At 38.3% G+C, this 288,358-nt stretch overlaps 8 protein-coding genes across 32 annotated transcripts in view; 4 read left to right on the top strand and 4 right to left on the bottom strand.

Annotated features, from left to right (window-relative positions):
- ASPG (asparaginase) overlaps positions 1 to 41,899 on the bottom strand; it is a 44,972-nt gene extending 3,073 nt beyond the window's left edge. The window contains exons 1-14 of one of the 3 annotated variants that reach the window (XR_014956081.1): positions 41,117 to 41,346; positions 36,245 to 36,374; positions 33,594 to 33,705; positions 30,410 to 30,535; positions 28,871 to 28,954; positions 27,684 to 27,810; positions 21,421 to 21,533; positions 19,749 to 19,934; positions 16,697 to 16,810; positions 13,588 to 13,707; positions 12,455 to 12,550; positions 11,440 to 11,603; positions 10,991 to 11,084; positions 5,107 to 5,193 (exon numbers count right to left, since the gene is read on the bottom strand). Coding sequence is in view for 2 of the 3 variants with exons in the window: in XM_021528914.3 (XP_021384589.1) it covers positions 5,107 to 5,193; positions 11,440 to 11,603; positions 12,455 to 12,550; positions 13,588 to 13,707; positions 16,697 to 16,810; positions 19,749 to 19,934; positions 21,421 to 21,533; positions 27,684 to 27,810; positions 28,871 to 28,954; positions 30,410 to 30,535; positions 33,594 to 33,705; positions 36,245 to 36,374; positions 41,117 to 41,279 (1,622 nt within the window). In the remaining variant the exon portion in view is untranslated. Of the gene's footprint in view, positions 1 to 5,106; positions 5,194 to 10,990; positions 11,085 to 11,439; positions 11,604 to 12,454; positions 12,551 to 13,587; positions 13,708 to 16,696; positions 16,811 to 19,748; positions 19,935 to 21,420; positions 21,534 to 27,683; positions 27,811 to 28,870; positions 28,955 to 30,409; positions 30,536 to 33,593; positions 33,706 to 36,244; positions 36,375 to 41,116; positions 41,347 to 41,652 lie in introns of those variants that run through there. The other 2 variants (XM_085582319.1, XM_021528914.3) reach the window with 2 other exon arrangements.
- Positions 41,900 to 42,133: 234 nt separating this feature from the next.
- On the bottom strand, positions 42,134 to 123,187 carry TDRD9 (tudor domain containing 9). 8 transcript variants are annotated; one of them, XM_085582312.1, is made up of 37 exons: positions 121,268 to 123,187; positions 104,365 to 104,471; positions 97,656 to 97,753; positions 97,003 to 97,224; positions 94,906 to 95,028; positions 92,560 to 92,640; positions 89,597 to 89,761; positions 85,223 to 85,326; positions 84,384 to 84,442; positions 82,169 to 82,220; positions 81,930 to 82,014; positions 81,156 to 81,213; positions 80,511 to 80,615; positions 78,751 to 78,848; positions 78,258 to 78,389; positions 77,489 to 77,651; positions 77,342 to 77,405; positions 76,810 to 76,873; positions 75,299 to 75,343; positions 73,742 to 73,795; positions 72,044 to 72,160; positions 71,127 to 71,234; positions 69,101 to 69,201; positions 68,273 to 68,446; positions 66,890 to 67,001; positions 65,373 to 65,585; positions 64,353 to 64,442; positions 62,894 to 63,154; positions 62,310 to 62,459; positions 61,191 to 61,261; positions 60,726 to 60,835; positions 60,473 to 60,566; positions 59,701 to 59,839; positions 58,520 to 58,629; positions 56,139 to 56,211; positions 55,769 to 55,818; positions 42,134 to 54,855 (listed from the first exon to the last, which is right to left on the bottom strand). In XM_085582312.1, exons 1-36 carry the CDS (start codon positions 121,588 to 121,590, stop codon positions 55,810 to 55,812), a joined length of 4,134 nt encoding a protein of 1,377 aa, XP_085438438.1. In that variant the 5' UTR covers positions 121,591 to 123,187; the 3' UTR covers positions 42,134 to 54,855; positions 55,769 to 55,809. The 8 variants fall into 8 exon arrangements, 6 of the variants coding, with proteins under 6 accessions (XP_085438438.1, XP_085438437.1, XP_077639889.2 ...); XM_085582311.1 differs by having other exon boundaries at positions 55,787 to 55,818; XR_014956079.1 differs by having other exon boundaries at positions 55,769 to 56,211.
- Positions 105,193 to 119,938, top strand: RD3L (RD3 like). Of its 2 annotated transcripts, none has more exons than XM_085582331.1 (4): positions 105,193 to 113,491; positions 113,727 to 113,812; positions 114,486 to 114,791; positions 115,634 to 119,938. In XM_085582331.1, the coding sequence occupies exons 3-4, from the start codon at positions 114,493 to 114,495 to the stop codon at positions 115,929 to 115,931; spliced, it is 597 nt and encodes a 198-aa protein (XP_085438457.1). In that variant the 5' UTR covers positions 105,193 to 113,491; positions 113,727 to 113,812; positions 114,486 to 114,492; the 3' UTR covers positions 115,932 to 119,938. The 2 variants fall into 2 exon arrangements, with proteins under 2 accessions (XP_085438457.1, XP_021384606.1); XM_021528931.4 differs by having other exon boundaries at positions 113,724 to 113,812.
- A 147-nt stretch (positions 123,188 to 123,334) lies between the features above and the next one.
- On the top strand, positions 123,335 to 127,763 carry ATP5MJ (ATP synthase membrane subunit j). Of its 2 annotated transcripts, none has more exons than XM_021528912.4 (4): positions 123,335 to 123,390; positions 124,973 to 125,096; positions 126,695 to 126,715; positions 127,579 to 127,763. In XM_021528912.4, the coding sequence occupies exons 2-4, from the start codon at positions 124,973 to 124,975 to the stop codon at positions 127,602 to 127,604; spliced, it is 171 nt and encodes a 56-aa protein (XP_021384587.1). In that variant the 5' UTR covers positions 123,335 to 123,390; the 3' UTR covers positions 127,605 to 127,763. The 2 variants fall into 2 exon arrangements, with proteins under 2 accessions (XP_021384587.1, XP_085438458.1); XM_085582332.1 differs by having other exon boundaries at positions 123,335 to 123,634.
- Positions 127,764 to 140,494: 12,731 nt separating this feature from the next.
- On the top strand, positions 140,495 to 208,475 carry PPP1R13B (protein phosphatase 1 regulatory subunit 13B). 4 transcript variants are annotated; one of them, XM_021528906.4, is made up of 18 exons: positions 140,495 to 140,922; positions 165,997 to 166,144; positions 172,343 to 172,462; positions 173,936 to 174,003; positions 190,036 to 190,137; positions 191,124 to 191,298; positions 191,672 to 191,868; positions 193,619 to 193,783; positions 194,587 to 194,767; positions 196,448 to 196,603; positions 199,290 to 199,459; positions 200,280 to 200,781; positions 201,307 to 202,073; positions 203,620 to 203,757; positions 203,835 to 203,968; positions 204,693 to 204,859; positions 205,828 to 206,027; positions 206,942 to 208,475. In XM_021528906.4, the coding sequence occupies exons 1-18, from the start codon at positions 140,914 to 140,916 to the stop codon at positions 206,981 to 206,983; spliced, it is 3,441 nt and encodes a 1,146-aa protein (XP_021384581.1). In that variant the 5' UTR covers positions 140,495 to 140,913; the 3' UTR covers positions 206,984 to 208,475. The 4 variants fall into 4 exon arrangements, with proteins under 4 accessions (XP_021384581.1, XP_077640066.1, XP_077640065.1 ...); XM_085582317.1 differs by lacking the exon at positions 140,495 to 140,922 and adding an exon at positions 141,434 to 154,377; XM_077783940.2 differs by lacking the exon at positions 196,448 to 196,603 and having other exon boundaries at positions 140,499 to 140,922; positions 193,619 to 193,759.
- On the bottom strand, positions 208,131 to 221,980 carry ZFYVE21 (zinc finger FYVE-type containing 21). 5 transcript variants are annotated; one of them, XM_085582326.1, is made up of 9 exons: positions 221,832 to 221,980; positions 220,164 to 220,249; positions 216,389 to 216,439; positions 214,916 to 215,084; positions 213,239 to 213,314; positions 212,776 to 212,867; positions 211,934 to 211,987; positions 210,342 to 210,484; positions 208,131 to 209,517 (listed from the first exon to the last, which is right to left on the bottom strand). In XM_085582326.1, exons 3-9 carry the CDS (start codon positions 216,425 to 216,427, stop codon positions 209,482 to 209,484), a joined length of 609 nt encoding a protein of 202 aa, XP_085438452.1. In that variant the 5' UTR covers positions 216,428 to 216,439; positions 220,164 to 220,249; positions 221,832 to 221,980; the 3' UTR covers positions 208,131 to 209,481. The 5 variants fall into 5 exon arrangements, 4 of the variants coding, with proteins under 4 accessions (XP_085438452.1, XP_021384585.1, XP_021384586.1 ...); XM_021528910.4 differs by lacking the exon at positions 220,164 to 220,249; XM_021528911.4 differs by lacking the exons at positions 211,934 to 211,987; positions 220,164 to 220,249.
- Positions 221,981 to 222,105: 125 nt separating this feature from the next.
- Positions 222,106 to 234,546, top strand: XRCC3 (X-ray repair cross complementing 3). The gene is made up of 8 exons (XM_021528903.4): positions 222,106 to 222,740; positions 224,025 to 224,137; positions 224,480 to 224,617; positions 225,313 to 225,525; positions 228,388 to 228,542; positions 229,389 to 229,601; positions 230,634 to 230,680; positions 231,723 to 234,546. Exons 2-8 carry the CDS (start codon positions 224,083 to 224,085, stop codon positions 231,943 to 231,945), a joined length of 1,044 nt encoding a protein of 347 aa, XP_021384578.3. The 5' UTR covers positions 222,106 to 222,740; positions 224,025 to 224,082; the 3' UTR covers positions 231,946 to 234,546.
- Positions 234,544 to 280,143, bottom strand: KLC1 (kinesin light chain 1). 7 transcript variants are annotated; one of them, XM_021528897.4, is made up of 16 exons: positions 279,812 to 280,143; positions 262,960 to 263,221; positions 259,581 to 259,811; positions 257,517 to 257,595; positions 255,445 to 255,670; positions 254,831 to 254,918; positions 254,064 to 254,165; positions 253,274 to 253,447; positions 253,043 to 253,142; positions 252,117 to 252,166; positions 251,959 to 252,026; positions 250,493 to 250,601; positions 249,629 to 249,790; positions 244,542 to 244,672; positions 239,873 to 239,939; positions 234,544 to 238,546 (listed from the first exon to the last, which is right to left on the bottom strand). In XM_021528897.4, exons 2-16 carry the CDS (start codon positions 263,218 to 263,220, stop codon positions 238,481 to 238,483), a joined length of 1,914 nt encoding a protein of 637 aa, XP_021384572.3. In that variant the 5' UTR covers position 263,221; positions 279,812 to 280,143; the 3' UTR covers positions 234,544 to 238,480. The 7 variants fall into 7 exon arrangements, with proteins under 7 accessions (XP_021384572.3, XP_021384574.3, XP_085438444.1 ...); XM_021528899.4 differs by having other exon boundaries at positions 249,656 to 249,790; XM_085582318.1 differs by having other exon boundaries at positions 279,151 to 279,840.
- Between the last annotated feature and the right edge of the window lie 8,215 nt (positions 280,144 to 288,358).

Below are 288,358 nucleotides of genomic sequence, written 5' to 3'. Positions count from 1 at the left end.
ATCAGAATGAATCCTATACAAATAACTTAGTTAAAGTTTTCAGAGGAATGGACATCAGGTGATTTCTTTGCACATCTACTGGTAGTCATATCCACAATACTTAAAGTTGATTTTTAACTCTCATTTTGGTAAAAGGGCTAAGAGCATATGCAAAATCATGCCAGCCTGTACCAAGCCTGAAGACAGGCTGAACTGCTGGGAAGCTTGGGAATATGACCTCCAGTCTTTTCAGGATACCAGGATCTCTGAGGCTTAGACCTGAGCTTGCCATGAGTTTGCAGAACTTTTGGGGGTGATGGCCAAGCCAGGCAGACCTGGTGAAGAGTGGAGAAGGCTCAATATGCAAGGGGCAGTCATGGAAGAAACCATGAAAGCAGGGCTGCAACATTCACTTCTCTGCTAGGTTGAAATCACTTCTGCTGTTGATAAAATCACTTAAGTACCTGAAAATATGTTTTCAGGGGAGTGGACGCCTCTAATTGCAGCAGTCCCAGGGGCTGGGCACGAAAAGGGAAAGCAAATGGTCTCTGTGCTCCTCCATGCAAGCCCCAGGTGACCCACAGCTGAGGCCTTTGTGGGACAGGGAAGTGGTAGTGGGGTACTAAGAGATTTAACAGTGCTTCAGTCTGGCATGATGAAGGAAAGGATCAATCAATCATTAATGAAAACTGCCATCACAAAAGAGAAGGCCCCTCAGAAGCAATAAGGAAACAGAGGAAAGCAAAGGAGGTACAACAGGAAGTTCAGTGGGAGGTTGGTAAGGAAACTGCAGGAAAGAGGTGACCATTAGTAAAGGCACAAGCATTAGTAAAGCAAAGAAATTGCTTAGCAGCCACTTCTGGAACACGTGAATTATCTTTATTTACAAAGATTAGTCTCTTGTTGTTAACACTGTAAGATCACAGGTTAAAGGAAGAAACAAAAAACCTGCCTAGAGAATTATGAGCATCACCAACACTGGACAGGAGACCACATTGTATTTGCCAAACAGAATCGTATCGTTCAGCCATGTGTGAAGTGGAAACCACTTTGGTCAAAGACTTTCAGAAATATTACCAACCCACACACTCAGGGCACCTTAGCTATATCTCTGTAAGCAACAAACAAGGACAGCTGCACTTACTCGAAAATTAACTGCCTATTAATGGCACCGATTCAGAAAGAGCAATTTAACCCTTGCTGCAGAGAGCAAAACTGTGTCTCCTTTTGTGACATTAGAGCAATCCAAATACACAGAAGTATCTTCAATTTTGCAGCAGCCATTTACTGATCAAGTGAGAACTTTATTCTATGGGGACTGTGACCAGAGAAGAAAAGGTAATGTTGCTTGTGAGAAAATTTAGATAACAGTCTAAACAGAAGATACCTACTATTTACTAGATTGATGATCATCAGGAGCACCACAAAACATTTTCTCCAAATCCAGATTTCCATAGTCAGGCCATACACATTTAGATTTCCTTTACACACAGTAAGTGTACTTCATATACTAAAATATATACAGAGGACTTCTCAATTTACACTATAGGAACCCCGACTCTGTATTTGTCTCAAAGATATTTATGCCAGCAATTCCAGCTACAAGTGCTACCTCCAAGCAGCAAGTCCATCACTATTCTATAATGCAATGGAACAAAAATATCTTCAATATACACTCACTATGATGTTTAAAACCTGCTCTGTTGATAAATAACTATCTACCACAGTTTACTAAACTGTGATACCTTTGACAGCTGATAATCCCAGGTATCCTGCCTATCAGTACTCTTGCATTCAGAAAAATTATGTATCCAGTTCACAGTGTCAGCAGGGCTAATGTAGCCATGATGATGACAGAACTAAGATATCAAGAATAGTGACAGTGCTGTCTGTGCCTACAATCACACCAACATCAAGCTGCAATTTAAGGGGTGCTCTGTTACTGCCAGGGACCAGGAGCAAAGCTTGTCAGGTCTCAAAGTGTTTATAAGGACAAGCACCAATGGATTTGTAGATTTAGGAAGTAAAATGTACAGTGAAATGACACCTTGAGGTTCCTTCCTGCCTCTTCATGTATTAGGATTTAATCTTTCCCTGGGACACAAAGCTGTGCTTTATCAGCAATTCTCCTTTTTCCATATCTATATAAAGTAGTCAGGACAGACTTTCTTTTTTTCAGGTGTGTCTTCACCCTGACAGAAATTTTTTTCTTATTTTTTTAAAATGAAGATCCAAAGGGAAAAAAAACCAATTCCAGCACAAGACATGGATTGTTCTGTCCTGAACACATTTGGGAGTACTGTTCTTAGCCTGTGTCTCCACATCTCTCTCAGTTCAGACAGACTTCTTTGAAATACAGCAAGCAGCAGAAGCTTGGTAGTTATTCCTGCAGAGGGATATTTACCCTTCCTTCCCCAGCCTTACCCCCTCTTTATGTGAAATTGAAGAGGCATCTTATTCTGAAAGGTGGTGATTTTGAAAGGCTGCATCTTTGTATATATCATACTATAACATATCATTTTATGAAATCTAAGAATATGAGAAAGCTGGTTTGGCTTTGTGCCCATGTTTAATTTTGTGAAGTACAGATGTAAAGAACCTCAGTTCTATACAAGCTTTTTTTCCCTTTAAAAAACAAACACACATCAAGTGTTTACCAACTCCAGAAGTCTAGAAGCTTTCACCAAGTGTTCCAATTTATCTCATCATAGTTTGGTTTTTCAGACAGATGACAATACTACTGCAATATGAGAAGATATTCTGACATTTTTAACAGATTACTAACACTGAGATCTCATTTCCAAACAAAGCCATGAACCAGATACCAAACATCAACAAAGTGATTCTAAAACCAGACTTACACCTCTCACTTTAAAAAAGACACCAGCAAATGAAACCATGAAAGATTTAATAACTATGTGCATTGCCACTTCCTACACAAGAGTTCCCACTGATACTGTCCAACCCTTAGCTCTGGCTGGTACTCCTTTTCCTCTCAAACATCACCAATGCCAAAGGAACACATTTATTTTTATCTTATCTCCATAATCTTTCAAGTGAACTATTCTATTCTAAAATCATGAATCTAAACAGAAGGAGGCTGAGGAGACAATTCATGGTCTTTCATAACAGTCTGCTTAAGGACTGGTAGGTAGCAGAGGGAAAACATGCTTATAGTTTAATTCAGAGAGAACTGCATGGGGGAAAATGTTAAGTTAGCTAAGTACAGAAACACAGAGCTTATCAGAAAGCAAGCAGCTTTATCCTTCTAAACCCCAAGAACTTGACATACTGCCTTGGTAACAAATTCAGACTGGTAGAAATTGCAGCTTAAGGCACATTACAAAATAGAAGAAACATAGGAAAATAGTTCAAATTAGACAGAGGGAGATGTTATAACCATCTGGTTCTATAAGAAGCTTGACCATGTGGCCATGTTTAAGCTGTGCCATGAAGATGCCAATGCCTGCAAAGAGGGGGCTTAAAACAAGAGAGAGGACAGAGAAGTGAGCCAAAGCATGCTGGAAAAAATGAGTGTATCAGTAAGGTCATCTGAGGACACTGCAGAAATATCAAACACCAGCACCTCAGATTTAGTAACTTATAGTTAACTGAGGAAAAAGCTCTGTGGAAAAAGCCCACTTTGTTAGAAATGAGTATGTCAAGCCCTCTAAAACAGCAGAGCAAATGAAGAGCTGCAGCTCTGCAGGAGCAGGGTATGAGCAGCCACTTCAGCTCTGTCTTGTAGCCTGACCACTGCCTGGCTCTGCTCCTAGTAGAGGGCATACAGCTCCAGGTGCACAATGATCCCTAAAAAGCTCTAACAAACTGCATGAGAACCCCATTTTGTTATTTTGTGTGAAGAACCCTTTTCCTCTCCTTGGTTTTTTTGGTTGGTTTTTTTGGTTTTTTTTTTTTTTTGTTTTTTTTTTTTGTTTTTTTTTTTTTTTGGTTTTGGATATATTACTGCCAGGTCAGCTCGCCAAACTGGTTCTGCACATGCCACCAGGACTAAGCAAGAAGCCAATTTATTTGCAGAGGAATGTCATTCCCTAAACCTTTTTTGGCAGAGGGAAACTGCAGAAACCAAGGGTTTAGTTCTGTCCTATCACTTGCAGTGCCCTAGGAAGTACATATTTTGACTCCATGGTAAAAGTCTTATTACCCAGTCTCCACTGAGCATGTTATGACAATGGAAACACTCCAGAAAGTGTTCTTTAATTTCAGAATTACTCAAAGGACAGAGTCCACTCTCTACACAGAACACGCATAAGCTTCACCTTGACCTAGTTTGGTAGACATTATACAGCACTGGCTGGTCCCTGCAAGTCTCATGATTTTCTGACAAGTCCTGAGATAAAGACCAGTGCTCAGGGTTTTTTTGTTTGTTTTTCAAAAGAAGAGAGAAGAGGAAATGAAGTAAGAACTGCAAGTACTTTTTGGAAATACATGGAACCTTCTCACAATTTTCAGAGTAATTTGTAATTTAGGAGCAGTATTGGAAAAAATGAAATCTAACAGCTATTTCTTTTTAAAACACATATCCACATTGTTATATATTGAAAGTAACTGTATGGAAAGCCAGCTCTAAGAGAATTTTATCCTCTTAAAATTAACTATAGTGATGGTGAGCAGCAGTTCACAAATTTTGGGGTTAAACCTATTTGTCTATTTGATTTATTTATTTTTAAGAACAATCCTACATACTAGTTAGAACAGAAGCCATTCCAAAGTAAGTGAAAAGTGGACTTTAAGACAAAAAAATGATGATTTGTGCAGCTTTATTTTTAAAGAGAACGGTTACAAAATCACACCTTGAACAGCGTCTTTTCACCATTCCACAATAAGAGACATTGAGGGGAAATGGGGTATTTATTTGCTTCCAGCTCACTTATCCCCACAATTCTTTGTCCTTTGGAACTCCCTTGATTTATTGGTGCTTTGAAACAGAGTTGATTCTTAGTTTCATCACTTCACTTGTTGCCTTATTATTCCTCTGTCACAGAAAGAACTCCCACATCTGCCAGGGACCCAACTGTTTATTGAAAGTGCTGAATTTTTGAGTCTCTTCTGAAAAACCATCCCAGTCCACATGCATTTTAGGGCCACCTCAAATACCACATTTACCTGCAGAGTATTGTCCCAACATCCTCCAAATCATGGCTTGAAAGGTGTGCTCCTGTTTCTCGCAACAAGTTAATCACTGGTATGTGCCTTTATGAGAGGAAGAGAAAAAAATAAGAAAGTGACTTCATCTTGAAAATTACTTTTTCCCCCTGAATCCAACATTGTCATATACACAAACAGTCAGTCAATCTCCTTTCCACAATCAAAGAACCAATCAATCTTTTCCAAGGCAACAGATGCAGTAAAAAAGAGCTTCCCTTCCTCTCAAAAACTCATTCACACACTAAGGAAGTGTTACATTCAGCTCTAAAAGGGAAAGGGATGCATACCCTTCTCTTCCAAGAATTCTTTGGGTCTTAACCTTAGGGCTAGTTTTATTTAACAGGAGAAATATTAGTAACTGAAATAGGGAGATTATTTATTACATAGCATCATTCCTGTATTTTAAAGAATACAATGCCCATATGTATCAGTCTTAAATAAAACATTGTGTCTTGCAGATAAGCAATGAATCTTTATGTTAACGGTGAAGCTAATCAGATTTTTAGGGCTTCAGAATGATAGTAAGTATTCTTATGAACCTCTGTCAAAAGCACATCTTTTCCTAACTTCCTTCTCCCAATACCTTTATTATTGATTTCTATCTGGAGACTTTAGGAGGTCTTCCTTGTTTTTTCCTTTGAGATAAAGGGACAAATGGCACTGCCAGCCAACACCTACACCTTAGTCAGATGCTTAAGAAACTCTGTGGAAAGGCTGTTCTCTAAAGGTACTGTTGTGGTAGAAAATAACATGGGAAGTAAAAAACCTGCAAATACATTTTTCATAACTAACCTAGTGGAAGGTTTAGAATTAGGTTTGAAAAGGAGATGACAGAATGCTCCTGTGTTAAACAATTGATCTAGTATACAAATCAAAACACAGTTTGTTTTTTTTTTTCTCCAGAAAGAGCATGCTAACCCAGTAGATCAGGAATAGCTTAATAGTTCCTATTTTAAGTAAGTTGCTATAATACAGCACTTCAAAATAAAGACTTATCATTTAATAGGAAATACTCGAGTTTTTCCAACCAAGTGCCTAAAAAATCATCTGTAATAATTAAAAAAAAAAAAAAAGCTCACATACACTTTCTGCTTAATTACTTGGTGGTAGCCATGGGCCTTTCAATTTTTAAAATGGACTAAACTACTTATCTAATCCTTCTGTCTGTTTTTAGGAAACTCCATCTTCAATCAGAAGTTACTTAACATATAAAGCCTATGTAAGCTTATATGTTCCATATAAGAGCTTTAGTTTCTAAACTAACCAAAGAATTGTACATGTTCTATAGGAATCATCTTGTTTTTCCAAACATAGGTTATTGACCTTAGGCGACATTTTTTTTTTTTAAATTGTGCTTTGTTCCAGTTGACAGCCAAAAAAAAAATCTTCCTTTGTTTCATAGCAAAGCATTGCTGGGACAGCACATGCCTCAAGTTTGTTCAATTATCTAAAGTATTTTCTCAGGTGGGTCCCTTATGACATGGGTCATCATCCACATGCATCTCCTTGAGCCAGAAAATAATGGCAAGGTCTCCTACTTTTCAATCGGTGGTAAAGCATGAATTCTACATGTATGATTTTTTTTTAGTTTTTAGTCTTAATCCAAACAGTAATTAGTTGAAATGAAATTTGACCTGAAATAGATTAAAGTGAAACATGTCTGTTCACTCAGGCTCTCATTGAGTACTGAACAGAACATGGGGAGTGTCTGTTTACTCTCCAAGGACTGCCCTGGAGTGTTCCTCATTTCCCACCTTATACAGGAAATCTCAGAATGAAATGAGCATTTTTTAAAACAAAAGCTTTGCTATGAGACAGCATTAAAAGATAAAGGCTGCAAAGCATGCTCCACCTGAGGTGCGTATCTCTAGATACCAGCAAAACGACAGATTTTCACTTCCTTTTGTAACTATTTACTCATTACTGGTAGGAAGAATCTCTCAGAACCTTCACACCCCACTCACACCACACAGCCATTACTGCTCTGAGTGAGACTGTAAATATCTGGTACAGACAGATTTGGGATCATTTACCCCACTCATTTAATATAGAAAATTTAAACAAGGAAAAGATAAAAGTTGTTTGAAATAAGAAGTTTGTCAGCATTGTAACTGATAGTGTTTACAATAAATGCTTACAATAAAGCATTTCTAAACAGAAGTAAAATGTCCTGATGAGTCACTCAAAGTCACATTTCTTGGAAAAATGGGAATAAGTGCTGTGCACTACTGCTTGTTAAAGACAGGGCAAGGGAGAGGAAGAGTAGGGACAAATAGTAATGCAAATTTTAAAATTGTCAGATTTAGTACTGTGGCTGTGAAGCCCAAGAAAGCAAACAGACCAACTCTGGCATTCCCACCACTCAACATGAAAACTATGCAGGAGGCAAGGCACTCTGCAGCTTGTTCCTGCGTGCACCCGAACGCTATCGACATTCTGAACAAACTTCAGCCTCCCAGAGCACCTCTTCTGCTGCATTGTACCTACCACTAGGGCATTCTCATATCTCAAGAGTCTGGCTGTGAATTTTCTGATACTGTTATGTCTTAGGCACATGAGAGGTATTTGTCTTTAGAAATTGTTTCTTAAAGTGCTGCTCTCCTGTGGCTTTACAAAAGCATCACAAGGGTCACAGTTCAGCTGATCTGAAGTTCAGGTGATGTCATGAGCCATGAACTTCTTGGGAATGGTTCAAATGCAATTCCTGTTAGAAGGTGACAGCACAAAACCAAGAACAAAAGAGCTGCTGGACAGTCAAAGCTCAAGGTGCAGTGGGATAGCAACCTCCCCAAGCCAGCCCTGGCTTGTACAGCTCCATGATCATTTTAGCCCCTCCTGATAATGCTTAGCAAAAGCCAAATGCTTAGCATTGTCACCTATGAGCTGTTCCTGACCCTCCCTTTTCTTACTATGTTCTGTCACCAAACCATGGCTCTTGGTCAGACACAGGCTGTAGAAATGTTATTCTGCATTTTACTTGAGATAGCTTTTTAGTAGTATCAATTATTCGTCCCTCTCTGAAGGAAAAAACAAATAGGCAAAAGGTGTTTCTAGTGTCTCCTACCTGCTCGGTTCCATTATTGGTAACACTGGACTTTAAAATTCAAGTGTATACTAGTATTTTTAATATATTTGTAGCAGATTATCTGATTTGGTGCATCTTCAACATTCAGCACTATGAGCAAAGTTTGAGTTCCAGGTAAAGACATCCACACCCTTACCAGTTCACGAGGGCTCTGGATTCACAGGAATCCAGGTTCTGTACAGTACCTGTCATCCCAGGCCCTCACCTGGCAGACACTTATTAAAAGTGAAACAACTTCAAAAGAGATGAATCATACATGTGAAATTAACACACATGTAAGAGTTTGCAGGATTGGGGCCTTAGGCTCCACACCTTCCACCAACTCTTGTTAAAGAAATGCAGGTGTAATGTATATCCAAACTTGACTGGCTTCATTCTTTTTCAGGCTTGCTCCCCTAGCAACCAGAATGGTAATGGCAGGATCAGCTTAGTTTCACTTATTGGGTTTTCTGCATGGTATCAGTGGGAATTTTGTGCTCAAACACTGTAAGGACAGGCTACATTGTGCTTCTTGGAGTCAATGGCAGACAGATTTTCTCTCCACCTTAGATTTCCTGATGTAAATGTAACCTTTCAAAATATCAAGTATTTAAATTCATATTTACGTGGGAGGTAATTTTACTACCTCTAATCTGATGTTCTCACAGCACTGTATGAGCAACTCTCCATTTTCAACCTTTTACCACTGCTCTACAAGTAAATGGAAGCACTTTTACTACTTAAAATATACAAAATTTTTATTCAAGACATTTTCCTGCTGAGAGAGTTTTTGTTATTAAAAAAAATATTATTCTATTGTTTTGAAAATTAATTATCCCTTGAGGGTGCTGTAAGAAAATTAAAGGAATGCTATTATTTTGCTATGTCAAACAACTGGCCTAGATTAACAGTGGTCTGTTTAGCTTCATGCATAAAGTGAGTGAGACTACAGGCAAATTGCAGTTACAAATGAAAAAGCGGAAATGCAGTAGTTTATTTCTTATTTAGAAAGAAAAAAAGAAAGAGTCACTTAAAGTAAAAAAATGTCAGAGACTGTCGTTGACATAAATCAAATCACTGGTCTATCAGCTGACAGTGATATGCTAAGAAGCTTTTAAGAAGAGACATAACTCCTGGTCATCTTTACAAATTAATAAATGGAAGAGAGAAATCAGTCATCATTATACAGGTTTGCATGCTGGTTAAAAGGCGAGCCACTGAGAAATGTTACATAAAAGGCTGTAAGAAAGCTATTTTTAAGATGAGTGAATACTGTATTGCAGTTAAATGCCAATTAAACGAATATTAATTCTCAGAAAATGGGATTAAGCTGATGCAATGTTCAGTAAAATTGAGAAAGTTACAATATTAAACAGTTTAAAGCACTGACACTCATTATCATTAGTTTCCCCCCCCACCCCTTCCCTCTCTGCTACTTTCTATCAGGATAATCTCTTTACTTTCAGCTTGCAAGTGTTTAATAAATAGAATTTAAATACTTCTGTAGCAGAAATCTTTTTAGTGGGTATCTAATTACACACATATACAGCTGTCTGCTCTTTAGCATTCTCCTTTATATGCTTACCAGTGTGAAATGCAGTGTGAGTACACAGCAGATCATAAATACACATTTATGAGATTAGTTCTAAGTCAACTCTTCCTCTCTTTCCAACAGTGGAAACAAAAAGAGAAACTGAAAATGGTTATGGTGCAGCTTCCTTTTAGAATTCCCTGCATCAAAATGGGTGTGCAGTTTTAAAGAGCTTAAGAGTCATAGTAGGAGTCTAATACAGGAGTGGCAAATCTAAGGAATCCAAACAACAAGCTCATGTGAAATTCCTCAGGCGGTAGATGGGTGTGGTAAAAAAAAGTAGGTGCCTGATTTGCAGGAACATCTAATAGTATCTAATGCTTTAGCATTTTCTCACATTGGACAAGAGCCACCTCTATTTAACTTAAAGGTTATTTGTTTGATTTGCTGTTGGGCTTGTTTTTGCTTTAAGGCTGCAGAGCTTATATATTCATGAGGTAAAGCAGCAGCCACAAAGCCGTTCGGGACCATGCAGGAGGAATGGCAATAGCACAGCGCGGCCACGCCGCACTCCAGCTCTCACAGCCAGAGAGCCTGGCGAGGTTTCTACAGCTGTTCTTTGAAACAGAAGAAGTCTTCAAGTTATTCCTGCAGCCCATGGTAATCCAGGACTGTCAGACCTCCCAGGGAGCTAATTCCAGCTTGACAGACCAGGCGAACCTGTCAGCATTAGAAAGCTGTAGGGATATTTGGGGACATTCACCCAGAAATACCACGAAAAATCAATCCATCTGAGCTCTTCTACAGAAAAAAATGGCTTTTCTCCTGCCATGATACAGACTGAATATCAGATAAGGAGCTGAAAGTGGATCAAAGACAAGGAGAGATTATGGTGTGCAGCTTCTAACATGCTGGAAGACCAATGGCTCTATGAATCCCCAGGCTATACAAACTAAATCTTAGAAAATTAAATTCTGATTACTGGTAACTTTTATATTCTGTGATATGGCCATTCCTTAGGACTATACAACATGGAAGAGACCAGAGAAGTGCAAGTCCATGACTACCATTCAAGAACTGCTGACATTCATAACAGCAGGAAGAGGAAATCCACAAAGCAGACACAGCCATGCAACCATCCCGTATAATTATGAGTGGGTGGAAGGAAAAAATCAAAAAACCAGTCATCCAGCAAGAGACTCAGGAAAGCACTGGTGGAAGAAGAAGATTAAAACATGTCAACCTACCGGTGTATTTTGTGCCAACTGAAACATTCTGGTCTTGATGAGAAAGGGAAGGGCAGAAAGAGAACAGACAGCCCATGGTCCTGCACTCTCACTTCTGACAATCAAAAGGAGTGATCAGTTTGGCTCTGCTTTATAAGGAAGATTCAGAATAAAGAGTAGAGCCCTGAAATTATGGACAAAGTCTTGGCAGGAGGACAGCAATAATTACCTTATGCTAAAATTCTGCATGCATATCAAGTTGTTTGATTTCATTCCACATTATTTTAAAAAATCATTTCATTTAGGCTCGTCACATCCTTTGAAATAAGCTGATATGTGTTATTTTAACTGCTGTCATTTACACATGACTGCTGAGACCGGTCAAGACCAGAACACCGGATGGATGGAGTTGAACTCTAAAATGACAGCAAGTTTATAAACCTTATACAGAGCAGTACATAAATTGTTACCTGAACTTGATGGCGTTCATCAGTGGGGTAGATCCATATCTGTCTCTGGCATAAACAGTCGCACCAGACATCAACAAATACTCGACTAAGGGCAGGTGCCCTTCAGAGGCTGCGATGTGGAGAGGAGTTCGGCCGTCGTAGTCGCCACAGCTCAGGTTTCCACCCTGCAAAAGGACATACCCTTCACATGCCAAAAAGATAATGGCTGCACATCAAGCTGTGCCAAACGTCACAGGAGGATGTATACATCGCATTTTAATTCTGCCACCAAATTGTTAAGCCTGTCAAAAATAAAGTTTATTTCGCAGCATTGTTTTAGCGCCAATACAGATATTTATTCCACCTCCTGCATGTTTCCCACTGAAATATATTCTTTATTACAGCACACCATACAGCAGGTTTGTGCCCATAGACTGCAAACTGTTCTTGTCTTAGTTAATTCCTACTTTCAAGATATATTTACTGTTTCTTGAGGCCCATTACCAAAATCTCAATAGTAGGGTAAATCAAGGCAAAGAGGGGGGAAAAAAGAAAAGAGATGACAGGGAAATGCCTGTTTCTTCTTTGGGTATAACCCAAGTCAGAGCTCTGGGGAGAGACAGAAATCCTGAATTAGCACTGCACTGTGTTTTGCTTGAATATAATTTTCAAGTTTTTTTTTTTTATTCCTGAGAGATTTACATCCAAAAGACGGATGCTATGAATATGCATAAAGAAAGTTAAGCTAAAAGAAAGCAGCACAAATAATTTTAAAATGTTCCAAAGTTAGCAGATAAGAACTTGTGTTTTAATCTACCTGTTCAAAAGAAAATGTAAGCAGCTGAAAACCAGAGAGGGACAAGAACATACCAGTTCTGAAAGGCAAAGATCAAGAAGTCTAGAAACAATTTGTAACTGTCATAGCGCCTTGACTCTAAAACTTACATTGTCACTTTCTATGAGTATGGCTTCCTATCATCAATTACAGTTCTATTTAAAAATTAATGTTTTGTACATACTGTTCATTCTACATTACCATTTCTGCTATGGCTCTTAGTGCATCTATGTCACCCAGTTTAGCTGCAGCACAAGCCAAAGGTGGAATTAATGCATCTCGTACGGCTTCTAACTCCTGAGAAACAAATAAAATTAAACATTTAATATAAACCTCACCTCTAATGCGATTGACACCCAAGTCATAAAAACACTGCCCTTGCTTTCATGTAAAGTTTCCAAATTAGTAATTTGTACATTTACAACTGGTAGCGTTTAGTTCTTGAAAGGAAAGAAGTCTCGTGTTTATTTTACATTCTGTCAGTCTCACATCTGTAAGATTTATATTCCTCTCTGGAAACACTGCAAGTATCTGATGTTTTATAAACCATTTAAGGTGCACACACTAAGTGCCATCTCTGTACTGACATAGCTACACATCAGTACAGTAGGAGAAACCAAGCTGGTGGGAGTTGAAAAAGACCATATCCTCAAGACTGGATCAATTTTATTAATGTTATTCCTCAGATATTTGTGGAACCTGTCCTTTCAAACCTACACTGACAAGCCTCCTAGGCCCCCTGAATATTCTCCCATTTCTCATTCTTACTAAAGAAGAACTAAAGAATACATTCAGTGTTCACTAGTTAATAAAAATCCCATCTTCCCTGAACCCAAGTCAAGAAAAAAGGGAGTATTTGTACAACCAGTACTACATTATCTAATTTATATCTATATTACATTTTCTAATTGTGAAGGACTAAATTATACTTGTGTAATGCTTCCTTAGTATCATTCTTCTATTACTGCATGTACAATTAAGCTGTTTTACCCATTATTATTTGGATTGCTCCAAACTGTCTATATATTTGACCACAAAAATATAAAGCAATTATTCATATCATTGATACCCTGAATTACAGCCTCTATCTGAGGGTTGTTATTGTAACCAGATAGCCAAGAAAATAATCCCAAGATGGGGCTACAAAGGAGGGGGAAAAAACGTTAATATGTTTTTAATTTAAAACATTTTATTTATAGAATTGTCATTGTGTTCTTTCTTCCTAACTCCATATTCCAATTTTCTTTCAGCTTTGCTGTTCATCTTTAATCTAGGCTCATTTAACTCAGTTTACAGTTTAACATGGTATTAATTTTAAATATTTAAGTATATACCTCCTTGCTGCTGATACTTAGAGATTTGGCAATCACTTGAATAAACTTGCTATCTCTCAAAGATATCTTGGCTCCTGTGGGTACAACAGTCATTTCTCCTCTTAGATTCTCACTCAGCATCTGAAAAGCAAGTAATCAAACCCTTTGTTAGCAGAGGAAAAAAATTGTGGTAGTCTAATAAAAAACCTTAGAATCAAGTTAGAAAATTGTTTGGAGGAATTATGGAAACTAATTGAATGCAGACAAAAGATTAAAGAAATAGTTACTGTCCCATGCAGACTGCACGTCTGCATGGGACAAAGGAGGGAGAGAGACAGGCAAACAGAAGTTTCTTCCAAAGCAAAAACCAAAATAAGCACATAACAAAACACCCCAAATTTTAGAATATGCAGACAAAAGTTCCCTAGTGGGGTAAGCTGCAGCCTACTTAAAAACACAAAGATAATGAGTAATGAGCAGAATGAGGCTTAAGACCAGAATATTCCGAAATGCTGTTGCCTCTTGCCAGCATTCACAAACCTCAGGACTCCTACACAGACTGTGTACATAAACCTCAAAACAAAGCCTAGTGCTGCCTGTATACAGTCATGTATTTCCATGAGTTTTCAAACAGCTCTATTAGCCCCAGATTTTCAAAATTTTGGACATAGATCCAGCATTGAATGCAGAAAATCTACAGTAGTAGCAGTCATTCAGTACCCAAACAGGCATGTAACAGTTTTCAGGATGGGTGCATCCAATATAACTGGGAAATAAAAACCAAATCAAAATGTAAAAAGGTCAGCCAATTCATGTGCACAAAGTACTTGAATAGGGCAATAAAGAAATGAAAATGCTCTAATGACAGACTCCAGGAAACTCGGAGAACACAGAGAGAAGCCAGTCATCAAGAAAAAGCAACTAGTTTCCTCAATTCTGACAATTTTACACACTGGCACTCTTTCAGGAAAGGTTGCTGATGCAGCTATAAAGCACAGAGTTATTTCAATTAGAATTTTAAAAAGCAGGATTGTGAAAGTTTGCAAGAAACAGATGTCATGTTGGCAGGAGGAATGCCCCAGGTTTACTTATGTCTAGGCATGCCCTTTATTAAAAAAAAAACCTTCCAAGAGCTAACAACACCATAGCTGTCTGCTGGGAGAGTCCCATATACATGTAACTCAAAGGCTACCAACTGCTTTGGCTCACTTTTAGAATTTGACAGGTTGAGATCATTGCTTTACACAGGTAACCTTAGCAATTGGCACCTGTGCTCAATGCACCCAGTGCAAAACCCTGTGTGCCTTATTCAGTCCTACCAGCTCTTCAGACATTTGTATGTGTCTGGGGGCACATTCCTTGCTCTTCATGTTGTAAAAGAATCCCAAAATAACAACGCCAGCTTCAGGAGAGCTTCTGTCTCTTGGGAGACTATTGTTTGGTGACATGTTTAGCTGAAGATATTGCCACAGACAACATATTTCCAGAATTTCTTCTTCTCCTGGTCTCTATAACTCATTCCTGCCCAGGCAATGCAGCATACTGTTTTCTTAGTTGTGCCAGCACAATTGTTTGTGGGTCTGTACAATGAGTCAAATGAGGAAACCAACCCTGCATAACTCAAAGAAATTGCAAAAGTTATTTTGTTTTTCATACCATATAAAGGAGGTACAGCATACCACCACACAAAAACTGTGTAGCACTATCCAAAGGGCAGCACATGAAATGCTGAATTATTGTGTGACCTGGTACCTAAAACACCTTATCATCAAATCCTCACCTGAGTAAGTCAGCTATCTCACCTCAGAAAACTGGATCTCAAATAAAATTTTAACTCACACACCCAGGCAAGACTGGGAAGGTTTCTCCTGTCCCAGGTCAAATGATCCACTGTGCAAGAAGATTAAAGTCTGCATTGAAAAAAAAACAAGATAGTGTGTGTATGTTCCAGGGTCAGTGAGTATGTCAAAGTGGTATCAATGAAGAGCTGGAGTTTCTGAATGCAAATGTACACATCCAATAACCCCTGCTCCTCACAGCACTGTGTCACCTGCCAGGCATGTCCTTGCACAGAGCATCCTCACTTAAGACACACACTGTTCCTCCTCCTCCCATTTCTCAGCTTTAGCAAATGACAGCAAGCTCAGAGGCTGAAACTGTGTCTAAGTACAGTAAGTGGTACTTTCAGACACTACACTTAGCATCACAGGTATCCAAATATGTTTGTCTCACGAGCTGCTACTGCTTGGAAGATGTGGAGCATGAAATAATGATCAGGTTTATTATGGTTTTAATAAAAACAAAGCACCATCATGAGATAGACATGTGCCTACAGTGTTAAGTCTGGAGAGTGACTCATTATGATGTCATCTCCCAAAGTGTCAGGATTAAGATTTCACTACATACAAGCACAGATATTTATGCATTCCTTCAGATTACTGTTCCCTTATCTAATTCAGCTATAGGCTCCTTGTATAAAAGGAACATGATAAACAGCTATGTAACCTGCAGGAAAAAAAAGCCTTAATTAAGCAACCAATGAACAGTAAGAACATTGTTAAAGGGACTCTGATTTTAAAAAGAGTTACAACTGGTTCTAGAATAATCCTCTACTTTTTATGTATTACAAAGTGTATCTCAGAGAAATAAAATCTAATACGTCTATGAGTAATGCTGTAAAGGAAGAGGCTGTAGGCAATATTTATTTTCAGAATCAGCTTTATGTGAATGAGTCTGGGATTAAATCTTTACCACACTAAGATCAATGACAAGATCTTTGATGACTTCAGTTGGGTTGGGGTTCTGTCTCCCGTAAGAATTTCCACATGGAGTTTTCAGTACAGAAGTGTCCAAGCTAGACTGCTACCATTTACAGATGGCATTTTTATGGCTCAGTCATGGTTTTCAGCTGACTTATGCAGAGAATTCTTTTTTCTCCCTATCTTCATACATTTGTTTGCTTAATAGTGTTTTCCATAAGAAAAAAACACAAAAACACGAGTTGTTCATATTATGGTTCTGGAACCAACTGCTTTTAAATGCAAGAGAGAAGCTCAAGGCATGAAGCTAAGCAGAAGTTAGCATAGTAGATATGAAACTTAAGCTTTCAAGATCACACTGAAATATTTACCTGCCTCTTCTCCTCCCAGCTAAGGTTTCCCTTGCTGAGTGTGTATGACAGTTTAGTTAGGGCTGCCTCTGGTGTCATATCACCTCCAGGAATTACTCCAGCATCAGCAAGAGTCTGAATAAAAGGGAACAATGATTCTAATTAGCACAGCTTTCAGAAATACCTGTACATACAGAAAAGGTGTTTGGAAGATGAGTAGCTACACAGAATGCAGCGTGCAGCCAAGCCTCCACTCTCTTGCTCCTCCTACTGCCACTGTAATTTTTGTACTTTAATTATCAAATACCAAGCAAATACTAGAGCAATCTGAATAAAGATGACTTTTACTTTAAATTCATTTTCCTGCAATAACACTGAAGAATTCCACCAAATGCTTGCCACGGTCGCTTACTATGTTAAAAGGGAAAGGTTACAGGTCCATATCAGCTATCTGCAGAGTTGTCAGATTCCCTTTATTGAAAAGCTGCAGTTACTCTGTTTTAACCCAGTGGCATTTTGAACACTGCCAAGTAGGCTGTTCTCACACAGACATATTTACCATTCTTTTATGGGGCATTACTTTGGATGAATTCCAGCACTACAGCGTGCTCACAGCGGGAGTGCTTTCAGATTCTTGCAGGCTGCACTAGCAGTGTATGATTTAGAAGATACAACTAAAATATGTAATTTACACAGTTCTGACAGGAACAACTGAAAAAGATGACCTTTTTAACTTATCTTTCTGGTAGTTAAAAAAATAAAATGTCTGAACAAAAGCAAAAAGAAGAAGGATCTTTGCTATCATCAGCAAGCCTTTTAAGTGTACAAGACAGCAAAGACAAAAGAGATTTCAGATCTCATGCCATTAAACTGTACCTGGGCAAATCACAGACTGCCTTCTTTGCCATAATGTGATGCCTCACAGTAAAGCATCTTGAACTAGATTCTTTGCACTGCATTTTACTTTTAAATACCTTCTATACACGCATCAGCTTCAAAACTTGTAATATTTTCAGCAAGATACAGAGCCTTAATCAGCTCATTAACCACGTCTGGGAAACCCAGAGTAACATTTTTTAGAGTCCCATGGGAAACCATATATAGAGAAGGTGAGAAATACTTTCTGTACTGTAGAGCTAACCAAAGAACAGTTAGGGCTTTTTCAGTGGGTGTGTGAAAGAGGAGGAGGAAGGGATTTCCCAGCTTCCTTCCTATACCTAAAGTCCCCTCAGTTATAAGTTTCTACTGTGTAGATGGATCAGAGGCCAGACATTCAGTTAATTAAAACAAACAGTTCAAGAGAAGCCAGGGACTCAGCTGACCTACCTGACTAGCTCAAATGAGTAAAAACTGGCCCAGCATGTGCAAAGACCTTTGAAATGTTTAATTTAAAGAAAAATCAAAGTAAAATTAACATTACAGCAACTTTACAGCATTCACTCATTACACTTCCTCCACTGAGCATTTCCTTATGAAAAGGAGAAGGCAGTGAAAGAACACGTATGAAGTAACTTTGTAGGACTTGCCTTGCTCAGTGTTCTCCTCAAAAGATGCCAAGAAAATAGGGCAGCCTCCAACAGCTGATGCTGAAGCAACATAGTACAAACTCCATATGAAAAATGGAAGCCAGAATGGAACACATTTCTGCACAGCCCTAAAGTGGTTCAGTAAGACCTGAGCAGAATCTTTCAATTCAGCATATCCAGAGTCTGGATCAGTGTGCAAAAAGCCATTATAGGTGTCTACTTGGATAATCTTTTAACCAAAGCATAGGAAAGGGGTTTCCTTCTTCTTTCCATAAATCTTCACAGTTCATTTCAAGCAGAAGATCACATAAAACCTAGGGTTCATTTTCATGTTGTTTTTCAAATATAAATTTGGTGTCTTTTATTGATTTAACTGCTTTTTCCCTTCTGAGTGAGCTGTTCTATATAATCTGGATATTTCTAGAGTATTTGCTACAAAGCATGGCATCTTTGCAAAAGTCACTAATTCTCAAAACATCTCCATAAACTTATGCAAAAATTTTACCAACATCCAAATAATTGCCCACATCAGAAAATACCAAGTTTGGATACTAAGGAAGTATGAAGAAAATCTTACAATATGCATTTCTTTCTCCTCAAAACAGTCCTTGTGCAAATATTATATAAAGCTGTGTCAAAACCAAAGCTAAAAGAGGTAGGTTTCAGCACCAGACAGGGTATTTAGGTTTGCCATGCAGTCAAAGGAGAAGCTGGCTCTGCCAGATGGGTGGCTGCTCCCAAAAAAACCAGGTGTCCACGGCAGAAGGATGAGTCACTTTCTAGTAGTGCTTCTTGGCTATTTAATATCTTCTCCTTTTCTAAAGGCCAGTTAAACCAGCTTCCCCCACACTAATACATGCAGCACATATTCTTATACAGCTTTGTATTCTTATTGGTCCCAGTGATGTCGTGTTTTGGTACACAACTTGTGGTAGAAACACACTACAAAATGCCCTGAATAATAACAAAACCTGCTTTAAGCCAACCCTCATGGGTTAAACCAAACTGATTTTCATTCTTCAATACAGACAATTCCTTAGATACTGTTCTCCAATCTCACCCTGAATTCAGTTGTACTTCCAGTCAAATAAAGAACTGGGATTTGGAATACTGCTTGAATCTACAGGCTTTCTTCATGCTCCTACATTGTAGCTAAGCAACTGTTATCCTATCAAATACTATTTTATTTGATCTTCTGACCCCTAAACTAGCTTTTAGCTCACTGGAATCCCTCTGAGAGAGATACTACGGATCTAATGCAAAGTATCCTGGAGTGCTGCACATGACAGGAGTGAATAATCACTAATCTGGGATTTGAGCTGCCTGTTTTGACCATTCAGACCAGGAGTAACAGGGTATTTTTGTGTAGATATATGTTTAAATGCTTCCAGCTTAAGATTTTTCAGATGTAGTTATTTTATGAGCAACAACTTTGCAGTTAATAAACCTGGTTTTATATGCTGTTAATACTGGAAGTTTAAAGCAAGTATCAGTGGGATGTTTGTTTTACACAGCAGAGGGGAATGAAGTGGTTGCTCAGCCCTCACCTGCCCTGTTGCATAGACTGTTTTAACAGCCCCACGTAAGCACTGGGTGCAGTTCAGAATCACCACTTTGCGCTCAGCTGCTTTTCTCAGTTCTTCCAGCAAATCCTCTCTCTTGTCTGGGGCATTGCCACTTCCATAAGTTTCAAGTACTATGCCCTCAATTGGAGGTTGAAGGAACGCTTTTACCTGGTTAAAAACAAGACAGGGAACAGAGACAAAAGGTATGTTAGGTCATCCTTACAATTTTCAAGTATGGCACAGCATTTTTTAAAGTGGTCTATTCCTGCTATAGTCCTACAGGATCTCATGCCTTACAGTCTTCTTACACCCTTCTGTGCTTCTCTTTTGCAACAACTGAGACTGTAGAATAAGCTTTTAAAAAATGAGACTTTTTCTCTCTGACTTCCATTAAAATTTCTAGAGGGATAGATTTTAAAATAAACTGTTTTGTACAGTGATTAGCTGATGAGAAAAAGGATGCTATTGTTCAGGTGCCATTAACAGACTGTGCTGTTGCACCACTGGTTGGTGCAACAAAAAGGTACAGTTACACTTATGAAATAAATGTTGAATTAATAACTGAGATTAGAACTCCACACCCTGGCCCATATTTTTTTTGGCTTTAGCAAAGAGTTTAGTTAACCAATGTCTGCCTAAGAGATAGAGTGTTTCACCTTTCAGGAAAGAACATTCTAATAAAGCATGAAGTTTTTTAACCCCAAACCAAACTGATTTAACTCAGAGACACATATATTCTGGGCCAGTTGATACTGAAGTAGATATTTGCCTCACTGTAAGAGAATGCTGTAAAGGAATGCCTAGCAAAGTTCTCTTCCTAGAAAGATGTATTTTCAACAACCTAGATGTTTCCTTGCTGATCACATATGCTAAATGCAATACACTGTAAACCCCCATGAGGCTAACTATGCAGTTGGTGTTTTATTGCAAATATACCACCCCTCTGTCTTTCCATCTGTTCATATTCACCTAAAAAGAATAGTGATATAATTGGGGAGTGCTGCTTAAATAACTGGATTCAATTTAAGCAGGCAAGAGCCACAAAAGACCTGTCAATTTAATTGAACTAATATTAGCCAAAACTTAAAAGATTAATTTACCTAAAATCACAGTCTGCAAAATAATTTCTAAAGGCAAAAAAAATGCACTTCTCATTTTAAGCAGCAAAATCCCACTTTTCATTTTCAGCTCTGTATGAATGCTGAGGGTCATGTGAACCACCAGTGTGAGACAAAATGAACCTTGGAAAAAAAAAAGAGTTGTAGAAATAATCACAGTCCACCCACCAGATTGTCTATTCTTTGACAAGATATCTATTAATAGGCTTCAATATGCACCAGGATAATATTTTCCTAGTCATTGTAGCTTGCACCTGCCTAGAAAACCACACTTGACCTATTTATGAGTCCTGATAAGAAATTATTTTTAAGTTCCAGAGCTCAGGCAGTTTATACAAAAGATATTTGAAAAGCTGTTATCATTTATGGCATATTGAAATAGTCTTTGAATGCCCTGATATTTTTAAAAAATGCTTATCAGAAGAAGATTCTTTCCCTTCCCTCCAAACCCCATCCACTGCTCCAAACAATGCAGCTTTTCTACAAGTATTTGAGCATCACTTCACCCACTTCCAAAGTGAAGTAGGGACACTTACAGCAGCAGCAGTGATTCCTGGGAAGATCCGCAGAAGTCCAACATTCCTATTCATATTGGTGTGAACTCGGAATTTCTTTTTGGTATTGGCTCTCCAGACCGTTTCCCAGTTTACTGTTAAGAGAAGTGGCCTTTTTAATTTAATATTAAAACATGCTATTAAGTACACTAACAGTACTTGATTCTTCCAACTCTGTTTTTAAAATTTGTTCTTAGGTAGGGAATTCATGAAAGACAATGCATTTTTTAAAGAGGAAATGAAGGCCCATTTAAGACAGAAGAATTAGCAGCTGGTCTGGCATAGGTGAGATATTTACTTGTCATACACTGACCTGAACTTCGCTGTTACGTAGTTGGCCTGATACAAGCCTGGATTCATGTTTGGAAAACAGACCTTGATCTTCTCAGATGTAAGAGATGACAAATGCAGTTACTGTTGCTGCTAATCACCTCCAGAGTTTATTAGGTAGTTATTAATGATTAAATAAAATAGCAAGGATTCAATTAACTCTGATTATACATTTAGAGCCAGAAGCCAGCTGTTTAACTAATAGTTTGTTTGTGTTGCATTATTAGAAGCCAAGTCATGCATTATTGATTTCAAAATTTTACTACTTCAGTGTAGGAGTGCAGCATTGGTAACGCCGATGGCTCCTACAAGGCAGTGGAAGAGGTTTAACAGCATCCAACAGCTCAGAGCATTGTGCCTCCATGAAGATAGATCATGCTGTCAAGCTGCCTGCTCTCCCTTCATGAGTTAAGCTTTTGAGACTTTGGAGAAACTCCCAAGCAGCAAGACAGATAAAAGATCTGTGTGCATAATACTGACTTGCTCTCAGCCATACAGAGTTACTCACACCAATTACTGTTGCAATTTCTTGCAATCAGCAGACAGCCACTTGCAAAAAAAAAAAAAAAAATCAAGAATAAATGTAAAAGACCCCATTTAAGCCTGCTCTATTGCCACACTACCAGAGATACTAAAAACTACACAATCCATCCAGTCAGGACAAAAAATAGCATTCTCCTATAAGAGTCTATGAACTTTTCTTCCCTGACAGCAGCTGGAGTCTCTGCTTTCTAAAAACGGCCATTAACCAGGTCACAAGCAGCTGGATTGGCATTTTTTTATCCATCCAGTCACACTTCAGCACATGGAGTCCTACTGCCCTAGGAGTGGGAGGATAGAAATATAGACCATTTCTACAGCTTTCTGATAAGCTGCCACCATGATTCTGAAACCACCTGGCTGGACTTAGTAGTTATCCGAGTAGCTCTCAAAGGCCTCCAAGAGCTTTCCAGAGCCATTTAGAGAGCTTCAAGAGGAACCCAGGGAAGTGCAGAGCCTGTGCATTTTTCTGCATGAGGTTCATGGGCCTGGCTAACCACATTCAATGTAAGCACTGTGCTTTAAGTAGCAGCACTGTTTAGCAATAAATCCATTCCTCTAAGCCTTCTAAAAATAGGTTAACTCTTTAAAAGCAGCCTTCTCTATAAGAAGGGATGGCAATAAAATTTTAACACAGCTTGCTTTTCTTTTATCCTCCATAAGGTAGGAGTTCCTGCCAAAACTTCACAAATGCATTCTACTATGTTTGGCAACTGTGAGCATCCCTGATGCCTGTAACCAACTTGAAGAATGAACTGAGAAAACCTGCCTTGGCATGGAGCATTAACACACTGCCAAAAACAGAAGACCAAGGAAAGAGATCAGAGGACAGGTTCAGAAGTCAGACCTACACCAAGCCTATACCTGTACTCTTGGAGTACACTCTACCAAATAACATCTTCAAGATAAATTTAATGCATGCAGACATAGTATAGTGATGTAATTCCAAATTATATTAAAAAGAAGATAAAGATTGCCCTGCCCTTGAGTTAACATTCGCTTGGTCATGAACCTCGTCAGTCTACATAATGTGTTTGGTGCTGCAGACTCCACAGATGTCAGTTTTCCATTTGCCAAACAAGTCTAAAAGGCAGAACAAGAGGCAAATGTGATGCAAGAGCCAAAGACAAACAAATATACATAGAAGACCGACTTCATCTCAGATTTACTCAGAACTGCTGTGAGGCAGGACACCACGCAGGGTAAAAAAGAAATTAGAACACATCCTTTGCATCCTCTATCTCAAAGTTTACATCCCCAAAAAGTTTACATCCAAAAAGGAACAGTATTTATGTCACATAGGTAAGTTCAAGCATCCTCATTGTACTGAATAAACCACCTGTCTTGCTGTGTCGTATCACACAGCAAACTTCTTTTTTTGTTTAGTCGAAGAACATAAGAATAATTAACAGTTCTTAAGTAAGAAACTCATATACAAGCAAGTGTAGTGCAAAAAGCTGCATCTCTTGGTGTTCACAACTCTTTTTTATCTTATGGATAAGAGTGATTAATTAGGGATACTCAGTTTTGGCACAGCACAGAAAACAGTAACCTGCTCTGACTTGGGTGGCCTGTGCTTGTAAAGAGTTTAACTGATACAGCACAATGCATCATGTAAATGGGGATGCAAAAGTGAGGAGCAATCACAAGCTTACTACTGATGTGGCACAGCAGAAAGAACATTTCTAAAACAGTGTACATAAAATAAAGAAGTAATGGCTATTCACATACTATACTCATAATGGCTTGGGACAGATTGCTCTATTCAAGGAGACTGCATTCAAGATATTAAGGCCTTCTGTTCACTTTTCCAAACCAAACCATCACATAAACAATTGTCTGATATTTCCAATCTCCCTCTCCATACCAAACACTATAGCCTCTTATCCTGGGGTGACTTTTATGATGGTTGTATCATACTGCCAAATTACTGCCAAAAATTTACATCCTTATTTTACGCAGCTTTGTTCACACACATGCACAATATATGGTGATTGGGTTAGTGCAAAAAAACCCCAACCTGACTTAAAATAACTCTACACAGATGAGAAAGCAAAAAATCCCCCTGGTGTTAACACAGTGCAGGTTTCAACTTATAACAAGAGAGCAGCAACTCAGAGTGACACCTCCCTTAGGAGTGGTGACTGAATTCCAAGTTATGAAATCAAACAAGAAATACGGCTTTTCTTGACTGCAGAGATGCAGACAAACAGCAGTTCTCTCTTCTCATCTTTCTCTGCAGGGCTACAGGTGAGCCCTACCACTATATAAACTACCCCAGAGCTCACTGCAATTCATGGCAGCAGCAGCTGAGGGGTGGGGAGCACAGGCCAACCTATGGCTGCAAACTCCTGCAGGAGGCAAACAAGCACAGACTCCCTTTCTTGGCAGTTTGTTATAAAACAGACAACATACCTCTTTGGGAATTAATATTTAAACTGACTGGTGTCATTGCAACAACCAAGATGCCTGCTTAGAAGGGAGCAGGGATGAGGGACCGAAAGCACTACAGTGAAGAGAGCTGGTATATGCCTTCATACATAAATGACCTGGGCTTTCTATATAAATAACCAACAAAGATGCACACTTGGCCAGTGACTAATAGCTTCTCTCTAATGAGATTTGTGGGTAGATGAGCCCAAAACAGCCTTCTAACTGTCTGCTGCTGTGCCACATCTGCCCACAGAATCACACAGGCTCTGTCCCCTGCACAGGTTGTCTCTCATGGTCCCATACATGTGCACCACTCCAGAAGTTACATGCACGTGTGATGAAATAATTCCAGCCACAGTAACAAAGCAAGTTTCATGTGTTCTTCATTAGAACAATCAAAAATAAATATAAATTTTGTAAATAATAAATAAAGCAATCAATTGCAAAATATGCTGAGAATCTTTAAAGATCTCAAGAGAAATATTCTTCCTTGTTCTCTCCTGTTTTCAAAATATGAGAGAAATCAGGTAATGTATTTTATTTGATAAGATTTGAGATTTTAGAAGTATTTCTAATTATTTCTATACTGTCCACTTCATACAGAGATTTCTGATTCTGCTGCAAAATTATTTCCCATCAGCACTGGGTCTCTTACTCAGGAGTGGGTTAGAATTTTTCATTTCTTACAGGATTTTCTAGTGCTAAATTGAAAGGCCTAAGGAAATTGATACACTTGCTCATCTAGAACTGGGTAACACAACTCCTAGGCATTGCTAACACAGCTAAGGATCTGGCTGAGAACACAGTTATGAGATTATAAATCCACTGGGAGCCTCATCTAAACAGGGAACAGGATAAAAAATTGATATCATAAATGAAGCAGAGAACTGGAAGGGTAAGGGAGGGAAGAGGACTAAGCTTCTCCCCCTGCTCTCTAGCCCTGAAGTAGACTGTTGCTTTATATGCTTTGCTGAGCCGTGAACAGCATGTCTTATTCCTGTGCACCAACCCATGATCCCACCATGCTCCCCACTTCCTCCATCCTGCCACCTCTCCCCTTCTGCTTCCTGGAATTTTCATTTCCAGCTTTGTTAGAACCTGGGAGCCTGAGGAAGAGTTTCTGCACATGGCCTCCTCCTCCTGGCATCCTCGAGCTGCTCTCTATAATGCTGAATCAGCCAGATCCTGCCCTGTCTACAGGAGGATTAAGACATATTATATAAAGTCATTTGGGAAAAAAAAAAAGTTGAAAGATGTTAGATTTGTTTGGTTTGTTTTCAAAAGTCTAAGTGGTTCCTTGCCTCCATGAAAGCTTCATACATGGACTGTACAAGCAAACTCAAGGGAGACAGATATGTTTCAAACAATTACTTTGGACAAAATAAAGCAGAACCAGCAGATTGCCCTTACTATAAACTATGTTCTTTCAAAATGAAACAATCCTTCAATAGTGACACCGTCATCTTGGATAAATGATGCTACCCTAACTGGGTAATCAACTGAATCAAATAAAAATAGAGCCTATCACACCATCAGTCTTTAAATCAGAAATCCCCACTGATCCCAATGAGGCATTGACTGAAAAGATAATGGGTCCCAATATGGGCCAAGGGAAGTGCTTAATAATGTTCTCATTTTTCTACACTAGACAAGGAATCACAAAACAATTCATTCAAATCCAAGAGAGGAATAGCATGCAATTTGCAGCTTGATTTCATTATTGACTGGTTGGTAAGTGGAATTTATTCATACCCTGTTTGATGCAGTTCATAAAAACTCAAGAAAGAAGATTCTCCCCAATTTACTGCAACAATCAACTGACAGCATTTCTGCCAATTTCAGAGACATCCTATTTGACACAGCACAACAGTGGCAGACTCTCTACCTGAGAGATGTCTTACAGACAACTACAGTATTTCACAGGCTTCCTCAGTTTGTACCTGGCTGCTACAAACTTTGATCCTGAAACTTTGTTAATCAACTCCCAGGGATTAGGTGGAAGGGAGAAGTTTATTTTTCCAGATTGCAGAGTTCCTTTTTCTAGAAGCAGAATCCATTCAGAACGGCATGTTGCATGGCACAGGACTAGGTCTCCTACTGCCACTAATGGCACTTGGCTGAAGAATTGAGAAACTGTTCCCATTTTTTTTCTAATAATGGAGACTGTCACCAAGTCTACTCCTTTTTCATACCTATTCTATACAAAAGCAGCTCACATGTTTTTTAAAAATGTACTTTAGTATGTTTTCTGGCAGCTCTTCATTTGGCTAGATTCCCAATGTGTCTCTCTTCTTCAAAGAAAGGGTGTCAATTATTCAAGAACATTTAAAGATTTTGCAAATAGGTACTGAAACCTTCAGGTAGTTTTTCCCCTTTTTAAGAAACAGAAACATAAAAATTACAGGGAGTCTGAGTAAGTCTGGGGGAAAAAACCCACTTTTTAGGTCTGCTGCTGTGAGTGTGTTTACAGTTCAGGCAGGTCCTAAATATCCAGTAAAACATCTTACACAATGACACACAACAGAGAATCTGTTGAAGCTGTAAGCACTCTGCAATGACATTTTCCCCTGATTTCAGAGCCCAGCATGGTCATTAATGAGATGAAACTCTTTGTTCTTTCAGTCCAAACTCCCTCATTTTATCTTTGGAGCAAGCTTTTTTCTGACACAGGGGCAACCTTCCCTCCGGTTAGTCTGGATCTTTAGTCAAAGTCAGCCTAGCTCACAACTATATTCTACAGATAAATGAAGTTGAGTCACAAAGTCTCAGCCTTGCTAATATTTAAACAGATTCAGAGCAGATGAAGTGAATCAAGCTACAGGACTTTGAAAGATATTTGACTTTAAAAACGATGTTTCAACTATATAAGCACAGGTTCTTTTCAGCTACAGTTCTGTTGCATGCAGCATAAATTACACGGCTTAAGAGATGATGTTGCTTACTTGTAATATCAACCTCAGCATTTGCAAGTGGAGGCAGGTTAGGTGAGGAAAAGGCATTGAAACTCCCAGCATCCACCTTAGTCACCCTATTTCCCCTGTACAGTTTATTATAAAAATATAGGCACACCTGCAAGACAAGTAAAGAAACAGGTCTATGAATAAGCCAGTAATTAAAAGATGCAGTAGATAAATACTGTAGTCCATCCTTTATAAAGTGTTCTCTAAATCTTTAAAGAAACCCAGAGCCTAGTAGATGTTTACAAGTCTAACCCTTCCAAAAAGTGTTGGCACTTCTGTCACACATTGGTTTAAGAATTTAAGAACACAACAAGTTAAAATCTAACTAGTTTCATAATCCTCTCATGAGCCTTACTCTAGGAGACAGCAAATTTGTCTGAGTCCACTTCAGAGATGGAGGAAAGAAACAGATGGAGGATATCAATTTTTAAATAAATTAATCAGTTATGTATAAATTCAGAGTCCAAAACATAACAAAAGGCCTGGTGAAAAATGAGGATAACTTCCAAGAGTTACCACACATAAATAATTATGTTCCTTCTCAAGTCTGTTAAAGTTTGTCAATTTGAAGGAAAAGAGATATCTCAAAGCTGTTATCAGTTACTAAGATCTTGGCCAGTCAGCTGTTGCTGTTGCGTTACAAGAACTGGCTTTGGGAACATGGCAGAAGTAAAATAAGGTGTAACCTGACCCATTTTCTCTCTGAGTTTTGAGCTGCACAGCACAAACAGCATGGTACTGAGACTATGGAGGTACCTCCATGCTCATTAGGCGTATCACTCTTAAGATTTCTGTCTTCAGGAACAGAACTAGAAGACACTCCTACCAGTTCTATAGAGACTGGAGAAGTTCAAGGTAACATTCAGTTAAAAACAGACTTACAAGTGTTTCAAAACCCACATATTTGCAAGAGAACCTCTAGCTTCATGTCTGCTGCAGCATACATTTCAACTTGAGAGTCTTTCTAGATTGTGTATGGGCAAATGGACTATGACCAATGTGAGACCAGCATGTGCTTGGTCATGCAAGCACTGTTACCTCAGTTGGAATCCATTCATCTTCCTGATTAAGTACAATTCCTTACTGCCTACCAGATATTTAGTGAGTATTTGTGTCCTGGCTAGAGGGAGAAATGCAGCTTCTTAGATGGTCTTCCCAGGCAAACAGACCTCAGGAATCACGAACTGCCCAGCCATCAGCAGTGCCCCCAGAAGGTTGTCTCGGCCATCATTCTGCAGCTCATAAATGGGCACCTGGAGAGCAAAGACTGGAATTACACCCTGGCCCTTATATAAAGCCTACACAGCAGAAAAAATGAGTCCAACTTATGCAATACAAATACATGAATAATTTATGCAACAATGATTTATGACCAAAAAAGTTTTCCTTCTTCACCCAAACTATTTTAGACTGCAGCAGATGGCAAGACTTCTCTCTATGCTTAACAGAATTTTGTAATTTAAGTGCTTAAAAACTAATAGAGATTTTTCTAATGTGATTAAGAATATTAACACTGGTTCAAGAAAAATATAAAAACTAGCAAGTAGGCACAGTTAAAAGTGACTGAGGAGAAGTGATGATAGAGAGAAAGAGCAACACCCCCAGAACATACAGAAATGTCACTACGGGCTTCACAACAGCTCTCTTGCACCATCTTTCCTCATAGCATAGTAGAAGTGAGCCAGCAGGTTATTGCTAACAGAAAAGGGCAAGATTAAAAACAGAAATTTAGTCTGCTGAGTGATGATTTCCATGCCTTTTCAGGTTGCCTCTTTATTAAAAGAGAGTGCTTCTTTCAGCAATTATTAAAAAAGAAAATCACATACTCCCTTGCTGGATCATATGCCAGATAGATCTCCAAGCAATAAAACCAAGAAGAAAGCAAAACCTTGACTGATGTATCACGACTAGGCTGCTCCATGTCAAGACAGCAAGTGGCAGCCTACTCCTTCCTACACTTTTGTATTTTGACTTCAAATAGACCACATGTGAAAGGGAAGTTATGAGATTGGGGAGAGGAATTTTACAATGTGATGTTTCATCTTTCCTTTGTGATTAGAGTAGTATTTTGTACTCAAAGCAAGCTATTCTAGTAAGACAACCCCTCCCCCTCAGACAATATGCAAAGGGCTGATCTCCAGCGAAGAGAATGAAAATTAATAAATGTAATCTTTAGACAAAAGGAAACAGACAACATTAGACATTTTGTGGAACAGAAATGATCAAAAATGCATCTAATGATTTTTTTTTAAATCATAAAGAATGCAACAATGAGTAATGTAAGTTGAGATAACAACTGATGAAGTAAAAAATACTAAGCTTCAGGGCTTTTAAGGAAAAAAAGACAGCTGACAACCAGTGGCCACCTGAGGCTGGAAAAATGCTTCTCATATAAACCGATTAATACACAATGGCCAATGACAGGCTCTTACGTCTTTCTCCGAAGCATCTGGCCCCAACTATAATGAACTCCTGGTCTGATTTGGTACAGAGTTGTGAAGTCATTAATGATAAAATTATGGGGCAGATCCTCAGTTGGTCAGCCCTTAATTTCTCCCTCATTTCTGTCAGCACTGTGACCATTCACCCTGGCCAGGGGCCTAGCCTGCACTGCTAAGCTGTACAGTGATAATCAGGATATAGCCAAGTTCTGCATATAAAAACCAAAAATGAGGATTCCTGCTTCAACTTCAAATTAATTTGATTACCTGAGATCCTGTCAGAACAATAGTTTTGCCCAGGTTCTCACACATGAAGGACAGGGCTGAAGCTGTGTACGCCATAGTATCAGTACCGTGCAGGATCACAAAACCATCGTACTTCTCGTAGTGCTCCTGGAGGTGGAGAGAAAACTTTAACAGTTTTCACACTATTAAAGAAATGCCCTGGCACCAGCAGGTGAGGTACACAGGGAATTACTTTCATTGATTCAGGCAATAGCACAATGCCTAATAGGGTACTGCACACACAACTCCTCCTAAACTTACCCCATTTCCAGCTTAAATACAATTAAGGGTTAATCAGACACTGAGCACTAGAGCCAGTAATTCTGATTATGGAACAGTCAAAGAGATTCTTCTGTGTATACATATTAATGCAGTGTTTTTAAACCAGAAGACTCCTAATTAAGAAAAGCTTAGCAATGGCTTTAAACAGGAATGTTAACATATGCAAATTAGTCGTATAGTCTGATGTCTTGTTGCCGCTTTTACTTTAGGGATTACACCATTTACAGGAACAGATTAGGCAAACCAGGGCTATCATAATATAGAGGAAAAAACAATCCGTTTAATCCATGGCAGACAGGCAAACTACCAGTGTCAGAGTGCCCTCTTCTGATGGAAAGGCATCCTTTCCATAGCAGAACCTGGGGGAGAGGCTTCTTGTTCATTAATAGATGCTCACCTGCTGGTTTTTGAGAAGGCCCTCACACTATCAGGCATATGCAGTATCAAAATTAATTTTATAAAAATTTTAATCTACATACAATTCCACTCAAGAGGTTTTTGGTTTTTTTTTTTTTTTTAATGCAAAGCCATGAATCACACTGCTCATCCTGTGAGAATAGTTATCTGCTCGCTTTTGGTAGAAAAAGGAATTGGTTTAGCTACTTTAAGAATGATGGACATAGCAAACACTTCAGGGAGAGACACTGATGTCTCCAATGTAACTTGGTAACATGGAAAGGATTACACAGAACTCTAAGCAAAGCTATGAAGTGCCAGCATGAGGAGGAAAAAAGAGGTTGAAATAAGATTTCTTTTTAATTATACTCCTCATATTACACTAGACACACACACTTGGCATCTCCTGATAATAAGGTCATCTCCAAACTAATTTGTAGGTTCCTATTTGTCCTTTTGCTATTTCTCCACTGATACTCATGTCTGTCTACCTGTTGCAGGTACAGGAAGTTTTGGGGGGTTTCTGCTTATCTCTAACAACTGAGCCAAGACAACAAGTGCCAGTGTTGCAAGGTCTTTTGTTACACTGCGCTCAGGACATGCCTTTTTCCCATTCCCTGGGACCCTGTGACTCTGATCAGATAACCCTGGACCCCTCCTTCCTGCCCTGACAGGGCTGGCAGAGAGCCAAGAAGCCCTCCCTGTCCAAAGCCTGGATAAACCCCTGACATTTCCTGTTATTCCTCTTTTGCCCCGCTCTCCCCTTGGACATCACAGAACAAAGAGAGCTGGACAACATACAGCAGGGTAAGAGCCTCTTTTGGAAATCTTTGCCCATTCTCCTGATATTCCTCCCCTCAAAGCCTCAGCTCTCTGGGCTAGCCTGATAATTTAGGGGCTGAGAGGGGGAGAAATATCAGTCTTTCTGCAGGCCAAACTACAATGTGATGCAAAAACCATGCTGCAGCCATTCACCAAGGCAACAACAAGGTAAGGTTTCAAGAATGACCAGGAAAAAGCCACTCTAAACCAGTGGAAATGTCCTCTCTGAACCAGCACACTCACAAGTACTTTCAGTCTTATGAACATTATTAGATGCAAAAGAACATCGTTTGGTTTAAGATTCATAAGGGAAAAGATCAGGTTGCCAATTAAGGAGATATCCCATAGAAATATCTTGGAATGTTTTAGTCTGGAAAATCATCATGTTAGAGCTGTGGCAGGCAAGTGTCCAAGATGAACACAAAGTGGCAGTGTCTGTACACAACCTGAAGAGTTGAAAAGGGTTCCTTTTTTTCTTGCCTTCTCAGCAATCTTCATTAGAATTACACAAACTGGGCATACAGAGAATCTATGTACAAGAAAAAAAACCCACTTTTTTTTGTAATAAAAGCTAATATGCCAATAACAGAAAAAAGGTAAATTCTCTCCTGTTCAGCATGGGATTGCTGCCTTCTCTTGGCCCTCTTGGGCTTTTCCCAGCTACACGCCTGCTTCACCCTACAGACGTTTCACGTACACACCAGCTCTATGTCTTCTTTGCCTGGGCAAGACACATTTGATGGGACAAGCAACCTCCCAAGTTTAATGGTTTCAGGATGCTGAACCTTCAGCATCATTCCCTGCATTATTGAACTGTTTGCACGCATTGCTACAGCATGGTGGAAGAAGGGAATTTACACTATAAAGCCCACTATCAGAGTGGAAGAGCAGTATCTTCCTAGCCCCACATTTATTTCTGTCAGGTATGTATGAATTCCTGATGTGAAGCATTTGAAGTGTTTTGCAGTTTTGCATTTTTTTAAAAACACACAGCTGAGTTCAGACAAGGGACAGGAGCATAGAAATGCTGATATTTTTATTCTAGAGAAGGATGTAATAAGTTTATTTATATATGCAGAAATATCTAGGGTTTTAAACATTTTCCACTGTGGGAAACCTAACCATGGTAGCAATTTCTTCTACTGGTTGCAAAGCCAAAGCTAGTCCAGTCCATGTATGTCAAGAGTAAGAAATGCATAAAAACATTAAATTATTTTCTATGTCAATAGCCAGCTATTAAGTTCAAATGATATGTAACCAAGCAACCTTCAGCTAAGTTACCCACACCTAAGGATTTTATTCAACATTTTTGGACAGTGAATTCAAGTCAGTTTTAGGACATATCAACCTACATATTACAGACCTTATTCAATCACAGCTGCAATTTTTCTGTTTATTTTATTGTAGGGTATTATGGCATGGCTCATGCTTGGAAGAACAATGTAACTTGAAGTAGTTTACAACATTTTCAAACGAAATAAAAATTCTGCAAACTTTGCAAGCACAGTACTTCTTATTTTGTGAGTCATTAATTAAGATACTTTACATTTAAAGAAACAAACAGATACGTATAATGCTACTGAATCATTTTATCTTCCTAAGTATACTACATATATTGCTGATTTTGTTTAAGTGAAAAATAAATTCTTATCCCACATCACTGTACCTCAAGTTTCTTTGCAATTTTGGCCCAGTCATCTGGTGTCATGTTGGAAGAATCAAGCAGTGGTGAGAGCTCAAGGATTGTGTAAAATATTCTCTTGTTTTGCTTGGAGAGACTATGAAGAAAAAGAATTGGAAAAAAACATCTTAGTGTTAATATTAACTCATCACTTCTGATTTTTTCTTTAAATCAGTAGTTTTCACACTCCCAAATATAGGTGAAAAATGTCTTAAATCTGGAAATTATATTCCAAGTTTAGAAGTTCATGGCTTGATGTGGTTTAAAGCATAAATACCTAAATTTAATTTAATAATAAATACAACTTAAGAGGCAGACATGGGTGTTTTCTGGGCTGTGAGTACACATTGCTGGGTCATGTCCAGCCTCTCATCCACCAGCACCCCCAAGTCCTTCTGGGCAGGGCTGCTTGCCATCTGTTCATCCCCAGCCTGGATGGATGCCAGGGTTGCCCTGACCCAGGTGCAGCACCAGCACGTGGTAATGTTAAACCTCATGAGATTCACATGGGCCCAGCTCTTGAGCTTGCCCAGGTTCCTCTGGATGGCATCCCACCCTTCAGGTGTGTCAACAGCACCAGGCATCTTGGTGCCATCTACACATTTGCTGAGGCTGCCCTCGGTCCCTCCATCCATGTCATTAATGGAGATATTAAATAACACTGGTCCCAGTATAGACCCCTGAGAAATATCACTTGTCACTGATGTACATCATGACTCTGAGCCACTGACCACCACCTTCTGGCTGTAACCATCCAATCAATTCCTCATGCACGGAACGGTTCACCCATCAAATCCATCTCCTCTCTCCAATTTAGAGAGAAGGATGATGTAGGGGATCACGTCCAAAGCTTCACAGAAGTCCCAGTAAAGCTGTGCTAGCTGAAATTACCTTCCTGTCCTCCAAGTGTCTTAGCAGAGCTTCTAGAAAGATCTGTTTAGTGACTTTCCCAGGCACAGAGGGAAGGCTGATAGGTCAGTGGGTCCCATGATCTTCTTTCCTATCCTTTTTGAAGTTGGGTGCAGTATTTCCCTTTTTCGAGTCACCTGAGACTTCCAATAAAATCTGCAGACTCATTCCCCCTATGAAGCCTCAAAGACTGCTGCATACAGCAGAGAGAGCATTTAAACAACTTGTTTAAACTGACATCCTGTACTAAGAAGTCAGACTTCACATGAAAAACTGCCTTGCTGGATATCACATTTACACACGCTAAGAGTAACTCTGGAAGTCACTTTGAAAATCTGTGACAAGAAAGCTCTCCTGAGAATGTGCTGTTTAAATAAAACATGACATCCTGACACCAGAAACCAGCCTTGTCTTCAACTTCTGATGCCTCTCTCTAAAAAGAGATCATGTCATTCCTCTTATATTGACGTTACACACCAATATACAAAGTTCACAAATTTTTCTCCCTTCAGGAACTCACAGGATTTCTCAACCACCTAGTTAAAATATCACTTGGCTAGCACAAAAGACAAGATGGCAAATTGCCACAATTAACCTCCAGAAACAGCACCCAGCAGTGCCAGAAAAACAAGATTAGTTTTTAAACCTCAGGTTTTTAATTGTTTCAAGCTTTTCTGGTTTTCAGGGAAAAATGTGCCAGGAAAAGTATATTTAGGACACATAAGGATGTATTAGTGTAGTTTTGTTATGTTTCTAATCCCTTAAGTAATTAAAAGTTATTCAAGCACTGTGTCATAATAGAGCTCCATTTTTCTTAGTATGTCATATTTAACACAAACTGTATATTCATATAAATACTACTGCACCAGGTGGCCCATTAGTTTTTCCCTTTACTCTTTTTCCTGCTATCTGCCTTTTAAGTGGTTACTTTTAAAAGTTTTATAGACCTCAATACAAAGTAGAAAAAAATTCATAAACCTTTTACTTTCTTTGAATATCCTGGTTTTCTCCTTAAAGATTACTGAATATCCATTTGTAATCTTATAGAAAACCAGCTATGGTCCCACTTATTTTTGAACAACTGTGTAAAATCATCCTTTGTGCAAAGTTAGCATATTTACAGGGGTAGTCATTCATCACAGCTAGGGAATATTTCAAATTATTATACTGCCTTCTAAATAAAACCTATAAGCTTATTAATCATTGCCCAGTTAAGAAGCAATGCAGATTAATTATAAGCCCATTGCTTATTATCATAATGTTGCATAAATTTAGGAAAAACAATCAGCTTTTCAGGCTTTTAAAAGCCGAATGCCTGCAGAATTAAAACATGAAGCCTATTCACAGATGCATTAATTACATGCTACTTCTTCAGACATATGCTGAAGATAATTCATATGGAGCTCTATATAGTTTTAGTAGTTTATGTAGAATACTTGTATGTTTGCACAGCAGCAAATTAATATACAAAAAAAAATCCAGGAATAGACTGCCCAGAATGGTTACTTGTTCCCTAATTTAAAAGTTATTTCTCAGGCAGTTCTAAGGAACTTCATTGCAAATATATCCAAACACATATTTTCTATCACATCAAACATGGTGGACTTTTTTCTTTTAAACCAATATAAGCATTTTTGCTAATCTCATTATAGATTCTTCATGTCAAATGTCTAGAGATGTAATTACCTGAAAAAGAACAAGATACTTCCTAACTCTTCTGTACTTACGGGAGCACCAATGTGTTCTCTGGGAATTCATGGGAGTTGGTCAATTTTGTTTCCCGTGCATACGCCTCATCGTGCAGCATTGGCATCGTTTTCAAACTGTTTACTAATTTATTTGCCTCAGGAGCAAGCCCTTAAAAACAATGAATAAAGGAAGTAAATAAAGGAGCAGGGATGGAAGGAAGCAAGTAGCAGGGTAAGGAGGGAAGAAGACAAGCTACACAGCACTTTGCCCATCCTTCCAAACTAAACAGTCTATTGCCAGTTTAAAACCATGCAAAATTAACATAATAAATACTCATGTAGTTATTATTTTCTTGACTTGAAATAGATAAATCCTTTATTTAAGAGAAATAATGGTTCAAATCTCCTCCACATCAAACATTTGTGCTTTTACCTATTTTGCATTGTTGCTTTATCTGCAAGTACTTATCAGAAGCAGGGACAGGAAGCCAAATTTGCAACTGTAGCAGAAAGCTACCATTCTCTTTTACATTTGCCATAGCTATTACTACTATTACTACTTATTAATAGTAGTAATAAGTAAATAATTAAAAAGCACCCAGCATTGTTCTGTACTATCAAGTTGTGATATACTGAGTACTTTCCACTAGCAGGTTTAGGACTGAACATCTGAACTGACAAAAGGTAAAAAGGTGCCTAAACCTCTGAATAGAAAAAGCTGAAAGCATGGATGCATCTCAAACTCTACTCTCCCTCTCCCTGCCCATGATGGGGTCTGTCTGTGGCAGGGACCCTAAAGCAGCTGCTGTCTAAACTACCCTAAGAACATGTTTAGAGTTTGGTGGACCTGCAGGTGTCCTGGTTGCAACCAGGTATTTCAAAGGGGAATCTGCATGTTGTTCTCTGTTAGCCAGAAAGGCACCTAATGTTCTGATGTTACAGTCTTCAGCATCACAGAACTGTGAACCTAATCTGCAACTCATTTCCCAATACCCTGTTTCAGGAATGACAGCGACAGTCCTGGCATCCAGAATCAGAAGCCAACCTGGTTTTCTGAAGTCTGACTTCTTGAGACAGTTTTCTTACAAGGAACTTCCAACAGAACTACTTCCTTCTGGACTTCAAGATCTTACTGTCAAGTTCAGTTTAATCTCAGTGTTTCATATCACCTGTTTATATGGCAACCAAACCATTAAACCTCATTAATCTACTTCTGTTAGTTCCCATTATTTCTAATTTGAATCCAGGAAATTCTCTCCTTTTTCATAGTTCTGTTTATTTAAACATGAATCTCATCCAAGTTAGCAGCTCTAATTGTTTTTGATTCCCCTTCAAACAGCAAGGTTTATTTCAAATACTCAAAACCCAGAGAATATTTTCAATAGTATTTCTAGCTTTTTCCATTTATTTTCCAAGCTGATGGAAAAATCCTTAAGAACTCCCCGATCTTCCTCCTGGCTTGCCTTAAATTAAGAAGGAGGCCTCTTCATAGCCAACTTCCTCACAGGACAGCAACAGCATTTGAGTGGATTTCTTTGGATTACTGCCAGAATACTTTGTTTTACAAAATATACTTAAAACTCTTTCAAGCCTTGGATGTTTCATTCATTCAGCTATAATCCCTGCTTTTCCTATTAAGGATGTTCCTAGTTTAGTCACAAATGGCCACTTCTGCTGTGCTTGGGCATTGAATCATTTTGGCACGGAAATGCAGCCCAATTTCAAGTGTTTCCTGGGTGTTCTCTGATTATTCTTCTGTTTGTACAGTGTTCATCTTGTTCTGAATATTGACAATGGATTAGACTGTTTATTTTTTGTCTTTGCCACTGGAACTGGAGAGCTGATGTACGTTAATGTTCTTTAATCCCTTCTCTACAAACAGCAGTACCTCATCTCTTAATCACAAATCTGTCAGGATTTTTCCATAATTGCTTCCACTGAATGCACACCTTTTTTAAGGCCTTCTGCAGATGTACTCAAGATGACCCACTTACAACCTAGAAAGCCCCACAAATGCATCCACGTCTAGCAGTGATTTCTGCCTTACAGCTTCAAGAAGCAAACAGGGGGAACTCAAGTGCAATGGGAACCTTTTTACTTTACTACACATGGAAAATAGCTTTTATGAGCAAAGCTTGTTGACAAAGTATTTGAAGCAACTTCACCCCTGCAGAGAACAGGCAGGCTGTGTGACTTGTCCAAATAGCTCTCATCAGCCTCTGTCCTGTCCCTTGTCAGCTGGCCAGCCCTGGCATCACAGAGCAGGTGGACAAAGGCAGCATGGCAAACAGGCACCTGTGGTCAAGGAGTACAATCATGGTTTTGTCTCACCTACAGTCCAGGACTCTGCTTTTCTCTCTGGTGCTATAGGTAACACAGTTATAGCTACCTGCCAAACAAGATATCCTACAACCTGTGCTGCTGCAGAGAACAGGGAGCAAAAATATTAATTGCAGCAGCTATGTTACTTGGAACTTTCAGAAGTGAGGTACACAGATTTCAAACAGAAAAAGGTTTGGATTACAGCAGCCAGTCCTTTGGCAATCTAGTATGTCTAAAGAATACACTTAAATAACTAAGCTACCTAAGTAGACTATTGCAAGATAGGTAATTTTTCTAAGGGTATTTAGCTTAGTTCTACGTGGATTTGTTGGGTTTTTTTTCCCTATTACAGGTAAAAGTTAGGAAAGAGACCTAGCTCATGTGCCCAAGGAAAATATCTTCCTGAAGGCACTAGCACAAACTTGATGGAAAGATCACTATCACAGCAACCTCACTCTGGAGTGCAGTAAGGTTCTCTTTCTGAAATGAGCTACTGATAAGCCAAAATAAACTAATGTAGGAGGAAATAAGTAGGAGTAAGAAACTTTAAAAATGCACTGAAGTGGCTTGACAGCAAAAACATGAATACTGAGAGAGTCTGCACCTGAGTCTGGTTGTCATCCAACTCACATAAACTGAAACAGACTATTAATCCTCTAAAAATGACTCCTGCACAGGTAACGTAGGTGTGCAGAAATTCCAAAAAGAATTTCCAAGATGTGCTGGAGTTGCCACATGAGCCACTTCTCTTCACCATGCTTGAAGTAAAACACTTATAGTTCTAGGAAGGGTTGTAAACAGGCACTTTGCATCCACTGATAAATAAAAGAAATGAGCATCTATTGAATCTTCCCTTGAAGCATGCTGCCTTTCCCATGCCCTTTCACTAGCTTCTGTCTGAACACTAAAGACTGCCAAATATTCTGAAAGAGGTACTCTGGCTGCTCTGCAGCTAGATGTGGGTATGAAAAGCAGGTCAAAACCCCCCCAACAGGATGCAGCAAGTCAGCATCATTGGACCATAACTGTTAGATTGTTTGCACATGCTGTAATGATTGACACTTGTTAAGCAAAAGGAAAAAAATAACATACAAGATGAAAAGAGGTTATGAAGAACAAGACACGTGATTATAATTTATTTGCTTAAAAGAGGCATTTAGAAAGCTGAGGCAATAAAAGTAGGAAACTGTTTTAGTATAAACAATGCAAACTGAGAAAGGCAAGTCAGCACACGGCTCTGAAATATGGACTTTTTTTTTTTACAACTTTGACAGATTAAAAACAGAGATGACAGCCATAAAAAAGAAAGAGCACCTTATAGCATCCTTACTACAATAAGGATTAGCCAATCACCATCTCCTGAGAAGAAAGGACATGTATTTGAAAAAAAAAAAAAATCACGTCTAGGAATCTCTAAGGTGAAGCCCCAAGTGTTTTAATCCTGAGACAGTATTTCAGGCAGGGGCACAAAACTCTGTAGTAGGCATCACAAGTACCCATGCTTTTGAATCTAGACAGACACAAGCTGTGGACGCCTTGGGTACTCCACTGACTTCCAAGTAAATACGGAAAGAAATGACGCAGGCATTCATTAAAACTGGACTGTTTCCCTCTCACTCCCACTTATGTTACCTTGTTTTCCTTGAATCCAACGCTGGCAAGCACACAGCCCTACAGCAAGTCACACATGACTGAAATCCATTTTTTCCCCAGACACACTAATAGGTTGATGTTTCTTGGATCCTTGGGATCTGTGTCTACTGAGTTATGACCAAGGGGTGCTTAGGTGCCACTCCAACCAGCTGCTGGACTGTGGAGGTGTCAGGCGAGTCTGGGCACCTATCTGCTGAGACTCAGGGGCACCTAAAATCACACAGCATATACCTGAAGGTACCTAAGAAGCCTTCAGATAAAATGCAGGCATTATAGTGACACATCTCAGTGTTCAGTTTTGGATGTAAACATTTTCCAGAGACAGTCTGGCATAACTAGTTAGTATCTAGTTTGGCACATCTATCAAGTCTCCCCCTCCCTCGGTAAGGTACGGCAAGGCAGAACTCTTCAGTGATTTCACGGAAGAAGCCAAGAGCTGGTGGGAGAGCAGCAGAAACCTGTCCCAGGACTGACACTGAAGCGGATCTCGCTCACCCCGACACCTGGCAGCCGCCGCACTCGCATCCGCTGCGCCTGCCAGGTCACCACTGGAAAATCCTGGCCACGGCCGCCAGCTCCCGCGGCCCACGCTCTTCCCTGCAGGAATGCCAGGCACACGCTCTCAGGGTGGCCGGTGACAGCGGCTCATTTATGGCTAAAAACAGCCGGCACGACTGGTGCGATGGAGTCGGTTTCATTTTCAGTGCGCGAGGCAGGGCAGCGAGGGCTCACGCTGCGGGAAACACGCCGCGCTCTGCCAAAAGCCGCCGCTGCTCGCGGTGACGCTCGCAAGGATGCCCAAAGCTGAGCCACCGCGTGAACCAGCCGGGGATCAGAGGGGAGCCGCTCACGGCAGCGATGCCGCACCGCAAACCGCGCCGGGTCCCCGCGGCCGCAGCCCCGCTCCCCGCAGCCACCCCCGCCGCCGGCCCTCACCCTTGGCGTCCTGCACCATGCCGATGGTGCCGCCCGTGTTGATGACCAGCACCCGCGCCTCGGCCTTGGCGGAGGGGGCCGGGGGGCAGCCGGGGCGCTCCTGGGGCCGGGGCCCGGCCAGGGCTCTGAGCAGGGAGCGCGGCTGTCCCGCCGCCACCTCCATCCCGCGCCGCCCGATCCGCTACCTCCCGGCCGCCCGCACGGCGGGAGCTGAAGGGGCGGGAGGGCGGCGGCGGGGCCGCCCCTTCCCGCTGCCCCGGGGGCGGGGAGAGCCGCCGTGCCCTCCCGCCCGAGCGCGGGCAGCGGCCGCGGGGGGCGGCGGCCGTGAGGGGAGCCCGGCACCGCCCCCTGCACTTTGCGCGGCGGGCGGACCGCAGAGCCCTTCATGCTTGAAGGAGAAGCCGAGAGCGGCGCGTTCCGGCCTCCCTCCCTCGGGGAGGAGAGAGGGCACACAGGGCGCAGGGTCAGCCCGGCGAGAGCACCTGCCTCATCCCCCTGTTCCGTCGTGGGGAAGAAGCGGGAGCTGCCCCTCTTACCCGGCTTCAGAGGCGGCTCCTGCCCATCCGCGTCTCCCAACACAGCGTGGCACCCCCGCCCCTCCATTCCAGCCTTCTCATCTGCACCCTCAGCTCCCATCCCGATGGATTCTTTTGAGGGTCGGGTAGGAGATCAGCTGTGAGGAGGATGAAGTTGTTTTCAAGGAAATCTGGTGAATCTTTAGGTCTGTTGTCGTAAGATTTGTTATTATTGGCTAACTGTAAAGAAAAATCAGCAAAGCAACTAGCTAAAACCCAATGAGCCAGTTAGTGGGGACAGTAACTGCTGAGAAGCAGCTGCTGCACAAATACCTTGAGGCTAAACATGTCACTGAAGTGCCTGAGTTACTCGGTACGTCAAAGGAAGAACATACTTCCTGTAGTGGTGGAGTTGTTTTGGCTCCTGGTCATGTGAACGTAATTTGTACCCTGCACTGCACCTTCTAAATGAAATGTAACTCATTTTCAAGGTAAAAAATTGGGATTGTGGGATAGTCCAAGCAATTTCTTTTACTTCGAGTTTCTGTGACTCCAACAGAAATAAATTTTATGTTCTCTCCCCAAATTGTCAATCTCTCTTAGTCTGAGTGGCCAAAAACGTGGCACAGAATTCCAGATATGGTCCCACAAGTGCCGAGCAGAGGGCAGTAACCATTCTCCTGTTGTCTGCTGGCTGTAATTGTTCTGCTAGTGCAGCCCAGTCTCCACTTTCATTGCTGCAAGGACCCTTTGCTGCCTCATATATGACTTGTCCAGAAGACCCCCAAACCCCTTCTGTACAGCTGCTGCTGTGCATTTTTTTAATCTATACTGTAGGCTATTGAACAAAACTCAGCAGTGTCTGAAGGCAGAAACAAACCGTGTAGCAACTCCAGCTGCTGGACTACACTGTGTGTATTGACACATCCACAACAAAATTTTCTCACTAAACAAACGAACATTGTGGATTTGTTGCAGGAAAACACTTCTTTCGAAAGAATGAAAAAGTTGCATCTAATTCCTGTTATGTATCAAAGAAACACATTCTACTTAATTCATTTCTAGCACAGATCTCAAAGCATCTTCTTCATTGTACTCTTTTCCCCTCACTATTCAGAGTAAAAAGTAATCAAGATCACATGAAAATAATGTGATGAAGAGTTTTAAACTCTACAGAAGGTCATTTTAGGTTCTGAAGGACTCCTTCCAGAAAGAACAAAACTGAAGTTCCATTTGAATAGGATTACTAGATTTGGTCAGAAATTCAAGACCTTCATTCATAGAATAATCAGCTTTTGAAAACATTTCTAGAGAAAAGAAAAAGTTATTTTCCTTTTTCTTTAACATAACACACTGATGATTTCTTTTGTTTTTTTTTCACTAAAAATATTTTTCATTTTAAAAAATCAAAACTGTAAGCTATTAACTTCATACACCTTTTAATTACTTTGTATGTTGGAATACAGAATTCTGAATGGCATCCTTGGATTAGAGAAGCGATCCCAAGTATATTACACAATGATGTCCAGAAATTATTCATTGCACATACAGAAGGGTGAAGGACAAAAGACCAAGTGGTACCACTGCCAGAGAAACCAGTAACAGAATTCATAGGAATAACACCTGAATAAGAGATATTCACAATAGAAAAAGAAACACGATGGAGACAGAGAGCTGCAACACGTGCATTTCCCTGGAATGATGCAACAGGCAGCAGATTACCTGAGGGCAGAGAACTCAAGCTTAGAATTTATTTCCAGGGAGGAACTGATTGCAGCATTTCTAATAGCTCAACAACAGACCCAGGCTGTGCATCTCAGAACGTAAGCTTGAAAGCAACAAAAGTACCTCTGAAGATGTAACTGATAAAGCAACATCCAAATAAGTTATTTCCTCGCATCCATACTTGGTTTCCATTCAAGAATGATGGTCTTGGATGACTTAATGGACATGAGTTCTGGACTTGCTGCAATTTTAAAGCAGGGAGTTTGGAACCAGAATAGCAAAGTGGCATTTAGCAGAGGAAGGTGGTGGTATTTAATGTTCTGCAACTCACAGCATCCCATGAGAAGGAACATTGATGGCATTTGTTGGAAAGAGTTTCTGCCCTCACAGCCAGTTTGTTCAGGTTTCCAACAGCTGGATACCAGCCCTACAATCTGTCAACATGACCTTTCTGATGTATTTAACTGGTGTTCATGAAGGCAATGGACTCTCCATATCTGCTGAATGAGCTCAGGCCTCCTTTAAGAAATTCAGTGTCATTTTCTAGACCAGTGAAAACAGCAGCAAGAAAGGAAAGGAGCAAGCCAGAAAAAAACACATTCCCTTTTATCCTCTGCCTGCTGCAGGTAGAATAATTCTGCTTTAAGCAAGATAAATCAGGCACATACATCAATCAAGATGGGAGGGAGTATCATCTATCTGGAGGGGATTTGGGAGCTGGAATGGTTTTGGTTGTGCCATGAGTAGATGGTGGCAGAATATAATGTTTGAATACAGAGGAATGTTGAAGACAGAGAAAATTATTAAAAACAAAGAAAGTATCACTTGGTTCCTGAGCTGGTGCTTGAAAGGTGAAGGGCAGAGGAAGGTCAGGATTGGGCAGAGACTGACCATGTAGCAAAGCTTCAAGGCTCTGCTTAGGGCCTTCATCGTTAAGGGCCACCCATAAAGCATTCTGGATGAGGCTGAAAGAGGAGCTGGGGAACAGAAATGAAACTGCTGAGGGTCTCAGGAGAGGGAGGCTATTCCAAGGCAGGCAGTGCCTGAGTGTCCAGACTCCTTCCAAGCTTCAGCCTCTGTCTTCTTTTCAAAGTGCCAGTGACCTACACCCTGCGTCTGTGAAATGCGCCAGCTGATACCCCCAGAGTGCACAGAGGTTACAAAAGATGAGGGGAATGTCACCCCTGGTTCCCTAACTGATTTTTGGTAGTGCTGCAGAGCACTCGTTCTGTTCTTCCAGGAGAATCTCAGTGTCAGGATGAGCAGCAAAAGGGAAAAGGATATAACACAGTTGGGAATGTCACAATTCCTTCCCCAAAAAGTGTGTGTGTAGGGATTAGGGTGCTTTGAATGAGCCCAGCTGAGTCCTGCTGAGCCTGTGGCCACTTGCACCGTGGCAGCCGTGCTCTCTGCAGGGAGTGCAAGTGGGGAAATCAGGGTGAGAGTGCATGTCAGTGTGAAGTGATCCATTTCCAGAGCAAACAGGACTGTCCTTTGGCTGGGTGGAATTTACAGAGGTACAGGTGAGTGCATATGGATCCTGCTTTGACCTTTCCTAGCAGTGTTGTGTTCCTGTTGGCATCTATTCCAAAAGCTTGCCTGCAGATTTTACAAGAGCTTTTGTTTACAGTGCAAAGAGAGAACTGAATTACCAGGAAAAGAAAGGCCAGAGATGGAATTTGAGTAATGAAGGGATGGTGATTTGATGGGTCACAGTGAGTGCAGTCCCAACAGCCTCTGCCTTGCTTGACCTGTGGTCAGGTGTCCCAGGCTTATTTACAGTGACCACCTCCTGCTGCTGAACACTGCCATGCCCAGAGTAAGAACTGTGTGAGATAAGGGGCTGTTAAAGAGTCACACAAATGATGGCCTAAGTCCACAGAATTGTCTTGGAGAAACTACAGCAAAGCTGCAGCTTGATAACCAGAAGTGAGACCCTCTTCTCTAAAACCAAGATTTGTGGAGTTGGTTTGATCTTGAGAAAGGAAAACTGTTGTGTGTGACCAGTTTTGTGATCTCTCACAGCTAACTGCTGTCTCAAAATCAAGTCCAACACCTAGTTTTCCTTGCAATCATTCTGGAAGCTCTGATGAACCTTTATTTATGTTGTTTCATAACAGCTGAGCTGACTGCCTAGCTAGATCATCCATCAAAAATAATGAAGGTCTTAAGAATCCTCCATATATTTTTGAGGATCACCATCTCTCATCTCAAGAACTGTCCCTTCCAACAAGGAAGAGATCAAGCAGAGGTAGAAGCAGGCCTGCATGGATGAACAAGTAACTCCAGGTAAGAATTAAGCATGAAATTTGTTCAAGAAGTGGAAGAAGGGACAGGTACCCCATGAGGAGTTTAGAGATACTGTCAGAATATGCAGGTATGCTGTTACGAAAGGCAAGGCCCACCTGAAATTGAATTTACAGAGGGATATGAAGGTTCAACAAGAAAGGTTTCTAAGGTAACTAAGCAGCCAAAGGGTGACTAGGGAAAAGGTGGGCCCAAGGTAGGACACTTGGTGACAAAAGACATGGGAAAGCTGACAATGCCACCTTTGTCTTAGACTTCACTGGTTGTATTTGCCTTTAGGAATCCCAGGCACTTGAGGCCATCATAAGATGCAGGGCAAGGAAGACTTCCTGTCACTGGAGAAGGATCAGGTTAGGGAATATTTAAATAAACCAGATCCTGATAAGTCCCTGGAACCTGATGGGTTGCACTCTCAAGAGCTGAGGGAACTGGTTGATGGAATTCAAGGACACTTGATAACCTTTGAAAGGTCATGGCAATGAAGAGGAAGGCTCTTGAGGAGAGGAAGAAAGCAAACGTCACTTCCAATTTCAAGAATGGGAAGAAGAGGAGATGGAAAACGAGAGGCTGGTCAGCCTCACCTCAGTCCCACCTCAGGAAGTGGTGGAGCAAATACATCTGGAAGCTATTTGCACACATATGAAGGTCAAACAGGCAGTCAGTAGTCACCACAGATTTATCACACTTGATCAACCTGACAGCCTTCTCTGACTACACAACTGGCTCAGTGGTGAGAAAAGAGCAGTGTTAATAGTGTTAATCAAGATATTAGGTCTTTGGACTGGAAAAATACCCAAGCAACATTCTACTTTATATACTCAACTAAATTACTTCATTTGTAATTTCTTCTTTTTTTGGTAGTTACATATCAATTAATATACCTCAGAGGAAAGATTAATCTTTTTACAGAATTCAGTTATCTAGAAGACAGACATCTAGTCACAAAGAAATTAGTTTAGTAATTAGTGGTTAATAATAATATAGTAACAACCAGAGTTTCCTGAGAGGCAAGGTGCACATCCAGCATTCACAATTGTTCACCATGAGCTAAAAAAAGTACTTAGGTTTTTGTTTCATTTTAGGAGTTTTTTTAGTTCTTCTGGTTTGATCTGCTGACAGAGAATACCCAGGTCAGAGTTCATGCTGTGCCATAAGTTCTCAGCCTGCAGCCCCCTAAGTCATGGATTACAGTGACAAGAGACACAAAGATGGGAAGCAGATGCTGTTAAACTTTTACACTGGGCTGCACAAGTTTAACTCCTCTTTCTTTGAGGAGTGGATGGGACCAAAACTTTTCCGTACAGCCAAGGGCCCACTGAGATGGCAATGGCATGGAGGTATTTCTGTGTTAAAAGGTGGTGAATCCACTGAAATCATATTTCTGACACAGGTGTCAGGTCTCATAGAAACACTCAGTTGCTAAAACACCAGTGCAAATGCTGAGACAAATCCTAACAAGACATTAAGTGGTAGCAGAATTAGGAGATGGACCACTGTGCAAGAGAGGCCAGCCACCCCTGCTTTTCTTCAGGCTTCAGATTGTTAATCCTTGCCATTTTTTAGTCCTGCCAGAAAACTGAGGGTTGGGCTCTGTGCAGCCCTGATGACCATTCTGGGAACAGGGAAATCTCAAAGCTGGCTGTGTTTGCTGGGGAGGCACTGGGAAGGCCTTGTGACCATTTGAACAAAAAATTATCCCATCTCAGCCTTGGAATCATAGCTCTAGAAAAACCACCCATGACACAAAACATGCCACTGAGATGACACAACACGTGCCACTGAGATGACACAAATCATGCCACTCCAGGCAGGGCAAGCCAAGAGCAGCAGTGAAGTGACTCAGCAAGGAGAAATTTCTGCAGTTACCTCTCCATCACCTCTGGGGTGTGAGCTGGCAACAGATCCTGGTCCTGCACGGGAGCACAGTCTGGCACCAGGCTATAGGCACTGGCAAGGGCAGGCTGAGAACGGCCTTAGGCAAAGAAAGAGAAGTGATCTGGCATCAAGAGGGAATGTACCACTGGAAGCAGGCAGTATACATGAGCACTGAAGTGCAGCATGAGCCTCAGGCCACACAGAGACTGAAGGCAAGACAAACTTGGAATGGTTTTTAAGGCTTTGGGAAATGAAATAAAACTTAAAAAAACCCCATCCTGACATACAAGTAGAAAACAGCAACAAGTGCCAGGAGTTTGAGTTAATAAAGCACGTGCTGTGATCAGCCTCATGGAGGACACGAGATTGCTGTGACCCACACACACACCAGCTTATCAGCAGGAAGTGAGGGTGGAGGACAGAAATCTGCAGACTGATGAGGTCAAAACAGCCCACCTGCAGTACTTCTGGCCCAAGAGGAAAGTCTGGATGTGTGAAATTTGTAACAGATTTTGAACAGCAGGTCAGAAATATCTTTCTCAACGAGTTTCCCTAGCAGTCTGATGGCCAAGCTGCACTAGCAAACCTGCATTGAAGTGGTTTGGAGAAGACACTGCTCTCCCCAGGAGTGAGTTTCCATCCACTGAGGCCTACATCACTGGTCCAATTCTGCTGACCCCACCTGGATGATTTTTGGGATTTTCTTTTATTCAACACCACTCCAAAAAAAAAAAAAAAAAAAAAAAAAAAAAAAAAAAAAAAGCTGTAGCCTCTGGCCTGTTTCCTTGGTTCTGCAGCCTGCTTAGCTCATGCTTCACTCATCAACACCTGGCTGCTGTGCCCTTGGGCACAGTGATCTCACCTTGCTGATGTTCTTCCTCCCTGCTCTGAGGAAATCACACTCAAGGAACAGGCTGGGAGGCAGTGTTCCTTTTCTTCTATTCATAGCTGTCTTAATCACACCTTTTATTTTTCCCTATGTGGTGTTCATTATGCTGGTTCATGAATTTCTTAGCTCATCAATTCAGAATTCTGTTCAAACTCAGTCAAAATACCAATCTAAACCGCTCAATGTGCTGGCTGAGCTTAAGTTAGAATAAGAATTATTAGAACAATATGACAGTCATCACATCAAGCTGCTGAGAACTGGGAGTAGGCAGGGAGCCAGAAAGTTGCTTTGCTGCCCTAAGATCTCCTCGCTTGTTTAGCAAGTAATTTTTCAAGGTTTGTATGTCAGAAATTCTCTGAAACAAAAGGGGTGCATTGTCAAATGTGGCTTCTTTGCTATATCCAAGGGACTAAGAGCCTTTCTATGAAGTACAATAAAAGAATTGCTAATTTCAAGTTCTCTCCTACCTGGCATCAATTTTTCCTGACACTAAATGACAGAAAACCACATGGCACCCACCTCTGTAGTGTATTCCTAGACAACTTTCCCTCAGCCTCTAACATTCTTTGAATATCTGTGAGAAAACCAAACAAGTCAAAGGTCATTTTTCTGTAAATGCCTGCTAGTGCCAAAAGCCTCTCCAGCCCAAAGGTTCCTTTTTATTCCAATCCCAAAAATTACTAATCCAGAAAAAGTTAAAATATATAACATACCTTTTTAACCTCTAGTACTAAATAAAAAAGAACAAAAGAACTGAATACCATGTCCAATACCTCATATACTTGGCTATTCTGGCTAAGTCTTCTATCACATCTCATCACATGCATCAAATAGTAATGCATATGATGGGACTGCACAGGTAATCCTTCTTGTGTTTACAGAGACTGTAAAGAAAAATTTCTATAATAAAAATATTTTATTGTAAACTATGTATATTTACCTGGTTTTTGGAGTGGTCCTAAATCATTATCTCCCTATGTTTCAAAAAAAAAAATTGTGGTAACTTTTTCATTTACTTCAGACAAAAACTAGTTCAGATTATATTAAAACTAGTTATTGGAATTATTCTGATGTGGGAAAGCTTTTATCAAAATGGAGCCAAGTTTTCAAGTTGACTGTAGGTCAATACTTGCATGAGATAAATACAGGAGCTGTATGAACCTGCCCAAAAGCTAAATTAAATGTAACTGGATTTATAGCTGTCAAGCAATCACATGAGACTATATTGTTATTGCAGAGAACCTGAGGAACTGTCTCAGTTCAAATAAATTGAAAAAGAGTAAATTAAAACTGGCTGCAGTAAAATTAAGACAAAAATTTGCATTTTAATATGAAAATAAAGATAATAACATCAGGGAATCTTTTCTCACACATAGGCACAGAGAAAATATACAAGAAAAAAGTCCTCTTCTTCTTGATGCTTTACAACACTGTTACCGTACACCCATCTCCATCTAGATGGGTTGTTCTGCTGTTGTTCCTGCCCTTCAGCTCAAAGCATCCATTTGAAATGTGAAATGTTCCTTCCAGAAGCACTCGCATACCCTTTGGAAGCTCCAAAGATACCAGGGACTGTGCTTCCCTTCCTCATCCTGCAGCACTGACATCCTATGGAGCATCACTACAAATGTATTAGCTTCAGAAACTATTCTCATTTTAGGAACTGCCAGCAGCAGCAATCACTTTATGTTTTTTCCAGTGGATTTCCTACCTCCTTCTCCTTTATAAATAAAATTCAAGCAATATCTATTCCTCAGAGAACATGTAAAATACTCAAATGTAAAGTATGCCTGTTCAAATCCCATCTTACCTGGCAGTTGGGTAGGAGGAGGGTAGGAGGAGGGTGTTTGCACAACTGCTGTCAAGACCAAGTGAAAGCAGTTCAATACAGAGCTAGCATCTTCAGCTAGAGAGGAACTCCCTGCAGCTATGTGCTGTGATCTCTTGAAATATGTGCTGTGGAATATACTGTTCAATCAAGAATTTTAATAAAATCTTACCTACTTTCCTGTCTTCTAAATGTGGCTTTCCTGTCCTTTAGACAAAGAAAACCCCAGATACATATGTATCCTCTGTGCTGGTCCTGATTATTCACTCTAGATTTTTGCTTTTAAGAGACCAAAAAGAGAAGAGTGAGCTTTGTAAATGTTGAAATACTGCCAACAGTGCTCTACCTTTCCTTCTTCAAGCACACAGAGAAAGGTATCCCTGGGTGTTGTATCTGTGTTTAGGAAGAAAACAATAAGAGAGAAGTGAAATACTTTAAACTCCGTGGTTCTCCACGTGGCACAAAGAACAAACACAGGAGGGGCAAAGAAAACCATCACACTGGTGTGTTTGTGGAGCACCTGGGGCTCATCCCTCTGACTGGCCCCAGAGAGAAGACAAGTTTCATAAGCATGACATGAAAAAGTCATGAACTCATCTCACCATGAGTGAAGATGATTTGACTGCAGTTTTTCAGAGCAAAAAGCAGCCCTTGCACTTTTTGGAGCACAGGAGGAAATGAATGCCAGCATTTCAACCACACGCTTCACCTCCCTCCTTCCTCTGAACCAAGTAGCAACCCTACTTCTCTCTTTCCCCAGGTGCCTCCCTGTGAGGGAGGGAATTGCTGGGGTGAAGGAGTGAAGGCCATGACCCCTCAGGACAGCTCCTGGTGCGTGCAGCTCGTTCCTGGCCAGCTCACCTCAACCCACTACCCTCTCACCAGTCTGATGGCAAAACCAGCAGTGACATCAGTACTCCTCACTGACCACCCAAGCTCAGCCCTCTGGCCCCTTGCCCTGGGATCAAGGAACATCCACAAACTCATCCAGTGCCAAGAAACATCTGCCAGGATTTCCCCATCACTCACAGCCATGTTAAGGGGGTGACTCCCCTCCCTTAAAGGGGGGATCTCTACGAAGGTCCTGTCCTTGTCCTGCAGCTCTCTCAGCAGAGGGAACAGCCACCTCTGTTTCCCCAAGGGATTTAAGTCATAGATCTGGGAGATTAGAGACTCTCCTGGAGCTTGAGTGAAAGCTAAATATAGGAGCATCAGACAGGGATGACAAATAGACCTACCCACGTAGCTCAGTGACTAAGAAAAGAGCAACTTATCTTCCTACAGATTCACCAGATCAACTCAGAGCTTGCCTCTTCCCTCAACACTCCTTTGGCAGATGAATGTGTATCTCAGACATAGCATCTTTGCCTCAGGTTTAATTTACTTACCTCTTTGGAGTTTCATCTGCTTTTCTCAAGGTTCTTCTATAGAAACAAACTCCAAATCAAACTATACACTGATGGTGGGTTTTTATTTTTCCGTTCAGTTCTATCCCTTTCTATGAAGTAGACAAACCCTTGCTCTGTGTAACGCTGGTCCTTGAAAAGCATGCTAACAACTTGGCAAGGCCAGTGTAACTCCTGCAAAGTCTATGCCATAATTTTTCCTAATTCATGTGGCTGTTTTTCTAACACTTCCATGTAGAAGTGTTGAATTTGGCATTGAATTTAACCTGTTGGGACTTCAATCATTGTGGGCTATCAAGTCACCATGCCTTCATTACTCAAATTCCATCTCTGGCCTTTTTTTTCCTGGTAATTCAGTTTCCTCTTTGCACTGTAAAATCCACGGTGCAAGTTTTCAATGTAGTTCAACAACAGCTCAACACTGCTAGGAAAGGTCAAATTTTCTACAGGATCCATATGCACTCACTTATATCACTGTAAATTCCACCCAGCCAAAGGACAGTCCTGTTTTCTCTGGAAATGGATCACTTCACACTGACATGCACTCTCACCCTGATTTCCCCACTTGCACTCCCTGCAGAGAGCACAGCTGCCACGGTGCAAGTGGCCAAGGCTCAGCAGGACTCAGCTGGGCTCATTCAAAGCACCCTAATCCCTACACACACACTTTTTGGGGAAGGAATTGTGACATTCCCAACTGTGTTATATCCTCTTCCCTTTTGCTGCTCATCCTGACACTGAGATTCTCCTGGAAGAACGGAGCAAGTGCTCTGCAGCACTACCAGAAATCAGTTAAGGAATAACAGGTGACTTCTCTGTTAAAGGATTCATTGACAATATTTTCCACCTATATACCTCTCATAAGGGAATACTTTGGCAAGGATAAAAACAGACATTCTTTCAGTTTATTTTCTGATGTTCTGGAATTCAGTAAGATAGGGAGTTCAAGTTCCTCAATTTCAACAGTTATTAAAGGATCTGCCGTCCCTGGAGTTCCAGTTAATTTTTCTATTTGTTTAAATATTTTATTTCCACCAGAGCCCACAGCAGTGAATTCCAAAATTAATTACATGGAATGGCAAAAAAAAAAAAAAATCTCCTTTTGATTAAAAACTGCTATCAGGTATCATTGCAGCTGCAGGGGAATTATGAATAATAGTCAATGTCCATTTACATTGTTTCAGATTCTAGAAGCACCTGTACTTACAGCTTGCCACTTTATTGGAGAAATTTAAGAGCATTAATCTGATCATTTATAGATTTAAGTATTTCCACTTTAAGCTCAATGAAGAAATACAGTAAATTATGGTAACTGAAGTCTCATTCTGCTCAATGTTGGCAAGCATCTGGAGATAAAGCAAATCTTGACATAGTCATGGCCTTTTTTCTTATGGAAGTAGCCCCCAAAAGCCACAAAGCTGATGGGATCAGGTTCACAGCCACAAAGACCCTGCTACTTTACAATACTTCTTTCTCTAGTGTGACATATTATTACCCTTTGAGAGGAAATCCTGAAGCTACTTACACCTTAAACTTGTTCAAGTGACTTTGCAATGCTGATGAAGCCTAAACCAAACAACAGAATGCAACAGCTTATTTTTAAATCTTAATACTGTATATATCCATCTGCAAATAAACAACATCACCCAGCAAGGCTGGCTTGAAGGCTGCTGAGTTTCCTTCGGGGCTGTTCTGTCCTGTATCACAGCAGCTCCCACCTGGTGGCAGCACAGTCACACACACAGGCCCACACATGGGAAAAAGAGAGTTTAAAAATTTAAAAAAAAAAAAAATTGCCTGTCACCTATGTGGAATGAATTCTTTTATTTTTCTCATGCTTTTGTGTGTTGCCAAGTTTCCTTTTCCTATGGAAACTCCCATCATTAATACACAAAAGCAAGATTTGAAATCCTGCCTGATCCACTTGCCCCTGAAGGTGTTTAACAGGAATACCTTATTGGTGTGTAACATTTGGCTGAGAAACTCTTGTCTAAGCTACTTGAAATGCAATTTTTCTGTTGGATCTCTCTCACTAACTATTCTAATTCCCAAGGATCACTAAAATGGGTCTAAGAAAGTAATGCTCTAATAAACCACTGCAATTGCCTGTTAGACAGTCATCCCTCTATTTAATTATAGCTTAAAGTAATTTCTTATTCTAAGCATCCCCTTATTTTCCAAAAATCTGCCACTTCTTCATGGTGACCACTGATTCTTTGTCCTTAAGATGATGACTGGATATTACATGACCTTCAAATCACAGAGTGAACAGTGAAAATAAATATCCTTCCACATAGTGTTTCTGTATTGATGTATTTCATGAATGCAATCACATACCTTTAATAACTAAATTTAACTTTTATTAAGCATGACTGCACAAAGGAAGAGACAAAAACATTTTATTTATTTTAATTTTATTTTGAAACTACTGACCTCACTTTTAGGGCTAAAGATGTCCCAGGTAAAACTAAGTTGAAAGGATGAAACAAAGTGCCATGAATCAGTAACTGAAAAGCATTCTTGTGCCATAAAGGAAAATAAATCATATTATGTTTTTCTGAACCAAAAAAAAAAGAAAAAAAGCAAAAAAATTGTATCCAGTATATGAAGATACAGTTTGGATCAGAGCGTAATTTAGAACATCAGTTTCTTCTGAATTCTATTTCTTGGTTAAGGAAAACCCCAGACCCCTTTGTTGCATATTTTTTTTTAAGAACTAATAAAAGGAAAATAGGAAAATGCAACTTTTAATTACAGACAAATAAAGTCACGCCCCTTAATTTATGGGTTTTTAGACAGAAAATGAACAACTAAGCCTAGATTTGCTTCATCTTTCATGTATCTTGTGATAAACCTGTTCGGAAGTATTATTAAAATGAAAATTGCATCCTGATTTACATCAGTTTCTTTTATGACTGAACTTGTCTGCTCTAGGCTAGCAAACCTCAGCTTTTTTTAGAAACACAGGAACATTTTCCAAACTGTATTTCAGCACACTTGTACTCATATTAAAGAACAGTCTTGCAAAACATGCATACAATACAGAACTAATTTTTAGACTAGTAATCCCTCATCCTCTGAAAGACTTCTAGAAAAACTTAATCATTCAACAAAACAAGCTTGTGGAGCTGATAAACAAAATTTCCTTTTTCATGCTGCTTTTCAGGCTCGTCAGTAATACACTGAGAATCCACCTAGCCAAAAGAAGTAAGATGAAAATCAGAATGCATTCTTAATGTTTTCCTATATAACACAGCTAAGAAAAAGTCTTGAAGAGTTCTGAGTTTTAGATCATGCAGGAATTTCAGTTCCATGCCACACACTGCAACAAGAGCCAGGGCTCCAAAATGCTTTATCTCATGGTTTGCCATGATTTTAGAACACTATTCTACAATGAATTCAAAAGCATTACAGGCAGTATTTGATGATCTAAGATGTCCTGGGATTTTTCAGATGCAGTGGAGGAAATCCTGATCCAAGGCCTACACATCAGCTTGTTATAAAAGACAAACACCAGCAGAAGTGAGTGTATTACCTTCCTAAATCCAAGGATAACTGAATTTTAACATGAAAATAGAAACACTTTGGCCTAAGGCAGTATATCAAAACATACTCTAAAAAAATGCCTTTTAGAAATAAATGCCCTTGGTGTTTTTGCTGTTGTCCCTCTTTTCAAGGGTGTCCCAAACCCCTACTTTATGGGCTGCAGGGTGGGAGAGGCAAAGGGAGTGTGTGTGTAGCACTTTTACTCCTGCATTCACTAATTCCTCATCCTCTTTTTAATCAAGAAACTCTACTTGTCCTCTAGGAAATCCAGTGGCCTGCAGAGGCCCTTAGAGAAAGAAAGGTAGGATGTCTAATAGAGTAGGAAGCTAGAGGAGAGTTTTCTCATGAAACCCTCCTGGGTCTTGAGAAAACTGTCCTCCTGTCTGACCCCAGCACATCTGCTCTGAAACGAGCCACATTTCTGTCTGCCTAGAAAGGAAAATCCACCTCAAACCACAGCAAGCAAAAACAAACAAAAATGCACTGCATTCAGGAAAATGTAGCTACAGCTACTTAACAGAGAGAATAGAAAATTTTAACTTCCAAAAAAAGTGAAGTTACCTTTACAATCTCTCTCACCTTAAAACCATGGAGAGCTCTCTTTAAAAACGCTAAATATTTATACACACAAAATTAAAAAAAACAAGCAACAACTAAGCAGACTACAAAAGCAGTGTATCAACAGTAGTAAATGATTACATAAATAAAAGTTCATATGCTTTAAATTTAACCCTACAGTGCTTTTGATAATTTTCAAATTGAATAATCCTTTCAACACTCTTAACTAACTCTGCTGGAGTACTCAAACTCCTCAAAAAAAACAACCAACAAAAACCCCCACAAAAATAAAACAAACAAACAAACAAATTAAAAAAACAAATAAAAAAAACCCCACCCCACTGCACAAGTACTTTAAAATTTATACCCTTACCTGATTCCATGCATATGGCTTCTCATACCAGGTAGGATCAATTATGTCTCGAGGCTTTGATTTGCAGATTAAACTGAAATTACATAAATACAGCCTTGAGAAATACACTTGTATTTGGTTCATTACAAAGACAAAGAATTTTTTTATATGAGATACAACCTGGTATTTACAAGGTGTCTATGCTAAAGGAAATATTAAATTTCCCTCTTAATCTAGTCTGATTTTTCACTTCTCTGTACTTTGCCTATCCAGTGGAGTAAGTCAAAATAGAAATTTTCACAGGGACGTATCATGTATCAGAATGTATCTTCTTCTAAAGAAAATAGAGTATTTTTTACAAAGCACTAGAATTTGCAACTGTAATTTATTCCTTAAATTTTATGTATGCTTACTCAATAGAATGCATAATATAGCTATTTTTAGGGTATTTTGTTTTGCATGACAACTCAATTACTATAGATTGTCTGTCTGCTCCAGTTATTTCCTCAAGCTGTGCAAAGTACAACAGTAGCAGACATTAATTAATTCTGTCTAGATGTGTTTTTCAAAAACTGATTTTAGTCTTAAGTAGTGGTGACATGTTGTAAATACAATTAGCTTTTGAAAAATGGAAAACAGTTATGAAAGATTTTTCAGGCTAAATTTTTACCTATGTAATTGAATTAATAAATGTTTTTTCCAAAACAGAAAGTGCAAGTGGAAAAAAAGCATTGAAAACCAAGAAAGATTTTACGTAAGGGAAAAGAAGAAATCATTACAATAATCAGACTGTTTATTCCTTCAAATAAAGACATACAAAAATAATATAAAATAAAAATTTAAATAAAAATATCTGTAGGATGCTTGGAGGACAACCAATAAATGTGCAAAAATTCCAGGAGAAAAGGCTAGCACAGAAAGGTAGAAAATCCTGAAGACAAGGAGCCCGGGGCTGATGAGAGTGACCGAGTCAGGCTGGAGGCGCTGACTGAGCTGGGAACACGTCAGTGCCCAGGACCTGTGCCAAGGTCTGACCCTTCCCCTCCCAGTGCCTGGAGATGTCTGAACAATCAGCCCAAAATAGGTGCCCAAACTGCAGCAAGTATTCACATGTCTGAACAAATAGCAGTGACATTTTAGTGCCTTCAATTCAGCATGTAAGTGTTGATGCCCCAGCATGAGCTGTTACTGTCACAGTCACCTCCAGACAGGGGTTGTGGCCTTCCCTCTTTCTGCCTATCCACGTTCCTTGACTTCTCCATTGCTTGTGCTCTTTTAATTTCATTCCTAGTGCCTCTAAAGGTAAGGCTGACTTGTTAATTTACAATGGAATGCATCCAAATTTTATTTGGAGTTTCGGAAATAGGAAATATGGGTGTTTGCTTTTAACTTAAGGCAATTTAATACGTTTTTTTTCCCCACAGATAAGAGAGCAAGTACTTTGAAAAACAAGGAGCACCTGAAAAATTAGCATCAACAGCAGCTCTGATAATCATTCTGATAACCCTGGATAAGAGCAGGGTTCTGATCTTTATCACCACAATGAACTGCCTAACTTTGACATCCTGCAGTTACTTCATCAAAGCTCTATTGGCAAAAAGAAAGGTCCTATTTCTTAGGATGAGGCTGATAAAAGTTATGTTATGGCCTCTAGACCAGGCCATATCTTTTTAAGATAGTTTAGTAGAGAGCCAGGTCAGGATGAGAAAAATCTCCTGATGATACAGACAGCACTAAAATTCATGCTGAGTGTACAAATAAGGGAAGATTTTTCACATTATGCTCAGCAGGTACAGACAGAAGGAGCTGTTCTGGGATAGTTCACTAAACTACAAGCTGAAAAATCTCCAGGCTGGCTACACTGAATCACAATGGTCTTTTCAGAACCACTGCTTCACTTCCAAGAAGGAGGGAGGCTTGCAGGGAAAAAAGGCAGGTGACCTTACTTCAGTTCCTAAATTTGCCTGGGACTTCCAATTCACTTGGCACCTGTTCTGCACAAGTCTGCTGAGGGAGGAAAGGCAGCACACATGATTCAAATTTAATATACAGGAAGAAAGAATTCTAAATCCTTCTGCACTGTTATGACATAGGACTCAATTAGCTTTGTCCTGGGTGCAAAATCCAAGGATACATAAGAGTTGATATCCTGTATAACAGGTTTTACAGTCTAGGTTTTATGACTCTCAAGTGATTTGGCTTCCCTGAAGAACCAGTGCTACCACAAGAAGTCTAAGGTTGTTTAGTATACTGCTTTTAAAAATAAACAAAATAAATGAAATGCATCATTACATGAAAGCATATATTATTTTTCCAAAGCCTAACCTGAGCTATGCTTCAAGCAATCATTAATTTTTGCTGAGACTGTGAAACAGAAGATCTTATTTCTACAAAATGATTACCATAGAAGCTTCTGACGAATATCCTCCTGCAGCTGTGCCACTTGCTCTTGTCCACAGACAAGAGCTTGCTCACAGAGCAGCTTATTCATGGCTGTCCTCAGACTGTTTATCTGTAAAACACCAGTTACAGAATATAAAGCACTTTAAACCAGCATAAGGTCTGTATTGTATTACACTGACATGAAGGTGGTTGTGGCAACCACATCACTGAACTTCAATTGGAATAGTATTTCCATAAGTAAAAACATCAGAAATTTCAGAAATGCTTCTTCCTGCAGTTAGCTGCACCTCTGGTGGTCAATGATATTGATATTTCAGCCACATGGTATCACAATTTTTAAGGTTACTCAGATATGCCATAAAACATACAGGCTACCACTTACCTGGACTTTTTCCAAAGCAGAATTCCTTCTGTGAAAGTTGTTTTTTGTTTGTTTTTTTTTTTCTCTCTGTCCATAATTTTTCACATATACAGCAGCTTTGTGTTACCATTCTGACTAAGGCATCATGAACACAGCCAGCACACCCAAGTCAGTGCTTTCAGAAAATAACAGCTCACAGATGTGTGCATCAGAATGTCCACTGTGTCCTTGGAAAACCTCCAGGAACCACCCTAAGCACCTGTTTCACACACAGACTTACCCAGGGCATGTCCTTCACTGTCCCAGGCATGTGTCAAATACACTGTCCTGCACTGTTGTGTACATGCTTCCTTCTGACAGAGCTCACTCTCTGAGCTGCAGAAGGCAGTAATGAGGAATGTAGGGGTTTTATTGTTTGGCTGATTTGCTCTGAGATGCATCTCAATACAGATGACTTATCAGAGCTGTAAAATCAAACTGAAGCCTGCAAAGCAGCAATGCTCTGCTTGTTAGTAAAAGCCATGGCAATCATAAGAACAAAACTAGTAAGTGCAAAACTGATTTTATTTTGAGAAGTGTGTAACATTCTATGTTATCTTATTTGTTCAGAGCAGGGGGCAACTGCTTCTTCTGATAAAAATCCAAGAGCATAAAAAGGGAGCACACTGAAAAACCCCAATAAACAAACAAAACTACAAAAAAACCCCAAACCCCACAGTCCAAACAATCTTTTCTATTAGCACTAAGAGTTAACAAGCTCAGATGCACTGACTTATGCTGAATTCCTACTGTAGTGAAAACTCTTTATGCAAGTTTTACCTCTGTTATGTCTTCCAGTCCAAACTGCACATCAAATGTCACCTCCATATCATTTGCTGGAAACAGTGGAGCCCCAGATGTCTGACTCCAACCCAAACCACACAATACACCAGTGAAGTACTTGCCACTTTTATCAACTCTACATGAAAAAGAAAGAAAACAGGCTCATTAAGAGATGAAGAAATGAAACTCTTATGAAGACAGACTTAAATTAATTTGTCTAAGCCATCCAAAGCAAGACGTGTTTGAAAGAAGCTAAAACAATTGAGAGGCATTCACACTCAGTCATACTGGTTTATAAAATATACAGTGATGATACAAAACTGAAGCTCTGATTATAAAAACATATACTCATAAAACTTACTATAAAATCATACATAAGCAAAATTAAGGAAAGCAAGCTTCACTATTTTGAAATGAATGTCTGCAAATACCAGAAATTCAAGAAAACACAACAGAGCTCAGCTTTTACAAAAAATTATGCAAGTTCCTCTTCTCATGTAGATTTAACATTCCCAGTTTACCATTCCATCTTCCCAGGCTTCCAGCACAACTGTCAGGAGCTGTAATGTCTTATCATGAGAGGAGACTCTGCAGTATTCATAAGCATATGAACAAGTTATATTACCTACATTCTAAACTAAAACTCATAAAAAAATACCAGGAAGAGAATACATAAAATGCTAAAAGCAAATAAATAATATCTGTCAAAAATTTGTGAGGATCCTAAAGAAAATAATAAAAGACCCACCATTTTAAAATGCACAAATACCTAAGTTCTATTGCAGGAGCAAACAGCATACTGAGGAGTGCAAGCAGGCCATGAATAGGTGGCATCAAAGATGTTTCACCTAAAATCACGGACCCTGGCAGCAAAAGAAAAAAAATCACTCTAAGGAGCATTTAATGAAAATGACACCTCAAAAAGATGTAACACAGAACTACAGTGACATATTTACTCATAGATTACTCATATAAAACAAGCAGTCTAGAGAAACCATCCAAACGTTTTTGTTAGGCATTACCAGCTGCAGTTACTGATACATCAGTGGCCACCAAGAGCTGCTGAAAGGGATCTTCTGCACCATCATGGACAACAATGGAGTTTATGCTGTCCTTATGTATGAAAACATTTCTGGGGAAGAAATATTTTCAACAATAAAAACCTCAAAACTCATAAAAACATATACATAAAAACATTTTAAATTCACAACAAAAACTCAGAATAGTTGCTTACTGTTAGCAGATTTAAATGACAGTTAATAAATAATCTCTTTGTGAGACAATAATGCACCTTAAAACTACTCCAAGATTTTAAACAGCAATAGCATGTGAATTAATGCAATACAAGCTTGACTCCTTCAGTGTTTTCAATGAGTAAAAATTCTGGAAAAATCTGTGTAGGAGTAACTATGTGGTTTTTGTCCAGTTTATTTATTGAAAATAATAGATAAGAACATGACTATACTTCCCAATAAGTCTTCTCATACCTGAACTGGGATATTTTGGTCAGACTGTAGCATTTCAGCTGGTAAGGACTGAAAGGACCAAAAATCGTTACCTTGAAAAAAAAGGGAGAGAGACACATTTGAGTTGGCCAGCACCTGGATCTCTTCAAATCTCAGTGATTTATAAATTAGAACCAAACACATTTCAGCATGTACTGAACAACACTGAGCTGCTCAATTGATAATTTGACACTTCAGTTTCACTCATCTAAAGCAAACTTTGCTTGTTGAGGCACTTCACTAAAATTATCTATTTTCAAAGGTGCTGCAGATTCCTGATTTTCCTCCTGCTTAAAAACATGAGTTCAGACTTCATAGATCACTGAAGAAAATCAGATAATTTTATTTATCTGACAAGGTCTTTAATCTTGAAAATATCTCACTTTATGAAGTGGGCAGTTAAACAGGTTTACTCCTGTGGATAAATGCAGCATGATTAGGTGCTTGAAAGCCTGAAATTTTGTCACATCTGAACTGGAAAAATAATCAGCATGTAGGTGAGGCCCAACTTGTAATCACAATGCAGAACAGGACACACATCTTCCTGTTTTATATTCCAACTTGGTAGTGACTAGATAGCTCAAAACACATTTCTGATTTTGGCACTGGCAGAGGAAAAGCATCATTACCATTAGTTACTGGAGTGTTCACTGATGCATCTATCCCAGCTGCTTACCTATCACTAGCTGATGAAGAATCAAACATTGTGTACAGTAAAAACCATGTTTAGATTTTCTGAAAAACTGACAGGGTTATAAACTTGCTCTTTTGCTATGGCTTATATAATGAAGACTACCATGTACAGAAACATTGCATTCTGCTGTTCAGTTTTATCTCTGTTCTGCTTGAGTTCAAAGTGCTGTCTTATTAGAAGAGCAGAATCACTTAGCTCTCAGGCTGTACTTCAAAACTCTGTTCAAGGCTGCAGCAGACCAGTCTGAAACAGTGTCACACTATGGCTTTCTAGCAACAGAAAGCAAAATGAATGAAATGCATCAAATAGAGCTTCGTTATTTGTGGCACTTTCGGTCCTCATCTCCATTCTAACAATGTGAGAAGCAGGATCATGTGGTGACAGGCCAAAACCATCACTCAAGTTACCTTATGGGTTGGTGCATCAGATTTCTTTTCAGAAAAGCACTTCAACAATCTTTCAATGAGATGCTTTTCTTCCTGTCTTGCAGATACAGGCGTTTGCTCTTCTTTCTTTGCTTCATCCAAAAATAATCCCTTGAGCAAATCATGGCTTTGCTATAAAATAAAGGAAGTGTTAAAGTGTTGAACAATTATTTCTTAAAAAATTTTACAAAGCAGGTCCTACACAAGATATACTCACATACAAAGACAAAATACAATGTTCTGATGACTCTTCAAATTATATAAAACGTCAAAATGGAGGAGAGTTAAAATTATGAAGAAGTTAACAGTTTTTCAGTTTTTAGTAAGACTGAACAGTTCAACTGAGGAAATCCTTTCCCAAGAAGCATCTCTTCCAGAAGGGGTCTCAAAGCAGCAATGCTTTTGGCCAACAGCTCAATATGCATTATGCACACATATAAAAATACACTGCCCTATCCAAGTATTAACCTTGCCACTAGTCAAGCTGCAGCTCGGCTGCTCAGTTCAGCCAGAACTGAATTATAAACCAGAGCAAGACGAGCAGCAGCAGCTCTGTCAGTACACACCTGTGAGTCGTGTGACTCCTCTGCCAGCTCAGCGTGGCGCTCCCTGATGAGCACATCCCGAATGTTCACCAGGCCGCTGTGGCCCGAGTGCCGGAACACATCCACGTGCAGGACGCCGTGCAGCAGGGAATAAACCTCCACCAGCAGCGTGCAGCCGCTGACCAGCGAGGCAAACCTCTGGCTGGCACTGCAGCTCCACGGCTCCCCGCACACCAGGGATCGGGCAGAGGGACACATCTTGCAGATCTTGAACTCCAAAGCCTAGAGCAGAAACATCGGGAACAGCGCTTGCCTGACTAGAGAGCCAGCGAGGAAATATTTCACTCCCTCAACAAACTGTCTGAATTAATAACTATGAATTATTTCATAATTACTGTGGTGGCTTTTGTTAACTCCTAAGGCTGCTGTAAAGCTACTGGCATAATTCCTACTCCATCACTGCCAACACATGACAGCTCACGTATCTTCAGTATAGTACATAGCTGCTAAGGAATCAGAGCAAACAGTGCATAAAGGATAATTTGGTAGTAATTCACTATTCATAATGAAATCTTAGGAGCACAGAGATGTCTTCTCTGGAAAAAAACTTAAGTCTACAACTGTTTTCAACTAAGTTAACAGAAAACTTGGTAAGACCACTACGGCTCTTCTGTCCCTGGCAGGCAAGAGTATTTAAGTTCCCATGTCCACAATCACTACCTGTAATTGTGTCTTTGAATGAATTTACAGGAGAAACCCTGGGTTTGTTCTAGCTAGTCATTAAAAGATCAGGCCTGAAGCAGAAATACATTTCCATTTAGCATGTGTGCAGAAAACACAAAAAAGGATGCTTCTTGCCAAAATTATTTTTTTACATCAATTACAAAAGAAAACCAAACAAAATTAGCCCTGCAAAGATCTAATCTTATTTCTACTGGTCCATTTCTCATTTTCATCATTAAATGCTTCTGAAAATAGAATTAGTATGACACAACTGTTTCTATTAGCTTAAAAAGTGAGCACTGAAAACCTGAATTATATTTAAAGTATTTGTACATCTACCTCAAGAGAATTATTTCTCTGAAAAACTAGCTATTAAATCCCTCTCATTTGATCCAAAGATCATTAGATCTATAACACTTATATGTAATCATCAAGAGAATTCTGTCTGAAAAGATCCCAGGAAAACCAGCAGTTCAGAGAACAGCAAAGCAGCATGAAAAAATCCCACAGCTTTACAAAATTAGGAATTCTCTACAATTAAATACACCGTAGTTCAAGTACACATGAGAATTTCTGCTCTGTAAATACACACACTTCTGGAATTTTATTAGTGAAGGTGATTTGAAGGTACTTCCATCAGCAAAATATGTATTATTTAAGTATTATTCTGAAAAGCATCCTGACTTGAAGTTCACTCCTGTTTGTCACGCCAGACACAAAATACCCAGCAAGCCACAGCCAACAGCATCACCCTTACCTGGAAAGGAAGCCCTTGAAGACACCTTGGAATCTCTTTTAGTTTATTTAAAGGCACTTCAGATCTATTGCCATAATCCACAAAAAAAACCTGTAAAAAGAATCAAGAGTATCTGCAAAGACTTCACAACATTAAAAAAATCTATCTTTAGTGGCAAGAAAAGTAATGACTTGAATTAAAAAATTACAGTACAACAAATCTTATCAAGTCACATGGAAGCAAATTCAAAGTCTAGAAATTATGCAAATGAAGTCATATCAAAAAGAATACATCAAATTTTATCACATCTATTATTTGATCCCTTGGCGTAAGTATCTGCTTCTAATGCAAATAATCCCCTAAATCTAGAAAAGGCAAGTTTCTCTGAAAGACTAAATTCTCTCCCCACATTAAGATCTGTGTAACCTTCTTCAGTGGGAGATACTACCAAAAACTACTTTTAGCTAAGCAAATGTGAACATGTATTCAGTGACTGTTCATAAACTCAAATGAGAAAGTGATGAGATTAGCACTCCTATTCACTCGTTTTTCATTACTTTAAACCATGACAATATTCAGTATTAATTCTATAGCGGTGACACCCAGACAGGTTAAAAAATAAACGGAATTCAAAGGCCAATCTTTAAAAAATTTTAAAAATCTGCCCTAAAACTGCTGAAAAATATTGGCCTGAAAAATCAATACCAATCTTGAACTGTGGCACTAATTTCCATTACTCATATCAGCACAAAGCCAAAATATTCAGATGCGTTTGTTGATGATCTAGAACTCAGCAGCATAAACACTGTTCAAAAAAAAGCCACGTTTTCAGATTCACCAGAGGTTTTGGTCTTTATTTTATTTCACCCTGCAAGAGCTTCTCAATTTAATACTAGAAATTGCTGTGTTCTGTAAAAGAAACAAATTAATCTATTGTGGCCAGAGTGATCTGTAGAAAAAATAAATTTAAAAAAGGCAGCAAAGCTCTGAGATTGTTAACCCAATTACATGCTACCGATTCAATATGACACAGCACATTACCTCAGCAAGAGCTCCACGAACATACAGAACATGAGCTCTGTAGTATCCTCTCTTTCCCAGATAAGTGAAGGGTGCCAGACAAAGCACATCTACACATGGAGGCACTGCTAAATCCACCAGGTTCTGATAGTCGATTTCAGCACTTAGAGCCCGGAGCACGGCTGTGTTTTTTTCATCTGTCCTGTAACCCCAGAAGTGTCCAACTTCTACTACCTGCAAGTATAAAAATTAGACAATAACAGATTTCATATTATTCTTCCTCAAATACAAACCACATCTTAGCAAAATACATGAACACACTCCTACTCCTGACACAACAGTTTACACACACTGCAACAATGTAGTGAACATTTCTATTTCATAATTTGGTTTTTTTGGAAAATGTTTTATTTTCTGTGCAACACACTTTTCATCTAAACAGATTCTGAGATAAGCATTACTAAAATACAGGGACTGTTTTCATTTTCCTAAACCAAGATAACATATAGAAAATACAAGATAGACAGTTGACTAGACAGGTGCACAGATTTGGTGCACCCTTTTTTATTCATGACAGAACACCAATCGGTACATCAGCAGTGTCACTGCTATGATGAGCCATATCTTAGGGAACTGGTGAGAACATACACCTATTTAAAGCCAATTCAATAAAGCAAGTAATCTTTTGAAATGTGTATTCAAACTTTATACTGAATGCTTGTGATAAAAAACAATCTTTATTTACAATCATTAATGCTCACATATTACAACAGAAGTAGCCAAGTGATTGCAATGGGTCTGATCAAATTCCCTAACATTTTTCATCCAAAAGATTTAGCTGACTAAAAGGAGGAAAATACTCTTCTCTCCACTTGCAAAAAGGTACCACTACTAACAAGAGCTGTTTTAATACTTTATCTTATAATTTCCCCTAGCTCAGTGGTAGGAATGTTTTTATTATTTCTATTTCAGCAGCATATACATTGCTATTACTCTAGCAATACTAATGAAGATGACAGCTAACATAAGATTTAAAAATCACAGCTTCAGATTTCAGAAATATTTGTATATACATAGAATTTTCCCCTAATGCACTTCTATGCATGAAATATTTTTTCTGGATGAGTATATACTACCATTGATTAATCTCATTACTCATATGCATGTTTTCTGAAGAAAACCAGCAGTTAACAACCAGGTATATGGCCCAAATACCTTCTGATTTTCATTTTTATAGTTTACACAAGTATTTTACCTCTTTCATTAGTCCTCTTTACATTTATGTCTACTTCCAGCTAGCATTTACTGTCAGCAAATCCCACAAATTTTTAAATGCAAACATGTGAGTACTGTTTAACAAAGAACTACTAAAGATAAGACCAAGAATACTCCCCACACATTGTACAGACACCTCTGCACCAAAAACATTATCAGTACCCAATTTTTTAACATAAACTTGTCAGATATTAATCTCTGCTAAAGAGATTAATCTAGGTACTAATTATTAGATATGACCTACTTATATATAATATTCCTACCTCTGTTACCCTGATGGACAGAAAACGACTTGGGATCATCTTTGACATTTGTAAATCACCAAATAAGATTTTCACAGGCTCCACAGTCTGCTTCTGACAATCCACATTTACTCTAAAATGGAATGAAGATGCTAAATACTTCACTCACAAGGGAAAACTCAAGAGGATTAATTTTTTTGCTTTCATCTGCTTCCCAAGGTATCCCTAGGGCACATTTATGTACTTCATTATTTTTATTTAGACATAAATTAATTCAATTAGAATGCAAAATTATCAAACAGAACCAAATTACTGCACAGTAACTGTTTCAACTGCAGTAAAACCAAACACAAAAAGAAACATATCAGGGCACAACTCTGCCATCACTTTATTAGAAATTGAAAAAAATTAAGGTTAAGTAGTAAGGCTTTTCGTGATAGCATTATCTTCTAAGCTTATTTTTTAAAAAAACAGTATACAAAAGCACAAACATAAATTCAGCAAAATTTTATAGAGAAATATATATATAAAAATAAAATATTCCATTTACTTGACAAAAGATAAGAACTTTAAGTCTTCCAGGCTATGACACTTCACTTCCTCAAGAGCCAATTTTCACAAAGACTAAGTGCTGTTTTGGGCAGAGTGAAGGTGCTAAAATATTTTAATAAAAGCCAGGTACAATCAACTGGAAGTAAAATACTCACCTGTACTTTAACCTTTTCAGTTAATTCCTGCCTTCCTATTCTAGATTTCTGTTTTTAAAAGACTGAAATGGCTGCAGACTAATCAGGAGCTAGGCAGAAAGCCATTTTATCAGGTTACTTGTATGACCTGAAGCTCAGAATCACAACATAGGATAACACTGGAACAAACATGACAGATTTTCTGAGCAAAAGCAGGTGTGAGCCAAAGAGACTCACTACATTGCATTGCTCAGAATGAACTCCTATTATATTGTTACACCTCATGTCCTTATGTTTCCTGTTTCTTTTGTTATACTCTTGCCTCTCATCCCTTTCTTTTTTGTCCCCAAATGCTATTTCTTATTTACTTTGGTTATCACAATCCCCATATTATCTCATTGTCTCTATCAGGAACAGAAGTAACTGAGTACATCCATATTTTCATATGCCAAAGGAAAATGGAACAGAATCTTGAGGGACGGGCAGGGAAGATGACTGCTACTTGGAATTGTCTTGAACAGCAAAATACCTTTAACTAGAAAGAAATATTTAAAATAATCACCTTATTTCTAGCCCTGCAAAAACATTCTGTTTAGACAAAGTTTACATCTGTTTTTTTAAACTGATTTTTCCCTGGTGACACTTCCAAACTCCCACCAAGTCCAGCAAACCTATTTTTGCTGCAAAGAAACACATTTTACATATGCAATACAATTACCTTAGAAATTCTAAACCTGCAGCTCCTGCATCTTGCACTTGTCTTCTGATATCCTCTGGATGATGAACATGCAGCTCAAAAGGAATCTTCAGCTGTGACATCTTGACTGCCAGGTATACTTCAGGAAGAACTTTAAAAACTTCCTTTGGATTACGAGAGAACTCCACAAAAGCTCTGTTTACAAAAAAAAAAAAAAAAAAAAAAAAAAAAAAAAAAAAAAAGAAAAAATTAAATTAAATTTTTTTTCTCCCTGTCTTTGTCTTATCAGGCAAGCAGACAGTAAAAGGCAGGTTCCTCACAGGCTCTTTTATGTACTTGAAACTTTTATTATCATGATGGTGATAAGAAAACTTTCTACCATTATCACAGGCACATGATAAATTTAATACAAATAGGATGTGAAAATATAAGCAAATAAGGGAGGCAATAAAGGTTGGAAAAGGAATAAGAAGGGTTACATGAATTCAATTTTGGGCAGCCATAGGCTGAAACTAGTCAGATTATCAACTCAAAAAAGCCATCAGACTGTAGAATTGAGCTAAATTCAGCATAACAGACAGAAATAAATACAGACAATGAGTTGCAATTAAGGCCCACTGTTAGAGAACAGAAGAGACAAACCAGAAGGCTCTACCTCAGCTAGCTTATCTAATGTTTTTCAAACCAATGTACATCAGACTTCAAAACCACCTTTTTAAGCCCAACCAATATACTAAAAGTAATTTACTGATTCCAAAGCGAGAATTTGTCAGTACATCACTGCTAAAGAAATTGTTTACTGGATTTGTACCTGAGAACATAAGGCAGGATACTTTATTTTACACTCACCTTGTACCATTGTAGGAAATAGATTTTACCTGCCCACACTGTCTAAGTAGTGACTGCAACTGTTTATGGTATATATATCCATAGGGAGGAATGTTCTTCAGCTGTAAAGAAAAAATGTTAAATTTGGATACATTCACTTGCTTTAATGCATTTTCAAGTTCACCTAAACAGTTTGCTTTCTCGTTCACTTGAGCTGCAATAATTATGTGCAATCTGAACTCCAATTCCTGAAGTGCTAGATACTATAGTACATTCAAGAATCTCAAAAGCCAATAAAAAGCAATATTTTGCTGCTAATAACACCCTACTACTTCAAACCAGTAGATAAACTATAAATGAAACAAATTAATTTGTAATTATATATATTAATCTGGTATTTGTTACAAAAAGCCGTCTAGTGTCTCTTGACTTTGCTTGTAACAGAAAACACTGGAATGCTGTGATTCTTTTTCCACAATGGGGAACAATATCCTGGTACAGTATGCACAGCCTGGGAAGCTGAAGGACCAGCAGCTCCTGCATATCCTGGCAGACCTACCACACACTGAATTACTTAGCTATGGTGGGACAGCTTGCACAACTGCAAAGCTCTCTCACAGGATATACACCTCTTAGGGATGACAAAGGTCAATCTTCTCTTCTTCCTTGTGCAGAGGTGTAACTCCAGTGTAAGCTTTCACAACTATTAACGTGCAACTACAGTCATGTGTCCATTTCACTAACTTTTTCTTAATAATACCTCATAGGAGATCTTGATTTAATACAGAATCATGAATTCCTAATTAGCAAGTTCAGACTTTGAACTGTTTTTCAGAGCCTGTGCAACTGTCCGTTCTTTTCTTTGGCTCTTACAACTTTAGACAGGAAAAAACAGATTATTTATTCACAATGTTTCTATGCCTTGAAGCTTCAGCACTAAGATCAGCTGCTGGTCAAAACCATGGTCTACGTGAGACTGCAGAAATTGCCTCAAGGGAAGATAATTTAGAGAGACCAGAGAGTTAGAGGTTTAATTATCTTTTACATCTTCAGCACAACATTAGGAGTAGTATATGGCTGTAAGAATCTCTCCAAGTGAGAGCTTGAGGAATTTGCAGCATTTGTGCCCAAGATGATAATTTACAATCATGAAGTCACAGCAGCTACTTCTTCCAAGGTAACAAGCAGATGATATAAGAGTAGACCAAGAGTTAAATACATTAAAAGTAAGCAGCTCTTTAAATCTACCAATTTATTATTAATCAATGCTGCTGTGGCAAGACTAGTCTTTATTCCACAAGATTGAGTGTGATATTTTGCTTCAATATCCTTAAATAGTATGAAGCACAAAAAATCCCTTGTCAACAAGATTTTCTGACTCTCTCTCCTTTGTATTTATTGTCTCTTGTGACAGTAAAGTCTATTCTTTGAGGTTCATTGGTAGATTTGGTTTCTTTAAGCACAGGTCATGGCTGTTTTACAGTGTTATACCTAGTTCAGATAAACCAAATATTTTCTTAGCTAAGACTGCACAATTTTGCAAAATCAGCACAGCCATTTAAAACTTGCACATATGCAATCAGCTGCAAAGTAATTTAAAGATAAAAAGCAATTTACAAGATAAACCCAGTGTAACACCTCAGTAACCTTAAAACAACAAGCACATGTGCCATGCACTAACAAGGAGATTACACAAAAAGTAACACTGAAGTTGCAACACTACATGAACTGAGTAAAAAAGTACCCTTGATAGTTCTGTTCTACTTTTCCAAGTATTTTTTTAGGTTGATGAAAGTTGTTTGCCTGTGCAAGACTAGAAATCAAATGCATAGAGGCAATTCTCAAGAATTCTTTCAAAATTGTCCACCTACACAATGTTTATTGTACTGAAAGAAAGGAAGGTGGGACAGACTTCATCAAGCAAGGATCAGAGTAGGTAATTATTTCTCTCCTTGCCCAAGTCAGAACAGAACTTGAAAACAGCACCCAAACACTTGATATTTCTGTTACTTGATTCTTAATTAAGTCATTCACCCTCTTAACATACCATTACAGTGGTTTTCGGATCCTTGCCAGCAAGGTCTTTCATGGCAATTTCTTCCCTACATTTTCCAAAAGTACAGTAGTTTGGATAGAAAGCACCAGCTATTACCACCTGAAATCAAGAAAGTATTTTGTGAAAGACAGCAGATTGTATTCAGTTTCTTTAAATGAGATACACTGACAACATATAGAGACACCAATAGATCTTCATATGAATATTTTTTTCCCTGTCTCTGTTCAGGAATTACCAGAACTGGAAACCAAACACAAATTCTTAAAAATATATTTTTGTGATAAGAGTTCAATTTCTCAAACAATTCTACAACATTAATGTTTTTCTATGCAGATTTGCTCTACTATTGGTTGAAAACTGTAATTGTTAGTTCTGATTTCAAAAGCCTAAATTTAAACAAATTCACACAAAATAGCCATGGGTAAACTGTTCAGTTTTCAGGCTGTATCTTAAAATGTTCAACAACTCAGCTCCAAGAAACTCACTGCTTACACAGTTAAACCAACAGCCACTGAAATGATAAACAGGTCTGTGAAAATAAAAGCACTGCTAATGAGTACAAATAAGACAAGTAATTTAATTGAAAATTAGACAAAGATAAAATAGCTAGACATAAAATTACCTGCACCCCTCCCCACTAATTAACCAAGTCAGTGTTCAAATAAAACACCTCAAACAAGGGATAATATAATTTTCAATTAACTAACAATAGCTGTCCTTCTACTTTGCCAATATACTGCCAAAAATTGCAGTTTTTTCTACCCAAAATTGCTATATCCACAGAGAATTTTGGAAAACAAGTGTAACACGAGCTCATCAATATTATTAATGGAAAATTATGAAAATTGATATGAAGATTAAACTGCAATTTTTGTAAATAGCATCTCTTTATGACAGTAAAGCATTACCTGCAAGATGAAGCGTTGTTTGCACACATATTCCTGGTCCACAGCATATGGTTGAGTTTTAACATGCATATTAAATGCACTGACTCTCCTTTTCAAGTTGTGAAATAACTCTGCCACCTGAAATTTGATCTCTAAGTTACATTTTAAATGGATCAAACCCAGCCACAAACTGAAATAAAATCTGTTAGTTAAAGTCTGAAATAATTGGGCAAACTCCCTTCCCTATTCAGATGACTGGTAAGCATTTCACCAATATACTGTTCAGCACCTTTATTTTGGAAAATAATTTCAGTATTGTGACTCAAGCAGTTTTCCCAAAATCGCCTTATAAAGAACTATTCTGTAGTCACAAAGCGTATTATGCATATATGATACAGAACAAAATTAGGAAAAGAACTGAATTAACCTTTTACAAGATTATATTCTCTATTTAAATCATTTCAGGATTGTATTTTAGGAGGTAAAAATCTTGCTAATAACCTGGAGTTCTGCACCCAACTGCAGCAGTGACCATGCTGCACCCTCAGTTTAGCAGCCAACTCTGATTACTGTGAGAGAGATCAAACTTATGCCCTCTAGCACAGCATATTTCAGCCATCTTCAGCATTTCCAAGCAACTCCCACAAGCAATCACTGGTCCTCCAACCACACAGAGTAAATACCTTCCCTCTCTCAAACGATTCTGGAGCAGATGTACAAAGCCCTGTCCACACAACTTTTCTGTATTTGTATAACAGCTGTATTTCCCTTTCCTTTCAGCTGCTGGCAGTTTTAGCACACTACCAGAACAACCAGTGCCAGAAAGGAACCCCCACGACTGACTCAGTTCTGCAAACTCACTTCCACACAAGGGATTATGAAATTAGCATCTTTAGGTGCAGCAAATAAAAGCCCCCAAAATGTGTTAAGTGAAGGTGGCCATTCTAAAATTATTATGTATTATGCTGTTCACAACCTCTTCCAGCATTATCTGAAACTGAGAGGCTGCCTTGTGAGACTAGTTATTCCATTGTGCAATTTTACAAAATTTGCTTTTCTCTCTTTTTTTTTTTGTTGTTATCACATCTCCAAGTCATAAAACTATTGTCATTTCTTATCCAGATTGTTGCTCACTATCAACTTCCATTTTTACTTCCTGTGCTTTCTGAACACAGGCCCTGCATTGCTCATGCCAAAGGTATCAACTGCTGAAATAATGACCAAGGCCATTCTGCTGATCAATTAGTCAACAGTCCTACTTATTTTTCCCTCAATGTATCAAATTAAGATTGAAGTCCATTGTAATGCTGAGTTTTCATTAATTGCTGCAGCAATGCTAGCAACAAAGATCCACAGATTCTCAAGTCCATGCAGCATGTAACTGCATTTGCTTAGAGTCTTCCCAGTCAGAAGAGAGGAGCTATTTAACAGACAGCAGTCACACCACAACCAGTGACTTGAGGAACCTATAAAATTAGCAAATAATACTGCAGGTTTCTTAAAAATATTAAAAATATGTTAAGCAGTTAATCATTTAACCACTCTGTTTATCCTAAAGAAAAATCCTTTCATCTAAATTCATGCTTAATTTTAAGAAAATATACATCTGTATATATTGATAAAATACATAACAGACCAGGTTTAGTCAGGATTTTAACATTTATAGAGAATGAGGAAAGTTAAGTGCTTCTGCTTATAAAAATTACTATTTAATCTTACCTCTTTGATCTTGTTTATATGAACACAATTAGATTTACCCCACTCAAGCTCTTCCTGTAAAAGAAAGTTAAAACTTTTTTTTCTTCTACTGCTAGTAAACTTTATCTCACATTTTCTGCGTGGACACAGATAATAGTTACAAATAGCAACAGAAGAATTTAATCACATTTCACAGCTTTGCAATCATACTAAGCATTATGACATGTATGAAAATGTAAGACATTTGTATTTGACTAAAACTATACTTTGGTTATCACCAATGCAGCTATGGGTCACCTAACCTTTCCATTATCAACCCACAAGTCCAACTGCTCTGTGCTGCCACTAAAAAATCTACTTTAATGTTCACACCTAGAGAATAACAACAGGAATGCTACAGTTTGGAAAGACCCCCAAGATCCTCAAGTCCAACCATTAACCTAGCACTGCTGAGTCCAGAACAAAACCACGTCCCCAGGTGCCACACGTTACGCCATCTGAAGAAATCCGTGGATGGTGACTCTACCACTTCTCTGGACAGTGTGCTGCAATGTTTTCAGTGAAAAAATTTTTCTTAATTCCAATCTAAATCTCTCCTGGTGCAACTTGAGGCCATTTTCTCTTTTCTGTCATCTGGGAGAAGGGGCCAACCCCCAACTCAACCTCTTTTCAGGCAGTTGTAGAGCAATAAAGTCTGCAGTGAGCCCCCTTTTCTCTAGACTAAAACCTGCCAGTTTCCTCAACAGCTCCTCACCCAGGAGGCTTGTTCTCCAGGTCCTTCACCAGCTCCACTGCCCTTCTCTGGACATGCTCCAGCACCTCAGTGTCCTCCTGTATTTTCTACTCAGGACTCAAGGTGTGGCCTCACCAGTGCCAAGTACAGGGGAAAAAAAAGAAAAAATTATTTCCCTTTCCTGCTGGCCACATTACTGCTGACACAATCCAGGATGCCACTGGGCTTCTTGGCAATCTGGGAACACTTACATAAAGCTCAGAACTTCTTTCTCTATGTGCACATCTTTATCAGACATCCTGGCTACTTGTAACTCAGTCTATGTTATGTATTGGTGATCATAAAAGATACTACACTCTGAAAGAACAAGGGAAATAAAAAAGCTTTTATCTCATACACATAAAAGAAGGACTGGAGGCAGTTACTGCAGGCATGCTACTGGATTTTGTGACTGATGCACTTAAGCATCTTCCACCTTTCAGCGTTTTCTGAGGGGGCAGCAATCTCTGTATTTAAAAATAATAAAGATACTTATGCACAATGAAAGTATTTCTTTCAACTACAGCTCAATTTCCCTTTTTAGGCTGGATTTCAAACCCTCTGGCCCCTGTTGATTCATCTGTGGAAGGAGTTAACATAGGGGATTGTCTTCAAATAACTCTGCACTGGATTCAAATGCTCATTTTCTCTCAAAGCCTAGTCTATTTATGCATGAAAAGTCATAATTATCATAAATAAACACTGCTAGCAAAAACTTCTTACTTTTCATATTTACAATTAAAAAAAAATATTCCAGCACTTAAGTCACTAACCTTGAATGGAGAGTAAGAAAAAGTTTAACTAACCTTGGGATTTCTCAGCTTCCCTTTTTCTTTGCAGGCCTGCCATGCCTAAGAAAAGAATGGTGTAGTATTCAGATACAAAACGTAATGCTTCAGTAGTAATTATTACAAATATTAATGTGACATTTAAAATTATAAACTTTTTCTTTTCATACCAACACTGAAGGTAATTTTTTAACAACAGGCTGTCCAGCTGCTTTATGAGAGGAAATGGATGGAGTGTTAAAGCACATGCAAACATCCAGAAATTATTAGAACAATTTGGATGCTTTAATTTGATACTGTAATAGAGCAGATTACTTTCAAAACCATTTTTTTTCCTCCTTGCTTTGGGACAAAAGCAGTGAAAAGACTGATTCAGGTAAGTTCTGATGCAAATGCCTCCCAGAAAAAAGGGCTGGAAGAGAAATTAAAATACCCAGAATATTAATGAAAATTACTTCATTATTAGGCAGCTTATGACAGATGCCTGCAGAATCCATTTCTAGTTTGACAGCAAGTCACCTCATAATACAATAATCCAGTTTACTGGGGACACTGACCACATGCAAGGTTGAACAGCCAGACTGCATTTCCCTGTCTTGATAGAAAAGGAGGAATCTAATCTAAACCAAGGAGTTTAGAAACAAACTTGCCTGAATTTATCTATTCTTTTCTGATACTCAGCCATTCAAAACAAAGCTTTCACACCACTCAAACACAGAGACACTTCACTGGAAGCTGTGTCTGAATGTTTGTGTTTATTCTCCAGGACAACATACTGTTTTATAGAAATAGCATCTTCAGATGAACGGGTGATAATTACCAGGTGACACAAGGGAAATATGTAAGAAGATATAGGGAATTCAGAAAACATTATTTTTGATTAGTGGACACATATGCCATACACGGCCATGAGTGCTTCAAAATATTCTAACAGCAGAGAACAAAAAAAACAAGTCAGTTTTGACCAAAGGGCAACATGCTCAAAAAAAAAAGAGAATAAATTAAATCAGCAGCTGAAGATTTTGGACTCTCCAGAGGATTACAAAACACACCAGAGCATGCATTATATAAAATGCTGGAATTTGAATAGCAAGTTTGTTCTTCTAGCAGAAGCGCAGCAGCTCTGCCTCTACCTGGAGGAATTGATCCCTGTCCATGGTACTGAGCCACCAAACAGCCAAGACTACCAAAAAATGACATTTTGCACAAAACCATCCTAAAGCCAAAGCTAAGAACTTTGGAGAAAGATCACCAAACTCATTCTGTACTAGAATTTACCAGTCCAAACTGTCTTTTGTTAAAAACAATCTATAAACATCACCACATCTCTGGCATTTCATTTTTGGTTATTAGAGACAATTGAAACTTCACACAGTTGGAGCAAGACTGCCAAAAACATCAATATGCAGCTATCAGTAATGTGAAGTTTTTAATAACTGCTAAGTAAAAATGCTGCACTGATCCTAATAAAGTGAAACCCTTTATCCTGGTCTATCAGATTTCACTGTAATCTAAGATGGAAGACTTACCCTAAAGGCATTCACAATCGCAATACAGTCACTCCTACAATTTCCAGCAAAAAACATTTTTTTCCTGTCAATAGGAACAAAAAATTATTAGCAACAAAATGCTTTTCAAATATTGCATGTATTACACAGCTCAGCAATACCCTCCACTTTTTTAATAAACACAATCAATATACTTATTGTAATTACTTGTTCTTATTCACATCTGCTTGCTGAAGGAGATGTTCTGTATGAGCAGGATAATAGTAAGTAATTGTCCTTGCTATTTAAATAATCATTTTAGTAGACATTGCCACATGGAAAAGGCAAAGCTGAAAAACCAGGCCTTGTGCTCAGGAGACAGTGAGTTAGCTCTGTGATTTAAGTTCCCAAATACATAGATTCCAGTGTCAGCTACCTGGAAAAGTTTAATTTTGCACTGCTTGGCATTTTAACAGAAAATCAGACTCATGAGATGGAAAATTATCTTGAGCTATCAACTCTGCCCTCTGCTCTCAAATGTAGTTAGGAAGTTATAAAACATCTGGGGCACTACCTGTATGCATCAACATGCTTTTTGAAAGGTACTGCAAAAAAATTCCGCAAAGACAGTGCTGCAGCTACAACAAAAACAAATAAAAATTAAAACCTGCAAATGGTTTGGTTCTAGAGAAATGTTCTCACGTGTTCTTCTGTCAGTTACCTATAATAAGGCATTCCTCTAAGCAACCAAAGACATGCCCAAGGACTATCAATTTTCCAAGATGCAGGTCCACTGGCAACTGTGTCAGTATCATTCCTAAGAAAGTCAGCTCACCATCATGCAGATTTTCTTCTGTTTGCACACAGGTTGTAAGTGCTCCAAGCTAGAGAAATTAAAATGGATTAATTTGTAAAAGCTAAGTACACCTAAGACAATTTTTAAAGCCTAGCACTTCTGAAACCAAAGCCGCTATATATACTGGATATAAAAGCAAGCTACAAATCATGCAAATATTTACTTCTTCGGAAAAGAAAAAACTTTAATGCAATGAGGATTCTCCCTTATCTTTATAATTGAAAATCAAAATCACCATCCTTCTTGTACAGGTGAGCAAGGAATCTTCAGGCTGACTTCTATAAAACACACCTTGTAAGAGTCTGATTTATTACTTATTCACAAACAATGCTGCTTACAGAGTTTAAGTTATTTTTTTGTCTATTTCTCTGTTATTTCTCACCATAGATGCTAGTCCTCAAAGAGTATATCATTACTCTCCAATGAAATTACAATCATGTTTTAAAGATGTAACTACAGAAATCATGCTCAGAAGGATGGTAACCCAACAACAGACCAAGAAGTGAAAGATTCTCTAGACACAGTTCATATCTGAGGTTCCAGTTAAGACTACTACTACCTTAAATACAAAGAAAACCACTTCTGCACTACATTCCTATCACCTTGATTTTAACAAAATTAAAAGGAAGCCTACCTCTTTCAGCTGAAGTATTGTACGTTCAATGTCACCTGCACTAGGTGGAGAAAGAGCTGTTGCCAGCAAGGCTTTTGGTTCCCCCATATCAAGCTTCTTTAATTTTAAGACTGTAGCTCCTAATGGACAATGCTGAAGGGAAAACAAGATTATTGTTACTCTCCCCTCATGGAAGTGTGACAAAGTGTTTTATATGAAAAAGTAAGTTTACAATTTAGCAAAATCTGAAGTTAATTGTGTACAAGAAGGCTTTGTTTTCTTTTGAGTAGATTGCTTATTTCTAATCCACATCAGCATTACTGCTATAATGTATCTCCTTCTATAAGGAAACTACGTGGAATGATCTTTATCAAATAGTTATCAAGTGGAACTGTAGTCATTGCTATTAGTTATTAGTAACTATTCTAATCGTCTTCAGAGAAAGTAAAGCAAAGCTTCTCTGCTATGACTGCATGCATTAAAGAAAACCTAATCCTAAACCCAAAAGCCTTACCAGCATCTCAGGTTCTGATTTCTCTGGAATACAGTCTGCCCAGAAGTCCTTGTATATAAGCCTGTAACAATAGCCTTTGGAAACACGTCCAGCACGACCTTCACATAAAAGAACAAATCACCAATTTGTAAATTGTACAAGTTTTTTCAAACCCATCCATCTACAAACCCTCTGGGTTGAGCAGCACATGACAGCTGATGCTGCAGGCTGAGCAGTGCTCTGCTCTCTTGCAGCAGACAGGCCCAGAGGACACAGAAGGGTAGGACAAAAAAATTTTGCTTCCATAGGAGCAGTAAGAATTATGTAACTATTTCACTCAAATACCTCTTTCACATAACTGTCCTCAAATCAACAGCCATTTTTCTCAGTTGAACAGGCATTATTTCCTATTTGACTCTATAGCTAGAAAATAATCTTAAATTAAAACAACTTTTAAGCTCGAATGATAAACAGCAAAATGTCTTTATGATCTACTATTTATAGAAAATACGATTCAGATGTCTATCTTCACAAATCCAAACACCATTCATTTCAACCAACTCCTCTCTGTGGATACTCCACGAGAGAATCAGGCCACATTTTTAAGTCACATACATGCACAAGCCCAGGTCTTACACAAAATGCTACTTCTACTGGTTGCACATTGGCTGACTGTTATGACCTTTGCTGACCTGGAACCAAATGGAAATAAATCTGCATATTGGGGTTCATAGGCTCACAGTGAGGTCTTGAAAGGAGGTGGCTATTGTGGTGGCTTCTGTAAGAAGCTGCTGGAAACTTTCCCCATATTTGACAGTGCAAGAGTGTGAGGAAGAAGCAGCAGCAGAGAGAATGCACGATGAACCCACCACAATCCCCAATTTCCATCCCTGTGTACAACCAGGGGAGAGAAGGCAGAGAAACTGGGAGCGAGTACAATACTGGGAAGAAAAGGAGGGAAGCTGTTTAAGATTTGGCTTTATTTCTCATTATCCAAGACTGATTTGTTTGGTAATAAAATTAAACTAATTTCCCCAAGCTGAGTCTGTTTTGCCAGCGATAATAACTGCTAAGTGATCTCCCTCTTCGTCTCAAACCCTGAGCCTTCTGTCACCATTTTTCTTCCTGTCCAGTTGAGGAGAGGGGAGTGATAAAGCAGCTTTGGTGGGCACCTGACACCCAGTTAACCTCATGACACTTAAAAATTACAGTATTCTAGATCTGAAGATGTCACTGCTACTGATTAGTACTATTTTTGACTGAAACTAAAAGGATTTTAAGAGGATTGTCTTACTAGAAGAGCCAATATGGAATCTTATTTATCCTTGTGCTATGAACATTGGTATAAATTAGAATCACTGCTGTGGATATTTTAACTCATTAATAGTGACATATAGACATGAAAGTTTGTTTTATTGCTGCAGCTCACAAGCAGTTCATAAATACCTAACAGTACCTATCCTCCCTTTTAAAAAATGGCCTGTGACAAAAAATTGCTATTAAGTAACAAAGAATTAATGGTCTGTGAATTTTAGTACTTTTCAATAAGATACAAAACACTCCTCTGCAAATATACTTGAGGGGAAAAAAAAAAAAAAAAAAAAGTCATTCACACAGAGTTGCTTAATCCCATTTTTATACCCTGACCTGGTAAAGACTTATCAAATATTAATGGCCAAAATAATCTGTTATTTTTACTATTAATACAAGAAAAAGCAACAAAGATTTTTTCATGAAGGTCAGCTCCTAAAACTCCTTTGCATTACTTACTGTTATCTTACCTTTTCTTTGATTACAGTTTGTCTTAGATGCCCAGCAAAGCCTCAAATTTTGGTAATTAGTTTCTTTATCGCAGAACAAAATTTTAGTTAAGCAGAAATCTATCACTGCAAGTAAGAAAAAAAAAATTTCTCATGGCAGTGGAAAGAAAAGTCTGAATAACTTGAATAGCAGTAAAAAGAACATCAGATTTATAAACAACCAGACCCAGGATATTCTGAATACTAATCAAATTGTTAATAGATCTTACTACAAAAATAATAAATCATTGTAGATGACAATCATTAAAAGACAATCATTAAAAGGCAATCATTTCTGCATTTAGAAAGTCTGTAATAAAATTTGCTTAAACTGATGCAATTACTTCAAAGCATAGTCAGAATGTGATTAAAAATCTTAGCTTGTGACATGAGGTCTGGCTGTGCTTGTTACTGCATTTAAAATTACCCCTTAGTGAAGGCTTAAACCAACCTCCCACTCAGAAGCTCTATTTGTTCATATATTGAGATTCCTCTGTTGTGAAAGAAAGAATTCAACACTCCAACAGCAGCTCTTTGAACAGTGACAAATCCTGGAGAGCAAACCTAGCACAAGTATGGAAAATATTACAAACAGTGTATACAGAATTACAAGATTTAGAAACTTACCATACTTAACATCAGGAACTGTCACAGAGCTCTCCGCTACATTGGTAGCTAGAATAACCTGAGTTTTGAAGCAAAAAATGAGCAATGAATGCATAAACAAAATTATTTGCATTACAGTTTCTACATGAAAAATCCAACTTGCTATAAAGAAATATAAATGTAATGGCAACACAGCATTTCTGCTCTGCATAGTAAAAAAAAAAAAAGGCAATACCACAAGGACAACATAAAATCCCTTGTATTTTCTTGTTCTGAGCTCAAAAAGCATAATAAAGTAGTAAGGCAATAGGAATGGAAATATTTCCTTGTGCCTTTGCCATAAGGAAACATGCCACTATTGATTGCAATACTCTCTTAGTAATAGCAGATGAAGAAAACCAAGGCAGCAGTGACAATATGGGGCACAAAGTGGGTCAGTCTCCCATACTGGGGCACTACTTTGCTATTCAGTGCCACCAGCAGCCCTCCCTGTCATGCAGATGCAAGAATCAACATGCACAAACCATTCTGAAGGATAAAAAAGCAGCAGGCAATAGTTTAAGGGTAACTTCCTCAAGGTTAATGCACCTCTCTTGAGGTCCTGCACACCAGTTAAATCAACAGCTTGGTATGAAAGGCCATCAGTTCACACACTGAAAAACTAAACTGCTTTGTCCTCATAAAATGGCTTGAGTTGGAGCAGCTAATATTATTTAAATACATTATTATTTGCTATTACTACTCTAGCAAAAGGTTTCACATGCTTTAAAAAAGTCATGATTTAAAAATATTTACTTTTCTGTAGCCAGGAATCGTAGCTGAAAATACTTTAGTTTGTTCTTCCAACGTTGCACATGCATGAAATGGGTACACTTGCCACCTGAAGAAAATATATTTGTGAAATATTAACTGATGCAAGAATATAAAAGTTGATTACACTTCTGTGCTAAACCCTATTATACACTTAAAACTCATACAGCTGAAAGACTCATATTCAGGTTTAACTGAACTGAAACAAATGTGGTCTAACTTACCTTTGATATTTATCTGAGAGACATGAGTGCATGTATCTTATTTCACCTAAACCTAGGGAAAAAGTAATCATGCTTTTAGTCATAAGGAAAAATTCAGAAACATCTATTTCAACTAATAACTGCCTGTCATTATTACATCTTTACCATATAATAAAATGGCAGAAGAAGTGAACAGCAAATGTATTAGTGTCTGAAAACTAGTGAGTCAAGTTTTGAAGAACTATTTGCATTAATTTTACACTTAATAAAGACATAAAGGACATTTGACAATATCCCATTATTAATTTTGTTTCAGAACTCACCACATGCTGAATATCCATCTGGTTTAGGCTCAAATTGGGTATTTCAACCAAAACAAGTTCTTTCAAAGAGCAGGGCCAAGGGGGAAAAAATTAGCTATTTCTGTCAACCATCTCACCTTTGGCCATTCCAGTGTCCATTTTCTGGGGCATGCATTTCACATCTGCCAGGGGAAATCTTATGACTAAGGGATTTTTTTTCTATCTTCCTAAATACCTCCACAAACAAACCTTTCTGAGAAGCTTAATTTACTTCTTAAGAATTCAATTTCAAATGCCAAAATGCCACATTTTCAAAAACCTGTCCAACACTGGACTTACCTGGAGGTTGATTTTTGCGATTAAAAACAACTAAAATAAGTATGATTCATGTTTGGCAGAGCAGACTCTGCATCACCACTGTTAACAGTAACTATTAATCAGTCAAGTAATTACTGCCTGGACACAGCAGGCAGTATCTGCTGACCTGTTTCAGAAGTGACAAGAGTTGATTGACCATGACACCTACAGAACACAAGGATCCTACCAGGTGACACAGGTCTCAGAATGAAATGGGACCTAATAACACAAACCTGTTTGGCAAACATACAAGGACAGTGAGGAGAGCAGGGCATGAAGAAGCTCAGCAGAAAATATGGAACAGACAAAAAATGAGATCAACACAAGTAGAACAGATAAAATTAGATCATTTGGAACATATTCATCCACGTATGTTAAGAAAATTACTCTACAGTTTAACATGGCACTTTGTATCACCTGTTATCTACAGAGAGACAAGTTCTGGAACCAAAGGAGAGTTGAATACTGAAGAATATTTATCTATTAAGAATCAGAGACTTGGTAGCATTACCAGAAAAACAAACAAACAAACAAAAAAAACCCAGTGAACAAGACAGGCAATTACAAGGAAAAACATGGCATCCTACTTGAGACACCTGCAGCTTCTTCCTTTTGGAATTAGATTCTGCCCCATCACTGAGTTACACAAAGACAGTGGGCAAAAAATCACTTAACAGCATCCTCAGCACAGCACTGCTCTTTCTAGCTGCTGCTGCACACTCAACTTGACAAGTCAGTGGGAGTGTTATTTTTAATGTTCAAAATGCTATGTAATTGTTAGCACTCAAAAAAAATAAGCATCTCAAATCAACATCCTAAATGCAGATATTAAATGTGTAAAAATAACCCAAGCTCTGCCTCAGCTGCTGTGTTGTAAACTGAGGGCTCGCCTCCCCTTTTCTCCAGTTCTGTATAAAACATTTGTGAGGAAAATTTTCAAGGGGTGATCCTGAGTTCAGGATCAGCCTTGAATATCCTGTTTAAAACCAGACAAGGCCAAACACTGAACAAATAAAACACAAACTTGAGTGTACCAGCTTACAACCACAGGAGTTTCCATAAATTTATCAAATGTATTTAAACAAAAAACGAATACAAACATTCAAAACAAAACAAAACCAAACAAACAAAAAAAAACTCAAGGTGAAATATAATTATTTAGGATTGAAAATGCTAAGGAAGAATTTCAGACTGAATTGAAGCCTCAGAGGGGATGAGAAAGTCTGAAAACACAGCAAACACCAATATCAGAGGCAAGTATGCTCTCCCTACCTTACTAATCACAAACTGGAATGGGCATAATAATTAATAATTGCACTAAAAAATCTGGAAACTGCATTTCCGTAGATGAACTACAAAATTAATTTTATTATTTTTAAAATATGTAACATCTTAATTTTTGACTCACAGCTTTTCCAATTATTGCCACAATTAAACAAGTTTCCAAGAAAAAATGCCTGAAGAGACCAGTGAACCTCATTTAAGTATGTGTTGAATAAACCCCTGGAAGAAGTGCCAGCAGAAAGCTCATCAAATGACAAATAACAAAAGAGAAAGTTATTAAGACATATACTTGCCTGGTAAAAACACGAGCACACTGCCACGTTCCAATGAACCACGGAAGCTCTTTTTCTCCCTAACAAGAAAATACAGCTTCATTAGATTTACAGTCTCAGTCTACCTCATTACCCCAAGTTATTTATTCTAGAAGAACAAGCAGAAGTGCACACTTTTTGTAGCATGCATTATTTAAACTTCCTGAAGAAACAAAATTTCAATCATTATCTGAAACTATGCTTTCTGAAAAATGCAAGATATAAGCACTAGAACCACAGCAATAGGTTTCGGTTTATTTCTTCAAAACTATGACAAAACAGAAACATTCTCATTCTGCAATGAAAACAATCAGAATTAGGTAATTTAACACACACTCAGACAAAAGCTGTAGAAGTAACTTTATTACATTTTCAGCTACTAAACATCAATTTACAAAATACAGAGTAAGCAAAACCCATTATTTACTTATTTCACATGACATTAAGGTATTAAACAGACAGTGAAAATTAATGCCCAGCTTTTATCCTTTTATTCCCATGAAATAATGTATGTTTTAGGCTACAATACAAAATAGTATCATTTATATTTATATAATTCTTGATATAAATACTCCTCAGTTCTGGTCTACAGTAAAGAATATATTTTCTATATGACATGGCTGCCTTGAATAGTCACTCATGCTTCAGGGCATGAAGTGCACTTTAGGAACACTGGGTACAAATCAAACAAATATGTAAAATAAACGCAGAGATGCAAGTAAAAATTAAGTTTCCACTAATAACTATGGACTCTGCTGTTGCCTAATTAGTTTCTCATTTCCCCAAGAAGCACTGATTCCAGATCTTGAACTGTATCTTACCCATTGCTCCTCTTTTCCAACTCATCAAATGACTGAATCAGAGACACTGCCACTTGATACATTTTCTGTTCTATCATTGGTTCCCCAAGGCTCTGACGATGCAACTGTTTGGAGAAGGTGGTAATGAGGTTAACACAGTATAACTGGCTACAAGACTGTAGTTCACATATATATTTCAATTTCTCAACTGCTTTCAATTCAAACTGATCGTATACAGAAGAAGTAACTTCATCTGATGCACTCATTGCCTTCTAAATTGACATTTTTCTTCAAGCATCCTACAATTTTAATGCTGAAGAAATACTTCTGATATTTACCTCCTTAAGCACTAGCCCACCCTCCATTCATTTGCAGAACATGCTCCTCATCCTGAAGTGTCAAGCACATGGGAACTGATCAGAACTCATGGGAACAGAGTAACAGGGAGGAATTTGTGTAGGTAAGGTAGAGTGCTTCTCACAGCTCTGCACAGATCTCTCTACCTGCCTGCACATAAACCATGTATCTCTTTCTCCTTTAAACTGTTTTTGCGTTTGATGGGTTTTTTGGTTTTGGTCACACCCTGTCAAAGAACTACTGTTCTGTTGTACTCAACAGAACTATGGTGATTCTGTCCACACTGTTTTCAAGCATTCTGGGCCATTCAAGGCTAGTATTTAAGAACACAAACCATCAAGTCCTCAGAGCAAAGAGAGTAACTTAATTACTTTTCAGTTTTATGCTTAATGAACTAGACCTGCTTTGAAAAAGGTCTCTGATAGTACACGTTTTCCTCTTGTAGGGAAAATGGCTTTTCATCATTGCTCCCCTTCCATTCTCAGAGTTTCTCCTCACTTTACTGAACCAAGTGCTTCAAAGAGCTAAAATCACAGACCACCTAACTACTTGGACTATTAAAATTAAAGTAGTAATTTTTCTATGAGTATCCCATTATAAAGGAGCTCATAACAATCACAAAAGCACAGGTCCTGGCACCAGTCTAGAAACACTGATTTAGATCAGCATTTGCTACTGCAACCACAGTCCTCAGCTTGATTAACCCAGGAAAAACCTTAAAAATACCTGACTGTTTTCTTCAAAGTGATTTTTGCCCTAAAATATGTGAAAAATCTAAGCAAGTTCTCTTCTGGGCTGCTCCAACATAAGATTTTTTGCTTTATATTATCCCTGCTTAAGAAACTGTCAAATTTGTCTTTTCAATTATGCTACTGATTGTACCTTTAGTATTCTTTAACACGACAAGGCTTCCACATCACTCCTAATAAAAGGTAACAATGTGACAAACAACAAATCCAAATCCCAGTCAGACTGCGCTGATATAGCATAATAAAAATCAGAACAGCTTTTGACAGCAGCTCACTATCTTCCATCAGGACTCTGACTCTAGTTCAATAGACATGAAAGGGTTTTTACCTTTGCAAGCCAAAAATAGGCTGCATTTTTGCATTTTGCTTCATTTTTTAAATTTGCATTTCATATCTCTAACACTTAACCAGAACAAAAGGCAAATATTTACAAAACTAGCTCCAAAATTGCCTATAGATAGAGCTTTCATGCATTTTTCATGAAACTTGTGTTTCAGTGATTCCTTGGGGCTTAGAGGTTGCTGGTATGACAAATCGTGATTCTGTTAAACACCCAGAACAATGTGTTTACCAAGCCCATTATGCCACAAGAGAAAAACTACTGTCTTGTAAGCCTATGCTCACAAATTAAGCAGTACACCTATAAATGACCCAGTACCTGGGCAAGGGTAAGCCAGTGCTACACTGAAAAATGTTTCTCCCTTCTTTCTCCCTTATTTTTATTCTTTCCTACAAATGAAGTAATTCAAATAGAAAGCTTTAGCTTTGATTCAGCTAGATGTCTGTCTAGCCACAGAAGAGGGTTTACTGCAAACATGCATACAGAAGAAAAAACAATGACTGGCATTTTTGTTCATCTTCCAAATCGCAACAGGATCAATGAACTGACAATTTATTCAAGTCAAAACTACCCCGAAAAATTTTATATTCAAGCACAGTTTTAAAACATTATCACATGCAGAAATAAGTGATGTATCAAAGCCAAGAGCTCTGCAGGATTCATGGAAGAATTCAACCTCTCTACAGGAACATCCAATTAGTTTAAGATTTTTTTGAAAAGGGACAAAGATTCACACTCACAGCCAAGAGACAATTACAAAGCACTAAATTGATTTTGACTGAGATGCTTTAAGAAACGAGTAAAGATTTATGTAATTTTACAGTTATTACTTTTAAAATCAAAAGTAAACTTAGAAAAATTCTATTTATCTAAAGAGCAGCGACTGCATTTACTTTTTACTGCTGTGCTCCTATATGCAAATTTTACAGGCTTTTATAGGTGAAAATAAAACATCAAGAATTAAAACTTGAAGCCTGTACCTCAGGCAGTTATCTAACTAATTTAGATTTTAGCATGATGAAATATATGCCTCAGCCTCCATATGGCAGCATTAACTCATTAACAGTCTTATTACTCACATTTCGCTTTCATTTTATTAGTATTTTACATAAACCATCTGAGACTATCCACATTTTAATTTTGTAATTGTAACTAGTATTCAGAGAAAGTCTTCACACACAGCACCATAAGGAACAAGAACCAGCCCAAGAATTAGTGCTTTAGAATTCAATTTCATCATTTTTTAATAGATATAAAAAAAAAAAAGAAAATCAAGAGCACTTATGTGCTTTTATTGCTGCCCTAAGTCACAAAAAATATCTTGGACAAACATACTCTCCTCATCTTCCTGAAAAATAGAATGGCTATAGATAGGACAACAAAGAATCAGATGAAAACTTTTAAAATAAAAAAACTCAGAAAATAAAAAAGTATAAAAAAGGCTAAGCACTGAAAGGAGTTCCTTTGTTTGTGATCTCTGAGGTGAAAGGTGTGCAAATTGACATTCCAAGTGCAGCTATGGCAAATCCAATTTGACTGAAGGCAACTTCTTACTCAATTTCCTGGTTATCTTTTTGTTGTCATCATCAAAAATCTTTTACAAAGCCCCATGTATTACATAATCTCCTCCCTATTATCTGACTGTGATACTAATGTGTAAGTGCTGGTGGGCCAACTGCTGTAAGCAGTGAGTTTGTTTCTTTGTTTGCATCAGAACTTCAATGGTAGACAGCCTTTTATTTTACCTTGCCTGTGTTGAAGCATAATCAATGCCTGAGATGTGCACAGCAAAAGCAATTCTTTTCTCCTGGGCTTCTTATTTTATTTCACTATTTTATTTTCTGCAGAACTGATGTACGAAACCTGAATAGTAACAGTGTGTTCCCCCCACTGGTACTTTTTAAGTGCATGCCCCATCTCCTTCATTGTAGTAACATTCTAATAATGTTTTGCATTATCAAAACTGACCAATAATTACACCCACATCCCAGTTATTTTTAGACTGGGTATCATAATACAGGCCTGAGTGAATTTGTTGTACTATGCTTTAACCTGTTTATTTTGCCTTGAACCATAATACTGAAAGAGCTCACTCAAGTGAATTCTTACATAGCTGTTTTCCAAATGTAAAACAAACTCCTGTTATAAAACCACAGAAAACAGATCACATATTTACATTCATTCCTTCATTATCTGATATCTACAGAGATAATTGCTGTGCTCTAAAAACAAAATATACAAAATACATTCTGTGCATCTTATAATCTAGATTGATAAAGCAAACATATCTTCAGCCAGTAATACTCTCCTTAGGCATCAGAGAAGCAATTCTCCAGCACAACCCACCACGGATCTGAGAGGTAGCAGTTATTTTAACATGTTTTCATTACTCAAAATTACACATTTGCCATGGTGGCTTACATGGTTACAACAGAAATAGGTTAAAAACTACTGCATAACATCTGTGGCACTATTGAAAAAAAAGAAAATAAACAGGACTACAGGACTGAAAAATAGGAAAGCCTCAGCTGATAGAGAAGCCAACTTGGTAATATCAAAGTTCTAATCAAAAATGATTATTTTCTCTTCAATTCATAGCACTTTCTGCCTTTGATATAAACAACAACATGAACAAACCCAGGAAACATTCCCAGATTTTGTCAGTTATATTCAGAGATGTATGAATCTATTTATGTTACTTTCCACACACTGTTTTACACTGTTCATTTAGAATGCAACTATCAAAAAAAAAAGTCTTATCATATTGAAATGTTTTTGTTTCATGAAAGAAACTAGTCTGCTCATAAGATTCCTGTTTTATCATCTTCTATTAATTCTTACCTAGAATTGCAATATAAAAGTGGCTATATGCCATTTTATTACATAGTTTTCAATTGACTATTCCAATTTCTTATTATGCTGAAAGAAGTGGAATTATATTTACAATACCTGGAAATCAAAAATGTCCTTCAAATCATCAAGATAATATTCTTCAACTGCAAAAGGTCTGCCTTCGACCTTAAATATGCAGACTGGATTCAAACCATTATGAACTGGAAGTGCAAAGTAATCAGCTAATTCTTTAGAGTTGATGGAAGCAGACATCAATATTATCTGTTAAAAAAATGCACAGCAAATATAAAGCATTAATTTTAACACAAATTGCCCTGTTAGATAGGACTCTCCATTTTCTCCTCATGCTAAATGATCTAATTCTGGTTAGTACAGGTATGTAACTGAAGTACATTTAAGACAATCAAACTAAATGCTTAAGATACCCTAATCAGCATGTGGAGAGAGGCAAGCACCTGTAAGAGAATGGCTCAGGCTAGAATGCCTAGGACAGACAACATGGTAAAAATTAAATCAAAACCATACAGTACTCTTGATAAAGATCTCACCACCACCCAAACCAGAAACGCTGTAAAACACAAAAGCATCCCCCTTACAAAATGGCAGAAAGGCAAATGAATGAAGCGGGCATTGTATCACTGTGCTCAACTCCAAGGCACATGTAAGGGCACAAGGAACACATGGAGAGAACAGGCTAAACCATGAAGTTTGCCAACATGACCCTAAAAAGAGAAATTTGAAAGGACATAATTCTGCAAATATATGAAATCTGTCCCATTACACCAGGAACTGCCTCATGGCTCTGAAGGCTACCAAAACAAAATCCAATCTAAATCTGCAGTTACAGGCAATGAATATTAAACTACCCCTTCTTCTAGATAATCGCTGTAATCTGGACTCTAATCTGTGTGGAGTCCTTCCAAAGTGGAAAGAAATGACAGATTCTTAACAGAGTGCCTGCAAGGTTCACATAACTGAATCAAGAGTTTGATGTACTCCTAAAGGAAAAATTTAACAAGTACAATCACCAGTGTGGCAGATGAACCCATCAGAACAGATGGTAATCAAAGAAGACAATTCAAGATCAAGCAGTCCAAAACCACTTGTACAACACAGACATGCCCAAAGACCCACTAGATGATACCAAGAAGTCTTAGTAATCACTATGGGAACTGCACTGTTTAGTTTGACCCAATAGAGCAACTCTTAGTCTCACGTTTTCCTTCAGCAAACCTATCCCAGCAAGATCAACCTCAGAACAACCCAGCTTCTGCTCTGTGATCTAAAAACAACAATCTGCAGCAGTCATCTGCCAGAAAATCTAGCATAATTTAAATTGGTTAGTTTAGCAGGTAGATCATTACAACAGAATCACCCAACTAATTCCTGTTAGTTGATGAAATACTGAATTATCTGCTACTTCTGAGGTCTGCAACTTCCAAATTAGGAAACGAGCTCACATGCATTTCACACCACCCTGAGCTAAAAAAGCTTCATTTCCTCTCTTAAATAGGGATTCTTGCACCCTTTTGTTTCATGAATCCAGGGAGGATGGGAGGAGAACCCTACATTTTCTAAATTAATTGGCCACATCAAAGCTCCCTTCCTTTACAGCTTTTCATAAGGGGCTGAAAGGGGAGAAGTAGGAGACACTGGGGTTTAGTATATAAATTCAAGCTGAATAGCCCATTCCACTCTGCTCAAGGCCAGCAAGGGAGATCAAGAGTTCCCCCTTCTTCAACATAAAAAAATACAAAGAGACAGCCCTCCACTCTTTCAAATGTAGGTCTCTCTCAGGTTTGTACAATATTAAAAAACTGTCATCTAGAGAAACTGCAGAGAATGATATGAAGGGGATAAAATTTTTCAGTGACAATTTCAAAAGACTGAAATGGAGCTATACAGGAAAATAAAAAATTTATCAGGAACCTCAAACAGAAAATGTTTTCTAACAGAAAAGATGACAGGGCCTGTAGGGATTCTTGCCATTGAAACCAACCCAATAACCAGAATAAAGGCCAAACTTCTCACAAACTCAGTTCGATCAAATGATTGCTCTTCTCAGTAGGCAGAGCCAAGTGCTAAAAAAGGCTGAATAGTTTCACATAACTATCTCTAAATTTAAAGACAAGAATTTTCTCTAAAGTCTAAATCAGCATGAAAAGGGATAAAAAGTGAAAGATGTGAAGTACACAGCCATGTCCTATGCCAAATGAAAGGGCACTTTCAATGACAGCATGTTTGGAAGACCTAAAGATTGAGTCTGAATCAATGTGATGGACTGCACATAAGAACACATATTTCCTTCCAATGGCAACAAAAACAGCCAACCTAGACTTTATTTTGAACAGGAAAAAAAATCACATTAAACCATTACCTTGAAGCACTTAAGGGACATGCAGTCTCACAAAGTATCTGCAGTCCCAAATAGCTACAAAGAAAGATACTGAGTTAGCCTAACTCCATAATTTGTATTCCATTTTTAACATTTCAAGAGTTCATTACTTTGAGACCCTGAAGACTAAACACATCATAATAAATGTCTGTGAACTCTGTTTTAGTACAAGGCAGAATTACCTAACATGCAGAGAAAAACCTCAGCCAAATTTTACTACCAGCTCTGCCAGAAATTACAGTACAGCATTTCTGGTCTTTTGCTATTTCTCCAAATATGCCGTCCCACTTAAACAAAAAAGGCTCAGTATTTCCAGGAGTTAATGCTACCATTTTAACCAAGAATAAGCACTGCCCTCAATACCCAATACATAATTCTAGCCAAATATCCATCGTGCATTTTTTAGCCTTAAGCAGGGTTTAGAAACTAATGCATTTTAACATGAGGGGGAAAAAAAAGAAGTCTCTCAGAACACATTACAGCAGCCAGGAATAGAATGCCCCTTAGCTTTCTTACTTATGAGGAGTGGTAAACTAAAAAATATTTTAGTAAAACGTAGTAACATAGTAATTCCTGGTAAATTCCTTAAAATAGGGCCTTCATAGATAAAAGACATGCAAAAATTTTCTTGCAAGAAAAAAAGCAAAATTTAGTTTGAACCCACCTTTACAGACTGTGAATTTGTACACAACAGTTTACGGGTCACCAACAGCAAAAAATCAATTTCTTCTGTGCGCTCATGCACCTGGAAGACATTATCCACAATTTAATTTTCATTAATTCATCCTCTTCTTTTTGACAATCTCTTACTTTCCTACTCACTTTTATGCTTTATTTTGCAACGTGGAGTAACAATACATTTTCATAGAAGAAAGCACACGCCTTTTGAGGCTAGGCATGCTAAGAACACGTTAAAATCCCAACATAAGTCTTCAGATGACTACAGAACCCTTTGTGAAAATCATGTCACTCTAAAGTTAAGAAAATCTAGAATAATGACTAGAAATCAATCCTGAGCTCTAACTACTGGTTGTACTAGAGCTGACAGTAACAGATGAAGTCTATGATACTGATGCTGGGTAAATCAACTATACTGGTAGGATCCCAAATGATCCAGGGACTGTTCTGGGCTGTCTGAAAACCAAGCAAATTGAATAGATGTGCCTCATTCCCAATGGCTTCCAGCTATGATACAAATACACACCTATTTTCTAAAACATTGATTTACACCCAATTCTTTACATATCCTAGCACCTGAGCCTTCTGCCAGCTCCTTAAAGTTTAGTGAATACTTTATCCCAACATTATCCATGATAACCATATCCCTTTCTTGAATTACAGTTTAAATATTTTAAATGCAGCAGCTTTTGTATACTTCAGCCTTCACAAGTCAACATTCATGTCTTGGAAGCTAATTAGTATATTCTAATATAATGTTTACATAATACTTATATTCAATGCTATCCCATTACAAAAACAAATTGAGCTAAGGTAGTTTTCAGGCTGACAGTAAGGTCTTGCTGTGCGAAGTCAAGATTTTTGGTTCTAGTTTGTTTAAGTGTGGTCCTAAATGTCTGCAGTAGACTGAGAGGGATGAGACCTGCAATTAAAAATATTGTGGAGAACATTCAGTTGTTAAAAACAGTGACTGCGGACTCTTGATAACAATCTATGCAGTAAATATGGGGGAAAATGTGAGATCTGGGCAACAGGAGGGTCCAGTTGGCTGGAGAAGCAAAAAACACACAGTCTTGACAGAGGGATGCTGCGGACAGAAGTGGTACAAGCCAGTAACATCAGTTCCAATTACAGCACCCAAGAAAGCAAAGTTTGAAAAACCTCTGCGTAAACCCATTCTCCTGTGTAAGGGATCAGAAAACTTTACTCATTCATTTTTATAGGCAATGAATACATCTTAAAACTAAAGGAATAATAACACTTCCTATGTTCACACCTTCTATAGTTCAGCTTTTGAATCTACATTTAACCTGAATTTCCTTACTAAAGGAAATACTATGGTTTCCAACACTCAGCTGATACACTGGAGTGCTCAAATCTTTTCCATGAAGGCCACTGATACAATTACTTAGGCTTTGCAGATTTTTTGTTCTTTTTCTGTTGGAATGAAGTATTAAATTTTCCTTATACAAAATTGTAACTTTTCCAGGTTTCCAGCATGCCATCTCAAGTGCAGTCATGACAGCCTTGTTACTGTACTAGTCTAAATACTGTCTCTGTGATCCTCAAATATCCAAGAATTAAAGTAGCTCTCAGCTAGAATGGCAGTAACAGCACTTTTAAAAAATTCTAGCTAAAACAAAATACAAAAGAAAACCAACCCAGAACCAACCAACCAAACACCCTCCAAAAAAAAAAAAAAACCCCAAAAACCCCCAAACCCTTAAGTCCTCTCCTGTATCGCTACATCCCAAGATGTCATACATCCTACATGAGATTTACATTCATGATTTGTGACAGTACCATTTCATATCTATGATTAACAATCAAATATTGCTTTTCACATAAAAGAAGCATATACATATGTAAGAATATACAAATTACAAGTGTATTTTCTTTAGCTCCTTAGTGAAGTGACAGCAACAATAATGAATGGAGTGAACTGCACCCACAGAACATTCACAGAGATATTTTTCAGGACAGCCCTGAAAAATAAAGACTTTTTAATATCCAAGTGAGTGAAAACTAGCTGCCTCCTCCTGACAGGCCTAGCTGGATAGGTTCTTGAATTCCACAAGACAGATATCAAAAAACATTGCAAGGCACCTATATTAAAAATTAAGGACTCCCCAAAACCCTCCACACATCCTCAATTCTAAACTTGCTGCTCAAAGGAACACTGACAAGCCTATTTCAGCAAGTGTTACCTTGTACAACTTATATAAAATACCTTTAAAAGCAGATGTCTGCATTTCTCTTTTCTTGCGTGGTAAGAGACAAAAGAGAAGCTGTTTTATTAATATGAACATTAAACTTACTTCCAGCTACTTACTTCATCAATGAAAATATGAGTGAACTCAGTTAGGCTCTTGGCAGAAACTATTTTCTGAAGAAGAACTCCAGTTGTCATATACAGCAACCTCGTCTCCTTTGTAGAAACATTCTCTAAACTTAACTAACAACAGTAAGAAAAATACAGTAGCTGGAATCATATTTACTGTAGTTACAGAAGCATGCACATGAAAGAACTCCAAAATCAAACACAGTGTAAAGCCATCAAAATAATTTACTTCAACTTGCATAAGCCTCCATACACAAGTGGTCTTACCAGAAACAATTAACTAGTTTTTCTCTAGGAGAAATTAAAAAAAAAATTAAAACTGAAGTAACAAAATTCCTTGCTGGGGACTTTAGACTGAGAATTCTTCAAAGACTTCTAAAGGTATATACATACACCATCCTTTCCACTGATAAAGAGAGCAAGAAAAAGATTTTGCCAAAATGTAGTTTTCTTACAGACATAAAAATGGAAGAGGTTTAAAGTTATCACCAAGACCAGGCAACTTACTCCTGAGAGAAAGGTTCTACAAACCCAACATGAAACAGATTCTTGATTTCTAACATACTTGTGTACCTTTAGCTATCTCAGTTGTAACCTACACAGGCAGGCAGAGCTGTGACCATCTTTTTCATGTGCAGCTTTACATCAGCCCAGAGCAGACATGTGCACTCCACCATTTCCCTCTGTTTTGCTCAGCTCACACAAGTGCTGGTGAGACAAGCACAGCCCATCCACATACACTGTCCTGAGGACAGTCTGGAAGCACAGTATCATTTTAAGTCTTTGAGACTCACTAGCCTAACGAATCAATTTAGCAATTTATGACTCATTAATTCAAGGTATGAAAAATCACAACAACGGCTTTACATATAAACTATTTTGAAACAAACAATATACATAATTGTCTTGATTTTGGATGGGCTAGAGTTTATTTCTTCTTAGTAGCTGGTACAGTGCTGTGTTCTCAGGATTTAGTATGAGAATAATGTTGGCTTTGGTTATTGCTGTCATGTTTATGATGTGGCACAGAAGAAAACAGATATGGGATAATGGATGAAGCAGAAGCCTGACATGTAAAAGTCCATGCTATGAACAGCTCTGTAACTCTCAGTTAAAAAACAAATCCCTCCAGACCTGAAAACTGTACAAAATTAAATTTAAGGGTAACAAAGAACACCTAACACACATAAAAGGCACCACATGTAGCATTTTAGGAAGTAACCTAAAGCTGCAGACCTATGAAGAAACAGAAACCTCTAAATGCATGCTAGCAAACATATTACCCTAAGTGGAAGAAAGAAAGGAATAAACAATAAGAAATAGAATGAAGCAGTGGGCAAGAAGAGTCCAGCAAATACTGCTCTGAGCAAAGGACTCCAGAAGCAGGCAATTCTGCATGAATATCCCTCCCAGTGTCAACACCAGTGTGAACCCACTGGCCAGAGGAACCAGAGCAGCTCATCCAGAGATAGCTGTGGCATAACCAACAACCAAGCCACCATCACAGCAGCTTAGGGTGGGTACTGACAAGGAGCTGATCAGAGCACCAGGATCTGTGTCAAAAGAGAAATGCGACATCAAGTTTAAACAGAGGGACAGAACTGAGCTTGAAGCCGAGTAGAACAAAGCAAAAGGAGGAGACAGATTTTAGAGGAAAATCTAGTTTGAGCTTAGCACATGATGAAAAAGAAAAACAGACTGTTCACAAAAGAACCTGGTTTTAAATGCATTAAAGTTCTGACAGAGATGACAAGTAAATACAGTAAACTCAGATAATATATTACTTAAGGAACTGAAAGGAAAAACCACAGAACATAGTTCTCCTGCAACAATTTCAATGATTAATAATGTAGACATGTCTTGATGCAAATATTTTCTATTGGAGTCCTACCAGGATTTACAGCTGTTCAAATTTACAACTTGATTTAATTACAAACATTTAGCAGAAGACATAAAAAATAGCAATTCTACTTTAAAATCAGATTCTCTAACCCTTCTTCAGTATGCTGGATATGCTTAAAAGTAACCAAGAACGAATATACAGTACTTTTTAATGCATTTTTAAGAAAAGTTTGGATTTCCTCATACCTGGTATCCTACAAATCCACCAAGTGTCCATGATCTTTCCTTGCTAATCCACCTGGCAAGGCTGCTGGCACTGATTTTCCGAGGCTGGGTAACAGCAATGTTGCAGGGTATAGACTGGTTCATGCAATAATCCAAAATATATTGTGGAATTTGTGTGCTCTTTCCACTGCCAGTCGCTCCTTCTACAACCACAACTGAATTGTTTTGTATGAGAGACACTATCTGAAACAATTTTTCAAGAAAACTCGTAAGTACACAAAAGAGCTTAGAACAGGTTTCAAACAGATTTGAAATAGCAACAGCTTCCAAGTCACAAAGCAAATTTCTTTAAAACACTCTGCCATCTTTCCTATCACCTGGGGGTTAACTGGAATCCTAAAGCATATTAAAAGATCACAGAAAAGAATACGGGCACACACCCATGTACATATTTCACATGACTACCTATAAAGTGTAACAGCAAAGTTTCTTCCTCTAAGAAATTTTATAGAATGGTTTTGTAAAAAACCCGGAAGTTTTGGACAGTGTTTAAAACAGGAACAGAAATTACCTTTCAAAAAACAACAGTAACAAACTAATAAAATACCACCCTAAAGCCACAAGAAAACATTATTTTCAGCTTTATTCCATGAGAGAAAGCAAACTGACATTACCTTTTCCCTGTGTTTGGCTGTAGGCATATCCAAATATTTACACTTACTTATTGGTACAGAAATTGAATGACCTGATTCACACTGAGACAATGAAGTACCTAGGCATAGAAATAAACAAGAGTAACATTTCAACAGAGAAAGAAAAAGACCAGCAGGAGATTATGACAGTATTTGGAAGTCTAACTTCTCTAAAATGTGAACCACATACTTTAAGTATTAATAGAATATTTTTTTTTTTTTAGTTTGAGTAGACTGAAGAGATTTTCTGTATTTATGCAACTGTTTTACTGGAAGCAACTCTGAAAAACATGACTTCTATGTTTAAACCACCATCAGTGGAAAGCATGTATACAACTCTCTGTTTGTCTCTTCATTTAAAAAGCTGGATTTTTGCAGTTTGCATTATGGCTGCCAATGCTACCTGTATACCCAAGAATTTTTTACAGTACTGAGAAAAATATGCCTTATTCATGTACCCGTGTTGTTTCCCTTGAAGTCTACTGGAATCACAGTAAAAAATGACCTGTATTTTGATATGAATACCATCATATTTCTACCACTTGGCCATTAAAATCTGCTAAGCACCATGATGACCTTCAATGTGATTCTACACTCTGAAGTCTCTTGGCAGAAGTTAGTCCACATTAGCACTGGGGACAAAAATCTTTCAGTGCCAGTATAAGTTTCTGCTCAGAGGTCTGCAGTCAGTTTGACCATGCAAAACAAAAGAACAGGTCTGGAGGTGCAGAAGTCTGGACAAGACTGTGGTTAACAATAATTCTGCAAGTTACAATTAAACAAATAGCTAAAATACCCACGGCATAACAAAATCAAAAATGGAAATGCTTTCAATTTCAAATGGGTTTCACAACGCATTACAGTGAAATGGATACTTACAGGTAATAAAACCCTTTATTTCTATTTATGTTATTTTTTTCTCTAAGAAACAGAGTAGTGAGACAGAATTCTATTATTCTTTCCACAAAGGCAATAATTACATTAAAATAAAGGCTACAGCCTAAATACTTGACTGCAGTTACAGCTCCCCTTCTTTGGAAAGGTTGTAACAATCTCACATAGCAGCGAAGGAGAAGCAGGCAGAACATCATCTTAGCTCTGTGCCACACCTCAATGTGCTCCCAAATTGCCTCCAAGTGTCAAGGAATACAAATTAAGTAATTCTAACACTAAAAAAAAATCCCCAAAAGCTGGACAGCTCACTACAACAGTTTCAAAAGGCACTAAAAATCACAGTTCTCCTAAAGCCAAATTATACAACAGGAAAAATTCTTTTTACCTGGACTCCAAAACACAACAGTGAAAGGTGATCACTACACAAGATCTCCTAAGCACCACTTAACACAAACAAAACCAGAACTTGATAGCAGCACCCCTTTGAAATATCAACTGTCCTTTTTAAAATAGTTTTGGTCAAGGTTCTAAATATATTTCCCAGAAAAATGCATATATATAGCATTCTGCCACAGCAACTCTGCAGGAAGGCTGCCTGGCTTCCCTCCGGCACAAGCATGTCACAACTGAGACATCCATAGCTGTGTGTGATTTGACCAAAGCTGGAAGAAACCTCAAGCTGCTAGGGAACAGGTCCCAGTATCAGCAGATTCCTGCTAAAGCAACATCACCTTCCCACCTCTATCAGGTTTTCAAACAAACATCTGCCATTTTGAAAAGTTAAAATGTTAAAAGAAGAAAGCAATTTTTAACAGTGCTTATGAATAAGGAGTGAGGTGGAAACAATTCCAAAGGCAGGATTCATATAATAACCTTCTGCAATGCAGTAAAAACCCCAGAGTATTAGGTATTAGCAAGAAATCATTAACCTAAAATTCAATTAATAATTCTATTTCAAAAACACAAAGAAACAAATCAGAAACAAAGAAACAGCCACCAGTATTCACATACCTGCTGAAAAACAATCTAATTAACTTTGTAGGTATCATTTTTTTCACTGATAAAATATAACTTTTTTTAATACTGCTTTTAACATAACATTTCTAGGACAGCAACATCTTACTCTCTCCTAAGCACAGCTGTCTGGGAAAAAAATGATACCAGAAGTAAATGGTGATTCAGTGTTAGCTACAGTCACCACACAGAATTTAATAACTGACAGCCATACAACCATTTAACAGGTGCTGCAAGTACTGAACACTGCATGGTTTGGGTTTTTTCTCTTCAAATATGCCTTGAAGAGAAAGAAACATTCATTTGCTTGGGGAACTAATACTACAACAGTGTGAGACTTCTGTCTGCAGAGACAGAACAATTTTGGGCCTCAGCAAACTGGCATCTTGAGATGAACACTGACATGACCCAAGCAGCAATGGAAATGCCCCACCCTAACAAACTAAGGATAAACTCCTGAAATCTGAAATCTACTATGATCCTTAATAAAACACAAAATTAAATTGAGATGGGGAACTTGAACAGCTATCTTAAAAGGCCTTAACAATTTCATCTTTATTTTTTAAACATGAGAGTTGTTCTGAACCACTAAGATCTGCTGCAAAAAGAGCATTTCAATGTACACCCTGCTGAAAGGTTATTCTACTGATTTAAATAACCATTCAACTGGGGACTCTATACAATAGAGTGTAATTACCTCTAAATGTTTGAGTTTGCTTGGGGGAGTTTTTCTTTTTTATTTTTCATACCTAATATGTAATAGATCCCTCCATGATAACTAGTCTTCAGAAAAGCTGGTCATTCCTGCCAATGCGGACTCATCTAAAAACTCAGCTACAGGTCTACAGAATTATCAGCAATGGAGGCACACACTTTTGCTCCTTCAATTGCTTATACTTTACGGAAAACATTATTAGGACTGGGATAAGTGATCAAACTAGTGCACACCTTGTGTCAGACATTGCGCTGTAACCTTCACCTTGGATTCTGTCACAGAATGCAGGATGCTTCCAACATGAAAACAGTAAATTGAGGGAACAGGCAACTGCCTCCCATGCTGGTTTAGGACAAGCATTTTCAGTGTATAAGAAGCACTAATGCCAGTTCAGAATAAATAGTATTAATTTCTCTATTCAGTGTCAGTGCGAACAAGAAACAGAAAATTCTGTTATGGGAAAGATGAAATTTCCTGCTTAATTCCCTTTCAATTATTATGAAAGGCCTGTAGAGATGACAGTAACTAGAACAGTCCAGTGCCTGTGGAAAGAGCAGTTTTGCAGTATCTCAGTTATTACAGCTATCACGGCACATACAGCAGATGTACTCCCTCTGGTACCTGTTTCCTGAATTGAATTTGAAGAGATCCTTTAACATAAGATTAGATTTTTATATTCACCAATTCTGGGAGAATATATTTTTATAGTCACCAATTCTGGGAGAAGAGTTTGTACAGCTGTATCTTCCTATCTGCCACTAAGCAATTAAAATGGGACTCTTAAAACAAAATATACTTGAAAGTACTGGAATCAAATTAGATGCTTATTAAATCACTGATCATTCTTCTGCTGAGCTACAAATAGCTACAAAAAGCTACAAATAGACACAGTGATTACAGTTTGCAAGGAAGCAATAGGAAAGGAAAGCCACAGGTAACAACTGGCTCTTACATTGAGCCAAAAAGCAAAAGGACTTCCCAAAACATGGTGCTACCTCACTCAAAGACAAGTTACACAAAGGTGCTGCTGACTGATCCTTGATAAACTTAATTCCTAAGAAAATACATGTCTGGTGAGGCTTTTTTTACTGCAATCTTCTTCAACTTGCATGTATCTTATATACAAAAGATTTTGGGGTGAGGATCTGTGCTATGATTCATTTTCCTGCCATGCATAGGTTCTGAATTCACAATATATAAGGTACCTAAAATTCAGTTTCTTATATATCAGAAACAATGTTTAAATTTCTTCTTCTCTGAAAGAAATTACTTCAGGTGGGACCTGGAAGACCGCCGGAAGATATCCATTTACAGGAATGAAAATCATGAAGACGGAAATAAAACCAAAACAAAACAAAAAGCTGCCACTCACAAAACTCCATGAAAATAAGGATTTCAGAAGTGCAAATTCAGAAGATTTCTCAGGTGTAAAGCTCTAGTCTGTACAATTCAGAATTCCCAAATTTGGAAAAAAAAATTTCTACAAGGTGAGCAAAATGGCAAATGTCCCACACACCTAGCTCTGGAAGGTTTCCCTCTGCACAACACCCCATGACCTCACTGAATAAAACGTGTGTGAAGCCTGGAAGAGGCAGCACCAAATGTGAAACATGCCTGGTGGGAGAGGGAAGAACTGCTAATGCCCTACTCGTTTTGGGTAACAGTTATGACAAATAATTTTCTTCTGCCTTTATTTAATCACTTCAACTTCCTTTGCACAGTAGTATCATTTCTACCATGCTCTGCAGAAGCCAGAACTCTAAATGCAGTTCCCTGATGATCTGTTTCTCCAACAAAGAAGCAGATTAGGCATTTCTGTTTGTCACCTCAGTATAAAAGCATATGTTCTTTCAAAGAAATTGGAAAGCACAAGATTTAAACTCAATAGAACTTCATCAAATAAAAAGACACAAGCAGTATAAACACAAGCAGTTTCAGTAACTGCAAGATTTTAAACAGGCTACCAATTTGCACAGAATCGTTGCCTAGTTAGAACAGCAGCTCTAAGAGAAAGAAGCTACAGAAAAGGTACCAATTCAGAACCTTCAGAAAAAATCAGTTTCTCATTTCCATGCTGTGATGGTTATTTCTTGACTACATTTGTATTCAACACAGCTCAACCCATAGGCCCTGGTCTAGATAAATCCTTGATCAGATATTACAGTTCCCATGTTCCTGAGGAAAACATACACTTTCAGATCAATACAGCTGATGGTTACAAATACATCTTGAAGCTCTTAAAATCTGAATGATGAGCATACTACATTGAAGCAGTCTCAAATGTAGAACAACATACACATTTATAAGCTATACAATTAACAGTACAATTCTTATGCTCACTTACTGAGCTTTTTTATTCTACTATCCTAACACAGTGTTCCTGAGTTTGTCTAAGTCAAAGTTAAGAGCAGTAAGAAGCAGGATTTTCTGAAACTCTTGTGTTGTTCTACATCTAGGTGGGATTTGGCAGCTCAGTCTCAGAATGCCGTAGGAATGTTCCAGTCCTGTCACTATCCAGTTTGCTTGGAGTCTGCCACGGGATCACACACTGCTGGCAGCAGAGCACTGATGAGAGCAGGCAGGCATCAACACTGCACAGAACAGCTCCTGAAGCAACTGAGACTCCAGACAATGAGACAGACAAAGAACAGAGCAGGGGGAAGGAAGGGCAAGCAAGAAACTGCGGAAAATATCTAATGGATTAATAATAAGACATTATATAATATGTCAATACTTTAGAAATGTTTTTTGGTTGTTTGCTAACTAGATATTGTTTCAGTAAGTTACAACTGGAAGGCAAGAGTAAATATTAGAAGGTAAAATTTCAAGGACAAATATTTTAGGGTAGACCAAGAGAAAATAAGTATTTATAAAACAAAGTACCGGGATGAATACACAGAAATATTTCCTAAAAAGCCTAAGTTATAATCCTGTTTCTTTTACAGAAAGAACACTGCTAGCATCAGTCGCATTCGAAGTCATGCAGGCCACTAGTGCTGCTAAAGCTGCTAGTCTGTTTTATACAAGTTTCTGACTTAGTAGGTAAAAGACACTGAATGAGCTACAGTATTTCTTTGCATTAATCAATACCACTGCATTATTAAAGAAACATCTACAGAACTTAATCTTACTCAACTTGTTGCTGTCTCTCCCTTGCTAGGTAAAGCACATGAAGAATTAGGGAAATGTCATTCCTGAATAACAACACTGGAAGCTCCTTCCAGTCTCTTTATTCCCCCATTTCCACCTTTTAATACTTCCTCTCCCACAAACTTTATGTAACATCAAGGGAACAAGAGACAGTATTTTGTGGTTAGGACAGAAGACGAGGCGCATTGCACATAGTGAACTGGCCAAGTGCCCCTACTGCGTTTCAGCTGATGACAAATCCCACAAGTGACTTCATCAGCCTGAGCTCCAGAGGCCAGAGAATTTGCAGATGCACTGAAAGACAGTAATTTCTTGAAAATTTCTCAATTTGTCATATTTTGGTATGCCAGCAAAGGTATACAGAAAGTATTAAGAGAATGACGCACAAAACAGATAAAAGATAAATGCCCTTTTCTCAGAAAATCAGCTACATTAGCAAATCTGGAAATTAAGAAGCACAGAAAAGAGTTTGAAGCTGAGCTGCCCTGACAAGTGAGTCAGCCTCAGAGTGCTTTTGCCAGAGCTCCTAGGAAAGAAGTGCAATCGAATTTCTCTCTAAAGGCAGCTCAAAGCAACAATCAAGTACACAGAGAAATATGAATAGAAAATGGGGAAACAGAACAAAGGCATGAATCTAATGAGTGGTATCTTGCCCTTGTAGATTCATTTTAATCATATATCTACATTTATCAGTACAACAAGCCAGATGTATGAACAAGAGCATTATACACTGTGGTTTCCAGAAAAGGAGTTGACTTTTTAATACCATGCTTTATACGCAAACTAATGCACATACATCAATAAACAAAAAGGAATATTCAATTTAGAGAGGGAGATAGCATAAGACAACAGGGAGAAAAAGGACAGGTGTATCTGTGTTTATAATAGGAACTAAATAATTTTATTTCCTCTTTTTACCTGGTTTACAGACAAGCTGATAATTTCCAGCTACATTCAGCTCTTGCTCCTCTGCTTGCCTGCATTTTTTAGCATACTCAGTTTCAATGTTCTCTGAGACGGGCAATCTGAAGAGGAAAGAAATGATAAATCAATAAATGCTTCCTAATACAAGTCTTTGGGATCTCTGGAAATAACAACATTATATAGGATGTTCTCCATGTCATGCAGGAACTACTTCAATGAATAAACTTCAGAAAAAAAATTAGTCTATGCATTTAAATACTAGCCTGAGGAAAATGCCACATTTCATCTTTTTGTTTAGTCCCAAGAAGACTGAGCTCCCAAAACATCATCCTTGAAGGCTTCAATAACCTAGGAATTTCTCTTCTAATGAAAGACTACAATTTCTTCTGGATAAAGATGAAATAGCTCTCTTTCTTCAATATTTGACACATACAATTCGGAAAATAAATGTAATTCTCCCATGATTCTCTGGAGACAGGGGAAGTAAGACAGGAGGAAACACAAACAGCTCACTGCTTTTAAGGAAAAGAACTGAATGTAAGCCAGGAAATAACTGTGGTCAGCAAAAAAAATTAATAATTGAAGAATCATTGAATTTTATGGAAATCTGTTACACACAAGAAATGTTAATCATTATATAAATGTAATGAGATTTTTAGAAGTTTCTTCTACATAAACAGTGTGAAGAAATTCACATGAAATTCACTAGATAGTAAAGTAGCATGTAAACAATGATTGTATGGTTACTAAACTTAAACACAGAAAAGTAGTGAAAACATCAAGTTTTCACTACAGTTTTGCACAATAACTTCAACTCTGGGCCCTGTGCAAGCCTTACTTATGCCACAGATCATGAAGGCACAGCAAATCTGCTTCTAAGTTTTATGAAAGGATAGGGCTGTTTATTTCTTGGCCCAAAAAATAGGCAACACTGACTCCAGAAGCAGTGACACTGAAAACATGACATTGTTAACATGGCACTACATCACACAGCCCTCAAGAGAGGGAAATTCCCAAAATTTTGATGCCACTGATCACCCACCTTCTCTGCCAAGGCAAACTCTGTGTCAGCTTTGTTCTGCTACAGACCGTTCACTCAGCAACAGTTCAGAACAGAACACCAAGTATTTATCACCTACTGCTGCCAACAAACTAGGAGATAGCTTCTGACCCAATTTTAACAATATTTTAAGCATAAAGATACAGCAATTTCCCCCAGACCTGAAGTAGTTCTTACAGCAAGGTTCAGCAGGACTGCACCCATCTGCAAAATGGCTACGTGAGCAACAGCAGCCTACAGCCAGCTTCCATCACTCAAACCCTTCTAAAACACTCCTCAAAAGGTCTGAATCTGCAAAAATATGTAGAAATATTCATACACAGGATGTTTGACTGCTTGCAATGTAGGTTATTCCACTGAGTATCTACTAAACACAAATAAAACACAAAAATTCAATGGTGGTAACAAAGTCAAGCATTTGGTAGCTGAAAATACCATAATGAAGCTTGGCTGCACAATCTCACTCAGGCAGCATTGTATGCACATACTACACAGATTTTTACTGATATAACCAATTATTTTTTCACTTCCATAAACCTGCAGCCTCACTGAATACAATGGACACACATATTCTGGAAACAAAACCTGGTTATGCAGTACACACAATTGTCCTCAGGTTCTCCATGAAGAGAAAAGCCATCCAGGGCAAGCAGTCAGTGCTGTCACAGAGGAGCAGGTATTGCTTGACTGTCAGAGCCTGGAGCAACAGCAAGAAAATCACCAACAGAAAACTCCCACTGAAGGGCTAAGGCTGGGAAAGGAAGGATTGTGTGCCTCACTTGCAGTTAAGACCTTGCAGATGCATCAGTATCTAAGCAGTAGCTGAAATCAGTTAAGGAACAGATAAGGAACAGTAATAACTACATAAACAAACAAATAAACTTATTAATTATCTCTCTTAGAATTTTAAGAGTCTTAAGCATTAAAAAAACAGGCTCCCAGAAATTTTTATGTATATATACGTGTGTGTGAGCTTTCAACCTTTGCCTGTACAGCTTGAGGAAAATGAGGACAGCATGACCTCAGTCATTTGTGAGAACAGATTAATTTTTTTTCTGTTTGGACAGCTGATTATTTTATTTCAAGAATTAGGTTTTCTGTCTTCAGGAAACAGCATGCAGTAACCTCAGGCTACACAATGAATAAACAAGATATTTAATAGTCAGTCATTAGGAATAAACATTTTGCACTTGACGTACCAAATCAGGCTCCAGTCTTGAGGAAAATCATATGCAACTAGAAAATTACATATGGGAATATGAAATGAACTAATAAGCTTCACTATATCATTTATTGATGTTTTAATGGTGTACTTTTCTGCATTAATAATATTTAAAGCTTACAGAATAGTGGGGGGTTTTAAGCAAAATGGGAAAAAATTACTATAAAGCCCTTTGGAGCTCTCCTAAATTACCAGAATTATACAATCCTTCCCAGTAATCATTAATACACCATCAGTGGGAGGTATCATCCTATATACCTGGATAAACAGGAAGAAATTTCCCTTAGGTGGCAATCTAATGATTTTCAGCAAAATTTACTGACAGCAGAACAATAAGAATTCAGAAATTCAAATCCATTCCAGGCTGTAACACAGCAATGCAAATGAAGGGCCTTTTCTGGATTCTACTTATGAATCACCTGTCTGTCCCCATTTCCATCTCTCCTGACATTCAAAACCCACCTTCAGTACACCTGCCATGCTGTAAAATATATTCCTCAGGATTTACAGAGTCCAGCCTTTTCAACTGCACATCCAAACCAGTCAAAATTCGACCAAATTAAGAAGCAACAAAAAGCATTTCTGTGACTAACACAATCACTCAAATTTGAAGTCACCAACTGAAGGAAATGTAGGAGATTTTAAATATTCTAGGTTTTCTTCCTTGCCCTTCATCTTAAAAAGTAGGTGAACTTGATCTTATTCATATCAAGTGCATATTTTATTTCACCCCCTAATGCAGCCAGGTATCTATGGCAGAGCCTGCAAATACATGACATTCTGTTCACCCAAGTGGAAAAAGGCAGACAAAATTATAAAGCACTGAGGACACAATCAATTACTGACTTCACTCAACAAGTAACTCTTGCTACATCCTCAGATCTACCTATGTAGGTGTGTACATCTCAAGACCTACCTATTTTCAGAAATACCCTCAGAAGTAGCAGACCAACTTCTACTCAAACACTGCCTTATGAGGTAACAGAATTCTTTCTTCAATCTGTATTATGTGGTTTAACTACCATAACATTTTTCTGAAATGTGAGTGGTCTTGGTACATATGCCTAGTCAAACTAATTTTGAGCAATTGATCGAAACAAGGTATTTTTAAACATAAAATCAAATACAGCTGACACTTAGGGGAATTAACAGAAGGGAAACATAGTTTAATACCAAAAATTGTTGACACATTCAATTGTAAATGCTTTAAAATACACCAAGGGTGCCTTTCTTTACACTAATTGAGCTAGAGAAAGGTCTTTCTTCATGCCTCTAGAATGACCTCTAATAAGTCAACAAGGCATCATAAAAGAGTATACTAAGTAAAACTTGAAATAATAACCAAAGCATTTTTGCATACACTTAGGTGCCAAAAATAGAATCAGTTGCCCAATCTCACCATAACTATGACAGGTAATCTGTTTGGCCCTTTCCAATGACATACATTAGCTGCAATGCCAATGCCTACACTGAACACTTAACACTTCTAGAAGAAATGCTTTAAAAAAAGCTTTATTAAACAAACAGACATATGCAGTCTTACTCCCTGAAAAAAAATTTTCAGAACTGCTTATGTAGCATACCTGGCTGTATAAAGAAAACATCCAATCATGCAATGAAATTCCAATGATTAAGATGCTTGCTTATCCAACTTCAAAAAAAAGTATATTAATCACTTAATTTTGGAGTAGAAGCCTCTAATCAAGGCCATGTAACTTCTAGAACATGCACATCTTAAAAACAAAACTGAAACATCAAAGTCTCCTGAACTGAGTTTTTAAAAGTCTTGTAAGATGTATTTTCTGCTTATTTATGTTGTGCCTCATTTAACACAAAAAATCCTGTGCACATGGGACTAGAAGTTGAACATAAAGCTAGTGTCACCCATTTCACAGATCACAAGAGAAGGACAGCCCCAAGTCACGGCTTCTGTCACGCACACATACTATTCACCTATTTACAGATCTTCGGGGAGGGAGGAAATCACTAGAAAAAAAACACTTAGCCTCAGCCTTATAACACACAGAGCAATATTTTGCTGTACAATTTTAGTAAGATATATACAGTAGACTGTTTCAAAGCTTCTCTTCTGAAACTAAAGTAATGTGACACTTTACATAACTGAACATTTGCCATGACAGTAAATAACCTTCCACTGGGTTTACTGAAGGACATACTAAAAATTATTTTCCTTTCAACTGGAAGCTGGTTTTCTATACAAAAGATTGGTTCTACCTGCAGAAATACACTAACTCCAATGAAATAATGTACTGTCATTCAAAAGCCACGTTTCAGCTGCAAAAGGAGACTATTAATAGAATTCAAAATAAATTGAACATATTAAAAACTAAAATACAGATTTCACAGAGTCACTACATATTATTTCAAGAATCTAATAATCAGTTAGGGGCATGCTTTTTTTCCACTAAGAGAGCTGCTCTGAAATGCAATTTGCTAGATTTAGTGATAAAGTCTTCATATTTAAGCATTTCAAAAGGCTTGCACTGCTCTTCCACAGGTGCAATTCAGATTGCCCATTTTAAAACCTTAACTAGCTGGGGAGGGGGGAAAATAAGGAGGGAGAGAACTAAATCAACTTTGTAAAATCCTGACAAACTCAAATGATAATCTTTGAACAGACTATGGAAACTCAACAACTCAGAAATATTTCACATATGTCAAACCAATAGCTCTGCACCTTATTCACAGTTAAAATCCAAGAAACATAAAAAGCACAAAACCAGAATAAAACAGCCCAAATCCTCCAATTTACTGTCTTCTGTCCTGGGATTTTATGTCAGTGGAATGAAATTCTGGACTTCAAAGAACTGGACTCTTCTAGGAGATGAGCTGCTGATGAGCTTCTCTTTTTGCATTTGGCTACCAACTTGGTAAAATCCAGATTAAACAAATCTCTGAGAAAAATAAAATGCAAGTAAGAGACTGCTCTGAATTTAGAAGAATGCTTTTGAAGATTAGTATTAAAAGCAGGATTGCCTCAATTTCAAATTGATGCCTGTAACTCCCCTGCCTATTAGTGAAGTGTCATCAGCACCAGAGATAGTAATGCTACAGACACTCCAAGTGGAAGAAATCAGCTTCAAACATGTCCTGATTTTTATTCATCTCAACACCAAGATGAAATGATAGCTTACACAAACTTCTGTATGTTAAGACTGCTAAAAGAAAATTATTGTGTTGTTCATTGTCACAGTAAAAGACCAAACAAGGAGTCTTACCAAGAGGCCTCTTGTGTAGGCTCATGGTAAATTTCGCTCATAATTGTTAAAAAAGCAAAAGGAGTAGTCAAATGATGTATGAAATTATCAGAAGAGGTAGACACACTATCTGTCTGCTGCCCAAAACAGCCAGAGTTGAGTTTTTCTGTCAAATCAAAAGAAAAATACACTACAAAGTTGATTAAACCCATAGAGTAGCACTACACGTATAAATGAAAGGAAACCATCCAACCTGCTAGCTGTGGATAAATTACTTTATGAAATCTCTCTCTCTGCTCAGATGATGGGAGCATTGGCAACCTTTCTTTGTAACTGCTCTGGACTCTCTGGACCTGGCTGGGATAGGGTTATTTTTTTTTCATAGCAGCACTACGATGCTGTTTTAAAATTGTGACCAAATCAGTACTTCTGAAAATAAATGTTTTTGTTACTCCAGAACAGCATTTGTACAGCATCCAGGACCTTTCTGTTTCTCACATTACATTCTCCTCTCCTCCCCATAAATAGGCTGGTGGATGCATAAGGGTTTGTGAGGGGACATAACCAGGAAGGCAACACAAACAGATCAGAGAGGCCATTTAGTGTCATACTTAGCAACAAAAAGTGAGAAGAGTGGGGTTTCAGTCCAGCTTGCCAGCTGCTGTTCAGAAATTGGCTGGGCATTGGTCTGCCCATGAGAGGTGATGTGGGGCTGCCTCTGCATCACTTTTTTGTTTTCTCTCTTGTTCCACTTCTTAAAACAGCTTTTATTTGTAACCAAGTTTTCTTTTCTGTTCCACTCCTCAATTCTTATTCCACTGAGAGGGAATAGCAGGTAAGCAAGGGCCTGTGTGGTGCTTAGGTGTCTACTGGGCTAAATCCCCAACAATCAACAGCCCTCCACACAAAATCTATGGCAGCAAACCACAGTATATGATTATTAACAGATACTGGAAAGAATTATGGAACATGCAACACTACCCCAATGTGTTGAAATGTTAGCTAGGTAGCAATGCTCATGATCTGCTATCAGCACTCTTGGTCAATGAAGAATTAGGGTAATAACTTCTCAATGTCACATGGAGTCTCATTCATAACGAGCTGTACTTCTTGCTCCTTTCAACCACCAGAGTCAACAGCATCTCACATGGTACAGATGCCATAAAATTTTCCAAATAAAAGAATAAGAAGCTTCTTCTCCAGCCATTCTCGCCATTTATCATGCCTGGATGTTCGTGTCAGTGTAACATTTAGTTAAATTGATCAAACTGCTCTTCAGTACCAACTTCTACTCAAACTGGCTTTGTCAAAAAAAACCCAAAACCTTTAAAAGCAATACTTCTAAGTTACATCTTAATTTTCAAGTTCTCCCTCACATTTGTGATGTCAAACAGGAGGCGACAAAGGAGGAATTCTCCAAACAGATGAGATTTAGGATACCAGATATTTTCAGATTAATAGAGCCATGAACCATATTTCCACTCCTTCACGCCGAGTCACCCACATGGTGGAACAAAACCACTCCAAAAATGAGGGTTCTTCCAGGAATGCTGGGTTTTGTTGCAGCTTTTCAGTACAAACCATACCCAGAACATGCCAATCACCGTGCATGCATATGTTACCTTAGAAGGAATTCTTTTAATGTGACAGGTACTAACCCCACACTGATATCCCTTTCAACTTAGACAAAGAAGAATACATAACAGGCTCCCTAAATACACCTTGGAAAATCAAGAAGTAAATAGAACTGTGTATAATTTATAATCAGGGTAAAAGAAAATAACAGAATAAACTCAGCACATTAGTACAGGAGTTGTTCTGCCACACACAACAGACAACACTCCTTGTTCTGACTGAGGATGCAGAGTTGACCACTGAGACATAAGTTACTAATGAAGACAAACTTCACAGTGCCTTCAGGGAACAGACCCACTATCAGCCAAAATCAAGCCAAAATTCCCACCCCGACACAGCACTTTAGATGCAGGAGTACATTTAGAGACAGCTGGGTAGAATTTTAACTCTTAACAAAGTTTCCAGAATTAACCATGGGCTAGAAACTGCATAAACTAACTTCTCTACTTTTGAGGTCCACTTTCCAGTGCTAGCCCCACATGAGTAGTCTCTTCACATACCCAAAGTGCATACAAAAGTAGAAGCAATAAAAATTTTCAGCTTCAATGCTCTCCTACACATGATCCTCAGGATCCTGCCTTGAATCTTCAATGATGCAACCAAAGATTAGGTTGAAAAATAGAAGTTGTAGGTTTCTCATTTAATTACTTTGCACACCTTCCAGTATGCATCTCTAAATTTGCAAAGACACTATAATGGTTTTACACTGTACAGCAGTTTACTTGCAGATTGATACAGTGGAAAAAAAGTGGTGACATGTTAACTGTGCTGTAAAGGAGGTGGCAAGGAGCATTTTAATTTTATCTGAAAATCTGTCAGGACAGTTCTGTCCTCATAAACCTAGCTCCCTTCCTTTTTCATAGTACCGCATTCAATGCAATGTGAAAACCTTCCAGTTGAAGAGGATTAATACTGACATTTGAATTTTTCCAATGTATAAGTGGTATCAGCTTTAATAACAGCCATACACGTCATCCTTTATGTTGTATGACATCTAGAACAAATTTAGAGAACCTTTGTTCTCCCAGCTGTTCAACACACCAGTGGAGGGAGAAAAGTAGGAATGAAAAATACTTAAGAGGAGCACACAGCTATTAGAACAAGGGCAAAAAGAAAGGCAGTGTTTCTTAAACCATGGCTACCGTTTAGATTAATAGGAAGAGACCGGATAACTGGAATGGAAAATGGCTCCTTCAGCGACCTTTAGTGTGCACAGTGCCATCCCCGAGAATGAACCTTAAAAATGGATATGCTCAAAATATTCATCAAGGAAACAGGGAGCAGGCAGCTGACAGCCACTTGAGAGAGAAGCAATGCCTATGGTAAGACTTACAATTCTGGGCTTTTTAGACCAGTTTGACCTCAATTTGCATCTCCTTATCATTCTATTCCTTTAATTAGATTAAAGTGTCTTTCATGGCACACTGTAGGTGATACAGTCTGGGTTCTTTAAATACATTTGAAATGTTAATTAAAAATTCTAACAGCTATGCACAGTAATGAAAACATATAGATCCATGAGACTGATGAAATTCATCTGGAAGAAACATTTAATGTAGTGAAAAAATCCTGAGCAACTGTCAAATACCTCTTTTCTGTCAACACTTACTTAACAAAAGCTTTGGGTGATCTTTACTAGAGAAAAACTATTCTTAGCTGTTTAAAAATGACAGCAGAACAGCCTGATCCCCCTCTAATGGGAGATAAGTCTTCCAGCATCTCAATGGCCTGAAAGTTTAACATAGTTATTTTTAGCACTCTACGGGCATAAAAATACAGCTCTAAACTGTGACCTACAGCTATGCACAGCCAAGCATCACATCATACGACAGCCTTAACTTTAGCTACAAGCACGTCTGTAGTTGCTTCAGACTATCATTATTCATCTCACTACCAACAATACATTTGGATGGATTTAGCAACAAGCACTTGAAATTGTTACCATCTTTTTTCAAATTGCTGCCATCGGCAGAATTCAATTCAAAGGTAGGAGATCTTAATGGACTTGGTAGAAAGTATTTGAGAGACCATGTTAGGTTAAATGGATTACTGCTTCTCTCCAGTACAGAGGATGAAAAAGAACCTTAAAAGCAGAAAAACTTAAAACTGTCATATTCAGTACAGAAAGTCATTTCTTCTGGGTACAGTTTGAGTAAATGAAATAATAAAAAAAAAGAAAATAGGAAAAAGAGAAAAAAAACCCCTTGTTTTCTTCCAGCAGTACTAACAACCTGCAAACGGGATATGCTAGAATAAGACACCTTCAAGCAAACTCACCAGAAACACTGTTCACAGAAAACTGCAAAGGTAATTTTTTAAAATTTTATTCCAGTTTGCATGCTTGTGTTTGCATGATTTGTTACAAAGTGCAAATTAGAAGTCTATTCTCCCAGATTTCTGTTTCCAGATAATGTAAACAATAATTAAAATAGTTAAAATAAAAATTGATATATAAGTTGTAAAACCTGATCAAGCAGAGTTCTAGCACTCAACTACTAATTAATTAATTTCAATTTTAAATATATGTGTAAGTTCAAATCTTTGAGGTCTGAAGGTTTGTGTTTTGTTGGGAGGGAGTGTTCTTATTTAGCTGGGTTTTTTGTGAAGTTTGAGGGTTTTTTTGTGGGATTTGAGGGGTTTTTGTGGGGTTGCTTGATAGGGTTTAGGGGTTTCCTCCCTGTTTTTTTTTAAAATCATGCATACTATAGATAAAATATGGAATATTTCCAAGGTGATGGATATGCACTTTCAATGCTGTGAATTTCATAGAGTACGTTAACTCAGAAAAGAGACAGGAAATATTGTAAGATGCAAGACTTGTCATATTTCATTAGGGCCTGGTGATTCTGTACAGCAAGCTATTCTAAAATCATTAATAAAATTTCATTCAAACATTCAGTTCCTAAGAAAGAAGTCTATAGGTAAGAAGAACTAACCAGTTAGACAGACAAGCAATACTAATTTTTTTTCCTCTTCCCAGTTTAAAAATGCCACTTTTTGGCTGGATGAAATGGTCAAAAACTGATTCCTACAAATCCACAAGATGCCCTGGATCAGAAGTAGTTACAAAAACCCTGCTGAGGGAGTTGAAATGGCACCTGAAAGAGCGTGAAAGATTAGTGCAAGAGATTGAAAATGAACAAAAAGTCCAAAAAACTGGCATGGATTACAACTGGCTCAAGAACTATCAAAATCCTCAAGCAACAATTCCAGCTACTGAGCAACGGCAGCTTGAAGTTCTGTGCTCTCAAATCCAGCCTTGCCAAACAGGAACTGTTCTCAGCAGGTAATTGTTTCATATTTCCCTGACTCTGAGCTCTCTATCACAAGTCAAATGTTTCTCTGCCTAATCAAAGTTTGTATTGGGCTCTGCTCTTCCAAAGCAGCAATGACCAGCAACTGGAGAGCATTTTACAGTTGTTTTAGAAATTACATCTTCACTTTAATATGTTGCTTGAAGGAAGTTTTAAATCAGGATTTTCCTGGTCTAATCCAAACAAAGAAAATCTTGTATAACCTTTCAATACTTCCCATTTTTCCTATTATTTATCCCTACTATTCAATAAATGGCAACCCAGTAACTAAAATTCAAATAGAAGGACTAATGCAATGCACTATTATGCAGTAGTCCAGCCGTACTGTGCACAACACCAGAAAGCTCCTAAAAACCTGCAAATCAGTGTAAATTAAAAAAAAAAAAAAAACCTCCACACATTTTATGAAGAAAAATTCTCCTATGCCTGCATTTTAAATACATTTTCTAGGGACCCAGAAAGGACAGAACAAGTCTATTTGCCTTTTAAAGCCCAGAATACACCTGAGGGCAAAGTTGGTTTAAATCAAGTTACCCAGATGGGCCAAAGGAAAAAAAAAAAGCCTAGCCAATTACAACTGCTTTCAATCCACAATAGCTGGAGCACATCCAGTACATTGTTAGAGCTCTTTTCCTCTTCTGGGGGGGGGGGGTGGGGGGGGGGGAAATGTGGCAGCAAGGAAAAAATCACACTGGAACTCAAGTAATTTCCTCCTCCCCCACCCCCAACTGACAAGAGAGGAAAGAGAGAAGTTTTCAGTGCTGATGATTCCATTTCAATTTTTGTTTGTTTTTTTTTTTTTTTCTTTTCCTAGATTTCGGGAAGTTTTGGCAGAAAATGATGTTTTACCATGGGAAATAGTCTACATATTCAAGCAAGTTTTAAAAGATTTTCTTACCACCATTGAGAGAGAAAACCAAGCAGAGCAGCTGGTAGATGCATGGAATACAAATTGCCCTGAACATTTTAGTCCGCATGGTGACAGCTCCAACAAGTCGGACAAAGATGAAATCCCCACTGTTTCAAGTTATGTCGACAAAAACACACAAAGCATGTTTCCCACCTTCTCTCACAGAATCTGGAATCTACCCTATTACTACCCATCAAGTTAAGTTGGTTTTGTGCTACTTTCAAAAATTTATGTAGCCATCCACATTCCTTTCTTGTAACTGCAGTCCAGACTCACAGGAGTAAGAAATGTGACATGCTCCCCTTTTTATTCCAAATTTAGAAATTAAAATCCTTTGTAATAGCTAGTATGCAGTAACTTAGGTATCAACTGACCTTTTATCTTTATAGTTTCTTAGAGCTGTTGTGTTAGAAGCCACCTTTTCATCAAAAATGTAGATGTTTCTGAAAAAAAACTCAGAGGCAGTTTAATTTTCAGCCATATAGAGCTAGAAGTATTTAAACAACAACAAAAAAGATTGCTTGCATATTTTGAAACAGCATCAATCCAGAGAGTGTTAGACAAAAAGTTCTGTGTTTGACACATAGCTTTTAGGCTCTATGGGAACTTTATGCTGTGTAAAAAAAATGGTTTAATATAACATCAGTTAAATAAACTGGTAAATACGTTTTGGAGCTGAATAATTATTTCTTCAAGAATAATTGCATGAAAATACTGACAGGATTTAGCTGCATGCATTATTTCTATGTTTTTTTCTAAACTATACTGTGCACATGCTGAAGTATGAGAAGGTGGACAGCCAAACAAAACGCTTAGATATTTAACAGCATTTAACAACTATCTCTCTAATTACTGAATTATTTAATTTTAAATAGCCATTTTTCATTTTACTTACTTGTTCTGAAACCCAAATTCTGCATAAACCTTTAACATTTTGATGAAATCAGGTGGTACTTCTCTAAAATAGCTAAGGAGTCAACAGATCACTTCCAACACACAAGGTTTTCATTCTAAATTTACACATAACAAGATCTAATGTTTCTCAGCCACCATGATCTATCACTGTGGGTTTACAAAGTTTTACAAGATTATTCACATACACAGCAGTCATGGTCACAGCAGGCAATTAGAGCAGAAAATCAATGAAAACATATGCAGAACTCAGCTGGCTACATTTCCAATTGTGCTCCCACCACTGTAACAAGTTTTTACATGTTTTATATAACGTCATCTTTTCTGTATTTGCTTTTAATCTGTCTGTTGGATCAGAAAAAACGGGTAAGACTCATATGGCCCAATTCACAGAATGCACTATTTCATAAACAAAACTGCTTCCTCTGGTATTTTCTTCAAACATACTGAAGCAGCCAATCAGATTTCATCAAGTTGGTAATACAACTTTAAGGCATCTTATGCTCCACTGCTGTATCCCCCGTTCCAGAAAAAAATTTACTAATAATGCAACATAAATTGGATAAACAAATGGCACAATCACTTACTAAACACTTTTAAATCTTTTTAATAATGGATTTTAAAAAGTCTTTGAAAAGCTTATGATATAGATAACATTTCATGTAGAAAAATAAAGTATAACATTCACAAAAGATAAAACAATGAGAACCCCTATATCCATGTAAAGGACAAAGCACTGGAGGACTAGAGTAAAAAAATCTCCAACAGATTTAAAATAATAAAAGCTGCAGCTCAATACCAAAAGTAACTAGCCCCTCTACCTCCCATAAACTAAATATACAAAGCTTCACAAGGACATGCAAACTTCTTAGAGCTGCTATAAACTCTTTGCCCTCTTCTTGTCAAAAGGCATTGGCAGGATTAGTATTACTCTGAGAATTAACATCCATAATGCTGGTTTAAGATAGCTTTGAAGTGGTCAAATGTGCAAGATTCCTGCAATGGCAATTAATGTAAGTTTATTTCCTAAAATGGTATCCTTACAGCTCTCTATCTGAAATATAGGTAAAAAAAAACCTGTAAAAATGCAGCTTCCTAATTTTCACCTAAGGAAAATAGAAGGCCAGTAACATGGAAGATCCGCTTACTTTAACAATCACCAAAAATGAGCAGGGAAAATAAACAAACAAACAAACACAACAAAATAACCCCAGATACAACTTGTCCATGCTTTGCAAACTTCACTTCAACTTTATTTTAACATATGCAAACGCATTTTTCCATGTTTAGAAAGAGTGACTATCAACTATGCCATATTCTAAAAGGCAGTTGCTGCACAATAGTTTAAAAACATAGGTAGGGATCATAGCCAATTCAGTGTTAAATCCCTATACAGTGCCAGGGAAATGCAAAGAAAGGCTCATCTACTTTTATATGCATATTTTAATCAGACTACTGCATCCAGTTCTAGTGTCTGCATTTGGGGGAAAGGAGAGGAGAAAGCAAAGAAGAACTGCAGAAGGTAGAGTAAAAGAAAATATCCAAAGGCTGAGAAAATGCCATCCTCTAAGGCCTCACTTTGGCCATTTTTTTTCAAGCACTGAAATGTGGGGTAACTTTGTGGAATACAAGCACTTCCTCCTGAGCAAATTGTTATATACACTTTCTAGTTAAAAAGCAGAGAAAAGCAAAGAAAAAAAAATGGGGTAAGGGGAAGAATCCCAATTAAAAATGTTAAGCATATTTTAAAGGAATTTGTTAGGTTTACCGCAACATGCTGCCAAGAAAATCTGTTCTTCAGCTCACCAGCTAACACAAGCCATTTGATAGAATTATGGTTACCCTTGGAATTCAGCTACCTCAGACAGGAGTAAGATTGCTGAAAGGCCAGTCACCACTACCTGTGGGAGATCACTGTTCAAGAACTCTGCAACTGCTTCTTTAAGTATTTTTTATTTATGCCCTACACAGTTTGCATGAGGTGTTCCAAAACTACATTGTCCCTAACGCTGAGCCAGCAGATATTTCTGCAATAGGCAGGCAGGCAACACAAACCACTCTGGTGACAGAAAGGTGAGTGGCAGTAATTGCAAAGGACAGCAGTGTCTCCCACCTGCACAAGCGTCAAGCAAAGCACACAGCGTGCAATGTTTCCAGCCAGTAATCAGTTTCAAAAAGGTGCTAACTTGGTGAAAGGTGCACCTGTGAAATGCAGAAAATACACACTTAAACCTTTAACGTCTTAATGTGTGGATACCAAGGAAGGATTTAAGGGTCTAAATTTATTTTCTTTCAGTTAAACATAACAAAAGAAACTAAAAAGTTAATTAATAAGCTGTTTAAGACAGAAATTCCAGTCAGATTTCATACAGTTTCTATTTCTATTGCCTTTCCCCAAGCAGCTCAATTACTAATACTGCTATTCTAGAAGTAGTTCAGGAAGCAAAAGAACCTTAAAACCTTCATCAGTAAAGGAAGCAAACAAAATCTACATCTCATTTTAAGGGAGACACGATACTTTTAGATCCCATTAAACAATCTCAGTAACGTTTCTCTAAAGTATTATTACACACACTCGTGTGCCTGTTATTACCAATTCGGTATTAAACACACCCATTCTCACATACAAATTTAGACAAAACTGGTAGGCAGACAAGTGTCCATCAGTAATTGTATATCCAGCTTCAAATAAATATATATAAGCGTTTCGAAAATCTGAGTATTTAGTTTTGACTTTCCCAAGAAACAAAAAAGAATTTTCAAGGAAGTATACAATTATGCTACAAGCAGCCTCAATAAATGAGGAGAAATTCTTTTGTTTTCAGCTCCTCAAACTCCTTCTTAAGAAGTCAGTGAATAAAATACAAGCACTTCCTTTGAAATGCTTAAATCTAAACCTCCTATAGAGACTTCAAGTTTTGCAAAAACAAGCAAAATGTAAGCACATCCCCAGAGCTGTGAAACAGAAGTATGCACGGAAACAAAACACACCTAAGCTTCTCATACAGATTCCTTCCATTTTGTGGCAGGACAGATATGCACCTGTCATCTATGCTCAAATGTTTTATAGCTATTTTTGAGAAATTCTGCCCACATCATTCTTACATAAATGGTCATTTAAGATACATATTGCTTCTGATCCACTCAGACATGGAGAAAAATAATTATAAAACCAAACCTGTAAAAATAATTTTTTCCCTACAAACACCACTGTCAAACTCACAATCAGGTCATCTGCTAAGACTTGTGAGTGGAATGAGCTTTCTATCCAACCTAAAATAAAGATGTACCTCTGCCTAGTCACACAAGGCTCGATCAATCTTCTTTATTTCTCCTGTGTACAGGAAATACATAAAATAGATCTTGTGGCTTAGTACTCAGCTAGGTTAAAGAGTCAAACACTTAATACTATAGAAACGTTACTATCACCTAAATAAAAACCGAGAAGTTACAGACATCTTGTTTGTACTGGCTTGAGGCATTACATTCACAGAAATAATTTAAAAGAACTGTAAAATTCTGTCTGGTCACTTCTGGAAAATTTTAACTACTTGCACAAAGCCCAGTAGCTCTTGGTCAGTAACTCAGAGCTTGGTAACGGCAGCACCTTTACACTGAAAGATAAAACAGAACAGGTATTTTGAGGTGCCAGTTTTGTCCTTCATTTGAAGCAAATACAGAAACACTGACAGCCTGAACAGACTCTGCTGAAATATCAGACTACCTGATAGCAAGATGTTACACAAGAAGCTCATTCTTTCTCAGATGCCAGTGTACACCTTTTAAGATAAATACACCTTCCTAAAACACAGCAACCTCTATTGCTGTGCATCACACATGGAAAAATAAAAACCAAAACACTCACACAGGAGTGTATGCCCAGCTCATCTTGAAAAATACTATATGGAAGTGCATACAAAACAGCTCCCTACAGGAACCACAGATACACTACCACACCTGGTCTTAACACCAAGATTAGTATCCTCTGCCACACTCCAGGCAGCATCCAGAAGTAGTTTTTGGATTTCAATATCCAGACTCCAGTGAAAAGCAAATGTACCTGGCTGCTATGCAAACACACATATAGTCCTCGTTGCTGTAAATTCTGCCATCTGAGAATAACAAATAAGGAACAATCCGTCGATATACTCTGTCTTGCTTTACTCTGGTAACTTAAACGCTTCCTTAAGTCACAACAGCAATGAACTCCTAAATCTCATTTATCACTTGCCACTGATAAAATTTTAAGTTAATGCATCTGAATCAGAATAAACTGAGTCGTTTTTAGTACAGTTGTACAGTTTTTTAACAGGACTAGGTACAGCTGCACACCAGCGCTAAGTCACTTCAGAGAAAGCAAACCCTACACGCAACACATCTAGTGATGACGGAGACAATACACCTAAGCAGCAAAGCAGAAAACAACATTAAATATTAAACGCACAAAACCACATCAGCCACAAATGCTACCGGAGGTGTTAGGCTGGAATCCAACAACTACACAGCCTGGGCCCACCAGAGCAGGGGAGCCAGAGGAGGCTGCCCTGGCTCTGGAACGCCCGGGGCGCACAGCAGAGACGAGAGATGGAGGCCATCGAGAGCAGCGGCCCAGCGCCCCGCACTCACCCCGCAGTCCTCAGCGGCTCCTGTGCGGGGCAGCGGGAAGAAGCGCCGGGGCGGCCGACCCGCGCCTCTTCGCCCAGCAGCTCGACGGCGGTGACGGCCCCGCCGACGGTGAACCAGTCCCGGCGCTGTCCCTCGGGGAGCTTCCGCAGCATGGCGGCCACGGCGGCCCGGCACGCGGTCCCGCCGCCGCGCCTCGCCCTGCCCGGGCACACCCGCCCGCCCCGCCCCGGCGGGAGCGCTCCGGCTGCGAGCCGCCTGCCCTCCCCGCGCCGGCCGCCTGCAGCTGCGGGCCAACTCCGCCAAACCAAACCCACCCGCAACATTTATTAAAGCCTGCCTTAGAAAGGAAGGACCTCCAGACGCAGACCAGAGGTATACGGCAGGGTTGAATGCTAAGGTCTGTCATGCCTACTGGATAAATTTCAAAAGAAGAATAGGAATTAAGATAAACGTGACTGTTGAACTTCCCTTCAATCCTGTAATCCTCTCTTCTGAAATAACTGAAAACGTCTGCGTGTAATTTGTTAAATCAGATAAATAATTAAAACCAATATGAACACAGGGTAGACCTTGCTTTCTCTAACAGGATTTATCATCTCCACACTGAGTACCTGATCCAATGCCGGCATTCGACTGCTTTAGAACTGTTACTCTCAGATAGGTAAATACAAATCCAGGATATATGTAGAGATGTATGGATACCACAGCCTCTCGTTGCTTAATGTATAAGCCTCAAATTCCTAAATTAAAGAAGGGGATTTTCCTCACTAAAATTTCAAGAGGTCTTAAAAGTTTTAAATGAAAGAGGTGACATACATACAGTATTTTGACATAAGTTATGGTCCTATATTAAATGCAAAAAATGCCCATCCAAGAAGTGTTGTTTCCACTGTGTGAGAAAGCTCATACGTAGCGAATCTATACACCTGCAGATGGTGTAAATCACTCACTGGGAAAATAAATGCAGTCTGTGATCCGACTAAAAGATTTTAACACACAAAATAAAGGTCCGAGCTCTGTTTTCCTATCACATCCTCGGGAGGCCTGGGCAGTCATTCCCCCCCACAGAACAATGCCTGAGCACAGCTCTGTAATTCCAGTCACCCTGTCCTTCCTGCACCTGGAGGAAACACGTAGGTGCTTCAGACTTCATAACATGGCCCAGCGGGTGCCTCGCGCTCCTCCAGGACAAGCTGTTCCCTGAGGGACACGCTGCACAGACTGTGACAGGCCCTTCCCCACATTGTCCTGGCATGAGACCTGCTGTGCTTGCTCTTGGGAAGCAGGACTGAGGTGAAGGTTGACACTGGAAGAGCATTGCCAGCCGATCGAGGGAGGTGATCCTGCCCCTCTGCTCAGCCTAGGGGAGGTGAATGTAGAGTTTTGAGTTCAGTTCTGTGCTCCTGAGTATGAAAGGGATGTGGAGCTCCTGGAGCAAGTCCAGTGAAGGACAACAGATAATGACTGGGAGCCTGGAGCATCTCATGAGAAAAGGCTGAAAGAACTGGGCCTTTCCAGCCTCGAGAAGAGACCTCATCAGTGTGCATCAATATCTAAACAGAGGGTGGCAAGAGGATGGAGCCAGGCAAAAAGGCTGAAAGAACTGGGCCTGTCCAGCCTTGAGAAGAGATGACTGAGGGGAGGCCTCATCAGTGTGCATAAATATCTAAACAGAGGGTGGCAAGAGGATGGAGCCAGGCTCTTCTCGGTGGTGCCGAGTGATGGAACAAGAGGGAGAAGCAGATGCACAGGAAGTTCCATCTGAACACGAGAAGAACATCACTGTGCAGTGACCATGCACTGGAACAGGTTGCCTGGAAAAGGTGTGGAGTCTCCCTCACTGGAGATACTAAAGAACGATCTGGATGCAATCCTGTGCCGCAACTCTGGGATGACCCTGCTTGAGCGAGGTTGTTCCAGGTGCCTCACCGCGGTCCCTGCCCGCCGGAGCGGTTCCGAGGGAAGCGGGGCTGGCGCCGCCGCGCTGCGAGGGCGCTCTGGTCCTCCGCGGCCCCAGGGGGCGCTGCTGTCCGCGCCCGCCGCGCGTCGCTTCCCGGCGCACCCCGCGGCGGCAGCGGAGCCGTCCCCGTCCCGAGTGTGACCTTCGCCGCTGCGCTGGCACGGTGGGTCCGGGCCCGGCGAGCCCCGGCTGGCTCCCGGCGGGCACCGCTCGGGGGTGGCTGGGGTGGGGCAGCGCTGGTCCAGCCTGGGAAGGGAAGAAGGGAGAAAGGGAGCGCGGCCCGCGGCGCTGGAGCTTTGCCGTTACCGGCCCGCCCCCGTGCAGGGTCGGGGCTGGGGCAGGTGCCCCGAGCTGCGGGGGGATGTGGCGGGGAGGGCAAGGAGAGAGCAGATACAGCGTTGTTCCGGGTACATATCAGAAAAAAAATCCTCAGAACCATGTCGCGCCCGCGCAGGCCCTGGGGAAAGGTGTCTGCCGGGCTTTGGCACGGGGTTAAGTGGAAACGGCACTGCTTATTCCCTGTGTTCTGTAGCGGTGGGGAACCCTTTCCTTCCTCTTCTGTTCAGTCTCCTGGTTTGTTAGTATGTCTTGATATTCTGCTATAGCTGAGTAACTGTTTATATTCCATTGTTCATCTGAAACTACAAACGCTTGAAATTTAGGTAAGCTGTGTCCTTAATGCAGTGTCGTTAATAGCGTTGGTGAAAGGATAAAGGTGTTTCAGGAACTTCTGCCACAGTAATAAATTACTGAAATGACTGTCCATTAATAAATGTAATGTGGGTTTGTATGTAATTATATACAAATTGCCTCAAATTTGCTTTCATTCTTTAAGAAACACTTAGGTTTTCCCAATTATTTTGACAATGGCTGCCTTTGCCCACTCTGTTGTTAGAGAGGAGATGTGTTACCAAACGATGCTTTACATTTAGTAACAGCAGATAAGTGAGCATTACCTCAGAGAAACTTAACTCTGCTTTTCTTTCCTGGGTCTGACTTTTTATTGGGTTGTAATTAGTGTCAGTAGTGACTATTGAGTGTGCATAAGATTTGGTGTATCTCAGTGCAGTGTGGTGCAAATGTGAACTAATATTTATGGGAGTTAAGATAATCTTTATTCTAAACCTCCTACAATTTTCTCTTTGTCTTACAAAGCTGCATGGAAGGGAAAAAACTGCCAACACTGACAAGCTTCTTGCTCTTGGGGCGTATTTTAAAAGTCAAATAGTTATGATAAAGCATGAATTTATCAGCTTAACATCATTTATGTTGCTATTTTGAGTAGAAATTACCATGCTGGAAGAGACAGCTGCGAGGGCGGGAAGCTAAATTGGTAGTGCAAGGAAGGAGCCTCTCTGGCTTGTCTGGAATGAGACTTCCTCCTACGAGAATGTCAAAACTTTAGGAAAAAGCTGTTACTGATAGGCAGAGAGAAATCTATCTGTTGCTGCTCTGTAAACGTTCTGTTGACTCATCTTTGAACTCTTTCATCAACTGTAATTTAATTTTTTTTTTGTGTTAGCCCATAAATTGTAGCTTTAACTCTGAATTTATTTGCTTTGGAATAAGTACGACTGCATGCTTGGGGATTTTTTTGTAAACTGCTGCTGATATGCATTAGGAGTGTGTATGTATACATAAAGATAGATAAATATATGTATGTGTGTCTGTATATATGTTAAAAATCCAGCAGGTAAGAATACAGCTACCAAAGTTAAAACGACAACACTTTTTATAAATTTCAGATGGTGCAGACCATGATTCCAAAGGCATTGAGACCCATGACATTCTACTTCTCTACTGTGTATCAAGAAATATGGGTTGGTGTAGCATTAACAACTTACGCCTACTACAAGATTTCATATGGGGGTAAGTCACACATAATAGTCTTTTTCTTATAGAAGAGAATACCCACAACAGGAATCAGTCATTGAAGATAGCCAGCAAATCAGAAATTAACATTCTTCCTTAGGGCCAGGTCTTTGCTATAAAAATTTAGGTGTTTTAAATGCTGATTGTAGGTGGTTCCACTAACAAAAATACTCAGATGTCAGTGTAACTGTGCTTACATTATGAAGATTAGATAATGTAGGTTTTGGTTTTTAAAATGCAGATCTAACTTACTTGCTTGAGATTTTGGAAAAAAAAAAAGTTTTAAAAAGGTTTTCTCACATGATCATGTGAGAGTGTATTTTGGGCTGATGGCATCTCAAAATGAGAGCTACATCACTGAACACGAGCATGTGTGGTACTTGGTGACACTGGATAACTTTCTCAGAGAAAGAAACAGAATAGCTAACATAAAAATAATAAATTTGAATGGGCCAGGTCCCTTAAAGCAGAAGGGTACAAGAGATTATAGTGTTTTAAAGGTCCTGTTTGTCAATTTAGGCTATGCTCAATAAATCCCAAACCCTTTACTGGGTGTTGTGAGCAATGAAGTGTTGTAAATTAGATAAAGGAACCCCTTGCTATGGGAGCAGCTGAGAGATATTACATCAGTATTTCTCTAGCTTTTTCCAAATAGTGTGTAGCATTCCAAAACTGATACACTGCACTTCAAAGTTTAAGTAAATATAAGTAGTTGATCTTAATGGGTACCTAATGACTATTAGGTAAATATGAGTAGTTGAGATAGACAGGAAGAAAAAAAAAGTTTAAAGTTTGGATTTAATCTTTTATTTCAAGGAGAGTTGAAAATGGACAGATTGTTTCAAACTTGTCTTCATGTCATGCTTTGTTAATTCTTGACCTAGTGTGAACTTTTGAGGGCAAAAAAACCTGGATAAGTGGCAACTGTATGCTAAGCTTTATTTGAAATGGAAAATAGTTTTTAATACCTGTAGCCCTTTCTGCACTTTGGGGGATACTTTTGCAAATAACATATGGAATTACAAAAGAGTATGTTGTCGGATAAATCAGATTGGAAGGGACCTCTTGAGCTCACCTGGTCCAAACAGATTGCTTATTACCTTATTCTTAATTTAAGTGAGTATTTCCAGGGATGGAGATTGTACAATCTTTTATAACAAAGTCTTCCTTATGAAGAATTTTTTTTTAATCACTGTGACCCAGTGTTTTAGGTGAACAATTACAATGGGAATACAAAATACAAAGGAAAATTTTACAGCAAACGCTTCACTTCAGTTTACATCCATATCTTGTGTGTGTATATATCTATATATTATATAAAATAGCAACATTCCATAGAAGTTTCTTTTGAATTACGGTAGAAATCTTGAGGATTATAATTTCTAAATGCATGGAGTCTTGGTTAATTAAAAACAAAGAACTTTTAGAAATTAATATAAAGTTTACAGAAATGTACCATGGGAAGTACATGTTGTACACTTTCAATTCTTGTTTAAGCTAATAATAAGCTAATTAAAATTTATCTGTAAAAAGTAAATAGGAAATATATTTTTAACTGTCATTGTTCAGCGTATTTTTTCTTTTTTTTTTCCCAGGCAAAAAATCATCAGGAAATAGTAAGTATTAGATATCTAATACTTTGGTGTGATTTTTTAAAAAGTGCATTAAAAATTAGTTCAGAATATTTTACATTAGATAAATTTGGGGCTTAAGTTACAGTATTAGCAAATGGTTGAAGGCTACTTCAAAATAAGTAATTTTGGTTGTATTGATAATTTTATAACCTAGAAACAACTGTGGATCGGTACATAAATAATCTTTTTTGTAGGTTTTAGGAGTAAAATGGAAATTCTATACCTTGAGTGTGTGGGCAAAGAATTTTTTTCAAATAACAGTAACAACCATTTAGTGGAATTACTTAAATTAGCATGATTTCAAGAGTACCTGCTATTTTAGCTATCAAGAAACTAGAAAGTATAAATTTGTGTTTTGAATTTGTATCTTTATTAAGTAGTGTTTTGATATTTAGGGGCAGTTTGTTCTGACACCACACTGGAATTTATCTTTTCATGACCTGCTGCATCTCAGTTCACTTTCTGCAGCATGAGAGAGAACCCATATGCTCGCAGTTGAACTTGTACATGTAAACATTATTCACTTTTTGAAATGTGCAATTAGAGAAAATACCGCCTAGTAGAATTAGAATAATAGTGTAAATGAACTCCAGTTCTGGAAGAACCATAACAAAATCAAGGAAGAATGGGTGTTTGACTGTAATAGGGCTTTAAAACTTGTAAAAGAGAAATTTTAGTATTTGCTAGATTTACCTATGTACATATTCTGTGAGGGTATTGTTTCATTTGAATAGCCAATTTTTATGCTCAGATATAAGTACAGTTGTCAGTTTTAGGTCCTGCACTACATTCCTGAATTGATTTGCTTTACTGTTTGAACAGCCTAAATTGTGTCTTTGTTTCAGAGTCCTCTGGTTCTGGCCATCATTAAAGATCTCTTCTCTTCTTGGAATATGAATTTGGTGGTTCATCATTTCTACTGCAAATGAAGGGAGTTACAATCATACTAGAACTGTACCTGATCCATCTGCTGTAATTGGAAAAAGAATAAATCCACTGAGCAAAAAGAAATTAAAGATGTTGGACAATATATGCTGGAGTTCAGTGCTAACCTAACTTTTAGAATAAGCTTCTACAGTTCTCTGTTAGACTTTTTCAACAGTACATTAAAAGTTTACTTTATAACTAAACTTCTTAATAGAATTAGATTCCTTCCCTTCCTCCACACTCCCCCCCAAAATAATAGTTTTTTTGGCTATTTACTTTAAAAATGTAATTTAATAGGATGCCAAGTATGAGGACTTAATCCCCAGCTTTTTGCCAACTTGTGGTGCAGTAATCAAGGGTACCAAAATTATATTTTAACTCTTACATTTTTAAACAGTTAATAGTTCTGCAGGGTTTAAAAGCAAAAGTTAGATTGTTACAAAAACACCATGTAAAATATTGCAAATATTTTTTAAAAGTGCAAGATTGACAAGTATATTTTTTGTCCTTCATATTCAGTAGAACTAAGAAATTATTCTGAAAGTCTTTTCCTTTAGTCACAAGTTTTGCAAAGGAATAAGTAATAACATGCTCATATTGTATAAGATGCTCGATATTACATGGACTTTTGTTTGCCATTGGAGCTTACCTCAGAAAACCTCAGAATTTAAAGGGAATAATGAAATCACGCACTGTTGGTATGAGGAGCAGTTGGTCTGAGCACAAACATTTAACTGGCTTCAAAGAGTTTTCCCTTTTCCTAGAAGTGTCGAAGTAATACTTGTGTTATTAGGGTGGGGATGGGTATTAATGTTTTTTGCAGATAGCTGTTAGAACTCCATAGCAAGTGTATTTTGGAGGCTGTAGGAACATATGCTATCTTCTGAAGATCAGTGTTCAGAACTGTGCATACTGAATTATGTACCAAGGATACATGGTGTGTAAAATGAAAACTGGACTTCATGACATGTTTTGCTTAAATTTAGCCTAATCTGCCTTTGAGAAGATTAAGAGGCTTAAGTCATTTTAATGACTTAATGCTTACGTACATCTTTTTAACTACTTCACTGAAACATCTTAAATCTTTCAGCTTGATTAAAGTTTTGCTTTTCAATGTCCTGACTGCAGTATCTGGCCATAGCTTAAATGTTTAGTATTCAAACACTCAGGAACTTGATAACCTTACCTGCTGATGGTAAACATTCCAAACACTGTTGCCTTTAATTTCTTCAAAATTTATTCTTATACTTAATTAGCTGTACCTACTGAGTAAAGTAAAATCTACAGTCTTAATTCTCTGAGAGCTTTTTTTTTAAAGAAGGCAAGTTTAGCATCACTAGTTTGAAAAGGTGACATCTGTCCCTCATGTATTTTTGATATTTATTCCACCTTCCACAGTTTTCTTTGTTACACCTTTCCTTAATCTGTTTTAGTTGATTTCTTTAATCATTTTTATATGGGTTTTTCTGTTTCCTCACCACCGAAAAATGAATGAGAAATCAAAAGAACTCCTAAATTTTTTTACATAAAATCAAAAGCATCCAACAGAATGGAATAGAGAATAAAAACTAGAAGAAAATGGAACTTAAATAAACAGATATTAAGCCAGTGGTAATTACAGGGTGGTTGAGTTGTGGTATACTTAATAAGCAGTTCAGATTGAAAATTTATGCCAAGTAAGAACCTATAAGAGCATTTGTAATGCAAATTTATGATCACCAAGTTATAGTTCCTAAGATACCACACATACTTCAAATGACCTGCTTTATGAATTTTCAATTATAGAGCTCAGGCAGACATATCAGTAAAAAAATACTAATCACTGCAGAATTTGCTTCACCTTAGCCAGACCATTGTCACTGAGGTACATCAACATGCTCTTCTGATCTCCTGGGTTGGAAGGCAAGAAGAGCTTCTGCTGACCTGCCCTTGGAGCACACTTCACTGCACTTCTAGGTAAACTTCACATGCTTTAAGTCTTAACACTTCTTTCTATCTGACTTGCTTTATTTTCTAGTAGGGAAGGAAAGTACATATGGGCAGCAGTGTCTGCATTATAGAAATAATAATTTCTACTGAATGCTATATGCAACTGGTTCTTCCATTGGTGCTTCTCTGTCAGGAATTTCTATGAAGGTTACAGAATATTTCCTCCTTTGTGATCCTTAACAAAAATATCTGCAAAAGATAGAGGAAGTAAGACTGGTGTTTATGTTTAAATAGATGTTTTGTTTTGGTTTTTTTGAGTAGCATACAGAAGGAGGAAATCAGTCAGTGGCTTGACTCGAAAGCAGAAATCAACACACCCATAACATGTAACACCTGTAGTACTGTCTCTATACTTCCTGCTTCTCTATGCTGAAGAAATGTAAACACAATAGAGGAAAGCAAAGCAAGGCATTGTTAGAGCCATTTCATATCTACAGCAAGTAGATAGAAAGAGTAATAAATTTTCATTGCAGCACTAGCGCCTGGAGCATAGCTCTAGGTAGACAAACATTTCAAGGAATACCCACCCTTGAAGTGAATACTCTTATTTTAGAATATGTGCCTTTTTTCCTTTTTAGTAATTTAGCTAAGGTGATTTCTAAAGCTAACTTAAAACAAAAATATTTTCTTGTTCCAGGTAAGTGTCTAAACAGACAATACTTAGATCCTGAACAAACCCATTTGCTATGCAAATGATTATGTAAGATCAGGACATTAATCCGTGGATGTAATATTCATCATGATTCACAATTAAACACTGGTGAGGGATATGCTTACTGCACATTAATGGATCATGTTGCTTTCCTTTAGCTGCTGCCTCTATATTGCTGACATTTCTAAAACAGAATTACATTTAAACTTTATGTAGTAAAATAGTTAAGCAACTGCATTCTTAATTTGCTGCCTGTGATGAGGCATCAGCAGTGACAAAACCTGTTCACTACCTTTACCATGTTAGTGAACAACAAACATCTTTAGGGGTTGAAGAACCTCATCCAATTACTGCAGCATCCTTTTGACTAAGTCGTGTTGTGGCACTGGTAACTTATTTTTTTATAATCAATACAGAACATGAAAGCTCAGCAGTAGAAAACTGTATTAATGATGACAATGCTAATGCAAGATACCTTTTTACAGTACAAGTACTTCTGTACTTGCCCCCCCATGCTGGGTCTTACAACTGGGATTACATTTTGGAGTTTGGAAATTTCTAGAACGTTTCAAGTTCTGTCCTACAATTGGGAATCTCAGAGTTTCTCCTGCACGCTAATAAAGTATGATGGAATACTCTAGGGGAGCAGCAAAATACAGTCAGAGCCAAGGAAACATTAGTCACAAGGCCCAACCTACTTAACCTCTTTAATGGCTAACTTGGAAAAAACCCAAGTAGTATTCATGTTAATTTGGAGGATGAGTAAAGCTGCAGGAAATGATCCAAAGTAACTAAAACAGCTGAACAAGTCTCCTGTTTATCTGAATCATGATAGCAATTCAGTGTTTGTAGTACAAACACCGATACAGAGCTGGTATGTACATGTCTTGTACTTTGAATCCTTAAGGAAGGAACAGTATCAGGTGCTTGTTAGACACAGGTGGTTGTGTGTGACATCACCACCAGCTGGCTAAATTGCAACAGAGGAAATCAATCTGTGAAACCTCCATTGTTTCATTCAAAGAAATCTGTGGAGTTACAGGGAAGGAAAGAATAGTGAGATGGAGAGTCCCTGAGGCATTAAAAACATTCGTTAACAAGTCATTAAATGGAGGAACAAGAAGTGATACGATAGTGCTTGAACAACAAACTCTTCAAACTATAATTCCATGACTTTAGCAACTAACATTTAGCAGCTAATATTTTTAAGAACATAAAGCCACATGGCTGATTTGGTAATTTATTAAAATCTTATAAATAAGACAGTCTGCCTACTTCACTGCTGCAGGCAAAGTACTTGGAAACAATTATTCTGTCCTAACCCAAAACAAACTGACCACCACAAGAATGGATGATTTAGAGGTTTTAATTAAATTCTGTCTTTGGTTGTGGTTTAACAATATGAGTACTCCAGCAGCTACACCAGCTTGTGGAGTTTGCACTCTTAACATTGCAGTGCCTTGCTCCTTGTAGTTGTGTTGATACAGTTATTTGTGAATCAGATCAGATGATTTTGCATAATTTTATGGCATTTTCCCCATTTAAAATAACACAAGAAGCTCATTTTAATTTGGACACATCTGATTCCATTTACAGCAAAGCTGCTTTATAACTAGGTGATAGCACAGAAGTTGAGGGGGGAAGGGGGGGTCGCAGAAAAAGGGCAGAAGAATCAGAATTTCTATCCTGCCATTTACTCAGCCAAGTTCCCTAAGTCATTGTGTCCCTCATAACAAGGCAATGCAAGTTTCCTCCTCATCTGCAGCTATGCACATGATCAAAGCTCTGTCTCTCCTGGAAGAACTGTCATCAGTGTCAACAGTTGGAGCAGTAAAAAGAATGCACAACTCCACCCTCAACAGAAATCAGGAATGACAGCTTGTGCTCCAGCAAAGGCAGAGCCTTGCTTCCTTCCTCTGGGACAGCACATTGCTTTCTCAAGTTTATACTATCACTTAATTAATTGGGACAAATGGACAAACAAATAGGGAACAGGGTGAACCACTGGATGATGGTATCCTAATGCTCGGTACTAGCAGGAAGAATACTTCTACTTATAAAGGATAAAATTGGTAGTGGTTCATTAGACTATATTATTGGTTGCCATAAAATGAAAATATTCTTAATTATTATGACCTTCTAAAGGATTGTAAGGGAATGGTTTTTAATTGATATGACCTTTAACTTTTATATCCATATCATGACAGTACCTTCAGTGATCTGCTGGGAGAGACAATAGAGATTTCTTCAGAGCTAATGAAGTATGTTTGGTAGGAAATGATAATGGGGATTATGTGGGTGGTAGAACTAAGAGCTGTATACTGAATGAATCCCATCTGTGGTGACTGCTGCCTACACAGATTTTTTTTTTTCTGCAGTATTAGTTGTAGTCTTCATTTCTTGTTTTAACCTGTTGTGTTTAGCATGCTTTTGATATTAAGAATTGTTTCAATTAGAGGGGAATTCTTTAGGTATGAAGTAGAAACTGTTGTGAGGTATTTCATATGGAATGTTATGTAAACAAGCAAACTGGCAACAACTAAACTGAAAAGAAGCAGAGTATTATGGGAGAAAAAAGGAGGGATTTATCAGTGGACTAGAATGTGAACAGGCATTTGATAGAGGACCAAGAATATAGGGACCTATCTCCCTTTTAGAGGATGTCTAACCAAAAGCATTTCCACTTTTATAATTAGCTCGATTGTTTATTTTGTACATATATATATGTCTCAAGCTATGCTTTTTTCAGCATTATTATTGACTCCATACTCATGATGTTTCAGGTATACCTTTTAATTTAGTGCAGTTGTACAGAGAAATAGTCTAGCTTAAATTCTCTTAAATCTGACATTATAATTTTCTCCTTATACCCCTGATGTTGTATTCCACATATCACATACAGCTTTAAAAGAAAATGTTTCTGGTCTCAGGATCTCTAGACACTTCTTTAAAATAATTGGCTAAAATTTAAATTCTGCATTTCTTTCAGTAAGCTAAGAATTTGAGTCATACCAGTTTTAACAAAGGACCTAACTCTTGGTTTAAGTAAACGCCAAGACATAATACTGTTCAGCATACTTTAAGTAATTCTTTTGGAGTAAAGCAACTGGAAAATGAATCTTGCAAAAAATATTTTTACTTTACTTTCAAATTATGTATTCTTATTAATGCTAACGATCACACCTCTTTTTAAATTAAGGATAGTACATTAAACATATACTCAGACCTTTCTAGAAGGAAGGCAGAAGGCAAAGAAAAAAAAATGTTTCTCATAGGAAAATGGAAGAAATAGAAAAAATATTATAGTACCTTGTACCTTTCTACAGAATAGAAATACTGGTTTTGAATTTGAGACATAAACAGTAGACAAACTTTAAAGTAGTATCTAATCATCCCCCAGCAAGTAGGTTATTATTGGGTGTACTCCTCCGTGATGAACACACTCCATTCCAGCCTTCTAAATATTCTCAGGTTCAGCTGCATATTATGGTATCTTCTTTGAATAAGTCAACCTAAAATAGATTCTAAACATATATCAGTGATACATTTTCTTCTGTCACTATTTCAGGAGCTTTTCACTGAATATTTTCAATAAGGTTCCATCAATGCCCTACGCAATTCATCTGCTTCTACTCTTGACATTCTTCTATTTATGCAGCTAAGGACTGTAGTAAACTTTATTGTAGCATCACAGTAGTTAAAAAAAATAATTATTCAGAAATGTATTTCTGGAAGATTACAAAACAGGGCACTTGGAAACAGAATCAACTTGTCTCACGAATGTTCCCTGGACTAGAATATTGTCGCTTTAAGTGGAAAAGGAATATTTACAGAAATAGAAGGGATGAACTTTAAGCATAAATAAGGCACAAACTCATTCTTTTCATAGCATGCAAAAATCATAATTGCAAATGTTAGATTACATCTGCTGGTCAGATTACTTGAGTGCAGATGTTCCTTCTTTTAAAATGCACTACAAAAATAGTGTTTGTGACTGAAATACTCAGATTCACAATAAATTGTATATACTGTATAGAAGACAGCCATGCTCTGCCAATTTTTGGAAATCAAAAAGCTGAAAAAATGGTAATTTAAGGTGGTGTTTATATATATATATGTGTGTGTGTGTGTGTGTGTGTGTCTATTTATATTGATACATATGTGAGAGAGTACAGAAATGTTTTCCACAGAGATGCATGTTAAATCAGAACCTGTTGCACATCTGCAATGGTGTTTTTTTCAACAGATTTATACTCCTAGTCTCTTAAGAGACTTACCTTGTATATTCTAATCTGTAAAATTTGTCAAAAAAAAGGTAAAGAATGTTATTTCCAGTTGTGTAGTCTTAATAATATAGTTGTTTAAATACTAAGTAGAAACAGATAAGTTTTTTTTAATACATATTTAATTTGGTTTATATTTTTTTCTCCTATTCTGCATGAGCATTCTTCTGCTCAGAGGCATGTTTTCCTCTCTAAGACTCCTCTGCACATCACTTTGTCAGTAATTCCTAGAAAATACCTTTCAGTACAGACTTCAGAGTTGAGCAGAGGACTTTCCCAAACTGCCCTTCAATCTGCAGTCCAAGTTCACCCATGACCAGGTTCAATAGCAGGAAGCAGCAGCTTCATTACATGATACTCCCTTCATGTTAGTTCTTACTAGATCTCTTTACCTCAAGAAAGGTAACTAAGAAATGGACAAATTCTAGTAGAAGATGCACATTTCAAATTAGAAATTACTGGATTTGAATATTGCAGTAATATAAATATAGCATGAAAACAAACCTGCATCTGATACAGCAGTAAACATAAGAAAAGAAAGGAGGTTGGTTTCAATTTATATTAAATAAGTAGCTGGCAATCTAAAACAAAGGAATGATGTGATTAATAGAAAAATTGAAGACTAAAAACCCAAAATTTTTGCAGCATGAGGGAAAAACTGATCACGTATCACAGAATTCTGCATTAACCTTTTAGCTGAAAGATAATTTTTTTACACAGAAACTGTTAAAAACACTTAAGTGTTTTTTTTAAGTGTAAAAAAACACTTAGTTAAGTCATAGAAGAGATACGTGAGAACAATTTTAGTCTTACAGTAACAAATTAAAAAGCTGGGCTCAACCTTAAAACGTGGGCCATCATTTTCCCTTCACATTAACCAAGTGGTACACCCAAAACACAGTAGCACATAAATAAAGCAGGAGTAAAGAGTGAAGGATTGACTGTCCCTAATTAATGTTTCAACTAATGACCCATCATCTGGCTCATCTCAGATACTTGCACTCATCATGGGCATGTTGAAAATTTGAAGAAAAAGGATTTTTATAAAGAAACATCCTGAGAGCTCAAATGTCTATAAAGCCTAAAAGCACAAGCAGAGGGAAATCTCCTAGAACATTGCAGTTTTTGTTTTCTCCACCTCTTTGCATATGGTTCATGTCTTCCTTGTTATAAATTACAGAGGAGCAGAACAAGATTTTCCATCTATAAAGATGGTGGCATGTCATTTTACAGAACTGTGTCTTCTGTAGCTACAATATAAACCAATACCTTTAGTGCAATAATTTTATGAGAATGGACAGCAACACAGTCCTAATGAGACCACAGCATTTTCCACTGAGTACGTGCTTTTGCATCATGTGTATTGGATTAAGTATACAATTTCTGTTATTGTTTAAAGAAATTACCTCTAATCCACCAAATGCAGGGCTGGAACACATGACATACCAAACACCCAAATCCCATGAAGTGCACACAGCTATGCTACACACACAATGCTTCACTCCTGCTTTAATTGTTACACTTCTCAGAATGATGCACCAAGTCCTGGGCCAGGGAAACTTCAGATCATGAGTCACCTAGTCCAGCATACATTACCTTAGAATATTACAAGGCAGTGATGAAAAAGTATCTTTCTCCTGTTCACGTGTCTTAAGTACTGTATACCAAACAGACATCAAAGTATTTGCTTTAGGTTGTTATTTGTAGTTTATTTATCTCTGAACAGGTTTGGTGGGGTTTGAAATGCCTTGGCTGTATGTGAATTCAAGCATGGCAGCATATGGCTATTGAGTAGGAACATGGTACTGCTGCAGCCTTAGGAACTGTCAGTGTGATTCTGGAATGAAAGGCTACTTAAGACCACAGTAACAAATTAATATATCTTTCCTTTACATACACATTTTTACTTTACACTGTATTTCAGTAAAGATTTTAGGCTCCTGCTGTGAAACTCCCCATGAAACAGTCAGTCTTTTTGTTTGTATCATCTGTTACACAGCACTGCAGTGTAGCAACCCGAGAACTGCCTGGCAAGTTAGAAGTACTTCTGTCATTCAGCTTATTAAGTTGCCTACCTACTCCGAGTGAGTTCCTCCTGCATTATAGCAAATGTAAAATACAATTTTTGAAAGGAGAGTTGTATTCTGTACTAAGGCAATCCACTTACTCATTTAGCAAAGAGACATAATTTCTTTTAAATACATGCAAAAAACCCTAGTGCTCCTACCCATACTCACTTCTAGAGATTTTATTCTGCCACTTATGAGTGAACCCATCTGAACCGTAGCCATCCAAAAGTCTCCCCAATCAGAGCTAGTCATCCAGGCTCCATCCTAAATCAATACAGAGATAGGCACCTTCAAAGACCAAGAGATTTAGATAGTGGGATGAGTATCTCGACGTGAATGAATTACCTGCAGAACTGCCTCTCTCCCCTCCCCATCCAGGTTTATCTGTAGGAGCAGCCTCAATGAGTGATTGAAATGACACACCTAACTCCTACCTTAGTAAAGTTGGATCAGATGGATCCCACCCTAAATGTTTGACCTCTGACACTGTTGCTGGCTATAAATAGCAGTATCTTTTATTTAAAATAATACCACATGCAAAGAAAAAAGTGTTACATTAATTCAAAATTACTTTCCTGTGACACCTCCAAAGCGTGAAAAAATTTTCCTATGCTCTGGAAAAGCATCTTAACAAATGAATGCAAAACTGGAGAACACTTGGATCTCAAAAGGTTGGAAAGCTCATTTTCCTCCTTTTGTCTCTGCAGAGAAAAGAAGTAGGAGAGATTCAGACATATTAGTTTTTAAAATTTTAAAAACATCTACATTTGAAAATCCTGCTAGAATATACTTAGAAAACACAAGTAGCATTCAGAATTTCTACAGGAGTGCTCCTGAAAATTTTATTATTCTGCCACCTTTATCTTTGGGAATTTCTGCTTATCCTAAGAAAAATAATGATCAAATAAGAGGCCTGGCAATTTATTAACAGAAGTTAAAACCCCTTTTTCCAGTAAGCCTAGGTTAAATGCACACCAGGTTTTGGTCATTTTTTTCTATGTACCCATAAGTGCCAAATGTTTTAGCAGAACACTAAATGACAGTTTATGCATTTAAATCAAATTTCAGTTTCTAGGTAAATACGACTTCCGCACATCTCAAAAACTCACCATACCATAACTAATAAGCAGTAATTCTTCATTTTTTAATGTATTATGAGTTGAAAAAATATGTGTTAAGCTACAGTGGTTTCAATTTGTAAAGTTAAATAGAAATGCTGAGGTTTTTTAAGAACCAAGAGGAGAATAAAATATCCTTGTATAACATGTTTTAATATTTACACCAACAAATCAGCAGAAACCCTTTCCTTTAGAAATATGTCAATAAAATTAGAACGCCTTTAACAAAGGAAGTGGATTTGGAAGGAAATTATTTGGGTTTAGTACCTCTGGTTTTATCTGCTTCCACAACCAAATTCTCTTCCCTTATCTTCTTAGGCATTCCCCAAATCCTGGCTGCTTTCATGCAACCTCATTTATCCAAGAAAGGCAACTGAGTTGTAGATATCACTGGCCCCTTGGGCCAAGCACCATAATTTCTACAAAACTGTCATTTGGTATGGAAATGCATGCACAATGGGGGAAAAAAAGCTACTTTATTATAAGTGACCGTTTTTCTGCTCACAGTAAACAGATTTCTGGTTACAAATTGGAATCAGAAAATTTTATAAAGGCTGCTTTGTCTCTTGACTGCTAAGAGAGTGGTTCCCAAAAAGATTTTTCTGTGGGAGAAGTGATAACTTCCCATGCTGCAGGTAGAATCTTAAGTATGATACTTGGTAAATATTGGTCAATATTATTTTTCTTTCCACATTTCTAGAGAAAAATGAAGATGGAAAGAATTGAGACAAGTGATGTTTTCAAGGGAAGCAGAAATAGAAGTAGGAGCAGACATGCATATAAAGTACTTACTCTACCTTTTGAAGACATTTCCTCCTAGCCCTCAGTATCCAGTCTGTCTGGCTGCTGCACTGGCTGAACCTTCATCTGCCAAAAGCAACACAATGACAAACTTTTATACTACAGGCCATTATTCCAACAGAGGAGTTGGGTGAAGGAGTGTCTGCATCCCCAGCAGTTGTCTATATCATATTCTCTCACTTTTCATTTTGTAGGTATTCCTGCTGTTGTAGTGTAAAAGTAATAGTGGGATAAGATTTACAGTATTTTATTTTTTTATTATTATTCATTGAATGCAGGGAAATGTCAGCTATCAAGTAAGTATACCTGGAAAAAAAATGATACACCATTGCTTAAAAATTGCTGGCAATGAAAATTAACCTAGTCAATGAGAAAGACTAACTTTTTATAGAGTAAGTGTGACAAAAGATGCACAAATCTCTCAGTGTTAGAATTTTAGAATTCTTAATTTTAAAATCAGAATTACTGTAAGTAGTGAGAAGACAAGTAAATGTCTATTCACTCCTATTATTTTGTTGATTAAAATTCAATATTAACTTGATGAAGATAAATCACTCCTCCCCCTTTTTTTAAAATAGATGACTATGAGCATTTTAGAGCCTTTTTTATTCAAGCCAGCCTAGTTGCAGGGTTAATACTCTTTGAGTAGATCTTGTAGTTCTATATGGGGTTTGAGTAACCTATTTCCAAACTCCGTGTGTGAGGAGGAATCACAGTCTACAAGAACCTGAGGATGATATTAGTGTGATTGCCAGCAAGTAGCACTCCAACTGGTACTTGCAAAATAACGTTAAACTGGCAAAGTACTATCTTGTGATGCTAATAGATTTTCCTTGTAGGACTATTTTAGTAAAAGAGACAGAATATTTGACCTGTCAAAAAGCTGACACCAGAGCCTGCAAATGCACTGAGAAGGATACACAGTGAAATCTTAAGCATGTATATATTAAGATAATTTACACAATTATCTGTTTCAGAATCTTACATGAATAGGTTATGCTTATCATACAGGCTCATACCTTGAGATTATTATGCTATTACCACTTACCCTCAAAGATTTACACAAACGTTATCTAAGCTCTTCAAAAACTTGACAAGTTAACTTTTTTTTTTTTTTTTTTCCCTGCGCCTAGCTGAGATCTGTCACGGTGTTCTGCAAATAAAGTAACAAAGACTGGAAACCAGCCATTTTTCAGAAACAGTTGGAGCACTGGGTAGGTCCATGTATGCTGTAGATTAGGATTTAAGACTCACAGCAATATGAAATTTGTCTACATCGCATGTGTTGCAGTACTAACATATGGTGATGTTTTGACTTCTAGATGAGCTTGGCTTCTTCCAAGCTGTTAGGCTTCATTTTGCTGTTGTAACTCTACAGAATGAGAGACTAGAAAATGAAGGAAACTGAACCTTAGTTTCAAACACGAGACCAGATCTCATGAGTCTGACATCAGGACAAAAATACCTTCCCCTCCTGCTGCTAAGCGGAGTTTTGTACACCAGATTTCACAAGGAAGGGACGGTGGAGGGAAGGTGACGCTGGGCATGACTCTATCCAAGGTGTGTTTTCGACCAGGACAAGCTTTCGGGAAGCGACCTCAGCTCAGAGGCACGGGAGACCACCGACCCCCGTGTCACAGCCCCAGCGGTGGGGCCGGGCCGGGCGGAGCCGCCCCGCATTCCCCGCATTCCGGGGGCAGAGAGCGCCCGGGGCCGCTGCCCCTGCCGCCACCGCCCGGGCCCGGGGGCGACGGGCCGCGGGCAGCCCGCCCAGAGGAGGCGGCGCCCGGCGGGGCCCGGCCCGGGGGCAGGGCGGCAGAGCGCCGGGAGGAGGAGGCCGGGCGGGGGAGGACCGGCGTGGCGAGCCTCACGCTCAGCACGGCGCTGCGGGAGCGAGGGGGTCTCGGCGGGGCCGGGAGGCGGGCGCGGGTGCCGGTCCCGCATTCCCGGCCCGGCCCCGCGGTCACGTGCGGGCCCGCAGCGCCTCCCCGCGCGGCCCCGCCCCGGCAGGGAGGCGGTGGCGGGGGTTAACCCGTGGCGGGGCGGCGCGGGCGGAGCGGAGCAGAACAGGGCAGAGCACAGCACAGTACAGCAGAGCAGGAAGCGCCCGGGGAGGGAGGCGGGAGAGGCGGCCGCGCTCCGGAGGAGGAGGAAGAGGGTTGGGAGCCCGGCCGCCGTCGCCGCCTTCGCCTCTTCCTTCCGCCCGCTGCGCGGAGCGAGGCGCGCGGGAGGCACCTGTCACAGCCGCCAGGGCGAGCGCGGCGTCCTCCGCGGTGAGAGGCGGCGGCGGCGGGAGAGGCCGGCACAGCTCGGCGGGCCCGGCGCAGAGAAGGCTGCGGAGATGATGCCGGTGAGTGAGAACGGGGAGAGTTCGCGTCGTCGCTCCCCGGCCTGGCGCCGCGCTGCCGGGCGCTGGGACGCCTCGCCGTTTCCTGCGGGGCTGCCGGCGGCGGATGGAGTGCGCGGCGCCGCCGTCATCCCCGCGCCGGCCGGGACGGAGGGCTGCGGGGCTGCGGAGGCATCGGCGGGCTCCGCGCCGGGGGTGGGGCCGCGGGTCACCGCCGACCCCGGCTGTGGGGGGGCACGACCTGCCCCCGCCCCTCCGCCCGCGGGGGCTGCACCGGCCGTGACAGGTCGGGGGCCGCGACCCCCGGGCTGTGGCGGAGCGGCGGGGAGCGCGGGGGTCGCCTCCGGGTCGCTGCTGGCCGCCGAGGCCCGCCGTGAGGCGTGGGGGGTGCGCTGTGTTTGGGTGAGTGGGTGTGCGGGCGGCGTGTTTGCTTGTTTCGGGGTTTTCCGCCCAAACCCCGATCCCTGGCAGACGGGGTGCGGGAAGGGCTGAACCGTCCCGGGGCAGGCGGCTCCGGCCCTCCCGCCGGGGTTCGGCGAGCGCAGGCTGCAGCGCCGTGTCAGCCTGGCTCCCTCCTCAGTTCCTGTCAGCGCTTTTGTGAAGCCGTCGCTTATTTATCGAAGACAAACCCTTTCATTTTCCTGCAAACAACCTTGATTGTCTTCTGTGACAGAATCCCTGTCCGTTTCCTGCCCCTCGCTTCCCTCCCGTGTCGCTGTGGGGTGATGCAGTGGTCAGAAGAGAGTTGTTCCTGATGACTGTTCGTTTTATGACAAGATCCTCTGGGACGGAGTAATAAACAATCACATTCCTTTTGCTGATTTCTTTCAAACTCTATTTGATCTCAAATGTGGCTTTACGAGGTACTCCAATTTAAGGGGCTATCTCCCATGTTTTTTCTAATTCTAGTAGAAATTAGCTTTTTATATACAGTTCCTCTGCAGTGTTTGCAGCCAAAGCACTGCAGCAGAAGGTTTCTCTGTCAGAACATTAAAGACATCTTTTACAAGATTTTATTGCTCTAAATTTGTTTCATGACTGATAAGAGAAAATAAATAGCTCAAACTGGGTGTAAAATTTCAGATTGAAGAGTACAGGTCGTGTTTAAAAGCCAGGTATTATGACAAGCCTTTTTAAGATCATGTGCACTTTAACTTCCAGCTGCTGGGTGCCAGAATACCCTATTGACACGGATGAGAATGGCAGTGCACTGGGCGTGTTAGAAACCAGCAACAAAGTTCATGGAGTTAGGCTTGTGCTGTGAACTTATGGATGGATGTTAGCATGTAGAAACAAAAACAAGGTGACACCTTCATCTTCCATCTCAGCTTGGGTTATGCTTTACATTCATGAAATTCCTATTGAAAACCCAGCATGCCAATGACATGCTAAGTCAGAACAAATGTATTTGTTTCCCATTACTAACCCATGCGTGGGTTTCAGGTTAACGTAATAACTTGGGTAGTAGAAGGACTGACTTCTTCAAAAGTTTCTTTTTACCTATTTGAGTGTTTCTGCCAGTGTCTTGTTACCTTATTTCTTGTTCAGATGTGGTGGTTGTTTATATTTATTGAAAGGTGGTTGAAGATTCAGACTGTGTTTTTGAAGCACACTTCAAAGCATTTTTAACTGACGGATGAATTTTAATAAAAACAAATTACTGTGCTACAGGGGTAGTAGTGTTGCAGATAGATTAGAGCTTACTGAGTCCAAGTCCTAAAATAATAAATATTTCTTTTTTCTAAAGCCATTTTAGATGCTGTTATGGACAGTTTGTCAGACAGGAATATGTACATTTAAATGGACTCATGACAGTGCCTTGAGTCTTCCAGTTTTTCATCCCAGCTAGACTACAAGGGTGAAAAAACGCAACTCCATTTACTGGTCTCATCAATATATATACTAGCCAAATAATGTGAACATATGGCTGTAGAACTGGACCAAATTATTTAGGTTTTTACTCTTTTTTTGTATTCTGAGAATGGAAAAGTTAGTGATCTAACTTTTTACCTTAGAGAATTCCTTGACTTCATAATCATGGAAGGTTTTTTTTTTTTTTCCCAAACCTGTTGGGATTTTATTTGTGGGTATTTTGGGCTTTAAGTTTTTTTATATAATTAGCAAAAGCATAAACTAGCAAGAGGAGAGATTTTAATAACTGCTAGACTTACCTACTTTTACAACAGTTCATCACCATAGTTTTGCGTCAACGAATTAAAACTACATGTTAAACTTTTGTAGTTTCTTAAGATTCACATTTATTAGACTTGTAGTAATTGAATTGGGCCACTTTTGCATAGATAATTTTTTGGCGTTTGTACAACCATTTTTAAGAGTGAAGTAGTATCTGAAGTCCCTGATTTTCTCCTTTCTTGTCTGTTGTAATTTTTTCCCTCTCCTCACATGGGGAACAGTGTTACTTCTCAGAGGTTTTTATCAATTACAGTTTATTTTGTGAGTGGGATACTTCCCACTCTGTTCTTCACCATCCTTTTCTTAGAAGGATTTTATTAATTATCTTTTTTCATATTGCTTATTCTGGTTCTGAAAAATACAGTATAACTGTTCTTGGTCCTGAACACAGTTGGGCTTGAAGAATTAATGATTTAGACTACAGTTTTCTCACTTGGGTTGTCTTTTTTTTCATTTGCTTTGCTGAAAAGATATATCAATCGTAAACCCTTTCATTGCCTTCAGGAGAAAAGGACTATGTGTATGATGAGCTTATGATGCTACACTGAATATCACCTCTGCTAAGTATTCCTATAAGAATGCCTTGATTAGAGGGGTATTTTTTCACTGAAAAGTAAAGGTTAGTCTTTCTTGGATTCTTGGAATAAAGCATGCAAACATAGAACTATGTGTATCCCTTCAAAGAGGAAATCTTTTGGGTTAAAACAACCACAGTTATATTTATTTGCAAAATTAGTGTGGATAAAGCTCTTTTTTCAGCCATAAAAATCTATAATTGATTGGAGGAACCTAGATATATATATATTTGTCTATTTGCCCCAGTGGAGAGATTTTTTTTTTTTGTGGTACTGTAGAGTTTTTGTTTGAAAGAGTGTTGGAAGCTTTTCCTTAAATGCAATTAATGTTTTTTTTTTTCTTGCATGATAGCTCCAGAATTACTTCTTTTGTCAAGTATTGGCATTCTTCTTGGACAAAGGGTGCCCACAAGAAAAAAAGTCACTTATAAGAAGCATGGTTTTCCTACTTATAAAGAAATACAGTACAATAAGAAACTAAGAAACTGATATGTTGGAGAAGTGTGCAACACTTTCCTTTTTTTTTGCCTTAATTTTGGGTATAATTCTTTCCCAGCATGTGAGGTAACACTGAAGAGCTGTGTAGAGTTCGTATACCGTCAGTAACGTGATACGACAGGTGATGGTGGGTGCTGTGTGAGAAATGGGGATGGATTGAACTTTTCAGGAGGAAGAGTTGGTATTACATGTTCACCTAGCAGAGCTTTTCTGGTTTTGCCTTTAACTCGTGAATATCAGTGAGGTTGCAGCCGTCATTGACATTTTTGGAAGTGTCTGGGAGGAACCTTACGGGACTTTGTGTGAGGCTTAGAGTTGCTGGACACATCTGTGTGTAGGATCAGGTAGTTGTGATGGTTTTTTTCATAGAAGGGAGTGAAAAGTTTGGAGTGTTTAGTGGTTTGTTTTTTTTTTTCCTAGTTAATTCTGTGGGACACTACAAGTCTTCTCTGAAGATGCCCATAACTATTGTATATTTTGTTAGACTAGAGAATTTATATGGAAGCTCCTGACCTATGAAGATGAATACTATGCCTGATAAACACAAAGCAAAGATATAAACTGGTGAATTAAGAAAAAGTTTGGGGTTTGGTGGATTTCTTGTTGTTTGGTTGGGTTGGATTTTTTTTTTCTTTTGTTTTAAAATGATAATGCACTTGTCCTGTGTTCAGTCTAAAACATTTCCCAAAAAGTCCAAAGTGGGCATTGTTTATTATGTTGCTTATAATTTAAAACCAAAATATTCTTAAATCAGTGTCCTCTGTTCTCTTTCCATAGGAAGGTTGCTACTGATATAATTAAATATTGTAAATGAAGATGTGTCACTTTAATACATTTAAATCAATATTATGAATTTTCATTATATTAATATGAGCAATTTTCAGTGATAAGGAGATAAAACATATTGTGATTAATTCAGAACTGTATAGGTCTCAGCAATACTGATATCCTTGTTTGCTGAATAAATCTGAACTGACTGTAGAGAATAATTTGCATGTTTATCAGCCATTATTAATGGAGTTATTTATTGCAACAAAGCTTAAAGGCCATTTCATGTTTTTTTGGATCATGTCACTATTTTTTTAGGTTGACAGAATATGGCCTGTTCTGTGGTAAAAATAAGTTCATCAGCTTCACCATGTCAACAAATGAGCTATACACATGCTAGTCTGATAATATAATATTTAAATATATTTATTAGCTGTGTCTGTTGAAATGTATGAGAATTTTGAGGGAAAGGATGCTCTCTCATATGTTAACATAGATGAGTTTGTTGTCCATTGCAGACTTCAAAGAAAATAACTTTGTTTGACAACAAAATTCCATTCTACCAGATTGATTTTTCTAACAAAGCGAAATTTCAATATACATTATTTAAAAAAAACCTTGCTTATTCACATATTTATATTTAGATGCATGCAGCTGTGGAGCAGCCCCCATTTTGCCAAGAGTTGCCCATAGATAGAAAAAAAGCAGTGCTTTTTTGTAAAGAATTTGAAGTCTAATGCTTGGTATTAAAATCATTGCTCATGTTTATTATCTTCTTAAATTTCCGGGGGAGTTAAATTCTTTTTGTCTTTGTGAACTATAGGCATTTTTAAAAATAAAAAATCTTTTTTTATTTTTAAAATAAAAACAGAGATTTGAAGAAGGGACAGAGATTTGAAGAAGGAAACAAATTATTGCCGGATTCGGGGGGGTTGGTGGGGGGAAGGCATCTTGCTCCTGTTCCCTCATGACTCACTGTTGGAATTTACAAGTCTTATGTGTTTGTCTAAATTAAAAACTTAGTATTACCATACAGTAATTACTAGCACAAGATAGCTCAAAATACTTAACCTCTTAAATGAATGTGCTAGCCTGCAATATAGGAAGCTCATTCCTGGGTTTGTATAAGATCCCCACAAAAGGAGATTTTAAATTTTTTTTCTTAAATTGAAAAATTATATTATTAGGTGTTCCAAAATATCTTTGAAATCTTTCTGCATTTTTGAACAGTTTTTCTTTCAGCCTTGAATCTGGTGTCTCATTTGTTCTTAAATTGTGGTAAGATTTTTAAGTAAACAAAAATTCTAAGATACGAATTTTAACACTTCAGGATGGTACATTTTTCAGAGAGTTTGGAAATCTGCCATTATCATCTATTAAACTTGAAAGCATGTAATAATCTTGAATGTGTTAGGCAATTTATCAGTGGAGTTTGCTCAATGTTTTGAGGTTCTGGAAGCAATTTTTTATGACAGACAATAATAGAATTATATTGTACAGTAATAGACACCATCCTTCAGAAGCAGATTTGTGTGTCAAAGGCAACAATGGTACCTGGAGGACAAAGCATAAATTCTGTAATAACTCAAAGGACCAGCAAGAATACGAACTGCTTAGTGGAGGAACAAAAAATGGTTTGAACTTCAGATTTTAGTCACTTTACCTGGGTTTTAGGTCGCCCTGTTATTTTTCTTAGCTTGTGCTTGGGAGCAAGTACATGTGCTGTACTGGAGAGCAGGTTTATCACTGTGGTGCAGTAGGATGTCGGAGCAGCTGAATTCCTTTCTGGGCTGAGGTTTCACAATAGGGATGAGCTGGGTTAACCATTTCCTGCAGCTCTGGAAGAGGCTGCTTCCTCTTCTTGCTGCCCATTCCCACCATTGGCTGTGAATGGACTGCACTGCTTGTCTCAGTAAACCCAGCTCACTAAAAATGTAACAATAGCTGTATCCAAAGAACACTGAAGAGATTAATGTACGTGTGTGTGTGTGTGTGTGTGTGTGTGTAAGTGTGTACTTGCATGTGGGTGTGTACCGCATTGACTCTTGTCTTGTCTGTGTTGGTACAGGAGGGAGCAGACTGCTTGGCTAAGATTGATAACAGAGGAGGCGATGGGCAAGTGGAATCTCTCTTTTCAAGTATTTTTGTTTATTCAGTTTAGTTTATGCTGGAGCTCTACCCCAGGCAATGTATTTTGAACAGGTGATTAGAGCAGTGAGGTGAAACTGAAGTCTCTGCAGTGCAGTAACGTTGTTACTTCAGAGATAAAATATGGTTTCACCAGTTTCCACATCTTTATTGCACACCCAGTAACACTTTACATTTTCTCTGAAATGGGAAAAAGTAAGGGATATTGGTTTTTTGGTAAAATATGTGGTCTTTGAGGAAATCTTGAGAAACAAATATAAAGTTGGGACACAAATGGAAAACCAATAAAGCTTAACTGGCAGTTGCTAGTCTATCATCATTTCCCACCCCTCATGTTGCAGTATTGCATTCCTTCTGATTTCTGACCATTATTTCCTTAGATTCATAGTGTATTCTAGCCTAGTTCTTTGCTAGTGGAAGTACAATTAACATTTTTTAGTTTCCAGTTCACTGCTTTGCTTAGCAGCAGAATTCTATTTATGTGTGAAGAGTAGCTATAAAATATTTTATTTAAGAATTCCAACTCCAGCAGGAAGCAATCTCATCTACACTTGCATATGTTGCAGACGCTGTATTTAACCCATGTATCCTTATGTCTGTTTGACAAAAGGATTTCAGTTTTCACATGATTAAACTTTTGTTTATAAATTGAGAATGGGGGAAGAAAGTGAGGCTTCAGTTTTGTGTAGGTGAAATGGATGTAACTGCAGGGGTTGCTGAAGTCCTGCATCCCTGCTGCCCCCTCCCTTGTGTTGTCTTTCTCTGGTATTTATCTGTTTCTGTGCTGAGCTGTTTGCAAACTCAGCAGGAAGTTGTTTGCCATTACTTTTTTTTTTATTATTATTCCTTTGTTTCTTTTTTTTCCCCCAGGATACTTCTCTACCATCTGAAACTGGCTCAGTGCAGGGTCAGATAAGCCCTGGAACCAATACAAGAAAGGGCAGAAGTGTGTAGATTGCAGGAAGGATGTTATCAGTTTTATCAGTTTAGGTTTGGATCTTGTAGCCTTAAATGAATCCATGGTGGTGAATGAATATGGATGGGGAGATGGATTCATACCAAAAGCATCTAGATCTATGTCCAAGAATGGCAAAGAACATAATTTCCCTGCTCTCTGAAGTCAGAACAAGTAAACAGTGAATATCTAAGGTCTCTGCCAGCTAATCTAGGAGAGTCTCTCCAGTCCCAAATCCCATGGTCATGAGCACAATGCATTGGCTTGCATCTCAATTAATTCTATGTTCTAATCTCTTGGGAGCCAATTGGACACTGGGAGAGCAGTAAGCCTTGTTCTCCTTGAATCCAGAATGTGTCTGACCAGACCTAGTAAGGTGAATAGCCGAGAAATGTTGAGAGTTTCTGTATTAGATGAAAAAAGTAGACAGAGGTGCATTAACATGTGGAGAAATTCTTGCCTGCATTACTCTCTGGTGTTTAAAGGGAAAGAAACAGAGTGCTTTGAGACTGGCAAGGTTACCACAGCCATTAAGTACAGGCTTACGTGCATAATTTTTTTTTTTCTAGGAAGCTAAGTAAAGTCTTAGTTTATAGTAACAGGTACAGTTTAAGTTGAGAGGACATATTTTGAATGCATTTTTGCATGAGAAAATCCTTTTCCTAATCCTGTTTCCTAATGCAATTAGTCTAATTTATGTTTCGAGACAGTACTGCAACTGTTGGTACTCTTTCTGCTGCTCTGCAGATGATACTTTCAACATACTAATGGTATTTTCAACATAATTCAACTTTTTTTCTTATCTCCTCCTCCTCCCCCCATGCTTACTATTTTATAAGGAAAGTGCATCCGAGTATTTTCTGAAATCTTAACCAGGGTGATGGTCAAAATCTGTCCTCAATTAATTCTACCTAGACAGAAGGGTTTTCAAATTACTTAAATACCAAACATTGTCATAATATGTCTTTAATAAATGTTACTGATATCTCAGTCACTTCCTTTGAAAAGATAAAATGTAAGGAGAATATTTTCACATTGTTATGGTATAATTGATGTGTGTAAAATGGTTGGCAGGCTGATAGTGTTTCACAAAGAGAATAATGTGATAGCCAGAGCATAAACCATGTGTTGGAATGGACAGCATAGGAAACTAGTATCCCTAACAAGTTCAAATGGTTCAACCAGTGGTTATTTGACTGAAACTGTTACCCACTGACAGCTTAACTAACTTGTTTGGGCATCTGAGAAAGCATCTGTGAAGCCATTGCTTACAAATCCTACAAGATAATTTTTAGGCTACATGGGTATGTTAGATACCTAACTTATTCAAATATATATGTCAAATTAGTCAGACCTGGTTCTTAGTGTTAAAGTTGCTATTCAGATATATCCACAGAGAAGGGGTTAGATTTTACTGCTGTGTATTTAAAATTCAAGTTCTTGGAATTGAAATTTTGAATGATTTTTCAGACTAGTGAACAGGTTAATTACTATTCAGGCACCAAACAGTTGGACTGTAGGTATGTTTTGGGAGATGACTGAGTTCTTGAAACAGTGTCTTGTAAAAATAAACTATGAAACTCCTCCCTGTGTGCAGCTTCATCTCTGCATGCAGCTCTGAATGTCTCAGCATGCCTGATGCTTAATTTCCTAATGTACTGTTTTATTGTCCCAAGTCATCTAAGTTTCAGTCAATTTTAGCTGCAAGTCTGAATCAAATACTTCTGATTGTGGAAAAAAGATCTGTAATGCTTGACCTCCTTTACACTTCTAAATCATGTCAGGTTCAATGCAATTATTTTGAAACCATATCACATAGATTTGAGTCTATTCTAGCCCATGCCACTTGGAAATCTTTTCAGTCCTTCTTCTGAATAGTTTTTTTGGTTTAAATAATAGTACAGTATAGCTGTCATTTTATTGTTACTTATTAACACTTCAGCAAGGGTTTGTTGGATATTGGAAGGTGCTATATATATCCAAGCTTTACAGTCAAACAAATAAATTTCAATTCTTGTTTGCAGTGCTCTCTTCCTGCCAAATTCCTGACTGCAGTACTTTATGTTTACCTTTTTCCCCCAGCCGCAGATGGCGGAGAGCAAGAGTATTTGTTTTTGTCAAAGTGATAGGAGGTAAAGTTGTGAAGGAGGTTAAATCTGTTTAAATTCTGAATTATAAACTGTTCTGCTTACCCCAGTGTGATTTTGAAATCCAATTCAGTATTTACATTGGAATAATTTAATTTACATATCACGTATTTTAGTTTTACTCATTTTTAGCTAAACATAAAGTACTTTTAAATTGGATCCACTTTCATGTGTACCAACCTGTAGAATATTTTGACAGAGGAATTCTTGTGTTTATGGTTCAAAATTATAACCTAAAAAAGCACTTTAAGGGACATAGAACACACACTAAATCAGAGGATTTGCTGTACAATGTTTCTAATATGGTATTTTTGTGTTTCTGGGTGTTTTATAACATTCAACCTAACAAATCTGTGATTTGAGTCTTCAAGGCATTACTGGATTACCCCCATTTGCTGCTACGCCCTTCCCCCAGCCATCTGAAGCTACCAAATACTGCTCAGTTCTCTCTCAGTTCTGAAGAACTGAGAAGCTTTGACACAAAATTATAAGGAAGCTTGATCTGGAGTGTGCATGTAGTTGCCCTTATCTTTTCTGAGCAGGAAAAAGCTTTTGGTCAGCTTTCCCTTATTATCTTTCCAATTATTTAGAAATTTTTCAAGTACTGAGGTTTCAACAGCCTCTTTTCTTGCAGTGCTGAGGGATGAGTGTTCTGATGTGTCTGAATTTGTCTTCCTCCCCCTGCCCACACCTGAAGTGGGGACCAAAGTATTTCAGTGATTCTTCTTGTTAAGTAGTGCAGTTTTCCTTCATATATGAAATATATGAAAGAAAGCAAAAATATAAGTGTTTTCATGTAGATCTGTATGTCTTTATATATCAGTATCTGTAGTCATACTGGAATAAACAGTCTGGTTTCCTGTGGGTTTAAGGGTGCCACTGAGTTTCTAACATCTTTTGGAGATCAGATTGTAAAATCCCTTCCATTTACTCCAACCTCATATGGGAAAAAGGAAAAACCCAAAACTCATTCTCTTCGTAGGTGATTGAGTGTACAGTTGTTAGTGTAATGGAACATCAGGTTTTTACCTCATGCAATAGGCTTAAGAAATACCTAAACTTGGTTGTCAGTTTACTGAAGTGGAAGTGATACGTAAACCTAGGTACCTGTCTCATTAAGTGTTATTAATTTATAATGATTTGTGAAAATTAATTTAAAATTAATTAAAAATTAATTTTGTTATTATTGTTTATGGGGTTTGTTTATGTTTTACTTTTCACAGTATGATCCATGGATTTTTGATTGATTCTACTGTAGAAACAGAAAGAGAATACATATAAAAAAACCTCAAGATGTTTGGGGTTTTTTAAGTCTTGGATGGAAATTATAGGAAGTTAATTTTCATCTGGATATAATATTAAGGTGTCTGTTTAGATTAATTTTCCACAAACGTGGAGAAGCTTAGCTTAGAGAGCCTCTGTGCAATCATACATATTTGTAGTTAAGCATGTTTAAATAAATTGTACATTTGCACATTTGGCATTTACAGCATGGCTTATATAGCAAGAGGAGAGAAGTGACAATAGTGAAGGAGTAAAATAGGTTGACAAAGTGACACAAAAGTTAATAAAACAAATAAGCCTTAATTTAAAGTTATTGCTACCCTGCATACAGGATGGTGTTATATTCCTTGTGAACTCTTGCTTTTCTTCTTACTTGTTCATTATATCACTAAGTGTTCTTAGCTGCTCACCTATCAGTTTTCATGTATAGCTTTATATTCAGTAGTTTTCCATTCTGTGTAGGTGTTTGATGCAAAGTTGTATACATTTTAGAGAATTAGACTTTTGAATTTTCTTTATATCCTTTTTTCCTGTGTCATTCCACGTAGTTTTCAGAGATCACAAGTTTGTTAATGTTGAAGTGCTTTAGTGGGATCACAGGCTACAATTACTTTTCTGCTGAGTGATTTACATAGTCTGCAGGTATAGAGATTTGCTACATATGAGCTTTGTCATACAGGGCAAGACTTCTTGGATCTTACATGGGATTTTTTTGCATTTAATGTAGGTAAACAGCTTATGTCAGTGAAATAGTGCATGTATCTTACCTCCTTCATTTAAAACATTCAAAACTTCCTGAAATTTTAGTAAGGAAAATCCCCTTCTTTCTTTAATTTAGAATTTTGAGGCTGATACATTAAGCAACCAGAGACTAGTATTATTTTCTCTCTAGATATACCCGAGATTTGTATTTACCTGTCTGACAGTAACAGTTCTAAAGCAGCCAAATGCCTGCACTGGATCAGGTACTCAGTGTGGAGATGTTACTTTCATAGAACATAAGGGGCTACCCTGTGTTTGTATTTGTTTTATTATTTCTCTGATTTAACAAATTACACACAGATGTTTTCAGTTATTTCAGGAGGGAACGACAGGATGAAAAGGAAATCCAGTGACACATGTTTATTTTAGTTCTATTCTTCTTTTGAAAGAACTCAGTTATCCAATAGATATGACAGGATTTAGTGTTTCCCTCCCATATACTGCTGGCCTGCATGCCTGTCTTGCCTTCCTAAGTAAGGCTTTTATAAATTTGGTGGTTAGTTTAGAAGGATCCAGACTATAGCCATGGTTGAAAGAGTGGCACAGTATGTGTTAAAACAGGCCCAGCTTTTCTTCTCAAATATTTATTCATGTGATAGATTGTTTTTCTGGCAGATCAAGACACAATCTGGTTTTGGAGAGCAACCAGATTAGATTTTTTCCATGCTTCCTAAAGTAAAACAACCCTTCCCTTTTAAGAAATAACCTTGAGTTTCGCATTTATTTAAAATGTTCTTAGTTGCTAACAGGTTAATTTTTTAAGTTACAGCATTTTAAACATCTGACACTATTCTACCAATGATATTCTCAATAAATCTCTCAACGTGGTACATGTTTGCTGAGCAGGAAGGAAGAATACTGCATGGGATCACAATGCTTTTGTTAGTGACAAAATGCTTCATGGGTGGACAGTCCTGATTCTGAATGTCAAAGCACATAAAATAAAGTATCTCATTAGCTTTGTCTGCTCTGCTGCTGCGGCTAGGGAAGGGTAAAGCAAAAATTCTGTGACTCACAAACAAAGTTGAGAGCTCCATACTTTTATGTTCTTGTAGTTAATGTGCAATGTGTTACACAAAATGTGGCTGGTAGCTCTGAGACGGATGGGTTGTCTGGTTCTGCTGAAATTTCGTAGTGTGGGTCAGTTTGTCTGCATTAGTTTTGTTTTGTTTTTACCCTTAGGTCCCTCCTCTCTCCATTTGCTCTAGGAAGGGAATGGATCAGGCTGCAGAATTTTGCTTTGCTCCTGCAGTTGTAGAGTAAGGGCTGAATGCCTTGTTGGTGCTGTTGCACTGCCTGTTCCCCATGCCCAATCCTGTACAGTGCTGACAGGAAGATGATAAACATTTGCTGTCCCTTAACATGATGAGACAGTCAGAAACATAGTTTACAATTTATATTCTCTGCTGCTTGAATTATGTCCAGCAAGAAGACAGACTGCCAAGAATGGAAAGTGCCTGAATGATAGTATTTTTAGGCATAAATATATGGTGGTGTTGTTTTTAAGCTGGTTGTTCTATTTAAAAATTCTTTTGATTTAAGAAAACGTGTCATGGAAGTGTCTTTTGACAATTGTTAGCATCATTTGCTCTTAGGACTTCTGCTCCTATCATTGCCCCTTCAACAGGAAAATGACTTCTGTGTCTTTTGAGACAGTCTTACATATAAACTTATTTAAGAGAAATACTTACTGTTTGTCATTATTATAATAACAACAAAGACTACTATTGCACAATGAGAGGATAGCAGAATTCCTGTACTGCAACCTTGCCTAATTAGGTGAAACTTGATCTAGCCTATCTTGTTCCTGTCACAACTGTGGCCTGTCTTGTTTCTTTAGAACATCTTATCACTGCTCGTCATTACTGCCTGAATTCATGTGCCAACAGACCAAAAATACTCCATTTAAGTAGTTTTTCACTGTAGTTGTTGCACAGAAACTGTTATTAGGTTTTAGCTTTACACAACACTTTTATATTCACTGCTATTTAAAACTGTCCACATGAAGAATATTTTAAGGATGGTTCTTCAGAATATTGTAAAAGCATCAAAAGGGAAATCTTGGCTACTGAAAAACACTGGACTTAAATCTAAACAGTGGAACAAGGACCGAATTATAAAAAAGAAGGTGGGACTACATTGGTTTTTGTTTATTTACTGTAATCTTAACAGTTTTGGATTTCTTTTTGTAAAACCAGTGACTATAATGGATTAGATGTGTGTATGTGTGTGATTTCTACTTGAACATCAGAGATTTTTGCCTTATATGAGTTTCTTCTGTGTATAAAATGCCTTAAAATTTTAATTCTTGCGTAGCTTGATTTATTATTGCTAGTTTTTGATTCAACCAAAGTGGACTTCCAAGTATAAAACAACAGCTTTAATTTTTAAATCTGCCACCTTAAAACTAAAGAAATGTTTTGGAAAGAGTTATTCCAGTCTGATGGAAGGAAAATTCTGCTGGCTTGCCTGTTGAATCCCCAAGGATGTATTCACTTTTCATTTACTATTTTTTTTACCAAGCCCGATAACATCTTTACATCTAAGATTGAATGGCTGGTTTTCCCTGAAAGCAATGAACTAAACAATTAGTATTTTGTTAATACTTCCTGCTTAGTGGAGGAAAGCTATGGTAGTACTTTCTGCATTCACACTACTGAAAATGAAGGAGAAGGAATAGTGCTGGTTCTGTTTACAACACTACATATGGTTGTGTGTCTGTAGATTTTGTAGAAATTGTTCCTTGTTTGCAAAATGATAAAATTATCATCAGTGCTGCAGATCACCTTTATTATTTGGCAAAAAGCATAATCTTTAGTAAAAATACCATGTTGATTGGTTTTGGTTTGGTTTGTGGTTTAGATTTTTTTGTTTGATGGGGTGTTTTTTTCATATTTTGTTGAACTGTTTGTGAAAGAAAATACAAATGCTTGTCTGTATCCTATGCTTTTTCAGTGGGATGATTTTCTTTGTATCCTATGCTTTTTCAGTGGGATGATTTTTGTTTGATGGGGTGTCTTTTTCATATTTTGTTGAACTGTTTGTAAAAAAAGATACAAATGCCTGTCTTTGTATCCTATGCTTTTCAATGGGATGATTTTCAATGCAGTAGATAGGTCAGGCTTTTCTGGAATTCAGTGGATTTTGGATGACTTTGCTGTAGCTGTTGACAAGGTCGAACACAAGACTGTAGAAACATCAGCACCTCCCTGTCCTTAACCTTGGCCAAAATATTTTTAATAATTTAGGAACATTTGGTTCTATGGTACAAATTCAATGAGACACTTCTGTTAAATGTGGATTTTGAAGTTTGTTTTCTTTCAGGAAAATTGACTGAAACTCTCACTGAGCTCTGCTCTTCACCTTTGCCTGGTGTTGTCAGACTGAGCTTTCTTTCCAAGTAAATTGCAGTGTTGCCAATTCCAATATGCAAAAAAGCTTGAATGGGACTTTGCTCCATATCCCCCCCTAATAAAAGTAAAATACTAAATTTTTTGTCTTTCTTATCTATCATCTGTTTCTTGATTCTTGGTGGAGGGTGTCCTTTTGTGTGGAGTTTGGGGTTCAGGGGGTTTTCTGTGTGTGTGTTTTTTTCTGGTTTGGGTTTGCAAGTGGGAGTTTTTTGTTTGTGTGCGGTTCTTTGGTTTGGGTGGTTTTTTTTTTTTAAACCTTTCATTTTAGTGAACACAATTTTTTTTTCCCCCTGACTTTCCAGCTTAGATTATTATGTAATAAAAGGATCTCTGAAGCTGAGTCATCTTGAATTCATTTAGTTTTGGTTTTAATTTATTACCAGTTCACCCGTGTGTACTGCGAATTTTACAGCACTACAGTTATGTTGTTCTTCAGCCATGTCTTCCTTAATTATTTTGAGAATAAAATATTTAAGAGTATTTTTAATATGTTATTTATATCTCATCATTTGATGAAATAGAATGGGCAGCTTATACTTTAGGACTGTTTTAGCAAGCTTGTGATGCATTAGAGGTGTGGCATACTGGTTACCCTGTCAGATGTGAAAGATTTAGATCTCTGAACATTAGAACTAAGTGATGTGTGGGATGTTGTATGATGAGATGCAGTTGTAGTGCCACAGTGGTTCCTTCATCCTTTTCCCGAGGTGCTCTGAGGCCACACCTGACCTTGTGCTGGGGGTCCCCACATAACTCTGAACCGTTTGGTTTGGAGGACCCTGACCTGAGGATGTGAAGAATAGTGAACTATGAGCATCATGTTCATATTTTGTTAAATAAAGTGGTGGGGTTTATGGACAATTGGAAAGATCACTGCACCAGTGCAGCCTTGTTTTGATCTGGAGCCTTGCTGTCCTCCAACCTTCTGACCTTTCCTGTGTATTAGTAATATTTTGTGCATTTGCATTTTGCAAATGTAGCAATCGTTGCAGTTTTCTGAGAGTTTAGTAGGAATTCACTGTTTAAGGAATATTCATATTTATAGGCCTTATCAACTTCCAAAATCCTGTGTTATATCTGGGTTATTTGCTAGTTTCTTAAATAGATTGGAATTTTTTTTTTTTTTACTTTTTAATTAATCAGAATAAAATTTTGATAGCTGATTTTATTGGTTTGTTTCAAGATGCTTTAGATAAATCTCATTGAAATTAGGCAGGTAGTACTAGATGAAGTTCATTATTTGAAGATTCACAGCAAAAAAACATTCCAGAATATAAAAAAGAGTATCCTTAATGAAGACAGCAAGTATTAAAAAATCGCTGGAACTTCAGAGCTGCTTGATCAGTTTTCTGCTCTTGGTTGCTAAGACCCATTTCCTATAAGAAATCATGTAATATGAATTTTCAAGGTGAGAACTTAAGTATTGAATTATCGTGAACATTTGTAAGCATCAACTGATCAGAGCAGAAAATCTTTCAAGAAGAGTCTCCAGCTTCCACCTTTTAATAATTGTGTATATCATGAAAAGATAGCATAGAGCCCATTGTCTTTTAAACAGTGAAAGAAAGCAAAATTTCAGAGCCTTGTTTTGGGGATAATAAAAGTCCATTTTTAATCTGTGTTGCCTGATGGAGCAATGTTATCAGCCAGAACTTGTTAGTGTACCTAGAATTATCCCTGTGTTCCAAAGTCTCTTACGTGTTAACCAGTGTCTTGACAGTCCTTTGGTAGAATTATTTGCGTCAAGGAGCAACAACAAGATCTCTTGCTGTTCCTCCAGATGTAGCAATTTAGGAATCAAGCCAAAAGATAATATGATGCAGGGATGTTGAACTCATTCTGTAGCAAGTGCCAAATTATATTTTCCACTAGAAAACATCACAAGAGGCACGTTTTATAGATTTCTTTAACTTCAGGCTGTGTTGCTTTAGCTGATGATGATAAATATTGCACTTGGACAGATATTCTTCTAAAATAGCAGTTTTATATGTAATGCAATCTCTTATTTTCTTTTCTTTCAGTTATCCCTTTTAAGCTGTACTCAGTTTCCCCTGCTGTAGCTACAAGCTTACTGCCCACCTTTTAAATTTTATGTAAATCTCTGCTTCTGCTTGATTTTAGCAGAACTGTCTGAATCTAAAACAAGGTATTACAGTGTTTTAACAAATAACAAACAGCTTCCCTAAAGATAATGTCTGGAGATCTGGCAGTCATTCACTTCTATGGATTGACTCTGATTTCTAATATAGCAAAATGTAGTCTAAAATCTGATGCAGGATTATAATGCCTAAATGATGTCACTCTTCTGTCCTAGGCAGATACCAGAAACTTAACATTTATTAGGTCAGTTGTTTTTTTAGCTCTGTTGATATCTTGCTTCTCACAGCCTGTAGTCTGTAGGTTGTTTGTTGTTTCCACAAGTGAACTCTTAGTTGGCTATTGTTTTCAGTAGGTATGATTTTCCTAGAGTTCTGGAAGTCTTTCATTTAACTGCTGTGTACCTTTCATTTAACAGTTTGTGGATCTGTCTTGCTGATGATAGTTGCTGTCTCGCTCCTTTTACAAAAATGCTGGCTTATTTCCCTGCCACTGCAGGAGAAAGAGGCTTCAGATTCCAGATCTACAATGATGCTGTAGCTCTTTTTCTGTCCAAGAAAAGAAAGTGTCCTAAGTATCCCCTCAGCAAATAACTACCAGATAGGTGTAGGTTTTTGAACACCTACTATTGCATATGACAGCTCGTGAAGGGGGCAAGGCAAAACCCTGGAAGTCCCTAGAGGAAATATCTGTGGTTCTGTCAGTTGTAAAAGCCTTCACAACATGTAGGCCCTAAACAAGATTTCCCTACATTTTTATAAGATTTTCTTTTAAATCTATACTTCTACATTTCTAAAAGAGGAGTTAAACTCCTCGGTAAGAGGAGTTAAATACTTAATTAAAATTACTCCTGTGCTTCAGCAAAAGAAGTAATTTTATGCACAACTATTGTCTGATGACTCTCTGGCTGTGGGCAGGTTGTCTAGTGCAGAGTATGGTGAATGTGGATATCAACATGGATCCATTTTTTTTTAGTGATTGCAAATTAGCAGGTTAATGTAACTAGCGTATGAGCTGATGCAAAAAAAAAAAAGCTTTTGTGAGATAAGTATATTGAAGTACATTTAGGCAACATGAACTTTTCAGATTTGATCAAAATCAAAAGTGTTGACCATAAATAATATGACCTTGTTCATATTTTTGAGTAACCTCATGAATGCTTGAGTTTACTAGTAGTAAAATTTAAGGTTTTAATATTTGTTAGTAGCCCATAGCTGAATACTTTAAATTTTTTGTGTGTGAGATTCACTCCCAGTTTTGTGGATTCTTTTGCAGGCCATATGGAAGCAGTTGGCTTCAAATTTGAAAGTATAGTAAGAAACTATTGGTTTCACAAGTCTACATTTTGGCAGAAAATTTTGCTCATTTTTTTATTCTGTGCAAGCTGAAGTCTGTTAGTTACACTGCCTTTGTGAATTTTACTAATACAGTCAAAAGCATCACTGGGCTTTAAATTTTGTCCTGAACTTTAAGTTTACACAGCGTGAATGTGAGTAGGATGTGAGGAAAGCTGTTTAGAAATATGGAAATTGATTGCAGTAATTTCTCACCCCAAATATGGGGAATGGATACAAGATGTTAGAGGAAAGAAATCTTCTGGTGAAAACCACAGTAATTGATAGTAAATTTGCTGTGTGTCCTGATGCTTTAATTTGAATTAAGGCTCATAAACATACTGCAATAAATTCTTTAACAGATTTATTTTTAAAAATATCAGCTTTATTCTGAAGATAAATAATTATTGGAAAAAGCATGCTGGTGAATAACTTGTTGATTAGATGGATTTGAAATGTTTCTTATTAATACAGAGAAGTTAAATTGTTTGATTTTACTACTATTTTCTGGGGTTTCCACATAATAACATCAGAGATTTATTTGGGATTTGTTTATTCTGAAATCCCAGTAGTATAAAGAAATACTCATGACTTGAGTTGAGAAAGGATCTTTAGGTGGCTTTAATTCAAACAGTTCTGTGGTTAAAATTTCATAGTCTGTGGGTTTTTAAAATGTAATTGCTTAAAGTTTTACCTAATTAAGTCTGTAATCATAAAAAGGTCTGTGTTCCTATTGCAACAAAAATTAAAACTCTGCTTTAATGCTTGAAATGTACAACTACAATTTCTACAAGTGTAGCTGATGGAAGTTTTATATAATAGTGTGAATCCCAGACAAGCAAACTTGCATGAGATAATTGATAACTTGTAACTTTTTCCCTGACCATTCTACATGCAAGGTTGTACATATTAATATATCTCATCACCAAAGGGATGATTTTTATAAGTATTCACATTTTGCTTGTCTCTCATTCTGTAATTTTTCTAGTAGTTGAAATCCACAGTCTTACTCAAAGTTCTTATTTGATTGATGGGATTATGACATTTCAGCAAGATATGGGTTTGGAATTTCCACTTAAAACTGTATTGTAGTAGCAAACTCCTGGGACTCCTGAGTTAGCAAAATCGGGGACAGAAGTTCTTAAAATGCTGAGACAAGTTGTTAAAATTCTGGTCTCTACTATTATAGAGAAATTCACTTTGAACAAGTCTTGTCTTCACTGATTGTTATGAACTTGGAGTTGTAGGCACTCTAAAAGCTCTGAAATGGCAAAGCATTGCTAGATCATGAATGAATGTTTAGGAACTCTTTGTAAGGAGAAAATGCATGGTGAGAAGATAATGCCTTCCACTTCCTGTGAAACAGAAGGATTGAAGTTGGCATTTCTATCAGAAATTGTTTTGTACTTTAAGTTCATTGTGTGTCAGCCTTGTATTTGAAATGTCTGTTCAGTGATCTGCGAGAAGAGAAGGGTTTTTTGTTCTTGTTCATTCACACAGTGAAAGTTCTAGGCTGGTTTAAAGATTAAAAAAAAGGCAAAGGGAGAGTCTAATATGACTGAACAGTAGTATATGACTTTAGCCATATTAAATCCAGTGTGTTTTTAAATCACAGTCATATGTTTGATAATTCTTAAATTGACAAAAGTTTTTCAAAAAATTATCTATTATCTGCTCTATCTTTAACATCATGTAGACTTTCTAAATTTGAGTCATAAGAGTAATAGATAGCACAAAGAAAAATTCATCATCTTCATTTTCTTGGGATGTAGGGGTGTTTTTTCTTAACCTTTGATTTTTGCTGGAGTGATCTTGCTTCTAAACTTTCCTATACGTGTCTTTCTTTTTTAAATTATGGACATAAAATTACATTCAGGAAAAGTAATGATCTTCAGATGAGTTTTTTCCAGGAGCTCTGGTTTTGTTTGGAAACATGGATTTAAGTTTAAAAATGGTTTTACAGAAAATAAAAGGCCAGCTGAATAGTTCACCATCTTCAGCCACAGGCCTCACTTCCCTTTTTTTTGTAGTAGAATACACCAATATTGCTGTAAGAAAATAATTTTAAACTTGTTTTTAATTCTAATGTTTCGGCATGTCCTGAAATAGTATTGTCTGGTTCCTTTCCGGTAGCTTAAATATCTCAATTTGGTGTGAGTAGGATATCAGGAAATGCCTGACTTAGTAAATTAGCTTGGGCATCAGGTGATGGAGGTAGAGGTGTACAGTTTTTATTTCTTAGCAATCTGCAGTGTTTTGGGTCTTGGTAGCATGAGGTAGTAGTTGAAAGAGAGGTAGTTCTTGTCTCCACAAAAAGTGTTAAAGAGGATTTACTTAACTGTATACTTTTTTAATTCACTAGTTGAAGATGAAGAAAAGGTTGGGTTTTTTTCAGTAAAATTGTGGAAAAATGGTGAGGCAAAGACTTTGTTCAGCAGTTAGAATTTTCTAGACCACACCTTAACTAAGAATCAACATGCTACATCAGCTGCTTTTAGGGTGGCAATCTAGTTTTATTCCAGTCATAAGTAATTGCACACTGTACTAGGGGAGTGTAACTTAAATAGCAAAACACTCGAGGTGGATTCTAGGACAGCCAGGGCAAGCTCATTTAGAAGAAAGGCCATCAGACCCATTTGAAAGATGATTTGTTTCTGTATAGTTGTGTGTAAGGCATTTAGTTGTGACTAGTGAGATCTCTGCCGTGGTATACAAGCTGAATGTATCTCTGGCACAGCTCTTGGAATCTTGGTTAGGGATAAGAAAGCGATGAACTGGATGGTTACTGAAGTCTAAGGAGACAAAACAATATTTATCACCTCACTGGCAGCAATGTTCAGTGTATTAATGACTTAGACTTGTGTCTCATGTGTTTTTCTAGCCAGAGCAGCAAAGGAGGATTTCCAAGGAAAATAATGAGGTTGCTTTGCAGGTGCATATAAGGCATGGTGGACAACACTGAAGAAACAGGTTTAAAGGGCCGATTCAACATGAATGTCTTGATAGAGAGGGAAAAGTGATAAGAAAGAAGATTGAAAGTGAAAACAAATAAATTGTGCTTATCAGGACTGACACACAAAGGCAGCTGGGTAAAGGCTATAGGCATGAAGGGTGATTTTTTGTTGTGTTAGTTGTCATGAGTGAAAAAGGCACAGCAGTGAAAAGTTGGAAAACGCTTTTTTGCAAGTTTGTAAACTGACATAATAGCTAGACCACTTTATGGGAGAAAACACTGTTTTACATACGGTACAGGAAAAGTAGAGACAGACCTGAGACAGAAGACTGAGAAAATTATTTCTGTCCAAGATGTCTATACTGCAGCTGAGGGTGATTAGGTACCTGTGTGTTATGATGAATGAAGTCTAGAGAATCATTGGAGAAACATGGCTAAGGACTGTGTTACAGCCTCATAAAACTTGAATTGACAGCTAGGCATTCATAAGAGTCAACTGAAGATTGCCAGTATTTCAGTTTTCTTAGCAGGAGATCAGATCTAGATAGATAAAACTATCATCTGTGTGAGTGATGTCTAGTGAAATTTTTGTAGGTGACATTATTCAACTGTAGAAAGAGGTGAGATAATAAGTGAGGAAAATGTTCTTGTAGGTTTCTGTCTCCTTGAGAGACTGCAGGGATGATGAAATGTGTCCTTTAAATAATACATGAAGTATGGTTTGAAGAAGAAATGGATGAAGGAGAGAGACCATGCTAAGAGAAATGTGTGCAAGTATTAGACAGGGATCTGTTAGAAGATTCGGGTAGAATACTGATACCAAGTCCTAGGAGGAGGTCACCTATCAGCTGAGAAGTGAGATGACAGTAGTTTGGAAGCCAGCTTGGGAGGTTTGTTGTAGTTTATGTGATGGGAAAAACACCTGAAATGTAATGGGATACACTAGGGTTTGCATGACGGTTAAAAAAAAAAAAAAAAAAAAAGCCTGAGTGAAAAGAAACAAGAATTTGTGAAAATTGGAATCAAACCATTGGTTTGGTAGCAGGAGCCATAGAGGGGAGTAACAGTTAATACCCATATGTGTGCTGAGAAGGAAGAAGTGTAAGGTTTGGAGCTTGTGGAAAAAATACATGATTTAGAATCCCTGAAGTGATTTGCTCATGAGCAGTGGGTTGATCCTGTTGTGGGTCATTGTGTTCACATATTAAAAACTGTGAATTGAGAGATGATGAAAGAAATGCTACAATGGTATGGTCACAATTTTACAAGATAGGTTTTGTTCAGCTGCTCCCATTTAGAAATAATTTAAAATGAGAAATAAGACTTTATAATTTCTTTTGTGTCCTAATATGTGGTGAAGAATGGTTTTTTTTTGTGTGTGTGTAACTGGTTTACTTCAGTGGGTGTACTTGTGTATTTCATGTGTATGCTTCACTTTTGTTCCTCAGCAGCAAATTTCCAGGCTCCATCAATGCTTATTTGTATTTTATCACCATGTAGTACCTCTGATTCTTACCCATTCCCACTAGAAACAGGGACATGTATGACATTGACTTGAAATTATAATTAATATTGCAATATATATATAATAAACATGGTAATAATGTTCAATATTCTGAGTCTTGCTGTGTATGTGGGGATATTTGTTTTGCAGCACAGTGTTTCAGTTCCTTTAGTATTACTCAACCTGTTATAAACAAATCCTTACTCAGCCAAGTTTCCTTGAAGAGTGTTACGCCAATTGTTGGCTGCAGCACCTTGTTTCCTCATTAGTGAGATACCTTTCCCTGGGCTGAAACTGTGCCACCCAACTTTGCAGAGGACAATACTGCTGCCCTCTGAGCTGGGGGAGTCAGGTACAGCAGACTTTGTCCTCGTATTGCCACGGGGACTGTGAGTTTATGTAGTGCTTGAGATTGGAATTTATGGAGAAGTGACTTAGATAAATAGGATAACATCTACAAAGCTTTCTTCCTCTTTCAGTTTGTCTGCAGATATATAATCTTTAAGACATAAAACAAGTTTTCTGGGCTAGTGTTGCTTTTACAGCAATAAGGAAATCAAAACCTGGAAACCATGTAAAGTCACAAGATGTTAAGACATTCTGTATATCCTTTGATACCAAGAAAAGAGGTCTTCTACACATAAAAGGCAGTAAGGCCATGGTCTCGTGGTATTCTCAAAAAGTTCCAAAAGTTTGAGTTTTGTTCTGAAACTACTATTGAGTGCTATGGGGAAACTGGTACACTGGCACTAGTAGCTTTGTTAAACTGGTGTTTAATTTAAGTTACTTAATTTACTTACATATTGCACGTTCTTTAAATTTAACTGAGGAGGGAAAAAGAGGAAAAATATGTGTTTTCTATTTCCCCTGTGGCTAGAAGAACTAGGGGGTTTATATGGTGGTAAGGAAAACTTTAACTAGACTTTAAGAAACTTCCTCTTGCAACAGGAATCCCTGGATTTCTGGGGTGGATGGCTTAGGGAAGTGGTGGAATTTCCATCATGAAAGGCTTTTCAGAACAGGTTAGACAAGCATCTCTGCAGAATAATGCAGGTGTAGTTTATCCTGCCTGAGGCCAAGAGACTGCATTAGATGACCTCTTAAGGTTTCTTCTAAGCTTTTTGGTTTATGTTCATGTATGTGACTCTTTCTTCTTAAATACGAGGTCAAATTCCACTAGTAGATTCAACATCAGTCACTTGTTATATAACCACAGTCACTGAATATTGAGACTGTCTGAATCTTCTGTTGGGGGAACAATAATATTTTGAGCTGTTTACAGTGGGTGGTTAGGGCACTTTCATTATTATCTGTTGGTTTCGTCCTGTAGCTTCCTCTAGCTTATAGCTTTTACCATGGCTTCCTTTATGCTGCTGTTAGAAAAACTCGGGGGTGAATTCTGGTGTATTTTCAGTTCTGGTTGACTGCTTCTTGTGTTGAAGTGTAGGTACTTGAAAACTTCAGGACACAGCATGCAGACTTGGCAGGCTGGGGGAGAGTAGAAGCTTGGACTGAAATAGCCTGGAGGACTGACGAGACTGAGAGCTTGTAGCCTGGGCTTTCTTGGAATTTGTCCTGTGTCTATTTCTAAAGTAGACAGACTGCTCTTACTCAGTATCTAGCTGTTATTAATGTCAGTCTCCAGTCTGGCTGATGAATGTGTCCCACGGATAAAAGTATTATGAATGTTTTTAGGAGTTGCCTATGCAAATTGGAGCACAACTTTTATTTACCTGGAGAGTGCTCATTTAATGAAGAGCTGTTATTAGGCTCAATATGTGACGCCACGTTTTATTTATGGGAAAGATCTGGCAGAGCTTTCATTGTAGGTAAAGTTAGTAACTTTATCGTGTTCTTTAGGGACACTTACTGTTGTGGTATTTTTTGCCTTCTAAAACATGATGTTCTTCCCTATTTTCCATCCACCGTTTACAGAACAGTGTTGTCACTGCAGATGGGAATTAAGGTACAGAGAGAATGTATAAAACTGTTCATTTAATGTTAAGCAGGAGCTTAGGGTAAGGTGTCTTTCAGAATATTTAGTGCATTTTAGGAATACTTGTCTTTGAGTACATCCTGAAGCTTCTGGTTACTTTGCCAAAGTGTGAATTTATTTTCAGCATTTGAATGCTATAATTTCAAGTATCTAACACAGCTGAAACTTGTTACTTTCTTCCCAACCTTATTTTCAGACAGAACTAAAGCATTTCAACTCAAGCTTTTATAAAAAAAAAAATCTCAATTTCATGTACTGTCAAAAAAAACCAAAAAGGACGAAAACTTTGCCAAAGGTACAGGAAACTGAAAACAACTTTGGAATGCTGTAACCAATCCTAGGCATACATTTCCATTTACAGAGGGGGAAAAATATTTACCCATAATCTTTTGTTTGTCTCTCTTTTTTTTTTCTTTAATATTCTGCTACTTTTCTTCTTATGTCTTTCAGATGATATTAACTGTGTTTCTGAGCAACAATGAACAGATTCTGACAGAAGTTCCAATTACACCAGAAACAACCTGTCGTGATGTAGTGGAGTTCTGCAAAGAGCCTGGAGAAGGAAGCTGTCATCTGGCTGAAGTATGGCGTGGAAATGGTAAGTAAAATGTTCACTGGAAATGGATTTTAATATATGCATCAATTATAAAAAAGAGTGACTTCTCAATACTAATTATTTCAATTACATACTGTACTCTTTTTTTTTTCGTCTAGTAGACTTTGACACAAAGGATGGTGACTCAAATAACTGTAGAGATTAATGTAATTCTTGACTCTTTTCTGTTTTCTTCCTCAGCATGAAGCATTTTATAAAATGCATGTGTAAGGCCTGTTAGTGTTCTGTGTTTGTTTTTCTAATAGGACGGAGGGTATTTAAATGGCAGCAGGGAATCTCGTGATGATGTTTTTGCAGTCAGTGGGTGCAGATCACCACCTGCATTCTTTCCAGTCCTATTTCCTGACTGCTAGCATGTGAACACTACCTGAAAGGGTATAAGAAAGGGTATAGATTTTTTTTTTTCCTTCTGTATCATGAATAGCAGATGCTCTGCAGACAGTGTTATGGCAGAATAGGACATAGTATCTCTCATCTATTAGTGAACATTGCTTCTCAAAGATTTGCCAGCCTCTCTTGGAGCAGGTAATAGTGTCCATATCCTATTTGTGTTGCAATTGTTATTTCACAGAATCATGAGGCAGGCAGTTCTTTTCAGGAATGTGTCAAAATCCATGCACGGTAGATTGTGTTTTTAAATGCATTCTTGTAGTTGCATGTAGTACAAACCTCCAGGTTATCATTTATCAGTGGATGGATGGAAGTAGAGTTGGTGGGTGGGATGACAGAGTGAACCAGGGAAAGGTTAAGAATTGTATGCCTGCAATTCTAGGAATACAAATTCAGTACACACTTAGTTAGAAAGCTTGTCTTTAAGGACAGAACTTGAAGAATGGTTCAGACATCTTCAAATTGGAAATTTAGGTTATGGAGTCTCTGATGCCAAGTGCATCACAGATTTCTAAAATGGATCTGCAGACTCCAAATGCACTCGGATATTCCTAATATTTTCCAACCCCTTGTCAGTGAAAGTGTCATATGTGATATTATTTATTCTTTTGCTTTCACAATACTTTGAAGGTGTACTTCTTAAAATGTGTAGGAAAGAATGTGTTGACTAGCTTTAAAGGGTGACTAAAAACTGGAAAAGTGATCCACAGCATTTTCCTGGAACACTTAAACCTTGCAAACCTTGGACCTTAGAAGCACAGGTTTTCTATGATAACTCTTAAGATTGAGATAATATTTTATCTGCAAGTGTAATACTTTATTTCTCTAAGTGTTAGATAATGAAAGCTACAAGTTTCTATAAAGTGGGAAATAGAATTTATCCATGAAGTTGCAATGGAGAGATAAAGACTCTTCTGTGTATCCGCCCTGAGAATTATCTTTCTTTGATCCCATTAAAGCCAGTGGAGATCTGGATATTACTGTGAATAGAATAAGGAGCTGTCTGCTTTTAGGTGGTTGTTTTCTGTTAATTCTGTTAAATTTCTGTTAATCTCACCCAGTTTTCTGAAGTGGAGATCTACATAAAGACACTTAGGTGAAGGAGCAGAGGCCTGCCCAGAGCTGTTGTTAGTTCTGAGCTTCTGGTAAAACTCACATGAAGGTGCTTTCACAAAGGTAGCTTTACTTGCTAAATTTGCAAGGTGATAACTCTATAGATCTAGTCCACTGAAGGTGTAGCATAGAAAATACTGGAGAGAATGAAAGAAAAAATACATCACTTGCTTATGTTTCTGGGTCTTTGACCTGTTGTGTCAGCAAAAATTATATCCTGCACATTGGTTTTAAGGCTCTCTGATGGGACTTTCAGCACAAATGTTTATTTTAATGTTCTTAAATGTAGGATGATGTTAGAAAATCTGTGACCTCAGCTTCTTGACCCAAAGTCTAGGGTACATAGATTTCTCAGTGGAATGACCTGGGCATATATATGATAATTTTTCCTTCTGCTTCTTCTGAGACCTAAATTGAACTTCTTCCACTGAGATTTTTAAAAATAATTTTGCCTGGAGTGGAGATCTGATGTAGAAAACAAGAGTCTGAACAGTTACATGTGACAGTTACAACAACAAACTTTAAACTATGGTTCTGAGTGGGAAGTGCGAGGCAATTTGCAGTAAAACTGTTGCATGTTGTGCCAGTGGAAAAGCATATTTTATATTTATTATTACACTGTCTCTGATCCCTCACCCTTATCCTCAAGAGATCTGCAAGTGTTCTTTCAGAGGACGTTTTGGAAAGTAAAATTCAAAACAAAAGTTAATACTGCAAATCATGGGCTGAAAAAACACGTTAGATTTAGTCACACTGTGAGTGGTCTGTTTTCCTGGCAGTCTCTCCCTGTGGCACAAATGACAAATTACACCTCCCTTCTTAAGAGAGAGTCTTCCTGGCCTCTTGTGAATGTGCTTAACTCCTCTACTCTACAGGTAGCCACAGCTTCTTTTAGGTTGCCCAGCTGAATAATGCATGTCTATTCAAATTCAAAGCATTGGGGCTTGTGGACTGTAATCTTATCATCAGGTACAAATAACAGTTTGCATGCCCAAAAGCCTTTCTAAACTGTATTGCTCTAACAAAATACTGTCTGTTTTAATAGTCTTCCTGTTTTGAATGTGTATGTACAAGTAGATGACAAACACTTGATTTTATTTTTAGAGGATGAGACCAATTTTCTTCCAGAAAAATGTTACTAAATTCAAAAACTATGTAAGATTTCTACAGTGCAGAGGAAGATTACAATAGCTTAGCTGTTGGAAAACATATTGGTTTATTTATTATTGTAGCTTTCATTTCTTTGCTTTTGTGTGACAAAGAAATGTCTGAGGGCTTCACAAGAGTTGTAAAATAGTTTAGATATTGATTGCATTAGAGTCAAGAAAATGATTCTTCTCAGAGCTGCATGGCCTAAGCATTTAATTTATTCACATTTGATTTTGGTTTTCATTCTCTGTTCCTTCATCTTTCCAGTTTCTTGAGATTAAAAAGTAGTTGAAAAAGTCAATTTGCACCTGATATATCAGGCTTTGTCAGTTTGAAGCCTACTCTTTTTGCAAGGATTTCTCATGCTCTGTAGCAGGAGACAAAACCAGAATGTTCTTCCTCATTCCCCTGTTATTGCAAATAGCAGCCAGTAAGGAGTGTCAAAGACAGGTGTAATGCCAGGAGCTTGCAGTAGGTTTCAAAATAATTGATTACAACCTTTAAATCCACCCAGTACTGAATTTTTCAGTTCATTTACACCTGGAATGCCCTTCAAGCAAATGGTCATAACAGATATTCCTCACTGTGGTAACATAGGAGGCAAGAGAGTGTAAAAGAAATAGTTTCTTACTCTGAGTGTAAGCAAACCTGAACAGGGAAAAACTCATTCCAGACATAACAGCAAACTTCCCTATGGAGAAAATCCATTTCATTTTATTCTGGTTTTCATGTAGAGGAGGCATAAATGTGTTTATTTCACATAGCAGGATCCTTGAAATCAGGATGAAAATAGATTTTGAAGACTGAAACTTACTTCTAAATAGTGGATTTGTAACTCCAGCAGAAGAATTTTGCATCTCTTTTCTGAAACATTGGTGCAGTATCTGTGTTTCAGATTTAAAGGGTGTTTTGTTTTGGAATACTTAAAACTAGCCCATCCTCTAAAACTTTTACTTAAAAGGAAATGAGTATAGCTCATTTCTCAAAGATATTTTAGAATCTTGATCCAACTTAAAATCTAAGGCAGCTTTTTCAGTTAATATTGATGTATGCATTTATCATGGTTTTCTGCTTTGTTATTCATGAAAATAAATGTTCTCTAGATAATTTTTTATGTGTTGCTGAAGTGTAGGAATCCAGCCTTTTATTATTACTCTGTATCCATGTTCTATTTAAATTTTTCTTCACACTCTCAGAATGCTCTCTTCTATTTAATTTGTTTTTTAATTAAAGTTTGAAATAGCTTTGAGAAACCAGATACTGACAGATATTTCTGAAGCTAGAACAGCCAGGAAAGATTTAACTGTAGTGTTTCTTTTTGTTTTGATTTTGTTTTGGTTCTTAAGGAACAGTGATTTTCAGAAAATATCTCTTGTACTATTATATTAGAAATAAAAAATCATGCTTTGTTCTAGCACTTCTTATAGATTTAAAGGATTTAAATTGTAGGAAGGAATGGGGATTTCAGTTCTTACCATGTCTTAAGTGTTACTGTCCATTTCTTCTTCCTCTTTGTTTCCTGAATTTGTTTCATATAGCCAGGTTGCACAGAATGTTTACTGCTGCTCCACCTTTCTTTTCATTGTTTCAGTGACATAAGTGATGCTGTTACTACTTTAACCTGCTTTCTGTCTCCGTTAGGATAACATCCCAAACTGGTTTTGTGAAAGAACTGCTAAACCAGTAGAAAACTGTCTTTGCCATTTCTTTCCATTGTCATTGTCTGAAAAATATTAGTTGTAATTATTGAAGGTGCATTATGTAAATGACACCTCTTACTTTGACTAGCTCCTGGGATCAGGCCTTATTTTTATTGGGAGACCAGCTCAACCAGGAGTGAAGCTGCAGCTACTCCTCACCATTCCATAATTAGTCCATCCCTGTTACAGCTGGGTTTGCCTAGCAATTTTTCTGTTTGGGAGAAATTCCTAAAGATTCATATCTTGTGTTCTAAAGTCTCTGAACTAAACCACTTAAATATTTTTACATTCAGTGATCTTTAGAAGACTCATGCTGCAATTTTAGTGGATATGCTTCAAAGCACTTGAAACCTTACTTTACTTTAGGAGTTGAAAAACCTGAAAATCATGCTTTTAAAATTCCTTTTCAAGAACTGAGTAGCAATAAGCTACTGACCTTATTCTTGTGTGCTTAAACATTATTGACAATGTTTCTATGATACCACTTGAGTGAGGAACAGGAAGAAGTGAAGCAAATAATCTACTTTTTAAATGTAGTTGTTGGTTTGGTTTGGGGGAGTTGGGTTTTTGGTGGGTGCAGGGTATTTTTTTAAGGATGATAAGTAACCAGTCACCTGATGAATATGATTAGCTTGTGGTTTGAATGGCTCTTCCCACTGAAAGCAGCTACATCTAACTGTGGCTAATCACATACCTACTTGACATATTTTGACAAAAGTTTATTGTGTTAAATGCATTGTAAAACAATTTATTAAAATGTATTGGTTTTTAACAATTAAGTATCCTAAGAGCATCAAGACATGTACATCTATGTAGTTCGTAATGTATATAAATTTAGGTACATTTTGTTACATAAAGGTATATTTGTAAATTTTTTTCCCAAGATTTCTCTTATATGAATAATTTTGTCTTCTCATGTCAAGTGAGTGAAGTATGAAATGGGTAACAAACTTAGTGGTACTTTTCCCAGTAGGAGATAGTGTGGTTTGGGTTTTGGAGGCCAAAAGTATTTTGCTTTTAACAACAAAGTATAGTATATAATATAATAAAATTTTATTCTGGTTAGAAGATGTATTTTGGTGCCTTAGCTAGTCTAGTATTCGATCTTAAAATGGAGATTTTATTATATGAATAAAAATACCTGGTAAGAAATGGAAGCATAATTGTGGAAGCAGTGAAAAACTTGTCTTCTTAAACATATTTTCATTTTAAATACTAAATGTATTGTGTTTAGTCTCTTACTAACAATATATGATCAGTTTAGAAGAAATATGCAAATGTTTTCTTGGGGGAAAGCAAAGACACTTACTGTTGCAAAGAACATAGTCTTTATCTGTTCAAGGAGTGTCTAGTAATTGCACATATACTGCATATACTGAAGGTTAGTGTCTGGCAAAGTGTATTAGAGTGGGAGTACCTGCTCAAGTTCTTAGGAGATGAAATATCAATATAATGTTAAGGCTTTTTGTCTGTGTGGAAATCCAGAGGTTCAAATTGAATGAATCATTTTAAAGTAGAACAAATTATCCATTTGGTGGTGATGGGAAGCAAAGCTGCTATTTCCTAAATTAGGGCTCCTAAGAACTGGTACGGATTTGCAAACTGGTTCTGCTCACTGTGGAGCAGTGAGCTGTGTTACAGTAACAGGTCAGCTTTTAATACCATACATCCAGTTCGTGCCTGTTTCTTGAATTTTATGTAAGACAAAATACATCAGATAGATTGAACTGTTACCAAAAAGGACATTCTGAATATTAATAAGAGTTCTGTGTAGCCCTGCTTGATTTTAAGGAGTTGTGATGAGGTATTTTTGGTCTTGGTCTTCTAGAGCGCCCCATACCCTTTGACCACATGATGTATGACCACCTACAGAAGTGGGGCCCCCGCAGGGAAGAGGTGAAATTTTTTCTTCGTCATGAAGAGTCGCCAGCTGAAAGCAATGAACAGAGTAAGTACATTTATCCTGTAGTGTTGTGACTGAAATAGATTTTAAAAGATTTCTGAAACGTTTTGGTTTTCAGTTCGTTCAGTGAACCACAGTGGTTATATGTAATACAACTTCCTTGTACCAAAGCCATTTTGAACCTTGATCAGGGGCACCTTTATTCTAGTTCTTGTGCACCAGTTCTCTTCTTTAGAATAATTTTTACCAGTCTGTTGAGTAATAGTAAGATCTGTTTGTATTCTGCTTAATTTGGATCCAAAAAAGTTGGTGGATATTAGAGACTTGATGTAGTTTTTTCTTACTGAAAGTCCCTACATTTTGAGAGGGTAGAATGGTTCTTTTTTCTTCTTTCAGTTGCACAGAGAAAGACTTGTTAAACTCCTTTGCCTCCTTTAAAATCTCAGATCTATTTTACAGACATCACTGGCAGAGGTTTCTGTGCCTTTGCTTTCTCAGTACTTGATGTAGGTATATTTAATAGTCATGAAAATTTGCATCTTGAAAAATTGCTGGGCTGCTTGGTTCTGTAGGAGAAGTGTTTATATGAAATGGTGCCCAGTGAAATGGGGCTTCTTAAAAGACTGGAATAAAAAAATAGAAGTGTTTTAGCTAACTTACTGTGTAGACTGTGCTTAATCTATGAGAAGAGTTTTGAGGCTGTGAATTATAGACTTGATGTCTGTCAGACTGTCTGAAGGACAGGAAAGGTGTCTCAGTGAGATGTGTTTGCATGCACAGATTACTGACTCATTCAACTAATCTGACTACTTTTAACAACAGGATTTCAAGTCTTTGCTGAGTCCTTGTTGCTTTCAGCTGAGGCTTCTCTTATTTTTAAGTGTTGCCTGCTTGTTTTGAATGCAGAAATAGCAGACCCAAAAATGTGTGAGAGAACTTTGTTAATTACGTACTTTGCAAAATAGTCTGTTATCCTTTGGGCAATACAAATATAATGTTAAGAATTTTAAGATAGACTTAAAGCCAAAGAATTTAAATGTACAAGGAAAGCATTGCTCCTGAACCATGCTTGCAAGGCTTTTGAATTAATCATTGAGCTATGGATGGATTTCTAGATTAATGTTGTTTATAAGTTAGACATTATAAAAGCTTCCTCTACTATATTAATTTATAATGTATTCAGTTGAAGCTACTGCTTCTTATGAACACAAAATATAAACCTTGAGTATTGCCCTTCCTCACATTCTTCCTTAAGAGAAGTCAGGAAAATAGAGCTGCATGTTTGTACTTTTAACTGAGGAATTCTGTTAAGTAAAGGCTTTATTTCTGCTGATTCACTGCTTACAAAAAGTAACTTTACTAAGAAAATGTTGAAACTAGCAGAATAAAAATTGACAGGTAAAAGTTTGATACAAATTCTTGAGCAGAATTCTCATAACATATGACAACAGACTCGAAGGTAAAATGCATTTGTGTTGAAAACTGAACTTTGCACTAAGAGTGATGCTTTACTTTTAGGTGGACGTCCAGCCCAAAATCAAAGAAATGGTATAAATATACCTGTGGAGAAACGAACAGAGAATGGGGTAAGTAATAAATCTTAACGGTTTGGATCAACGCCACTCAAATATTTTGTGTTTTAGAAATTATTACTTTTTGAGGTGTGTTATGATGGGAACTGGGCAAAAATATATTCATCTTGGTTTTGTTTTGATTTTATTAGAAAGTGAATGGCACAATGTGTCTTTTTCATCACTCTGATTTTCTGTCTAGAAAGAAATTACATGATGTGAGAAGCCCCATAGTCTTATTAATTCACCTTCTAATCTGTTGTATTTATTCTGTGTGAAGTAAAAACAAGTTACATTATTCTTTCACACATATATTGCCTGTCCACATATCTTTTCCCTGATTCATGTTACTGGTATTGATTCATGACATACTGTTATATGCTGAAATATGAGGATATGCTGGTAGAAGAGCTTGCATACCCCTCAGAGCCATCACTTTATGCTATTTTTATGCACTTGATTCATTTCTACATATAGAGGTTTTTTAACTAATATATTACTAGGTTTCTAATTTAAAATACAAATTACATACCATAGGCAACCTGTGATTCCTGGCTTGAACATTTTCTTTTCTACATAAACCATAGTATATCTCTTTCAAAATTAACATGGCTTAAAAGCCTTCTACTCCTGAGCTGAAAATCTCCTTACTTTCTTCTCTCTTGTTTCATCTTCAATACTAATGAAGATTCTGCGAAGCATAGTCTGTTCTTGTTTGTTCAGGACCATTCTGCTGCCTTTACTAAGACACTCCAGCTATCGTTAGCTATGTTTAAACATTTTAAAATTTCAGTAAACACATTTGAACTCACCAGTTCATAGTTATATTGTCTCAATAAAGCACTGTCACTTTACAAATGTGCATATGGTTCATTCTCAGAGTAAAATAATACTTAAAGTTTAGAAGCAAATAAATCAGTTTTTGCAATTTGAGAATCTTAAAAATAATTGTGCAGACTTGACAGTTCTGTGCTTCTATATTGCCTGATAATTAACATTTAAAGATCACACGCTCTCCCGTGTAGCAACAGAATTGTTCAGTTTGCAGCTTGTTTGGTGTATGGCATGTGGACCTAGGGCAAGGAATTTTTTCGCTATTCAAAACAGTTAATCATGTATTGCTTTCTACATTCCTTTTCTGTAGAGAACACTGGCTGATACCCTCTGCTGCATGGATCCGTTTATCCTGCTGCCATTGTCATATTGACAATGTAGTGAGATCATGGTGCTATAAAGTGCTGGGGGACATAACTCTTTTGTGACCTCCCCTGATCTACTCCTCCATAGGGGTTGTAGCTCAGACACTACATTGGAGATATGGTATATTTGGAAATTAGGACTGGCATGTGCAGAATGCCTTACAGTCTCACTTCTTGGCAGGGCTAAGCTTTATGATAGCATGGCTCTGTATTGAATTGAATTTGCTCTGAGTTTTATGGATAAAGCTCAGACTTGATAACTTGAATAACTTCTATCTTCATTCCATTCAGGACACTTATTTTCTTTTCTTTTAAAATCCCAAAAGTTGGCCACAACATTAAAATTTGTTGGGGAACTGATCACTTTAAAAAGGACTTTTACCAGGTTTGGGAAATAGAATGTATTAAATACCAGGTTTATGAAAGTAGAAGAAAGACTAAAACCTGAGGGCGTTATAGTAATGTAAAATTGTAGTGGGTTTTATGCTAAAAATAGTACAAATTAGGTTTTGGAAGTGTTTGAAACTAAGATTTTCAATTGTGCTAAGTTTTAAATCAGAGGGGGAGGGGGAAAAAGAGGTGGCTTCAGGATCAAGGATTTAATCAGCTTACACTTACGTAATGCATTAGGCTTATTCATTGTTGCTGGCATGCTGAATGTTAGACTAGCCCTAAAATCAACACAAACCAATGGAACATTGAAGACAGCTCAGATTTTACCAAATACTCTGCATTCAGGTATGTTTTTATTATGTGTACCTGCTTTAAGGATGCAATAGTTGATTTTTTGCTTAATATTGGGTAGAGCTGCAAGTGTGATATGCATAGAAAACATTAAGATGAATGTTAGTTTTATTGATTGAACCAATAGTCTTGGAAAAAATTATGGGCAACCTATCCAGTTAAATTTATATTATTCTATTAATTGGCATTTTGTCATATGCAGTGAGATTTTTTTGTTGATGTTCTTTGAAATTATATGTGCTTGATCAGCAATTACTTAAATAATGGCTAGCTTAAAATCACATTATGTAAATGCTTAAATTTCATTAGATTATTTTTCAAGTTAAAAATAGAATAGGCTAGGTCTCTTCCAGCAGTGAAACATTTATTGTAAAAGAATACTTACCTGTAAGTATTCCTCTGGGAACTTTGCATTCTGCAAAACAAAGTCTAAAGGAAAAACTCAGTGAGGTGCTGTGAACTGACAGGTGCTTTTATTCCAGAGGCGACCTTTTGGGGTTTTCTTTTTGTTTACAACTTTCTTTCTTAGAAGTGGAATTATGCTGTAGTTGGGACCTGATCTCTTACTGCCACTACACAAAGGTACAGATGAGTGAAGATCAGACTTACATAACTAAACATTTCCTTTTGCCAGGGATATTGGACAATGTCTCAGGAGGGATTCTCCTCTCTGAGAACAGCTGCGTCTTCCTCTGCTTCCTTTCTTTAGCTTGTGTAACTGAGCCAATTGGATCTGAACACAAGCTGTGACAAGGGGAATTCTAAATAAATAAAGGAAAAATGTTTTATCATTGAAAGTAACAGACATTGGAACAGACTGTACAGAGTCTGTGGAATTTTGATCTAGCTGAATAAAGTCCTGAGCAGTCTGAATTGCTCCAATCAGAGCTTATTGAACCAGATGACTTCCACAGGCTCCTTTCTACCTAAATCATTCTTTGATTCTGTGATTGGTGGCCATGAAACAGTGGTCATCGAAATGCTGGGTTTTGTTTGCTTTCTGATATCCTAGCATGATCCAAGCATCATTCCACAGTAGCAGCAGCAGCCTGTGAACAGTGAGGCAGAGCAAATATAGGTGAAACCACTGGGGGTCAGTGGCAGACAGGAGAGGGACTGGGGAGTCCCATCCCGGTTGAGCTGCCAGCCCTCAACAGGAGATGTGGATCAGATGCTGCTCTTCCAGAAAGAGCACTGACTGGATGATGACAGTTGTCCAGATGAAAAGGTAATCAGATAACCCAGAAATTTCTTGGAGATGAGAAAACAGAGGTAGTACAGCGACGGGGAAAAAGGATGTGGTACAGGAACGTGCCAGAAGTCAAATGTATTGGACTGAATAAAAAGTAGATTTGTGTAATGAAAACAGTCTGTTTATGAAGAAATACACATTTGTTGTAGTTGCTTATAGATAAATAATAATATATTTTAAATATAAACTATTTTATATGTAATAATTTACATGGGGAGAATAAAATCTCAGTTTTTGGTCTCTGCTGCCAATTTTTTAAACTTATTTTGCTGTTTCTCAAATTTCTCCCCTGATTCAGAGAGAACGATATCAATAAACCTTTTTCTTATGGATGTTGACTGAAGCCTTTGCCAAGAAATACAAAGTGGAACCTCATTTTATCTCACTACAGAATTTGTGTTAACATTAGTATAGAAGAAATTTGTGTGGAGGAAAAAAACTTGACCATCACCCCAAACCAGAGACACACTCCTGCAAATTTTCTTAGTATTGAAGCTGTTACCAGTACAATAAGTTGACTATTAAAAGTTTTCTGCTGATTAGGTAACAGAACTTGTGCTCACTATTTTGTTAGTGTTTCAATCAGGCTTTTAGGAAAAATAACAACAGGTGGTCCAGCTGTTTTAGTACAAGGAGAGTCTTACACTGAGGGAATTCTTAGGGAAATTCCATTAACAGCTGTGTTAAAACTTCTCCATACATGTATACACAAGGCAGTTTTTTGTAGCACTGATTTAATTTCAGAGAATACATGGTTGCTGATGGAGCATGGATACCCACTGATGCAGTCTGTATTCCACTCCATCATGACAGCAGGAAAGCTAGACTGCTTTTGAGTCCCTGTGGTGTGATTTGTCCCAGTCTATGCTTAGAGATTAGGTAGATTTACAAATGGGGCCAAAATCCCTGAATAAAATTATATATTGTTCATTAGCTTTAACCATTTCATCCATATGAGTGTGACCAGACAAAAAGGCATTAAACATCTAATGTACATTTTGTTATAGGGGGCCATTTACAAGTATTCTTGCACATACAAATTAATAAAAGTTTCCATAACCTGTCAGGTGAAGATATAACAAATATAATTGTGAGGAAAAAAGCAAACAAGCCCCATTTTAAACAGAAGTAATAAACTCAGATGAGAAATACATTATATGTACCTGCTTGAAGTTTCTCATTTGAACAATTGAAGGATAAAGAGCTTAGTCTGGATAGAAGTTGTTCTTCAAAGCTGAGCTGCAAATTCAATTTAATATAAGCTTGTAAGTATTAAGCACTCTGTTTATAACATTTAACAGTGAGCTTGGAAGGGGCTGCCATTCATATAAGACAGGTTTTAATCAAATTTGTTTAAAATGAACAGAAAACAATGTTCTTGAAATTTAGATTCAGGGGTCTCATAGCAAAGTCAAAGCAAATAATTCAATTAAAAGATGATTTAAAACAATTTAGGCACAAACAATTCTAACAGTTTGCAGAAAATTATTTTTTCTGAAGAAATATTCATGTAAGTTTCCTGGAACCTTTTGACCTTCTAATGAAAGGGTAATTAAATCAGATTCAAGTTTTCCCAGTTTTTGCTGCAAATTTCTCTGTTACTTTTGTTAAAGAGACAAAAAACTTGTCTGCTACTCCTACTGTTAGAGATGTTCCCTTTTACAGATTCTGAAAATTGTTTATCTGTTAGAGAGGGAAGCCTTGCTGCCCCTGCAGCAACCTTTTGCACCTCAAATTCCTAGTTCAGTTCCTAGGTCAGAGTTAATAGAGTTTGGATTCTCCATAGACTGATAGAGTTCTTTAAGTCTGTCTGAAGCATTTTCCAGACAGCTGGCAGTATGTTGCTCTTAAAAAAAAAAAAAATAGAAAAACTAATCCAACTAAAGGATTTAAAGGAAAAAAATTAAATTAGGAAGCAGAAAAAAAATTTAAAGTCTAAAGCTAATTTTAATGCATACAAATAGCTTTTAAATTCTTGCCAGACTAGAAATCTGAGTCTTTTCACATCTCAGTAAAGGATAGTTATATAGGGGAGCATCTCTAGAAGGCTAATAATTGTGTGATCCCATATAAAGAATTTCTGTGAAGCTGTAGGGAATTCAAATGTTCTTGACCTCATAACTCCCTCTGAGGCCTTTTATAGACCTTTTAGACAGAATCACATCTTTCTTGGATTTGGAATGTCATAAAAACAGTATTTTGACTTGTCCTGTGCAATCTCAAATATGTTGCAGTCCATAATGGACAAAGTTACTATATGTTTAGGTTTTATGAGAATAATTTCATAGGTTTCACTGCTTACTCTGTGATTATTTCCCTATTACAATTTTAATTATGTTAGGATTAGTTTATGACTAATACTCACTTTTAACATCTGACTTTGTTTGGTTTAAGGAGTCTAAGTATTATTTGACTAGTTGGGACCAGGGAGCATTCTTGGAACCCACTTGGACCCTTATGAACGGACTGTTTTCCTCCATTTTTTCTCCATGTAGTTAGGTAATTTTTAATCTCTGTCACTCCAGATACCAGATATCTATCTAGATGGCTGTGGATATGAGAGTCACAGTATACAGACTTGTATCATACAGACATTTATACACACTTACTTGCAGTGTACAGATTTGTAGTTCTGCTGTTCCCCTGGTAATCAAAGAGAGTTCTGTTCATCAAGTTACAGGAACTGAGTATGTGATTTTCTAGTTGAGAGCAACCAACAGATGTGTTCCCATTTTGCAGAGGAGAAAATACCTAAACTGCACCACTTACTCTACTCTAGTTCCTGTTTTTACAGGTCTAGCTTTGCTTTTCCTCACTCATGGCTTTGCAGTTTTACAGAAATACTTTGCTGCAGATATCCAGGGGAGGGGGAGGAGGAGAAGTCTGTTTAATCTCTATTTATTTTCCTATCTTTGTGTTGTGGACATGGAGCAATACAATTCACTCTTTTCCCTGGATTTCTAAATAAATGAAACATGTGAAGAATTGCTTCCAGTTGTCACTGCACATACAGATGCTGAGCTGCTTGGCTCTTATATAAAGTTAGAACAATTTAGAATGAGTGTTTCAGCTGTTGTATAACATTGCACTCATAAACTCAAAGTAAATGTTACTTAAAGACTAGTTAATTTTCTGAAGTGTTGCTGTGCAGCCCTTACACCTGCACTGTATCCTTTTGCAGTCACATTAGTATCATTTTTTGTTAAATCAAATATTTTATTATTGAGTTATTTTAAGGAATTTGGGACTTGTCCTTTCCTTTATTTCTGTAGATCTTTATAGGAGCTTAAATGTGAAAGTTTGAGAGTGTGGACTGTTGCTCTGCCTCTGAACAGCTTTCAGTTCAGAGCAGGAGACTCTACTGGTGCATGCCAGGCCAGGTGTACATTTTCAGTCCATAGTTAGAGTTCTGTCTTTTATATAGCTGTGACATTTGCAGATCAGTGTTTTCTCTCATCTTTTCCATGGTCTCTGTGGTGTTTCTCATGCAGTGCTGCTGTGGCCTCCTTTCTCTGACACACCTTTCCATGTTCACCGACTTGCTCATTTAGTTTCCTGTCCATCTTGCCTCTGGACACCAGGCATACCTGTTTCCCACCTGCATGTTTTCCCTGGGCTAATGAACCTTTCTATTTCTCTGTTGTTTCTGCAGCTGCCTCCAGATCTAATGGTTACTAAGTTTGTTCCCCCTGCAGTCTTCCTCGGATCAAAGCCGAGAAAAATGAAAGTCCCTCTGGCTAATTTAGGAGCCAGGGAGTTAAACTTGTTCTTCTTCTCATATTCCCAGTGGATGATCGTATTCTTCAGCTCATACCTTTGCATGCTTGCTAAAAATACACCTGTTCTTTATTCAGCTGGAATAGTCACTGTATTGTGCTTGGACATAGAGTTCTTCAGTGTTCTTATGGAGACCCATTTGACTGGATCTCTTGTATAAGTGCAGTGAATCATGCTTGAATTACTTTCTTGAAAGAAGGAAGAGAGGGTGAACTTGTATTCCTGAGTTTGACAAGGTAAATTACCGCTTTTAATATTTTGGGGTTTTATCTTCTACAATATCCTGATTTGTAGATACATAAAAATTGTTAATGGGGTTTAGTATTTTCTGTAATTTTTAATATTTTAAAATCCTTAGGTCTAGGTTTTGGCTTGTTTCAGTCTTCTCTGGCTTGCTGGTTCTTGATTTAGGCTATTGCACACATGCTTTAGCTTTATTTCTGGCTCATATGTTCATCTTATTGCATAGAAGATTTAAGAAAAAGCTGAATTATGTACGGAAAAGCAAATAGCAAACACTGGAAAGTTTATTTGCATAAGATAGTGGTATCTATTCCGACTCTGCTGTTTGCCCTTTGTCTTAGGCAGTCTCTGTTAATAAAGAAACTCTTTGTTAAGTTTCAGGTGGTATGGTTTGCTGTCACTTTAAACAGTAAAATTGCATACAAAAATCAATGATTTTTATGGTTTCTTTGGTATTCAATTTTGGCCCAGCATTGATAATAATACAAAAATACAAAGGAACAAATAATCCTTGTGTTTTTAAAGCTAAATTGTCTATAGTCTTACACTTTCAGTTTAACCTGATAACTGTGAAAGAACTGCATATTGCTCAACATTTTCCATTGAATATGAAAAGTGCAATGAATCAAGCTGATTATAGTTGACATCTGGCTTGATCTTGCCGTGATTAGGTGTTTTACTGCTGGCAAAATCCACTAGCCTTTTCCGTTAGCTGATTGCTGCTGAATGCAGAGAGACAGCTTTTCATATCGATAAAGAGTTTGGGGAAACCTGCATCCCATATGGAATAAGATTAAAAGGCATCCTACCTACTATTGATTGCACTGAGCCAAACAGCCATGCGGGAACTCAGAAGATGTGCAGGGTTGTTGTTTTGGCTTGCCCACAACAAACTGTTAAACCAGTAGTGTAGACAGAAAATAGCAGAAAGATGGAGCTGAAGCGTGTTGAAGCATCGGAAATGTTTACAGCTGACGGGCAGTGCTGCGAAATAAAGATGTGCTCTCTCGCAATTAGATGGGAAAATAGTGAACAGGTAATGAATTACTTTTCAAAATATGTTTGTTTTGCACTTTGGGCATGTTATTTAAGTGCTGTGTAGCTTTCACACTTCAATTTAAATGATTGTGTGTTTAGTTGTCACATGGCCAGAATGCAGACCAGCTTGGGTTTTGTAGCACTTTATCTCTGAATTGAAATTTATCAGATTTTTCTTGCATGCATTTGCTATCTTTCCTACATTTTAAGACTTTATCAAAAGCTCATTACTTCAAAATGTCATGGTCAGCTTTTGCTTTTGACAGTTTGGTTTTATGGGAAGTACAAGTTGTATGCTAAGGTCGCAACACATCTTTCAGTTACAGGATATTTATTTTCAGTGCTTTTGTTTAGAAATGTTTCATTATGCTATTCTAAAATGAACAGTATTACAGCATAGAAAAACTTTGTATTAAAACAAGGGCAGAATAAACACAGAATTGGTGCTAAACATATTATTCACACTAACGATAACTGCATTTTAAGTATCCTTAGCAGTCCTATCAGAATAAGCTGTTGCTTTTAGAAAAGACCCAGAAAAATATAGTTCCAAGACCATTTCTAAAGGATCTGACAGTGTATTTTCAATGTGTATTGTAACTTGTCTATGACTCAAAATCACTATGAGTAAAAGGATTGGTGTTGTAAAAAGGTCTGAGATTTTGTATACAACTGATATTTCAACAAGAATGCAGAATCTCTTTTAAGATGCTTTTTTTTAGGAGTATGAGGTTGATGTTTAATTAAAAATCAGCTACTGGGTATTTTACCCAAGACTAAAATTAATATAAACATGCTTAAGATTTCTGTGGCTGTTTAAAAGTAGCTGCAAGGACAAGGAAGAAAGTAGTGCTTTAAATAAACAAGTTTCAGATGCTACTTTCCTAGAAGTAATTTATAAAGCAGTCTATTTCAGATGTAGCAGATGTTCAATATCTGCTTAAATCCATTTATAATTTTGAAAATCTATTCTAACATTGTTTTCATTTTTGTTAAGTTCTGTCTTTTCATAGCTGTTCTGCTTAAAATAGCAGCCTCACTAAGAAAGTAATATGGGAAAACAGGAAATCTGGAGTCTGTAGATTATACTGAGTAGACTTTAAACATTTTATTATGGAATGACTCAAAAGCATCAGCAGATTGGAGGAATTACTAACAAGACAGTGTAGATTGAGAGAGGTTAAGATTCTTATCAACTATAGATAATGTGACATTTTTCAGCAAACTGTGATACAGTTGAAGCAACTTTATTATAAGACGCTGTCAGTGTATTTATTTGCATGATGCAGTAATATTTTATAGTAGATTTTGTGGTAAAATTACCCAATTCTGTTTGTGATGTTAATTGCAGTATTATTTTATTATAATAGAGAGTATACACTAGGTAGATTTTCTTTAATTCCCAATATTCTGGATATCTTTTCTGGGTTTAATTAGCTTGTTCATTTCCATTAAACTAAAAAAAGGCACGTGCTATTGTCATTGGATTCTTTAAAATGGATTTCTGCTATCGGCATGTTTCTGACCCAATTAAAAAAAATGCAAGGCTGAGCTGTGGATAAAGCTACTAAACTGGAAATAACATCATCCATGTCGAGATCAGCAAAACCTCTATTTTAGTTTAAATATAAACAGATACTTCCTTTTGTCTTTTTATAGCATTACACATGAGTTTAGACAAAGGATTTTCAAGTTGTTTGCTGCGTGTGTCACTAAGATCAGGTTTTATGGAAAATATGGTCACAGATATATTAAAAACCTTGAATTTTATAGGGTCAGTATATTTCAGAAATTTATGGAGGTCTGAATCACTAATCTTCAGCAGATGATCCATTTCCTCCTATAGACCTCAGAGAGCAAAAGGAGGCCACATACTTTCATATAAGACCTATCTGATGTAGGTTTCTTTCACATTTTTTCTCCTTGAGGATATGGATACCTTTACTATCACAGAAAGGAAGGTGTGGAGGACTTCAGAGAAGGATTGCCCTTTTGGTTTGGTTTTGTTGGTTTTTTTTTGTTTTGTGTTTTTTTTTTCCTTTTTGGTTTTGTTGGTTTTGTTTGGTTGGTTGGTTGCTTGCTTTTTGTTTGTTGTTTGTTTTTGCTATAAAGGTCATTCAACCAAAATCTTCTTTATCTGTATAACAGTTTTAGAGTGGCAGCCTATGTAAAGAATAAACAGTGGAGCTGGGCTGCAATTGGGGTATCTGCTGCTTTATCTTCAGTAGCTGCTCTGTACTGACTTTTTAATAAATTGGTTGAATACTGACAGAAAGAGAATATGGGTTTGAAAGTAGTGCAACACAAGCAAAAACTTTCTGGGTCACCATTTTTATGGCCAAAGCCAGAACCAGCTCTTCTGGGCTCCACAGTAGAAGCTAAGGCACAGACTTTTTAAACTCTGTGTGCTGGCCGTTCACATTTTAAGTGACATTGACCTTGGCAGTTGGTGGTTTAGCCTCAGATTAATTTCTGACTGTGATAAGAGAGGAGCAGAGTGGTGGAACAAAGTACAAGAAGATAAGTACTAAATGAGGGAGAAAGGATGGAGGTGATGGGGGTGAATGACAGGTAAAAGACTAGAAAATATGTGAGAATTCATAGTACATGACTGAGTGTGCAGGAATATGCACAGGAGAAGGTGGAGCTTGGCCAGTTTCAGGAAGTTTGAGTTACTTGAACCTGTGGTTCCTCATGCAAGGTTTTGGGAAGGGAACTTCAGAAGATTTGTGTGGGAGATGGGTGTGAGCTAAAACGAAGGAAGAAATAGATAAGGGACGCTAATGACACGGTGGTTCTTGCAAACCTAGAAAAAGATCCAAAGAGATAGTATGCAGGAAATGATTAGTAACTTCTTGTATTACTCTGCTATTCATTTTCAATTAGTTGGTAATATTATGCTTTACTGGCTGCTTGAGTGTCTGGGTGTTGCTGGACCAAAACATGAGACCTCCGGTCCTTATGGTGATCTGTAAAGCTTTTGAATATTTGGGTTTTCCTTTAAAGCTCTATTGAAATCGTAACAGTGTGAACTTCAGTGTATGTTTAACAGTGTATGTTTCATTATTATTTTCAAAGTTCTTACTAGTGCAAATTTAGAAAATTATCAAAAATTAGTATCTTCATGGGTTAAGGGGTGGAGGCAAAGAAAAAGAGCATAAAATTAGATCACAACCCAATTATCATATTTTAAAAAATAATCTGTTCAAAAGGTTGGTCTCATGGGGTTTTTATTTTAATATTGACATAATTAGATTCCTCTTAAAAGAGAGTTTTCTGTTGGGAGTAAAGGCAAAAACCACTGGAATCTGCCCTTATTGCTTCCATCCCTTGGCTATAATACATCCTGCTTGTCAAAGAAATGTTTTAAGTTCAGGTGCAATTTTTCATTTACCATTGTGAGTTGCCAATGAGTAAGCAATTCATAATAGCCCAAAAGTATGTAGACTGAGGAGTTTGTGATATTAAAGAGCATAGAAAGGAAGGAGAAATAAGAAAATAAATTTTCCAAGTGACAAGAGTAATATGTAGAAATAAATATTAAAGGAGGTTTGTTTCCTTAATTAAATGCTTAAGGTATGAGCTGTTTTGGGGCTGCTTGTAAACTGGTTTCCAAACTGTTTAATTACTATTGTACTGTTCATCTCACCTGTCTCAAAAATATTAATCATCAAATGGTAAAATATTAGCTTGTAGTAGGAGGGTGATGTCAGAAGCTGAAACTGGAGTTCATTACAAATGCTATCTTTCATCATGCCCTTTTAAAGTGCATGTTAAATACCATAAGTATATTTTTTTTAAGATCCCCGTCAATATTAAGAAATTGGTGAATATAGGTGTAAATTATTCTTGCCTATGTGAGACATACAGGATACTTCCTCAGTGCCTAATAATGCAGTGTTTGCTCTATGGCATTTCATTTAGGAGTTCATCCCTGTGTAAATGCTGCTGTGAATCAATGAAAAGAAATTTACAATTCAGCAAAACTGTCTCCTTTGATGTATCACTATGTAGCAAATGAATCTCTGGAATCTGGAGGAGTAGGTATTTGTAGTGGCTTTTTAGTACCTCCTTCAGAATTCGGTTCTGTAGGAGGTCTGGTTCCCTTGCTGCAGGAGAAAGGAGGAGGTCTGCACCTTAAATGTGATAGGCTCGTGTTTGTTATGAGAGGTGAGTGTCTTGACTTTGTGGATGGAATTGTTAATAACTACTAGGAACAGCACAAACATAAGAAGCTGAGAAACCAACAACCTCATTAAAGAACTGAAACCGCAGTGCTGTCTTTGCCTGGCGTGGCCTGAGGTTCTGAAGAAGGATTGAGAGGCTTTTTTTCTGTGGTGGGGTTTGCATACAGATCATTACAAGCAGACTCAACTAAAGTGCTGAAGTGCTCTGGACTAATCAATTTAACTAGATCTCGACAAGAGAAGGATTCAGTGTTTTTCATGCTGCTTCAAAAATGAAGCTGTGCTGATTTGGAGACCTGAAACCAGCAGCGGTGTGTCTGAAAAGAATTGATTTGGTGTTGAAGAGGACTTCTGCTCACTCTGTTTGCTGCTTTTGCCATGTGGATGAAAAGGAGAAAACTGCGAGTGAAGTTACAGGTTCAAGGCTGTGTTTCTTCAGCTGTCTATATGTCTTTTCCCTAAGTATAGTGTAGCTCTTGAAGTGAAAGGGATACATATTGGTATTCAGTGAGGTGAACATTAAAAGATTTCTCATAGGGTGTTTATATTTAAATGGTTAATTATCATTGTTTCCAATGTTCTTGTGCTTTGCCATTTATAAAAGGTTATTAGACATTAGACTTTCTAAATGGAACATTTTACAGTAGTTAATAGCTTCTTCAAGGAGATGCTAATATCTGCATTAATTTTAAAATTAATCTATATTTTACATGATAAAAAATAATACAATACCAGGCATTATGAGAGAGACTTCCAAATATGCCTGTTTAGAGCAGTAAAAATTCTGAGCTCATAGATTAAACTGGGTTGGGTTTTTTTTGTTAATTTCTGTTGCTTTTACAAACCAGTTTCTTATTGTCATTGTTCTTTCCAGGTTACATTATCCATTTAGAAAATATTTCATTTTCATGTGATGAAATGCCTTTTTGTACTTTGAAATGCTCACAATCCCTATACAGATACCACTTTTTGAGTCTGGATATTTTTTTTAGCAAGATTACTTAGTGGAATAAAACATCTCTTTCTTGGACAGTGTTATACTCAAAATTTCTCCTGGAAATACAATGGACTATCAATGTTTTTAACTTCAGCTGGTAACGAAAGCAGAAAGAAAGGAAGCATTGGGAAAACTATGCCTAGTCTGATGCACATTGCATATTTCTGAAAAAAACACATATGTGTATTGAGAATATGCTATTAATTCACACACCCTCCCCTTTTAACTTCTAAAATCAGAGATCCAGAGGGAAGCCACCATGCCATTCTGAGCCCCTTGTACAAATTGCCTGCAAAGCCTAGCAGAAACAGATGTAGAAGTTTATGTTTCTTTGGCAGTTTTACATGCCAACTGAAGCCAGCAGAGCCTGAATGTGTTTTGAGAGCAGCATCTGGTTTTCTGTTTTGTTGTCTCGAGTAAGCACATTTTGGTTTGTGAATGGCACTTGGAGAAGCTTCCTTACTTTCTTAGCCAATTAGTGCCTTTCAGTCAGTAATTAATAATAAAATGTCTCTTGGTGGCCACAAGTATGTACAAGTTCCTTGCCCTGAAAGAGTATTGGGAAGGACTCTTCTCTGCATAAGTCATGCTAATAAAAAAAGTACACACTACTGAGTTCTAATTTTTCCTTGTGTTGAAATAGAAAATTATTATTTTGAGTGGACTTCACCTCTCTTAATTACTGCTCTACTCTAAAATTTTTTCATTAATGTTGACTAGTAAGAGGAATTTCATTTTTCATTTCCAGTAAGCATTATAATTTCACTTCATAACTTACTCAGTGGGAAATGTTCAAAGAGGGACAATAACTTTATCTAAAGATTTTAGTTGACATGTCTATATCGTGTCCAAGATGGAGCAGCTTTAAAAGTTAGTGAACCAAATCTGGTTAATTTTAATGATTGGTGTTTATCTTATTTGAAGAATTATATGCAGCAACATGAAAATATTAATTCAGGTAGAAAAAAATAATTCAGTTACTTTAAAACAAATAGTATTTTAATTTCCTAAATGAAGCTTAAAGAAACAGTTCTGCATAGTGCATTGGTTAGAGAATTGATACTTATGTAGGAGTTTAATGTAGAAATACAAAAAAAGCCATTCAAAGTGCTTGAGATAATGTGATGTCAAAAAGAAGTTTCTGAGAGGTAAGTACAAGTACTGCAGGCTATACATGCTGGGTATCAGTAGGGTGGGCCCAGAAAAGCAGAGCAACTAAATCAGTTTTCCTGTGGGGTCAAGTGTGATCAGATCCATAATCTGATGTGTGATCTTTTTTGGACACTGGATGGTTGTTTGGGTTTGGGGTTTTTTTTTTTTCTGTATGTCTGTAAAATGTTCAAACCTCATTCCATTTTATAAGCATTTGAAACAGTATTATTTATCAATATATCCAAAATAGTTAATTATCTTTTCTTTTTCGGCAGTATTGACTGTATTGTGGGTAGCAAGTGATGTAGTTTTTGTTTGGTTTACTAATAGTGTAGTCATGTAATTTTGTGAAAAAATTACATTGTTTACTGAAATGTAAGAGTAGTCCAGCTTTTACAGTGATCCAATAAATGAACTGAATTACATGTAAACACTTTGAAACAGATGTTGGGCCATTCTGAACTTTGCAGTATAATTTTTTAAAGACTGGTATTTTCTTCCTGTGGAAATTCTGAAGTTGTGGTTAAACCCTGCAATTCTAAGGTTATGAGTTTCAGTTTTCTGAATAGAAAATGTCAGTTTCTGAAATTTTTCTTGATTCATTTGAGATTGCCTATAAAAAGTGTGGTTGAAGTAATTTGGTGTAAAAACATAATTTGTATTTGTTGATAGAATTATGGATACATTGAACCAATACATTAATGTTTTAAAACATATTAAATTTGGTCACACATATGGTATGAATTTTGAAGAATTTTCATCGTTTGTGTCTCTATCCTAATTTTGTAGGTTCTGTTAGTTTTGAAATGTAAAAGGGTGATCCTTGCCAATACTTGGCATTTCATTCAAAGTAGTAGTCACTTGCTTATCCAAAAGGGATCAGCTTTACTTTTCTTCACTTGTACAGACCGTTTTTCACAGAGCCTTACCCTGAATGAGCCCAATATATCAGAATTTTCACCATCTTTGTATGTGATCTTAGTGACCCTTTATCTAAGGCTTCTCATGTAGTCTTGTCCTGTGCTAGGTCAATAATGTGAACCAGCAGTTCAGACTGCCAAGGCAGTTATGCTGAAAATACTAGGAAAGGAAAGCAGCTTCAGATTCTCCTGCTGCCTAAAATCCTGCTTGCCTGTGTGTTATCATGTATGCCTTACCAGGACTGTGTGCCAGTGTAGTTAAATGTAGGATAAGGGTTCTTTTTCTCTTCTTGTTTGTTTTGTCTCTTAGTGTTCTCATTTCCATCCACTTTTCCACTTTTTACTTTTTCTGCCCCTCTGCATGGTCTGTGTCCCCCCTTTCTACTCTGATGTTCCTCACTCTTTCACAGGTGCCCATCATTCCTCTTCCTCTGAGGACTTGGGAGGAGCCTTTAACCTTCCTGAGTGGGGATTTTAGGTTGTCTGGTCAGAATGCCCTGATACACAGCACATTTGTGGAACATTTTCTGTTCTGCAGGTTGGGAATCCACGTGTTGAGCTCACTCTTTCTGAACTGCAAGATATGGCTGCCCGACAACAGCAACAGATTGAAAATCAACAGCAAATGTTGGTTGCTAAGGTAATAATTATATACAGACCCATTTTTTTCAATATATGCAAGCATAAGTTTTGTGGATAGAGAAAAACATACTAAGTCGTTTCAGTTGAGCTCAAGAAATAGCTTGAGAAATCCATCATTATACCAGAATAATCTTAGCCTATGCAGTGCACAATCTTTTGGCATAAATACTGCTAGAACAGCCTATGTAATGTGTCATTATAAAAATATTGCTAGGGTTTGTTTATCTCTCTTGTGTGGCCCCCTTCATGATCTGTGGCAGAACAGGCTTGACTTCATGTTCATCTTTAGTGGCTCATTCAGTAGAATAATAGTGGGGTGAGATGAGAATATGCCAAATTCATAAAAATTTATATATTGCATTTCCACGTCTCAGAGACAGAAGAGTCTAAGTATGCAAGAGTGGGGTTTAATGGTTTTGACATTGTTGTTGATGTTGTTTGAAGTATTATGCAGCAGCCTTTGATGCTTAAAAGTACCTAAGAGTCAACCTACTGATTCTGTTGTTCTTCCTTAATGGAAATAATACTAAGAAATGTATTTTTCCTTGTGTGCCCAGCAGAAGAACTATTATTTAGATATAGAACGTTTTTGTACAGCAGGTCATGTTGTTTAGAATGGTCTGTTGGACATTGTCATCTTTGGAAAGCTGGGTAACAGCACTGGAAATTTATTTTGCCAATAGCAAGAAAACTGTTAATAGTGGCAGAAAACAAATGCCAGAGGAAGCGTCACAGATGTATTTGAATGAGTGTTCAGACTAGGGCTGTATTCGCATATCTATGTAAATATGTTATTTTTTTGTCTAAAAGAATCTTGAATCTCTGCTCTAAAACAGATTTATTAATTGATGTTAAAGACTTTTTTCTGATTTGTGGAAGTAGAAAACCTGATCAAAATGATAAGGTTTTCTAAGTTAATGTGTTGGGGTTTTTTTTAAATAAATGAGCAACAGATTTCTCTTGTTTAAAACCTCCTTTTGTCAGGAACAACGTTTGCGTTACCTGAAGCAGCAAGAACGTCGCCAGCAGCAGTCTGTTTCTGAGAGTGAAAAGCTCCAAAAACTTAAAGAACGTGTTGAAACCCAAGAGACAAAGCTGAAAAAAATCCGTGCCATGAGAGGACAAGTGGACTACAGCAAGATGATGAATGGCAATCTGTGTATGTGGAATTCTTAATTTATTTACTGTTCACTGCATGACTAACAGATAATGCTATATTTTAAGTCACTGTAGCATTGAAGCAGGTCTTAAGGTAAAACGTTTTCTGTTTTATGGGGGTTCTGTGTTTCCATGAAATTTGTGTGCAACAGAACTTTTTGTTAGTTTTATATAGTCAAACATAGTCCGAATAAGTCTGTTCTCCAACCATTAGGAAATCTTATGACTGTTAGCAAATTTGCAGTACAAATATTTTATATGTATTTTAGATGTAAAGCTAGTGTGGTGTGTTTATTAGTACTTGTAGAATTAAAAAACTAACAACTTCTGCTTTATTTAATAGGTTTTTGTTATTTTTGTCTTGTTAATTTTAGCAACTGAAATTGAGCATATAAGTGCCATGTTCCAGGAAAAGCAGCAGGAGCTTCAGGCTGCAGTGTTAAAAGTGGATCAACTCACTCAGCAACTGGAGGATTTAAGGAAAGGGAAACTGAATGGGTTCCAGTCTTACAATGGACAAATGACAGGGCCTGCAGCAGTAGAATTAAAAAAGTTGTATCAAGAGCTACAGGTAAGTAACAAAAACATGCTATTTGAATTACAACTGTAGATTTAAAAAGTTTTATTTCTGGTCTTATGAGTGGCAATTTGGTTCTGTTTCACCTTATAAAAGAGGTGTTGGAATGCTGCTAATGTGTGAGGTTATAGTTGGCATACAGCCTTTTTTCAGAAAGAACTTGATTAGCTTTAAAAACTATTTTGTTTCTTATACATGTAATGATACAACATGTGCGAGTGTTTTGAAGGGAGTTTCTCAGGCTCTAATACTGAAATACTGGAAGTCCACATAATTTATTATGTGTTTTAATCTCTCTCAAAAAATTTTGAAACTATTTTTGGTACTTTTTCTGTTTTGTTTTTTTGTTTCTTGCACTTGCTATACCCAGGTATAGCAAGCTCACTTACATATCATCTTAATTTGGAGATTTTTGTAATTTTAGAAGTGTATTGTAAAAGTATACCTATATTGTCTGGTGTGAATAAACAAAATACACAGGAATTAACACATTTTAATAGAGTAATTAAAAATGCAAGCTGCACTACATTCCCTGCACTAGATTGTGCAACATAGTTGTAGTATATTCACACAGTATTCCTGGAATCAATATTGTATATCTCCTGCAAGAAGATTATTATATCTAGAGTGTAGCTCTCACACGAGTAGTTAAGTATCCAATTTACATTGAAATTTTGTCAAATTATGTCCTAATGTATCAGGGCTTTGAGGGCTTTTTTTATTTACTCACGTGCTTTATTGTGATCAAGATAACAGCTCTAATATATTTAATATATTTTAAAATTAATTTAAATTTCAAAATTAGTATAATTTATTTAGATTATCAAATACAGCATGGAAATTAATAAATCCTGTTTTCATGCATTAGGATTAAGTGTCCTTGTTTTTACCCCTTCCCCATTTATACAAGGCATATATATCTTTTGAGTATTTCTAAGTGCAAAGATGCTCAATAGATGAAGATTCCTCTCTTGTGCTTTGCAATGATCCTATATGTGTTTATCAAGACTTAAATTTGCTTCAGGTGTTTTTTGCTTGTAGCATTACCATGAAAATTGGAACAGTGAGACAATGTCTGAGTTATTGAAGGTGTGAAAAAATGCCAACAGCAAAGCAAGAGAAATAATTATAAAGAGTGTCATGGTTGATTTAAACCATAAAAGTAATCCACCTCATAACGTACTGGAAAACTGCTGTGAAGGTTTCAGTTTAATCCCCGTGCAGAGAGGAAAATCTGTGCAGAGCCCCTGCACTAGCAGTTCAGTTAGCACACCTTCCAGACATCACATAGTCTCATGTGGAACTGGAAACAGAATCCAATAGCATAATTTCTGTTACAAGTTTTGTATCACTTAGTTTTCATGATAGACAAACTGTCTTGTGTAAGCATTAACTTTAAACAACCATTTTCTGTGATTTAGTTCTTCACAGTAAAATTTTCTGAAATGTCTTTCTGACTAATTCCTCAATCCATTTTCTGTAAATGGGATGCAGTCTGTATGTATTTAATAGGCATCCACTACTTTTTTAGGGTATTTTTTCACTGTTTTCTTCTGAGAGTTGTTCATGATTGCAGATGCTAACTTGACAGGATGTGTGGAAGCACAGAGACACAAAAACAAGTTGTTGATCCAGATTCCTTTGGGTTTTTTTTAACACTGCATTAAAAACCAATTTGCCAAGAGACAGAACAAGAACTGTCCTAGCAAGTGGGGTTTTATTTTGTTTTTGTTTGTTTTTGAAGATCCGTAACAGGCTTAACCAGGAGCAGAACTCCAAGCTCCAGCAGCAGAAAGAACTCCTGAACAAACGCAATATGGAAGTGGCCATGATGGACAAGAGAATCAATGAGCTGCGTGAACGACTGTACAAGAAAAAAGTTGAGGCACGTCAAAAAGAAAACATTCCTGTAAGATAAACTGTTAAAAGGGCCACACTTCAGTTTATCAAGAGCCTATAAAAACTACATAGAGTCTCCCTTTTTCCCACTCAAGTAATACAGTTACCTGTGACAAAAGTAGCAGGTCTCTCAAAACTATTTTAATGTTTCTCATAGATGTCCAAAAACTGGTAGACAGAATATGTTTCCATTTATTTTTCTTTATGACACATACAGTACTATATTCAAAGTCAGAAAAGTTCATATATCTAGGAAGGAAAGTATGACTATGTGCTATGTGTTTAAAAGTATGAATGCATTAAAAAAATGGGTTTTATAAAATACTTACCTTCCAGTATGAAAAATGGATAAAAATATAACAGTTTGATAAAGTTAAACTTAATTGTTTTCTGGAGCTTCAGAAAGATTTTAAGAAATGAATTCTGGATTTCCATATGTATTACTAGGTGGAGGTACTGCTCTAAAAAAACCCAACACATACATATTTGATCATTTAAGAAGTCATTTTATACCATTTGCTTGAGAAAGGCACAGTAAAAGAGACCTTACAGAGATATAGATATCTACAAGAGATGTGTGTGCTGTGACTAAAAAATTTAATTTTTGAGGTGTTGATTTTAAGGAACAAAATCTGTGCTTTCTACCACATTTTTTCCCTCTTTTTGTGGAAGTGTAGAGTATGGTAACTTAATTATTAAGTTGTCCTAGGTACAGTGCATGATTCTAGGTAATTTAAGTTTAGACCTCCCTATTCATGCAGAAAGTCTGGATTAAATGGACATTCACGTTTCAATTTGTCTGGTCGTTTTCAGTTGAATCGTATTAATGGAACTTCATCGCCCCAGTCATCCCTGAGTGCTTCAGGAAGGGTGGCAGCAGTAGGACCTTACATCCAAGTTCCAAGTGCTGGCACTTATGCTGTACCAGTAGATCCAGTTAAGCCCCAGTCTCTCACCATTGCTCCTAACTCAACACATGGAAGATCAAAATCTGGTAAGTACTTGTGTGATGTTTATCAATACATATGGTTTGAAAAGTGGCAATAAAGGACAGGAGACCCAGTGTTGGATAATTGGTGTAGGGGAGGAGGCAAGTTTCAGATGTGTTAATACTGCTCTGTGAATCTAATCAGTCATTAGATCTGTGACATTTTTGCTTCTTTCCATGAATTTTTCTTAGGAAATTGAGTGTTTTCATTGAAATTTTACTGTCTGGTACATCCCCAGAAGGAGCATGTTTTCTTCACAGATTCTGTCTTGTGTCTTTAATAGCTTTTTCAATTAGTTTGTGTGTTTGAATATAATCATGAAATCAACTTTGTGGAAAACTGTTATATATAACTATTTACAGTATGTCGCTTTTTGTCAAGTAAAACAAAGCTAATGAGTAAATAATAAGAATAATACTTCTCAGAAGGAAACTAAATAGGAAAATAGAATAAAACTATTTGGGGTTTTTGCTCCATCAGGGATGTGGGAATTTCTAGTCTTTGACGCATTTCTGAAATGGAATAACCATAACATTGATGTTGTTTACTTGTTTCTGCCCTATTTAGCAAAGAAGCTGCCCCTCCAGAGCACCCCAGAACTTTGTGTCTGAAATTGGCTCCCATGCCTCCCACTATTAATAATTCCATCTACATTTTTCAAATAGAATTATTATTTAATTTGTGTTGGAGGCTGAACTTCTCAATTCCAGCAAATCTCACCTGTATGCTTATACCTTAAAAAAATCTGAATTCTTAATAAATTATCAGCTAGGAAAATACACATAATATGAATAAAAATGCATGATCCCACTGGTCTAACCATAGGACTTATTTTACCTGGTCTCCTAGGAGAAATCAAAAAGGGGATAAGGAATGACTAGGAGATAAAAGCTGTTGCAATATTCACATACATTCAAGTACTTAAAACTGCATATTCCAGCAAAAATTCGCATCATGATTTCCAGATGAAGAGGAAGAAATGGGAGAAGACAATCTGAACCTCTCTGTAGGGAAGAATGTCAGAAATGCCCTTCCCGCACCCCCCCAAAAAAGCCCCAAGGTCAGAAAGTAAAACTGGCCAAACAGAACCTAAAAATAAGACTCCAATATTTCCCATTGATATTAGTGATTTAGCAATACCTTTATCAGCTAAAAGTATTCAAAATCTGTACGAACCCCATTCCTGTAGTTTTATGGAAAAGTCTCAAGAAGATGGAATTACTTAATTGTGAAGTTGAAGGTAGAGATTTGCAACAGTTTTTTTTTTCAGATTTGTGGATCCTTCTTCCACATATGAAAGAGAACAGTTCCTGATTTTTAAGTTTACCAACTAAAAACCACAATTTTGTAATATCAACCTCCCAAGATATATATACCCACTTCTAGACCTACCTCAGGACTTTTAATATTATAAAAGTAATTATTCTGCCTTAGGACTGACTTTGTATTTATTATTTTGAAGATACTTGAATGAAGTTCTGTAAAATAGAGATTCATGTAAGAAGAAGCATATATGCTCCCAGTAAGAAAAGAAATTGTGAATTTATTTCAGCTGTCATGCTTTTATTTCTCATTATCTGAGTGTTCCTGTTCTAATGTTCTCCATTGTCATTGTTATAATTTTTCCACCACTTTTTTTTCTTTCTTTTTCTGTGTAACTGGATCTGCCTTGGTGCGTCCGGTAGAGACAGACTGTGGGTGTGTGAAAAAATCTCCAGACATCTGGAAGGTTTCTGATTTAGACATAATAGTGGATCCTATTCTGTCACCTCCCACTTCTCTTCAGTCTGCTGTTCACAATGTCATCCGCCTGGCACCTACTCTGTTTGACACCCAGCACTGTGAGTCCGTAGAAGATCTCTGACTAGCTAAGAACTCAGTTTTTAATATGGTCATCTGAGCTCTTGCACACAGATGCATATTAAACAGCATCTTTAGAACTTGTGTTGTGGTCTGGCGTGTAGATGATGCTGTTGAAATGTAAATTGATTGAGAAGTTGCTTTTCATCTTTGAAGGAAACAGATTTGCAGCAAATTCATCCCAGGAGTACTGGAGTAGTGTACTAGGGATGAGTTTTCTTCTCTGAAAAACCTCAAATTTTTCTCAATGTTAGAAATTTCTGGCAATCACTAAAGCATTTTAGTATATTCTGGATTGAATAGATGTATAAAATACAGGCTTAGTTTGAGTTACTTTGTAGGAAACCTCAAGTTTCTGTGTTTCACTGACCCCAGAGTTGGGATAAAAGCTCACCCATCCCAAGTCAATACCCAGAGTCTTGCTGCCTTCCATTGGACTTGGAGCATGCTTCAATTGCTGTAGTAACCTGGATCCAGACCTACAAAAATTTTAGGGAAGGTCAGAGAAAAAGCACAAAACCTTTTGTGTCTGTGTGTCACTGTCTTATTTATGTAAATGCACTACGGCCTGGTGAGAGCTGAAATACACTGGATGTTACATTTTCAGGCAGAGGCAAAAGGGTGCATTTGGAGGGGTAGATGGAGCCAGTTGGCTCTGGGGTGGATGAGAGCAGCAGCTGGGGTGGCCTTGTCAGGAGGGTGTTGGCACCAGATCCCCCTAGACCAGGTTGCTCAAAGCCTCATCCAGCCTGGCCTTGGACACCACCTGCAGGGATGGGACATCCACAACTTCTCTGGACAACTTGTGCCACTGACTCCCCACCCTCACAATGTAGGTCAGAGAGAGGAGAGAGAGTCTGAATGTACTTCAGTCTGTTATGGGGATAAACATGCTGCTTAAAATAAGTTTTTGTGTATCTATCTTTCTAATAGAAGAGTGTTGAATTTGCAGGTAAGATGTTTAACTGTGTCATGTCATGTGTTGTTTCTGTAAGTGCTTTCCTCATAATTAAACTTACAGATCTAGATGCTTTCATGTTTAATATGAATCAATTATAACACCTTTCACTGATCTTCAAAACAAAGGTTTTACTGAACTGTAACCTTACTGGAGGTATAGAATGTCTTGTGTATTTTGTACAGTAGGCATTAATTCACTGCATAGTTGGAAAATTTTCCATTATTTAGGGCACAAGTGTTTAGACACCTTTTTGGTCTCACTCTTGCTAACCAGATGATTAGAAAGAATAACAAAACTCACAACATTTTCAACTCTTGGATAATGGCAATATTAAAAGTGAGCCTCGTTACTTTACTTGCTGGCAGTTTGCAAGTATCAAAAGTGGTTTCTGGAGTATATACTGTATTCTCAGTGTAAAAATATGCAAGTATTAATCCTGTTTTGAGAGATACTTAACAAAGAGGGTAAGGATCATGGATAAAAGTAGAGTGGTGATGGAAACTTGACTCATTAGAATGTTCCAGTGCAGCTTATTTTGAGGCTATCTACTATACTAGACAGAATTCTAGAAATAGTCCTGCTGATTCTGTTTTCTAGAGGCTTAAAACTGAAATAGGAAACTTGGCCTCTAAATACCCATTTTTCATTTGATACCGTATTACTGTGGGGTCCAGAAATCTCACTGAATCTCCACAAATGCACAATCCCCCTCCATTTTAGCTCCCATCCCATAGTAAAGTCAATTATGTGTTACACGTCACCTTTACACATTTAAGGGATGGAGGAATGATCTCCAGTCTTCTTAGAGGAAGAGAGGCCTGAAGTTTAATCTTTTAAAGGCAAATTAAATCCTTAGGATCCAACATAGGATTTATTTAATTACTATAAACCATATCTAATTATTAAGCTATTTAAACTCTTTTGCTTACTTAGAGAACTGAAACTAAATAGTCTCAGTTAATAAAGTAACATCAATGCATCTAGGACTTCATTAAGGATTTGTTGCTTCAGTTTATGTGCAGCTATGCATGATCTTTTGAATATGATAACAATAAAAGCCCATGACTTGTGTCTTAATGCTGTGAGTTAAAGTTGTCAGCTGACTTTATAAATTTATGTAATATTAAATCTCTGGGGCAATTCTAATCGGGTGAGTATGTTGAGGAAAAACAAAAGGTGAGTTAACCACCACTTCAGCAAAGGAATGTGTGCTTTTGTTCCACCCTGCTGTTGAAGGGAGTTTTTACATCCTGTTATGGGTGAATGAATCTGGTAACCATAGTTTAAATTTGGAGTAAGTCCGCTCAGGGCTTACATAGACTTAACATTTACTGTAGTTTGACTTTGTCTCTGGATAGTACCCAAAGAATTGTGTTGATGAAGTGTTCCTGTACAGATTGTTACTCTGAATTTGTTTGCCTTTTAATAGCAGAATATGCAACATTTAAGCCAAAATTTTAATCACATTTTTTCTATAGAAGCTTTCAGTGCAATTTGAATGGTAAAGGGCCATGAACAGCACATTCTATGCAGTAATTTGGCTTTCAGTATTGATTTCTGAATCAAATATTAATAATTATTTATCTCACTTCTAGAATAAAACTAATCCCACTGTAATCTAAGATATTTTATTTCATATGTTGTTTTGTTTGTTTGCAATGCTAGTATGGATTATCTTAAATCTAGTATTTTTGTCTGTTTTCAAGCTAATGATGGAAATTGGCCAATACTTAAACAGAGCTCAGCCCCTGTGGTAAAACCCCCTCAGATCTCCAACACAGATTGGAAAGAATCAAGCATGGATACTGCTTTAAAACAAGGAACTATATCCAGCCAGCCTTTGCCAACTTCAGTATTAGGAAGTACTGATAAGCTGGTAGGTTTCATCTGTGATATGTTTATAGATCTGCTTCACTGAAATTATGAACCTTTGGCTTTCATAGCTGAACTCACTTCAGTCACATACACATTCCATTTCCTTGCTGCTATTTATTTAAAAAGTCATAAAAAGAAACTTATCTTTGTATTTCTTCTGTTCCTTTTTATTCTTATCACATTAAAATGTGTGGGTTTGTTTCAACTTCAGTACTTTGTATTTCTTCCTGTTCTTTTACTTATCTAGTCTACCCTTTTCCTTCTTTGCTTCTCCTAATCCTCTCCCCCCCCCTTCATATTTTTCGAATTTATATATTTGTTAGTATTTTTACTTTGTATAGATTATTACTTCTTCAGCGTAATAATTTTCTCACAAAATAAGTCATTAAATCCACACTTAAGTGAGACTACTAGTGGTATCTGTCTTCACTGTTGTGCTAGTACTTTATGAATTCTTTAAGACTAATCTTTAAAGAATAAGGACTTGGTCTTTAAGTTGTTTTGGTAAACTCTGATAGTATGTGTTATCAAGATCAACTAGATACTGAGATCTGGAACCTAGAACAAGTTAATCAGGCTTTGCATGTATGTAAATGGTTTTGAATTTATATTAATGTGTTACAGCTGAAAGTGCCTTTCAACAGTGGCCTTTGTCTGAGTTATGATGAGATCCTTAGATAAACTCAGGTAGAATGATATCTAGTGATAAAGAAACATAAATTGTTTATGTTGACTCCTTTTCTGTCCCACAAGATTGCTAGAATGGTATGTTGAAAAAGGAATGTTCTTGCTCAGAAGTACTATTTATTGTTCTTCCACAGGGTCTTGATCTGGGGAAGGTGCCACCAACAGTTCCTGGTGTAAGCAAGCAGTTGCCTCAGAACTATGGGACCTATCCAAGCCCAGTTCCCTTAGGAACAGGTTCTACAAACTCTCTAGAAAGAAGGAAGGATGGCAGCCTGCCCAGACCTGGCACCAGTATAGCAAATCGGCAGAGGCCGGTTCCGCTCCCACCGCCCAGCAACGTGCACCAGCCCAGCTCTTCTCAGCAGATCCAGCAGAGAATTTCTGTCCCTCCCAGCCCCACGTATCAACCCTCTGGCCCCCCCTTGTTCCCAGGAGGAGAGGGCAGGCCAGAACTGCCTTTGACTGTGGCAATCAGACCTTTTCTCGCTGATAAAGGATCCAGACCTCAGTCTCCCAGAAAAGGGCCACAGACAGTGAACTCCAGTTCCATCTATTCAGTGTATCTTCAGCAAGCAACACCACCAAAGAATTATCAACAAGCTGTGTACAATACTTTAAATAAGTCGGTAAAAGCAGGTAGAATATATTTTGCTTATTTTTTCTTTGAAATACATTACTTGTTTGGCTTAGTTGACTTCCCATATCAGTTTGGAAAACTTGTCTAAATCTGTGAGGAAAGTAATTTTTGTGTATGCAGCATAGCAGAAAAATCATTCAATATATTTTTGAGATTATCAATAAATATACATTGATTTACCTTTTATTTTAAAACAATATGCAATTGGAGCAATATAGCCTGAATACTTTATCAATACTTTGATAAATAAGTTGAAAAAACAGTGTCCAGCTACAAGAGTATTACTCCTCTTATTGCTCCTCCTCATGAGAGAGGAAAAACATTCCAGATGCTGCTTGTAGCTTATAATTGTAAGCATCAACATCACCAACAGGTAAGTATTTATTTCAGTTTTGACAGTCCCCAGAACAATTTTTTTTTATTTCTGTATTAGTGCCAAACAAGTAGCAGTAGTTTTTTTATTAATATTTTATTATGTAATTTAAGAACAGCTCTTCACTGTTTTCCATCTTTCTTTTCTTCAGTTTACGGAAAGCCTGTATTACAGTCTGGTTCAACCTCTCCCTCACCCTTGCCATTCCTTCATGGCTCTTTGCCTGCCCAGTCTCCCTCACAGCCACAATCTCAGCCTCAGACTGAGGTCACTGAAAAAGATCAAGAGCTGGAAAATGCTCCACCACCCAGTGAAAACAGCAATGTGGAAAACATTCCCCGTCCTCTCAGTCCTACTAAGCTCACCCCTATTGTGCACTCGCCCCTACGGTATCAGAGTGATGCTGACCTTGAGGCTCTGAGGAGAAAACTGGCCAATGCTCCGAGGCCATTAAAGAAACGCAGCTCCATCACCGAGCCAGAGGGCCCGAGTGGACCAAATATACAAAAATTATTGTACCAGCGCTTTAATACCCTAGCTGGAGGGATAGAAAGTGCTCCTTTTTATCAGCCAAGCAATCCACAGGACTTCATAGGCAACTTAGCTGACGTTGATAATGGGAATGCCAGTACCAATGGCAATATTGAAGAACCAATCCCCGTGCAACCTACAGTTCCTGTCCCTGATGAACCACCCCCTTCGTCAGATGCCAATGACAATGAGTTACCTTCTCCTGCTACCGAGGAGTTGATAAGCACTGAAACCACAAATCAAACACCTGAGACAACTGAAGACAACAACAACAACCTTTCTATAGTTCCTTCTACTGAGCAGTCACCCAGTCCTACGCCAGAGGTCAGTTCTCCAGTAGAAGATGAAGCTCCTTTGCCACCTGCTCTTCCTGCTCCACTTCCTCCAGTAAGTAACAAAATAACAACTTCATGAACTACAGAATTAGCTTTGTCCTTAAGCATAACTGGAACATGGTAAGCTTGTGCTCAGCGGTATCTTTGCACTTGAAGTCTTATGATATCAAAAGGAAGGAAAACCAGGGGAGTTCCAGGGAGAATTCTGATGCATTAGTTTCTTTACTACTGTAGCTGCCTAATAAGGAAAATGCGCAAACAGGTAATGGGAGGTTGTGTATGTGTTTTTCAACTCTTTGGAGGTTCTTGCTGTAGAACTAATTCTAGAATTGGAGATTCCATTTTTCTTTTTTTTTTTTTCATTTGTTCAGGCCTTCAAAGATAGCTTACCCTTACTTTCATACAAACAGTTATGTCAGTGGTAAGCTTTTTAATTTGCAGGCAAGCTAAAATGGCTGTTCTGGGGAAACTGTACTCTTTGTGTCCTCTCAGAGGAGATGGACGAGGACTAACTCCAGCAGCAGCACAGCTGGCTTGTGATGGCAGAAATATTGTTCTAATGGGCTTGTCACATACTTGGAATTGCTTTCCAAGTCCATCCTGCAGCTGCACTAAAATCTTTTAAATACTTGTCATTACCAAAATCTACCACATTTGGAGAATTGAAAAATACAGAAAAAAGTTGATTTTATTCTTTGTTGTTGTGATGTCACTCACTCTTTGAAAGCAAGGTTCATCCTCACTTTTGCACTCGGGTAGGAGCCTTGCATTCTTCTGAGAATTCAACTGCAGTGTGCAGAAGGCTTTGTATGGTCTTCCATGAGCATAAGGGCCAGGAGACATCTGGGAGAATGGGATATGTAAACTAATATTCATAATGTGAAGGGTTTGTTTTCCAAACTGAAATAGCCATCCTATATAGGACCATAAGTGAAAACAGATCCTACAGAGCTAGAGACTAAAAGCATTCTATAAAAGCTGTAGTTAATAATAGATTATTTTTTCCACAGCAAGTGACAGGGACACATGTAAGAAATTCAGAATATTCTCAAAACACACTGAAATGTGCTTCAGATCTTGAAAATGCTGCTTCTGATAACATCTACTAAAATGTCACATAAAATAGCCTCATGTTGTGTACTTTTTGTTTCTACAACAAAACTCCCAACTTGCCAGGTCTGACCTACAGCAGGGACTCCTGCTAATTCAAGGCATTGTTTCCTCTAAGTACAGACTCTGGCTTAATTGTGCGGTGCTTTCCAGGCTAAGCAAAGCTTCTCAGTGTCTTAGATAATTCACCAGTAATATGCACAGCTTATATTAGATACAATTAAGATGATGATGCTTAAAACACTGACTTAAGTACATCATGCCTTGTACTCACTATCTTTAATTAAAAGCTTTGAAGCTTTATTGGCTTGCTTTTTCATTTTTTAACTGCGTAAAATGTAGTTATTTATCAAGCCTTTTATTTAGAGACTTAAATAGAAATATTTTCATAGTTCTAAATATCATTTAGGAAGATGAGATTCATAAATGAATCGTATTTTCTACTTGTACAACCTGAAATGATCCCTCTAACCTTCATCTTTACTCAGACAAAACGTACCAACTTGAAGAAACCCAACTCAGAAAGAACAGGCCACGGTTTGAGAGTGAAGTTCAATCCCTTGGCTCTCCTCCTAGATGCTTCTTTGGAGGGTGAATTTGATCTGGTACAACGAATCATATATGAGGTAAGCTTTTAAACAATGGAAACCCCATGAAGTATTCAGGAAGAAGAAAGTGCTAAACTATTTTATGTTTTCAACAGGTTGATGATCCCAGTAAACCAAATGATGAAGGCATTACACCTTTGCATAATGCAGTGTGTGCTGGTCATCACCACATTGTGAAGTTTCTTCTTGATTTTGGTGTAAATGTAAATGCAGCAGATAGTGATGGGTGGTAAGTGTCAAGATTTTTACCCTAGTATCTGGGAGAAGCACTATTTAAATGCACATTCAAAATTTAATTGAAAACTTTAATTGTTCTGGGAACAATTTCCTTCCTCTTTATCCCCATCAAATGAGTACTCTCTAAGCTGTGGATGAACTCAAATGCAAGGTTACAGCATGTTCAGCTCCAAAGCAAGCACACTTAAACCATAAATTAGATTACAGTTTCTGATAATTAGTGTTAGAGTTGCATTTCTTGTTCAGATGATGAAAGAATTAAACTATAAATAACAAATGACAGAAATTATTTTGCTTAAGTTTCTTCATCATAGATACCACTACAGATGTTGGTGTTCTTGAAGAATCTCACCTTACAAGTAGCTGTAGCATTCCTGAAGTCTTTTTGGGGTGGGGGGGGGGGATATGAATCCTCAACTTTGTTTTACCTTTAAGGCTTGTTTGTATTGGAAAATACCCTTTCACGCCCAACAGTTTTGTAAGCTGTGAAAATTAATAGTTTTGCTATCACCAGTTTCATAATGCTTGGCTTTACTGGAGTCAGGTAAATCCTGAAATCCACCCTAGCTGCTTGACAGGTTTTAGACAATGCATACACATACTATAAACATAAAGAAAATTTTCCTGTTAAAATAGACAGGCTGTAAATGGCAAGATGAAAGTTAAGATTCATGGAAACTTCTTTTTTCACATGTACATTTTTTGCTTTGTTTCAGGACACCCTTGCATTGTGCAGCTTCTTGCAATAGTGTTCATCTCTGTAAACTACTGGTTGAATCTGGGGCAGCTATTTTTGCTTCAACTATAAGTGATATAGAAACTGCTGCAGACAAGTGTGAGGAGATGGAAGAAGGTTATATTCAGTGTTCCCAGTTTTTGTATGGTAAGCTGTGACACCAACTCTTTCCTAAGATTTATCCTGATTTGTCCCTCTGATCTATGTGAAACATCTGCTTAGGCCTCACACTGGATGATATAGCCCATCATGCCCCTGCCATTTCAAAGTGCTAAAAACAGCATCACCTTTTCATTCTGATGTTGGTCTTAGTCCTTCTGTGGTTTTAATTACTTCACAGGCTCCTTCAAGTGTTAAGATTTTTAAAGTTTTAATTTGGCTTCATTTCAAGGAAGTGTGTATACAGGGAGGTTTTGACCGTAACAGCGAGTTGTCAAGTATTTTGACACAGAGACTCCTAACTTCCAGATGCACAGGCTGTCGACTGAATTCTAATAGTAGTAACACCCTTTTGTTTCCCATAAAATGCTGTTAAGAGTTGGTGTTTCCAAGGTATTTTGACAAAGCAGCATGTTTCTGTGTAGTGGTGCTGTGCTCTGATTTTCATCCCTATGCTGAAATTCAGAGCTGTTCTATTATCTGGGCACCTGAGATCTATACCCAGATTTCTAGCAGATCGCACAAAGAAAGAAATAGACTTTATGAATAATTAATTTACAGAAGGTGCTTACTTACTAAAACATACTTTTCAAGAAAGGCACTTCAATGGAGCAGACAATGTTTTAATTTCCATCAGAGGATTTAAGCTTCATCAAGGATCTGTCAGATCTGATATTGTGTGAGTTCCGAAAGCCTCAAGTGTCCCTGTACAAGGCCTACTGTAGGAAGCAGTTTCCACTGCATGTATAATAAAAGAGAAAAACCTCATTCTCTAAATTATTCTGTAAGATTGTTTTATCATGCAGTTAAATTTCTGACAGCATTTCATCATGGAAGTGCTGAAAACTGTTCATGAAATGTTATTAACAGGAGACTATTGACATGGGCCTCCATGTCAATAGTAAAAATCTCAGAGGGGAAAAAGAGGTTATTTTACCATCTGGTGTTGTTAACAGGAGTGCAGGAGAAGCTGGGAGTGATGAATAAAGGGGTGGTGTATGCTCTGTGGGATTATGAAGCCCAGAACAATGACGAGCTGTCATTCCATGAGGGCGATGCCATCACTATCCTGAGGCGCAAGGATGACAATGAAACGGAGTGGTGGTGGGCCCGCCTCAATGACAAGGAAGGCTATGTGCCTAAAAATCTCCTAGGGGTAAGTTCCTTCACCCTCTCCCTTCTATTTTTCATGTGCACCTGAAGTAGAAACAGAAGATGGATCTTTAGTCAGAATTCCTCTGTGCACCATCCACAGCACTATGAAGTGGTATAAAGCATGTTAGTCTCTCTGGCCTCTTGTGCACCATCCACAGCACTATGAAGTGGTATAAAGCATGTTAGTCTCTCTGGCCTCTGTGCCATTATAAACAAACAGGAGAGGCTACTGTTAGGAGATTGCTGCTGGTTGTCATTAAGCAAGTTAGTATATTTAATATAGTTTATGCTCTAATGACAACTTTTTTCTCCTCCTTGGCTGAGATACAGAGCCCTTATTGAAAATATGATGGCTCTATTAGGCAGCTTGAAGCCTTGGTTCAGAAAGTTCTTTGGGAAGGTTTTTAATACCTTGCACAAGATAAGAGCATAGGGGAGTGTGTGAGTTTAAAACAGGAAAGGGCCTTGAAGATGACAACTGTAGGCACATTGTTTATGCTCCTCAGACAGATGGAACACTGTCAGGAGAGGCCAGGAATGTAAGGTGACTAAGTAGAAAGCTACTGAGGACAAAATGCATAAGAGAACCTTGCAGAGCAGGAAATAAGATCTCTGGAGTGCTCAACAGGGAATTTTTGTGCTTATGTAAAAGCATCCCTTGTCTATTCTGGATCTTGAGCTAAATGCATCATGTCATTTTCAGAGCAGCCATGTTGCTGCCATTGGCAGGAGTAAATCAGCCCTTTTCCTCCTGCTTCTTTTTCAGGAGTGGCCTAAGAACACCCTCAAGCTTACAAAACCCCACCTCCCAAAACACTTCATCACCCAGTTCTGCCTAATAAGTACCCCTCAGTTATGAATTATTTAAGTTGGTATTAACCTTGCAAAGCCTAATACTTTTATTCTGTTTTTTAGTTATATCCACGAATAAAACCTCGACAGCGAACCCTTGCTTGAACTCAGTTGTACAACAGTGCAGTACCATGCTGGTAACTGGAAACTTAGAACATACACTGGAGCCATCATTTTTGGTCATTTCACACAGAGAAATAAAACTATGATATTTAGTTTTAATGGTGCTTTCTCTTGTTAAATGGACAGCATCCACGATTTCCAAGATCTGCGGTTTGTAAATGAGGATTGTCTGTGTGACCCAGCACTGACGAGGAGAGCGACACCTCCGCTACCGCCAGTGTTGCGCCAGCTCTCGTCCAACGCGGTGTTTTGAGTCAGAGTTCCGTGGTAGGAGCTTTCTTGTGTTCCGTGTTCAGAGGTGTCCTTTGCAGAGTGCAGATGCACTGTCCGGTCTGCTCCAACCCCCCACAGCAACTGTCCCATGTCGGGATTTTGGGTATTTCTGTTCCATACCAGTGAATGTTGAGTTCTCATTACCCATCAGCTCTTTGGGTTCTAGGACACAAGATCTTCACCTGTTACATGCATAATTAAGTAGTTACCAAAGCTTGGTGAGGGCTAGGATTTTAGGTGGCAACATGGTGAACACTTAAATCCTAGTCTGGACAACCCCAACAAAAGCTTTACCTAGTCTAGCATCTTGCAGTATTTGCATTTAGAATCAAGCTAGAGAACTAACAAAAACCAACAGTATTTGTACACTTCTCGAAGTCCCTACACAATATTTCACTTGGTGTTTTATTTTCTTATTATTCAGCCTACAGCACCGGTGTTACCTCTACGAATGTAAAGGTTCCCCTACTAACCCCCTGAGCTCGCCCCGCCTGGACACAACAGTTAGTACTGAAGTTGCAGCAGCTAAAGGGATTTGTATGTCTGCAGGGATGAAAGTGCAATAGTTGAAAAGGGTAAGAGTCTGGTAAGGGTTATATACTGTGTCACCTGAAATCTGCCTGAGTCAGTCTAGAAGAAAATATGAAGGACTGGATAGAAGTAGAGAGAGTCGTGTAGATGCCAAGTCGAGGAGAAGAAAGAAACAAGGTTTAGAGGAGGATTTAAGAAAGGCAATACCTTATTTGAGGACAGTTTCTGTGGTTCTTGGCAGTCTTCAACTGCTGCCAAGGCAAGTTATGCAATAACCTGTTCCACTACATTGTAGTTTCAAGCAAAAAAGAAAAACCCCAAAACAGGCACTTCACTGGAATTTTAATTGTACATGATTTTATATACCAAAAGTATATTTTGAATTTCCCATTATAAGTTTTAGCCATATTTCTTGTAATTTTCTCCCATTTAACAGTATGCAATTCGATTAACTCTTCATGTACAAGTTCTGTGTATAATTTATATATCCATTTCTGCAGTGCTGTAACTTGCTTTTACCACAGGTCAGCATTAACTGTATATATTGTGGTGAAAAGTGAAAGGGTATTATTGTTGAAGACTTTGCTACATGAATGTGATGATTTCAAGAGCCTATGATACACTAATTCAGAGAACATGTAAATGTGCACAATAAAGTACTGCTAAGGCATGGCTGCATTCTCCACTCTCTTTATAGAAGTCTCAACAGCAGATGTGGTTTTGGTCAGAGTCTGCATGGAAACACTCATTGTGGCTTGCCAAAGTTACAGCTGTCAACCCACCTTTCCTCCTTGTTTTATCAGTTTTGGTGAAGATGTGCTTACACACTAGTATTCCAATTGGGACAAATCAACCTAGAACTAAAATTAATGTTTACTTGAGAAAAAGTGAAAATTTTCAGAGTTCAGAGACCAAGGTGGCCATTACTATAGAAGTTGTATATTACAAAATTAAATAGCACCTCTTTTTTTAAATAAGTGAATTAATTTATTCATATTTGTACATTAATTTGTATACAATTTCAGGTAGCATAACAGATTAACAAAAGCTAGTTACCGAAAATACAAAACTAAAAATTATTCTGGAAGCTTATTACAGAAGTGAAGTTTCAAGGTCAAGTTCATGTAAGTCAAATTTGGTGGTATTTGGTGAAATATTTAGATGTTTAAAATTAAATGTTTAAAAAAACTCATGTGGTTTCTATAAAATCATATCTAAGGCAGATTTTTTTTGTACATTGATTTTAAACATTTGGATAGAGGGAAAAACCTGAGATCTATACCCAAAAGCTATTCTCTGCAGAAGAGACATACACATTTGTTTGCTTCCTGTAGCAAACAGTTTATATAATGGTTACTATAAAAGTTGTGCTGTACATTAGCTGTAGTGCAGGTCACTTTCATATTAAGTGCCAGTAAAGGCTTAACAAAATATACAAAGTCTTAAAAGGTGAGGCTGTTTAAAGCATTAACTGTATACATATTGCACACTACCGTGAATACTCATGGTTCAAAAAAATAATCACATTGCATCTGCCAGTTCTTACATAATGAACCACACTGGAATGAGAGTTAAGAACAGCAAATATTGCCAGCTGTCAAATCAGCACAAAGTGAGAGGCAGGTCTGTGGAGGCTGGTGTCTGTGTGTGCTCTCAGGAGGCCACATCTGCAGTTCTCACTGGTCCCGAGACTCATAGAGAAGTTTTGTTGCCTAACAGAAAGGGAAAATGTCAGTGTTAACTGAAGTTTCACTTGCAGCCACTTTATCTGCTTCCTACCCCTCCAAAAACCTCCTTTAAATCCAGGGCTTTAAAAGCTTCCTCTATTTTCTTCCATCTGAGGCATGTACTAGCATTCAGAAAGTGCTGAATGCACTGGCATGGTGATAGGAAGTTTGGGCATACTGTGCTGAGCAGAGTAAAAGCTGGGCAGGGGAACCTGGGTAGTTCTAAAATGGCAATAAAGCAGCAAAGAGCCAGAAACCTGCCTGTACACATTATAAACTACAGTTCTGATCAGCAATGGATCAGGTGACTGATTTCAATGTGGCTTTGGTTTTTTCCCACCATAACTTTGGTTTAGGAAATATGAACCTTCCATTTCATTGCCCATGCAGGGCCTAGCACCAAAAAATTAAAAGTCTTCCACTTCCAAAAATAAACAACTTCTTTGCACCTTCATGAAGTAGTAAAAACAATTGGCTGAACTCAGGTTCAAATGAGTATTTCATAGTGCACATTCTTCAGCCAGTAACAAAATGCAAAGAATTTTAAAACCAAATTTTTAGCTTTTTTCATCTAATAACATGCATGCATTTCAGAGTGCATAAATTCTTCAGGTCTCTGAGCAGAAAGGTAAAGTCATGTTCATTTACACCCAGCCATAGCTTCTGTTTTCTAAGCAACAAGGCCCTGAAGTCCTTAATAAAAAAAATCATAGAAGTACTCCTAAGGCTGAGTGCTCTGTCTGGTGCTGCTAAACACCCTGTGTAAAGATTTTCTTCAGCCTTGTCTAAGCTTTGGCTGCTTTGCCTACCTTGTGCATAGCTGCAAGCCAGGCTGCTGACAGCTTCTTGTTAGAGCTGAAGTCTTCACCAGCAGTAAACTTCATCTGTGTCACCTCCTCCGACCCTGGTACCTTGTACTGCAGGATCATTCCTATGGCCCGAGTGTTGCCTCCTGAAAAAAAAAATAACATCTGGAACAGCAGCAGGTGTTACCAACTAAGTAACACTTTACAGCTCATGAATATGTTTGGAGAGATGTGCTCATTGCTCAGTTCAGAGCACAAGCAGCTGCTGGATCTCAGGAGCTCATGACCACAGCTTGTAGTGCCAGACAGTGGAACTTGCAGCCTCATATTGTTCCATTTTCTCTTCCAAGCACCAAGGCAGAACCTGCATCAGCCTTCAGATAAAGCCACACACCTGTAACACCCTCATGATTTATTATCACCATGGTAAGACATTAATACCACAGTTTCATAGGCTTAGGGTCCAATCAAGCTGATGGCAAACCAGGGTCCTGCTGGATACAGTCTGGCACAGCAGGCAGCAGTCCCTGCACACCAGGCAAAGTTTGGGAATGATGTTTACATAAGGCTAGAGAACAGCTGGCAACATAATTTACTTCCTGAAGGAAATTGCTGCCAAAGACTCTGGTCTGCCAAGAGCACAATAAGCAAGGTGTTTGTATCTCTCTTACTGAGGCTGCAGAGATGAAGATAAACCAAAGCAAAAATACAGACATTTAACAAGAACTTTTAGAATGACACATTACTGTCATTATTTCCTGCAGCAGAGGAGCATAAACTAAGCCCTAAGAACAGCACTAGCATACACAGGACACTTCTTACAAAGCTCTTTTTAGAAGTGTCTGCCTGAGAGGGCTCCTTAGAGGCTGTTACTGCAATATCTGAGGAGCCAAAACAAATCACAATCTAAGCCAAACTCAATCTAGTTAGTGCTGTTAGTGCACCTAACCCAATCAGAAGCCCACAGCAGGGTTTATAGAAGAACTGTTTTCTACTCTCCTAGGATAAATGGAAATTCAACTTCATCAATTGCTTCTCTGCACCTACTGATCAGAATAATGGCTTAATGGTCTACTGAAAGATAAACCAGTAGAAATCACACACCTACAGCCTTGACCAGTTTGCCCATTTCTGGCATTACTAAGACAGAATACACCTTGCATAACAAAGAGGCTTTTCTTTTAAAGTTGTGTAAAAGCAAGCCATTATTTAACAGTTTCAGTGCAAAGCCTTTCCAGACAGCACACAGGGAATATGTTCATTTCTAGTATGCCCAATTAAGCAGCCTGCTGAAGCAGGTGATCTGTAACATTGTGTACTACTGCAGATAGCATTTCTCATCTTCCCTTCTCCCAGCATGGACAACAGCACTTCGGTCTAAAGAGGGCTTTGAGTACCTTAGTTCTCCTCCAGAGTCTTACAAAACTCTTGGTTTATTAAACAGACCATATGGGAAGGAACAGATACATATCAGACTGGAACATAACTCAAGTTGAACAGCAATTATGGATCAAGCAAATAATCAGCACTGCAGAGAAGAGGTGAGGGGGTCAGGTCATGCTTGGGTGAGTCATGCTGAAAGGCACTGCAGATACCTTCAGTAACAGGCTGGCTCTCCAGAAGGCTGGTGTAAGTGTGAATATCTTTTTCTACCATCAAGAAGGAAAGCAGGCAGAAAAGAGATAAAGCAATCAGAAGAGTAGTGAACAAGGAATTACAGGAGCATTAAGTGACTCAGCAATACACCTGGTTGATTTAAATACCAAGGTAAGTTTATTCAAATTAACATGCTGTACTGACTGAATAATGCACAGATGGGCTGTGCAATTAGAAAAACCCAGCGGTGACAGAAGTGCTGATAAAGAACAATTATTGAAATTCCTGACCTTGTTTGTTCTCATTTCAGTCAATTCATATTCAGGTTCATCCTGAAATATTCTAAAATCTGATAAGAAATGGGGCAGTAAGTTGCTGCACTCCAGTTTAGATGTTACCAGTTTCATCTTGAATGAAATTATGAAAGGATAGTTGAACTGTTTGCTCCCCCTCCCCCATTTCATTCTGTTAACAATGTTTGTACCAGTCAAGGCAAAATCCCAGCTGGATTCTGAAATGGAAGCTACCAAAGATTAACAGTTCCACTCCTATGAGTTCTTAAATCAGTAAATATTTGTACATACCCAAGAGAACAGGTACAACCACCCTTACTCAGATTTATCAAGAGGCTCTCCCACATTAAGGCTGCAGGGGAATGTCTCAATCTTTAATGTTCCCCCAAATCCAGCAGCCACACGGGACAGGGTCTCACAGACTGTGCTCTATTCTGACAGCAGTTGTAACCAACACAGTTAGATACTGAATGAACTGTCTAGCTCAATAACTGTAGCTTCACTTTTTTTTTTCTTAATAGTTCATTTATATTAAAAGAAAAATTTACCTCCAGGAGTAAATCCCTCTGTAAGTATCTGAACAGTTGAAATCTGTATAATTTCAATTTCGTAATGGCTGTCTCCATCCAAAATCAAGTATCTACATAACAGAAGAAAAAGGGGTTTTGTCACTTTTTTCCTACAATATCAAGGCCAAATCAAAGGAAAAAAATTAAAACAATCTCTCAGTGACACTTCTTTTGTGTTCTTTGGGGTGAGGAGGGATAGAAATCAAGCAGAAAGTATTACGTTTCATTGAAATGTCACTATTCCAAGACATTCTGATCCACACTGTTAGTAAATTCAAACAAACATTCCATTATTGTTGGATCTACCCTTTCAGACCAATTACTCTGTCCAACATCCCCAGGGCATGTTACTCTCATATTTTTTAGGCTATTATGTAAGAATAGAGCTGTAAGTACAGCAGTGCTATAGTTTACAAGTGCAGTTTCTATCAGTCTTTCTCACCTCTGGTTGTTGGAAAGTCGACAAACCATGAGCTCAGATTTATCAGATGTTCCCAGAGTTACAAAGAATGTAGCACCTGGAAAGAAATGTTTCAGTACTCTAATACAGAATTCAAGAAGCAACATTCAAGTATCAGAGCAGCTAACTTACTAATACACTGAATTGAGTGAAATAAAAGAATAATTGAAATATTAAACTGATTAACATCAGCAAAACACTCACATATAAAAAGCTGATCTTTAATTAACATGTTCTGATTACAGGACCTTTCATACATGCTATGCAATTTCTCCCATGTGAGAAATTTCTCCCATGTGTAGAAATGCAGATAATATCCAAGAGGAATCTTTTAAAAGTTAGAAGATATTTTGAGGTGGCAAAGACAGGCAATTAAAGACCCTCTGTGACCACTGTAACACAAATTACCGTTTCTGTATTTAAAAAACCAATTTAATAGAAGGATGTGACCTTCAGTTCTATGCTCAAGAAACTGTAAAGACATCTCTTTTTCATTACTGAAGGCTGGCTCAGTCTTATTGTGAGGTCAGTGAACTTCAGCCTTCATGTTGAGTCTTCCCCTTCAAAACAGCTTTGGCAAGGGGAAAGTCACTGTTGCTACATTAAAGAAGTGACTCAGAGCTCCAAGCAGCCCTACACGCCCGACCCCTTTGCTTCCTCCATGCCTCATGCTCCCTGTATTACCTAATCCCAACACTGCTGGCCTGGGAAATGAAGAAAGTAACATCCAGCCCTGCCAAATGGTCTGCAATCCATCTCCACAACCTGAACTGTGCAGCCCTGCTGTTTCACCTCGTTACTTCCCAGTTCACAGAGGCTCACTGACCCCCAGCACAGACCCCGTGCTGCTGAAGTGACAGAGACAGCAGCACCAAGGCTGGAGAAGGACATTACAGCCACCATCACCACCTCTCCAACCACGATCTGTGGCTCTACAGCAAGTCAGGAACAACTTCAGAACATGAAAGCAAAAAGGACAAGCTTTAAAAAAAAGTCTTCAGTTTAAAAGATGTGATTTAAAAACTCGTCTACGCCCTCATGGCAAAGCAGGATGTGCTCCAGGATGAACCCAGGATCATCCATGGCCATCACATATGGGGTTTAATTTAGCCATTATGCACACTGGCATCATGCTGAGAGATTATCAAAAAGGCACTGAAGGATCACAGACTACTTTAAAAACTGAAGTTTCAGCTTTCTAAATGTAATTGGAACATGAATTACTGTATTGCATGAAGGTTTAAACCTATGGAAAGCTGAGTACTCATGATGATCAACCACAGCTATAGGCCATGGATAAGATCAAAGCTCTCAGATGAAGCTTGAAACAAGCACTGTATCTTGTTTGAAAATATTAAAATATTCTCTAAAGTATTTTTCATCCTTGTTTAATGTAACAGGAATATGGCTAAAAGACGCATTATTTCAAGGAAAATGCCAACTGCACACTCATCTGTTCTCACAGGTATTAAAAAGTTGTCATTAATTAAATCACTCTTCCTAAAGACCAAGAAGTACAAACTGAGAGGTGTAAACATTGACTACAAAGTGCGAACCTCTCTCTAAATAAACCAGCAACACAAAATCATGAACTGAAAAACAAGAGGCGTGACAAAGAAGAGACAAAACCACAGCTTGACAGCAGAAGTGGGTGCTTACCATTCATGAGCACTTTGAGCTGTTTGTCGTAGAACTCCGTCTCCTTCTGCGAGACCAGGGCGCACTCGGCACACTGGCGCACGGGGTCCACGAAGCACATGCGAGGCAGAGGCACTTTCTTACTGCAGCACTTGTCACAGAAACACTTCCCACACCTTCGGCAGTGATGCTAAGCACGAGAGAACATTGCCTTTACTTCTTTACAAAGGAAATTGATAGTTACTACAAGTTTCTCAGGTGTGAAATGTGCATGTTGAGGAACGGGTAGAAGAAATTAAATGCTACAGTGGCAGACAGAAATCTCTCAAGGTTGGATATAAAAGACTGAGTATAATATGAAAAACAGCACTCTAAGCCTTTGCTGGCACTCTGTAAAGATGCTTCTGGAGCAGAAAAGACAGGAAAGGGCTTCTCTGATGTCCAGTAAATCCTTCACCTCCCTGTCAATAAAAACCCATGAGAAGACTAGTTTCCAGTTCCCTTCCCACTTCTGACAAAAGAGCTTAGAGAACTTCAACTGAAGTTTCTATTCTTCTTCAAATGAAAATATTATTCTTCTCTTTTAAAACTTATTCTCAAGTTTCTTCCAAAGGAAAAATATAAGAATCTTCACACTTAGAACCTAAAGCTACTCCTTTGATAAAAGTATCAGGCAGCACAGCACAAATCCAGTGAAGTTGTGAAACCAGAACGAGTATTGCAGTTTCACAGCCCCTAAATCTGCAACCAGTGGCCTGTGCTCCAGATCACTGCCGGGGTGTGACAGTGCCAGCAGATCTTCCTGATGCAAGCTCTCATGACAGAACAAGTACTCCCAGGCAAGCAGGAACTCATCTGTGGCTCAAAGCAAGCCTGAAAGTTTGATATAAAGGAACTGATAACACTGTACTTTTAGTCAGTGCTAGGCTTTCCTTCCAAATGTTCTGCAAAATCCTCTGGAGTACCTATTTCCCAAGGCTACCTCCAATTGCTTCCCACAGCTAACACAAGGGAAACCCAGCAGCTTGTCGTCTGGTATGAGTGTGTCTGGCTTAAAATTTCTCCTTCCCTCCCCCCCAAACAATTAAATTATAAAACATGAACTATGTCACCACACTACAAGTCACACTTTCACATTTTTCTTCACTTTTGTAAGCCTGTGCTAACAAATTGTCAATGTAATTATACAAGGGAATGATGTTCCCTCCTAAAAATCACTGCTAGCCTTCCTTGGGAGGGTACTTTGAGGAATTCTGCACGTCATATTCTGCACACCAGTCTGCATTCCACAGTGACCTCTTACCATTAATAAACAGAATTTAATGTTTGTGTTTTCTCTTCATCCAGTGAGCCTAACTACATAGTTTACACTTTCTACTTTAATTAGAATTTCTCTCTTCCAAACTAAAGACAAATCCTGGTTTACTTTTCAAAATATGTCAATTTTAGTATTTTGCAACACTTACTGCTTCAAATTTCATTAATTTATCTTACCTTTCTAGTTATGAAGTCAAATTTTGTGTCACACTGCATACATCTTGGGCACTAGAAAACAGTACAAACTAAGATTAGTCTACAATTTTTTAAACCTTTAATTTTGCCAATATATATATGAAGAATGAGCTTTATATTATGCCCCATAAAGAAACACCTCCAACAAATTTCCATCCCTTATCTTTTCACCATGGATGGCTTTCATTTAATATTGATGTAGCAAAATAATGTCATCTCCATTTGCAAGACAAAAAAAAAAGCTGCCAAACTTCCCCCTGATGAATAGTGTATCCTGCCAGCAGGCAAAACTACATCTCAGAACTACTTACCATTCTTGATAATGTCTGTCTAGCCAGACAGTCTCATATTCCAGAGTCAACCTCTAAGCTGTCCTCACTTTACTCTACTACAAATGCTCTGCTGACTCACCAGAACATTGTTTACCCAATTTAATGCTCTCAAGACTCACACATTTTCGAAACATGCTAAGAGATATTTGGTTTTCTTCCAAGCCACCAAGACCTAATACTTATTCCATCTACAAAAAGTCACTTCCTGAAATATCTCTTTGCTAAAACAAACTTACACCCACACTCCTTTCAAAAAAAGGACAGAAAAAAATGGAAGGCGTTTCTCCCTTCCAACTTAGTAGAGTTTAAGGGGTGACAGTTGTGACTATGTTAACAACCAGAAGTGAACAGTGACTGTTGGATAATCAAAATTTTCTGTATAGAAAATAACCTACCAAAGGGTTGATACCCAACCCTTAAGTCAATGGATTTTCAACAAAACTTTACATATTTTTATCTACCATATCAAACACCAGTGTCTGAGGCTTATAACACAATTCTTCCTATATTTACTTGCAAATATTAATGCAAAATTATGCCTGACATCTATACTCAGGAGAACATGGTTAGATCCTGTACTAGATTTTATAACTCTAGAAACCAAAACTCCTCAAACCAGACTATCTCAGACTACAGCAGAATGTCCTCTTAACCACATGCCCTAAGCTGAGCAGGTGCTATTTGCTAAGCACACAGTAATCACCCTTTGCCTTTAATTAACATATTTCAATACTTAACCTTTTTTCTTCTATAACTCCCCTCAGGCTACAACAGCTTCTATTCAGGGACTTTTGCTCCAGCAGATGGTCAATCACTGTCACAAGTTCAACAACTGCAGCCAAGAAAATACTACAGCAGCTAAATTATTAAGTGTCCAGAAATTGTTTGTGTCCTTTTGAAGTGTAAGCTTGTTAATAATTGACAATAGTTTATATGAAAGGTTCTGCTGTCTAAACAGACATTTAACACATTAGACAGTAATGGCAGTCACTGTAGTGGAACGTAAACACCTACTTGCAGAATTTGTTACAACAAGCTGTTTCCAAATCCCACACAGAAGAGCACTACAAGTGTTCCTGAATTGTTTTAACTAACACTGAACTGAGGCATCCAAACACATCTTTCCACAATGGCTGCAGAAAATGTTATCTCATCACTCACTGATAAGTAATGTCAGTGTGAAGCAATTTCAGTATACACCAGGTTTCACCTCTGTAACAAGTAGAACTCTACAGCTAATATCACATTCTCTTCTACCTCGTTTTAAATTTTGACATGTAGTTTAATAGCCTGCCTGGGAGCTTGGACCTGGCAATAATTTTGGTATGCCTGAACTTACCCGAGTTGCAATTAATTTTCTTAATGAAAATATCTGGGAGTTTTTTGGTTGGGCTTTGGTAGTGGCGGTGTTTTTTTAGTTTGCCTGGACTGGATTTTTAGGGAGGTTGAGGTTTGGTTTTTTTTATTTGGTTTTTGCCAAAATGAAGAAAGCACAAGTCACAAGCTAGAGGTGAAAGAAAAATCAAACCCAAACTCTTCTAAATACTGTTCTACATAGATTTCATACAGAATGCTATGCTAAACATAGAAGTAGTTTTTAGGAAGAAACAAAATTATCCATCTTCTTATTTAACACAAACTAAAGAAAAATATTTCTGAATTCCAGACCCACAATGATAGCCCTGCCTGATACTAACAGCAGTCCTAAATAAATCACAAGTCACAGCACACGGTAGCTGGCACTGCAAAATGGGATTTTCCCAGGAAAATGTTCTGACACAAGCAAGCTCAAGATACCTTTGAGGTATTTCTGCTTTAAGTAACCAGAACGGAGTGAACCATTTTCATAATGTCAACTTCTGCTTTGCCTGGGACAAGATATTTATTGAGAACATGTTGGAAGATGAATCCTTCCTATTCATCCACACACTGACATAATTAGAGAGCGACTAGCATTGATTTAAGTTTTATTGCTTGGAGGAATTTTATCACATTAATAGAGAACGAAGCACAATGTCCAAGTTACTTCTCATGTCTTCAAACAAAAAGATGTGAAGCAAGAAATTAAGTAAGAATTCATGTCAGAAGTAAATTAATTTTATGTGCAGTCAACCACCAATACCAATATCAGATTACTTCATCTAGAAAGAGGAAAATGCAGGAACATCCAACAGCTGTTGGATCTTGGCATTAATTTAAAAATACTGAGAGCTGGTTCATTGCAAACTTCTCATGGCTTTGCTCAAGTGTGATAACTTATTTCCATAATCCCACAGATCCAGCCAGAGGTGAGAATCCCATAGATGGATAGGAATCTATAGTTACACTTCAAGTGCTTTATTTGCATAAATAATAAGAGAGTGATTCAAGACGTGATGCATGGGAACACCTGGCTGAGCTCCTTAACACAGTGAACCTTTGCAATCAAGGAAGTTCAGGAAATTCCACCTGAGCACACCTGGCCAAAGCAGCTGAGGCCAGAGGGGGAAAAGGCAGGATGCAAACACAGGGCAGAGAGAGCTCAGAGCACTCTGACACTGCCCGAGCCTGGATTTTGCCACACAACCAGTGGCCCTCAGAGCCTGAGCCAAGAGAGGAGCCAGGAGAGCTCAGTCCCCTCCTGCAGCCCAGGGAACCCTTCCACCATATCTGTCAGCTCCTCTGCAGCACACGGTGTTCCCCAGCCATGGGAACATCTGGTACACAGCTGGATATCACAAGGTTTGGCCACCTCTGCAGGCAAACTGACACATTTTGCTCAATTTTCAATCCAATCTTTCCTTAACAGAAATATCATCAATTAAGCTCTGCTGGTGATTTACAAAGAAAATCTGAGTCAGACAAGGCACATTCAGAGACCAACACTTGAAGCTCTGTCCCGAGTTTAATGATGCTCAGCACAGACTTTCATAAATCCCTCTCAACTCATTACCTCTATTACAAATAAGATTACTTTAAAAAGTAAAGTTTTCAGTAGTCCTGCTTCAGCCTTGCATTTCAAATTCCTCACAGTTACTGATATTTTGAGACCGTATAAGCTTGTGATTAAGAAATTTAAAATTTACTTACTTTTCAATTCTGTATAAGCTGCACAAAACTACCAACTGCCATAATTCTTAGGTGGCCTTAATTTTAAAAAATAAGCTAGTTGACTCTTCTTGCATAAGAAGAATAAAGCTACTGGATTTTGTGAGTGTTACTGGCTGCATAGCAAATGCCAACAAATTTGAAAAGCCAGATCAGAATTTGCTAATACCACTCAAGGTCTTGTCTTGGACACAGACACTTCATTTTTAATTATGTCTGACATGGTAACAAGAGCAAACATTCTCAATTAATCCACTGCCTAGGTAACCCTGTCTCTTTACATTTAATTGTTCTTAACAAAAACATGGAATTTGTAAGCTTCCCTGCATATCACATACCTGCTTTATTTAAGGGAAAAGTTTGTAACATGCTTGGCAATTGTTAACCAAAGGGATGTCAGAACTCTTAACACACTTCCAGAAACCTAGTAAAATAACTAACCACAAAATAACAATTAATAGTCTTAACCTTGCATTAATAAATGCATTTTAAATATTTACCTCTATCACACTTCCTCTCAACAGCAAATATCACTGAGCACGTGCAGTCACAAACCAACACCCTTAGCCTATAAAAGTTGAATTTTAAGGAGAACAAATACCTACAATAGAACTGTAATATAAAATTTAAACCAACAACACACATCAGACTGGTGTATCTAAAATATACAGACTTAATTTTCTATATATATCTAACTAGTTTAAATAGATCCTACCACAATCCCCAAACAATCTTTAGCTGAATTAAGATGGTTGTACATATTAAAACTCCGTTAGGGGTACTTTGTTTTCCTTAATAAAACTGGTCTGCTATAATCACGTACTGCCGACGGGCTGAACTGCACTCAAAGGTCAGGGACAAAAGTAATTCCAATGGAAGTGTTACACAAAGGAGATCCCCCGATGAGGCCGGTGTCAGCAATCAGGTTTCCAGGGGAGTGCACGGGAGGAGCAGAAGGGAAAACCTCTGCACAAGAAGCGCTGGGACCAGCGCAGCCCAGCCCCGCAAAGGACACTCCGCTGGACATTTCCCCGGCAGGTTTTAATGTGCAAGGAAGAGAGCGACTTGAGAAAATCCCCACAAGGTACTGCAGCAGATCGCTCTTTCAGAACGAGCTGAATGCTCACTTCCCAAAAAAGGGCTGCTTTGGGCAAACCATCAAGTGACTTTCGGCTCCCACCCTTTATAATCGATCAGCAGAGATTGGCCTGAGCTGAACACACTGTGCTGGCAGAGCGAGCCTCCAGAATCATTATTATTATTATTTTACACAGAACTTTTCTGCCTCAAGAGATACCAGACAGAGGGAAAAGTTTTTCTTCTTCCTTCCTAACCAAAGGAGGACTCCGTGTTCCCGTACTGAACAGACCAAGCACAAAGCACGTATCTGCCAAAGAACGCTCTGTTGGATGGGTCCCGGCTTAAATTCACGCTGGCTCCTCTAAAATAAATCTACATTCCGGGAACGCTTAAATGCACTGGCGTGTGTCCACACCACAGAACGCTGGCAATAAATAAATAAACAAACAATGGATTCTATGTTGTATGTGCATCTGGGTGCAGCGACTGGCAACAATTAACTCTCATCACGTGAAATTTAAAATATCACCGTCACATTGTTTACTTAGCGAGTATTTAAAAGCAAAGTTGACTAAAACAGACTGAATTGTTCAATGGCTGTTTAACACTGCGAACACTCACACCAGGAGCCAGAAGGGCTGTTCTAACTCAGCCTTATCGCTTCAATTTATCCGATTAGTTTTAAACCTACACGGCCTCCAGAACCACCTTTGTAAGCATTCAAAGTAATAATGCACAGTTCGCCACACTTCTAATCACCAATCGCTCGCGAATTCTCGCAACGGGGCCGCACACCGCTGTAGAACGAGTGACAGCCCTACCCTTGCGTCCTTTAACCCATTAATCTAAGGGAAATACAAAAGCCAAAGGAAAGGGGAACGGAAAGCAGGGAAAGAGAAGCGCGGCGCCCCTGCCCCCGGCGGTACCTCCTTGTCGGGCACCCAGGGCGGCTCGTCGAGGCCGAAGGGGCTGCGGGCGGCGCGGTGCTCGGGCACCATGCGCAGCCCGCTCGGGGAGCGCACCAGCTTCTTCGCGTCGCCGCCCGACATCTTCCCCCGCGCGCCGCCGCCGCCGCGGGACGGCCGCCGCCGCCGCCCAATGGCCGCGCGGCGCTGCGTGATGGACAGGGAAGCCAACCAATGGGAAGCAGCGACTCTCCGGCCCCGCCCACACACTCGGGCTTGCCAGCCAGTCCCGTGCACCTTGGCGTGCAAGTCCCGCCTCCTTCGTGCCCCGCAACCCGGAAGCGAAGGGCGCGGGCGCCACAGCCGCGTCCCCGAGTTGCAGGAAGCGGCACACCGAGCCGCGGGGCCTCGCGGCCACGAGGGGCGGCTCCGCAGAGAGCCCGCGGTCGGTGCCGCAGCGCCCGCCCGAGGCTCTGACCCGGCCCCGGGCTCTGACCGGGTCCCGCCGGTCCCGGTGGGAGCGGGCGGGGAGCGAGTGGCGCCCTGCCATTGGCTGTCCCGCCGGGGCAGTCACCGAAGGGAGCTTTGATTGGCTGTGGCGGGAGAGCTGCTCGCTGATTGGCTGCGCAGGCGGCGGGGAATTCGTGAGGGCCCTGTGGCGGCGCCGCGCTCTGTCCGTGTGTCCGCCCGGGTATCCGTGGGTCCGTCCGTGTGTCCGGCTGTCCGTCCGTGTGTTCGTGTGTCCGGCTGTCCGCCCCTCGCTCCCCGGCCGGCTCCGGGCCCGTAGCACAGCCCTGGCTACACCGTGAGCCGCTCCCGGCGTTTCGTTCTCCCCTGGGCCTCATCCTCGGAGCGGCTCCCTGTGAGCGGAGAGTCCGCAATGGTTTGGAGCCTTTCAGTCAAGGGACGTTGTAATCATGATTCATTGCAGTAAGTTTCGGCTTCTAAACCTTCTCGGAATGTTGCTTTAAATGGGTGTTACTTAAAAGTAACTTGCCTCTCTTAGATTTATCCTGTTATTAGCACCCATCACAGCCTCTCCCCGCATGCTGAAAAAGGGATTGTTCATAAAGTCATATATTCTCACATAACTCCTGGGTGTCTGCTGCAATCCTTCCTAAAGTTTGTCAGAATAATGCTAAGAACCTCTTCTAGGCAGCCATGCGGCTAAGCTGTTGTGTTTCGGACCAAAGTACTAAATGAGCTGTTTAATGTCTTTACAAGAAACAAACAGATTTTAACGATTTCATATTAAATTGGCTTTTAGCTAATAAATGTATATTTGACTGTCCAATGCATGAATAATCCTGGGTCATCCTAACTTGCTCGCATGTGATTTTTTTTTTCTATTTGAAAATGAAAGCCTTGTGTGAAGACTGACAGGGTAGGAATAAATGACTGTCCAACTTGCTTGTGAGCTGCAGTCCAGAGCAAAAGCACTGTGCAGAATTACAGGCAATTAACACTCCCAGTAGCTCTTAACTGCAGGATTATTGGTTGAATTCTTTAATAGGATAAATGTAAACAGCCAGCAGAGAAGACTTCTGCCAAAGGGTTAGAGAATAGCCAGGGTTGTAAGGGAGCTCTGGAGATCATCCAGCCCAACCCCCTGCCAAGGCAGGCTCACCTAAAGCAGTGACACAGGAACGAGTCCAGGTGGGTTTGGAATGCCTCCAGAGAGGAACACTCCATGGCCTTCCTGGGCAGCTGCTCCAGTGCTCTGCCACCCTCGGTGCAAGAGCTCTTCTTCATCTTGAGGTGAAGCTGAAGGGAGTTTGACACCATCCTCTTGGCACCCACCTCTGGGATTGTGATATGCATTGGTGAGATCCCCTCTCTGTCTTCTCATCAGGGAGATGCTGCAGACCCCTCAGCACCTCTGTGGCCTCTGCTGGGCCCTTTCCAGTAGCTCCTTGTTTTGTACTGGGGAGCCCAGAACTGAACACAGAACTCCAGATGTGGCTTCACTTAGGGCTGAGGAGAGGGGGAGGATCACCTCCCTCAGCCTGCTGGCCACACTCTTCCCATAGTACATTAATATCAATATATAAAATAATAATAGCAATAATTCTCATAATAGCATAATAAACCCAGAATAATTGATACTTCTCTAAGATGGCTGATAAATATATTGTTAAAAATAGGAAAAAAAAACCTGAAAACTTTTGACACTGATTTATGCCTATTTTTTCTTGCCTGTGTCTGTGATAAAAGCCACTGTAATCACAGATAATTATGGGATGTGCTGCTCACTGCTGTGCTGTGTCAGGAGATGGACTGGGACCAGTTTGACTTGAACCCCAAAACAGTTGCTGCCCTGAAAAAAGGTAATTTAATTTGCCACTGTCTGTCACCACAGTGACATCCTTGACGTAATTGTGTGTTTGTGGGTATAAGCAGGCAGATGGACACTAACATTTTAGAACCATCATTAAGTGTTTCATGAAGAAGTTTTTTGATTAATTAAAAGTGTTGTGTTTTGGCCATGCTTCAATAATAAATTTCCAAACAATTTTACAGCTTGTGTTGGTACATTCCACGTGAGTGTTGCCTGCCCACTGTACAAGAATGCAGCACAGATAAACCTCAAGTAAACGAGAATTACAAACTGGGAAAACTTTACTGTGTAAGACAGCCAAAAGTATTTATAAAAATTCCTCTTGTTTCAGCTGACATAAAATCAGTAAAAGAGATTTTAAACCTGTCTGGAGCAGACTTGCAGAGATTGATGAAGCTCCCCAGTGCAGACATCCAGTGCCTGCTGAAAACAGTCTCTCACACACTGAGGAGGAACAGCATGCTCACAGGTAATGCAGTCAGAGCATAAAAAGGCTTCTGTCTAAAGCTCAGAATAACTGTCACTGGGAGAAAATGGGGTTCTGGCTCCTTAATGACACAGAAATGTGACTTTGAAATGAGAATGGAAAGGACAGCTCCCCTGGGGGTAAATGGAAGTGATTGTGATTGGGTGTCATTTTTCAGGATTAAGGCTGCTTGAAAAGGGACAAATGTTTCTCCAGTCTGAAGCACTTAGATACAGGAACAGAATATTTTCTTTTTCTTTCACAGTCTCTTCCCCTCTCTCACTATTCTTTTTTTGGACTAAGACTAGTTGAAAAATTCATATCATATATTAAAAGCCTTGTAAACTGATTTTTCATAAACACCTCATTCCAAATAAGAAAGACCTAATAGTTTCTCCTGTACAAATTCTTAATGACAACTCTGTATTTAAAATCTATTTTCTTGTGATTGCATGAGTCTTCAGGCTTCGACCAGATGCCTTCTGTGCTATTTTATACTCTGCTATAGCTTTCTATTTCCATAATGGCTGTGCTTGAAACTGCTGTCAAAATCCTTTCTGAGTGTAACTTTCCTCAGGGCATCTATTTTGTATCATTGTGTGCTGGAAAAATAATAAATAAAACTACCTTTTTCTTTTCTTTTTTCTTTTTTTTTTTTTTTTTTTTTAATAATTAAAAAACACTCCCAAACCCTGCAGCACTTCAGCTCTACCAAGATAAAGATAATTTCCCCTCCCAGCACCAGAGGCTGAGCCTGGGATGTTCACTGCTGGACAACTTGTTAAAAGGTGGCATTCCTTTAGTGGGAATCACAGAGCTTGCTGGGGAGAGTTCTGCTGGGAAGACTCAGATTGGTTTACAGCTGTGCCTGTGTGTGCAGTATCCTCACAAGTATGGTGGATTGGAGTCTGGTAAGTGCTGAACTGTAAACTTGGATTCCTTTCCCATTTCATGGAATAGACTGTGTCTGTCTTTAGGAACCTTATAAAGCAGGTGCACGTGTTCAGTGCATGTCCAACTTCAGTAGGAAGCCAGTTAGTGAGAGAGGTGTCTTTACAGAGACAAAAGCTTGCTGTGCACGTCCTGCAGCACAGCATAACCTAATTCAGAATTACTCTTGGCTGTTGTTTGCCTGCCTGCCCCTCTGGGTTAAACTAAACACACTCTCAAACAATGTAAGAAAATTGTCATGAGAGCCCATTGACTAGTCAGGTAAGCACCTCAGCAGAATAGCTCAGCAGATAAGTTTCTACAAACATCTTGGGTACATGGAATATATTCCCTAGCTGAGGTTTTCAAATTTCAAAGATTATTTGTTTTTATAACATGAATTGTACTGATTTACAGAGTAAAATAGATGGAAATGTAATTGAAGAAAAGTAATAGTGTTTTGTACCTGTGGTTTTCCTGGCTTTACCAAAGTAAACAGGTTTATTCTTTAATTTGAGTATGGTTTTTTTACCCTTCTGTCATATTAATCTAACTCCTTTTTTTTTCTTTTTTATTATTGCTGCTGTAGAAAGGGAGGAAACCTGTGTCACTTCTGAGAATTCTGGTAGTCTGCCTTAGGTGTGTTTTGCCTGTGACCTTACTGTTCCTTCCACACAGCACTGGCTTTATCTGGCAGCTCACTGGCTCCTTCCGGGGAAACTTACTAATTTCTTGAACTATATCCACCCACGTGGAAAAATCATCGACTGTACAAATTAAGATCTTGCTTAAAGAGCTCAAAAGGGCTGTGAGTAGCCCATGGTTTACATTCTATGATGCCATTAATCAGAGCAGAAGCAATTGTATTTTGTTCTGTTTCTTTGTGTGCTGCTGCTAACTGCTGCACATAGTTTGAATACAAATACATTTTTATCCATGCTTCAGCACTTCTTCCTGTTTGTGTTGAAATCAAGGAACAGAGGTAGAAAGGAAGGTGCCCAACTATTGGCACTCTTGTGTTGAGCCTCCCACGAAAAATACAGCAATTAAAGCTTAGGTTACATGTGAGGAGTTTTAGCCTTTAGGAAACTTGAAGAGAACAGCAATGCTTAGAAACTCTCACAGAACTCTGCACTACCAGTAGAAAATTTTGCTACTGATTTAAAATTATGGTGCATTGTATTTTTTTACTCATTAGAAACTTCCCTTTTCATAAGTGGTGGTGTTGAAATACATTTCTTTAAACAGTTACTTCATTAAGTTTAGTGCTAGTCTTGTTTGTAATTCTCAGTGCATGGAGGTTGGCAGCAAAGAAATCCTGAAAGTAAACAAGGCCTCCTTTGCCTCCAGGATATCTTTCTGCTGTTGTAGGAATGTCAGTTGTGTTCAGTTGTGTTGGCTGAATTTATTTTATATGCCCATATTCATAAGTAATATGTGAATATAATGGGACAAATTAATATCCATATTGGAATTCTGAATTAGAAAATAATGTTTGCTACTGATTCTTGGTAACAACCTGTTTTTTTGATGACAGATTATAATAATAGGAATAAAAATTTGTTCTTTTTGAGGTTGAGGGGTGTGGCAGCACATTTCTTTCTCTCTCAGGATTTTTCATAGAGGTGCACAGAGAGAGAAAACAATTTCTATTTCTGCTCCTTGTTTTTTTCATGTGGAATGTGCTTGGAGAATTGTTTACCTGGGTGATTGCTTGATTGGATTTTGGCGAGATTGTTTGAGTCTGGTGGCCAATCCAATCCATCTGTGTCTGGACTCTCGGGGACAGGGTCACAAGTTACAAGTTAGTTAGAGATAAAGTTAGAACAAGTAGGTTTTGTAGTTTTTAGTATCTTCCTTTATATAGTATATTAATGTATTTTAACATAATTATAATAAAGAAATCATTCAGTCTTCTGAATTGAATCAGACATGCTCATCTCTTCCCATCAGGTTTGCCTGCATTTATAACAGAGGGGTTTTAATGGGTTTTATTCCTGTTTGGTTAATTTTTGGTGGTATTTTTTTGTCAACAACCAGCATAACAGATTTATTGGCCCGAATAACAGATTTGTTGAAATTGCTGATTTCTGTATGGGTGTTGTTGGACCTGTGACTGTGTTTTCAGTGCCCTGAATGTTGCAGTAACTCTGGATCAAAATACAATTTTTTAATCAATGGAGTATCAATCTATCTAGAAATGCAAACCTGCATCTGGAAGAACCCTAGTGACTATGAAATCTGAAGAAATGGACATTCCACCCTTTTTAAGTAAGCCAAGGAGAGGACAAGTGACATCCTGCTTAAGGCAGGTCTGGCTTTCAGAAAGCAGACCTGTGAGCCCAGAATACATGGCAGAGAAATCCCTGTCTTTCAGCATTAAAGCAACATTGTGCAAAAGGCAGCCAGTTTAAGTAAGCATAGTAAGCATGGACAGAATGTTTTACTTAGGAGCTGTTGTCTCAGGACAAGTTACCACAGGTTTTTTAGCATGAAATTCACAGTGCTGTGTGAAGCAGGCAGACTGTGCAGTGTCACTCTGTGGGGTGGATAAAAGGTGATCCCCATACTCCTGATCCCCAAGGGCAGGTGATCAGGGACTCCACAGCTGTGCACACTGAGTGTCACCCAGTGGAGAGTACAAAATCCAGTTGTCCCAGCTGGTTCTGAAGAAAGGACCAGGCAACTGCAGGAAAGTCTCATTGATAGAACGTGGTTGCAAAATAACCAAACAAACATGAATTTCCAGGTCTGTATGTGTAGCTTTTAAATGTGTGTGGTGTAATTTGTGTGCTGTTAAGAAAACTGCATGTGTAAGAGCCCTGTGGTTTCCTTGGCTACAGGAGCTGTCTACATTTGTACAGAAGATGTGTTCCCAAGCAAACGTTTGCAGCAGCTCATAGATCAACAGCATAAGCTGCGTGCAGATGTTCCAGCTGAAATCATACAGAAGATCAGATTTGGAAACAGTATTTTTGTTGAGCAGGCAGCAGACCTGGTAAGTAGTAGCACAAAGAATGTTTCTAAAAGTCTTGATCAGTATGGATTTGAGGCAGTATTTTACTGTTAAGGGGTCATTACGGGAAGAGCAGCACAGTTTGTAACTGGTTTGGAACACTTAATGATAGTCTCATGTCCTGAGTGTTTCAGTGAGGACCACTCCTTCCCCAGGCAGGCTGAGAAAGCTGTGGCTGTTCAGCCTGGAGAAGAAAAGGTTGTGTGGGGACCTCATAGGAACCTTCCAGTGTCTGAAGGGACTGCAGGGAAGCTGGAGAGGGACCCTCTGTCAGGCCACGTAGACAGGGCAAGGGTACAAATTGAAAGAGGGGAAATTTAGATATAAGGAAGAAATTCTTTACTGTGAGGGCACTGAGATACTGGAAGAGGTTGCTCAGAGGAACTGTGGAGGAACTGTGGATGCCCCATCCCTGACACTGTTTAAGGCCAGGCTGGATGTGGCTCTGAGCAACCTGGTGTGGTGGGAGATGTCCCTGCCCATGGCAGGGGGTTGGGACTGGATGATTTTGAAGGTCCATTCCAGCCCCTTAACCTTATATAATTCTATCAAAACAACAGTTTAGGAGTGTAGTACTACACCCTTGAGATTTATAAGTATCAGTGAAGTCAGAGCTGCAGATAAATGCAGGTTGCAGTTTTGTCTCTTCCATCTTCTCTCCAGTAAAACCACCAGATGTGGTTACTGGTGAAACTTAGAGATCCACCAGCTGCCTTCAAGATCTGAAACTCCCTGAGCTCGTGCTGCAGCGGTGACTGCTGTAGTTCAGTCTGTTGATGTCCCAGCAGGGTCCTTTGCCCTTTGTCACTGTCCCTGTGTGTGTGGCAGGACACCTTCCAGCAGTGCATCACGAGGAGGCTGTCCCTGCTGCTGGCTCGGGGCATGGTGCGCCTCGTGGTCATCGACTCCATGGCCGCCCTGTTCCGCGGCGAGTTCGGCCCTGCCGAGGCTGCTCTCAGGGCTCGCTACCTGCAGACCTTTGGGGCACAGCTGCACAGCTTGAGCACCAGGTTCAGGACTCCCATCCTGTGCATTAACCAGGTATGGTATCTCATTGCTTCTTATTCTGTAGGGACTGTTTAACGGCTGGAGTAAATTAAATTCTGTGTAAATGCAGATTTCATGGTGATGTGTGTATTTACCACTGTCAGCTGACTATTAATGACTGATGGAAACTGAAGCTTCCTTAAACTGATGTCTTTTAATAAATGTTAACTACTCAAAGTTTATTATTTAAGCTTTTGTAGGCTGTTAATGAAAGTTGTCCACTAAAGCTAACAGAAATAGGTATGTATAGCAACTGCACAGAGCATCAAAGCAATTACAGAATTCTTTCTTACCACTGTCTTCAAATACCATTGTCAGGAGGATTGCTCTGGGAGCTCTGCAGGCAGTTATATTCCAGGTGACAATGAAACCCCAGGGGCTTTGCTGTTTCTGTGGAACTCAGCACTTTTGTGTAACTGCTGAGATTACCGAAGCACTAAAGTGCATGCACTGACTTGGGCTGCACCAAAACAAGACCACAATGATACTGGTCACAAAGAGTGTTTTTTTGAGAAAACAAGGCAAGACACTGCTCTTAGTCCACTCATAAATTGAAGGAGGATCTGAATGCCAGAGATGAAGCATTCACACTCCAACGTGGCCTTGGGAAGGGTTAAGTCACTGTGCAGGCAGGCCACTGAGAAACTTCAAAGGTAGTGAAATCATTGAGAACAGGGCACTTTTGGGAGATCTGGGCTTTTGTACTTTTTATCTCCAGTTACAGCATTGGAACAGTTTTGTCAATGTGGGGGGTTGGTTTGTGGTTTGGGTTTATTTTTTAATAAGGCATCTAGTAGTTGTTTAATTAATGTAAGCTGTAGTTTGCTAAGTAGTTCTAACACAGTAAACTCAGCTTGTGATTCCCAAATCCATTTTAGTTTACCTTGAAAGGATGTTTTCTAACTTGCCTTAATATATGCTCGGATAACTTGGATTTTCTTGCCTTGGTTCCCCTCCCTGCCCTCCTGCTTGCTGAATACAAACCCAGAACCCCAGGTCAGCTGCAAACCTGTTTTTGTGCTTCAGGTGACGGATGTGGTGAGTGAGTCGGAAGCTGCTCAGTGCAGTTGTAGGTGAGTCACCCACACAGTGACAATGTCAAACACAGCAACTCGGAACCACTCTTATCTTTATCACTCCAGGGTAAGCTACAAGATCATGTGAGGAGCACTGGGGCATTTACCCAGCAATGCTGGATTTGCTGGAGATCAGCACTAGCTCATGCTCTAAGGGGAAGAAACTGGCCTATACATTTACCTCATAATTCCTAATCACATGTTAGCAGGAAAAATTCCCTGGGGTTAATGGCTTGAGTACCTGCTGACACAAGAGTATTTTTGCATCTTGTCTTGTTTTTGATGTAACTGCATGCACCTTCTGTCTGCTCAAAAAATATAGCAACCAAACCCTAGCAGCTAGTTTTGTTAGTGAGCTAAGAAAACATGCAAAACAGCATCTTCTGACACCAAGATATTAACAGGATTCAAATGTATATATTTTTTGTTTGAATCCTAACTATAACCTTGATTTACTACATAAGTTGGGTGCTACATAAATGGGTGTCTGTGAAAAGTTCACTGTGTCCTTCAGATTCTGGAATTGACACAGAACAAGGATAAGGTTCAATTATCATTTTTGCCTGGTTATCTTGTATTTCTTTTACTGGAGAAATCACACTTTTTCCAGAAAAAAATTGTTTTAAACCTTGAGTTAAAAGTCACATATATGCAGTGTTCTGTTTACCATGCATTTCTAAATATACTTGTAAATGGAATCCAAGGCCAACAGTTACACACTTCAAATATTAAAAGTTCAGCTATTTTGTCTTGTGGTTTTCCTGTTGCAAGAGAGGCCTGTGCAGGTGGAGGTAGGTATTCCCCCTAGCCGTAGTTGAAAGAATGACAGCTGTTCTCTACAGAAGCACTTCTCCAGCTGTTTCCTTGCCACGGGGATAACCTAAGTTTTGTGAATAAACCCTGTCACCTCTGTCTTCAAAGACCCATAGATTTCAATATATGTGAGAAACAATAAATGTCTTCTAGTGCAGTTTTGTTACAACAGAAGGTATTTCATACGAAATCATGCATGCAGAAATGTGTCACACTTCCCTTACAGGGTAGTGGGTAGCAGAGTCACTCCAGCACTTGGAATAACCTGGTCCAATCAGCTGCTGATGAGACTGATGGTCAGGCGGGTCTCCCTGCCCGGACACTCACCTGGAGCTGCGTCACACTGCGCTGGAAGCAGGAGGACTTTAAGTGTTGTTTTTGCTCCTCATCTCCCTCCATCCTTTTGCTACTATACAGTACAGTTGGAAGGTGTGAAAGGAACAAAGTAACACTTTTGCATAGTAAAGTGTCGTGCTCCAAAAATGTATCAGGACTGCTTCAGGAAGAATGACCAGTGAAATGCAATTCTTCCTGGATGAGAGAAATTGCAGGTGAAGTACACGAACAATGGTATGGCTACATTTAGCCTTGTCTGCATTGTGAAAGATGGATCTTTTTACACTTGGATATTCAGCTTTTCCTTGTCAGATGAGTGTCCTGAAGGCTCTGAAGGAAAGGGAAGCTGTGAGCAGGGGAAGGCTGCACAGTGGAGTGGGATGTAGTAATCCCCATGATGGGGGAGACCTGATGTCTAATTTTATTTTAATAGCATGCTCATCCTGAAACAGCATTTACTGTAGTTTTGTAACCTGTTTCCAGACCCAACAGGACTTGAAATTCAGCCAGTTTATGTTGCCTGCTGGTGGTGTTGGGTCTCATGCTGTCAATTAAGGACAGCCATTTCTTGTCACGAAGCAGCTGTCCTATTTTAAAACCATTTGCTATTAAGATTTTAAAGAAAATAATCCAATAAAGGTACTTTATTTTACCATCTTACTGTAAGAATTAAAATTGCACTGCCTTTGTACTAGATGAGTGTATCTAGCTTCATAGCACTCTTAAAGATTTTTTATGGTTCATTTCCACTGTTTTCCTGCTTTTAAGTCCCTTCCCTTCAAAGCAAAGCCCTCTTTAGTCTCTTACTTGAAGGACAGCAAACCACATTCCCCATCCCCTTGTTCTCTTTGCCCATTGCTGAAGCTGTGTAGCCTCAGGGCAAGGTCTCTGTTTTCTTCCTGATGCTCTACCCTGCTTGCTGTTTTGCTGGATCAGCATTCTTCATGGGCTTCTGGATTGCTGCCTCTCTTGTCCTGTGTCCCTGCTGCTGGGCTCTCAGCTCTGCCATGATCCTAAAGGGCACCTTCAGTTCTTTTCATCATTCAGATGCTATTGCTTTTCTGAGGTGACTTTTGGTGTTCAGTTACAGCTTCACGTGAGTTTTCTTCCCATCTTTTTGCTATTTGTCACATTTTTCTGCTGTCCTCAGACCACTGCCATGACATCCACTCTTCCTATGGCTGAATTTTCCCCTAGCTCTGTTCTGTGTGACAGCAAGCCAGGTGAAGTTACACTGCCCAGAGGCCCCTGTTCTGTGGGTGCCTGCTCTCCTCAGTGAGTGATGCTCACTTGTGTCACACTCTCATCAAGCTCTCCTGTTTCCCCTCCTCCTGCTGCTGGCCCAGACAAGAACTCCACAGTGTTTCTGTGGTGTGACACTGCTCAGGTCTCTTTTGGGCAGGAACCCTGTGTTTGTGAAACAGCTGCCTCCTCTGCCTTTCCCCAGTCACACTCCTTCAGGACATTCATCCATCTTTCCATGTGGAAGCAGGCAGCTGGGTAGCTGAAAGGGAAAGTTTTGTCTGGCTGTAAACTGCCTCAGCTGGAACTATGGCAGATTTCTCATGGGAAAACTGAGTATGACTTAAGGAAAAGAGACCCTGTGGGACTGCCTGGGGAAGATCCAGAGTAGAACAGGCACAGCTTGAAGCTGAAGGAAGGAGACCATAAGCAAGCAGAAAGGATGAATTGCTTTCAGTGGCTCCTGCAACCCCTTCAGGTGTCTCAGGGGCTCTTGTGCAAATAGCACAAGTTGTGTCTAAATAATTTTCCTAAAATGTCTTAATTCTCTGTATTTGGAAATGACCTCACAGCTTATTTCAATAAAACCCAACCATGAAGCTTAGAAGCCTTTGTGTACTCAAAGGAAAAAGTGAGAATGCCACAGCTCAGAGGCAGGGCCACCTCCTCCTCCAAACCCTTACCTTCTCTGCCTCCTCCTTAACAACTTCAGTAAAGATCAACTAATGCAGTACAGGTAACACTCCAGTTCTCTTCTGTTCCTGCCCTGTGTATCTGGGCTGGAACTGCAGCCAAGGAATGTTCATCCTATTATGCTGACTGGGAAAAGCAGCCACAGAGATGTAGCTGATTAATGGGAGTCATCAAACCCTACCTGGATATTCATTTACAGAAGAGCCTCATCAAATGCTGGGCTGCAATCCCAGGAGTTTGCCTCACTGTGAGCCATGTCCAGAACAGTGTGGCACCTCCAAATGCTCAGTCTGTAGTATTTTGACCACTCTTCTTTGCAACTGCTTGCTGGAATGGTCCCGAAGTGTTAAGTGTCACAGATGGGTCTGCAATCAAAGTTCTAGTTTACCTGGTGAAAAACACTCTTAACCAACAGACAGAAGTAACATTTTGCCTACTCAAGTGTTCTGTCATTACCCCCTTGGTTTGTTGGTTATTTCTCTTCAGCTGAGTCAGAGGACATTACAGTTTGTCTCCTGGCTTCTGAGCACACACAAACCCTGAAATATCAAATGCAGCTGAGCCCCACTGAGGCTCACAGCCAAGACTCCATAACTGCAGTTCCTGCCCCATCCCTCAGTCCCACCCCCAAGCACAGCCCAGGATGTCCATGTGACCCAACGGCAGCTTTGGGGCTGCAAACCCTCCCAAGAACACAACACAGTACCCCTCTATTGAAGCCTTGTGTCAAAAGTGTTGAAATGTGTGTAAGTTTTAATAAATGCAATTTAAGAACCTTCCCTTTATAGAGCTTTATTCATCTTTGGGTTTCACAACTGAGATTGGTATTCTATACAAGAAAAAAAATGGAAGTAGTTTTTACAAAGAAGATTTACAGTCTAGAATGCATTAAGTCTTTAACCCGCAAGACTACTTAAATATTCTTCTACACTTGGAAAATAAATGTTAAATGACACTTGAGAAACTATGGTTCCCTAAATATTTCTCATTTACAAGCAGATGTAACCAAGGAAGTGTTGCAACTTCACTGTGAGCACAAGCACGCCCCCAGCATGGGCCTCTGGACCTCTACCAGACCCCCACACTCCGTTTGGCTTCTTGCTTTGTTGTTTTTTAACAACTGACCTTAGCTATTCAGTGTAGTGGCACAATTGTGAATGGTTTTAGGGGAAAAAATAATCCCATGTAGATGTTTGAGACACTCCTCAATTCTAAATATTTACACACACACAACCCCTCTTTGTACTTGTGTAAATCGATGACAATGAAACTAAACTTGTCAGCATCACATCTGTTAACATTTATTCTCTCAGAACAGACTAACATGACCCAAAATGTCACTCTCTTAGCAGCCTTCAGACACAACACGTGACCTACGTAACAAAAACCAACTAGCATCAACTACTGTAAACACAACTGCCAATGCAGCACTGCACACACCTTTTACCAGGTATTTACAACAGAACCACACCATTTACAAAATCTCTGGTTTCAAATGATAGAATTTAATTAAAAATACTTCTCAAGCTCAAAACCATTTTAATTTACTAGGATTCAGGAGCTCTTGGGGGATGAAGGTGTCATTTACTGTAAGAAAAAGTACAAACTGTAGATAACTGACCCTTTTTGCATTGTGTAAGTGAAGACACACCACAACAACAGGTCAGTTACTCCTCCAGAAGAGGAGCAAATCATGAAACAATTACATTTTACAAGACTATTTAGTAAGATCTAAACTCAAGACCAAATATTACTAATATAGCACACAGCCAGAGACAGAAGGGCAGCAGGCACCTTTCTATCAGTAACAATTCCATGTACAAATTCATCCCACATCCTGCTGTACTCCCAGACTCACCACTGCTTGTGGGAGAATCTGAGGCCTAACATGGAGCCCTCGTTACATTTTTATTCAAGTTCACCCTTAAAACTTTAGTCAAGGACAAAAATGCCAGATTAAAAACACAACTGCACTACCAAGGTTGCAGTTTTCCTAACAAGGTATCTGTCAATTTTGAAGGTCTTTTCCAGTTTTGTGTTTCATCAAGAGTTGTTGATGTAGTTTGGTGCTGAAGACATCCCACAATTATACAACTGGATATTCTGGATATATTCTTTATGCAGACTTAGCTGTAACTACAACCTTACAAAAGAAGATCCAAAAAGAAAATCTTGTGTAAAAGTGAACTGAGAAGCCCATCTGAAATGTAAATGTATATAAACCATGTCCTGACAGTAACTCATCCATGCTTCAAAAACAGGGACTGTTGACTTTAATTTGGTTTTTGGTTTTTAGAAGTTCTCAAACTTCTAACAGCTCAGTGACTCCTAACAATGTGGACTTGGCCATTATTCTCAAGGATTTATGGGTTAAAGAAGTCTTTAAATTTGTTTCTTCTCAGAAAAAAAATGAACTTCTTAAATTTAAAAGTTGTTTAATATGCATTAGCTCAACAACTTAACCTTCCATCATGTTTTAAAATATATAAAGGATTAAAACATTCAGAAGCACAGTATTAGTAATGCCACCACCAGCAATATCTTGACCAGGAAAATTCCCTCACTATCACCATACCACATCCTGCACTTTGAAACTTACTGTACATTGTCATTTGGCATGGTTACATAATTTATTGCTTATTTACACAGGGTTGGGGGTTTGAGGAGTTACAAAAAATCATTCCGCTTCAAAGCTGAAAGATGAATGTGGGAATCACATCCTTCAGTCTAAGTAAATTCCTTACTACCAAAACAGTTTTGTGTCTGAGTAGTTCTGTGGGTATTTTTTGGAAGCCAGACTCCAAGTGGGGTGGGGGCTGCACATGGGCACCCCTGGCCTGGCACCTGACACGGTTCTTTCAGCAAATCCAGCTCAGTCTGCCTTTGTGCAGAGAGCCCAGTTAGCCAGCAGGGCACAGAGCACATTTTACTTTAGGAGGGGAAAAAGTATATATATTACATTTTTTAATATAAAAAGCTCTTAATAAAAAGATTAAAACTCAAGAGTCAACATTATATGAGTATCTATTGTTAAGATAACCGAGCAACAACCTGTTCCTGCTCGAGTTCATTAATGAATTGCACTACGTGCTAAAACTTCTACAAAATTATTAGCAGCATCATCTCTCACCATTCCTACACTGTCTCTAGAGCAGGTGCACCACGCACAGCTTCCTTTGCAGAGATGCTCAGAAGGTACCTCCTGGTAAACATTGTTAAGTGCATTACACAGACAACTTCTGCATCAGTTACTGTAACCAACTTAAAACCAGGTGCAAACCCAGTCAAAAACTCCTACTAAGTACTAATTCTAACTACTTTTCACAGCCTGTTCAAATACTAAAACTTGCCTATGTTCCTATATTTTACCTTCTTCAGTTGGTGCTGACTTTAAATGAATTTTCCAGCTTTTCCCAAAGTAAATTTTGTTCGACATTTTCCAACTCACAACTATGACCACAAATACATTTCTACACACACTGCTTGGTTTTTTTACTTTCTCATCCAACTTCACACAAATAGGAATTTTTACAAAAGATGAACAAACTTACAAGCTTTACAGAAAAGCAAAAGGAAATCCTAATGTCTGTAAAATCCTTAAAACATCCATCCATCCATCCTTTGTTCCAGCAGCAGTCCTGTACACAGACAGCATGTATACATTAACCTGTAACGTGGATCTGTGGTCACACAGGTCACTTACAGCCAAGAGTGCTCCCACGAGGGCCCTCAGCACTGGGTGGTCCTTGCAGAGCAGCCACTCGGCAGTGACATCCCGGCCTGCAGTGCCTGCTCCTGCTCTCACCAGCTGGTGTGGAAAAAGGCAGGATTTGGGATCAGCATAAGGAAGTGTTGGGCACTTTCAGCAAACAGAGAATGGGACTGTGAATTCCAGTGGACAAGTGAGAAAGTCAACCTGAGACTCGACGCTCCCCTGAAAGCAGCAGCAGCTGCTCTGGGACAGTTGCAGTCCAAAACTTGAGTATTCTTCCAATCACACAAAGTAAAGGTCTTTTTCCATTTCTCCTGATGTAAACAAACCATCCTATATCCACTGACTATTGTGCCCTAAGATGTACAATATCAGAAGTTATGGTCACAGGTGTTGCTATTCATTCTAAATGTAACTTACCCCCAGCCATCACTTCTGTAAGATTTAATAGCTCAGTCTAGTGGTTAAGTCAGTCATGTCTAAGTGCTGTTTTGCTAGCCAAGGCTACCACTACAAGAATCAGTAGTGCAAGGGCAAACCCCACCACTACAGAATGCTGAACTGGAATTTCTACAGTAACACACATAAATTTATCCATTTCTCCTTCCAGCACTGTATGTATTTACTGCCACACAGTTTGCTTATATTTTCCAACACCGTTGCATTTTGGTACACATTGAATGTGTTTGTTCTTTTACTCTTTTTTTTTTTTTTCGCTGCTGTAACAGTCAGATCTGTTAAAGAGATTTATGTAAGTAGCATGAATGGGGGCAGTGCAACGAGCAATATGTATCTATAGTTTTCCCTTAGAAAAAAACACTCACTAATGCTGTGTTTAAAATTGTCCCTATTTAAAAAGTAAAAACAGCAGTCCATTGGAAAAAAACCAACAACATCTACAAACTAGGTGTTCCTATAGACAAGGATGAGGAACCAAAGCTTTGAAGGTCTCAGTGCTTCTTTATTCACACAGGAATATTAGCTAGCTTCTGTCCCAAACCTCAATGCGCCAGATCAGAATGACTGGCACTCAGAGCTCGCGAGTCTGTCAGACAATTATTTCGTTCCTGTGTGAAGGGGAAAAAAACAAAGAAATTAAGCAGATGTCCAGATAGTTCAAGCAAACAAACAAAGTACCAGTTTTAACAAATGGGAACATAAGGAGCTACTGAGAAGCATTCATGCTGGACAGGGGGATGCTTTCCAGAGTCCAATAAATATATTTTTCCCCAATTTTTAACTAGCAACACTATAAAGTATACACAGCCTTACAATCCAGCCTAAGCCCTCTCAGAAATGCAAGAGCCCATTTATGGGAATTGCCATGGGTATCGACAGTGGAGGGACCACAAAAGTTCACATGAAGAAAGAACTGATTTTACTACTGCATTGTACACACCAACATAAACCCCTCCTCTGGAAGGGGCACACACGGGGGATCCATCCAGTCAGGGGCACCTGGGACACGGCTCTTGGACACCCTTAGCATTGCTGCTGCAGAGAATTGTGCTTTACCCTGGACTTATTTTGGCTGAACTTCACCCTGAGCAAAGTTTTGCTCACACTTCAACCACAGAGAACTCTGCAGCACACTCGTTAGGGATCACACAGCTCCAGCACCTTTAACTGAGGAGTACAAGAGCCAAGGTTGGGGCTTTCCTGCTGCTGCTTTAGGACACATGGTGATGAAGATCCTCACCTACAGTTTTGTTAGTAGAGAAGCAACTTTTTCTTCCTAAAATTAGTAGCAGTTACTGTATTAGTAAAACACACAGTGGTGTTTAGAAGAACACTGCTCACTCATTTGACAATTTAAACAGTGATTTGTTAGGTAAAAACAGGCAATGAGGAGTAGCACTTGGGCACACCATGAACAGCTAAGCAAAACCAGGTTTTGTATTAGCAGAAGCACAACACAGATCAGACAAACTTTTGAGACTGCTCCTGTGCCACATCAGAAACAACTGAAGTGTTTATAAGGGCACCTGGTAACAATACAGCAGTTACAATGACAGGGCTCTTTGCAATAAATGGGCTGAAGTAAAAAAATATGGAAAATATTGGGCTTTAACAGTTTTTTCATTTTTAAGCTGCTTTTATAATAATGTAATATTCCATAAGCTTTGTATCCACTGTAATGGAAGTCCAAAGCCAGAGACTGCTTGGTATCATAAAAGCCAATGCTCTTTCCTGACTAGACTTGAATCCTTTTTTAAAATCAATCATAATTCACTACAGAGAATGATGACTTAAGCACAGCCTTCAAACACCTTACTGAAGTAGGATCTTACAATCACTGTGAGGTTGTTGGTTCATCATTTATCACACTCTTTTTTTATCCCAAACCCTACTAGCAGTATTTATTTTTGTAAGAGTATTGTAGGGCTTCTTACTTGAAAATGATCTTCAGTAGCCTTGCCACCCATGTTAAGAACATTCAGAGAACTGGCACGCTTCATGCTGCAACCAGGACAGTGAACATGCAAGGATAAACTGATCAGAATGGCTGAAAACTACAGCTCTAAAAACACAAGTACAACAACGAGCAATGCACAGTGAAGGGAGTGGGAACAATCCCTCAAAACTGATCTGAGGCACGGCCTTTAAGGTAACAACTACAGAAGTTCAAATAGATTTGCACTCACTTCTAATTACATATAAACCCCCCTGAAATTACAAGATCCTTGCCGCTTAAAACTTTTCAGGCAACTGATCTGACTCAATATCTCAATTTTTAAAGTGCATCAAATTAATGCAGCAACTTACAGTGAGTTTTAATTAATTAATTTTCAGTTTCAATTTTGTGTGGTTTCTTATAAAAGCATCAAAACAGTCAGTTTAGGAAAAAACATCTGAAACATAAGTTTGTTGTGTAGGCAGCATTTACCTTGAAAAGGCTACAACAAAAGTTAGTTTGGACTTCTGCCTCATTTAGTTAAGTCTTCAGAATAAATTTTTAAAAGCATTTTAAAATTATTTAAGTATTTCAAAGTGAAAGGAAATAAGATGGTTGCTGCTGTTAACTTTGGTTGTGCTTTTGGCTTTACAACACTCCAAGCAGGTAACGAGCCCCCTGGAATACAGTATGGAAAGCAATAGAAGAGGGGAAAAAAATTCATCACCTACCCAGGATCTACTGACAGTCAAAATACCACTGCATTAACTGCAATATCTGCTGCTGTTTCAAATGAAGATTAATAATTTACCTACATTTCTCAAATATAGACAAAATTTGACATAAAATATTTTCAAGTGTGCGGCATGAAATTCATGATCAGCCCTAAGATTCCTGTCATGGAATGTCTGATATCCTTTACACCAGTGCCTGTCCATTCGTCAGAATATTCTGCATTTCCTCTGATTTTTCACAAGCTCTTTAACTATTTCAGAACTAAATGAGGGCTTTGAATACATTATTTGATGAACTGGTCACAAGACAATGAGCCCTAACCCTGCAGTGCTACCTGCAGCTTGGGACACTGGCTAAAGCAAACTTTCCAATGCCTTCCATGGCATGGAAACATGGAAAGGTTTATCCACACAGAGCACTTTAGTTATTAACCAGATTTTCTTTCTACTGAAGCAACACTGCTAACAGTCAAAGCACGAGTTTTGAATACTTTGGGAAAGCAAAAGCTGAGCAGGACAATGAGCCAAACCACGGGGCAGCAGCTGGCACACAGCACAGCCTGGCTGGGTCTCCCCAGCACTAAATCTGGGTGTTTCCAAAGCCAGAAGCACACACAGTTTAAAATATCTGACATGAGTGTTAGCAACAACAAAGCGAGGACTCATGCATGGTGTACACCTCTCATTTATTCAAGGAAACAGGTACAACAGGGGTTATATATGGAAATCAAAGGAAGTTAATCTGTAAAACAAACAAAATGTTACAGTAAACTCTCCAAAAGAGCACAAAGGTTTATGGAAAACATTCCAGGGAAACAGAAAATCCATCAGTAAAAGTTCACACTGGTATTTTAGGTTCTTGCTAAAGTGCCAATTAAAAAAAAAAAAATCATACCTGAGATACTACTTTATTTGTGGGTTGGTCTTTTATTTGTTTGGGTTTGTTTAAATTTACATTTTTAAGAACTTTAAGTCTGGGAATTGCACGTTTAGCTCCCTCCATGTTACAAACATGACTCCACAAAGAACATGCAGGCTTTTTTTTTTTTGGTGCATAAATAAGAGCAATAATGAAAGCTTGGGGTTTTTTTTAGATTAGAAATCTCAACTGTTCTGCTGTGTGGTCAATATTTTTGAAGTGAAAAAAAATAAATAACACTAATTAATCAAAGTTAAATTATTACAGAACTGAATTCTGAAACCTGATGAAGAACTGATACCTTCCTTCAGGTATTGCATGCTTCAAAGACCAGTTTTAAGATACTTATTTGTCAAAAAGGCATTTGCAGGATTGTAAAGAAACAATTTCCCTGATGAGTTTTCCATTTTATTATCTTGAACCTTCTATATCAAGTAACAACACAGACTCTAAGTCCTTCCTTCATCCTGTGAGTCATTGTTATTCAAGTATTTCTCAGTCAGTGCTCACACCAGCACTGTCAATTCCTATGTAGAGAAGCAGAGTATAAACAAGAGGTGTACATCAAGTTCCAAGTAAAGCCTTCCTCAAGACACAGGCAGGGAATGCCCTGTTAAGGAGGGAGGCACAGAAGTGTTCTAGCTAAAGTGGCTGCCTTCACAGCAAGGAAGATTTATATGTGTGCTATGTCTGTATTGAAATATTCAGTTACCAAACACACTAAAACCCAAAGGTCTGCATGGTAACAACTCAATATGCCTTTTGCTACACTTAGAGGAAGAAAAAAGAATTAATTCTATTCACTAAAGTGTCTTCTTAAAATGAAATCAAAATGATTTCTTTGAATATCAATATGTAAGCCATGCTTTATGACCTACAAATCTGGTGTTTTAATACCAGAAATCTCTGCATTTGTTATTAAAACCAGCTAATATAAATCAGGATTTAAAAACTCTATTTATTACAAGAACAGAAATTAAAGTATTTATTGTTCTATATACTGAAAGTGCCTATCTACAGAAAAGCCTGTCAATGTAATACACTTATTGCAGATTTTAAGAATAAATTATTCCTTGAGAACTGTGGTGACATCAAAAAACAAGATGATTTTGTCAGAAAGGGAAAGCAAGATACTGCTTTGCTTTCAATTTTGTCTCATGTTAATGCCTTCATCTGAGGAAATCTCATCTGGCGCTACAGACCCCAGAGTGTAACTCATGTTAGCATGGGAGGAGGACTCTGGTCAGGTAACACAACTCAGGTGCAGACAGTAACAAGGCAGGTGAGTTCTCACAGGCACTGCAAAGCCTGTTTTAATCTTCAGTTTAATATAATCTTCAGTTGCATGTAAGCATTTTCTACACCTATAAACATGGAATTACTTTACCTGCAGAAAGAGCTAGATATAAATACTACAGAGAATAAGGACTAAACCTCCTGGCTTTTGTGAAACTGAAAACCTTTCCATGTCCCACAAAAATGAGGAGAAAATGCTAATTTAGCTATGGATAAAAGTATCTATTAATACAACAATACACCTGAACTATGATGTATGAACTCTGGACAGAACTGAATAGAAAGAGAAATACAAAGTATAGAACTGCTAATTCTGAAGAAAAAGAAGGAAATCTCCCTTTTATTCTATTTTGGCTTCCCTTTGTTTGTTTTCCCTAAAGCATTTTACATTTACACATTTCATTCTTCTAACCTTGTGCTTTCCATAGTTTATTCCCAACCTCTTATGTCAGAGGTAGTTCTTAAAAGATGGATCAATACATGCAAAGGAATTTTGACCTTCAATTCTATTCAGTGCCTTCAACACCAAGTGTTTGGCAGTGAAATTTTAAGTAACAACTCTAAAATTCAGATCAGGCTGAATTTGAAACCGATATGCAAGGAAACTAATTCTACATGTACTGCTGCTGTACTTAATGTTTTACAACCATAAAAACTATAAGACAAAACTTCAGTGGAGCACTTCCAGAAACACAGCGAGACCCTGCCTCCAGGTCACTGTCTTATGTAGTACCATCATCATCATCATTATCATCTACATTACTCAGATTCAGCTGCTCCATCAGAAGCTACCCCAAGTTCTCCAATACAACTGTTTTAAAGCACAAGTTCACACTGCCAGTTTCCTGTCAGCTAAATGAGTTGCAGTTTTACACAACAAGGGCAAAAAAACCCTGTAAAATTGACTGCAATTGTGTTGGGGGTGAGGGGAACACCCAGAAGTGACACTGTGAAAAGTAGTAGGTGCATTTTAACATTTCAACTTCTCTGCAGAAGTCATTAAGTGATGACTGATTTTATGGATTTATTTAGAATTATTACATACATTCAAATCCATCATCATATGGTTAAATTAGGAAGAGTGAGCAGTCAGACTCAGTAAATGTGGATTTTACCAGACTTCATTAGGGCCAAAATATTAGTAAGATAACTAAGATAACTAAGCTCAAGTTTTTCAACATTCTCCTCTGCTCTCTGCATCTGAGTTTTCCAAAAATAGAAACCAAGGGGGGCTTCAGTTGGTAATCCTCTTTATGCTCACAGCAATGTATAAAGCTATAGCAACAATATACCAAGATACTAAACTATATCAAGAATGTTAGTTACAGGTTTAGTGTATTCAGGCTTTTACTGTAAAAACCAGAAACATTTATTATTCTCCACTGCTGTGTGGAAAGAATAATTTTGCAGGTAATTAACATGTATTAGTAATTCTATGAAGCTTTTCTAATCTTCAAGTAGGTAAAGCAGCAAAAAGAAAAAATAATTTTTTCTAACAGAGTTAATTCTTACAAGGAAATATAAATCCTCAGACGTTACAGAACTTACAATGGAAGTTTAAGAAGTTATTTCCTATTTTATTTTTCTCTAAGATATAGCTGTGTATGATATGCAGTTGGTTAAGCAGGGAAGGGGACACTGCCCTAGGAGCTACCCTGGGCTGCAGAGGGGCACAGAGCGAGGGACGGCAGCACAGCCAAGAACAGAGAAGGATTTACCCTGGGTTCTTTGGTTCACTGTCCCGGGAATTTCCTCCCTTCAGCTTCCTAACCAGCTTCTCGCTGCTGCGCCTCAGGGAGGCTCGGAGCTTGCTAAAGGAGCCACTGCGCTTTAGGGATCCAGTGCCATCCTGAAAGAAACCGGACACATGTGAAACTGCAGGAGCTTGCTGCCCTCCCCCAAGCCTGGACTGAAAACATTTCAGTGATGAATTACTACTTTTTAATTGCTATTAATACATACTCATACTATATTTACCTAAACATGTAATACTATATAGCTACAACTTTAACAAAGCAAGAGTTCCTTCCAAAATGTAAAAGAAATTTCTAAATGTGAAGACATGCCCAAGCCACAATTCATCATTAATAAAACCCCACCACAGTAGTCCAACAATTCACCACCAGCATTTCATATGAGCACACCATGGTTAACAGAGTACAAGCCCCAAGCAAAAGCAGTCCATCAGTCTAAGAAAAAAAACATGATTTGTTCTAAATATCTACATTACTTGCAAACATGTTTAATTAATGCTAAAATCCATAAACAAAAATATTTCTGATCAGAAATACTTATAGTCAAACTCCTGTGCTTAGTTTTTAATTTTTACCAAAAAAAAGTAAACCACAATGGAATTAATTTTTCATATATTGCATTCATGTTTTAGACTGCTGTGCTGACTCAGAAAAACTTGCAAGAGTGACCACAATCCTAGTTTTAAACGTTTTTGCTCTTACAAAACCCCAACAGTTTAGTAAGATGAGAAGTGACCACTTCCTACTCCACAGAAAACCTATGTGATTATGAAAGAAGAGTTGAAAAAGAAAAAAGCACTACTAAGCAAAGACAGACACCTGAGTTGGAGTGAGTTTATTAGAAGTTAGAAAGACAAATACACAAATCACTGAACACCAAGATTAGTAGAGAAAAGCGTAATTGCCAAAATCTCACACAAAGACTAAACAGCAATGCTACTTTAGAATAATTGTAAGTGAAGACATCCAGAGTTCCATATTGATGTTAACCATATAATAGGTCTCTAAATACATCTTAAAGCACTTGGAGAACATGCTTTACTTTTACGGGTTTGGTTTTTCTCCTGTAAAGATCACCATCATGCCATTTCAATAATACCTTGTGTGATACTTTTAACTACCTTTATTCCATAGTGAACAGCTACTTATAAAGGTCATTGTTACTTGTTTGGTTTTTTTACTAATGTATTACACAGCAAATGGTTGTAATAACATTTGGTATGACTAGATACATATCTGGCAAAGCTACACAGGTACAGAAATAGAAAACCAAAAACGACACCAGCACTGAAGGAATGGCCAGTTTACTGGGAAGTGTAGCTCTGACAAGAATCTTAAGGGGTTTGCTAAAACACAGCAGTCAGTACTGAAGAGAGAAGTTAAAGCTTGAAGATGGTGCACGCCCGTCATGCAGGAGACAGTATAAGAATCACAAAAGGCATCTAGGCCTGTCAGAAATGGAGAGAGAAAAACTGAATCAAACTGTTGGGAAAAATTCAACAGTTTTCAATTTTGAACAGTTAGTTTACAGTATTTCTAGGTCATGTTCAAAACTTTTTTTTTTTCCAGAGTAACTATTTGGACAGCCCTTAAGTACAAGGTGCAGGCCCTTGCAATTACCAGAACCTACATCTTTATGCAGTTTCACCTACACCACTGAGATGGGACTGACAAATGAGCATGACTGATGCTGTCCCTCCAAGTTAGAATTTGTATAAAATATGAAATACCTTTAACAAGAAATAGCTTTGTCGTTGTATTTCATAAGCAAAGAAAAAAAAAGATTTTTTTCAGCTGACGTTAACACAAAAAAAAAAAAAAAAAAGAAAAAGAAAAGAAAAAATAATAGAGCAAAGTGCATTCATTTCAGCTTTAACTTCTGTCAGGAATTTTCCTTGAAACAAAAGTGCAAGAAGAAAGAGGTCTTCACCTAACCTCCAGACAAAATTCTCATCATTCCCTTAAGGAATTTGAATCCAACTGGTGTCGGTCACTTCACTTTCACAAGTATTTTTAGAACATATCTGTGTTTATGTCTATATATATAATCCAAGTGGGATTTTCTCTACTGTCCCTAATGCAGTGAGGGGCAGCTGAAAACAATGTACCTTTAAAATAAACTGTGCTTCAACTTGCACACTTTTCATTCTTTGTGCAAGTACAGAGGCCATGACTGATAGGTTCATGACACCTGTCTTGAGAGCCTTTACCTCTAACAACTGGAATGAACAGTAATTAAAACTATCACTGGAAATGGCAAAATGCCTTGCTACCAAGTGATTAGAAGATCTAAATCTGAGTATTTATGTTTCAAACTAAATTACATATGTTGTTCACAACTTAAAGACAGAATTCAGCTTTGCAGGATTGCATAAACTAAAGTCTACATTCCAGCCAGGAGTATTAAATCAGTGAAAAAGCTGATTATTCCTGTGGTTTGCCATCAGGAGTACTAGAGTAGTGAAAATAATCCAAAGGCAAGACGAATTTGGAGTATAACTCTATACAGTAAACCTAACTAGAACAGTAGGAATAAGGAGACAAGCTTTTGGGTACTTCAAATCTAAAATAAAAATATCAAACTGTCTGACACTTATTTAAACAAGAGTAACTCTCCTCTGTGGTAGTGAAATCCATAGTTTTCCCTTCACACCTGAAGTGCACTTACATGCCCAAAAGCCTGTGTCTCTGAAGCATATGGCTTAGAGTTATGGACAGACAATTCCTCACACTACAAACATTATAATAAGTATACAAAGATTTTCATCTGCCCGCAGCAGGCTGCCAGATCAGTCTAAAAAAATGCCAGTTACAGGTACTCACTGTTATTTTTTATATAAAAGTATAGTAAGAGATCAAAGTCTTGGCCTTCCCACCTTAGATTTTTAAGAACAAGTACTTCCTTGCATTTTCAAGCATCTTCTGCTCACTTTAACTCATGAACTTTAGAAGTGACATGAAAAGATGCACTTAAATGTGCCTGTTTTAATAGTGACTGGCTGATATGCTTCAATAGATAGTTCTGTTCTTTTGGAAGAGTGTAAGATATTGCATAAAAGCCTACAATGCTTATTATGGATTACATTACATATAGAAGGCACTTAATTACATCTTCTGACAGAATTTTGTTGAGTTTGACTTACTGCATACTCCACCTATTCTCTCAGAGTCAGCTTGACCACTTCAAAAGAATTTAAATGGAAAAGGCCTCTCTTCAGGCTCTGCAGACACAAATAAAAGATCCTACAACACTTCATGAATCAGAGTATTTTGTCTGGAGGGAACATACAAGGGTAAAAAAAACTACAGAATATAAAGAAGAGGAAAGAACATCACTGAGATAGAAACACTTGCAGGGGGAGGGAGAGAGAGTTGCCCACTTCACGTAGAACATGTAATACAAAATGCCTTCTCTTAAGAAGGAGGAAAAAAGAAATAATGAAGATGAGAATGAAGTAATGCCACTTCAGCACACTAAAAATGAAGTCTGCTTACCCTGAGATGTCAAAATTTAGTTTTTCAGACCAGCAAATTTATCACTGAGTTTGATTCAAATATTGACCTAGAAATACTGCTTTTCCCCAGGAGGCCCTTTCCATCCAAACCCTGCATGCATTAATGACTATAACAGAAAAAAGTTTAATACATTTAGAATATACAGTCATGCAAAGTGTAGTGAAAATTAAGGGAGGAGTACAGTACACAGTTCTAATGCTGGATGGGTAAAATGAGAATTAAAAAGAGAGTTATTCAACCTGACTTTGGCTTTATTAATGATGCAGTATTAATTCACAATAGATGCTGATTGACTGTCTTGGCACTGAGAACACCAATGCCAAGAAAACAGTAATAAAGAGACAAAAGCAAAGATGGAAAGAACATTCTCCTTTAAGACTAAAGAACTACATATTTTCTCAAGGTTGCTTTGGAATGCTAAGTTTTGTCTCATGTGGCTTACAAAAAGATGGGGAGAAAAAGATTGCTATTGTAAGAGAAATGAAGCTTCAGAACCCTCAGTCTTGCAAAGTAGGCTACTTCCCCTCCCATACAGCAAAAGCAACATCACTTTTATAATCTAAGAGAGTATTTTCAGCAGAACTGCAGCTGGGAGTTAGTTAAGAGTGCAGTATGTATCCCATTGCCAGCAATGGGATAAAGCATGAAAAAGCTGGTGACAGACACAAACTACATAAGCCAGGTAATAACTGAAAGCTTGCACGATCCTTCAAATTAAAGGAAAACAATGGAACAATGGTTAGAAAAATGCACATGTAATCACATTATATATATTATATATATATATATAAAATATGTATGTTTTCACTTTATGACAATCAGTGTAGCAGAGTGAAGCCAATATATGGGAAACGAATAGGAACAAGCCCTGGCTCCAGACAGATTTTAGTATGGGAAAGTCATGAAGTCACCATCACATTGTTATGTGATGGCACTGTCTCTTAAAATGGACTGTATAGCAGATTGGAAAGCAGGGTAAGGAGGAGATTAGAATTATTTTAGTGTTAGAATGGTCATTTTAATTTACTCTGAAACTGCTAACACTCGGTATATTTCCATAGCAAATGGTTTTTGCGATTCCAACTGATGGAGTATCTTTTAATTAAGCATTTAAATTATAAGCAAATATAGCACCAAAAGGAAAAAAGCAAAAGTGAGTTAATTGCAAGAATATTTCTACCAGTAAAAACAAACCACTGACAAGCAATTGTACACCAGACCACAACCAGGACACTCAATCAGCATTACACGACTCAGCCTTGGATACAACTGCTTGGGATTCTTGCAGAAATGTCACCATACGGGACAGCAACAGAAAGGATGTCTTAAAAGACTGTTTTAAAATATTATGAGTTTTTTAGCATTATGATAGACAGAATGTTATTCTTTGTTTCTTAATTGAATCTGCAAAATTAAAAAATACAAGGTAGATGAAGCAGGGAACCCCTGAAAGCAGAGCAGGCTGGTGAGTGGCAGCCCTAGTTGTGAGGTGATGACTGCCTGGGCTGTTGTGTCCAACTGTGTACTGTACTTACCCCGTTCCACTCTACGCTCATACTCACTTCCTCGCCGCCATCAGGGCCGCTCTCGTACTTTACCACATCCACGTTGAGGCTCTCCCTGCTCCGCCGCTTCTCCGTGCTCTCAGGGTCATTCAGCACCTCGGCCACTCTCTGTTTGTGAACATTGTCAAGACCCTGAGAATTTGATAGAATGGGAAGAGGCTTTATCTTGTTACAAGCTCTGTTCATCTCCAACTTACACGTGACAACCGTGCCGAGCAGGAAGTAAAACTGACCCCCAATTCCACCAGTCCAATTCTGCTTTCACAGAGCAGCTGAGTTGCCCTTTCTAAATTGTAAGGATCAACACAGCATGAAGTGAACAGTTTAGCAGCTTGACAATTCACTGACTTGCCATAAGTCCCCACTGAAACTGTAATATCTATCCCATTAGTTTACAGAAGTAACAAAAGGTTTCTGTTAGTCAGTTGTATGCAGCAACTGAATATTTTTAATCCTGACACTCCTTATTAAAAATAGAACAGAAAAATTGGCAAAGGAGATACCCAGCACAACTTCCCCATTTTCCCCCAGCTACAGACTGTTTCCCAGGACAAGCAGCCAATTAATTGAGGACTGCTGGCCAACACAATGTTTTCTGCTCTTTCATTTTCCACATAATTTCACCCCTAGTTTGAATCATGTCCCCAGTACATGGTGCCACTGCCCTAACAATTAACCAAACTGCAAGTGTTAAGATGTATCAGTTTATCATCAGTTCAGTCTGAAATCAGAGGGTGACAAGGCACTGAAAGTTTCTATATTCTGCATACAGGAAGTTGAAAATCTGCATGGCCACAATGCTGAAACATCATTAAGGTGAATTTTCATACTTGCCTGTTTACGAGATCTCATTGCTGCCTCTTCTAATGTTTCAGCAGCTTCAAATTTGCCCTGTCGTCTGTAAAGTGCCCCAAGGTTCTTTAAAGTAGTTGTTACTGTTGGACTATTGAAAGAAAAGAAAAATAACTCTATGTGAAATATATATTCACACAGAAACTTTTCTCAATTCACTAATAAAAGCTTAAATTAATACAGTGCTTATCATGTTTTTGTAATAATTTATTCTTGCTTGAAATGCACTATTCTGTACTTCATGTACACACAGTAACCTGCTGGCCCCTTTCAAAGTGTATCAATGTCTCTGTGATCGGCCAACATCCCTGAAACTGAAATGCCAAAACCTTGTGCTCCTCAGCTGCACCTCAAGGTGAAAACTTAGCTCTAGATGAGCATATCCAACTGAATAATTGTGCAGCTTCCAAAAAAAATGCTTATTCATGCATAGAGACACCATTAGAGAGACCACATGTAGCACGTGTTAGTCACAAAACTAATTAACAGCTTCTTTCATCAGCTTTTACTTAACACCTATTTGCAGTTCCTACACATTGCAATGTGCTTGAACAACAAAAGCAAAAAAATTGCCCATTTCATTAACAAGTCTCACAAAAAAGACATTTTTGTTTCAATGGCACAAAATTAGCTCAATCATAGTATTTTTGAGCGAAGTTCTGCCCCACTAACAACAGAGAAAAGATCTCCTCATGCATTAGAATGAACAAGTACATGAAAAACAAACCAATAAAATGTATTGTACACAGAACTCAGGATAGGGAAAGAAAGAGATTTCAACAGTACAAGGGCTCTGACTCTTGTTAAACATGAGCATTCAAATACTTAATAAACAAAAATTCCTCACTATCAGTACTAGTTGCAGGTTTTTTCATACACTTCATCACCTACATGTTAAAAAAGCTGCAGTAATGGAACAAAATTAGAGCAAACAAAAAACATTTCACTAACTATAATCCAAAGTTGAAATCCTTGCTTCTCTTTTTTCACTTTAAATACACACTGTCATTCACACAACTGTATTCTTGAAGATTTAGAAACTCATGCAATGCTTAGTTGTGGCAGTTTAGCTTTGTTTTCTTGTGTCAGCCAGGTAACTGAAGGTGCAGTTATTTGCAGTCTCATTTTTGGCCCTCTCCAGAGACCTTGCAGGGGCAGGGAGTGGTACAGAAGGAAAGGTCACCTACACTGCCACCCGAAGGACTGCCAAGAACACACCTGGGGCAATTTTATGTCACTTACTGGATCTAACCAGCCCCGAGTAAAAGCAGCCTCAGGACTTGAAAACTGCTGCTGTATTCCTGAAAACCAGTCTTGGGCCTGGAATTTTTAACACTTTAGTTTTTATAGTCCTAACCAAGGAGTTGCTTTGGTTCTATTTTCAAAAGTGCTTTAATCTGTGACACTGAGAATTAATGAGTTGTTTGTCCTGTGAAGAAATTACTCACCTATCAACTTTGCAAGCTTTGTACCAGCCACCATATTCTCCAAAAGATGTGCCATCTTTTTGCTTTCCCTAGAACAAAGGTATTGTTGAAAAAAAAAAGTCTGATTTGCAACTTAAACAAATACAAGTTCCAAAAAATATTTATGACAATGGTCTTACTTTGCATTCTTCCCTCTCTTCTGCATGCATCCAGATAGGCTTATTTTCATCTGGTGAGACAAAAAAAGTATTTTGTAGAAGAACAAAACTACAAGGTGTTGATTGTTTGATTTTCACCACTCTGAAATGAAGCTGAGAACCAGGGAATTATACTACTGCCACAAAAAAAAAAAAAAAACCAACAGCCCTTACTGTCCATACTACAAGCAGCAGATAAATAAAATATACACCTCTTTTACAGTTTTACAATTCTGTCTCCTTTTCTTATCTGAACTTAGAAACAGTTACTTCTGAGAAGCTTTGAAGTCAGTATATACTGCCACCCATTTGTCATGTGTCTAGTTCTGAGCTAGAAAACATGAATTTATTTCTTTTATCCTAACAACTACTTTGACATCTACTAAGTGGCGCATATGCTACTGCCATGGAATGCAGAGCAAGTGCTTTACTGGGATTTTTAGTTTATAAAATGCACATGACTTCAATGTACAGTGTAATTCTCAATTTAAAGGTATTTTCCCCATTCTTTAAATATGCTAATGAAGAACTTGCATTAACAATGTCTTTATTTATGTCACTAAAATCCTGCATTGACTTTTTCCTGTGACTGGGAAATTATGTACATTTTTCTGCCTCTATAAAAATACCAAAGTTGGGTTTAGTGGGGTGTAAGATATATTAGGCCAGCAACAAAATCCATAAAATCTAAACCCACGAAGTCTACCTCATGTTCTTGAATCAAATATTTGATGCTGTACCTAAAAGCTTTCTTATCATGTTACTTCCACCCCATCTATCAGCTCACCTTTTAAGTTCACCTAAAGCAGACAATAATTTTTATCAAGACACTGTTGACTTCTTGCAAGTTTTATTCAATAACTACAAAAATAAAACTTAAATTCAAATCTAGGGACTGAGTTTCTTACCATCTACAGAGCCAAACTCCCGTTCATGAGCACGAGTAAGAATCTCTTTGTATAAAGTTTCCGCTTGCTTAAACTTGCCCTGTTTTAGATAGCAGGATGCCTAAAAACAAAATAACCCCCAAAAGATATCAGCACATTGTTTTGTCTTTATAAACAAGAAATACAATACACTGTGCATAGAAGAAATTTTTTGAGAAATTTTGTCTCAGGTCTGTGTAGGGAAAGGCTTACCAGATTGTTCTTTGTTTTTGCAACATTTGGATCATCTGGTCCCAGCTTAGTTTGGTAGATTTCAAGTGCCCTCTGATAGTAATATTCAACCTCCTCATATTTACCCTGGTTCTGGCATAGCAAAGCCAAGTTATTTAACTGCTTGGCAACATCAGGGTGATCCTTCCCCAGGACCTGGAAATGAAATACATTGAATTAAAACATTATCTAATCATCACGTCAGGGTCTAGAAATAAATAATTTAGAAACATCCTGTTAGTTTTATTCCTCCTCAATTCAACAAAAGCAAAAGCTGCATTTCAAAGATATGAAAATGAATCAATTCTATTGCAAACAGAATGATGCAGAACAATCTGTAAGAGGAACAAATTAAGTAGTAAAACAACATTATATGGAGAGTATTATATAAACCAGAAGATGCAGTCTCATGGACTAAAATAAATATACACATAGAGAATACTCAACTTAAAAATTTTAGCTAAGTTTCATTTTTAATTCCAATTTTCTTGTCAAATCAAAGATTATTTAGCTATCAAAGGTGAAGGAAAAAGGTAAAGAAGGTTTCTCACAAAATACAGAATTTAGCATATACCCAGCATGCTCCAGCAATTCCGTAGCACTACTGGAATTTCCTACTGTTTTGAATTTCAGACACTCCTAACTACTAGGCATTGTTAACTCTAGGGTTTATCTGACAGATCTACCCAACCAAAGCATAAAAACCTAAGCATTTAACTTCACTTTCTCCTTCACAAAGTCCCTTTAGAGGCTCAGTACTTGTCACTCCTACCTTTTCTCTGATTTCCAGAGCTCGCTTACACAACGGTTCTGCTTCTTTGTACTTTCCCCTTTTACCATAGAGTACTGCAAGATTGTTAAGAGTTGCTGCCACCTGTCAACAGCAGAGAAACATTAAGTGCACTGAAATCTGCTGATACAAATAATTAACAAATGAACACATCTGCAAGGCATTGATATTACCAAATTTTCCATGCACAGGATAGACCTCTTGAAATTTGTAAGTGAAGAAATAATTATTATTTAGAAGAAAGAAAATTATTATTTAGAAGAAAGAAAAACCTAAATCATTAATTTTGCTTCCTTTGTGGAAATGTCATTTAGTGCACTTATCTTCACATGTTCTTCTCTTACAAAGGTACCTCTCAAATCTGCACTTTCACTTTGAGCTGCCCTGCGTTCCACAGGCCACAAAAGTATCACATGAATTTTCCAAATGCTTGATTTACATTTCATTTACAAGCAGTAGTAAATGAAAATCAGAAGTGCCCTCTTCAATCTGAGTATAGTAAGTGATTTGAGTAAGCAAAAATCTTTCTTCACAGATTGATTTCCCACAAAAAGTCCAGGCAATCCAAAATCAAGGATGGGCAAGTTATTTATGGTGAAACAGCACTGAATAGAATGTGGCCTCCTACCTGTACTGTTTAAAGAAAAGCCAGTTCTTAAAATCTTTCCTGTTGAGTTTGATATTAGAATTAGCTGAAAAAAAGTTGAGTGAAAAACAAAATAAAATTATGATATTGCATGTATACAAACCGCTGGATGATCTTTGCCCAAAGTCTTTTCACGGATGGCCAAGGCATCATTCAGGAGATTTGCTGCATCTTTGTATTTGTTCTGGTCTCTGAATTGTAAAAAGATGTAATTAACACTGGGGATTCAGGAATGAAAAATCATAAATATTAAGCTGAGTTCACTACTGACCTAAAGGTGCTACTACAAAAGAAGAATAACTGAGAATATATTCATAAATTAGGAAGTAGAACCCTGAAGCCTGTAACTGTAAATAGTTTAGTAGTTGAGGACTACACTGGACATGTACAATTTCTACAGTGATGTCCAATTTCTACAACTAGAATACCCTGAAGTAGGTAATCAAGACATGCCCCCTCAGTAGACAAAAAAAACCCCAAATGTCAAAACGAGCTTCATTCCCAAAGCAAAGGTATAGGCAAAAATACAACAACTTGTTTGACTTTTAAGTATAGGGAGACATCCAAGTATTTTAGGAATTTATTGAGGATTTTAATAAAAATTTTAAAAGGAAAATAGAACAGGGAAAAAAACCTTGAAAAGTCTGAACGTTAAAAGGTTGGAGCCAAATACTAAGTTTTTATTTCTCTGGTATTTCTCTTTGTCAGTATACAAACCTGTACACCAAAGCAAGTATGTTCAGCATAGTGGCAACATCAGGATGGTCATGACCTGAAGTCTTCTCCAGATCTTCAAGAGCTTGTTTACAGAGAGGTACAGCAACCTCATATCTACCCTGGGAAGCATACTGGATAACAAGATTATGGAGGGTCCGTAATCTTGCTGGAATTTCATAGCCACCTTGTTGGGCAGCAGCTGCTGCACTGCTGTGCTGCTGTTGAACTGAAAGAAATCCACAACATTTCAATGTGTATAGAAGATTACTCTAAATAAAGCATCTCACATGAGTGCTTAGTGGCACAAAATGAGACTCACTGAATATTATTTCTTCAATACACAGAATTAGCAGTAGCACGTACTTCACAGGAGTCAGGCTGTTTTCAACAGTGACAGTGGAAGTACGACTGTTTTATTCTTCACATCCTGTCCAGTATTGTAGTACTATTATTTTTATAATTCTCATAGTTCCAAGGGCTAAATGTAATAAACTAATGAAGAAAGCAGGAAACCATTTTGGCTCAGCAAAATGGCAAGATTATATAATAACTTTGCACTTAATATTGGTTTCATGTGGAAAGGAACACTAACATACATAAGCTGAATACCTGCAGAAAAGCTTTTTCCCTATTCTTCTTCTCTAAACATATTTTTTTTTGTTTTGTTTTCCTTTGTTTGCTATGCCAAGGAACACTTAAGCTTAGCACATAAAGGACTGAAACACCTTGGATGCCAGAAATAACAGCTGCGAGACAAAAGGCCCTGAGTCAAAGTCAACCTTTAAGTTTTACTCACTAACCCTCAAGCTTAGCCACTTATTTTCCAGTAGCTCCTAACCTTTGGTTATTGCAACCCTCACTCTCCCATTGCCCCCAAAAATGTACTACTCCTTTTCTCTTCACCTGACCAGTTTCTGAGATTTACAATATTCCGTCTTGTTCATTTTCATTAAACTCTAGAGAACAAGTTAATCATTCTCTGAGCCTGACTTTATTCTCTCATTTTTATTAAGCAAAAACCACTCTCGCAGAAAGTGGAAGCATTTTTATGTCAGTGGGATCACACAAGTCCAAGTCTATACCCAGAGTCACTGCCTGTCAAGGCACTGAAGAATTTCAGCATTTTTTTTGGAAGGTCAGAGGAATCACTGACATGTCAACTTTGTCTTTTGCAAAGCAAAGTAATGGAGCTTTGCCTCTCAACCTTCCTACTACAAAATTCTAGGGAAGCAAGGATGAGCTAGGAAGGAGTTCATGACTACTGCAAACTCTTCAAGCCTTCCCTTCAGTGCTGGCTGTGGATAGCTTTACTATGCTGACAAGAATGCAGTGTACCTTGTACACACGCCCAAAAGGAAATCTGAAACCGCTGATTGCACTGGTGGGTCCCTTCAGACATTTTCCCTCAAGTCATTTGTCTGGTAAGAACCATTGTGCTCCCACCACACTGCACTGACTCCACAACATCAACATGCCCTGTGTTTGCAAACATACAAAATCCACATCCCACTAAGCAGAGCTTATTTATCTACAAAGAGCTTTTTTCAATCACACTACCAAACATCTACCTCAAGTTCCACAGCATACTCCTCAGTCCTGCTCACCTGAAGACAAACAATGCTTCCACAATTAGTATTAGAACTAATGCAGACAACCTTAGCAAAGGACAAAAGACTGTATGAAAAAGATTTCATACTGAAACCTGCCACAAAAAACTCAAATCAGATAATTAAAAAGGTCATTAACAGAATTCACTCTCTGGTCAGAATCTGCCTCAATCACTTGCAACTAACAATTCTGAGGCCCCAAAGAAAGATAACGGGTGAAATTCTGAATTTAAATCAGTCTGAACTTCACAGCAGCTAGTAAACTCTTAAAAAACCTAGGCCCCAGTTCTGTACATACCAATGTACAGAATGTATATCAATGAGTGGATTCCTTATTCTCACAGAGGCATTCACCACTCCAGCTGTGTTGCAGAGATCCCCAAGCACGGATACATTTTTGTAAAGTGCATCTTTATATTCTGCACTGCAGAAACACACCAGAAATGTAATCTGAAGTACACTTACTTCCTTGTCCTTGGTCATCTTCATCATTGGGAAACAGATCATCCAAAGGCTCTTTGGTGGAATCTGTATCTTTATCCTCCTACAGAACAACCCCAAACCCAACAAATTAAATCTAAGGCATAAGAGAACAGTTAAGTTAATCAGAAATGTTAAAGAAAACCCCCACATTCAGAATTGACAAGAATAACATTTCTCACTGAAGTTTTATAAAAGTCTTATATTTTAATGTATTTACACACTCTGTGCCAAAACAATACAGGACACCTTCAGAAGGGCCAGGAATAGAAATGAGTTCTCCTAGATTCCAGTCTCAGTTTCAGCACACAAAAACACATTTTCCATTCTCACAGAACCACTAGGTCTCATTAAAGTACCTACTGAAGAGTAAGCACCACTCAGTACAGAACTGTCCATGGTACTATTCTTAGTCATAAACACAGTTATAGTTGGACAAGGGAGAAGCATAAAGAGACATCAATTTCTGAGTACTCAACTTTTGCACAAATAATAAAATCTTGCAATTATAATCTGGAAGGCTCAAAAACCAAAAAACAAAACAAGAACACTTGAAAGGAACCTAATTTCCAATAGTTCCATCTGGATCCATATTAATTTCTACACAATTCATCAGTTTAAAATTATTTTAAGCATCCAAAGATCATTTCAAATGTAAAATGAAGAGACAGACCATTTCTCAGTTCTGTTTCCTAAATGTTGAGCCTACACAATATAAATAGTAGAAGTTCTCAGAAATCAGGAGTTCAGTAAGGAGAAAACCCTGAGCCAGAACATTCTTACTTTTCTGTCTCTCCATTCAACACCCTTTTCCAACTGCTCCAAAAAGCCAACTGCTGCTGTTGGCATTCAAATTCAATGATGGCAGAGCAAGGGCACTGTAAAACCAGCAAATTGATGGGACTACATCTCAGATGAGACATTCATAATTTTAAATGTTGATTCCAACCTCATACTGAGTCTATACAACTATTTCAAAGGCTAGAAACAGAGACTGTCCATATGGTTAGTAAAACTATAAAGACGCTTGGCTTATTTGGACTCTATTTGTTATTAAACTTCAAATAATGGAGCAATTTAATTCATCTGCAGAGTACAGTCTGACAATACAGCACTTCACAATCCCAATATTCCCTCCTCTGCCCCTTTTTTGAACAGGCTTCACTGGCAAATCCATCTACAAATACCAAGTCATAGAACAGCACTGAAAAATCCTGAGTGCAACTGACCAAAACAACTCTCACCACATACAATATGTTAAAAAGAATTAGTCAAGAAGTCAGTTAAGCATGACTAAATCACACCCATTTTCAACCATTAAAATTACTGAAATAATTAGTTATGAAAAATTGCACTTTCCAAGACACCACTGAGAAGATCTGAACACGCAAAATTAGATCCTTCTCTACAGTAGCACCTAACATAAGGAAGCAAATAAAATTATAAAATGGAGGGCAAATAAATCAGAAGTCTTTTAAAGTAATGAGTCCCTTTTGTAAATTAAAGTTTTATCCATTTTCTCTCTGAACCTCAGAATACATAACAGAATGATGATCACAGTGTCTGGCAGATGGTCCTGAAAGGAGATTCAATAACATCTTACCCTTGCGTAAAATCTCAACACATACAAAAGCTATACAGTGATTTCACAAGACAAAAATTAAGTACTTTTCCTGCAGTCAAAATAAGCCAAGCCCTCTAGGTATTTAAAATGTCTCACAGCTTAGATTTCTCATTTATTTTAACTGCTGAGTTTATAGAAGTGAGATTTTTGCTTTGCTTCAGTTCTTCTTTTTAAGTTACTAAATGAGTATTTATCTATTCTGCTCCTCATGTATTTTATTATCCGCAGACAGTAGAATATATACTCTCTTAAAGTAAGAATGAACTCTCAGAATCATTCTGCAAACTATGTGACACTAGTACAAGGTAGTATTTTCATGACAAATGTATCTAAGGGACAAACAGAATGTTATTTCTTGTTAAATGGGCAGATTACAACACATGTAAATGTAAGGCGCTTTTACTGTTTTATATGGAGGTACTTACCGATGGTGAAATATCATCGTCGTATTTTTTTAATTGATTCATAAATTCTAGATGTTTCTTTTCTTCCTCCAGCTGAGCCACAGACTGCTCACTCTTCTGTAGTTTCTGCTGTGTGTTGGCGAGTTCATCCCGTAGCCACTGATTCTCCTGGCATAGCCGGCGAACCTGAGCCCGCAATTTCTGCTTCTCTGACTCCACTGCGTTTAAGTGATTTGACAAGGCCATCATTACCTGAAAAGCAGAATGTGCCACATGACATACTTCCCCTAGAATGCACTCCTGTTCATAACATACAAGGCTTTCATTATTTAAACCTATGTCAGCTGAGAAATCGGGTAAATATTCCCATTCCTCTTCTTTTAGATATGGTTCTCACTTGTCCTCTAAACCTTTTTACCATTTAGAATGATTTAGGTTGGAAGGAAAGATCACCTCTTTCCAGCCCCCTGCCATGGGCAGGGGCACCTTTCCACTAGACCAGGTTGCTCAAAGCCCCACCCAACCTGGCCTTGAACACTTCCAGGAACAGGGCACACGTTCCACTACCTCACCACCTTCACAGGGAAGAATTTCTTCCTACATACAATCTAAACCTACTTTCTTTCAGTTTGAAGCCACTCTGTCTTGTCCTATTACTACATGACCTTTGAAAGTCCCTCTTCATCTCTCTTGTAACCCTTTCTAACCCTGGCTTTAAGATTTCCTTGCAGCCTTCTCTTCTCCACCTCTCTCAGCCTGTCTCCAGAGCAGAGGTGCTCCAGCCCCTTGATTGTTATCATGTGCCTCCTCTGGACTTGCTCCAACAGGTCCATGTCCTTCCCTTGCTGGGGTCCCAACCTAGGGGAGCTCTTTACTAAATAATTGCTTTCCATGACACTATCAGAAGTTAAAATTGTTTCAGAATTCCCTGAACATCAAATATAATCTTAAAATACATGAAAAATTAGAACTAGATTACTGAACTGGAAATCTTTGTTCCACTAACATAAAACGGAGCAGTAATACTTTCAACTTGCAGGATCACAAAAATAACTCAAGAACTAGCCAAGTTCTAATTTAGCACCTTCCAGACAAAAACGGGATTTGTATACATGCTTATAGCTCCTAAAGATGAACACCTCAGCATAATGCTAACACTTCAAAGAGATATTTATTTGACTGAGATCTGCACGGGCAACTTAACACACAATTTATAGATGCACTTTATGCTACTAACCATAAGCTTGAGAGTGCAGACTTTCAAACACAGTCACATTAAGGGCAAAAAGTAGAACACCCATAAAAGCAGCTTACTTGGACTGAGGTTTTTTTTGCTGAGCAAAGTTAAATGAAAAAGGAGCTTATTAAGTGAAAGCCAAACACTACCAGCAGAAGATATTCTCCCTTCACTGTTTATGCAATCTCCCACTGGCACATGTAGAACAGCTGGCAGCAGTCCCAGGATGTACACCTTGCAAGAATGGACCACTGGTGATAGTACAAATCTTTCAGATCTGTTAAGACATCCCCAGGTTACCAGTATTTCATCTCCTCAAGTTCATTTATTAAAAAAAAAACAAAACCACAAAGTTATCTTTAAGTGGTTTTAAATTAAGTATTTAATGGGAAACAGATGGTATCCTTAGCTGAAATTTCAGGTATCAAAATATTCACTAGAATATTTAGAAACTAATTTTTCCTATAAAGGTAAGGAAAACTCCAGGTATAATTTCCTCATACCAGTCCAAAACTCCAGACTTCAACACCTACTTATTAACATATTTTTAATTACTTGCTCAATTCAAATAGTGGCATTTATATAATGAGAAAGCATATTTAGGAAAATTCTGGTAATAGGGTCAATGTATTCACTGAAGAAGCCACAGTGCAAACTAAAATATTTTGTAGCCTTACTCACTAGAATTAACTAAAAGAAAAGTCTGATTACTTCTTCAGCAAACTTATTTTCATTTTCATGGAAATAACAAATCACCAGACCTACATGCATGCCACAAAAAACATCTATTTCTGTATCTTAAATTTAAAAATTAAAAAAAACCCCCAAAATTACATTGTTACAACTCAAAGCATTCAGGAAGAGTAACCTTATCAGGTCTTAGAGCAGAAGTTTGAAGTGTAATTGGCTTCCTAACAAAGGCAGCAAATGCAGACTTTTTTGGCTCCTCACCACTACCGTTCACAAAGCACCACGGGAGGCAAACAAGGCAGGAACATCTGCAGCTGAGGTTCCTGACAGGGTCAAGAATCAGAACTGGCTTCTCAGAGTCCTAATACTACATACAAGTTACTCGTTCACTTGCACATCTACAAACAACCATTAAAGGTAACTCAACTACTGGAGCAATTTTACTCCATGTATCTTCTAGCACTTTCCTCCTATACAAGGCATCAAAGTGGGTACAATATACACAATATATACACTAAGGCCTGACAGGTTGACCAGGCCTTCTAATTTTCCTGTCTGATAACGTACATTTCATTCTCTCAGTCTCAATTCACCATGATCCAATGCACACAAATTCCAGATCACCACACAGTAACAGCTCAATCCAGAAGAGAAGTCTGTGCAGTTACAGACCAACAGAAAGCCTATTTTAACTCACTGGCATTTTCAACTCATCTGCAAACACTCTGCCATTTTACAGTGATGACTGTCATATCACATCATTTCAGGTTTTTGACTTAGTACAAAATATCATAAAGCTGTACTGTAAATACAGTCCTGACAACCCAATAAACATACAACTTTTCACTTTTCTTCTGCAGATGGTATCTTCATTGACTAAGAGTCCACAGAAATTAGCTCAGAGTCCTCTCTTTAATGCATCAGTCAAAGTTGTTCAGATTCTGTATCAGGTCTTAAACTTTAAGATGCTTTTAGTTTCAATTTTGATTTAGTAAAATGTTCAATAAACATTAAGAGATTCTTAAGCTCTAAAAGCATTGTATTACTATAAAAAATCTGAGTCAAGGGAATATAAACATGAATTTAAGGCTACACCAAAGCTCAAAGACTGGAGCAAATACATTTATTATATGTGTGCTTGTTTGAGACCTTTCTATGCCATCTTTTAGAGTTAAAATGCCACTGCTCAGTTCTTGAGCTGCTCAAGTATTACCTGCCTAATGCCTAATGTGGAAAAGTCTAAACAGAAAATGTTACTGTCTCACTGATGTCAAGTGAAGCCCAGTCATGAGTTTCAGTTCTTTAACACTAACCCCATAATTAGTTCTATAACACAGCACAATGTACAGTAACTACCTCTATTAATAACAGCATCTTTTGTCCATTATATACAAGAATAACATACATGTCCCAGCATATTACTAATATCTGGGGAAAAATGTCTGAAATGCTTCATTTTTACCAGAACTTTACCTGTGCTTCACTAAGGCCAAGCTCCAGCATTTCCAGTGACTTTCGAATCATGTTTGATTTTTCTTCAACCAGATTAGTTTCATCATCTTTCTTCAAACATTTCAGTGTTTCAAGTAAGCTCTGTAAAATTGAATTGTGTTCATTCTTCAGTGCCTCTAGTCCATTAATAACTTGCTTTGTCTTGGCAATGATTTCATCTTGAGTAAGCTTCTCCAACTTCTCTTCCTTTAAATACACCATTGTGGACATGTTTTCATACATTCTGAAATGGAAGAGTATGCTAGTTAATACAAAAGGAAAAATAAAATAAGCATGTAAATCTATAAGTGAATAATGTCTGAAATGTATATTCAGAATGCGATTATATTTGTGAACAACTTTTACAATGTTTCGTGTCTGAGTTCAAACAGTTTCACATTTTCCAGTTTCTATTTCCAGATTTAATATTAACACTCATTGATAAACCAAAAAAAAAGCACATAATGAAACACAGACTATGATGTGGCATTAGAATTTGTAGCAACTGCTGAGGAACAGGGCTGCATCTCCAAGATTCTGGTTTGTGAAAAAGCAAAGTAGGTGGTGTATAAAACACATACTATAATAAATATAGCCATTTGCAGATGTCACTGTAGTTATCTAAAAAAAACCCACACAAAATGGAGCTTGAGGAATTTGAAGAAATATCACCCAGCCTTCTGAAAGAGTTCATCAGTCAGTCATGAGAAAAGTCATCTTTCTCCTGTAAAAAGGTAACACCAGCCTCATCCTTTCCCAAGGACTACAAAACCTCTTGCCACTATGTATTTTGAACATCACAACTACCCCCTAAGTCAACTTTAATTCATTATTTCAACTCTACTCTGAACACAAAGACAGTCAATTGCCTATAGGTCTAGATACAGCTGTTTTGATGAAGATGCAACACCTGTCTCATGCCAGAAAAAACAGTTTTATAGTACAACTCTTGCAGTGAGAATCATTCCACTGTGCTATTTTATCAGTATCTAATGCATTACACTAAAGATAGTAAATTTCTGGATGCTTGTCAGCACATCCACCAAATGCAAATGAAGACCCAAAAAGTTTAAAAACTCACATACTCTATCACACATGCTGTAACTGAACTGACAAATAAGCTTATAAATGTAAATGTAAAGAGAAGACAAACAAACTGTTTCACCTTCTTAAATGTCACCAGAAAAATGTTCTATAATTAAAATGAAGACTTGAGAAATTACTCCTCTATACCTCAGTTATTTGAGCCAAGAAGTATAAATTAGAATAAAATAGGAAAGATTTTTCAAAAGCAATAAATTATTCTATCTATGTGAAGACACCTGGGTAAGTATTGACAAACTAACATTTAAAATTAATTAAAAGTGTATTAAAACTTTGTACTACAAAAGCTAGTCTAATTTTAGGAGAAAGCGAAATAAATCAAGTCTTGAATTAAAACTGCTGTAAGAAGATCCATATATGCACATCATGACAACAGCCAGAGGATGTGCTCATATGCTTTTGCATTATATTAAACATAAAAGGCCACTCTTTCTGTTTATATGTACTCAAATTACCTCTCTGTGATAATCTCCTGTAATACAATACCCAAAAGGCATAGCCACTTGTTACCAAACAAAAGCTGTAGAGACAATAGGGGTTTTTGTAATAATCTATTGTCTGAAAACACAGAATTTGGGGAATCATGAACTTCGTTTTACCCAGATTTAATACAGTAACTTCATATTCACAAATAAATCAATATGAAACATATAAATCTGTATAAAGCCAACTAATCTAGCATGGCGTAAGAAACTAGCCCATGAAGACCTGATGAGGAGAATGATATTTACACACTTCCCATTTCTAACCTGAGATCTATGACCCAGAATGCTTAAAAAAGCAGTTTTAAAGTACAGACTCTCTGAAGTTGTGTAGAAAAATGAACTGCAATTTAACATGGACCAAATTTGCAAATAAATGCTTCTAACACACAGTCATATATGAAATTGTTATGGATTATCAGCACACAATTCAACCCTAATTAGCCCAGGCACACTTTCACAGCCTCAATTAACAATTTCCATCCTGAATGCACAGAACTGAACTTTCAGATATCTAATGAAGTGACTGTGTATTTTATGTGATCAGAGATAGCAGCAACTCCTGCATGCCTCAATATTCTGTCATTTTACAGCAAAAATGAAAAGCAGATGTTTGCATACATATATGTAATGCACATATAGATACTGTCTTTTAAAAATTACACATTTTAAACACTTCAGTAGAAATAAAATTAATTCTAAGTGATGAATACAGATAAATTAACACCCATAAATTAACAGATAAATTAACAGGCCCATAGTACTGGCTGAATACACTGAAGCTGCAACTATGGATGGCTTAGCCAGCACAGCAGCTTTTGAAGAGAGGAAAAGCAGGTTTAAACACGATGGGGCAAAACCACACTTACACCATCCCAGCAGCAGACCTGCTTTATGAATACATTTCTCCTGTCTCAACCCAGTGCCAGATTTTTTTAGCTGCCTCATTCCAACCTAAATGCACCTAAAAGCTTCCAGTGCCTCTGCACTACCAGCACAAGGGATCTACTGGAGCTGGAGCCAAGCCAAAAGCTGCATCCAGACACAGACTGACATGAAGGTCTTTGCAGCCTCCCAGGGATTCTCAAGTCTCCTCTAGTGAACACTGTTAGAATCCCAATCTCTTCCACTGATAGGAAAGGAATAAATCTTTTGGGATAAGTTTTGAGGGGTGTCTGTTGGTGTTCAGTTTTATAGATTGTGCTTGGTAGAATAATTTAGGAAACAGGAGGATAATAAACATATAATTTGTCCTGTTATCAAATCTGACTCTTTGTAGGAGTAAAAATTTATGAATAAATATCTAATAGCCTTTAAAGGTAGTAAGTGAAGATGTGGTCCTATGATGATTTTTTTTAAATGTATTTTACAAAATATTATTGCTTGTTCCCCATATTTGAATACATAATCATGTAACTGGGGATGTCTTTGTAAAGGGCAAGGACTTGGATTCAATGATCCCTGTGAGTCCTTTCCAACTCAGCATATTCTGTGATTCTGTAAATTAGATTTGAATATCCTGAGGCAGCAAACATCACACACAGGAAGCAAACAAATGAAGTTTGTATGCAGGATGTATACAGAGGAAAGGAGACAAAACCTAGCAAGCCTTTCTATTGTCACTTCTCAAAAAATGTTAACTCTTTCTTCCTATACATTTTCCCTACAGAAAAAAATAGTGTAGGCAGAGGCTTCTCAAGTTCCTATAAGTTTTTTCCTGCACTCCACTACACTGCAAATTTTAACTGGGCAGGAATTCTAGATTCAAATACTAGTTTTTAGCTCAGTGTACAACTGAAAACAAAGCAAAGAATTAAGATGTACAAAGGTTTATAAAACAGAATTTTGAATGAGGACAGAAATATGTAATGCAGCCAGAGTTACAGGTGCACTAGCTGGCCTAAGAAATTTACCTATTATATTAAGTATGTGTCTGTGTAGATATTGAATATAATCCTCCTTTTTAGTGATATTATTGACTATGCTGAAGTCCAAATCACTTAATGCTTTCCAGCTTATAGAAAAATGAAGTCACTGCCTTAAACCACACAAAAATTACTTAATTTTGACAGATCAACATAAAAAGCCCTGCAACACCTTCTACTAAAGAGATTTCCACAATATTTTGTAACATAAGCTCAAAACAAAGAAATGGGCTGAGAATAGCAAGAGTCTGAACCAAAGAAAGCAAAGCCACTGGGATAATCTCATAATATACAAACAACTTAAGTAGCTGTTATCTTTAATCAGTTTAAGTATTTTGTTATTCATAAAACTTTCAAACCAACTACACTAGTAATGCTGACATCACAGATTTCTGCCTAAATTCTTCCACAGACATATACATATCACAGCCAGCTGCTAAGATCTCCAGCTCGTATTTAAAGATCTCTTACAGAGTTTTTCATACTCAGCTGCTTTTAAAGAAGAGTTGGTTTCCTGCAGATCACCTCAAAATATTCTTGTGCCAAAACATGCCTGAATCCCTCTTTGCATGAGAAAACTTATCAAGGAAGAATTTAATTCTAAAAACCCACAACATTTTTTTCCTTGACTAAAGATTAGCATGGATCCTAAAAACAAATAAATAAAACCATTCTTATTTTTCTTGTTATGAATCCCTAAAGACTTCCCCTCTCTGTATTGATATTTTTATTATTTAATGGGTTTCAAGTACTAAAAGCTTGGAAGATAAATTTTTAATGTACTTAGAATCTGATCAGAATTTTAAATAAATAAATTATAAAACCCCCAAGTCTAAACTGCTTTGTCAAGCAAAAGTCTCACTAAACATTTTCTGTGAATGTACAGCTAAAAGGCAACATAGCTGAAAATGAAACAATAATGTGTTTGCATATAAAAAAGAGTCAATCATCTTCCCAAGAGTAAAAGCTGCTGCAAGACTGGCTCAAGCCATACCTAGGGGCTCTGTCACCTACATGCACTGCAAATTCCACAAAGTTACAATGAAAAGTTAAACTAATTTGATCTTTTTGTATCTCTAATAGGGACCTAACAGTTCACTGTTTCCTAACAATAATCAGTCTATTCAAGGCTTTTAACCCTAATTTCACTCTTAGTTCCTCCTAATTAAATGGCAAGGTTCAGCATCCTACATCTGCCATGTACTCGTTTGAATTTTGTATGAGCTGCAAATTACAGGCCATTAATTCCCTGCTCAGAGCAAGAACACGTCTCATTACATCATGGAAGGCACCATCTTCAAATACTACGAGCTGCTTTAACTGCTCATCTTCATAATGTGGAAAACTACCTTCTCAAATAACCAACAAAACATTACAGGCTGTTCCGAGCACAAAACCAAACTGAGCAACAAAGGCAAGAGATGAAGAACAGTTTGGGAAGGACTGAGCAGTGTGTCAAACACTGCATTAGCCACACCCCTCCTTGCAGGCAGCTCAGCAACAGCAGAAATGACAAGGATGAATCACTCACGGATGCCTTTCATATGCTGAGAAAGGTATTTGTAAAAGCACTCACATAACAAACACACAATTTGGACTATATTGTTGTTATGGTTTTCAGTCAGAATCTCCAAGTCTGAAAGAACAATGATTACCTGTTGTTGTTTTTTACAAATTTAAGATGTTAAATTTCTCTTTACCTGTGAGACTATTTCTGCTGTCACAAGTCATATTCCCATAAGGAATATTTATTAGCTTTCCTTTTTTGTCTGATTTGCCTTCCTTTTGCTTAAAATGATCCCTTATAGTCAGGAATTTTGTTCCATTACATGATTTCTAAACTCCCAAAGGAAAGGAGCTTTTTCCTTTTGACATATTCAGGACTGCAGTTTTCCTGCCAGTGCTAGTCATCACTCTTCCCATCATCTATATTTGAATCTGCATAAAATAGAAAATCTGGAACTGCACCTGCAAACAGTGTCCTGCTGGAGGTCAGACTTAAGGCACAGTGGCTGACCCAGTTCTATAAACAGAACACTGCTGCACTTCTGCACTGCCTCGGGTTTCCAAATGTGGGAGCTCAGAAAGCACCTTCAGCATTTAACACACAGGTACACCAGCTACCTTAAAAATAACTCGGTGAGGACAATTAGCAGCACATTCTGGAGGCTGTAAATCACTGACCAGAAGCAGGTAAGAGGATGGAGTTGCATATGACCTAACAACCAGTATTAAGCTACAGACAAACTCCCCCTCCCCAAGGAGAGTAATTTTTTTCTACCGATTACCAGATAGTAAGCATATGAATTTTTAAAAAATCTTACTGTGCTCCTCCTGCCAGCCTTCAATTCAGAGCTAGGCCTGAATGTAGAAGTCTGCCCTCCCACTTGGTTTAAAGTGAAGGTATGCTAGGTAAATAAGTGTAAAAAGGATATTTGTGGTCCTTTAATGTCAAGGGCACATACCCCAAGAAAAGCTCAGAATCACATCTGGAATTTGACCTACAGCCTTAACATCACAAAATGTCTGGACAAACACTTAACCTTTGCAAAGTTTTGACATTTCTAAAGGCAAGCCCAGAGGTTTCTGAAGCAATGCATGGGACATTAACAATAAGTAAAGGACAGATTGACTAAAAGAAGTAAAACAAAAAAAAAAAAAAAAAAAAAGCCTTGAATACTGGCAGAAATTTCCACATCTCCAACAAGGCTGTTGCTTTTCTCTTATGACTGCCAGGAGCAGCCTACTCTCCACATGGCAGCAGTGGGAAGAGGCTGTGTGGCCTCACGTTCTACCCCTGCAACACAGCAACATCCACCTCTGAAAAACACTGTCAGCCTCTAGGAAACCCCAATGGCCACCAATAAGCCCATGCACTGCATTAAACTATGTTTAAGTGAAGAGGATTCTGTACTTGTTAGCTGAAGAACACAGCTAAACAAGCTGTACATCTACCTTGATAAATCTTGGAATGTTTTAATGTTTAATGTAATTTTGAATAAAAATTAAAAATCATACCTTTCAGAGGAAATCTTCAGTTTCTTTGGAAAATGAAAAAATTATTATGGGGAAACGCAGACTAACAATCCATATTTGCAAAAAAAAAGAGATGATAGCAAAAATAGCTCCTATAAAATCCTCAGCAAGGGTGATGCTGACAATTCTCTTTGAGAAAGCACAAGCTAAGATGATTTGCACTGCTGAGAAAGTACAAGCTAGGAAGATTTGCTCTGCTGCAGAGTCCTTTGATTTAGATTTCTGAAGCATGATACTCCAGCACTAATGAACACTTTCTTAGAAATCATACCTGGATTCTTAAAGGTAACAAATTTAACACTACTTTGAAAAAACTACTTTTGCACATTTCAAAGACAACTGGCAAAAATGCCTTGAGAGTTATTTCAACCCTCAGCCTTCCTTCTTCTGTAGCAAGCAAACTATTTTCATGAAATTTATTACTTCCTGCTGGAATAGTTAATCAAATTAAAAGTCTGTATACAGTGTAAAAGTATTCAGTGACATAAATGCTTTCTTTAACTACATGGATTATTCTTCCTCTTAAAGAAAAGATTATGGTGTCAATCCCTTGACCGTACTGCACTGAATAAACACTGGCTCCTAGCTAGCATTTCAATTATCATGATACAGCAAATCTGTATCCTTTTAAGTGCAGACAATCCAGATGACCTGCCCATCTAATTCCAAAATCTCTTTTAGACTCAAACAAATCTGGAATTCCATAATGCTGCCAAATCCCATCTTGCTTTTCCTGTTCACACACTGCAGCAGACTGAGACCCTCAGATGATGTGACTGCCCCTTACACATTATTATACCTATTCCAATTATTTGTGTGAAAGGAATCAAGGGAAAGTATCCTCTTTTTTGCATATCTCATCAACTGCATTTTACCTTTCCAAAGGCCTAAAAATATAATGACTGAAACACAGACTAGCAACATATCCTAAAATCACTGTAGATTCTCTGAGAAGTGTTAGATACTACAATTGGTCTGGATGTATTATAAGCATGTAAGAGAAAAGTTAATTCTCTGTACAAGCCCAAGCCCTTCCAATATCTCAGATTTCAAATTAAACTGGATGGATATTAAGACCCTTCTGTGCATTTGTTATCACATCAAAGATTACTCTTTGTCAAAGCTGAAACAAGTCCAAAAGAAATTTGACAGGTGTGTGGGTCTAAGGCAGTTCCACAGACGCAGTCAGGAGCCCAGAGGGACTACACTAAAAGCCAGACTTTCAAGATGGTACAGCTTATAAACTCTTTGTTAATCAAGGCTAATATCTGTTACATGCTGGTGGTACATAACTTCCCTACTCAAAATCTGAAACAGCCCTGTGGCAAGATCCAAACCCCATTCTTTTCCAGAATCATAAAACTGAACACAACCTTCTGCCGTTTGGTACTATTGGGCAAAATCTAATGCTGTTTTTTTTTTAAATATAATTTTAGTTATGTTCATGGCATCTCTGAAGGCAGGCAGACTACAAATCTCCAAGTCTCCTACCCCTTGGAGCAAGGGAGTTGTCTCCTTTCTCTACCACTGTTGTGTCAACAGAAGCAGCGTCTGTTGGTCTCCTGCAAAGCAAGCACTTCTTAGCTTCTAATAAACACTTTCAGCCACCAATGGGTCTTGAAAAAGGAGAGCTTTCTGCTTTCCCTAAAACACTAACACAACATACCAGTTTAGGCCACAGGAGATTTGCCTTCTGCATATGACAACAAAGCCCACCTCACTGGATCACTTTAACAAAAAGATCATGACTGTATTAAGAGCAGTTACATAGAGACAGAATAAACTTACTTAAATTTATCAGAAGGCAGAGATGTAACCACTTAAAAAGTAGTTATAGTTACCTTTAATTATTAAAAAAATCTTGTCATAAGAATCAAAGATACAGCAGGAAAAATCTAGGCTGATTGTTCAAAAATTGTATTGTTAGTATAGCATTTTATAGCTACAAAGAAACGCTTCATAACTTATCTACTTTTAAGTAGATTGAAAGGAAATTTTGACTGTATTTTAAAATAAACACTGTCAAGAAAGTCTGAGTAACAGATCCATCATCACTATCAAATTACACAGTTTTTCCCCTCAATATTCCAAGAATCTGCATTGATTTTTTTGTGTGAAAATAGCACTTGCCTCTTCATGGATTGGCCACCTTGTGCAAACAGGTCTTCAATGAATTTTGATAAACGTCTTGATAAGGCTGGTTCTTGCTGGTGTGAGAGACTTTGATACTGGAATAGTGTCAGGGCACAAAGGATAAGAGAGGAAATACAGCAAAAATCTACCTGTCTTGCAATTTGAAGCTGTCTATAGAGTAAACAAAATGTTTTTTTCAGCTTGACTCTAGTTCTTTCACTTTGCATTGTTATTTTTGAACAAGAACTGCTTTATTGACTAATCAAAGTAAGCATCCATTTATGTTATCTATTTATCTAATCTCTAAACAGCACTTAAGTAGAAGAACAGGAATGTTCCCATCAAATCAGTCTTCCAGAATACATTAGAAATGCTATCAGCTTCCACTTACTAACATCAATTCTATTATCTTAACCAAATCTACTTTTTATAGAATACCATAAAGATCTAGAAAATGCATCCAGGAAGGGCAGAGAAGGCCACATCTTGCCTCTCATCACTGGATCCATGTGGGAAGCTCTGCTGACAAATTGCTGTGAGTACTGACTACAATGCTCTTACATGCTTGATGACATTGAAGAAAAGGGTTATTTGGACTGAAACAAGGAAAAAAAGCAATTTCTTCTGCAGACATAAAAGGAACATCCACTAACATTGTTTCAGCACACAGCAGCCTTTAGATTTAACAAATCCTTACATTGGGTTTTAAAGCTATTTAATAGCTTGCATTAAGATGCACAAACTGTCCAGTGTCCTTCTTCAAGCTTTAGGGAAAATATCTTCCTCCTGGCTTATCCTTCAAATAATTAAAAAAAAAAAAAAGCATAACCACTAACCCATTCTTGAAAAAAGACCACAGAAAAAGTTTTACAATTAACCTATTAAAGCATTATCCTTAATATTGAGAAGTAATTAATGTTAACCCATTCAATATTACATCAAAATCGGTACTTTCAATAGCAACTACCAGCTATGAGAATAATTTCTTTATATCTTACATATTTAAGTTCATAGAAAGCACAGCAAATGATACAACAATCTAGAAAAACAACTGCATATCACTCACTGTTTCTTACCTACCACTGCAGAGCTGACTTAACAAGGAAATGATTTCCAACTTACAGCTAAGTACTCCATAATCTGGAGGCCTTATTCTGATGTTCTGAACTCTCTTGGGTCAGGAGGTGCTGAGCAATAGAGCAGGCCTTAACCCAACACTTCACAAAGGCACCTTAACATTCTGTGCACTCACACCTGAGGACCAAACCATAGTTCCAACCTCTTCTCTAGTGATCTTTCACACTCCTGATTTACCTTAGCTAGTGTTGGGCACAGATTGTTCTTTTGGGACTCCTGAAATCCTCGCTGTGGCTACACCACTCGTGTGACAGTTCTGCCCACCCTGCTGCAGGACACCACTCTTCTGGTGGACTGACACAGAACCAGAGCACATACTAACTGAAATACACACAGAAGCCAGAAGTTTCATTTGAATACTATTTTTTAAACCATCTCACTTGGATAATCTGTTTTGAAAGCATCCCCCTCCCAAGGATGGCAGAACAGTGGCCTCCTAAAACAACCATGCCATTAAAAGCACCGTATCATGCGCTTGCAAGCATTCCTCCATGTGCAGCCAGACTACAGGCTGCAATACAAAAAAGGAAAAGAAAAAACAAAACTCAGCAGGCATATTTTCTAGCTATTTGTTATCCTAACAAATGGGTGTGGATCAAGATTCAATGGCCACACAAAGTACAAGCAGTCACTGTAATTCAAACTCCATCAACTGCTGCCTTCAAAAATGGGCTGTGCATCTTTGCTCTCCACCTGCATTCAGCACAAATTCCAAACCCAAGATACTTTTCTTTAGTTAAACAATGCATTCCAATAGTAATATTTTAAGTGTAGGCTAAAATCAACATCCACAGTATGATTTTTTTCTTAAAACTCCTGGGAAAAAAATTGATACTGACTGAATAAAAAGTATTTAAAAGCAAAGTAACTGATTCATTAATCTGCCTTTATCTGGTTTCTGAACAATGGAAAGGAGATGTATTTAAGTAACAGCAAATTACTGAGACTCTGAGACAAAGTCATCCTGTGGTGCCTCGTCTTTTACAAAAGGTATAGAATGACTAAGAAATGCTTTAAAAATTAGGACATCTGGCTAAGACATCTATAAGTACCATAAGAAAACATTACATACATCTCTGTACATTTTCTTAAGGCTTGGGAGTGCCTACCAAGGACTACTATCATGTGTTCCAGAATGCTCCCAGACTAGAATCTTATGAAGCAGTTTTGTTACATCCTCTCTGTTAAACACAATTCTGCCTTACCACAGCCATAATCCTCAGGTTCACACATCTGATCTTCCCAATATACAGCATTCCTCAAAATTAACATGTCTTTCTGGGGATTCGTTCCCTTATATCTCTAACAAGACCTCTAAGTCACTATCATATAAGCTAACACACTGCCAATCATCATGACTTCTGCATCCCTCCGTGTTTCAATACAGTAATATTCATTATACTGAATTGGACCACTACATCCAGGAAAATAGCAAATATAAACAGCAGCACATTCTTTTATTTTCCACACATTACTGCCTTCTATGTCCAGAGGAACTGAGAGACAGAAACAGCCACTGAATCATCTGGTCTGGCTTCCTGCAAACACCAGACTATGAGCACTCTTTCACTTACCAAGGCTATGGATAGATATCATAACCTGGCAATGCTCCTCACCCAGCCACACATTTCATTCACATTCCTGTCCATAATAAATCAAAATAAAGGTATGTGCCTTTTACTGTATTATTCTACTATCAGAAGTGAGGGGACAGAAAAGAAGTTTCTTTTCAGTTCAGGCCATAAACACAACTAAAATACACTTATTTCCCCAGACTGCCATACAGCAAGCTGTGTTGATGGAACGAGGACAAGGGAAAAAGTAGCAGGACTGTAGAACTACACAAACCAGCACTGACATTGAAGAACATTTCATCCACATTCCTAGATTCCTATTCTATCAACAGAAACATTATAGGAGGTTGCAGTCCCCCTCCTAGCTCAAAACTATAACCTCCCCTATGTCCTCACATATTACCAGCCCACTAGTTGGATTAATCTGACTACACTCTGCCACTGTGAGGGAGAGATGAAACCACTTCTTTCATCAACTCTCCTCCCTTTAAACACACACTAAATGTGACTGGGAGCTGGGGGAGAGCAGGGTGGAACATCCAGGTTAAGCACGTGAACAAATGAAACATTGAAATCGGGGATATACTAAAATCCACTCAAGTCAACAACAGAAGGGACCACAGAGTAACAGCAGCCAACAACAGAAATGGAAGCTGCTCAAGCCAAAAGAGAAAGACAAACTGTGGCTTTCCCACACTATTCAGGCTGACATTGTTTGATAAAGGAACATCCATAAAAACACTTAATCTTAAAACAATATTCTATTTAGAAAAACAAAAAGAAAGCAGCAGAACCACACCAACACACACCCTGCTCCTCCCTGCCAGCCCCTAATCTGTATGACATGGTTTGCAAATCATTCAGCTGTACTGTCAGCTGGAAGGAGCAAACTCAAGATAGAGTGCAGGAATGCAGCTACTGCAATCCTTTATGAAGCTTAAAACCACCACCCTCTGCACTGAGGAATAGCTCATAAGTTCAAACCATAGCACATAGCTGCCAGTAATCTTAATTTTTTGTTAACATTAACAACTACATACAAACACAGATAAGAATGAAGATAATTTATCCGGTAACTCTGAAAAATATATGTATTGTCCTTTAAAAAGACGAATTTGTAGATACAACTTTTTAAGTATTATCAGACAGTTGGTTTATGTCAGACATTTCTTGAACTTCTGAACATTAATAAGTGGAGTGTTACCGTTTCAAATGGTTTGCTGGGGTACATCCCATAGTAAATGTAATATAATTAGCCACCACCCCAACTCTACAAATATGTCAGGATGCCAGTACTACCCACTAGATTGGTGACATCCTTTGTTCTAGTCACTCTAAAATGTAATAAAATCAGCTAGGTTTCTGATATAATCCCAGAAAGAAAACCTAAACATTATTAATTTGGTTTATGGTGGGCATTTACAAAATAATCAAAATATTAAATTGCTCACTTTTATGTCTATCCACAAAAGATATTTTACTGCTTTCACTTGTAAGGATGACTTGATACTAAGAAACCACATACAAAATATACCCATTTAAGCAGACAACAGAGGAAATATAAGATGGCATGATCCCATGTTTCCTCATTTTCAGCAAGAAACATGACAACAATAATTATTTGACAAACTAAATTCATTTTAACTCTAAATACATGCCAAAAGCCAAAATACAGCTTCCAGAGTAAAGATTGTTTCTTACTGCAGTTAAATAGCAGCATCCCTGAGAGAGAAGCTGGATTCAAAGAAACAAACAGTGATTAAAACACACAGATACTATTACTTGCATCTGTTTTATTAGCTGACTGAATCTGAAGAAACTATCAACTATCAGAGACTGTCTTTATACATTTAAAGAAATCAGCATCTCTAATGTTAACTCTGCTTTAGTGTTCATCCTTGTTCACACTCCCAAATATATTATGGGTACTAGAAGCATACATACAGCCTTCAGCCCTCGTGCTTGCCCTTTCAGTATGGCCTCTTATTATTAACTATGTTAATTGTCTAGCACAAAAAAGCCCCATGTATAGTGTCATCTCATGCCTGATGACTACAAAACACCTCATACAGAACCCTCTGGAAGTAATTCCTGTATCACTGAAAGCATCTGCAATTCTGGCTCTAATCCTCGTAATGAAGTGCCCAATTTAAATCCCGGAAGATGACGACAACAAATATCTCAGCAAATCCAAGTCAGAAAAAGGGCACCTTTCTCTAGTCAGGCATTTATTTAGTAGCTTTTCAAAGGAACCACACTTTCTTCTACATTCTACTTTCAGAAAGGAAAATGTTTCACTAAATAAAACACTGGGAAGACTTCATTACCTCAAAAACACCTGAAGCTGACTCTGACTCAGGCTAACTACTACAATGAGTTCTATTTTGAAGTCAAACAGGACTTTGTTTAGAGTGAACAAGGTGTCCCTGGCTGGTTTTGGGTACAATAAATACATCTTACACCTTATGTTTGTTATGCTTTTGCTTGAAGGAAAATCAGAGTTAACACTGAAAAGAAATGTTTTCCTAAACTTTGGTCAGAGTAAAACAATTAGAAATACTTTGGAAATATGAAATATTATGAAGGCTGAATTTAGAGAAAGCCTGTGGCTACCCACTTTATTGAGATGATGATGGAATTGGTCCATTTTTACAACAGTTGTGTCATACTGAACAACACCCTGGAGGCACACTGACTACAAAGAATGTTAATTTAACTAGACTTAGCATGCTTGTCCCCATCACTGTCCGTGATGCTGCACTTCAACAGTGAATACAAAAGTACACTTTGCTTATTTATGAATTTACCCAACTTTCTGTATTTTTTACTCCTCTTACGGAAACTTTATTTGACAAGTATTTGTACACTGAATTGAGTTTTAAAATAATCATGAGCTATGCAGCTGGAGAGATGCTGTTAATCCCAGAGTAAATTCAATTGCACGTCTCCCAGAGAAGTCACACAGAAGAAGAGATGAAAGAGTAACTGCACAAGCCCACATTTCAAGAGAAACAGAAGCTACATTAAATGGACTCAGAACAGAATATAAGGCTACATTATTTCCCCAAACCCCCAATTAAATAGGAGACATATGCAGATATGTATGCATACACAAAAAGATACAGAGAGAGAGAGAGAGATAAGTGTACTGTATGAGCAGCACATGAGTGAGAGGTCTCTGACATTAGCATGGCAAGTTCTCCATAAACACAGGAAGCAGCAATTGTCCTTATATGCCTTAAACATCTGTACAGTGTATTTTGTTCTATGTCAAAAACATTCAGATTGTGTTTGGGACTCCTGCACATTTAATTACGAATTATGTATGTGAGTCCTCTGTTGTATATTAGAGACCTTTTAAAATAATCCATTCCATTAATAAGGCATTATTAACCATATCATAGGAATTTGACAAACCATGAGGCTACTTCACAGGGCCTTTGGGGGGTAACTTTATTCTCTGTTTTAATTATATATGGTAGCAAGTAAAGGGAATCTGTGCACTAATTGCTGTTAGAATTTCTGACTACTGGAATTCTTCAGCTCCATCATCATCCTTCAGAAACATGAAGGCTGCCAAACTTGAACTGCAACATGATGCAGAAGTGATACTGCATTGATGAGCCAGTTTCAGGAACAGACAATTTAAATTCCCTGCACTTGCCCACATGCTTCTCCATTATGTGAAATGTCTACCTAAATGGAGCTGCCAGAATTCTCCATAGCTGTTCTAATTTCATGGAAAAGGTCCTCCTAAACCATGTGGTCACAAAAATAATTGCGCAAGTGACTTACAAGGTCTTCTGCTCAGCCTCACCAGATGGATCAGCTTTCTCTCTGCTGCCAGTAAATGCTGAATGTGTAACTTCCAATTGTATCTGTAATCCTAGGGTTATAACATCCTCTATCATGTTTCGCTGAAGCTTTGGAATTCATACTCAATTAAAATAAAGCTATCTTCCAAAAGAGTTTTAAACCAACTGTGCACTCGAAAAGGTGCTGCTTTCAGTTTAGTAGGGATTTTTTTTTAATCAAAATGCGAAGCAGTCTAAATTCTCAACAGCTCCTCTTTATCTTCCAATGGACACACTTTGTACATAAGTTTCCTATTTAAGTGATGAGCAAATGCAAAAGTGGAAGTGAAAGAGACAATTACTTTGCAGAGCAATTTTTGTTAAACCTTTTGTCAAGCACAACACAGCTAAAACTGAATCTTAACTGGTTTAGTTTCTTCTATTATGTCTAAACATGAAAGCATGTTATATGAATGACACTGGCTCACAATTTTGCTGTTCAAAGCAAACTATAAAAACAGACTTTTGCTTTTTCCTAGTCAGTTTTGTTTTCTGAGTCTGTATTCTGACTTCATGACCAGTATCTTGAGTACTGATACTACTTTTACATCATATCCATTAATGGAAATTACTTAATACAAAAAAAAAAACTTATTAAGAGCTCCATCACTGATTAGCCACCTTCAAAAGCCACACAAGAGTATTACACTAGGTGATGCCACATTGGTCATTAAAATGTGCTTCAATATGCCTAGAACACAGAATTCAATAAGTGTTAAGAACTTTCCTTATTCTGATTACATACAACTGCTATGCAGATCTATAAATACGGCATCTTGTTACTTAGAAATATCAGAAAGACAAAAGCAAAATGAATAAGGTTTTAAAGTGTCCTTCTAATCAATCTCTGCTCTAAAGATACAGTTAGTTATCAATTAAATAAATTCTATATTTTTGCTAGATTAACGCGTTTCTAACCAATGCTTGCCTTATTCTGGGGGTGCAGAAATCCAGGCAAGACCTGAGTCTATATGAATCGCCTCCGACTACAGCAAGGCAGGTGACCTACAATGTATAAATCCGGTCACTGTGTACAAAGCCCAGAGAAGACCTGTCCTCGCCTCGCCCTCCAGCAGCTCGGACCTGGCAGCGGCACAGCGCGGAGCCGGGGGAGCGCAGACAAAGCGCCGCACGCCCGGGGCCGCAGGCCGAAGCCTCCCCAGCCTCTGCCCGCTCCCTCCCAGGGCGGCGCCCGCCGCAGCACCGAGGGAGCCGGGAGAGGAAACGGGGACAAAGCCGAGCCGATCCCCATCCCCAGGCACGTACCCCTGCCCGCAGCCGAGCGCAACTGACAAAACGCCCCAAAACAGCCTCCCCAAAAAGCCACCCCGCCCTGGGCGCGGAAGGACGGGGCCGGCTGTCAGCGGCGGCGCCGCGGGGGCACCGAGCGGCCCGCGCAGCCTTTTGTTATTTGCGCAGCGGCGGATGAAAAGGGAGGGGAACTGAACGCCCCAGGCACCCGCACCCAAACACACACGCACATACACACATACACGCACACACACACACACACACACACACACACACACACACACACACACACACACACACAAACCCCGCGTCCCGGCCCTGCGGCTCCCCCCGCTCACCGCTCGGTGCTGCAGCTCGGGCGATGTGCGCAGCGCTCGCTGGGGCGGCGGGGGCCGCGCAGCCCGGGGCGGGGAGGCGGCCGGAGGAGGATGTCAGCGATGGGCGGGCGAAAGGGAGGAAGGAAAAGGGTTTTTTGGGGGGAGAGAGGAGCGGAGAGAGGGAGGGAAGGCGAGAAAGAAGCGAGTCAGCACCACGGCGCGCCCAGTGCTCCCCGCAAGGCGCTGCAGGGCCGCGGTGGTCGGCGCCGGCGGAGCGGGCGCTGACAGCTGCCGGCAGCCGCCACCACCGCCCCGGCTGCTGCTGCTGCGGCTGCGGCCGCCGCCCCGGTCCCGGTCCCGCCCCGCGCTCCCCTCCCTCCTTCCCTCCCGCCCCGCCTGACATGGCGGCGCCCCCCTTCTCCCACAAGCGCCCGCGCACCCTTCTCTCCCAGCGCCCCCCTCACGGCGCCATCCCTGCCCGGGAGCGGCGGCGCCGGGCGGGATGCTCGGCGCAGCTCCGGGCTTCAGGGGCATCCCCGAGGCTGCCAGTGCAGCCACGCTAAACCTCGCTAGGATTTGCCTCAAGTGGATGTCAGTGCAGAGCAGATCCCGGCGTTTCCTCGGGGCGCCCTGGGTGACACCGGGGCGGTTTCGCTCCACTGCTGATGCTCTTGGCGCTGGTTTGACCTACTCCCGTGGAGAGAAGTTCAGGGTTATGGTGACTGCAGGACTCGTGAAACTGATGTCCCCATCTCAGTTGGATGCCTCTGGGAAAATCTTCCACGCCCTTTAAAAAGGACATTGAGGTGCTGGAGTGTGTCCAGCAAAGGGCAGCAAGGCTCGTGAAATGTCTAGAAAACGTGTCTTATGGGGAATGGCTGAGGGACCCGAGTTGGTTTGGTTTCAAGACGAGGAGGCTCAGGAGGAACCTCATCATTCTCTGGAATAGGTTGCCCGGGGAGCTGGTGGAGCCACCACCCCAGAGGGGATAAGAGGCACCTGGATGTGGCACTGGGCAATGTGGTTTAGTGGTCATGGGGTTACAGGGGCAGTGCTGGGTAGATGGTTGAACTGGAAAATCATGAGGGTCTCTTCCAACCATGACTTCATGAAATATGCTTGAAAATCCCCGCAGTTTGCAACGGCTCAATGGAGCGAGTCACAGAGAAATAAGCTGAAGGAGAAGTACTGTGTTGAAGGTTGCCCACCACACAGAGCTCAGTGAGTGTTGCCAATATATTTCAATGCCTTCATCTCTGTTCTGCGGGGAAGTAAGTGAAAGGTCCCTGCTCTTACACATATTTATACATGAAAAGTAAGAGTTCCATGAGAACTCAGTGACACTTGTCACAAGAACTATTTATTTGCAGCTTCCAATTTCATTCCCACTCTTGCTAGAGAGGAAGGAACAGCCACAGTATTTTCATGTTATGTTCCACTAGTTAGACGTTAAGCCCAGAAAGGAAAGATGGAGGGAACTGAGGTATAAGATAGAAAAAAAATTAAAATAACCATTCAAAAACCCAAACAAACAAACAATACAACAAAAACAAAGACCCCCCCCAAAAAAAAACCAAGCACTCAAAACATTAATTATAGCAAAGCTGTAAAATGTACACTGTAAATCATCAGGGATTAGTGACAGCCTAACTTTATGAAAGAGTTGTATTGTGATGCATTATCACCTGAGCTCCACATAGAATAGAATAGCATTGTTCAGTGGAAGGGGACCTGCAATATGTACAGGGTGTGAATCATAACCTAATAGAAGAACATAGAGGTATAGTGGTAAATCAAAATATGCAGCCTCACCTAAGTGGTAATATTTAAAGTATTAAAGGAAAGCAGAGCTTGCATATGTTTGCCCTCATGTACAATGCTGAGCAAGTCTACAGAATAGATGTGAGAACAAGAGTCGGGTGAGAAAGCAAGGCTCCTAAGAATAAGCAGGAAGTCAGAAGAGGAATCAAAGCTAATGCTGTTGTCAAAGAGGCAGAAGAACAGGAAGAGTCACAGAAGCCCACAAGAAACAAAGCAAAGTTAGGGGAACATAGATAGTCTTCAGACTGTAAATACAGAGAATCATTGCTGGATTTGAAAAGCTGAGGGAAATAAAGTATACTTACTGAATTCCACTCTCTGATTGATATTTTACACAGATCCAGCTGTCCAGCAAAACCCAGTTTTGATACAAGTATTTCCAAGCAGCAGTTCTTGTATTCTTCATCTCAATTTAAAACTTTTCTCTGGCAATTTTATATTAATGGTTTAATTAACCACATTTTAGTTTTAACAGGCAATACAACCTAATTATAACAGTGTGAAATATCTCTTTGCACAGTAATACGAAAGGGGGAAAAAGATTGAAGGGCATTCCCTTACAGAAACTACATTTTAAAGAGTTATACCAATTGGTTCACAGGTTCAGAGTATTCTCATGAATATGCAAGAGCTTTAATTAAAAATAGAACATGCCCTAATTACATAATTATGCAAGAGAACTGATTCAAAGGAACCACTCCTGCCTTTTGAATAAACAATATTCATTGCTTTCTTCCTATCACACATTTTCTTTAAAAGATTTCCTGCAATTAGCTGCTTACCCCAGGGATATGAGCATCCCTGAACAAAGCAACTACTCCAGCTATGACCCTGATTCATAATATGCTGGCTAATCAAGTATATGCATCCTGGCAATTTCCCACATAAACAGCACACACTATAAGCTCTCTCCTGCAGGAAGGTTGATTAGCTCAATGGAACTATAGTGCAGTTTACTCCTCTGTGTTTATGGCACACAGCAGAAGCTAGACACAGGAGAGACTTGGTGAAGATGATTTTTCCTCAAGCTACTGCCTGACCTGAAATATCCAAAGAGTTCCACTTCATTTGGATCTTGTTTTTCCTGTCTCATCTACATGAGAATTATCCAGGTTCATCTAGCAGTAAAAACTATTCACTGCCCACATTTCCATTTTATCTTAAGGAACTGGTTATGCTGCAAGCCCTGATTTTTTGATTAAATTATCGAGATATGCTGTCTCTAGTATATTATGAAATCACAGAGTCAATTAGGTTGGAAAAGACCTCTGAGATTATCAAGCCCAACCTATGACCTAACACAACCATGTCAACTAGACCATGGCACTAAGTGCCATATCCAATCTTTACTTAAACACCTTCAAGGATGGTGACTCCTATGATCCTTTGCCTATCACCAGCAAAGTCACCATTGTTTTCTGCAGACTCCTGAGTGCATGCCAAAACAAAACCCCAAAACTAATTATTTACAATGCTGGATTCTTTAGTCTCAATATACCAATTTCCCTCTACTCCCAGAAGAGAGAGGGAGGTTTGTAATGCACAGTGGGAGAGCAAAAAGCAAACAGTTCAACTAATGCAGCACAAAGCTCTGTGGTTTTTGAAGTGCAACAGTGTGAGAAATACACACAGTGAACTGAGGTCAGCTTACCTGACATCCAGAAATGGGGCAAACCTCTAAAGAAATTCAGGTTCACTTCCTTTAAGAAGTGTGGGTCATTTTATTTTACAGTTTGTGATGGGTTGACAGTGGCCAAATGCCACCAGCACACCATTGTACTAAAAAAATACATCCTTCTGTCTTAGAGGATCTTCCCATCCAAAGAGAATTTTTTTTTTTTAATCTAATCTTATAGTCTATAAAATCTATGACATAATTTTAGAAATACGGCCACAATAAAGTACTATATTGGAGTAATTTCAACTGCTGCTAAACTGCTATTTAAAAGCATCCTGGCAATAATAAATATTGAAAGGCCAGATTCAGCAATCTGGCTGGTTTTTCATCAAAACCACTTGACAGTTGCATATGTTTTAGTTTGTATTTCCTACAAGAACATCCTTTATGGAAAAGAGGAGACATAAAAACCAGTGCTCAAGACTCAGAAATGTCAAGCACCCAGTCCTAGGCACAATTTTAGCCCAACTCTTTTCTTCATATGTACAATTACTGCATGCAGAGCTACCTTTTTGTGAGAAAATTCAGGCACTTTGGGGTAAAAGGAGTGTGTTTTGCTTTGCTTGACTCATTGTCAAATGCCTGAACTTACCATTGGGAACCTACTGTCAGGCAAGGCATTAATTCTTAGTAAAATAAACACTGATCATGGTCCTGCTTCCCAAGTCAATAAGCTTTATTTACATGCAAGTGAATTCTTCTTTTTCAGAGTCACAAGGATTTCTAGGAAGCTGTAACAAATGGAAGCCAGTTTGCTTTTCCCTGCTGTTTTCTCTCCACAGAGAAATAACAAGGAAATAAAGTGTGCAGTGTTAATTCAAGTCTTAACAGTTAATTTCTGTTGTATTTTTTAAAACAGAGCAAGATAGTTGCACTGGATATTTTGTTAACAAGGTATTTTTTAACTCTCAGTTATTACAGAGCTGTGCTGCTACTAAAGAACATAATATACTGAATGAAAGGTTTAAGCAGCACATTCAGTTAGCTTTAAAACAGTCCTGTTATGAAAACCTCAGGTAATACAGTTAAAATAACCCCTGGAAAGCTAGAGAATTTGCATGTCAATATTAATGTGAACATAGAGGTAAATACTAGAAAGTTTCAGCAACACAGCTATATTTATATATCCTGACTTCCATTGTTATCTTCAAAGTAGTAAGTGATCAAGGAGCTAAGGATTCCACCCTTTGACAAGTTCTAATGCTCTGTGCTATATGAGTTTATAGACACTGTCAGTATTCTCCAAGATCATACTTTAAACATCAGAATTATGAACAGGTTAAGGATTCACAGAGGAGAGTTTGTGGTGATAATTAGACTTGTATTTTTACTCCTTGCATTCAAGGAATAAGTTGCCACCTCTATGAGGGAATGTTTACACCACTACACTCACTATGCTCCACCAGCACTTTCTGTTCTGCCTTTTGTCATACCTCTCATTTAATTGAAAGATGAAGAAACTTTCTTCCTCACTTGTTTCCATGCTCCATAATCAGCTGATGGTTGACTACCAGCACCTTTCTGGCTTGGAAATATTCTCTTCTCCATATTCACTCTGCATGACTTTTAGTGCTTATGCGTGAAGAAAGATAACGTTCCATTTAGGTTCCTCCTTTCCTTCCTCCATACTTTCACTTCTCAGTGAGTTTATTCACCCCTGGGGTTTCAGTTGCTCATTCAAGGTTATGAGGATTATTAATCTCTGCATATGAGTCACAGGAAGTTGCATTTATTTCTGTATTCACCTACCTCAGCCACTGAACCATTGCAGAAGTGTATTAGATCCTCCAGAGGAAATAAAAAACATGCAGTTGAGAGAATATCACACTTGGCCACTACTGGAATAATAACATTGTCTGTGGTACAGTTCTTCCTGTTCACCCTGCTATATCCTTACTTCCCAACTATGACTCAGCTCCCTTTTTTACCTTTATGTTGGGATAAGGCCTAGTATTGATGGGGAAAAAACTTTATTCTACAAACACAACAAACAGACTCTTCCAAACACAAAATCGTGTGTCTTTGTTCAAACCCAGGAACATGTAGGTAAAAGCAGGGGGAAAAAGGACCACCTTTACTGATTTCTAAGTGTCTGCTTTCTTACTGCTTCCATTATCCTCTTCCCTTTTTTAGAACACCAGCTCTTAATTACCTATATGGTTTGTCAGCATTCCTTTAGAGCTCTGCTAATTCATCCAGTTTGGCTGCCAGATGACTTGCCATTAGATTAGGTGAGACTCTTTCCTTGGTAATTTCAGTAGTCATTGTAGGATCCTTAGCAGAGGAGACTTACTGATAACCTTTTTTCATTAAATCCTCCAGAGTTTCATGATGAAAAATGCTTTTTTTAAAAAAAACCCAAAATAAAATAACCAACCTGTGAGATCTGTGAGGACTGTAATTTCAGTGACACAGTAGTGTAAATCTGGGATAATTTCATTAAGCTGTATGAGATTTTTCTTATTTTGAGAAGTGAATCTCTGAAAATGTAGGAAAAGCACTAATTTTTTTCCCAATCAACATCAGGCAGAGGCCTAGATTAGAATATAAGCTTGCCTCAGCACCAGGAAAATGGTGCTTCCTCACACTGATATAGGAGATCTATACCCTTTATTCTCACTGAGGTTCCTACATACATTTAGAGAAGAAGGAAGCTGTGATTTTTCAGATATGCCTTTTATTAAAGCTTATGCATAAGCTAATCACAAGAAATGCTAATGCCAATGTATTGCTGTATGTGACCTTTTCCAAGTAGAAATTTGTACCTACTGATGAAAGAAAGACAACAAAATCTCTGAAGTCTAAAAGCCATTACAGGCAACAACCTAATCAGATCTTTTTCTTAATGTAATTATCAAAGTCCACTGAAAACCAAGCAGGCATCTTGCCCTTCCTGACCAAGAACATCACTCCTTCACTGAGCATTCTCAAGGGTAATATATACATAGAGATATTGTGCCAAATTGTGTTATTTTTTCCTGGCTCTTTTCCTTGGCTAGTGATTGGTCCCTTTCTCTATATGTTTGCATTTTTAAGGAAGTTGTCCTCACAAGTAACATTTCTTTTTTATATGTTTAATTAAATTATTGTAGAAAAAGAAGGTTCTTTCTTGCTTAACTCTCTTAGCTGGTTCTTCCTCCACTCACCTGTGTTGCAGATTCTGTACACCTTTCTTCCCTCATGACCATCAATTTGCTTGGCTAAACAAACTGAACTCTTAATCTTGTTAAAAGAGATTCTACATCTCCCTGATTATTCAATCTGCCCTTCTCTGCTCCTATTTGCTTCATCTTTCTTGAGCCTAAAGAGCTACAATTGTTTGTGCCATGGTCACTTTCCAAAATGTTTGTTCCCAAGTCAGATTTACCAGTAAACCTCCCTTACATTCGATGCATTCCTTTTCTGCACATGGCACAGTAATTGCCAAAATTATATACCCCTTTCTTCCATTAAATGCTTTTCTCTCTTCCTTAGCTAATGCTCTATATGGAATTATACCAAAATCACTTGGCATTCAAGCTTGATTGGAAATTCTCATTTTTTATGGGAGGCCGTTGTACATCCACTTTTCATTGTTGGAGTTTGTCTTGTTTGTGTTAAGAGGGTATTTCAGGGGCAGTACCCAGCTGCACTGGACTGGGGACTTCATGGTAATACAGTCTGCCCTAAGGGAAATGGAAATGCTTCTGCTGTGTGACAATAGTTTCTGTCGTTTCTGTGCCAATGACCAATTATGTCTGTACAGAAAATGGCTTCTCTGAATGTGCCTGTGGCAAGATGGATGGTAGACAGGACATAGGGCTGAGAAGGGCAGAGTCACTCTAAAAATCAATAGCAAACAGAACTGTCTGTGCTAGATATTTTGTTCCTCATCCTGTCTCCTGGGAAACAGAGCAGATGCAGGATAAGGACAGATGATCTCCCTCCCTGGGGCCCATCTCTAACCTAGCCTACCCACACTCAGTATATCCCCTGTATTTAGGGGATGTGAAAGGAGGCCTTAGAAAGTAGACTTATAGGTGTCTATTTCTGAAGCAATTCCTCCTGCATTTGTGTAGAGGTTTTTTATTGACCAGTATAGGTATAAAAAAAAAACCAACAGTGAGGGGATGAACTAAGTCTGACAAGTTTGGCAGACATTGTTGCATCACATCATATTCTGAAGGTTTTCCTTATGCCAAAGACTAGATTAAATTTGGGTAATTTATGCAGCAACTGGCTTAGAAGGCTCCTAACCTCATTGGTTTGTAGGTCATTACAGATATTCTAAGGCTTCGATTTTACTTTAGAGGACAAACATAAATAAGAAATTAAAGCAGGACTCCTTGGCCTTTGACTTTGGTGGCCAGCTGGGCATAAGAAAATTCAGAGTACACCTTGTAGTAATTTCCTTGAAGGAAAAAATCTATGCTGCCCTGGTTATCTATGACAGCATTGTCACCTAAAACACCTGGACTGTTGGAGGTGTTTTGATTACAGAGAGCAGTTCACTCTGCCACACCAATTAACTACAGCCTCCTGGGAAAGTTCTTGGGAGTTGTTGAAACATACCATATGCAGTACTTTAGATTTTGAATCCATGTGTTTTAACACAAGATTAATCCTTAATATCTAAAATAATTATTTTAATGAAAACTCAAATGGAAATATATTGAAATTGTTCCAAGACATATATAGAACAGTTTTTTATCAAAGTCTACCTATTGAAGATAATGTAGCTGCAAACAGGAACTGACACATGCCTCAGTTAAAACTAAGACAAAGCTGGGAACAACTGATAAATATAAATTAGCCATGAAAGTGAAATGTACTGCCTACACAGTGTTGCACTTCATATTACATGCTGAAGGGCTACAAAGTACACCATCACCATATGTTTGAAAGCTGCCATGACTCACACAGAAAAGGCTGATGAATAACACTATCTTCCTTCCCCAGTGTATAACACTGGCCAGAAATCTACCTTGTAAAGGGTTCCATTGTGGGCAGCAGTTTAACGTGCCCCACATCCTTGTAATTAACTACATAACTGTAAAATGGTGCTGCCAGGTTTATTGTGCACCAATGCA

This window comes from Lonchura striata, chromosome 5 (assembly GCF_050655825.1).
Source record: "Lonchura striata isolate lonStrDom1 chromosome 5, ASM5065582v1, whole genome shotgun sequence".
In the NCBI taxonomy this organism is placed as follows: Eukaryota; Metazoa; Chordata; class Aves; order Passeriformes; family Estrildidae; genus Lonchura; species Lonchura striata.
This window is presented reverse-complemented; position numbering and strand designations above follow the sequence as displayed.

Bases quoted from the DNA above. Each gene is read 5' to 3' on its own strand.
- RD3L (XM_085582331.1), top strand. From the start codon at position 114,493: ATGCCACTTTTTGGCTGGATGAAATGGTCAAAAACTGATTCCTACAAA. The intron at 114,792-115,633 runs GTAATTGTTTCA...TTCTTTTCCTAG, and splicing joins ACAGGAACTGTTCTCAGCAG to ATTTCGGGAAGTTTTGGCAG.
- TDRD9 (XM_077783763.2), bottom strand. From the start codon at position 121,590: ATGTTGCGGGTGGGTTTGGTTTGGCGGAGTTGGCCCGCAGCTGCAGGC. The intron at 82,015-82,168 runs GTAAGTTAGACC...TATTTTCTTCAG, and splicing joins CTCTCAGATAAATATCAAAG to GTGGCAAGTGTACCCATTTC. The intron at 81,214-81,929 runs GTAAATATTTTT...TTCAAAACTCAG, and splicing joins CGATTCCTGGCTACAGAAAA to GTTATTCTAGCTACCAATGT.
- ATP5MJ (XM_021528912.4), top strand. From the start codon at position 124,973: ATGGTGCAGACCATGATTCCAAAGGCATTGAGACCCATGACATTCTAC. The intron at 125,097-126,694 runs GTAAGTCACACA...TTTTTTTCCCAG, and splicing joins CTACAAGATTTCATATGGGG to GCAAAAAATCATCAGGAAAT. The intron at 126,716-127,578 runs GTAAGTATTAGA...TCTTTGTTTCAG, and splicing joins CAAAAAATCATCAGGAAATA to AGTCCTCTGGTTCTGGCCAT.
- PPP1R13B (XM_085582317.1), top strand. From the start codon at position 154,252: ATGAAGAATATTTTAAGGATGGTTCTTCAGAATATTGTAAAAGCATCA. The intron at 199,460-200,279 runs GTAGGTTTCATC...GTTCTTCCACAG, and splicing joins TAGGAAGTACTGATAAGCTG to GGTCTTGATCTGGGGAAGGT. The intron at 202,074-203,619 runs GTAAGTAACAAA...ATCTTTACTCAG, and splicing joins TTCCTGCTCCACTTCCTCCA to ACAAAACGTACCAACTTGAA.
- ZFYVE21 (XM_085582325.1), bottom strand. From the start codon at position 221,954: ATGTCGGGCGGCGACGCGAAGAAGCTGGTGCGCTCCCCGAGCGGGCTG. The intron at 215,085-216,388 runs GTAAGATAAATT...TCTCGTGCTTAG, and splicing joins TTGACTTCATAACTAGAAAG to CATCACTGCCGAAGGTGTGG. The intron at 213,315-214,915 runs GTAAGCACCCAC...ATTTCTTTCCAG, and splicing joins GCTCAAAGTGCTCATGAATG to GTGCTACATTCTTTGTAACT.
- XRCC3 (XM_021528903.4), top strand. From the start codon at position 224,083: ATGGACTGGGACCAGTTTGACTTGAACCCCAAAACAGTTGCTGCCCTG. The intron at 224,618-225,312 runs GTAATGCAGTCA...CAAACCCTGCAG, and splicing joins GAGGAACAGCATGCTCACAG to CACTTCAGCTCTACCAAGAT. The intron at 230,681-231,722 runs GTGAGTCACCCA...CTTCCCTTACAG, and splicing joins GCTGCTCAGTGCAGTTGTAG to GGTAGTGGGTAGCAGAGTCA.
- KLC1 (XM_021528897.4), bottom strand. From the start codon at position 263,220: ATGTATGAAAACATGTCCACAATGGTGTATTTAAAGGAAGAGAAGTTG. The intron at 253,448-254,063 runs GTAGGAGTGACA...TTTCATTTCCAG, and splicing joins CTCTGGAAATCAGAGAAAAG to GTCCTGGGGAAGGATCACCC. The intron at 238,547-239,872 runs GTAAGAAGCCCT...CCCTTCACACAG, and splicing joins CTACTGAAGATCATTTTCAA to GAACGAAATAATTGTCTGAC.